Source organism: Manis pentadactyla, chromosome 13 (genome assembly GCF_030020395.1).
Source record: "Manis pentadactyla isolate mManPen7 chromosome 13, mManPen7.hap1, whole genome shotgun sequence".
In the NCBI taxonomy this organism is placed as follows: Eukaryota; Metazoa; Chordata; class Mammalia; order Pholidota; family Manidae; genus Manis; species Manis pentadactyla.
Window position 1 is genome coordinate 8,674,371 of NC_080031.1, and position 263,572 is coordinate 8,937,942.

General features: G+C 44.8%; 2 protein-coding genes and 1 long non-coding RNA gene across 8 annotated transcripts; all 3 read left to right on the forward strand.

Moving 5' to 3' along the window:
- The first annotated feature begins 91,597 nt into the window (after nucleotides 1-91,597).
- On the forward strand, nucleotides 91,598-221,416 carry UBASH3B (ubiquitin associated and SH3 domain containing B). 6 transcript variants are annotated; one of them, XM_036887616.2, is made up of 15 exons: nucleotides 91,972-92,082; nucleotides 180,207-180,340; nucleotides 186,282-186,335; nucleotides 186,974-187,160; nucleotides 188,377-188,575; nucleotides 191,750-191,919; nucleotides 196,088-196,296; nucleotides 200,831-200,963; nucleotides 202,175-202,295; nucleotides 202,870-202,992; nucleotides 204,872-204,964; nucleotides 206,207-206,351; nucleotides 212,418-212,524; nucleotides 213,879-213,988; nucleotides 215,824-218,942. In XM_036887616.2, exons 2-15 carry the CDS (start codon nucleotides 180,300-180,302, stop codon nucleotides 215,959-215,961), a joined length of 1,830 nt encoding a protein of 609 aa, XP_036743511.2. In that variant the 5' UTR covers nucleotides 91,972-92,082; nucleotides 180,207-180,299; the 3' UTR covers nucleotides 215,962-218,942. The 6 variants fall into 6 exon arrangements, with proteins under 6 accessions (XP_036743509.1, XP_036743510.1, XP_036743507.1 ...); XM_036887614.2 differs by lacking the exon at nucleotides 180,207-180,340 and having other exon boundaries at nucleotides 91,598-92,082; nucleotides 196,121-196,296; nucleotides 215,824-221,416; XM_036887615.2 differs by lacking the exon at nucleotides 180,207-180,340 and having other exon boundaries at nucleotides 91,600-92,082; nucleotides 186,282-186,339; nucleotides 215,824-221,416.
- LOC130680484 (uncharacterized) lies at nucleotides 135,100-138,981 on the forward strand. The gene is made up of 3 exons (XR_008993506.1): nucleotides 135,100-135,357; nucleotides 135,400-136,275; nucleotides 136,324-138,981. It is a non-coding gene; the product is annotated as an uncharacterized LOC130680484 (long non-coding RNA).
- A 7,139-nt stretch (nucleotides 221,417-228,555) lies between the features above and the next one.
- CRTAM (cytotoxic and regulatory T cell molecule) lies at nucleotides 228,556-250,628 on the forward strand. Its single transcript, XM_036887641.2, has 10 exons — nucleotides 228,556-228,781; nucleotides 235,171-235,317; nucleotides 237,206-237,358; nucleotides 239,025-239,168; nucleotides 240,142-240,303; nucleotides 242,823-242,903; nucleotides 244,882-244,965; nucleotides 246,205-246,348; nucleotides 247,880-247,966; nucleotides 249,580-250,628. Exons 1-10 carry the CDS (start codon nucleotides 228,736-228,738, stop codon nucleotides 249,708-249,710), a joined length of 1,179 nt encoding a protein of 392 aa, XP_036743536.2. The 5' UTR covers nucleotides 228,556-228,735; the 3' UTR covers nucleotides 249,711-250,628.
- Nucleotides 250,629-263,572: the final 12,944 nt, after the last annotated feature.

Below are 263,572 nucleotides of genomic sequence, written 5' to 3' on the forward strand. Positions count from 1 at the left end.
AAGTGAGTAAACAGGTAACTACAGGAAGACTTCCTGATATACTATGAAGCGCCATCTGAAAGGTAAAGACACATTGACAGTTACTGCAACCAGTGACAAATAGAAACATTGCACATTTGGAAAAGCAGTAGGTTCAATAGAGCCAGAGCATGGAGTTCTCATAGTGACGCAGATAGAGATGAGACCAGGTTATTAGAAGACCAGATCTTGAACAGGCTTGCAAAGCCGAAGTAAGGAGTTAGGGTTTATCCTCAGAGCTTTGCAGGGCCATGAACACTGTGAAGTTTGAAGTTCCCCAGTCAGCACTCAAAAAAGACAAGTCTGGCCATGTGAAATATGGATTTGAAAAATACAAAATAATATGCAAGATCACTGCGGAAGAGGCTTTCACAGTAGTTCAAAGAAGAAATAGTGGTACCTTCTATTAAAATGGTAGTAATGAAGAGAAATGGATAGATTTGAGAGTTTTAAAGTTTGAAATCAACTGTACTTGGAAACAAGGATGAGGATATAAAGGAATTAAAGACAAGTAAGGAGTCAATGATGGCACTTAGTTTTCTAACTTGTGTGACTGAATGGATAGAGATGCTCTTCACAGTGGAAGAGCAGACTTAGGGAGGAAGACAATGAACTGGCTCACGGACACACTGAGGAGTGTGAGGCCGCTGTGGAATATCCATGTCGAAATGCCTGGCTTGTCACTAGGCGTGTGGATCTAGAGCTCAGGAGAATCTGTAGCTGAAAACGTTCATGTGGGAGCCATCAGCATAAGAATGGCAGCTGAAATTTTGAAATGAAATTGGTAAAGTCACTCTGGTATAGTTCGGTGTTCAAAGAGAAGGATCCTGGCAGCAAAAGCCTACAAAACCTAACATTTAAGGGATGACTACGGACTGCAAGCCATCCAGGGTGAGTAGAAGAATGAGCCAGGGTGCGGAGAAGCGGAAGTGTGGTCTAAACAGGGGTTGAAAAGAGGAACACAGGATGACCTGAAAATTATACTTAAGATGTAAAATAAACAAAGCTCCTCAATATCCTGGATGAGGGAATGAAGGAGAGAAAGGGGTCAAGAATGACTCCCAGGTTTCTAGCGTGGGTGACCAGTTGGGTGGTCAGTGAAAAGGAAGAAGAGGTTAGGTTCTAGAAATAACAGTTAGGTGTGCTGGTGGGTTGTCCAGAAGAAGAAATGTGGGCAGCTAGAGTTCAGCATCTGGATAGCAGCTAGCTTGGGAAACAGTCAATGCATAGAGGTGGTATTTATCATCAGGGGTAATGAAATGGCCCTGGAGGAGCCATTAGCTGAGGTTGGAGTCTCAGGAATACTCTCACTTAAGGAGTAGTCAGTGGAGAAGGTGCCAGCAAAGGTGACTGTAAAGAAACTGAGAACAGGGAGAATTGAGTGTGTCCTTCAGAAGAAAGTCCTATCTGTTTGGGATAGTGGTTCTTGCAGTTTTCTATCATCAATTTCCTCAGCTGGTTTGGGCCTTAGAAAGTCTAATTACATAATGATACTACCTATCTTCCAAATTCATCTCAAAGCTTATCAAAGGTCCTAGGACCAACAGGAGAGCTTTATAGTTTCCTAAACTGCCTTTGAATAAAAGACTTACATGGGTTAAAAGAAGTGGACCACTTAATCCAGAAATGGCTTGAATTTACTTCCATATTTGGAAATACTTCAATCATTAGAGTTGAGTAGAAACACACAGGATCCTTCAAACACTGTTCCTCTTTCTTCACATGGTATTGTGAATGGCTCAGCAAGTGGGCCCATCATTTTCTTGCTAATTAATTTAGGTCTAATTGGTTTCAGCCCACACAACAGTGCAGGTTGCAGGAGAGGGCAACAGCAGTCATATTCCATTCAGAGTACCTGCCAGAATCAAAGCCTCCACCATTAAGCAATTCACTGCAGAGGGAAGAGCTCTTAAGAGCTAAACAAAGTGAATTAAATCCTCCCCCCTCCCCAATTAGCTTCAGAAAAATCTCAGAGCGGTCAGAACTCTGTCAAAGCACCAGGAAGCATTTCATCTTACTATCTCCATTCTAGCATCTCATCGTCTTGCAAGGAGTTACCAAACATTTACCAGCCTGCATGCTGTGTATTGTTTAGAATTGCAAGTTCTCCAAATGACTGTTACCTCCCTAGGCACTATGAGCAAGACTAGTTTTGCTTCTCATTATATTCTGAGAGACTAGCACAGTGCATATAGATGGTGCATAATTAATGTTTTTTACACAAATGAATGACTGAATGGAGAGAAAAAGGGAGAAAGATACAAGGAAGGAAAGGAGGGATTGATTGGTGGAGTTACTCTAATTCAAAAAGTCATAATGAAAGAGGATTACCTTTAAAGGCAGTGAGCCAACCCCATCACCTACAATCTGTGTGACCATAAGCAAGTCATTCAAACCTCTCTGAATCGTAGTTTCTTCTTTCTTTCAATGGGAATAATGCCTGCACTACATACTTCAAAGAGTTATAATGAAGCTGAATTTATGAATTTGAAAGCATCTTGAAAATGGTAAAAGATAGCTGTTGCTATTAAGATTGGGAATCCGACTTTCAATTGCTCCCCATTGTGCCTATAGTTAGATCCTGCTCGTGTGTCATGATACTTAAGCCTCACTAAACTTCTAGTAAGATTATTACCATGAGTTTATGTCCCAAGTGTACAAAGAAGGCAGTCCAGTTACTGTCCTTAAAGAGCTCATAATTAAGAGGGGGAGACCAACATTAGAATGGAAACTAGAATTCAGGGAATAAGAACATGCAATGGCAACCTGCATAAATGAGTGAATGGTAGGCATAAAAGAGGAAGTCAGGGACTTGAAAAGGGGTGATATTTGAGCTGGGTCCTGAAGAATAGTACAAGCTTGCCAGGTGGAACCAGAAAAGCCTTTGGGTATTTCAAGTTCTCATAAATAATATTTTACCATATGTATTTTTTTCAACTTTCTTTTTATATTGCATATGGTTTTTACATTTACCCATGTAGTTATATGATGTATCCCTAAGTGTCTATGTGTTCTCTGGCTTTTTCCTATGTTTAGAATGTCCACGATTAAAATTAATTTTTTTAGGCAACCAAGAGAACTACATAGCTGGAGTGAAGGATATGAGGTGGTTGAAAGACGGGTTTTGGTAGATCTGGGTCAGACTGGGGAAGATGCTGCCTCCTGAAATGAGTCTTTTGTATTTTGCTGTTTGAACAAAAGAGAATCAACATTAGATTATTAAACAAGATTGAAATGATTTCTGTTGCTGCCATGGGTGTCAGCTAAGTCGATTGGTGGCAGAGAATGAACAAACTGCCACCGGTTGAGACCCAGCCCATTTTCACCCTTCGCTTGCCGTTTCCACGCCCCCAGATTCTATGAGTAAACCAGCAAAGAAAGATCATTAGACTCTGGGGGACTAAATGTGCATTTGATGTGTTTAAGCTGGTGATGGTTTTCTCAAGGCCAGTGTACAAGCAGCAGGCCTGCTCTTCGTATCCAGTTAGGAGAGCAAGGAGCTACGCCAGGCATGCAGAAATATTTGTGTGTTCTTACTCTCAGCTTTACCAGTAAGTCATCTTTGCACCACCTTGTACCACAAGAGGCCCCACCCAGCCCCGGGATGGAAGGCCAATTGTGTGTTGCCGTGACAGCAAGTATTTAAAAGGAAAATAAAAGAAGTGACAAGCCGTGACATGCTATCATTAAGTAATCATAATTTCCTCCCTGTATTACGACAATAGATGTCACTCTCTCATCTGGAAGGCAGGCCACGTATAGAAACACCATGTCAAAAACCTTTTCAGACAAAGACGGAGGGGGGGATGAGCTAGCCGGGTGCACAATAGAATATTTTGATGGGTTGCATCCACCCCATCTCCCACCCCCAACTCCTAGGAGCCCTGATAAAAGTCAGATCTCTAAAGAACTTCAAAGGCTCCCCAGTCTGACAAACAGTCATAAAACAAGAAACTGGAAGAAAAAAAAAAATCCGCCAAAGTGCATGGAGGAAGCCGAGCTGACAAGTGTTATGCCGGTTCTGTTTTAGTAATCAACAGACTAGCCGCGGGGCCCTTCCTCCTTGCGGGAAGCCCAGTCTGGGCTGTCAACTGTGAAGGAGTGCAGAGAGGTCAGGCGGCAAAGCGGTGCTCCAGGCCTGGAGGACGCGATGGCCCATTCGTCCTTCTTCCGGACCACATCCCACCTCGAGCCCGCAGCCTGCTCAGCCCAGCTGCCACCTCAGCGGCCCCCTCACCTCCTTCTTCCAGAGAGAACTATGTGAAAAGCAAAATCCATCAGTCTGTGCTCACCTTCCCTTCCTCCATTTAATGGAGGGCTGGGGGTTAGGGGAAGCAGACAACAAGGAAATAGCTCTGGAATCCAGGACATCTGGCTTCTATTCAGACCCGATCACCGACCTTGGGAGCATATTGAAAGCATTTGGCTGTCTCAGCCGTCTAAAAGGAGCTATTTATTTCAGACTCAACAACCATCCCAAATGTGTGCTTCCATTTGGAAACAATTGGAGGTAAGATAGAGTTCCTTCTTTTTTTTTTTTTTTTTTAGGAGGAAGGTGGACATAACACAGGACTTCGGCTCTGAAGACCAACCTCCATCCCAACCACTGATTTCCCACTTGCTTCAGACAGCTGTGTGACTTTATTTGGCTTCCTTAATCCCTCCGCAATTTTAGGTTCCCAGCTGTCAAACAAACCATGATTAAATTCCTCTCTCACAGAGTTGAGAGGGTTGAGTAACACCATGAATCCTAAGGACCTGGTGCAGTGCCTGGCACACAGTCGCCCCTTTTCTCAGACAAACGCTTAACCAGAGCTTATCTGTTGGGAGTAAAAGCACCTGCCTTGTCTGTCTCGCATAGGCAGCTATAATCACGTGGGTAACGTACGTCTAAGTGTTTAGTAACTGTGAAGGGCTTTGCAGATGAGAGATCCAGTTGGAATCATTAATGTACTAACAATGTGTAATAACATGTCAGAGCCAATTGCTTTGGTTCCTAAAACCAGTCCGGAGGAAACTGCAAGTGAGAAGTTCCTGGACAATCACTGGGCATTTACCTGGCCAGGCTAACACACCTCAGCATTAGCGCATCACACCCACATCATTATCTGGGTCTCAGCCTCTTCCTAGAAACTCCTTCCACATACATAATCCATGTGGCTTCCACCTTCTTGAACACAACTGAGAAGAAGCCGTCTGGTCGGAGTGTCACTCAAAATAACTGCTAAAATACCAAGTGTGTGCTTCCTCCAAGGCACAGTGAGAATTGCTTGCAGTCCATTTCCTACATGTTTTCCAGGCTAGGTCAACGCTCTTTGACTTGGGCCATTTGGCGGGACCCAGTGTATCTCTAAGACTGCCATCACATTCAGATCATGTCAAAGCCGTCATTCATAGACTCACTTCTCTAAACTGAGAATTCCTAACCCCTAAGTAGAGGGGCTGTTTACACAGCATTTTTAAAATGTGCAGAATGCTTTCACTAATTCACTCCTCGTCTCTTGTAATTGTAATACTGCAGATGAGGAAACGGAGTCTTACCCTAGGGCACTGTAGGGCTGCCTACTCAGATTCCTCTGCTCCACGGCACAGCTCCATACCAAGCTGGCCAGCACTGCCCCCATGCAGGGTGATGGGTTAAGGGAATTCCAGGACAGGAGAATGACCAACAGGAGCCAGCATTAAGTCAGCGGGATCCCTGGAGTAGCCCTAGGAAACACAGGTATTCAATGAACACACAGCCTCAATCAGAACATCTCAAGAAACCTTCCCCCAACAGAGGATTTTGGCCAGGCAAAATTATTCCCATCCCCTGCCACCCTTACTGAACCTTTTGCTTAAAACAAAATATCAGCCCTTAAAATTGTGGAGGAAGATGCAGACCTGCAGTAGGAAATATCTGGCCTCCAGACTTGGCCGCAATCCCCAGCATCCTCACAGCCCAGACCACGTTTCTGGCCCTGCCTTGGGTTTTGGTCCAGGCATTGAGCAGACCTATTATTGAACCACCAGCTTCTGAACCCACTCATGCCCCAGCTGGACATGTCCTAGGTCTCCTACCAGCTGACCAGCCCAGTCTTCTGAAAGGACATGTAGTATCGCTAAGTGCCGGCAGCGTCCACTGGGTCTTTTAGCTCAATGGAGAAAATGAAATAAGGAAGTATTTCTTTATCTCGCTCTAACTTCAATGCTGGCCCCTCTGGGAAGCCACTGTTGAAGGCTGCTTCTCCCCTCCCCACCCAGTCTGAGTGACATGCTCTGCCGTGTACCTCCGTGGTGCCTTCTGCTTTCCTGTAGGGCAGCGCTCATCCCCCCGTATGGTCAATGGATGCATGTTTGGCACTGCCCCAACTATCTTTTACCACTAAGCCCATGGTCCCTGTCACAAAGTCCTTAACGTGGCACTCAGTAAATGGTTGATGAATGAATTAACAAATGAATGAGCTATGTTAAAAAAAAAATGCTTCTGTAAGGACAAGAACTATAAAAGGACATAAAAAGAGAAAAATGTTTTGTACAATGATGATATTAAGTGATTGTTCTCTTTTTGTTAGATTATTGTTACTAGTCCAGCACAAAGAATAAGACATGCTTCCAAAATTTTGTATGAAGTAAGAATAACACTGACACCTGGTGACAGACATAAAGTGAAGCTTTCATTTCAGAATCCCTCACTAGCAAGGGCTTCTTCCAAAGCCCTGGCCCAAAATTTGCATTCATAATTTTCTGTTCTTTTTCTCAGTGTGAGTAGAAATAGGTCAGAATAGCATTCACGAATACAGATATTGGAAGTTACATTGAAAGAGTAGCAATAGAAAGCTGAAATATTTAGGGACATCACTCCAAGAAGCAAGAATTGCACACAATCGATGACAAAAACTTAAAAATATGGAGAATAAATACATAATTTACTCTCCATATTTCTGAACAGGCAAAATGATGAAAATATAAGGTTACACATTGCAATACAGTTCGAAATACCAAAATACGGCAAATAACCAGTCCAGCAAGAGAGAACTGGTTAAGTTATCTCATGTGCATCCAATAGAATATTTTGCATCTGATCAAACAGGGATGAGGAAGTCCTCTGTGTATGGATGTGAATGTATTTCAAGATATATTGCTAATTAAACACATGCTCATGGTGCAAAACATATTTACAGTCTTCTACCATTTGTCTAAAAAGGGTAGGAAGAGGAAATTTATATAAACATACACACAGGCATTTGCTAAAACGTTTGTGGAATGATTCACAGGAGACTGATAACATTGCGTGCTGCCAGAAAGGGGAGGCAGCCAGTGAGGGGACACAGGTGGAGAAAACACTTTGCAGCAAATACCCACTTTCTATGTTTTGATTCTTGAACCATGTGAGTGCATTAACTACTCAAGTTAAATACCATTTAAAAAGTGTTTATACACTAAATAAAACTCAAGTGCTTTTCAAGCTCTAAAGCTTTTTTGTTATTACTTACTTTTCTTCACAAGTTCTCACCAGCCCCAGGCTTTGGAGTCACCCAAATCTGAACAGACACATCAAATGGTGGTTAAGACCACAGATTCTATAGCTCCAGACAGGCTGGATTTGAAGCTCAGCCCTGCCAGTTATGATCTGTGTGATCTACAGCCAGTTAATTAACATTTTGTACCTCAGTATACCTACCTGGGAAACAGCAATATTGATACATCCTTTGTAAGATAAATGGGGTAATCTCTGTTTGTTGTTTTATCCAGTGTCTTGATGGAGTAGCTATGTGTCTCTCCAAGGGGTTTCAGCCCTGCACAAGTTCACTCTTGATTTTTCCGTGAGGCCGAAAAATGACAGTGGAACGTTCCTGGGATGAAAGGGTTTATACCCAGCTTTATTCCCACGGTAGCAGGTCAAGTGCTAGAATCCTAACCACCTCAGAGCGAGTCAGCCTTGCCTGGTTGCTGCCTCCGGGCCTCTCTACCCCCAGCAGCCGTCTCCGTCTCCGTCTCTGTCCCCCGCACTGCCGCCACTCCAGCCTCTGCTCTCCTGCAGCCCTACAGCCAGAGCACTGGGCGGAGCTCTTTCCATCGAGTCAATAGTAATGTATTGCCCACACGTGTGCAGTGAGCTAGCCAGCCAAGGTCAGGTGAGAATCCCGGCCATAGGAACTTTGATTTTCTCTACACCATGCAATAAATTACCCTGTACTGCCTATCAAGACAAACAAAAAATGAAATCAGAAAGGCAGACTTGTTTCTGGAGACATTTATCTTACAGGTTAGAAAACCATAGAGTATTAGACCTGCAGGTGACCTTGAGAAACACTACTCCTATGATATCATCCCATCAGAACTTTACCCTGTGGGATAGGATACTCACCTGAATTTATTTAAATCCACCTGGTAAATGCAGGTGTTCCCAAGCTTGTTTGACGATTTCCTTGCCCTACAGAAAGACTATTATTCTCTCTCAAGAAACTACTGTATAGAATAGAGCTTCTCAAATTTTCATATGCATGTGAACCATCTAGATTTATTCTTTTTTTTTAGTATGTTTGTATTAAGGTATCATTGGTATACACTCTTATGAAGGTTTCACAAGAAAAACAATGTGGTTATTATATTCACCCTTATTATCGAGTTCCCCCCATGCCCCATTGCAGTCACTGTCCATCAGTGTAGTAAGATGCCACAGAGTCCCTATTTGTTTACACTGAGCTACACTGTCTGCCCTGTGACCCCACACACACCATGTGCACCAATCATGACACCCCACAATCCCCATCATCTCCCTCCCTCACCCCCCCGCCCCCCCCACCCCTCCCCTTTGGTAACCACTAGTCCCTTCTTGGCTGAATTTATTCTTAAATGGTAGATTCTGACTCAGTAGGTCTTGGATGAGGCCTGAGATTCTTCATTTCTAACTATTTCCCAATTAATTACAATGCAGCTGGTCTTCAAAGCCCAGTTTCCGGAGCACGACTTTAGTAGCAGCAGCCTGGGAAATGCTGATGTGGATTATATGTCTACAGATTTGATCCTCGCCAAGGTCCCATTCACCTCTCCATTATTCAAGTGCATTGACTCGTCAACTCGTGTTTAATCGCACATGCCCCTTTCACAGGACAGACTGTGTTAATTAAATGTGCCAGTCAGCTTATTATGCATCAAGGAAGAAACCTCAACCGACCCCAATAACAGCGACAGACTTCAAAACTTAGGTTATAACAGTGCATACATTTTGCTTCCAATGAATACGCCACCAACAAATATGCTATTTTTAAATGGCTTCGGCACAACATTTGTTAATTAGACTTTCTTCATATTTTACAAATCTTACCCGAGTGGACAGAGCCCCGGACTTGAAATTGCTCACTGTTCTGAACTCCAATTTCTTCTTCAATAAAGTGAGGATAATAGTTCATATGTCAGAAAGCATCAAAAAGAAAGTGCTTGGCATTTAGTAGTTAGTTAATACATTAATTTTTAATGGAAATCATCAAAGATTACATTGTTTAGGGGGCCTATGTCTCGTAATTTGTAATTTTTCTAGAACAATTGTTCTCAAACTTGAGTGCACAGCAGAATTACCTAGAGGGCTTGTTATAACACAGGAACTACCAAAGTTTCTAGGATGGTTAGTGTGGGCCCTAGAATTTGCATTTCTAACAAGATCCCAGATCTTGACACGTTTGCAGACACCGTTGACAAGATTGCAGACACCGTTCACCATGGCACCACACCTGGACTGCTCTAGGAGAAAAGAGAAAAGCTGGGAAACTGCACACATTTCCAGAAAAGGCTATGATGATACACAGGGCTACTGGTAAGGTTTTGTGATACAGTGTGATTTTTTGGAACCGATTTCCTACCTCTATACTTTCAGCCCTTTGGATTTAGGTTTCCTGAGCACCAAAAAAACAAAGCAGCTCAGAAGAATGCTGATTGACACTTTTTCAAACATGTAACTTAAAATGTGAAAATAAAACCTCATTTTAATTTGTAGTGTTCTGGAACTTATAAATGCTTTAAAATACATTATCCAAGGTAGTATTAGTAATCATCCACCTGAGAGGAGGCAGGGGATGAATCTGCACCTGAATTTCATAGGGGGAAGACCGATGGCTCACAGGGATCAGATGATCGGTACAGAACAAAGGTTGGCAGGTAACAGAGGCAGAACTCAAACCTGAGACTTCTAATTCCACTAAACCCCACTGACTTATGAAAGAGTATTCAATATGTCTTCACCCCTCTACAATGTACTCCACGTTCCCCACCTTCCTGGTTAAGTTCTTTTTTGTGCTGTAACTCAAAGCCGTAAATGTATATAATTGAGCCTTGGTATTGCTGAACATCTGTCAGGGTTGATTTTCCAACCATCGCTCTGCAACTTGAAATGTAATGAGTACCAACTTCGCTCCACCCCCAGGTATTGATAACATCAAAAAATGTATTCAATACAGGACTGGGAATAAATTTCCATACATTTTAAAGCCCCAGTCCTATAATTGTGTTTGTACAAATAACTAAAATGCATCACCAAGATTCAAGTTTAACACTAAGAATTCATTTTTAAAATGTATCAGCATCCAGGAACCATAATCATTACAAGCACCCGATATAATAGTTTCAGCATTTAGTTAGAATGCAATTCATTAGGAGGAATTCCATATGAATATCATTTTGTGCCTTTTCCCCCTTGATTAGTGTAAACATATTCACTATCCAGTCCTTACTTAAACAATAATACATCTTGAAATTGGATATCTGAGAACTACATTAGTTCTCCTGTACAAACTTCTTACTATAGGACCATGAACTCTGAAAAGTTTTAAGGCTCAGCAATATATGTATTTTAAACATGGTGAAACACTTCTGTGGTAGAAAGTGGAAGAACTTTTAGAAACTCAGACACAGCCTAAAAATACTCAAGCTGGCTTGATGTTATACCTGAGAGAGATGGAAAAATGGATATTTTCGGAGCTTTTAGAAATACTGACAGGAGGAAATGGTGATCACTCCAAAACAGAACTGGTTCACCAAGAGCATGTCATGTCACATTAACCTTGTTCCTTTCACTGACGGGGTTACTGCACTAAAACAGATTTTATCAAAGCATTTGACAATGACTTTCAATGATAACCTGTAGAGAAAAAGAAAAGAGGAAATAATGTATCTATGAAAAGATAACCAAAGGGTCTTGGAATTGGTAGGTCAAGTAATCCAAGAATTAATGTAAACTTGTCCATTAGGAGATTCCTGCTGGCCAATCTTGAGCCAACAAATGAAGTTGCCTTAATGTCACAGGACCTCAAGAGAGTTCTTTTTGTTATTGTAAGATGTTATTTTTGGAGGTCAAAAAATGTTCAGATATTCAACCTGGTAGGTGAGGAGTTGTCCCGTAACGGCTTCCCTCCCTTCTAAATCTCTTGATGTCGCCCAGTTCTCACTGACACATCTGGGTTTCTCACTCCAGCATGTAAAGCCCTCTAAAATTTAACCCCAACCCTCTGGATCCATTATTGCCCCACATATACCCAACATTTCAGCCAAACTGGATTGCATGCTATTCTCCAAATATACCCCATACTTTCTTGTCTCTGCCTTTCTTTGTGCTACAGCCTCTAAAATCGCCTCCCTCTCTGCCATATCCCTCCTCTGCATGGCCTATAAGACTGGACATCTCACAGTACACTCAGATGTGAGAGAAAATGAAGCTTAGTTATTTTGTGTCTCACTGATGCAGTGTTCCTCCTAAATCCCTACCCAATAGTGAAGAAGGGAATACAGTCTGCCTAGAGTTCATTGAATCCAATACCGTACTCTAAATTTTCCCTTTAAGGACTCCTTAGTCTCTGTATGGAAAACTTATTACCCATGCCCTCAGATTGTTCTGTCTGTCCCCTGTGTGCCACCCCAGCTCTTCTCAAGTGGCATCTGAGTATATGGCTGGAGCCAGGGGAGTGGCTTGCTGGATACACGGTGGAAGCAAAGACTTGTACTGGACTCTGGTGGAATGTCTCAGTCTCAAGACGGAGGGAGAAAATGAAAAGGTGGGGACTGACTTTTTCCTTCTTTCCTTTGCATTCCTCCTATAAGAATCCTAATATACTTCTAGGCAGATGAATACCTAAGACCAATAAGAGAAAAGTCATATACTCAGCCTAGTAAAAGGACCTCTACTTACCCTCCCTCCTAACGCCTTCATAACGCTTTGTACTATTGGACATAGCGTTGCTCGCATTGTTTAGGTGTTTATTATACTTGGTAGGAAAGACATCAGGATGAAGAGCAAGGGTAAGACAGTGAGCCAGGCCGATTAGAGGGGCCAGGAGCAGCTGTAAGAGGGTGGGAAGGAGAAACGTGGGAGACCAGTTAACCAGAAGATTCTAGAGAAGGAGAATAACAAAAGCAGCTTTGGCAGGAAGCGCATTTCCTCCTAGAAGCTTTTGATTCTCCTTCTCTGCACCAGATGCGTCTCTTAATGTGCTCCCACTGTGATATGACTAAACAGTCAAGTCAAAAGTCATGGAAATTTTTTCTACATTCTGCAATGTTTGTCCTCAAAGAACAAACTCACAGAGACTCGGACCACTCAGCAGACAGTGACCGGCCACCACCGAGCAGCAGGGCCTCCTCAATGCTTGAGCCCTGGTGACCTTTGGACCTTTGAATGTTCTTGGGGAGAAGAACTCCAATAATGACTGAGGTTTAATTTCCTGCCAGCAGGTTGATTTGATTTAAAGGAAATGAAGAAATCGGATATGCTTTGCACACCTGGGTTTGTACTCTGGCTCCACTCCCACTGTGATCGTTGGTTAACCCTGAGGGAATCCGAACCGGAAGGTGGATCTGTGCTTGCAGTCGTTTCCTGGACGTCCTTACACTCTCTTCCCAGTGGCCGGTCAGGATAGGCATGTGCCCAGGCTGCTCCGGCAATCTCATCTGATTCTCTCCTTACAGACACTGTGAGCACAGCAGAGTCATCGACAACAGCAGACTTCTTTCGTGTTCCCTTTTAAGGTTTACAAGGCATACTAGGCACCCTATACATACCACTGTACCGCACAATACAATGTGTTGCCATTTCCCACCGTGTTGGAGAATGAACTGACCTTATTTTCTAGTCTTCAGCGTCTTTACGAAGTGATTCCTCTCTCCTCCACCCAATCACCCATCCCCTGATTCAGGTTGCTGAATACAAATGTCAAGCAAGTATGTTCAATATCAAAACCCCCCAGAAGTTCCTAAGATCCTTAGCAGCCTGAGGGCTTCCACATTCTTACTTGAAACCACCCTTCTGGTTTTATCTTCCAACACACAAACACACACACACGCACACCAATCTAGCCATACCCAGATGCTCCCCTTCCTAAGTGTGCCATAGTCATTTACCTTCATGCTTCTGTGCTCACTATCCCCTCTCCTGGGAATGCCTTCCTGTAGACCTCACCCTTCACTTGATACCACCAACTAAAATTCCAAGGTCCAACACAGACGTCACCACCTCCCCACAGGTGATTCAGGACAGGGCAGAATTTGCCTTGAGGGCTCTGAGCATTGGGTAAACACTCTCGTCTAGAGCACATATATTTTACAGCAACTGGCTTATCTGCCCCAGTCACTAACCCATCAGCTCCCAAAGGAGAAAGGACTGATTCATGTGCATCCTTGTCTTCTCAGCACATTTCAGTGTCAAGCTTACAATAGTAAGCACTTGATAAATCTTTCCCATAGAGATGAATGGCTAAATAAAGCAGTTGGGGGGTCAGGAAGTAAAAGTGATTCCATTACCAGATACTGAAATCAAATTAATTTAGGCAAGATGCTCCAATTCAAACCTATCTTAATATATAGCCAAGTGCATTTTTTAAATTCATATTTGCTATCTAGTAATGCCAGTCTTAGGTTTTATCCTAAAGAAAAACATTTCAGATGCATTTAGACATAGCATAGATCAATTTCATAGCTCACTCTTGAGCTTAGGACAAAAGCAAGAAAACTACAAAATAAATCAAGATATTTCTTAAACTTCTCATTCAGACTGCAACTCTTCCAAATACCTTAGAGATGCTGATTTCTGTATTTTCTCACACACTATTTCCTCATGTACTATCAACATTAGTCATAAAATCTTTCTTAAAGCCTGAAACAGCTTTTAAAAAGTATATGTACAATGCTCTATTTCTAGTAACAATGGTGTAAGGAAGTTGGGAGATTCCCCTCAAGAGAAAACAAGTATAGAACTAGACAAAATTATAAAATCAACTATTTCAGCTCATTGGAAAACATCAAAAGGCAGGCAACAATGTGAGAAGAACTTATTTTTGAAAAATTAGTGATGCATCTAGTGAGAAAGGCATATTCATGGTTTAAGGCTAAGGAATATCCCTAGTGCCCCCAGATCAGGTAATATAAACCCACAGCTTTATTGGCTAGAAGAGGAGGACTTAGTCTTTGGTGTGTATCAGAGCTGATGAATAAACAGCAGAGATTTCAGAAGCCAGGGAGCTGCAGGGGGACTGAAAACTAGACTCTTCACATATCCCTGGCTGACTGCTGAACTACATGTGTGTGGGGAACACCAGAGAATTCAGCAAAAACAATGCAAGCAGGACTTATAAATACGCTGTGCCACTGAATACTTTCCTCAAGCCACCATTGTGTGGGCAGCAAAGAACGGAAGCCTTATCTCTTGCCCGTATCATTGGCCAATCCTTAGATTGTGCACCTAAGGGAACATCAAAGAAGTCACACATGGAAAAAATGAGCAGAAATATTAGCAGCTACACACCAAGGAGGAGAGAGAGTATAGTTTGAGGCCAGGAAAATTAACTGATTAGTAATTGCTTAACTAAAATTTAAAACAACCCCTCAAAGAACAGAACAACCTCCAAAGTCATTACAACCTATTATTTACAATGTCCAATTTTCAAAAGCAACAACAAAGGATTATTAGACATGGAAAGAACAGAAAAATATGACTTACACTCAGGAAAAAAAAATAGGGATCAATAAAAACTGACTCCACGTAGACCCATGTGTTAGATTTAGGAGACAAAGACTTCAAACAGCTATTACACACGGGCTTAAGGAACTATAGGAAAACATGTTCAAAGAATTAAAGGAAAGGATGTAAGACTTAGCACACAACTAGAAATATCAACAGAGAATTTAAAACTATTTTGTAAAAAAAAACACTGAATGCAATTTCTAGAGCTGAAAAGCACAGAGAATGAAATGAAAAATTTACAAGGTGGGCTCAAGAGCAGATCTAAGATGACAGAAGAAAGACTCAGAAACCGGAAGCTAGGTCAAGAACACATCCAAGGAATAGAGAGAAAAATGACTGAAGAGAAAGGAACGAGCCTTGAGGCAATATAAAGAATTCCTATACATACACTTGGCTACCCAGAAGGAAGGGAGAGCATGAAAGGGGTAGAAGACATCTTTAAAGAAATAATGGCCTAACAATTCCCAAATCTGATGAAAAACAATAGCAAACAACTCCGAGAGGATCCACAGAACCAAAGTAAGAAAAATACAAAAAGAACCACACTTAGACAAAGCATGTAGAACTGCTAAAGGCCAAACACAAAGACAAAACCTTGACAGTAGCCAAAAAAAAAAAAAGACAAGACACAGCTTGTAAAGGAAACAACGGCATGATCAATAGGTGATTTCTCGTCAAATACAAATGTACAAATGGAGACTAGAAGACACTGGATGAGCACAAAGTGTTGAAGAAACAAAATAAGCCGACTATCCACTAAACCTCCACATTGAGTGAAACTGCCCTTCGAAAGTAAAGGTAAAATAGAAACATTTCTTGGTAAACAATAATGGCGAGAATTCACTGCCAACAGACCTACACTACACGAAGTTCTAAAGGAAATCCTTTGGGCTGCGGGAAGCATTACCAGAAGCTAGCTCAACCAAAGAGTAAGAACACTGGAAATTTTATGTCAGGAAATATAAAACTTTGTATAAATTTTCCCTTTTTTCCTTTCAACTTGTTTAAAAGACATATAGATGTTTAAAGCAAAGCTATAGAACTGTCTTGTTGGGTTTGTTACACAGAGATACAGCCAAATGAAACGACAGTTCAGAAGAGACTAATTCGAGCTGTAATGGTGCAAATTTCCTAGATTTTACAGGAAGTTGGTATTAATATATGTTGCAAATCTTAAAAGATACACGTTGTAATCCCTAACACAACTAAAAAGAATGGAAAGAAGTATAGCTAAAAAGTCAATGGAGGAATTACAATTGGTAACTAAAGCTATTTAACAAAAACGATTTCAGATTAATAAAAAAAAAGAATTCAATTAAGGACAAACCAAAAAGGAATGAAACAAGCAAAACAAACAGCAAAAGAGCAGTCCTCAATCAAACCATAATAGTAATTACATTAAATGTGAAAAGGCCATGCATTTAATTCACAATGCAAAGACTACTGTCTGGGTGAAAATAAAATGTCCAACTATGTGCTGTCTACAAGAAATGCGCTTATTCCATAACATAAATAAATTGGGAGTAAAAACATAGAAAAACCTATATCATGTAAATAATAAGATTAAAAGAGATGGCGTGGCTGTATTAATATCAGACAAAATAGACTTTAAGATTAGGAATATTAACAGGGACAAAGAGGGACCTTCATAATGATTGATAGAGCAAGAAGATATGTAATTTTTAAATGTACAGCTGCCTAACAAGAGAGTCTGAAATGCATGAAGCCAAACTTGATAGAATGGAAATGAGAAATAGACAATAATGAGCAACTGTAATTAGAGATTTTAATATTCTTTTCACAGTAATTAATAGAACAAGAGCAGAGGAAAATCTATAGGGAAAGGGAAGCTCAATGCTATCAAACAAAGCCCAGGTCCCCCACATGAAAAGGGTACAAGACTATGAGCTGGAAGCCTATGACCCGCGCTTCCAACCGCCAAGTAGTGTGGGCCGTCTGGAAAAGGCTCCAGTCAGAATGATTCTAGGTTCTCTGGGCTCTTGGCTGCTTCATAAGCCACATTAGTCTGTGGCATCAGCATTAGAGGGTGGGGCAGGGGTCACATGGGATAGAGCTCTGGCCTGGGCCCCAGGGGGAGCCCCTGTGATGGTGTGTCTGGGAACACTGTGTCAATCAAGGCTCTTTGTACCTGTACCACCTCCAGGGAAACCAAATTACCCTGTGGCCTCTCCTTGATCCAGATGAACACCTTAGAACCAGAAAAGGGAACTCTTGTAATTAACAAATTCAAAAGCTACTGAAATGAGTAGTGTTTGCTGGGGTGACGTAACAGTTACAGGACACCAGACGTCACCCTGCCCCCAGTCAGAAGGTCCATCTGGGAGCCAGTACCTGCCAGTCTATGGTGGGGCCACCTGAGCTTTCAAGTCCTTGCTCCCAACATAGCCTTCTCCAGAGCCTCCTCTTATTCAACTGTTTGTTCTCAGTAAGAGAAGAAGCAGACCCAAGTGTATGGTGGTGTGAAAAGTATTCATCCAGTGTGAGTCTCACATCTCCATGAGACAGAATCCCTGCAGAATTCCCGACGTCTGTGATGGAGCCGGGACAGAGGCCTGGGAGCTGGACGAGTGGCAGGTCCCCTTCCCCTTCTTTCTCCCAGCATAGGCGTTGTCCAAAGTTCCGGACTCTGCCAGACATCCTGGATGTGTCCCGTCTGCATCGTCCTGCTCAGGGGCATTACAGCCTCCTGCCAACTGACCCCACTCCCTCCCACCCCACCTGGTGGTGGCAGACCCATGAAACATTTGGGGGCTCTGCATTCTCTACTGAGTATCTGCTCACCCTTTGTCCCAGATCCTCCACAGATTTATTTTCTGACAAGCCCTAGTAGTGGGCCCAACGCAACCCATCATCTTTAAAAATATGCAAATGCCCTGAAGCCCTTTCCACAAGGGGCCTCTTTGCAGATCTGGCCTGCCACCAAAGCTAAAAATGGGTTTCACATTTCTTAATACTTGAAAAAAAATCAAAAGAAGAAAACTATTCTGTGACTCATGAAAATTATGTAATTCAAATTTCAGTGTCCATAAATAAATTTTATTGGAATACTGCCATGCCCACCTGCCTACATGTTGTCCATAGCAGCTTTCATACCCCAGGGGCAGAGCTGAGCAGTCACCACATAGAATGAGTGGCCCTCGGAGCCTAAATAGTGATTCTCTAGCCCTTTACAGAAAAAACTTGCCCATCCCTGGTCTATACTATAACCTTGCCCATCTTGATTATTACAATTGTTTTCATTTTTTTCCTGATATACGTTATAACTCTTTCTTAGTTTGTCACATCTGATATTTAACATCTGCAAGTTTTTAATTTTGTGAGTTCAGTTCTATGAGTGCTTACCTTTAAGGTTTTCCTTTACTTTTGTCCTTGGAAAACTCTTACCTTTTATCATTTTCAGAAAAATATTCACTTATTTTTCCTTCTAATTCTTTAATAGTTTCTTTTTAGTCTTTTAACTTTTTAACACATATGGAATTTATGTCAGTGAGTGTTGTGAGTTAAAATTAACTTTTTCCCAGGCCAGTATCCAGCTGCCCTAGAACCATTTGTTGCATATATATTAATTTCCCACTGATTTGAAAATGCGCTGTCAAAATACAGTCTCATTCATCAATACATCAAGCATTCTCTTCTAACTATAAAGCTAAAGCAATGCTCAGAGTCTTTTTTATAAATGTATTGAATATTTTCCAGAGGAGAAATATATTTTAATGTGTAAATTTGATGATAAAACTAAGAATATAAGGCCGGCCCTCTTTTATATTTACTGTTTTCTTTTTTGTCAAGCTTGTAATAGAATCATAAAACGTTCAGATGCCGAACAAACTTTGCTATGCTTGTCTCACTAAAAAAAAAAAAAAGAAAAGTTCTGCTGGTCTTGCCCATCTCTGGACCCTATTCTAAGTCACTACTCAGTTTTGGCATTAGAGCCACACTGTGTTCGGGGCAGTAGCCATTGATGTTCCACTGCTTGCTAGAGAATTTCCTTTATTGCGCCACTTTTCAAATTTTCCTTAATATTTTCTCTTCTTCTTCTCCTAGGTAAAACTCAGAAGTGCAAAATAATTGCATTCTGATTTGAATATATGTTAATTTTGGAAGAATTGCCATCCCAAAAATATTTAGTTTACTCAAAGTGAGGCACAAACTAATAAATTGAATGTCCCAAAAAGTAACCTAGATAAATACTATTATCAAGTCCTATCTTACAAATGAGGAAACTAATGTCCTGCAGTGCTACAACTCAGCTCCGACACCAAGTGCCCTGAGTTACCAAGGACCCCACAGCTTAAGGGGCACCATCCCCAACAAGAATGCCCTCACCTCCTGTCAGCCACAAGTTCAGGGGTCCCCAGGCCACCAACTAGATACAAATTCAAGGGATCCCACAACCTCCTCAGGCTTGATAATTCACTAGAGGGACATGCAGAGTTTAGGAATTCACTATACTTATGGTTGTAGTTTTATTATGAAGGATACACATCAGGACCAGCCAAATGAGGAGACCAGAGGTCAAGGTCTGGGAAGACCCGATGCACAGCCTTCATGGCCTTTCCCTGTGGTGTCAGGACACATGACCATGCTGGCACATTAGGGTACCCAGGGAGCTCTACTGGGCTTTCGCATCCACAGTTTTTATTGAGGTTTCATTACATAGGTATAATTTGTTGAATCATTGATGATACGATTGAAATAAATACTTAGCTCCCCACCCTCCCCAGAAGAAGTCAACTGATATCCGTTGCTCAAAGCTCCAACCCTCTAGACATATGGCTCCTGGCATGACCAGCCCACATTCTGAGTCAACTCACTGGCATAAACTCCACTGGGATCCAAGGACCCTCTGTGAATAACAAAGACACTCCTACGACTTAGAAAATTCTAAGGGTTTAGAGTCTCTTTCTCAGGAACCAGGAACAAAAGTAAGTCAAATTCTTTATTACATAACAGGTACATAAAGATGAATTACTTGTCATAGAGTAAATAAATGACTGAGATGGATTTCAAACCCAAGAAATATGCTGCAGACATATTTCAGTAAAAACTGTATAGTTGTTTTCAAACAGATTCTGCACACTGTTTATCAATTTTATTCTGAGATAGTGCATTTTGGGGCTTATATTGTGACTGGGATCAACTTACTTCTAAATAATCATCAATGGAATATAGGAAAATCATTGGATTATACATATTTAGTATATAGCCAATTTATTAAATTTTCTTTTCATCTCTAATAATTTTTCTGTTGATTTTATTGGACTCTCTACATCAATATTTTCAACCCCAATGAAGATGATTTCATCACCACCCCTCTTCCAGTTGTATGCCTCATATTTCTGATTACTTCTTCATTGTCTGTCTTTTTACCTGCTTTTCCCCAAATAGTATGAGGTTGACCAAAAATCCCATCCAAATCAAAAGGAGAAATCCTAAGAGATCTTCTGGGGCTTGAGGGTCCTTCCCCAGAGGAGGGGACAGTTGGAATGGATCTTAAAGAAGGAAGATGTAGTCTCATGGGTAAGGTGGGGGAGTGGGGTCAGGACTGGACTTCAGTAAGCTGACCACAGCTGGACATCAAATGTACCTAAGGTGGACCAGACGCTTATTTAGGTTGGCAGGAAGAGGGTTACAGCAGGTTTGAAATGCCAAGCTACAGAATTCAATCTCCACGTAGGGAAGCTATTGCTGAGTTTGGAGCAGACGAATGGCCAGATGAAAGTGTAAGAGGGGCGGGTGCAGCACCAAATAGCACTTGAGGACTTGAGGTGGGGGGACAACTCCTGTTTATACTTTTTATTTCATATTTTAACTTTTCCTATTTAGTGTACACTTTATACCTGGGGGCGGGGGGGGTCAATGGAAGTTGTCACCCAGAATTTCCCACCGGGCTTTGAAAGTGGTGTGCGGCTGAGGACCTGTTTGCATATCAGTGGTACCGCAGAGCCCTCTCTGATCTGCGGCAAGGGGTGGAGAGAAAACGGCCCTTCTCTCCTCCCCTCCGCTCCTGGTGCACAACTGGCCAGGCCCCCTCCGGTCACCAGGGACCCGCCCAAGGAGTTCCTGCCGGAAGGGGCCGGTGGGGGAAGCCAGCGCGCGCTGCAGCCGCAGGGACCGACGGACCTGGCTTGCTAGGGGGGCCAGAGGGCAAGGGCTTGGGGGCGGCTAGCGGAACCCAGCGAGAGGAGGCAGAGAGCGCCTAGCGAGACAGAGACTGAGCCGCGAGTAATAAAACCCGTTGCCCAAACTCTGCCCCTTGTCATCCTTTGGTGTCGCGGGAGTCATGGGATCCTCCCCTGGCGGAAAATGCCCCCTTTCTCCCGGAGCCGCACCACAGTACCCTGTTCATAACAGCCCACTGTGAATTTCATACAATAAGCACACATAAAACCAATGGTAGCATAGGAGCCTTGAGTCCTGCATGCTAGAAGCATTACCATCAGACCCCAAAATGTAGCTTGGACAAGGCTTTACTAGGGCTTCCGCTCGTACACAAGGGAGACGCACAAAGGGGAGACCCGTCTGGCTGGCTCCCTGAGGTGGGACTGGAGGAGAGTTTTAAAGAGGTTGCGGTGGGAAAAGGGTGACCACGCAGGACGCAGAAGCAGAACATTGCATTGCAGTAATTTGGACGCGCAGGCGCAGTTGCGAGAATTTGGCGTGTTAAACCTCCTTCCCTGAGAGTGGTTTTTTATATTATTAATGAGGGGGAAGGTTAGTGAAAGGTGGGCACTGGAGTCCGTCAAGGTGCAGGCTAGGTTTGGCCAGTCTCTGTAACCATTATCAGCTGAGGTTTTTCCCTGGGTAACTTCCTGTTCTGCAACCCTGTGAGATGGCTCAATCTTTTTTATGTAAATAGTCAGGGAACACAGTTTTTTCACTTATGGTGAGGGGTCAGAGTTCCGTCCTTATTCTGTACAACCTGAATCTGATTTTTTTCCTTGAATAAGAAGGGTCAGGCCCTGCCGTCATCTGCCTCAGTAGATGCTCAAACATGATTTTCACAATGAAAATTTAGAAACAACTGAACCAGAAAAATACAACATGTTGCCACCAGTGAATTACTGTGATGATACTAGAATGAGGCAATTTACTCCTAAACCATGAAAAGATGGAACAAATGTGAGAAACCCACATGAATCTTAGAGACTCAGAAACTGTGAAATAATGACGGTTTTCTAAAAAAAGAGAATGGTTAAAAATAGTCACAAAGACAATTTTTAATATGGTGGTTTTACCCCAAGTTCCTATGTTAAAATGTTTCAAAGACACTACATTCATGGCATTGAAATATTTTAGACCAACGATTCTAAAATAATCGTTAGGCCAATGCCATAACGTGATACATTTTTCACCCCTTTGTAACAAAACTATAATAATGAGAAAAAGGTGATGATATCCCCATAGAGCTCAATATGCAATGAAAATGGTTGTCCTTTTTTCTGAGAAAACTCTTTTGGGGAAGAATTGTCCTTTAGAAATATGATGATGGTAACCATAGATGCTGGATTTTTATCGGCAATCATGTATCGGCTTTATTTATTCAGAACTTTTGTGGTGGGGTTTTGTTTGTTTCTTGTTTTGTAATTCATAAAAATCTAAGGATGGGAAACGCAAATTACAAGCTGCAGTTACCACTTTATCCACCAGATGGCAGAGCAGCTCCACACTAAAACCTCCGAGCGTCCACGTCCGCTACACCCCCTGTGCCTGTTTGCCCTTAGCAAAAACCATCGGTTCATCTTTTGAAAAATACCTTATTTCCTCTTGTTAGGATTTTCCCCCAAGTAATATTCAGAGCATTAGTATTTTACATCTCAGCCTAGAAATGAATTTCCCCCACGGTGTTGTGTTTAGGCTTGTCCTCTATTTTTTTTAATACACTCTAAATCTCTATTAATACAACAAAGACCTAACCGAGCTGCTTCAGAGGTACAGAAAGGAGGGGATGCACTCGAGCCTAGACATTCAGCCTTCTCCCTTCTAATCCACCATCGCCGCCACACACACACACACACACACCACCCCCCGAAGCGCAGTTCGTAGGGGGAGCTGCGGCCGGGGGAACTTGGGGAGGAAAGGGTTTTGGGGTTGATCGTCACAGATCTATTATTCCCCAAGTCCAGAAAATGCAGCCGTGTAGGAGAAACAAAGAGGAACGCCATGCTGCCACCCAGTGGTGTGAACGGTCTCTTTCTGCTCAAGCAAAACAAGACTTACTTGTGCTTCCAGCGAAGACGGAGGTCATGTCTGGAAGGACTTTCAGTCACCCCACCCCTTTCTCCCCACCAGTACCTGATGCGGGTGTTACTCAAGAACCTAACGGTCAGAACATTCAGAGACCGTCATCATCCCGCCGTAGGCTTGTCTGAATGCCGGGCAGGTGAGGACTTACCTCTCTGCACTTGCCATCTTGCAGACCCAGTTAACGTCACAGCAGACAGGGGGTGCACGCTACGAAACGAAGCGTCACCCTAGGTCCCTGCAACTATGTGGGCAAACGACTCGTAATAATCATATGTGATCAACTTTCTCTGCAATCTCCCGTTTCAGAAAACCTGAGGAAGTCTGCTATTCTCCCTCGAGGGGTTTGAGCAGGAGCTGACTGGCTGCATTAAGAGTCCCAAGTCTTCCTGAGAGGATGTTGCAGAAGCCATCGCTTCCTTGTCCTAAGCCAGAAGCACAGAGCCTAGGAAAGAACACAGAGACCCATCTGGATGCAGAAGAAGGAAAAAAAAACCAAGGCACTGTGTTTCCTCCTACTTCAGTTTGACTTAAGGAAATTTTCTGAGCAACCGGGCATTAATAGGATTTCAGACACCCTCCTTCCTTCCATCTGAATTTTTTCCCCCACTTCCCAGAGCATCTTTTACACTTGGGAATTTGACAGACCTGGGTTAAAATTCAGACGACCGACCGTGCTAGATGGGTGACATTATACACGTTTCTTGACCTTTTCATCTGTAAAATGAACGTAACAGAGACTCACCAGTGCCTTCTTAAAGAGAATGCATCCTCTCAGTCTAGCCCTTCCTCCCCCATGCTTCCAAATTTTGTATTCTATTCCTGCATTCTAATCAAAATTCGTGTTTCTTCAATGTCAGGCTACGTCAGTTTCTGAAAAAGCGAACTCACTGAGTTCATTTACAGTAATGTGAAAATAACTAAGAACAGCCTCTCCCTCCTAGAGTTATATAATGCTCTGTCAGATCCCAAGCTACTGAATATTAGAAGTGCATAGAGATTATCCACATCAAATCCCATATTCTCCAAATGATGCACTGAATCCTCAAGACATTAAGTGGATGGCGCAAGCCCCAGTGTTTCATAGGAGAGCCCAGACTGGAACACAACAGATGCAGTGTACTGACCTCAGGCCAGATTCCTTCCGATATTCTACAGTTCCCAGGATTCTCTATTTCTGAATATCTGCCTTGGCTTCTTCCAATTGCCCACTTCTGAACTCATAAATACCATTCTCCTCTCCTCAACCTTCTTCCTAATTATCACCATCTCGTATAAGTGGCACAAAGACCCACTCACATTTTCCAAACTTCTTTCCTTAGAATTCCCTAGGAAATGGCCCCAGTATCCACATTCAACATAGTTAAGAGTGGAGATATTTTGTAAAGCACCAGTAGAAGGAATCTGGCGACGGGAAACCACATGAACACAGACGGGCAGGTATGGAGTGTTTACACCAGTGAACATAAGACGGTGCCGACTGGAAGGAAACAGGTCAGTGACTGAACGTCAAGTGTGAGAATGACAACTGGAAACAGGAGACCAGGAGAAAGTGACGGTTAAGGATTTGGCGGCTGCCCTGGTGAGTCTAAGGGAGAAAATCAGAAAGTTGGGCAGCAGGTGGGAAGCAAAGCCTTATGAGGAAGAAGAGTGAGCCGACAGCACCAGCAGCTTTAGAAGGCATCGTCCTCCTTGCTGGCCCTTCCTTTCCCATCCCTGCACCCCAGGGACCCATATATTCATATTCATATAAAATATGAATGCTCAGGCTTTCCCAGGGAAATCAAGTCAGAATTTCTGGGAGTGAGGTTATTACAGACTGACTGTTTGTAATTTTTGTAAAACTCCCCAAATTCATAGGTTTAACTCCTAATCCCCAGTGTGATGGTATTAGGAGGTGGGGCCTTCCGGGCATGATCAGGTCATGAGGGTGGTGTCCTCATGAATGGCATTAGTGCCCTAATAAAAGAAGCCCCAGAGAGCTCCCTAGTTTCTCCTGCCGTGTGAGAGCAAAAAAAGCATCCATCTGTGAACCAAGAGGTGGGCTCTCATCAGACTCAGAATGTGCCAGCATCTCAGTCTTGGTTTTCCCAGTCTCCTGGGAAATGCTAGTTCAACCATTGTGGAAAGCAGTATGGAGGTTCCTCAAAATGCTCAAAATAGACTTACCATTTGATCCAGGAATTCCACTTCTAGGAATTTACCCTAAGGATGCAGCACTCCAGTTTGAAAAAGACAGATGCACCCTGAGAAATTAATTTCTGCTGTTTAACCCACTCAGCCTATGGTTTTCTATTACAGTGGCCCGAAGAGACTAAGAAAGAGGTCTAGGCATTGGCAGTGTTTTCCTCTAACATATTATGAAAACTTTCAAATGTATAGTTCAGTTGGAAGAGTTTTATCATGAATATGAGTGAACTCACCATCTAGATTTCCAGTATTAACATTTTTAATTTTATTTTTAAAATCACCTAGCAATATAAACTTTTCATATACAGGCCTTTGGATTTGAGCATATGTATATATATGCATGTAACCACCACCTCAGCCAGGACATGGAACAGTTCCATCATCCAAAATCTCCCCCGTGGTTTCCTTTTTTGGTCACACCCTCTCTGCTCTTGGAACACTTGGTTAACTCTGATCTGTTCTCCACAACTGCAGTTTTGTCTTTTTTGAGAATGGCATGAGAATGAAAATGCACATCATGTAACTTGTTGAGACTGGCTTCTCTCACTCAGCATCCTACCTTTGGACTCATCCAAGCCATTATGTATATCAACAGTTCATTCTTTTTTTACTGCTGAGTAGTATTCCATCATATCATCTGCTCATCTCTAACCTGTTGGAAGATATTTAAGTTGTTCCCAGTGTTTCACCACTACAAATAAAGTTGCTATAAATATTTCTGTACAGGGCTTTGTGTGTATGTAAGTTTTCATTTCTCTAGGGTAAATATCCAGGAGCAAGAAGGCTTGGTCATATGGGAAATGTATGTTTAACTTGACAAGAAATTTCCAACATTTTTTCCAGAGCAGTTGTGCCACTTTTCATTCCTTCCAGTGATGGATGGGATCTCCAGGTAGTCTGCATCCTTCTCTGCACTTGGTATTATCAGTGCTTGGTTTTAGCTCTACAACATGTATACAAAGGTGTCTCCTTGGGGTTTTTCATTTGCATTTCCTTAGTGACTAATGAGGTTGAACATCTTTCCATTAGCATATTGCTGTCCACATGTCCTCAATGGTGATGTGTCTCATCGATATTTTGAGCATTTTAAAATTTGGTTGTTTCAAGCAAAAAGCAAATAATCCAATTAAAAAATGGGCAGAGGAGCTGAACAGACAGTTCTCCAAAGATGACCAACAGGCACATGAAAAGATGCTCCACATCGCTAGTTATCAGAGAAATGCAAATTAAAACCACAATGAGATATCACCTCACACCAGTAAGGATGGCCACCATCCAAAAGACAAACAACAACAAATGCTAGTGAGGTTGCAGAGAAAGGGGAACCCTCCTACACTGCTGGTGGGAATGTAAATTAGTTCAACCATTGTGGAAAGCAGTATGGAGGTTCCTCAAAATGCTCAAAATAGACTTACCATTTGATCCAGGAATTCCACTTCTAGGAATTTACCCTAAGGATGCAGCACTCCAGTTTGAAAAAGACAGATGCACCCCTATGTTTATCACAGCACTATTTACAATAGCCAAGAAATGGAAGCAACCTAAGTGTCCATCAGTAGATGAATGGATAAAGAAGATGGGGTACATATACACAATGGAATATTATTCAGCCACAAGAAGAAAACAAATCCTACCATTTGCAACAACATGGATGGAGCTAGAGGGTATTATGCTCAGTGAAATAAGCCAAGCAGAGAAAAACAAATACCAAATGATTTCACTCATATGTGGAGTATAAGAACAAAAGAAAAACTGAAGGAACAAAACAGCAGCAGAATCACAGAACCCAAGAATGGACTAACAGTTACCAAGGGGAAAGAGACTGGGGAGCATGGGAGGGAAGGGAGGGATAAGGGTGGGGAAGAAGAAAGAGGGTATTATGATTAGCATGCATAATGTGGGGGGTGGGGGAAAGGGGAGGGCTTTGCAACACAGAGAAGACAAGTAGTGATTCTACAACATCTTACTATGCTGATGGACAGTGACTGTAATGGGGTTTGTGGGGGGAACTTGGGGTAGGGGAGAGCCTAGTAAACATAATGTTCTAAAAAAAAATAAAAATTAATTAATTAATTATTTTTTAAAATTTTTGGTTATTTCTTATTACTGAGTTTTGAGAGTTCTTTATGTATTTTGGATACAAGTTTCTTGACAGTCATACGGCTTACAAATATCTCCCCCATTCTGGAACTTGCCTTGTTATGCTTGTGACAAGGTCCTTCACATTTCAAGTGGAATGTAGAAATCCTACCCCCATGTAGTTCTATTTAAACACATTCCTTTATGTTACAGTTGTCTTGGATACATTATGTACAGTTGTATATTATATCTACATACATTGAAACCCCATCAGGCAATATCATAATATTTGTTTTTAAACATCAAATATAAAGAACTCAAAAGGAGAAGAGTAAGATATTTACCATTTCTACTCCTCTTTCTTTTCTGATATTCCCAGTCTCCTTTGAGTATTATTTTCCTTTTGTCTAAAGACCTTCCTTTAAAAATTCTTTTAGAATGAGTCCACTGGTAATGAATTTTCTGTTTTCCTTCTGTCTGAGAGGGCCTTTATTTCATCTTCATTCCTAAAAGACATTTTTGCTGGCTATGGAATTCTGGGTTTACAGTTCTTTCAGAAGTTTAAAACTGTCATGCTATTTCCATTGGCCTCCATAGTTTCTGATGATAAATCTGAAATCATTTGAATCATTGTTTCTCTATAGGTAATGTGTCATTTTTCACTGTCTGCTTTCAAGATTGTTTCTTTGTCTTTACTTATTAGGAGTTTGATGATGATATGTCTGGACATGTATTTCTCTGGGTTTTTCCTGTTTGGGGGATTCTCTGAGTTTCTTGGATCTGTAGGTTTATGTATGTCACCATATTTGGGAGATTTTCAGCCATTATTTACCTAAACAGTTTTTCAATACCATATTCTTTTTCATCTCCTTCTGAGACACAAATGTCTCAGATGACAAGAATGTCAGACTGTTTATTTTTGTCCCACAGTGACCTAAAGCTCTGCTCATTCTTTTTTTTATTTTTTTCCCTGTATATTATTCAGACAGAATAATTTTGATAGATCTATCTCCAAGTTCATTGACTTTTTACTTTTATCTCCATTCTCCTATTGAGCCCATCAAGCAGTTTGTTAAAATTAATTATATTTTTCAGTTCTAAAATTTCTACTTGTTCCCCTTTATGGCTTCTATTTTTCTTTGCTCAGAGTTTCTATTTTTCTGCTCATTTCAAGAGTGCTCATGATTGCTTGCTGGAGCAATTTTATAAAAGCTGCTTTCAAGTCTTTGTCAGATAATTCCAACGTCTGCGTCATCTCAGTATCTCAGCATTGGTGCTTGTTGTTTGTCTTCTCCCTTGTGAGTTGAGATTTTCCTGGTTCTTTATATGTCAAGTAATTTTGGATTGTATCCTGGACATTTTGAATATTATGTTATGAGACTCTGGGTCTTATTTAAATCCAGTGGAGGATATTGCTGTTTTTCATAGACAATCAACCTGGTTAGGTTTAGGTCACAGTTTCCAACCTGTCTTTTGTGGGCTTCCTATGTTAATACTGTTTTCAAAGCCTTTAGTATTATTTGGATCTGACCTACATGTGTGCCACTCTGTGATTGGGCCCTGGGCAATGGTCTCTGTTAGTTCAGTTCTCAGAGTCTTTGACATGCTAAGATCGAAAGTTGCATGCATAGGTAGAAGATGAGCCCAGGATCTCATGGGGTCACCTTCCTGACCTGATGGTCAGGGAGTTGCCTGCTCCTCAAGACAGAACTGGAAACTTCTCCTGGAATTCTGTCTACCCTCAAGTGCCTGCTTTTGGGTTTTGGTTGTGGTAAGTTCAGGCCTGAGAATACTGTAAGAAAAAACACTGATAAGCTCCCTGCCAGTTCAGCGGTACCTCACATTGTGGTCCAATTCACCTACCACCATTTACTTTTCAGTGTCCTCAAACATCCGTCCTATGTACTCTGTCCCGGTTTTTAGATGCACACAGTGGAAGAGGCAGGGTAGAATGTGATTACTTCACCTTACCCAGAATCAGAACCCCTGGCAGTTTTTAAAATATCAGGTAATATTAATGAGCATTTAGTGAGAATTACTGGCTTTCACTACGCCCTTCATTTCCCCACCTATGCCTGTAAATACTGTACTGGTCCCTGGAGGCCAAGCTCAAACATCCCTTCATCTGTGGAGGCTTCTCTGAACTCCCAACCAGAGATGATCTCTGTCCCTCTTGTGAACTTGCACAGCACTGGCTCAGGCCTCTATTACCACACCTACCAGTCTTCTCCCCCAGACATTCAGTGGTTTCTTGAAGAAAAATACTTTCTTTTAATCATCCTTAAACTGCCTCCAATTCAAGGCCTGGTGCCCAGCACATAGGCCCCAGTCACCAATTCAACAGAGTTGTTAAAAGCACTAACCAGTTTTCAAAAAGATGAAAAAGGAAGTCAGGGCTTCTGTTCTCAACATGGTCTGGAGCAAAGATACATTTCCCTCTCCTCTTTTTTGGAAATCAGCCAGAGGTAACTGAGAGAATGAGAAACAGAAATGTGGATACCATTTTGAATAAAAGACAACCTGGAAATACCTGTGGAAGGTGGAAGGAAAATACTCAGAAGCAGCCTGCAGCTGCTCATCTCTCTCGGTCATAGAAACTGAGGGACTTCGAGGATCCACTCAGACACATGGTGCTCTTGTGAGGAGAAGCAACTTAACTACAGCTATCGGTTTTCCAAAGAACTCAATCCATTCAAAGATGAGTAATCATTGTAAAAATAGAAGAAGAAGAAGAAAGAAAAATCATCCCACTCTATTCAAGATACAATGAGAAATAAAGAGGAAATTGTGAAATAAATGTAACACATGAAAACACTCATGAAGGTAAAAAAAGATCGTATCCTCTTAAGCAACTCTTGGGTCAAGGAGGAATTAAAATGGCATTGCATAACTTTTGATAATAGCAATAGTGAAAATATTACATAGAAACAGGAGGAAGTATTAATAAAAATTGAAAGCAGAAATTAGTAAAGAAATGGAAAAAATATAGAATTGATAAATAAAACCAAGACCTGGTTCTTTGTAAAATAACAACTACACCGATAAAAACAACAAAAACTAGCTTACCTGATTTTTTTTTTTTTTCACAGGTGGGCAACAAATACCCAAAGTAAGGAACACTACCAGGGAAAATTTTTCACTCTTACAGAGGAAGTAAAGGTACCATAGAAACTACTTTGCTCACAAATTTGCATATACTTTTAGAAAGTATATGAAATGGTTGACTGCCTAGGAGAGCATGAATTACCTAAATTAGCCTCGCAAGAAATGGAAAAGTAAACAGATCAATTACTGTCAAAGCACTAAATGGGTTATTTTTGTTTATGCTTTTGTTTTTTAATATGTAAGCTCCGGACCCAGGGTCCTGACAGAGGGATTCTATCAAATGTTTAGGAAACTGACTGGATACTGTATCAAGGTGATGTCTCAAGGGACAGCTATATAAGCATATCACCTAAAAACATGGGTATAAATAACATAAGCAGCAGCTCCGGAAGTTCAATAGGCTGCGTTTCTGGAGCAGGACTCGTGAGAAAACGATAAAGCCTAAGGCTGGTCTTTGTTTTTGTTTTGTGTGACTTGATTTTTTTGTTTTGTTTTGTTTTTGTTTTGAGTGAGGCTGGTCTTTTGACATAAGCCTTTTAGAAGCATTTGATTTTAACAATGGATATATATTCCTTTGCTAAATATAGAAAATAATGACATGTCGCAAAGCATCTATTTAAAACAGAACAGGCAGCCCAGGTGGCCTGTTACCCAAGAGGCAAAGGAGCCACCCTGCCCCATATTTGGGGAGTTCAGGGCCCCACTGCCGCAGAGGGTGAGCAGCGAACGAACCTCAGTTCGTGCAAAGGTGCCTCTTTGCTTAGAATATCGGTGGCACAGGACTTTTAAGCCCCTCTGACGGCCCCAACACGGTCTCCCCGCTTCTCTCCTATAGGTTCCCTGCTTCAACCAGGTTAATAGCCTCTCTTTCTGTACACAAATCACCTCCTACCTGCATAGTGTTGGCATAATGCCTCTTTCTGAAATACCTTCCATGCCTATAACACGTTCCCCCACACCATTGTTACAACAAGGTTCATAAGCCACTTTACCAAGGTGACTTCTCTGTGTGGTCTCACCTGCCTTATTGCCCTTCTCAGAATACTGAGACTTACAGTTGCACTGATGTGTCCTCGAGAAGTTTAGCAAGGCAAAATGCAAGGCCGCTGGCTGGCACTTGGTAAATATTTTTTGAAATTTTTTCCAGTAAATATTCTTCTCGTGTCATCTGCATGACTGTCAGAGCAGTTCAAACATAGTCACCCTTTCCTTCTGTTGCCCACCATTTCCAGTCATCCTGACTAGCTTATTTGGGTAGGGTAGTGAGTGAGCAAAGAAATTAATGCTACAGCTCTTCTGGGACGGCCTCCTGTGCCCCAGCTCCATGGCTTCTCAAATTTACAGACAGAACAGTTGGTTACAGAACAGTGGTGTCTCCTGAAATGCCAGCCGATGCTCTGCAAAAAAGGAAAAGCTTTTTGTGGTAGGCAGTCTCTAAAATGACTGCAGTGATGGCTACCTCTGGGTGGTAAGATAGCTGCAACAGCTTTGGGGATAATAGCAATTTTCAAGTCAAGAAGAAAATGAGTAACAGTGATGTCAGCTATGTCTATTCTTTTTTATCATAAAAAACGAACACCCTCTAAGAAAGATTTCCACACATATTTTGATGTCCAGAAGTGGGTCACCTGGCCACTAATAGCTGCTGGGGAGGTTAGAAAGGTGACTATACCACCTAGGGCTGTGCACATTTCTGCCTTGAACAGAATTGAGTTTTATTGTCAGGAAAGGAGTGAGTGGATACTGAGCAGGCAAATAATAGGGTCTGCAGCAGGGAGTATGAAAGAAGCGGCAGAAATCCATTTTTATTCCTAGAAAGCCAATCCAAGGCTCACGTGAGCTCTAGATGCACATACTCGTATTACAGCTAAACTACAAAACAGTAACAAGAAATTCAGTTTTTTAAGCCTAGCTGCTTCTGAGGGGCAGATATGTGAGAGGGGAACATAGGAAGCAGTTGCAGGGTAAAAAGTTCATAGTTGCTGGATGAAAATCTCTCAGGACTAACTGAGCTGGAAGTTGTTCTTTCCCTGCCAAAATGCAAACATTCTAAAAATCCCCTCAACTTAACAGCCTCAGAGGGTATTAACATTGAAGCTGGAGGAAAACTATGAGCATCTAAATGGAGTTCAGATGCAATGAGAAGAACAGAGACTCCCAGAGAAATGTAAACGCAGGTGGTGAACCTGAAGCAGTTCCAGGATGAAAAGGCAAGGACTCTTTGCAATGGGTGTGCCCAGAGGTGGTGATAAAATTGAGATGGGTATGTGGGCATGCACAGAAGATAATCAGAGATTCACCACAAAAGGTAGGAGGAGGAGAGACCCTTTCCCAAAATCAGAACAGACATTTCCCAGGCATTCCTGGCCAAGAGTTTCATGAATACCTTGGTAAGGAGGTATTGGCCAGAACCAGTTCGTGATGCTCTCATTGCAATTGCTGTGTCCAATAATTATTAAGCACATTCTACGGCCAGAAAGAGAATTACATGTTTTAGCTATATAACCTTTATTCTCACAGTGCCTTTGCACGTGATATTTTCCCCAATACACAAATGAAAAGAATAACATTCAGAAAGGTTTAGAAACTTGCCCCAAACCACACCCATAGTAAGGCAGATGCAGGATTCTGACTACCTCTGGCCACTACAACACAGGCAATCTCTATCAAAAACATTTTATTTGTAGTTTGTTGAATAGATTTTAACTGCCCAGTTAGTTGAGTTCAATCTAGTCTTGAACATTTTAGTAGACGATTACTTTACTTTTATAATTTAAAAAATCGAATGGCCTAAGAACTTTAATTAGGGACTCTATTAGTTTACTAAGGCTGCCATAACAAAATGCTACAAGCGGTTGGTGTAAACAATAGAAATTTATTTTCTCACTGTTCTGGAGACCGGAAGTCCAAGGTCAAGGTGTCAGCAATGTCGGTGACCTCTGAGGCCGCTGTCCTTGGCTTGCGGCCGGCCATCTCCTCACGGTGTCCTCAAGTGGTCTTTCCTCTGTGTACACATGTCTGCATCCAAATTTCCTCTTCTTGAAGGGTGCCAGTCGTATGGAAGTAGGACTCACCCTAATAACCTCATGTTACCTAGATTACCTCTTTGAAGACCTTATTTCCAAATACGGTTATATTCTCAGATTCTGTAGAGTTAGGGCTTCAGTGTAGGAATTTGGGAGAACACAATTCACCCATAACAGTGACTCTAAGTCAGATCCTAAAAAACCTTGAGACAGGGTTTTGATCGAATAATTGACAGAGCTTACCCATCATCTTGGCTGCCAGGACCCATCTCCAAAGTTTTGGAAGATAAAACTCTTAGGGAATCCTGGGATGAGTTAAAAGACCAAGATCATTTGGTCAAAGAATTTATGGGGTTGTGTTGATACGACATACCACAGAAATTAGGTAGTGTTTCAGTTTCAACCTGAATCACGTTAAAAGACTTTCAAAATATTTTACATCAATTAGCCAGCATCCTCCCTAATCAAGCTCTGTATTACTATGGAAAGTCAAATAGAGTGAAGACTTGAAGACCCAGTGATTTCACCATGTTAACAGTTCTTCATTCTTATGAGGATCAGGCGGTAGCAAGACTCTTAACAATTGTCGACTGTTCTTAAATGAAGTGCTGGAAGGATCTGCATATGCCTTCCCAGGAGAGAAGCTGTAGATTCGCAACAAAGACAAGAACATATTATGTTTGCAAATTTCCTGTGAAAAGTACATCATTGCCCAGAAATTATACACATTTGTTTTCTGAAGGTCTTGCTAAAGAATATGGAACAAAGCTCTCCGTGTCCAAATGATATTTTTAAAAAGCAAGTTGGGACGTGATGTTCCTATAAAACTTGCTTCAAATTATGTAAAAGATTTATGTTCGAATAATACACTTGGTCTACAGTTTGTACTGAGAAGAACAATAAAAGGCGTCAGAACACTTCCCCCCTTCAAGGTGGACTCCAGGTTATAACGGCAGGGCTGTGTCTGCGCACAGAGCAGCCATCAACTCTGTCATCCGCCTGTCAAACACCAAGCAAACCGAACCCATTCTGGGGCCCTGAACCCTTTGCACCATCAAAGACATCACGGTCAGAAAGAAGGCATTGCTTGATACTCCATTTCGATCTCCTGACATTGTTGTCTCATTGTGATTTAAGTAATGCAAATGTCCAACCATTCATATCCTCCCTGGAGGTGCTCAGGGGCAAAGAGGGTTTGAAGGAAGGTGTGAACGTTTTCCAGAATGTGAATTATCAGGACACTTTAGGAGCCGTCAAATCTCAGGGTTTTTGTTATTGCTCAACACTAATATAAGGGGTAGTCAGAACCAAAGAACATCAGAACTTCAAAGATTCTCCTAGGCCAGTGTTTTTTAAAAATTATGTAGCCATAAATCTCATAATTTAAATTAAATAATTTTAAAATAACTTTAAAAAAGGAAGGAGCAGAAGTCAAGAGAGAAGGGAAGAAGCTATCTTTACCTAGTATGTAAAGCAGAGGAAAGGGGAGCTGCTTTGCCCGAAGAAACGAGGGTTAGGGAGACTCACTAAGTTTCCACTTTCTTCTCTATAAGGGCCTCTAAAGTTCTGCAGAACATCTTGGTCTTCTGAAGCAATTTGTAAACCAGTCATTCTAGTCCAGTCTTTTCCGTTTACAGAGGGAAAAATGGAGGTCCCTCGCAGGATAACCACTAGCCCAAAGTCAGAGCCACAGCTCAGATCTTCTGGCACTAAGTCCAAGACCTGGAGAAAGAAAGCCTCCTCCTTCCAACAGCTGAGATGGGCAAATGAGCCTAACAGTGTCTACCCCAAATGGTGAACTTCCCGATGGAAAACACAAGATCGAACCAGACCTCAGGAACAATCAGGACACCGATCTTCACAGCAAGATCACGAGCATGAGGAAGTGTGGTTAGAAAGTTTGGCTGATGCCCTGTGCCCTGCAGCCACCAGAGCTCCAAATCCCAGGTGGCCGTGAGTCCCATGGCCAGCCTCAAGTGCAAATACGTGATGACGTCCACAAACCAGTCTGACACAAGCCTGCCTTGACCTAGAAAACTTTTCTAAGTTTGTTTTCCCAGAGGAACAATTAGAGCACCTAAGAACACCATGAAGATCATGGCAGACCACTGGCCTTCTGTGCCATATTTTTACTTGGGAAACCCTTAATTATACACCAAGCTTAGTTAAAATGTGTCCGCTGTGATTCATGTTGGAAGGAAGATGCTCGGAAGGCCAGCTGACGCAGGGCTTATGGAGACCTGTGGCACGGAAGCACCGCAGGTTTCCAGCAACGGGTTTGGAGGTGAATTCGTGCCCACCTACAGGACCAGATCTCTGTGTGATTCACATCCAGTGTTTCCAATTGTCACTACACCCCCCCATGAGCTTTGTATTATTATTCTCACTTTTCAGATGAAGACATTTGGACCTCCGAGAGGGCAAGGAACCCAACCAAGCTTGCCCAGCTGTCATCTAGAAAAGCAGCATCATTCATTCCACTGATATGGGGTCAGCATCTGTGGACTGTCAGCTGCACGCTGGGTGCTGACGGGTCAGTGGGGAATGAGAAGAGCAACCTCCACCCTCCCAGAGCGGAGGGTCCCTGTGGGATACGGTCAAGTGAACGTACACAATGCAGGGCCTTGGGAGCTGTCGGGGAGCCCGCTAACCCAGTCATGGAGCTGCCCGCTGGCTGCAAAGCCTCCCATTCTCCCTGAGGCTGAACCATTCGTGAAGGAAGCCTGTGTGATCGCAGGTCCTCTCCCCTGAGCACCTAATAACCTTCTCCCTAAGCTTCCCACAGAAGAGAGAGCGTCAGGTTACATGGGCCTCTGAAGAGAAAGAAGTAATTTTCTCCGTAGGCTTGGACGACGCCAGCTCCTGGAGGGCAGAATCAGGCAGACCGAAAGCATAACGTGTCACCTGGCTACAGCGAATGGATGAGCTGTACCCCCATGTGTAAATTCCCTGTGGGGACTTGAGCAATGCTTCAGAAAGGATTCCCTTCACCTAATTAGCCACAGTGAATGGGGCCCCCAGGACAGAACTCAGCTTGAAGCGCAGCAGCTGTTCCCTCCACACACCCTCATCCCACCGTATTTCCCAGCGACACCGTGCTCCCGCAAGCCCTCTCCCCACTGTCTATGGCCCCCCGAGTTCTTCAGCTTTGAGACTGCGAGCACCTTCTTGCATCAGACACCTCTGGGGCACTCCCTCCCTGTTTTGTCTCCATCCCCACTCCTCCTTAATACCTTCTCTAATCTAACCATCGTCCTCATGTTGATTCCTCCAGCGGGTATCTTTTGCAGTTTTTCCCTCTGTATCACGTTTTGTAAATATCAACCTAATGGGAAGCAAAAAAGGGAATTCCAAAGGCACTGTTCTGCTCTGCTTCACAGACATGGGGCATATCTGCCAGCTCAGCTGGTCACGAACTAGCTGCACATCGAAATCACCTAAAATCTTAAAGGAAGGCTGATTGCTGGGCTCCTACCCAGCGCCCCTGATCTAATCAGGGCAGGCTGCAGCCCAAGTATCCTGGGGTGGTTCTAATGAGCAGCAGGCTTTGGGAGCTACGGAACTATGTAGTTGTCCTTCCCCAGCATGAGACATGATGCCCACACTAAACGTGGCCTTCTGTCCAAATGGCAGAACCTGAGAAATCTGGCATAAATAGGGAGATCCATTTTGAAGGTTCATAACCCTTTGGAACAGAGCCCTTTCCTCTTTTCGCCAGTCTCAAAGCAGATTGCTACTCTGGAGCAAATACAAAAACAAGCAGGGTTAAGTCAAAGCTAAAATATACCCTGAGATGCTCAGCAAAAGAAAATAAGGGAGCAGGGGACTTAACTCATGATCATATTTGACTGTCAAGTACAATCTTGAAGTCAATTTATTATTTTTACAGGAGACGTCGACTCTGCCCAAAATCCTATCACTGGCTTAATAGCTCCTCTTCTGGAAGGCAGCCATGGGATCTACACTGTAAAAATGATAAGCCCACAGCTCAGGAAGATGAAATCCTTGTCCAAGGATTATAGGGTCAGTTTAGGGTAGACCCAGAACTGTAAGATCCCAGGTGTCCTAGGAAAATGCTTAGGCAAATTACAAGTCCATGTAAATTCTACTAGCACTATTATTATCCTCTTATTAATGACTCATTACTACCACTAACATTTACAGTAATAAATACATTTGACTGCAGTGCATGGGGTGATAAGGAAATGATGATTTCCGGATGGTGCCTCGCCATAGAGGAACTTGTGTATTGACCTTCTCCCTCTCTACCTCGCTCCCCAGAGTGAGATTTCCTGATGATGATACCATAAGTTTTTTACTGGCAAGTGATTCATTAGCCTGAGTGACTGGGTGGTCTTGACAACAGGCACACAGGCTGCCAAAGTCATTTGTCTTTAAGGCTCAGTCTGTTACCCAGAGAGAAGAAACCTTCTGCTCAGTTTTCCTAAGTTCCTAAACAATGACTGAGAGCCTGGTGGGGTGGAAGGTGCCCGGGTCAGACCCGAGCCACGAATCCCACTGACAAGCCGTGTGGTCTTGGCCAGCCATGCCAGCATCTCATCTGGAAAATGAGGGGCTTGGACAGGACAATCTCAAAGGGCCCTTCTGGCTCTCCGATTCACAGAACCCATGATCTGACTCACAGAACAACCACGCAAAGCCAGGCAGACTCGGAAATTTGCAGCTCCCTGGGGCTCTATAACCTTAATTAAGTTAGCCTCTTGGAGTGTATTGGAAGTTGTGGGAACTCTATGCCTCATTTGATGACAGGGAAACCTATGTGTGAACAGAGAGCTGATGCAATTATGCAGAAATCAAAAGTTCAGATTTCATGTTTTCATTGTTCTGTCCCATCATCCCTCAAAACATCTCCCTCACCAGACTTCAGTTCCAGATGGTTAGATAGTAAAGCACAACCTCTATTGGCATAAGTCTTTGGGGCCAGTACAGGACCCCCAGACTCAGCTGCTCAGCCTTGACTTACGCAGAGCAAAAGGCACATCCTTGTTCTTTGGTTTTACTCTGCAAAGAGGAGACATGTATTTTATCTCAAAATAAAGCTACTTTGTAGAGCACGCTTACATGTATTGTCTCTGTGTATGATTTTAGGGATTGTTTCCTTTATTCATCAGCCCTTCAAGATAGGGGATATGGCATGTTATCCTATTTTACAGACAATAAAATTGAGACCTGGGAAGGTTAAATATGTTGCTAGTTAATGCCAGAGTCTCTGCTAACACTGGTCTTCCCAACTTCATTTCCTGTTCAATTTTAATTCAGAATAGCGACTTCTACCCTTAGGAAATACAGCTACCGCTTGATTTGGGGTCTCAGATTTCTCAGATCTGAAACAGGCTCACTAGGATGAGACAAAGATCAAATACTAGGTAGTGGTCAGAGTCGATGACTGTAGACTAGTATGGAAGGTTGAGAGTCAGACGTAGGACTCTCCGCTCAATGTCCAAATACGCCCTGGGAGCACTGGTGCTGATCTGGAAGGTCATCTAAAACCATGATATGCCACTGACATGGCTGTTGGTAACAGAAGCCAGGCCCCATGTTGGAAGCAGTGGTCCTGCAGACTTGTTAGGCAGAAAGACAGACATGAGCAAGACGAAAAGGGGGTGTGTGCCCAAAAAATGACTCAGGGAGTTGATCAGATAGAGCCAGAGAGGCAGAAATGACTCAAGAGAGTTCGTTAGATGAAGCCACGGGGTCCCAGAGTGACTCGGGAAATGTCCAGGGTCTCCCCAGATTCGAAACATCAGAAGCACAGGCAGAGCCCAGCCCCTGTCCTCATTCCACCAATCAGAACAAGCCTAGAGAGCTGAGCGCTGTCAATCAAGGACTTCTCTGTCCTGCCAAAACCACGTAAAAGCAGCCTCAGAATGGGCATCCGGGCCTGTCTCACCTTAGGCGGGCCGTCTCTATTACTCTCTGCAGAGCGCAGTGAAACTCACTTTGGTTTCTCGTCTCTCTCTGACTTCCCTGTGACACGGAGCCGAGTGCCGTCCTTCCTCACAGACGGACTCAGACGGCACTGGTCTATATGCTTGCTACTCGAGTGTGGTCCTGCAAGCTGGTGGCCCCCACGAGCTTGTGAAAATGCAGAATCCACTCCACCCTGTGCACTGCCTCGGAATCTGTATTTTAACGTGGGCCCCAGGTGGCTCATAAGCCCTTCTTCTCCGAGCTCCCCTCCACCCACAGGTTCTCCACGCAGTGATTCTGGGCTGGCGGCTTCTGGTTCAGCACCCTTTGGCCAGCAGGCAAGCAACTTGAGGGTTAGCACAAGTCCACTGCTGGCATCCTGGACACCAAGATTACACACGTGTGGGTCAACAGAACCGATCACAACAAATATGAAGCATCTAGTACTATGCAAGGTGCATGGGAGCCACTAAAAGTAGCTTTTAGTCCATTTTAACAGAGGAATCATGAGATTACCAGACCTCACTTTCCTCAGTTTACACTTGAGAAGGGAAGAGTTCAAAAGCTGGTATTGAACTTTCCCCTCCCTGCCTGGTACAGATTAAGAAGCTGGTTTTCTCCTCTGTCCTCCCACTGTCATCTCTGTTTCTCACGGGTCCCTCTCTTCTCTCCCTTATCCACCTGCTCCAACCCTGCCCTTCCCCCGGCGCACGCGCGCACGCACACGCACGAGAGAGAGTTATATTTTCAAAGTTAAAGAAACGTGAAGATCATCTCTTCTGATTAGGACCCAGGAGAATAGCTTCTGCAAAGACATTTGCATTCATTTCCACATGAATGTCTTGTCCCAGGGAAAGCTCAGCAAACCCGATTCTATAGGCAAACACCTTGGGGATCTGAAAGTGGATTCAGGGGCTCTAGGTTAGTGAGGTGGCAAAGGGAGAGCTGGAAAGGGGCCCGCTAATGGCTTCCGTGCAGGTGTTCAGCATAATAGGGCGTTAATTGGGTAACAGATGGAAGCACAGAGGGTGGAATGGCAGCAGAGGGTTAGGACAGACGCTGACCGCCAGAACCTAATTTTAAACAGAGTGGAATTTTCCTTCTACTTCAGTTCAGGTTCCGAAAGCTCAGTCACAATAGAACTTAACATGCTCATTTATAACAATTAACATTTACAGCTGCTTTCTAAGTGCCTTACCGGCTTTATCCCAGATCTTCAGAGCGATTCTGCAGCATAGGTAAGAGAATCTTGTTTTTAAGAGGCGGAAGCCAAGGTTCAGATCAAAATGAATAACTGCTCACGGGCACACAGCTGTCACGTGGCAGAGCCGGTATTCTCTGTGCATGGATCCACTGCTTGGTACCATCTCCCTGCATTGGTGTGCTCCCCACAGGGAAGGCAAGAAGCCTGTTGGACTGTATGCTGGTCACTCTCATCTGGAGTGTTGTCCTTGAAAGTGGAGGCCACCTGTTAAGAGGGTATGGAGGGACAAGGGAGTCGATCAAACAGCCTAGAAACTGCAGGAGAACCAATTAAACCACAGATCAACAAACTACCACCCAGATCCCAGCCTGCCCTGTTTTTGTTATTAAATTGTACTGAAACACAGCCTTGTTGTCTAACGCCCCCCTCATGCTTCAAGCACAGGACTGAGCAGTTGCAACACAGATGATGTGGCCTACAAAGTCTAAAGCATTTGTGATCTGGCCCTTGATGGGAAAAGATTGCCGACCCCTGGATAAATAAATCATTGCCCCTAGGCTTAGTTGCAGAGACAGTGCTCTGAATTACTACTCAGGGCTGCTCAAGGTATTCAAAGAGGTATTTTGCCCAAAACAGAGAAAACTCATTGACTCATCCTGTAGAAGTGGATTTGGTTGCAAGGCCAATGGGTGGAAATTTCCAGGACTCTTTTTTTTTTTTTGGCCCACTGTCTTGTCTGAGGGTTTCAGCCCCAGGCAAGTTCACTATGGATTCAGTGAGACTGAGAAATGACAATGGAACATTCTTGGGATAAGAGGGTTTATACCTGGCTTTCTTCTCCCAGTGGTAGGCTGAGCACTAGAATCACGTCTACAACCCTCCTAGATCTGCCTCCGCCCAGAGCACTGGGTGGAGCTCTTTATATAGTGACTCAGTCAATAATAGCTTATTGCCTACGGCTTGGAAGCAGCAACCCAGCAACAGCAACAGGCCAGTTACATCATCAAGTAGTTTAGGTTCAGGTGAGGATCCTGGACAGAGGTATTTCCATTTTCCCCACACCCACCCTAGAGAATTTTCTGTTCCTAATGCTTATGAGTTAACTTGTAGGGTACTAAACTCTCCACCACTATAAGCATTCAGACAGCCAGAAGAGTATCTATCAGAAATGCCATAGTTTGCCCTAGATGATCTCTATGTCAATTACAACTCCTATGATCTTATGACTTTGTGAATTTCAGGATGACTAATGAGCCACAGGAACTTATCTTTCCCAAGTCTCGATGCCCTATCTACTACGTTAAGCTGATCATCCGCTCCCCACCATGAGTAGTGTAGCAGTTAACTTATCAAATGACAGCAAAGAATAAGCTATTGCCCTTAGGTGGAGTCCCATGTATTTGAAGTTCAACCTGTGGTGCATTAAAGATGCATTTAACTTTAAATGTGCTTTTGTTTTCCAACAATGAAAAATTATTCCTAAAGCCAAAAAGGACATAGAGGCTATCAAAAACAAGGTGCATTAAGTTATTCACTTAATAAGTCTTTATTGAGGGCTACTATGTACCAGGCCAGAAGTGGAGCTGTAAGCAGGAGCTAAAGCCACAGGTATTTATTTTAGCTCCTGGTCTGAAAACAGGCAGAGGGAATGCAAGCCCTGTAGGATAAACAAGGAGCGGGAGTGGCCACAGCCCCTGTCAGGAAACAGGAGCTGTAAAAGCTGTGACCCTCACTGGGGGCTATGGCTTGTATAAAAAGTACCTGTGGTCAAAGGAAAAAGAGAGGGACTGGGAGACACACACACACAGAAGCTGGGCCAAGGCATCGGCTGATCTGGGTAAATTCCCCATTATCCCCAATGGGGAGGAGCCCCCAGGCTTTCAGGATAAGACCTAATTTCTACCCTGGAGCTTCCAAGGGAATGCAGCCAATTACAGAGCGACAATACAGGAAAGAGTGACTGCAGAAAAGAGCAGAGGGTGGGGGATGGAGAGGAGGGGGGAGGGGGGAGGGGTGACATTTACACACCTGCCTTTTCAAACCATTCTAAGATTGTTCTATTATTTACACTTTCTTGAAAGTGAATTCAGCTTCCAAATGTTGAGTTGGTTGGCTGTTTTTTAAAGCACATGAGGAAAATCACTACTAAGAGAAAAGCGCCAAGAAAATCAATCCTAATAAAACGTAAATAATAGAACAATCTATCTCACTGTGATTTTACCTAAAGCCTCAAAAAGATCATAGAATAACATTTCTTTTAAAATAAGAAATTATAAAACAAAAACACCAATGAAGCTCGTCCCTTTGTGGTAGAGGAGGAAAAGGTAAACTCCTGTGTGCTTTCTGGGTTTTTCCTCCCCTGACTTGCTAAGGATTTCGGCTCAGCTCAGCAGCATTCCCATCTTTCTAGGAGGATCATTCCTGGCCAGGTCCAGGGGACATTGTGATGCCAATCATGACAAAGTAGGTAAAGTAGAGAAGAAAGGAAAGGATGAGAACCTGGGGGAACCAAAGCTGGGGGAGTTGGGGGTGGGAGAACATAGGGTAAGGAAGGGGTGGGAACCCTTATTTTGAGGAAAGTTATAGGACATTGCAAATTTTGCTACAATCTAGATATTCACCCTCTTGTGCGTGAGATGTGAGAAAATCATGCTATTATTTTAGACCTATTTTAGTTGCTGCACTATATCCTTTTTTTGTATTCAATTGATTCTTTTTATTATTGCTATTATTATTTATATTGAGGTACATACAATAAAATGCACAAATCTTAGCGTATAGCTCAATGAATTTTGACATGTGTATACATTCATGGAACCATCACCCAGATCAAGATATCAAATATTCTCACTAATTTTTTTCCCCTTCACCTGTTTCACCTGTTTCCCCCCCTGCCCCTCCCCTATGACAACCACCAGTCTGTTCTCTGTGTCTGAGTCTTTTTCTATTTTTACTCATTTGTTTGTTTTGTTTTTTAAGTGAGATCATAGGGTATTTGTCCTTTTCTGATTTATTTCACTTAGTATAATACCCTCAAGGTCTGCCCATATATATCTTTTTAATCACAGAACTTCTCTGACATTGGACAGTAAGGGTTATGGCATTATAGGCATATAACCTTAATTTACCTTTTAAAAATATATTTGGTGGAAATATTTCTGAACTGTATCACATACGTTCCTATATTCTTGCACACAATAAGCAAAAGTTTAGCTTCTCACGACTTAGGGTTACATCAATAGTGTTGGCCCCTGAACAAGATAACCCCCTTTGCTTTTGGGGGACTTGATATGCTTTTGTCTGTGGCCATTTCTGCAGATGTCACTGCCAGCCATATGTCTCCTCCGTCTCTACTGTCAGTCCTCCACTACAGATATCGGATGTGCAACCAACTCACTTGGGTTACACAGAAATCCACAGACCTGGAGGTGATTCCATCCTCTGGTGAAGCGGAAAGGAAAGAATACAAGCTCTGCGAAATCTGTTTTCTGCCTGTTTTCCACTGCTTCCATCTAGGTTCACAGCTCCACTACAAACACTTGCTAGAAGCCAAGACTGGGTGAGTGAAATGTCACTGCACTGTGAGGACCTAAGTCGGAATCGCTGGCTTTGGTGAAGGAGATACGGTCGACACTGTACAAGGAGGTCTCTTGGAGCATCCATTTGACACAGTAGAGCCCGACCACAGGCTAGGCTGTTTCCCCAGAGGTGTGCCCATTGGTGTTATAGGGGAGGTAAGGCTGACCCCAGAGAATTCCCAGCTGTGTATATATGGAGCCAAACAAATGCTAGGCAGCAAAGCAGAGCCATGCCTTTCGTCCATGGGGTCAAGGAGAACTGAAAGCTTAAACCTGCCCCACCCCACCTTCTCTGTTACCTGATCCTGCTCAATGCAGATCCAGTATATTGACAACTTAGTTTGGCCTCTCCACTTTATTAGACACTAGAGGAACACAAAGATGAATAAGGAACCCCCAGCTGAGTAGGGGAACACAGAGAAGCAAACAGATGAGTAAAGAATAAGGCAGATTGGGGGCAATGCGGGAGATGAAGCGAGCTGCTTTAGACGCACAAAGGGAGCAACTGATTTCTTAACAGCTTCGATGCACAAAGAACTGTACATATTTAATGTGTACAATTTGATGAGTTTGGACCTATGCAAACATGTGATCCCATCACCACAAGCAGGGTAACAGACATATCTAACACCTCCCAGAGTGTCCTGGGTCCCTTTGTTTTGTTTTTTGTGTGGGTGCGTCAAGAACACTTACCGTGCAATCTCCCTTCTTAACAAAGCTTGAAAAGCACAAAGCCATATTGTTATTTGTAGGTACTGTGTCGCACAGCACATCTCTGGAACTTACTCATCTCGCATAATTCAAAACTTGATACCCGTTGAACAATCTCCCGTTTCCCTCACCTGCCACCAACCCCTGGCAACCACTGTCGTAGTCTCCGCTTCTATGAATTTGACTATTTCATATACCTCTTGTCAAGGACATTTTTGCAGCATTTTCCTCCTGTGACTGGCTTGTCTCATTTAGCATAATGTCCTCCAGGTTCATCTGTGTAGACAGGATTTCCATCTGAAGGCTGAATAATATTCCATAAATATACTACGTTGTCTTTATCCATTCAACTTTCAAAGGACTCTTGGGTTGTTTCCATATCTTGGCCACATGACTAAGGCTGCAGTGAGAGAGCAGACAGCTCTTCAAGATTCTGACTACAATTCTTTTGAATATGTGCCCAGAAGTGGGACTGAGGAAAAACTAATTTTTGATAGGGAAGCAGAGAAGTCTCACAGAGGAGGTGATACTGGGGCTTGATCCTGAGGAATGAGAAAGATTCTGATTCACACCAAAGGAAGGGAAGGCACGGGAAACTGAGGGAAAAGCATGAATGGAAACTTGGGGATCGAAAACTGCGTGGACGTGTCACGACTATCATCCTATGGGGCCACCACAACCTCTGAAGCGTGGAAGGATGGAGAGCCAGAGAGGCCTAAATAAAGTGGCGAGTGAAGCTGACAAGGGATCCTGGATTTGGTCTTTCAAGCTTAAAATCATTTCCCAGATGGTGAAACGCTTTGGCTGGTTTCAGGGAGGAGAAAGTGCCATCTGCTCCGATGGCCACTGTGGGGACTGTACATAGGGGTGAGGAGGGGGCAGAGCTGTGCAGACACGTGGGGAGACTGTTTCAGGTGTCCCCATGGGAGAAGAGGTTGGGAGACACTGGAAATGTCCCTCTGCCTTTTGCGTAGATAGAAGTATTTGGAAGAACCATCTTTCTTAGGACTCAGTGCAAGATGATGCGGAAGGGGCCACGATCTCGGCGGAGGCGACTCAGGCCTGCAGCCCGTGTTGGAGCCTCCTCCATGGACTCCAGGCCCTTTGCCGCCTGGAGGGAGCTCCCCTCACTCCAACCTGACTGTCTGTGTCCCTCCAAAATTCACATGTTAAACCCTAATCCCCAGTGTGATGGTATTAGGAGGTGGGACCTTTTAGGAGGGGATCGGGTCATAAGGAGTAAGATTGGCACCTAATAAAGGAGGCCTCAACGAACACCCCAGCCCTTCCCGCCAGGTGAGGGCACAGCCAGAAGACAGCCTGCCTGTGAACCAGAAAGCAGGCTTCCTCGACATCTAATCTGCCAAAGCTTTGATCTTGGATTCCCCACCCTCAGAACCATGAGAAATAAATGCTTTTCGTTTCAGCCACCCCGCCTATAGTATTTTCTGTAATAGCTGTCCACCCTGGCTGAGGAGCTGACCACCTCTACTGACCGTGGCTGATCAACTCCATGAATTCGCAGCATTCAGAACTGCACTTGGCACAAAACCAGTGTTACAATGGCGTTGGCGTGGTCTTCCTGCCCTCTGGGCCCCCTCTTCCTGACGTACGGGTGGTGTGCAAGGACCTGAGTCCAAGCCACTGGCCCCAGTGTTTCAGCACATCACCACTCTGAGCCCAATCTTGCCCAGCTGAGTTGGACCCAGGGGCCCCCCACTGGCTCCTTTTTCTTGGGTAAAATAGGCTTCCAACAGCCCCATAGACTCAGTGTTGATTAGGCCATTCCCACAGCACCTGGATGACCCCCAAGTCAGGGCCCACAGCATGCCCAAGTGGTCTCTGGACTCTCTCAGTTTGAGAGCTCAGTATTTCTTTCCCACATGGCTCTCTTCTCTCTGTCTGCATTCCTCTCTGCAACAAGAATGAGGTTCTAAACCACCATGCCCTCTGCATTAATTATCTATTGCTGTCTATTAAAAACTTAAACAGAGGCTGGCAACAATAGCGATGGTCTGTGCTTATTATTTCTCCTGGTCCTGGAGTTTGAAGGCGCTCGGCGAGCACGCTCAGTAGCTGGGTCTGGGGTCAACTGAAGCCTGGCTCACTCACATGCCCGGTGCCTGGACTGGGAAGACTCCAATGGCCAGGACTTCCTGGGCAGCCTCTGTTTATATGGTCTCTGCCTGGGGTCCCTCCAGTGCAGCGGCTGCAAGAGAAACAGGCCTCTATTCTTTTTGTTTCCCCACTGCCGCCCCGGCCCCACCACACCCCACTGGTACCCAGACTTTTTCATGGGGACCCAGAACTCCAAGGTCAAGATCCCTGAGAGAGGGCGGGGGGCGGAAGATGGCGGCGTGAGTAGAGCAGCGGAAATCTCCTCCCAAAACAACATGTATCTATGAAAATATAACAAAGACAACCCTTCCTAGAATAAAGACCAGAGGACACAGGACAATATCCAGACCACATCCGCACCTGAGAGAACCCAGCGCCTCGCGAAGGGGGTAAGATACAAGCCCCGGCCCCGCGGGAGCCGAGCGCCCCTCCCCCCAGCTCCCGGCGGGAGAAGAGCAGGCAGAGCGGGAGGGAGACGGAGCCCAGGGCTGCCGAGCACCCAGCCCCTGCCATCCGGGCCAGAGTGCAGGGCCCTCGATACTGGGAAAACAGGGCAGCAAGAACAGTGAGCAGGCACTGGAGGCTGGGCGACAGAGGACATAAGAAAAGCGCGCGACCATTTTTTTTTTTTTTTTTCTTTTTTTCTGCTTTGTTTTGGCGAGCACTTTTTGGAAGTCTTAAAGGGACAGGGACCCCAATATTAGGGAAACAGGGCAGAAAGACCGGTGAGCAGAGGCCTGAGGCTGGCACCAGAGAATAAAGAAAAACGAACGACCACCTTTTTTTTTTTAATTAAAAATTTTTTTTTTTTTAATTAAAAAAATTTTTTTTCTTGTTTTTTTTTGTGGTCGTTGTTTTGTTTTGGCGGGTGCTTTTTGGAAGTCTTAAAGGGGCAGGGCGGGTCACTTAATCCAGAGGTAGGGAATCCGGGATCTCTGGGCACCCTAACCCCTGGGCTGCAGGGAGCAGGGAGGCCCCTTACGGAGATAAATAGCCTCCCAGCAGCTCCTGCTCCAACGCGAATCCACCATTTTGGAGTAGCTGCCCGAGCCAGGCCACGCCCACAGCAACAGCGGAGATTAACTCCATAGCAGCCGGGCAGGAAGCAGAAACCCTGTCTGCGCGCAGCTGCGCAGCACAAGCCACTAGAGGCCGCTGTTCTCCCAGGAGAGGAGGGCCACAAACCAGCAAGAAAGGAAGTCCTTCCAGCCGTCACTGGTCCCAGTTCTGCAGACTATTCCTATCACCATGAAAAGGCAAAGCTACAGGCCGACAAAGATCACAGAGACAACACCAGAGAAGGAGACAGACCTAACCAGTCTTCCTGACAAAGAATTCAAAATAAGAATCATAAACATGCTGACAGAGATGCAGAGAAATACGCAAGAGAAATGGGATGAAGTCCGGAGGGAGATCACAGATGCCAGAAAGGAGATCGCAGAAATGAAACAAACTCTGGAAGGGTTTATAAGCAGAATGGATAGAATGCAAGAGGCCATTGATGGAATTGAAATCAGAGAACAGGAACGCATGGAAGCTGACATAGAGAGAGACAAAAGGATCTCCAGGAATGAAACAATATTAAGAGAACTGTGTGACCAATCTAAAAGGAGCAATATCCGTATTATAGGGGTCCCAGAAGAAGAAGAGAGAGGCAAAGAGATGGAAAGTATCTTAGAAGAAATAATTGCTGAAAACTTCCCCACACTGGGGGAGGAAGTAATCAAACAGACCACGGAAATACACAGAACCCCCAACAGAAAGGATCCAAGAAGGGCAACACCAAGACACATAATAATTAAAATGGCAAAGATCAAGGACAAGGAAAGAGTGTTAAAGGCAGCTAGAGAGAAAAAGGTCACCTATAAAGGGAAACCCATCAGGCTAACGTCAGATTTCTCAACAGAAACCCTACAGGCCAGAAGAGAATGGCATGATATATTCAATACAATGAAACAGAAGGGCCTTGAACCAAGGATACTGTATCCAGCACGACTATCATTCAAATATGATGGTGGGATTAAACAATTCCCAGACAAACAAAAGCTGAGGGAATTTGCTTTCCACAAACCACCTCTACAGAACATCTTACAGGGACTGCTCTAGATGGGAGCACTCCTAGAAAGAGCACAGCACAAAACACCCAACATATGAAGAATCGAGGAGGAGGAACAAGAAGGGAGAGAAGAAAAGAATCTCCAGACAGTGTATATAACAGCTCAATAAGCGAGCTAAGTTAGGCAGTAAGATACTAAAGAGGCTAACCTTGAACCTTTGGTAACCACGAATTTAAAGCCTGCAATGGCAATAAGTACATATCTTTCAATAGTCACCCTAAATGTTAATGGGTTGAATGCACCAATCAAAAGACACAGAGTAACAGAATGGATAAAAAAGCAAGACCCATCTATATGCTGCTTACAAGAAACTCACCTCAAACCCAAAGACATGTACAGACTAAAAGTCAAGGGATGGAAAAACATATTTCAAGCAAACAACAGTGAGAAGAAAGCAGGGGTTGCAGTACTAATATCAGACAAAATAGACTTCAAAACAAAGAAAGTAACAAGAGATAAAGAAGGACACTACATAATGATAAAGGGCTCAGTCAAACAAGAGGATATAACCATTCTAAATATATATGCACCCAACACAGGAGCACCAGCATATGTGAAACAAATACTAACAGAACTAAAGGGGGATATAGACTGCAATGCATTCATTCTAGGAGACTTCAACACACCACTCACCCCAAAGGATAGATCCACCGGGCAGAAAATAAGTAAGGACACGGAAGCACTGAACAACACAGTAGAGCAGATGGACCTAATAGACATCTATAGAACTCTACATCCAAAAGCAGCGGGATATACATTCTTCTCAAGTGCACATGGAACATTCTCCAGAATAGACCACATACTAGGCCACAAAAAGAGCCTCAGAAAATTCCAAAAGATTGAAATCCTACCAACCAACTTTTCAGACCACAAAGGCATAAAACTAGAAATAAACTGTACAAAGAAAGCAAAGAGGCTCACGAACAAATGGAGGCTTAACAACACGCTCCTAAATAATCAATGGATCAATGACCAAATCAAAATGGAGATCCAGCAATATATGGAAACAAATGACAACAACAACACTAAGCCCCAACTTCTGTGGGACACAGCAAAAGCAGTCTTAAGAGGAAAGTATATAGCAATCCAAGCATATTTAAAAAAGGAAGAGCAATCCCAAATGAATGGTCTAATGTCACAATTATCGAAATTGGAAAAAGAAGAACAGATGAGGCCTAAGGTCAGCAGAAGGAGGGACATAATAAAGATCAGAGAAGAAATAAATAAAATTGAGAAGAATAAAACAATAGCAAAAATCAATGAAACCAAGAGCTGGTTCTTCGAGAAAATAAACAAAATAGATAAGCCTCTAGCCAGACTTATTAAGAAGAAAAGAGAGTCAACACAAATCAACAGTATCAGAAACGAGAAAGGAAAAATCACGACGGACCCCACGGAAATGCAAAGAATTATTGGAGAATACTATGAAAACCTATATGCTAACAAGCTGGGAAACCTAGGAGAAATGGACAACTTCCTAGAAAAATATAACCTTCCAAGATTGACCCAGGAAGAAACAGAAAATCTAAACAGACCAATTACCAGCAACGAAATTGAAGAGGTAATCAAAAAACTACCAAAGAACAAAACCCCCGGGCCAGATGGATTTACCTCGGAATTTTATCAGACATACAGGGAAGACATAATACCCATTCTCTTTAAAGTTTTCCAAAAAATAGAGGAGGAGGGGATACTCCCAAACTCATTCTATGAAGCTAACATCACCCTAATACCAAAACCAGGCAAAGACACCACCAAAAAAGAAAACTACAGACCAATATCCCTGATGAACGTAGATGCAAAAATACTCAACAAAATATTACCAAACCGAATTCAAAAATACATCAAAAGGATCATACACCATGTCCAAGTGGGATTCATCCCAGGGATGCAAGGATGGTACAACATTCGAAAGTCCATCAACATCATCCACCACATCAACAAAAAGAAAGACAAAAACCACATGATCATCTCCATAGATGCTGAAAAAGCATTTGACAAAGTTCAACATCCATTCATGTTAAAAACTGTCAGCAAAATGGGAATAGAGGGCAAGTACCTCAACATAATAAAGGCCATCTATGATAAACCCACAGCCAACATTATATTGAACAGCGAGAAGCTGAAAGCATTTCCTCTGAGATCGGGAACTAGACAGGGATGCCCACTCTCTCCACTGTTATTTAACATAGTACTGGAGGTCCTAGCCACGGCAATCAGACAAAATAAAGAAATACAAGGAATCCAGATTGGTAAAGAAGAAGTTAAACTGTCACTATTTGCAGATGACATGATACTGTACATAAAAAACCCTAAAGACTCCACCCCAAAACTACTAGAACTGATATCGGAATACAGCAAAGTTGCAGGATACAAAATCAACACACAGAAATCTGTGGCTTTCCTATATACTAACGATGAACCAACAGAGAGAGAAATCAGGAAAACAACTCCATTCACAATTGCATCAAAAAAAATAAAATACCTAGGAATAAACCTAACCAAAGAAGTGAAAGACTTATACTCTGAAAACTACAAGTCACTCTTAAGAGAAATTAAAGGGGACACTAACAGATGGAAACTCATCCCATGCTCGTGGCTAGGAAGAATTAATATCGTTAAAATGGCCATCCTGCCCAAAGCAATATACAGATTTGATGCAATCCCTATGAAACTACCAGCAACATTCTTCAATGAACTGGAACAAATAATTCAAAAATTCATATGGAAACACCAAAGACCCCGAATAGCCAAAGCAATCCTGAGAAAGAAGAATAAAGTAGGGGGGATCTCACTCCCCAACTTCAAGCTCTACTATAAAGCCATAGTAATCAAGACAATTTGGTACTGGCACAAGAGCAGAGCCACAGACCAATGGAACAGACTAGAGAATCCAGACATTAACCCAGACATATATGGTCAATTAATATTTGATAAAGGAGCCATGGACATACAATGGCGAAATGACAGTCTCTTCAACAGGTGGTGCTGGCAAAACTGGACAGCTACATGTAGGAGAATGAAACTGGACCACCGTCTAACCCCATATACAAAAGTAAACTCAAAATGGATCAAAGACCTGAATGTAAGCCATGAAACCATTAAACTCCTGGAAGAAAACATAGGCGAAAACCTCTTAGACATAAACATGAGTGACCTCTTCTTGAACATATCTCCCCGGGCAAGGAAAACAACAGCAAAAATGAGTAAGTGGGACTATATTAAGCTGAAAAGCTTCTGTACAGCAAAAGACACCATCAATAGAACAAAAAGGATCCCTACAGTATGGGAGAATATATTTGAAAATGACACATCCGATAAAGGCTTGACGTCCAGAATATATAAGGAGCTCTCACGCCTCAACAAACAAAAAACAAATAACCCAATTAAAAAATGGGCAGAGGAACTGAACAGACAGTTCTCCAAAAAAGAAATACAGATGGCCAACAGACACATGAAAAGATGCTCCACATCGCTAATTATCAGAGAAATGCAAATTAAAACTACAATGAGGTATCACCTCACACCAGTAAGGATGGCTGCCATCCAAAAGACAAACAACAACAAATGTTGGCGAGGCTGTGGAGAAAGGGGAACCCTCCTACACTGCTGGTGGGAATGTAAGTTAGTTCAACCATTGTGGAAAGCAGTATGGAGGTACATCAAAATGCTCAAAACAGACTTACCATTTGACCCAGGAATTCCACTCCTAGGAATTTACCCTAAGAATGCAGCAATCAAGTTTGAGAAAGACAGATGCACCCCTATGTTTATTGCAGCACTATTTACAATAGCCAAGAATTGGAAGCAACCTAAATGTCCATCAATAGATGAATGGATAAAGAAGATGTGGTACATATACACAATGGAATACTACTCAGCTATAAGAAAAGGGCAAATCCAATCATTTGCAGCAACATGGATGGAGCTGGAGGGTATTATGCTCAGTGAAACAAGCCAAGCGGAGAAAGAGAAATACCAAATGATTTCACTTATCTGTGGAATATAAGAACAAAGGAAAAACTGAAGGAACAAAACAGCAGCAGAATCACAGAACTCAAGAATGGACTAACAGGTACCAAAGGGAAAGGGACTGGGGAGGATGGGTGGGTAGGGAGGGATAAGGGGGGGAGAAGTAGGGGGGTATTAAGATTAACATGCATGGGGGGGTAGGAGAAAAGGGAGGGCTGTACAACACAGAGAAGGCAAGTAGTGATTCTACAACATTTTGCTATGCTGATGGACAGTGACTGTAAAGGGGTTTATAGGGGAGACCTGGTATAGGGGAGAGCCTAGTAAACATAATATTCGTCATGTAAGTGTAGATTAGTGATAGCAAAAAAAAAAAAAAAAAAAAAAGGGCAGTTCCTGTGTCGTAACCTCCAACGAGTTCTACACAAGGGTATAAAGGGCATATAAAAGTGTAGGCAAAGGGTCTGTTTGTGTTTATACAGAGGATCAAAGCCTAATTGGGCTACCCCGAAAATGAACTAAGATACGATATGAAAAAGAACTTCCAACATCTGCACCCTCTGGAAGACTCATGCCAGAAGATGATCATCAAAAAACCCCAACAAAGATCCACGCACTGCTACAGCTGTAGATGCACTCATCCCACCAGTTCCTGGACCTGCCATGGGAATGAGGAAGGAGATATCTAAGCTGGCCTGTGCATACAGTAAAACAACAAAATTGGACTGGATCTATACTGTTGGAACTCAACCAAGAATTTGGAGAAGTGCAAATTGTAGCGCTCCAAAGTCTTACAACTACAAACTATTTATTGTTAAAAGAACATATGGCATGTGAACAGTCCCCAGGAATGGGTTGTTTTAATTTGTCTGATTTCTCTCAGACTGTTCAAGTTCATTTGGACAATATCCACCATATCATAGATAAGTTTTCACAAATGCCTAAGGTGCCTAACTGGTTTTCTTGGTTTCACTGCAGATGGCTGGTAATTACAGATATGCTTTGGTTATGTAACTATACTCCTATTATGTTAATGTGTGTGTGCAATTTAAGTAGTAGCTTAAAACCTATACATGCTGAAGTTACTCTACAAGAAGATATATCAAAGAAATAATCAATCTTCCCATGTTTTCTTCCGCCTGCTACTTCTATAGCTTTTCTTCTTCCTTCCTAATTACAACCCTTAAATAGAATTCGTGCCTCATATCAAATTTACCGAGTATCATAATTCTTCTAAGTGGTAAAGATACCTCAAGACAAATGCTGGGCATAGAAGCCACAGGGCATAAATATGCAAAGAAGTAAAAAGCTAACTTTTTCAAACAATAAGGCTTCTCTCTCACTTACCAACTTCACATTTCCCTGTATGGCCCCGGAAGATGACTGGTTAGCCAGAGACGGGTAAGATTCCTCAAGGGAGGAACAACCTAAGACAGGCACAGTCGCAGGGGGGCCATCAGGTGAGAAATTGGGGGTCAACAGAGGTGAGGCTTAGAACCTCACCCCCCCGTTCTGAGAGAAATCTTCTGCATACGTGGATGTTTTATTGCCCTTGTCTAGCTTGGATTAACACATAGTCTACAGGCACACACCTGATCATCTACATGTGCTCTCTTACAACACTAAACTATGTTTTCTACCTTTATCTTGTATCTACCTACCACTTCAGCATTTTATTAAAAATAATAATAATAAAGAGAGAAATGTGGTATCCACATATAAATCAAGTATAAAAACCAAATGAGTATTCATATTTGAACTGACTGTTTAGAGTTCATAATGCATGAGCAAAACCGAAAGTTTCTGTGATGACTGCCCTTGTACTGTTCACTATGTAACTTATTCATTATGTAAGAATTTGTTCTCCATGTAAGAACTTGTTTGTTATGCCTCAGAAGATTGGAGACTGATGAAAATTAGGCTTGGGGTGGATTAATGATTGTGCATTGAGCATTGACTCCCCTATACAGAATTTTATTGTCGTTAACAACCATTTGATCAATAAATATGAGAGATGCCCTCACAAAAAAAAAAAAAAAAAAAAAAAAAAAAAGGACAGACTTCCAATGGTAAAATAAATTAGTAACCGGGATGTAATGTATAGCATAAGGAATATAGTCAAGATATTGTAACAGCCTGGTAGGGTGATAGCTGGAACCTAGAATTATGTATATAAATGTTCTACCACTGTGTTGTACACTTGAAACTCATGTAATGTAATACTGTGTGTCAACTACCCTTCAATAAAAAATAATTATTAAAAAAAAAAAAAAAAAAAAAAAAGATCCCTGAGAGAAAGCCAGTTGGAAGCTATGTTGTCTGCCCTGAGCTACCCTCAGAAATCATTCAGTGCCATTTCCACCACTTCCTATTCAACAGAACCGAGTCACCAAGTCTGGTCCACATTCAAGAGGAAGAGAATTTGGCTGTGTGAACCTAGAAGGGAACAATGAAAGAGTCTCTGTCAAGAGTTTAACTAAGCTGCTCCACGGGGGTGGGGGTGCTGCCTCAGCATCCATTCTGCTCGGCCAAGCACCTGCCGGGACCTTAAGCTGACACTGACCCGTCCTAAAGCGAGTGTCTTAGATAACAGCCCTGGGGGTTAAAAGCAAATTAAGTTCCTGATATGACTTCTGCAGCAGCTCTTGTGAGAACAGTTTCCCTTCCCCGCCCCCCAGGGCCTTCCCCTAGCGTGCTCCCTGGAGCTTACCAAAACCTCACACTTTCTGGGTTGAACTGACCCATCAGTTTTGCTCAAGAACCCCAAAGAACTTTCTCCACAGGCACGAATGAGGACATGTGCACTAGGTCCTGCCACTCTCTGCCCGCTCCAGCCCTGACCTCCCGTGTAACCCTTCCAGGACCTAAAAGTAATAAACTTCTCTATTTCTAACTTCCCTTGTGGCCTTTTTTGACTGCACCTCACCACCTGATACTGGGGGCCCTACTTAAATATTAATTTTGCAAAGGCACAGCACTGTCACAGACTTCGCAGGCTTATTCTAAAACTATGAGACCATTGACCATCCATCCGCTGTGCTCCATTGCTCTCGGGATGGAATTCAAGCTCCTCAGCCAGCTCTCCAAGCCCTCCATGGTCTGGGCACTGTCTGGCTGTTGGTTTTCAGTCTCATCAGCCCACGCCCCTGCTCATCACCTCATACCTAAGCTCCAGTCACTCTTGGGGCCCCGACAGAACATGCCAGGCCCTGGCCCACTTCCACGCTTTGGGACATGGATGCTCCCGTGGCCTAAAATGCCCCTTTCTCCCATTGCACCAGCACCCCAACAAAGCTTATTTAAAATCATTCACAATGTAGGTCTGGAGAGGCTCCTTCTGGTCATCATCCCATCCTGTGGGTTTGGTACCAGTCTCAGTGGCCTCATTTTGGACGTATGCAACTTGATAACCAACACTGGCCCCCTGCAGTGTCTGCCTCATGCTTGTGTGCGTCCTCCGCCTCACAGCACTCTCGCTGAGCACGTGCATGGCATCTTGTCCATTGCCTCCTAGCTCCTACAAGAACCAGCATTTGTAGGCCCTCAAAACATGATTAGTGAATGAGTGAGAGTCAAGGGTCTTCAAGAATTCTGCTATGGTACCTAGAATTTAGACATATATTAAGATAGATGATAGGTAGATTAGATAGATATAGATAGACAGATATAGATAGATAGATAGATAGATAGATAGATAGATAGATAGATAGATAGATAGATAGATAGATAGATACAGATAGATGATAGATAGATATAGATAGGATGCATATATATATGTTTGCATTAGGAATACACAGGCATACATATATACACATGTATGCCTAAAGAAAGATATATATTATCCTATATCTGTATGTTTACCCTTGTATATGAAACAATCATCTGAAAGCTGCTTAGACACTATAATATGTCTATAGCAGTGTTTAGTTAGGGTTTTGTAGAGAACAGAGCCTGATACTTTATTTCTGAGACACACATCTAGGGTAGGAAAAATGAGGAAGAAGGAAAATGAGAAGAGGACAAATTTAAGGCAGTGTGTTAGCATTCTGGCTACTGTTCATGACAAGCCACAAAGAGCCATAGCAGATCTTTGCAGATGTGTCCGTCTGGCATGTGCGGTAGCTCCAGGGCGGCTATGCAGAGTGGGCAGTGGGGACTCAAAGCGCCCTGCTTCCGCCAACCTCGACTCTCTTATTGGTTGATGTTCATGCCATGGGGAATTAACTCTGCCAGACTTTCAGGTTGTAATGAAGGAACTTCAGTTGCAGTAAAGGAATCAGAAGATATATCAAAGATGTGTGCTGAGTACGAGTAGCGTATCACAAAGTGTGCGGGGGAACAGTGCTCCTCAAACCGGGGGGGACAATTTGTTTTCATTTCCAACTGATGACAAACTGATCTTTTGGTAACACACAGTAAACATGAATTACTTGAAAAAGGAAATTTCTAAAAATACTTACAAAATACACTCATGCACCCCAGAACACATGAGTTTCTCTTGGTGGGGTCCAGAAGGAAGTTTTATGGCCAAATAAATGTAAAAACTACTGTGTGCATACCATATTCTCTCTCTGAGCGTCTCTGAATATCCCAGGCTCTGAGATATTCTGCAGTAAAGAAATCTGGTCCGTTGTTTAAGCCAGAGTTTAGAAGATGTATTTGATCACCCAACACAGTTCTCACAAAACACTCATCAAGTTTTGTGGATTTCAGGCTTATCACACTGATAACTGCAGGTACTGTAAATTCAGTCAGTGAGTTTGATCCACTTACAAGTCAACACTAAGCAAAGTGGAATGTGTCCAATACTTGAGGTGCTGTGGTCATTAGGGTCTAACTAGAGAAATAAGAGACCTATAAATAAGACATTTTACAGGGTAATATAACTAAAACTATAATGAAAATGGCACAGCATATAAGTGCCTTCAAAGATAACCAAAACATTGAAAATGTTATCAAAGAGCATCCCACTTTAACGTACTAGACGCAAACAACTTGATTCTACAGATGTTTAAAGAGTAAAAAACTCCAATACGAGTAAACAATCGCAGAGCACAAAAAAAGTAAGGCTTTCCCATTCTTTTTATGGAGTCATCATATATTAATACCACATTTAATAAGTATATCCCAGTAATATCAAAACCTAAAGACTCATCTGTGAATATGCATACACAAAGACCTAAATAAGTTGTAAAAGTATAATTCAGCAACTTATTAAAAAATGATATACCATGATCAAGTAAAGTTTAAACCTGGAAAGAATGGGAAAATATTAAGAATTCTATTTTTTCATAACTCACTAACTATCCTATTAATATATCAAAGTAAAAGAAAATGTATATCCAGAGATGCTATAAAATTACCTGATAAAATTAAACATCCTTTCTTAATTTTTAAGTAATTCTTCCTAAATACAATTGCGTATGTCCATAACTGTATCTCTATCTACCTTTATAGCTCTAAAGACAAAGGCTAGTGTCAGTCTTAATAGTGAAGTGATGTAAGCAATTCTATCAAAGTCAGAAACTAGATAAAGTCATTTATTACCATTACTTCTGTTTTACATATTTCTGAAAGTATTAGCCAAGGCAGTTAGACAAAATAAAGAAATATGTATATATATGAAAAAATCAAAATTAGTTTTTGCAGGTGACATGACTATGTACAATTAACAATAAAATTATTAAAAGCAATGAAAATTCAATAAGGTCACAATGTAACAAAAATAACAGATTTTTGATAACAGAAGTCTAAAAATAGACTTTCATTAGTAATAATAGATTTCTTATACATATTTTTCTGACTACACATGTTTTTCCCTATGAAACAACATTAATGTTTTGCTTCCTTGCAAACTAACTATTTAGTCCACCATAGTTTGGTTGGATGCTGGCAGAAGACATCAAACCCCTGGATTTTATTACTCACAGCAATTACAGTAGCCAGAGTATTGGCATTTTATTGGGCCAATTTCCTGAGCTCTAGTTCCCACAGGGTAACACCAAAGAGGTTCCAGCTGACACCTCTGCATGCAATGGGTTGCATTAGTGGAGAAGAATCTCAAGTTTAGGGAAACTGAAGCTTTTATATTAGGCATTAAGCATGCCTGCCCTTTGCTCAAGATGAAGACAATATCTCCATATTTTAAGGCTGTTCAATATACAAACATTCTTGGAAGGATAGTCTGGAAAAAAGGCAGAAACACAAATAGAAACATAAAAGACCCTTGGAGAATTGTCTCCTGACCTGTAGAGAAGAACTTACAATGCTATTTGGGGATGTAAGTGAAGATTAGATTACATAAGTTGAAAGATCTATTCTATTCTTGGATAATACCACTAAATATAATGAACAGGCCTAGTACTCCTAAATTAATCTATAAATTTAATGCTATTCCAATTAAAATACTAACAGATAGAGCAACAGGAACTCTCTTGTTGCTTGTGGCAATATGAAATGGTCCAGCCACTTTGGAGGACAGTTTGGTGGCTTCTTAGAAAACCAAACATCATATAGACAATGGAATATTACTCAGCCATAAGAAGAAAACAAATCCTACCATTTGCCACAACATGAGTGGAGCTAGAGGGTATTATGCTCAGTGAAATAAGCCAGGTGGAGAAAGACAAGTATCAAATGATTTCACTCATCTGTGAAGTATAAGAACAGAGAAAAGAACTGAAGGAACAAAACAGCAGCAGAATCACAGAACCCAAGAATGGACTAGCAGTTACCAAAGGGAAAGGGACTGGGGAGGATGAGTGGGAAGGGAGGGATAAGGGGGAAAAAAAGGGGGCATTACTACTAGCAGACATAATGTGGTGGTGGGGGCATGGGGAGGGCTGTACAACACAGAGAAGACAAGTAGTGATTCTATAGCATCTTACTATGCTGATGTACAGTGACTATAATGGGGTATGTGAGGGGGACTTGTTGACGGGGGGAGTCTAGTAAACATAATGTTGCTCATGTAATTATAGATTAATGATACCAAAATTTTTTAAAAATTAAAAAAAAAAACATAATCTAACCATAGGACCCTACAATCTCACCCCTAAATATTTACCCAAGTGAGTTGAGCTATGTCCACACAAAAACCTGCACATGAGTGTTTCTAGTAGCTTTATTCATAATTGCCGATTCCTGGAAGCAACCACGATGTCCTTCAATAGGTGAATGGATAAACTGTGGTACATGGAGGACAATGAAATATTATTTAGCACTAGAAAGAAACAAGCCATCAAGACATGGAGAAAACTTATATGCACACAGCTATGTGAAAGAGCCAGTCTGCCAGGCTACAAACTGCATGATCCCAACTATATGACCTTCTGAAAACAGCAAAACCACAGAGACAATCATATCAGCTGTTTCCAGGGACTCAGCAGGGGGCCAGTGGGAAAGGAATGAGTAAGTGGAGCACAAGGGATTTTTAAGGCAATGAAACTATTCTGTATGAAGAGTCTGTGAGAGAACCTGAGAGAGGGACAGAGTGCAGAGGCAAGCAAGCCTGGCCCTTCCATGCGTCTCACTGAACAGGAAAATAAGAAGGATCTGAGGGGATCTGAGGTTGAAGGGTTGTTTTAAGAGGCATTTCGGGGGTAATGGAAAGACCACTGGTTCAGCAGCCGCCAGAAGATTCGGGAAGGGGACCTGGCAGTGCCCTGATAAAATGAGGACATTTCTTTGCTCGCCTGATTACTTTCTTTGCAAGGGTTCCCAGACGCAGGGCTCCAGGACTCTTATGCTCCAAGTATTTTCAGAGTTTTCCATAAAATATTCTGTTACTTCATCTGTAGGCCTCCTCTCCCTCCCTGGGACATGGAATCCACAGGCAGGGTGGGGACAATTAGAAGGTCACACTCTGGTCTCTCCCTGCCTGCCTCCCTTCTCCCTCAGGATACGTCCTTTCTCAGAAGGCTCCTCATTCCCTACTGCAGACCCTCCCTATGGGCCAAGCCCCTAGATCACAAGGCACGTACCTGTCAGAGCCCTAAACCATTTGTTTCCATTTTGTTGCCAGAAGCTAGAGGCTGTTCTTGCTTTTTCTAAATTCCAGCCTCTCTCAAATCACTAGACCAAGGGAATCCCTGGGAAACACCCAGCACCCCTGCCCCATTTCTACCATTTTCTGGAAGAGAGAGAAGTGAGGAATTGGTAACACCTCCTACAGCCACCTACCTCCCTCAAAACAAGACTCTGAAGCCAGTGGACTTTTTAAAGGTCATTCCCTGAGAAATAGGGACAGAGAACCATTAAAAGCTAGTATCATCCTTTTGTGATGTTGCCAGGCCTCTCAGATGAAGTAGAAAACAATCTAAACATTTTTTATTATCATAACAGGTACAGTTGTTCAAGGACAGAGGCAGAGCCTTGCTGATGGGGAAATGTTCTTTCACAGGCATGGCTTTAGATGGTATTGTCTTCAGGAAAAATCTAATGTTTGTCTTGGGAGGATGTTCTTATTTACCAGGCCAACCAGTAAAGGAATCAGCCGTAACAATTCTTACCACTGGGAAGACTGAAAATGGACAGGACACTGGCACTCACTTCCACCATAGCCTCCCAGGGCACGCTCCTGGGCTGACCCAGCTGGCTGCCCATCTGGCCCGAGGTGATGCAGAGATTGTGGGACTGAGGAAGGAGCCAGGAGTGAGATCTCCGCCTCTGGAATGAAGTGCGCCTTTAGCTAATTGATTATAGGACAACTGCTTCTAAAATCCCACCGTTTACAACAATGTGGGTGAAGCTGGACAACATTATGCACAATGAAATAACCCAGACCCAGAACAAACACTGCATGGTTCCGCTTACGTGAGGGATCTCAAAGAGTCAGACTCACAAGAGCAGAGAGGAGAATGGTGGTCGGCAGAGGATGGGGAGGCAGAAACGAGGAGTTGTTCCACGGGCATAAAGTTTCAGTTAAGCGAGATGAATAAGTTCTAGAGATTTCTGTACAACAGTGTATCTACAGTTAACACTATGGTATTGCACACTTAAAAATTTAGGAGGGTAGATCTCCTGTTAAATATTCTTATCACAATAAAAAAAATTGTGATTGGAGGCCAAAACACATTTGATGAATGAATATAAATAAATATATGTTAAATGTATTTAAATAAATAATATAAAATTATATATGTTAAATATATTTAAACATATATCTACCTATCTATATATTTTTGAAGTCCCATGTATATCAATGGCTTCTAATGCTGAGTTCAATAACAGATCACAGCACCAGGATCTATAAGGAGCCCAGATGAAATACCCATATTTGTTTTTTAATCTCAGTATGGGCCACAAAGAAAAATAAGGCCTGATAAAAGTACTTGAATTTCTCCTACATCACCCAGAACAGTCCTCTGAATATAATAGATGTGCAATAAATATTTGCTGTGGGTCTCATTAAATAGTTTTCACAACCACTGAACATTAATTTATCTTGGCTTATACTTATGGCCTATTTCCCCAGTCAGAAGTCCTGGATAAAATCTCTTTGAAAATGTAAACATCGTTGAGGTTTCACCCCATAGCCTCCAACTCCCTGAGGTCAATTGTGTCAGGACTTCATCTTCTGCCCAAGCACGAATGAGCTCTTAGATCAGACTGTGTGCTCCTTTTCCGGATGACTCGCTGAACTGTGACTGGGACAACCATCGTGGCAGTTATCCTGTCCTATGGGAGGAGTGCAGGGGAAAGCTGTGAGCAGCTTTTGTGAGTTGACAGATGCTGTAACTTCCCTCTCGGTGCAGCAGTCGTGTTGAGCTGTATGTTTTTGCAAAGTCACACTCCCTTGCAAACAGACTGTTCGTTTTGGTTTGTGCCTCCAGGAGACTGGTGGCATCATGGCCTGGCAGGAAGGGAGAGGCACAGTCCGCTGGGATGGGAGCCAGCCCCTAGCGATGCAGGGCCCGGGGCAAACCACAGTGAATCACTTTTGTGCACAGGTAAAGTCTGCTTTAGGAGACAGAACCCCAGTGCCCGCAGATGAGTGGACAAGATAGCTGGAGACTGTGGCTCAAGGCATGCAAAGCAGAGACTACCTGTGAGCTGCCTGAGCCAGTTCAGCCACACACAACCCCTCGGTCCTCTTTGATAATTCAGAGCTACCAAGGAATTGTAAAGAGGGTGAAAATTAGCTAATCCCCCATAACCCAGCTGCCTGATTAAAATAAAAATAAGTCTCAAACCAAATACATACAGGAAATTATTAAACAAACAATCAGGAGCAAATGAACAGAGAACAGTTCATAGAACTTTTTCAGTAGAACTCAATAAACTCCCAGCTCTCTGCTCTTCTAGTTCTCCAAACAGTCTGCCAGGGAGGCACAGCACTCCAAGCAAAGGATTCTGCCACCCTGAGAGTCAGGATCAGGGAACCAGAAAGCTGCCCAAAACCAACAGCTGGACACAGGACCACACAGGGGTCAATCCCACCTGCCACTCCCCAAGGGAGCATCAGCAGAGCTCAGGGATTTGTCAGACTCTGTTCGGTGTGTGCCCATCTTTTTCCACAGGTGGTTAGTCCGATTTAGGAAAGAATCCAGGTCTCATTCACATTCTCTTGCCCTGCTGTAGTGTCCACAAAGGTGGCCACCAACCTTTCCTGCCAGCCCATGAAGAGAAGCCTATTTCCCATGCCCTTGAGGCTGGGCGGGTCTTGTAGTGGAATTACCCTGTGCTAATCCTACCCCCAGACCTTCTGAAGACGGGCAGCTCCCACTTTCAACCTCTGGGCAGCCAGCCGCCACGTAAAGGAGAATGACTTCCCTGCTGGAGACAGAGGCTGTGCAGAGAGAGCAGAGCCTTGGGGGATGAAAGAGAGAGGCCTGGCAGCTACCGCCCAAGCCAATCCCACAGGAGCAGAGACCAGCCATCTCTGCCAAGCCCTGCCCAAATTGCACAATCAGGAGCAAACAAAGAGTAAATTCCTAGCTACTGAGTTTTTGGAGTGGTTAATTACATAGCAACAGATAACAGAACATACTCCCATCCACCTGCCCCAGCACAATGCCAGTCACATACACAGTAATAGTGCAAAGGGAGGCTGACCTCAGATATTTCCTCCTCCAGAGAGCCTCTTTTCATCCCTCCAGAATTCAGTGTTAATATACCACGCACTGCGCTGTCACGGCTCTTACCACACTGCATGAGAATGACTGAGATGTACGTACGATGTTCCTGTATCTCCCTGGGCTTTTCTTGGCTCAAGGACAGGAAGTGAGTTATATTCATATTTGTATCCCTCATACCTTAAACGTTTATTGAAGTAATAACTGAATAAATAAGTGGAAAGAGATACAGAACAGAGTATACAGATACAGACACCCCCCTACAGAACAATCTCACAAACCTTTAACTTTGCAAACCAACTACACAATAATAAACAATCAACATCCATGGGTGGGCCGAGCCAATGGGGTCATTCTCCATTCCTCAGGAATCTGGAGCTCCTAATCAAGGAAGACTTGAGCTTCTGTCTCCTGTCTCAGCTTCCCTGCAGGGAGGCTGCTAACAAGCTGGGAAATGGCCTGGATGCAGCTGTCAAGGAAGGAGTGACCTGGGGAGCATGGGTCACACAAACATTGGGTAGTCAGCCCCTGGAGCTTGCAGGCCAGGCTGGACCCTAGCAGGCAGAGGCAATAAGGGGGTCACAGCCCTGAACGGTGGATCACCACTGTTTAGTGGCCCAGTTGGTGTCACTAAAACATACCTCCCTAGGGGGACTGCAAGTCTGAAAGATGCCCAGCTCACTTCCTGGTGTGTGCCAGCCCCTGGGGGAATGACATTTTCTCTGAATCACACATGCGCGCACACACACACACACACCACTATCTCTGGTCACCTTTACACGTGCAGACAGCCTCACTCTCTCAGCCCCAACAGTGAAGAGCAGTGATCTCAACCCTCAGGCATCCCTGTGGCGACAGCCATGGTTCCCCACGTCAGTCCCAGGAGCAGAGACAAATGTTCCAATGCAGTGCAGGCATCCAGGGCTTTGTAACTAGCTGGATGCTGCCGAATCTTTCACCTTTCATTATTCTGTGTGATATAAACTGTGACAGAGGGTTTTTGTTTGTTTCACCATGACTTGGGCAATTAAGAATCTGATGCTGTCACTCTGATGTTCTGATACCCAACTGCCCCACAGCAAAAGAGAAGGATATTGAATCTACTCCAGACTTTCTGAAACAATTCATTGTTGAGAGCATCAGAAGTGGAATTTGACATGTTGAAATAATCATCTCTACGTAGTTCTTAAGATATTGTGGTGGTGGTGTACCGTGTCAACCAAGTCAGGACTGTGTGTCTCAGAAGCCCCTTCCTGAATGGTTCCGGGTCAGGCTGGCCTCAAGGGAAATTGGCAGGAAGTTTGGAAGGTGGGAGACAAGCAGCAGCGGTTACGCTAGGAAGGTTGGATGTAAGACCTCAAGTGGTGGCTCATGGGCTGACTCATCTCGTCAGCATGGGGCAGTAATGGGGCCACAGACCTCCGAGTCCCGCTGGGTCTCCCCCTTCAGCTTCTTCTTTGGGTCCTTGGCAGGCATGTCTCCAGTTCCATGGAAAGGGCACCAGCTCCTTCCCATGCTACTGGAGTTCAATGTGAGGGAGACAAATGTTGGTTCTATTTTGTCCTGGTGGGTTCCAGTTTGTTTCTATGGGTTCCTGTTAGTCCTCACTTACCCCTATTTCCCACCCAGCTTTTCTCCTCCCTGCCTGCCCTGCTGACCTCCAACTTAGAGCCCATCACCAGAGGCAGAACCTTCCATAGATGTCTTCACCTAGTAGAGGAACTTCACCTGTTCCTATAATAAATCTCTTATTCCATATCAGTCTTCGTGGTTCTGCTTACTTGAGGGAACCAAGCCATTGACACATTTGTCAGATTTTTTTTTCTGCCTCCAAAAATGTGGTTCTGTGGATGCATGCATAAATGAAAAGTGGTACATACATAGCGTGGAATGCTAGTCAGCCCTTCAAGGGAAGGAAATCCTGATATAAGCAACGACATGAATGACCCTTGAGGACATGATGCTGAGCAAAATAAGCCTTCACAAAGAAACAAATAACTGTATGATTCTACTTATATGAGGTACTGAGACTGCCAAACTCGCAGAGACAGAAAGTAGAATGGTGGTTTCCAGGGGCTGGGGTCAGGGGACTGGGGACTTACAGTTTAACGTTAATGGGTACAGAAGCTCCGTCTGGGAAGATGAAAGCCTTCTGGTGGTGGAGGTGGTGGCGATGGTTGGAGTCCCCACAGTGTAACTTTGTTGAATGTCACTGAACTGTATGTTTTATAATGGTTAAAAATTTCATGAATTTTTATATCATGTATATTTCATCCCCTTCCCCCCCAAAATATGGCATTTAATCGATCATTTCATGAATTAGAAAATCTTTCTCTCTTTTTGTTTCCCTCCACCCTCCTCTCCACTCTCTCTCTGTGGCTTTCCTAGACCTCATCTCAAATTCTCCATTAACTTTGAACATTTGGCACAAATGTGTCACCTAGAATACCAGATATAGGTCAAAGATGTTACTATTTTTAAATGCAGAGAAAGAAAAGGTTACTATCTCCAGCGTCTGCAAGGTAGCAGCCCGGTGACAAGCTGCAAAGCACCCGCTCCACAGCAGACGGGCCCCTGAGTTCCGTCTACATGTTGGCGCATGTGTATATTGCTCCTGCCAAATGTACCTGCTGGTGGAAAACGCTAATTATTTGAGTAAGTGTTTCAGAATATCTCCGGAGGAAGAAAAAAAAAAAAGAGGTCAAGAAATTAAAAGAGAAAACCGCTGGTTCCCTTCTTTCTGCTCAGACTTGCCACCCCTGTTTAGGTTATCAGGTCTAACTCTGAGCCTCCACCTCTGCCCTCAAAATTGGAGGCTCTGGTACCTTCCTTTGCTCATAGTCTCTCTCCTGAGCCTCTCACCTGACCCACTAAATAGTCCAGTTCCAATGTTTCTGACTTCAGATGCTAAGTCTCCTTGTCCGGCCTCACCACTGGATAATAACACTTGGCATCACATATGCCTTTAGCACAGCTCTGGTTTAGTTTGAGTTTTGCCTCTTTAATCACAATGTGGTTCCCCCCAGCACTGGGCCGCCATGAACAATTTGCGCTTCTGCCAAGAGACTCTTGAGCAGTGTCCCAGTGGATTCCTCCAACTCTGAAGACACCTCACTTCCTTTGTTTCCATGGTCACGGGTCATGTCGCCAGGTAACCAGACCATCAGCCTGGCCTATCTTAGGTACATACTACGTGGGCATGAAAGCATGACGGTCAGTATGTGAACAGGTTTCTGTCGGTTATGCCACCTGGCAGTGGCTGCAATAGGTAATGTGTCTGGATGGATCTCGGTAAAGTACACAGATCACCACGCAATCCTGAAATCAGATGTTTGAAAGCTAAAGAACAAAAAGAAAATGACCTTATGCTAGAAGGAGTGAGAAGAACATCTAGAAGTAAAAAAAAAAAAAAAAATGTAATTAATATTTGGAGACAAGTAGATTTCTTCAACCACAAAAAAGAGAGGAAAAGGAGTTTGGGGGAAATAGGCAAAAAGAGTCCAGTCCAGATGAAAACTGAGCTCAGGGCCGAGCAGACTGATCCAATTTAACTCAGGGAGGCAGAACAGTAGGGTAGATATGAGCGTGGACCTGGCAACTGGATGCTTCTGGTTGCCAATCCCAGCTCTGCTGTTCACGGCGCAGGTAAGCCACTTAGCCTCACTAAGCCTGCTTGCTCACCTATGGTCACAAAACCTACCTCATGAGTTTAGGAGAATTAAAAGAGACAATATTTGCAAGCAGTTCATCACAATGCCTGGCACAGAGTAAATTCTCAGTTAAGAACACTGCTAATTATAAACTAGTTCCGAGTGAAAAATCACAGATCTGATGACACAGATACTAGAATTTTGTCATGCAGTGGACCGAAGTTTTATCATGGAAAAATAGATGCAAGCGCTGTCTTTGAATGTGTGATAGGCTGTCATGTAGAAAGTGGGTTTAAAAGTGTTTAGTATTCCCCCAATTTGAGACCAAAGATGAAAGCTACAGGGAGACAAATGGTAGCTCAGGCTAAAGACTTTCTTTCTGAAAGGGCTGCCTGAGTAAGCAGTGCGTCCCCTGGGACCAGAGTTGCCCCGGGAAGAGGGGAATGGCATTTGGCAGGACTGTGGTCGCAGCATCAGGCCGGGCCCGGCTGCTTGAAGGTCCCTTGCAGCATTAGACTTCTCGTTCTGCTTTGCTCCATTGCTTACTGTAAACATTATCAAATATTTATTGATCATTTTTTGAGCATCACAGAAGGATATGGGGAGAGGAAAGAAGCAGCAGAGATAAAATTCCTGTCTTTGAAATACTTCCAAGACCTGCAGGCAAATAAGATACACAATTCAACCAAACCCAATATAAATATTTATTAAAGCTGACTTTGTGATAAGCCTAGGCTTGTCAGTAGAAATTCAAAAAGGAACTGGACAGCCCCAAGGATCCTGGAGATGCATACATTAGAACAGGTGGTATAAAACAAAGAGAGGGTTGATTTAGACCATCTTGGTATAAAAGCTGAGTTTTTTATGTAAGTTCTACATGAATTTAGAGGAAGGAGAACTTCTATATTTTGAACAGGAGCATACTTGTGTATAAACAGTAATGTCTTCGTAAATACTTTATGCACACAACTCTCCTGCCCCATGTCAAGAACATGTGTTATATTCTGATCTGAGAATTTGCTACAAGCAGGATTATAGAGGATGGGAGAAACAGGTACCAGCCAGACATCAACAAGGAGAAGGAAAGACAGGTCCTTCTGAAGGGGGAGGGACTTTGAGAAAACAGGAAGAGAGTAACTCATCGCCTGCCGGGCATAATGGTGAGTGAAACAGTATCACTGGCTAACTTCCCATGTTTTAAATTTGGTTGCTTTGTTGTTAAGTAGGTAGTTTAAAAATTAATCAATCCTTTAGTAAGTTCCCAGCACATCCAATTTGCCTCAGTCACATCAAACTCTCTCTTTGCAAGAATCTGTCTTCCTTAGAGAAAAGAAGAAATAAATGGGGAGGGAGGTACTATATTTTGAGCCCTGACATCAGACACTTTACATACTTTATCCTATTTCCTCCTGAAAGCATTATGTGAGTACCATTATCAAGTCCCCTTAATCAAGGAAGAGACTGACATGAAGTGGTGTAAGTAATTTGCCAGGGTGACACAGTGAAGAGGAAAGAATTCATATTTAAATCTGTCTGACTCCAAAGCACGTGGTTTTGAACTCCCCTGTTTTTCCATTATGCTGACGCAGATGCTGATGAGGATAACGGTGGCGATGGGGATAATGATGGGGGTGAAGATGAGGGTATTTATTGATTGCAATAAGCCAATTGACTCAAACTGTGGAATCATCATGTTCTCGCGGTACTATACAGGAGCAAGACAATGCTAAGACCCAACACAAGAGGGACCTGTCGCACCAGAATACAGGAACCTACAGGCAGGCGGCTTTGCAAGACAGCCTGCCCCCTCCTGAATCCTAGGAGAGAAGCAGTCCTGGAAACAAGAGTTGCTGCCTCCAGGGCAGCTAGTTCAATATTGCGTTTTTATCCTTACCTGATTTAAAATGTATCCTTTGTTGAAATTTAAATGAGTCTGTTAACAAGACATCATAGATGGAGTTTATGCATTGCCTTCAACAAAACCGCATTTGGCTTACTCAGACATGATTTTATTTATTACTACTTTACTTTATTCAGATGTATTCCTTATTTAGATTTAATAGAGAAAGTTCATTTCAGGAAAAAGAATATTTTTAAGAAACCATCCAAGACACCTGTTTTGAATGGGAACAAGGAATATTCTCTAGTTTAAACCCAATACAAACCCAACATCCTCCTAACAGCGAAGGTAGTCAAATAAGGTCACTCTCTCTGCTCCTAGCTGAGCTGTGCTTCTTAGAGTGGGGGAGAGAGGAGAATAAAAGAAACCCAGAGAAGACCGGGGAAAATAGAATGAGAAACAGATGGTGTCTGATTTCTACACCGGAAACTTTTTTTTCTCTGGTTGTTTACCGTTTGTAATCTGAACCAAAAACAGAAGGCAGATACGACTGCCTTCAAGTGACACCTCACCAAACTGTTGGCTGGAAATCACATCAGCAATTCCCTCTAGCTTGGAGCAGAGGGAGGGGGGCTCTGGGGTCTCCCACCCCCCACCCCACAAGTGTTCCTGGCCGCAGGGTCCTGATGGCCGTGTTGCCTTCCAATTTAGGGCTTGGTTCGAGCTGACCGGGAAACTCTGATGCTAGGCACCTGGCCTTGCTTTGGACTCTGTGTGTGGTTTTCATGCTCAGCCGGATCCATAACGATGAGTGCAGAGGCCACGGGTCCTAAATGCAGTGAGATGCAGTGTGTCTTCTGGTTCTAAAGAGAATTCATCTCTTCCAGATTCCAGTTTCACCCTTCCAGCCTGCCACCATTCTGGCTTCTCAAATGCAACATGTCTAGAATTATTTTCTCAAACCCCTTTCCTCCTGTCCCCAAGTAAGTTTCTCTTCTTGAGTATCTGATTCTGAGATGGCGTTTTCTTAGTGCTCCACACTCAAACATTTCATTCACTTCCCACATCTAAGTCACTTCCAATCCTCTGGAAGGGGTAGATTAACCTCCAAAATACCTCTTGGATATAATTTTTCATTTTTAACTGCACTGACAATGCCCTATTCAAAAAATGTTCTCACGTGGTGTCTTCCCTGAGGGTTTCAGCCCTGGGCAAGTTCACTTATGGATTCAGTGTGACCAAGAAATGACAACAGAACATTTTGGGGATAAAAGGGCTTATATACCTGGCTTTGTTCTCCTGGCCGAAGGCCGAGCACTGGAATCACGTCAGCATCCAGCAGCCTACAGGTCCTTAATCCACCTCCGTCTCTGCCTCCACCCAGAGCCCTGAGCAGGGCTCTTCATGTAGGGACTCAGTCAGTAATAGCTCATTGCCCACAGGTATGCAAGCAGTAGCCTAGCAGCAGGCCAGTTACGTCATCAATTAGGTTAGGGTCAGGTGACGATCCTGGCCGTAGGAAAGTTCATTCTCCTCATGCCTGGATTTTTGTGACATCACAGTTAGTCTTTCTATATCCCTGAAAGCAGTGTTGAATCTCTTATCAGGACTCTTATGATCTGAAAAGCCTTCAGTGTTCCCCATCACTTACTGAGTTAAATCCAGATTCCTGGGCCTGGTATGTGGGGCCCTTGAAACTCCAGCCTCCTTGGCTGGCTTGCCCCTCACTATCCACCTGCCCCATCCTATAAGGAAACAGTCGAAGGCGGCTACTCCCTGCCCCCTTGCTTTCTCCTACCACTCCTGACCTTCAGTGGACCTGTCCCTCCCCTCCCGCTGCCCCATCACTGCTGACCAATTCTTCAACACAGCCCCAAATAGCTTCCCCAGGGGACCTTTCATTGTGCCCAGCTGAACTGAATCACTGCCCCTAAAACCCAACTAACATCTGATTCTACCTCTTACCACCACAATGTTAATATTCAATCTTCTTTTTTTTTTTTCATTTTTATGTCATCCCTCTTTCTAGACTGTGAGATTCTTAAAAGGAAGCTTTGGCCTTTCCCATGTTCTCCCTACCAGGTCTGGCACGGAGCTGTCTGTGGTTGCCTTCAACAGACGTTTGCTGATCTTTCTCTCTCCAAGCTCAATTCCTTAAAACCCTTCCTTGGTTTCCCATGGCCTTCGGGGCCCAGTCTAAAGTCCTCGACAGGGCCTAGGAGGCCGTAGCGTGACCGGGCCCTGCCCACCTCCAGCTTCATCTCTCACCACCCACTGCTCCTTCTTCCTTCAGTCCCTGAACTCCAGGTCCCTGTTGGCCTCCTGCATCTACACCTTCCATCCCACTTGCTGGAAACGCTCTCTCCTAAACCCTCTCATCTCTTTGCTTAGCCATCACTCCCTTTGGGAGTCTTCCCTGAGCTCCTAAATCTGGCCCAGGTGTCCTTCCTATGGGTGCCCGTGAGACCCGGAACTTCACAGTCATAGTACAGATCTCTCTGCACTGCAGGTGCCTGTTTGCCTGTCTGCCTTCAGGAGTATCAGCACACATCTGGAAGGCAGGGCCATGGTTTCATGCATCGTTGTGTTGAGTTGGAGCACAGTTTATGTGTGTTGCTGGTGGTGATGTAGGTGGGAGAAGTTGTAGTGTTTGCATGACATGAAGCTGCACAGGAAAACAGTGGCCACAGAGAAGAGGGCCTCGTTAAGGAATTTGACAGCATCCTGAAGGCAGTGGAGAATGCTTTGCAAGGGTCTTTAGCTGGAAAAAAGGCACAAGTCTATTTCCCAATTGGATTTTAGAAAGACCACTTTATCCACAGTGTAGATGATGGATGATAGCCAAGACTAACTCCTTCCCTCCCCTCCTTTAACAGTCCCACGAGACTTGCCTCCTGTGGGGGCATTCCACATTCTATATCTCTCCTGACTCCTGACCCCTTACCAAAACTGACTGGCCCTAGGTCCTTCGGGTCTTGTTCTGTGGCAGCAAAACATAACTAATCTACTAATGTGCTCATAGGAGCCAAGGATTAGTCCTTCTAGATGAGGAAGCATGGTGCAAATGGCATGGTCTGGAGTCAGGACCCCTCAAGTTAATTTTTGTTTCAGTATAGCAAGCCGTGGGACCTTCGATGAGAGGCTTCTGGCTCTATCCTTTATACAAGGTGGCTGTGAGGGTCAAAATCAAAATGACTGGGTTTTGGAGAGGAGAGAGATTTTTTTCCAGCAAGGAGAGAAGGGGCATTAGGCAGGTTTCATGGCCTAAGTAGCATGTGAGCTGGGCAAAAACCTAGAGAGGAGACGGGGTGTTTAGAAGGTTTATCCTAGGGAACAGAAAAAAATGTTTAAATATTATCTCAAGCATAGGTTTGAAGATTACTGTAGACTAAATATTCATGTCCCTCAAAATTCAAATGTTGAAACCTAATCCCCAGTGTGATGGCTTTTGGGGGTAGGGTCTTTGGGAGGTGATTAGATCATAAGGATGGACCCTCCCCATGAATGAATCAGTGCCTTATAACAGAGACCCCAGAGGGCTCCCGTGCCCCTTCTGTCATGTGAGGACAGCAAGAAAACAGCCTGTCTATGAACAAAGAAGTGGGCCCTCATTGGACAGTGGATATTCTGGCACTTCCTCGCATCCAGAACTGTGAGAAATGAATTTCTGTTACTTATAATCCACCCAGTCTCTGGTATTTCATTATAGTAGCCAAATGGGCTAATACAGTTATGCAGGCAAGTGAGAGCTGGTCCCAAAGAACTTGTCTTAAAGATCCGGGTGTCCTCCGGACAGGGCTCAAGTAATACTAATTTTTACTGTTCTGGTTCCCTTTTTCTGATCCTCTCAGAAGCCCACCTTGTACTAAAGCACTATTTTCTTCAAGTCCATTCCTAATTCAATTGATAACGTAACAGCCCTTTTAACATTAATAATGCTCTAGGCTCTTGCTTGGATTTGGGTGTTTTGCTTAAGTACAGGTGTAAAAAACCTATTTTAAGTGGACTAATTTGTGAATAGTTGAGCTCATATTTGTTCTATTGGATTTGAAGTCACATGGTGACATTTTCCAATTCTGTCTTGTAACCAGGGGGAGGGGAAGGCACTGTACCACATTCGGGACCCATGGGCCTCTGCACATCACTCTGGATGCAGCCAGGTATGAAAGCCAGGCACCTTCATTCACTTCACCAGTGGATTTAAGAACCTCCTTCAGTGTCCAGAGCACTGAGGAATGCTTCTGAGTTTTCCAACAGTGTGACTCTGAATTTTCCCGAGAAACTAAAGGTGACGGTTGGGGTGGGCAGGGTTAATGAACCTATTTGTAGATCACTTTTATACCACTTCTGCTAAGGTGCAAATTTCATCAGAGAATTGTTTCCTTTCCCACTCACACTCAGCACATCTATCCTGAGACAGACAGAGGGAAAAAAATCAAGGTCTGGAGTTCAGAATCCCCAGGGTGGAGCCCCCAGTTGTAGCCCTCACAAGCTGTGTGGCTGCAGATCATCTGTTCGCCTCACTGAACCAGCCTCCCACCTGCAAAATGGGTATAACAATAGCTGGAGCCTTCCAGGGTCTTGCATGTTGTCAGGGACATGGAGCAAGGTAAGCTGCAATGTGGCGTTCAGATGCTCTTGATGTTGCCATTATTTCTTCCTTTTTCTCTTCTCTCCATTTGCATAGTGCAAATGTCACTGAGTTAAGAAGAGAAGAGTTGAAGAAACTGAAGGACTAGGAGCCCTCGGGCAATTCATGATCAGGAACTGTGTTGGGAAAGATATTAGGGTGACCAGAGTAGAGGCTGCAGCCAGGTAAAGGAAAAGGAAATACACCCTCCTTCCGCCGTGCCTCCCTCCCTCGCTCTTCCACCTTCCTTCTCTCCCACTTGGTCAATGCCTTTGTGGTCAGGGAGGAGAGGAGGGAGAAGCGGCTTGCAGGGACGAGGGGACGTAAGTGGCTGTGAGGCACTGGCGTCAGTGGACACCCCGGGGAAGAACCTGATGTCCGTAAAGTGGGAAATGGCTAGAAAAAAATGCATGTGTGCTTGGGCGGGGGATGTGCACCTGACGGGCTGCCTTTCTGGAGCCCCCCTCCCACCATCATGCCTTCTAGTCGTTTCTAGACAACCCTAAGAATAGTTTACCGGTACATGCATTGCAGTTTGCAAAGTGTTTCATTTATTTTCAAGAGCTTTATGCTGTAAGTAGTATTCCCTCCATGTTACAAGTGAAGAATCTGAGGCCCAGTGGTTAAGTGACTTGCCCAAGGTCAAACTACGCAGATGTGATAGAATCCAAACCAAATGTTACACTCAGTGACTAAACCAGGGATCACAGCAGGACACCAGACCGTAAGCATGGATCTGAAACCCTGGGCCTTGCAAAGCAGGAAGGGGAAGCTGTGAGGAAGGGAGGGGAAATGGTTTTGTTTATCCCCCCAGCTCTGTCCCTCCCTCCTCCTGTCCTCTGCTAACTCTCTCCAGAGTATCAGTGGCCCACGCCACCCCGCACGGCTGCCTTTCTTCTTTACACCACAAAACACTTCCCACTTCACATCCTGCCACAGACCCAGAAGTGCAAAAGCCAACACAAGAAAAGGATGCAGTTAAAGGAGTCAGTTCCTGTCCGTCCCTCCCTTCTTCTCTCCCCTCCCCACACCCCTCCTCCACGGTGCCTTATGAATGCAGCAAGCTTCCAAGCCCCTTCAGACTGACAGCCAAGGACAACTATTAGGGGGCCTCTAGAACTGGATCCCGTCCCTTCTGATGGGCCCAGGAGATTTGAAGTTGCCAGGCATTTCCAGATATTTTCTTCTTTTCATTCCTTGCAGATCATTCTTGCAAAACCAGAACCAGCTCTCCTTTTACCCCAGGGAGCTGAGTAATACACAAAGAACCTCCTCCCCAGGGTTTAATGAGAAAGAGCAAGAAATCTCAGGAGCTTGGAGGTGGCTGGGCTGGACTCGGTTTTCACCTGTACCTGTGTTGTTTTCACTTTACCTGTCCTGCCTCCCAGGGGAATCCGTATTACCAGGAGTCAATCAACAAGACAGCTAGACCCAATCCCACTGCAAAGGATGGCTCCTCTCCACAGCAATCATATGCCAACCGTACGCCCACCAGGGGCAGTCTGACTTTAAATATTGTGTCTGTTAAATAGAAAGACACAGTCTCAGCACGGGGTTTCTTCTGCTAGCCTAAGTCACCAAACCGGAGCTTAATACCTAGTTGTAGTTTCAACCTCTTCCAGAAATACAGACACTCAGGAATTTTCTGGTCAGCCTGATAAGATGATGTCACCTATGCCCTCTCCATCCCCAAGGAAGAGGAGGTCATCCACCTCATGGGACCCTTACCGCGTTTCCTCTCACACACACAGAGAGCACCGGAATGTGTATGGCATGATCCCTTAGGACACTAACTAGATATATGCATGCCACACGGCTTGATGTACTGATAAATGTAACCTCTTATCTGCATGCATCCTGTGCTACACAAAAAGTATTTAAGATGTCTCCAAAGTTTATCAGAGCATTCCAATGGGCTGCTTGTCAGGGCATGGTCCTTAGGAAAACGATGAATAAACTCTCTTTCTTAAATATAACAGTCGTGTTGATTTCAGTTGACATGTCTTATTGTCAGGTCATGTGAACTGATGATGGGTTTAGAAAACCAGGTCACCTCATTTACAGGTGCCGCATACCTTCCCCTGGGGCCTAGCAAGGCCTGTTGCCCATCATGTTTCCTGGGGAAGAAAGCCAGGCCAGTCGCATCCCTTTTGTCTTCAGTTTTGTCCTGTGTGCTTAACATCCCCTTTGAGCCTGTAGAGGCTAAGAAGATGGAAGAGGCCTAAATGGACATCCACAGTCTAAGTCCTTATAAATGCTGTCCTTGTCCTCAAGGGATTCTTACCTGGTGAGTGCCTCCCTTGAATCTGAGCAAGTCATTTTAAGCATGCCATTAAAGGTGATTCCCAATTTCCCATCTGCCAAATGGCAACAATACTGCGAACTTTCCAAGACTGGTGTGAGACAATGAATGCGGTAACTGAAAGCACCAGGTAGCTGAGCACGATCCCAGTCTGGTGCTCGTCCAGTTTCAGGCTCTTAGTAGGGCTTCACCAACCCTGCCCAAGAATGAGAACATACAGGCAATGGTTATAGGAGCCCATATATACATGTCAAAATCCACCAAGCCATCGGACACTAAGACTTGTGCATTTTACTGTATATACCTCAATTTAAAAAGAAAAAGAATTAAAAAATAAAGGAACATAAGAAAGAGTGTATGACTAAATGAATATAATAGTTCATTGTCAGTATACTAAGAAAAGTGATGGGTTACCTCACCCCTCACTTTCTGGAGGATTTTATAGCCTGCAATGTACATGTATGCATTACCTTATTTTAATCTTCACACCCCTCCAAGTAGCTTTTTTTTTTCTCTTGGCAGATCAGGAATAGGAGTTCCAGACTTGCCTGCAGCGACCGTGGTGAGAAGTCACAGAATGGGACCTTGAACTCATGTCTTTTCCATCTAAGCTCTGCACCACGGTTGCTTCCCTCTGGCATGCCTACCCCTGCTAAATAATTCAGGTCCCAGCTTCAGTATCACCTTCTCTGTGCCCCCAAAGTGCCCTCCTCCCTTCGGGCTCTTTCCCATGCACCTGTTTTATTTTCTTTACCTCTTTTATCACGACCACTATTTGACATCATCTTATTTGTTGCTGTTCCGAAGTCTGTAAGCTCTTCTATGTGCCTGGCTCTGTGCTGACTTTGACCTTCATTCTTTATATAAACAAGCACAACAGACTTATGAAGTTAGTATCCCTCTTCTCTCTATTTTACCTAAGCAAAAACTGAGGTTTATAGAACTTAAGTTACTTTCCAAGTTTAAACAGTAGCTGCAAAGTTACACTAAGCAGAAGAGTTCAGGTATTTGACTGCAATGGCCACACTTTTCTATTCTGTGCTGGTGTCTCCTAAAAGTGCTGTATGGTTATTTTTTAGCCTAAGGGTGTTGTGGTGGTGGTATTTTCAGAACTGATGTATAACATCTACAACATCTCAAGAAAAGTGGTAACATCCTAGCAGCTATACCAACTTTAGGTGGACTGAGAATTACTGCAATCATGATATAATTGATAGGTACAAATTAAAGAATGATTAGGGTATTTTTTCAGACCACTGGAGATCAGCAGCAGTAGGGCCTCACTAACATCTGGCTTGAAAATGCATGTTCTTACTCTTCTCTACAAATTTCACTGAAGAGCATTTCCCCAAGAGCACACACTGGCTGGTCCTGAGGAGGAGGTGGCCCAGATGTGTATTTGTGGAGGGGAGGCGGAAGTGAAAGGAAATAAACAATTTAAAACCTGCTGCTTATCACCTATCAAGCAAATACTAGAGTTGACTATGAATGACTCGACACAGAACATGGCTTTGAGTTTCTGGTACTTCTGACTGTGTTTCGAGGAAGTGTCTTAACTCTGAGCCTTGCTTTTCTCAAATGTAAAATGAAGAAAGGAAAACCTTATTTAACAGGGATGTTGTAGGGATTAAATTGAACAATTCATGTGAACGACCTGGTGTGCAAGTAAACTCTAATCTCTGGCCTCTGTCCCTTGTTCTTTATGATTTACTGGTCCCTATGTGAGCTATGAGCATAAAATAAAGAACAAGATCGATGTTGCAAACAAGCACACTGGAATACAAACATCTCCATGAATGCTGCCCCCAGCATAGCGGCCCAGCTTGGTAAGCTACCCACTGCCGAAGTATGCTGTGTTTGTTCAGAACATTTCTGGAATGCTTCTCTCTACCAGTCAGACCTCTATGCGGAAGACATTCACAGGGAATGAAATCAACCATTTGATATTCATCCATCATGGATTGTCTCTCATCCAGAACAAGTGAATGGGCGATTATTTTCAAAGCAGATCGACAGATACGAAGCAAGCCACAGCATGGGCGCCGGTTAACAGAGTAGCCATTCAGCCGTCCGATGAAGTATCCCTCAGCTTCCCAGAAGTTTTTCCAGATCTGCTCGGAGAAACACTTGCTGGCAACGTCACCAGTAGCCACTTTCTAACTGGGGAAGTGGGTTGGCTCTGAAGGACAGCCTGTGTTAGTCACAGGGGGGCAAGGGATGGGAATGTCCCTGGGGACATAGGGACCAGAAATAGACTTACAAATATCTAGAGCACTCTTTTCTCTAGAGAAAGGTTCACTAGCTTTAATGAGGTGGAGTAGGGTGGCATGTAATAAGGCTAATGTGGGAGAGAGGCCGCCCCATTTCGGGGTAGAGCACTGTGCTGGAGACGGTGTCAAGAGCCTTATTTACAGAAAAATTTGCTTTGACTGTGGGCATCCTAAAGAACTACTCTGCTTAGATTTCAAAGGCCAACCATGGTGATGCTCCTAACTAGGGTTACTAGCTAGTTCTGTGGATTTATGAGAAGCCTGAGAGGTGAGGTGAAAGAGGAAAAGCTCACAAGCAAACAGCCCAGCAGCGAGGGCAGCTCTGTGGTTGTGGGGATCTTGCTGCCTGTGCTGGGGACTTTTCATGGGAAGCAAACCTGCATCTCCAGTTTCATCCCCGGCCATGCCGGCTCTGCTTCAAGGCTGTAGACCATCTCCTGCTGGAGTTTGCCTTCTTTTGGGCAAATGCACAACTGCTACTGGGAGAAACCCAAAGTTCTTTATAATTTGAAAGGCTTAACTGCAATTCATTCTTTTTGATTGGAACATTTTTTTTAAACCCACAGGAAAGTTGAAAGAATAATACAACAAATACCCATATATCCCTTCACCTAGATTCAGAAACTGACAAGTTTTCACCATACTCACCTCACTTGGCATATATGTATACTTTATATGCATATGTATACATTTATATGTACACTTCTCTTTATCCAACCATCCCAAACTAGGCTTCTCATATCATGACATTTCATCCTTAAACACTTCAGTTTGCTTCTCCCAAGGACAAGAACATTCTCCCACATAATCACAACACCATGATCAACAGTTGTGATCTTGGGAACTAGGGAAATCAACAGTACAATAAATCACCAACGTTGAGTCCAAACTCACATTTCCCAAATTGTTCCCAAAATGTCCATCATAGCAGATTATTCTGGGATCCAGAATCCAGTCAAAGTCTAAGCTCTGCATTTGGCTGTCACATCTCTCTACCTTTCTCCAGTGTAGACTGCTCCACTGTCTCATTCTGATGTTCACAGTACTGGGTCCTTTAATGAGCCTAGGCTACTTGTCCTGAAGAATGTCCTGCAGAATGTCCCATGTCTGGATGAATGACTGTTTCCTTGGGATTAGATTCAGGTGACATTTCTGACAAGAGCACTACATAGGCTGTGATGTGCATCTTCTACTGCATCTCATCTCAGGAGACACAAGTCAGGCCACTTTGTGATTGGCAATGCCAAGGAGGAGCTCTGGGTTAAGGTGAGACTACCATTGTCTCCACGGTAACAGTATGTTTCTCTCCCTGCTATTGTAAATGATCTGTGGGTGATACTTTGAAAAACAGTGAATATCCCATTCCTCAACAACCATTTTACCCAATGTCTTCCACATCCATTAGTGATTCTCAGCTTAATCTGCCATTACATGGAGGGCTACAAAATGGGGATTTTTCTAATTCTGTCATTGTTTGTACACTTATTTGTTAACACTGTTTTATAAAGAACAGTTTTCCCCCTTTCCCTCCACACCTTTTTTTCCCCTCTCCTTGTCTTTTAAAGTGTCGCTATGGATTTATGTATTTTTTTTTCATTCACCTGCTATAATCCAATATCATCATTTGGGGTCAAGAGATGGGGTGATCACAGTGGATCTTCTATGAAGGTAGCACCTTCAAGTGGCCTCTGGGATCCTTTCTATATAATCCCATTTATCTTGGGGAAGTTTCCTAGTTTGTGGCACAAGATGCTCTAGGCCAACCTGTGCTTTCTTTGCCTCTGACTTGGAATCAGCATCTCTCCGTGGAGCCTGATTCTTTTCAGTAGGACATGGTACTTAGAAACCAAAATCTAGGTGCTACGTGTGCTCTCAACTTCAGTTTTACAATGCAATTTTAAACCAATGTGTTTCTAGCCTTCTGCTACCCATTCCTGGGATTACTGAGGCATTATGAGGGCTGACAACAATGTATCATGACCCCAGAAGACAGTTAAACCTTCTTTCTGAGATAATCTACATTTTGATCACCTCTCAGAAGCTGAGGGGTGATCCAAGCCTTCATTTGACCTTACCCAAGAGATTTGTCTACACTGCATTAAGTAACTTGTCCTACCCTCCTAAGAGTACCAAGTCATAAGACATTTTTGAACCCCACTGAAGAAAGAGAGAAGGATATTACTAAATCGGCTTTCACTTCTGAAAAACCTGGGTTTAAACACTGATTTACTCTCCTGTGTCACTGTATTTTCATGGATGGATGGGCACGTTGTATAAATTTTCTGAGCTGAAAATTTAAGTTTCTGAAAAGAAAAAGTTGTCTTTTCTTGTCCCTGGGAAAAATATATTTCATGTAGTTTGCTCATATTGCTTTGTTTTCCTAGAGGGATAATAAAAAAGGCATTATACTTGAAAGTGCTCAAAAATCGCAGAGAGCTACGTAAACACAATTGCTAAAATAGAAACCAGAGAATGACGTCTCAGGTGGGCAGAAGTGACAGAGGTGACTGAAGGGAGCAAACTCAGTATCCAGCTCTTTAATTAAGTCTCTGACTGAGGGGACGATTTGGACTTGGATTTTTTTCTCCTCTCTGACTTCCCTTTACAGGAGCTTCTAACTAACGAGCAGAGAACAGGTCGTGAGAAGATTTCAAGAGTGGTGGTCTGGAGGCTCTGTCCATGCGCCCACTAGACACTCAGCCCCAGGAGCACCCATGCTTAGTCTGTTGGGAGGACAATGACTAATGACGTAAAAGCCAGGGCCTGCAAGAGGGGAGCCTTTTGTCATTTAAAGACACAGGTTTACCAAAGCGCCCTTCCCACTGAACATCGAGGGTTCGCTGAAATATCACCTGTCTTCCTGGCTCAGGCCAGCCCATTCAAGCAGGGTCCTTCTGGAACTTGGAGTTATTCACAGCACTCTCTGCATCAGAGACACGAACTACGGACAAAGAGCTGTCTAATCACTGAGGAATCTGGGGGAAGGGGAGGATGGTCCCAACCAGGCCTGAGCCAGTCCAGCCAGTGCAGGGCTGTGGAGTGGAAGGGACTTGGCTTCAGTCTCAAAATCCGAGAAGCGGGGAGATGCAGTTACATGTGTGCTCACAGTGTGCCTCTCATCTCAGCTGGAATGCAATCCCAGTCAGTTCAGCAGACATGTATTAAGCACCTACTGAGGGTACAACAGCGGATCGTCGGGGCTCACACGCTGCTCTGGAGGTAAACATTGAGTACATGGAGGGCCTTTCACTGCACTCAGTGTAATGATAAAAGGGGCACAGATGACCAGGATGTTGCAGATTTCATCCACACAGGATGGGCAAGGAAGAGTGGGGAGGGCGAGCAAGGCCTCTTGGAGTACATCAGGGGAAGGAAGAGTTCCAGGCAGTGGGGACAGCATGAATTGAGAGTGGTCTTCTCCAGATGAACTGGGAAAGTATGATTTACTTACCTATTTCCTGTCCCTCCCCATAATCTGTCTCTGCCCTTTAACTCTAAGCATGAGGTTGAAAAAGTTTCTTCTGAACTTTGAAGTCTGAACTTAAAATTAACTGCTCTAGGGAGTATTCGTGTGTAGGCTAAGTAATGGCCACCCAAAGATATCAGGTCCTAATCTCTGGAAACTGTAACTGTTTCCTTATAAGGAAAATAGGGTTTTTGGAGATGTAATGAAATTAAGGATTTTGAGATGGAACAATTATCCTGGATTATCTGGGTAGGCCTTAAATGCAATCACATTGGTTCTTATAAAGAAAAGGCAAAAGGAGATTTCAGAAATATACACATGGAAGAAGGTGATGCAAAGACAGAGCAAAAGAGATTTGAAGATGGTGCCTTAAAGACTGGAGCGATGTGGCCACAAGCCAAGGAATGCCAGCTGTCCCAGAAGCTGGCAGAAGCATATGAATGGCTTCTCCCCTAGAGCCTCCAGAGGGAGTTTGCCCTGTGACAGCCTCATTTCAGCCCAGTGACACTGATTTAAGGCTCTGGCTTCCAGAGAGAATAAATTTCTATTGATCTAAACCATCCGGTTTGTGGTGATTTGTTACAAGCAGCCACAGGAAACCAATAACAATCAGATTCTTTCAGAAATCATGCATCCATTTTTGCCCAGGAGTCTCGTAAGAAGGAATTGGGGAGGGGAAAAGGGTGATCTGTTCTTTGCTTTATTAATTTTGCTATTATTTTTCAGGACATATTCTGACCACCCACCCCCAGAAAAGGATCCAGCATCCCCCTGGGACATTAGCCAACACTGCTGGTCTCCACTCTAGAGCTGCACTTGTGAAAAGACTTGCCCCGTATTTTTGAAAATGACATGGCTAACTATACCTTGTCTTCCCTTCTGGTTTTTTTTTTTTTTTTTTTACAGTACTACCTACTTAAGGCCCAAATTTTAAAAGAAAATAGTTTCTCACCATTCTGGAGGCTGGAAGTCCAATATCAGGGTGCCTGCATGGCTGAGTGAGGGCCCTCTTCCAGGTCACAAACTTTTCGCTATGCCTCACGGTCGGTCGTGGAAGGAGTGAGAGAGCTCTCTGGGGCCTCTTTTATAAGGTCACAATTCCCATCATTCCCCACCTGCGTGAACTAATCACCTGCCAAAGGCCTTGTTTTTTAATACCATGACACTGAAGGTTAAGATGTCAACGTAAGAATCTGGTAGGGACACAAACATTTAGACCATAGCACTTTGGACTAAGTGGCTTTGGATTGCTAACCTAACCATTGGGTAGTGACAGATTTCTCAGGAGGGTGTCAAACCTGGGCAGTCATCAGCTAGGGAAATACTACCTGTAAAAAAGTCTGGTTCTGCAGTCACCTAAATTCCCCAGCCCTGCCTCAGGATCGGAATCTCTTCCATTCCCCAGACCCCACACGGCTGCCATGCAGGTCTTCTGAGGCGACCTGATCCCTCCCATCTCCGACTGTTGTATATTGTGTTTTTCCTGCCCGAACACCCTTTTTTTCTTCCTTTCTCTTTCTCCCCAGCCTCATCCTGCTCTCCTATCCCATTCCTTGTCTAATTAACTGCTCTTCATCTTCTGTGTCCAGCTCAGGCATCCCCTTCTCTGGGGAAGCAGCCTCAGCCATCCTCCCACAGTTCTGTGGCTGTAGCAATTTAGGCAAACTCTATGTCTCCCAAATATCCTGTGTTGTCACGGTCTCATCTAGACTTTGCACTCCTTAAGCCACAGCCGTCTTTGAGCCCAGCCCAGATGTAGCAGGTATCCAAATGCCAGCAGAGGGAAGAAAAGGGGAGAAGGAAGAATTTTATTTGTCATTTACTAATTAGTCACCTGATGACTTGATGAGTTTAGTAAAGTCACTTCAGTGTCAGATGTGCTGCCACCCCCTTTACCCACATATCTTCACAAAACAATCTTGACCTGTGGGTTCAAGCAATCCTGTGATTCATTTAATAGCACCTACCAATAAATCTTCCACTAAAATGAGCTGCCTGTTTAAATATTTTAATTGATACTAATTAATTAAGGTTAATCATAATGTGCCCCCTGGAATCGGGTTCAGAGTATCTTAGTTTTCAATGCCAGTTTCAGCATTTGGCAGCTGTGTGACCTTGGGCAAGTCACATACCCTCTCTGGACCTCAATAGGTTTATCAATAAATTGTCCATGCAAGTACCTGCCTGGCAGTATTGCTGATAGTATGAAATAATGGTATGTGAAAATCTTTGCCTACAGTGACCAGTCAACATGTGTTTGTTCTTTTTCCTCCAAGGATTAGCATGAACAGATTGTTGGAGGGTTGGGGAGAGCTGGGCAAGGGGACGCAAACTGGCAGGGGCAGGCACCTGTGCTTCGTCATGAGCTCTCACTGTCTGCCAACTCCTTTATCCTCACAGCCCCCCTCTGCAAGTAGGTTCTGAGAGGTGAAGGACCTCCCTCCCTCTTTTGAGCTGCAGCTGCTCCATCTGGGTGCTTCCCCCTCCCTGCTGGTGCCCCCCCTTTCCCCTCCCACTCTCAGGACTGGGGGAAGAAGCCCCTGAGAAGCAGTTGCCAATTTCTGTGGTGTAAATATACCCACCCTGGCTGATTTCCAGCTACTAATGGTTTAACAACTGGCTCCAGATATTCCCAAAATTGAACAAGGGGTTCTGACTAGCTACCTGAATGGCTCTGGCACAACCCCTGCCTGTCTTAACCCCCCAGCCCCCATCCCCCCCAATAGCTGGACTTCAAGTTTGCTCCCCTCCTTTATTCCCCTTGAGCATCTTCAACTTACAGCCTTTGCATTTGCTGTGTCCTCTGCCTAAACTCCCTCCCTCCACAAGTTCCTGTGGCTGCCTCCTTCTTGTGGTTCAGATCTTTGCTCTGCTACCATCTCCATGTAAGTGGCCCTCCCTGCCTGCTTGTGCCAGGATGGCTCCCCACCCTCAGTCTCTCCTTACAACATCACCCAGCTTTTCTTCTTCCACAGCACTTGTCATTGTATGGAATTCATATTTCCTCATTTCCTGTCTGCAATAGGAACTTCATCTTATTTCTGTGCCCTCAGCACATAGTAGAGGCTGAGTGAATAATTGTCGACAGAATGAATTTGTTCAAGGTTGCATATCTAATAAGGAAGAAAGTAGAAGTCAACACAGAGCCCACACTCTTGAACTCTCTAACTATGTTACCTTATTCTCAAGTGGCACATAGAATAGTCTGGAATACAGCATAATTACATAGCCACAGGCAACTGTAACACAAAGAGATCTCTTATGGGTTGTTGTGGAATACAAATGGGTGTAACTATTTTGGAAAATGTTTTTGTGTTACTTTCCAAGTTAAAGATGACCCAGCAATTCTGCTCCTAGGGATATACCCCAGAGAAACTCTTGCATGCAGACAGCTGGAGATGCGTAAAGAATCTTTATAGCAGCAGTGATGAAAGCAACACTTGGAAATAATCTAAACACGAATTTACAGGAAAGTAACTATTATTCAGCAACCAAATCAATGAACTACCCAGCATTCACCAGCATGGATACATCTTAGCCATGTGCTCTTGAGCGCAACAAAGTAAACCCTAAAAACTAAAAACAGTATAATACCCTCTTATGATATTAAAAACATCTAAAAAAATTTTAAGCATACTATTTACGATTACTTATAGAATTATATGACATGGAAAACAAGGGAATGATGAACATAAAATATAGGATGTAAAGACCTGAGGTAAGAGGAGGCAGGAGATGGGCTTGCTGGAGTGGGGAGTGGTCATCTGGTCAGACACAGGTTATCGTCAAGGTCCTAACTTTTAGGTGAAGGGCTTGTGGGTGTTTACTATATTAATTAAAAATGAACTGATTAAATAACTAGATAAATAGCTGAGATTGAGCCACATAAGGACCAAAGACTATGCTTAATTCTAGGGACCTAAAATCTCATTACGCAAAGGAACTGCATAAATGTCATCAAGATTCATGTGTCAGGCAGCATCCCATCTTGCCATCTTGCAAGGAGGGAAAAGCTCCGAGGAGCTGTACAAATGGAAGGTTGTTACAGTCAGAATGAAGGTGGGACAAGGAAGTTCAATGATTATTTCTGGCAAGGTCACCTTTCCTTAGGGAAGGGCAGGGGGTCATATCTGGCAGATTACCTCACTAGTACTGACCAAGAAATTCCAGGCTGATTGGTTTAAAATTCCACCTGGGAGAGGCTGAAACTGCAGTTAGGTTAGGTATTAAGTCTACCTGGGGCTTAGCAAAAGTGTCTCCATTTGGGGCCTGTTTCCTTCAAACAATATATTATTTATTAATTAGAAAAAAATATATAATGACAATTTACACAGTCCCACAAAAATTCATTAAAATGCATTTTATAGAATTTTAAAGGGGACTTACATTTTAAAAAGCAAATATTAAAAGATCATATTTTGGAATCCCTGAGATACCCTGAATTTTTAAATGGTGAAAATTATTTTTCCAAGTATCTTGGTCCATGACTATTGTCATCACTCTTAAATCAAGGCTTCTTTTTCTTTCTTTTGCTTCAGACCTAGGTTTCATATCTACTTAATTTTGTCCTATTTCTTTGAAATAAAATTTCCCCTTATGCTGCCTGTACATCTTTTGTATACAAAAAGGAAGTGTGTGAGAAGTATAAAAAGCTTTTCTTTTTTTTTAGCTTGTACTGTTCATTTCACAACATTTCTATTGTTATGTGTCAAATCAGGGACACAGATCCTCATTAGTGACAGTTGGATGAGGCCTTTAAAAGGAGGAAACGTGGACAATAGAGTGTCTCCTACGGGGATTCCAGAAGAGACATGCTGGGGTGTTTGTTCCAAGAGGGGCAGAAGAGAGATAAAAATGGGCTCTCTCCTCTCTTTCTTTTTGTAACTGAGGGAGATCTCAATTTTTTCAATGTGTGAGAAAAAAATAAAAAATATTTTTATTGGTTTGGAGTAATGCTCCAAACTTTGTTCAGCCTTAGTTTTTCCTACTGTGTGACATGGCAGACTAAATAACCCAACAGTAATTGTGCAAATACTATTACAGACTTTCTCTGTGTGCAGGTCAGTGCTCCGTCTTAGGACAAATTTAAGACTGTGAAATAGTCACCAATCTCCAGGTCCTGAGATCTGTTATGACTGTGCCTTAGAACAGGGTAGGACTGACATGACTTTTTAAAAAAAATGTATCTTCTTGAGGTGTAATTGACATGTAACATTGCAGATTTTTAAGGTGTACAACATACTGACTTGATATATTTACATTGCAATATGATTTCCATTATAGGAGGAGTCACATTATCATTTCTAGTGATGGGAACAATATGACTTTTTAAAGTCCATTACACTCTATCCTTCTACTGTGCGGACCCTTCTCCTCTCTCCCCAGCCCACCCCTCACCCACACATCCCTTCCCCAGAACCCCTCCCTCTCTCAGCAACCTTACTCCTTTCCTCTTTACTTTCTTTTTTACTAAAAGAAAAAAAGTCTCTTATAACTAAACTGAGCATTAAAAATCATCTAATTCAGTGTCCTTCAAACTGTTTTTTCCCCTTCTTCCAGCTATATTGAGGTAGAACTGACAAACTAAAATAGCATATATTTAAGGGGTACATTTGTCCATTGGACTTTTACATGTCTTTTTGAAAAATATATACTTTATATCCAATATTACTTCAAAACTTTTTTGACCCTCTAAGCCATCTTCCAACAGAAAGTCTTAAACAAAACCCCAAGATGTAAAGCTGATAAAGTGCACCCACTCTGAAAAGAGGAAGAGATATGCCATCTTCACCCACTCAGCCTTCAGTGGGTAACCCTGATGCTGCCCACAGAGTCCCTGAGGATCCTTTGGCAGAGCCCCAGCATCCCCGGCTAGCGCCAACACCCTCCCGTGGCAGGTGGGGGAGCCGAGGCTCAGAGAGGGGCAGGGAACAGATCCGTGTCTCGGCCAACACCTCAGCCTCCCAGCTCCCAGCTCTGGAGCCCAGCCGGCCTCGTCCCTCTTTCCTTACCACGTGGTTTCAGACTTCTGGCCCGGAGACATCCTCTGGAAGACTGGGGCTAAAATCATTCCTAGTGGCTCCCAGGCGGCCTCTGCATTTGCCAAAGCAGCATCCCCACCCTGGCGACCTGGAGACATTCTGCTGCCAGTCCTGCTGCTTCCTAACGCTGAACTTGACTTCCACTCAAGGACAGAGAGAAGCAGAGGAAAAAGACATAAGAGGCACGTCAGACATTATGAGTGCAGTTAAGGGAGCCCATCCTGGGTGTCCTGATGGCTGTTTCAGGAGGGTTACCACTCCCAAGAAAGTGGCTGGCCCAGTGGGAATAGAGTTAAACAGGGCTCACGTGAACAAAAAGTGGTCTGTGGTCCAGGGTGGATGCTGACAAGACCCACTGGTGCAGGGGGAGAGGACAACTTGCTTTCCCTTCTGAGGAAGCGGCTTAGTGTGGCTGTGCAGGCTCACATCCTGTGAGGGACACCTCCTACCCTAGGTCCCTCACCCCCACTGCTGTCAGACATCCCACCAGACCTATAGTCATTCCTCTTCTCTTTGTAATAAAACAATATGGATATTTCTAAAGCTTCCCTTGGCTTTTTTCAAAGTCAATACAATTAAAGCACAATACTTCTTAATTGCCAGCCCCTCCCCCCTGTGCAGAACAAATGGCTGCAGTCCTAAATAGAAGGCATGCTGGCACCCAGCTGAAGAAGGGCGAGGAAGCCAGGCTGGGGTTTCTGTGAAAGAGTCCCAGACAAAACAGTTCGCACCTAAGGGTCTGCTTTCCCATAGTGCTTTTTCCAGGCCACCTAAGACTATTTTTATATCCATCATTTCCTCTCACAGTTTGCCTAGAGACAGAGAAAAAGACAATTAATTCAATTCTTCTGGAGAGACAGAGATTCAGCAATTTTGTGTCAAGGGGCATAGGGGGAGTCAAAAAGTGACTGTGCTACTTTAATGGTTGGTATCTTTTCAACTGCACACCAATGGCAGTAAGTGGTCATTTGGACAAAGTTTAAGAGTTCAAATCCTGCCTCTCCCACTGCCTAGCTACGTGACCTTGGACAAGGTACTTGACCTCTGTCTGCTTCAACATCTCCATCTATAAAGTGGCTGATGATAATAATATGGCAGTACCGACTTCCTTGCCTTGTTGAGGGACTAAATGAGTTATATTATGTAAGAAGCTCAGAACAGCACCAGTGTATAGTAAGTTCTCAACAAATTTGAGTTGTTATTTGTGTAAGGCTTATGGTTTACAAAGTGCTTCCACAGACATTACTATCTACTGAGTAGACTCCAGATCATTTGACTCACTCCAGGCATTTGGAAGAAATTCCAAATATTGGGTAAGGTCCAGCATCCTTTTCTGAACACATCCCAAGGAGGCTAGTCTACTAGGTATGGTTTTCCCAGCCGTGCTGTCTCTCCTCCAAGCCCTGGGAAAGCACTCTGCTAGGCTCCAGGACACTTCCTCTGCTCTGGCAGAAGCTCCCATCCAGGAAGTGTGAACTTTCCCTTATCCCTCACACAGCAGGAGGCAGAATTATGCCCACTGTTGCTTAAGCCCCAGTAGCCCATATCTCTCCACTTTCAAACACCACTGGATATTCCTTAGTAAACTGATTCCGGGCGAAGAGAATTAAGCCGTGTCATTTCCCCTGATAAAACCTTTACAAAACCTTATAAAGTAATGTCAAAAAAGCTGCTTCGTGAGTGCTGGTCACCATCCCTCTCCCAGGCTCCAGGCAGGGAAGGGAGCTGACATTTTTGGAAACTGCAGTGTGTGTAAGGCTAGGTTAATACAATGCATACAGGTAAGGACATGGGGCTGTAGAGAGCAGAAACAACTTGCCAAAGGCACCACAGTGGATAAAAGCCCTCACTAGGCACTTTCGACCTCTCTGTGCTGAGTTTTCTCATCTGTAAACTGGGATAATAATCACACACACTCCATAGGGTCATAAAATTTCAGGGAGTTACTTCACTTATTATGCTTAGCAGTGACTCACACATACAAGAACCTAATCAATGTCAGGTATTATTATGATGATGATGATAATTATTATTACCTGAAAAAGAGCAGCTAGGATTTACTCTGTGCCTCGTCCATTACAGCAGTGGGGCCTTAGTCCCTGACTGAGCACAGTAAGTTTGTCTTTGAATGGAAGAGCTTTCATATTGGAAAGCCAAGCTCATGGTGCGGGGTGTGGGGTAGTAGGTGTGGTTAGGACTTGCATTTCCTTTGAGGTGGGAGCAGTTTTGTCCAACCTGTGATGCACTTCATGTTCCTCACTGCTGAGCAGTTGATGATCAGGGTCCTCTCTGAATCCTTTTATTGACAGTGCACTCATTCCATAATGAAAATTAACACACTGCATTTCCAACACCTTTTATAACTAGGGTTCTTTCTCCGTTTCTTCTTCCTTCACCCTCCCTCTGCTTCCCACCCCCTCCCTCCCCTGCCCCTTCCTCCTTTCACCTTCTTCCCCTTTCTCTTCTTTCTGCTCTGTCCATTCCCTCCTTTGCTCTCCCCTCCCAGGCTTGAGCGCCCCAGGTCCCAGGTCTTTGCCCTGAAGTCGCCATCTCAGTCATGGAGAGCATGGCAGGTCTTCAGTGTGGCCACTTGGTCGGCTGATGGGAACTTGGTCTCCAAGGACCGTGACACTCCTCTGAGCTCTGCAGGGTCTCTCGAAAGCATAATCTTTTTATCTGGGCATATGGGTCGGCCTTCTGGTTCATTAATATCATCCATGAATTTGCCCAGTTTCCACTATTAACCCCATCTAGAACATAGCAAACTTGAATTGTGTTCATCTGGTGTCTCAAGGCCCAGGTGGCCCTAGTACACGCCACAGAGGAGGTTTGGGGCGCGGACGCACCAGGGACCCTGCGCGGGTGCGAACCCTCCTCCGGGTGGAATCCTCCGCGTAGAAGCCCCAGACCGCACGGCCCGGGCCCGGCCTCCGGCAGCCTTCCGCTTTAAGAGAGGGGCGGGGCCCCGGTGCGGGCACGGCAGGGCCGGCCCACAGGCTCCTTTTCCTTTTTGATCCATTCAAAAATTACTCAGTGCAAATTCCCGGACTGCTCGGAGGGGAGAAGGCAGGGGGCGGAGGAGAGAGCGCGGCTGCCGGCGCCTCGCCGGGGGCTCCGAGGGCTGGAGTGGCTGCCGCCTGGTCCGGCAGGAGCAGCCCGCGGCCGTTCTGGCTCCGGTGGCCTCACCAGGAAGCGTCAGAGTCTCGGCGCTGGGGAAGCTCCGAGCGCCGCCGCCTGCCGCCGGCTCTCGGTCCCCGAGCCCCGTGCGCTGCTCCCGCCCGGCGCCCCCCTCCCCCGCGGACGCTCCGGCCCGGGCGCCCGCCCCGGCGATGGCTGGCCGCTGAGCAGCAGCTCCGGACGGCCACCCCAGCGCGCTCGGCATGGCTGCGAGAGAGGAGCTGTACAGCAAAGTCACCCCGCGGAGGAGCCGCCAGCAGCGCCCGGGCACCATCAAGCATGGGTCGGCGCTGGACGTGCTCCTCTCCATGGGGTTCCCCAGAGCCCGCGCGTAAGTGGCCGCGCTCGCAGCCCTCGCGACCCCTTCCGCCGCGCGCCGCCGGCCCTCGGCTTCGCTCCGGCTCGCCTCCAGCGCCTGCCCGCCGGGCGGCGCGCTCCCGGCTGCCCACGACCTGCTGGGGGCAGGATGGGCGCGCGGGCGGCCCGGGACCCGGCTCGCCCCGGCGGGGGCGCAGGGGAAGACGCCGCGCGGGAGCGCTTGGCCGGCGGCCTGCTCGGGGTGCTTAAGGTGAGGCCCGCCCGAGGTGAGGCATGCCCGCGGGCACCGGGTGCGAGTCCCAGGGGCCGTGCCCCGCGCCGGGCCTCCACGGGTGGGGCCGAGCCGGCGTCGCGCGGGCCCCACGGAGAAGTCGGGCTCCCTCCTGATCCGGGGCCCGGGGCCGGCTCGGGCTTCTCAGATGGCTGGGAGAGGGCGAGCGACAGCGGGGAAGGAAGGGAGGCAGGCAGGCGCTCCGGCCGCGGCGGCTCCCGGCTCCGGATGTCGCTCTCCGGCTCGGGTCCCTCCGGAGTAGGAGGAGCGGGCGCGTGGGTGTTGCAGCGTGTTCATTGATGGGGAGGATGGAATGGGAAGGGGAAGCGATTCCTCCTGGGCCCCTGGGTCCTCGTCAGGGGTGACGGCGGCGCAGAAACCAGTGGGTGCCCGAGAGTAAGGCGGGGGAGTTGCCCTTCCTCATCCTTCTTCCCCTTGGACGGCGGGGTAGGAAGGGCAGAGAGCGCGCAGGTGGCTGTCCCTGCAGCCTGCTGGGACGGGGCCTGGTCGCCAGCACGCGGCGGCGGCGGCTCGGCAGGAGGAGTCTTAAGCTGCTCCATCAACATCGTGGGGCTGGAACCCTGCCTAGGAGGAAGCCAAGGCCCCGTGGCCAAGCCCTTGGTGAATTCCCCGCAGGCAGATTTTTTTAGGTGGGGCCCCAAGGCCTGGGATGCCGCGGAGGCGCCGCTGCTTGGAATTACATCACCTGAACTGGAGAGCTGGGCAAACTTTATAAGGAAGGGCTGAGTTAATGGAAGTTTGGTTTTGTTTCCCCCTCCTGTTTTCAGGTGATAACTCTAGGTTTACCCTTCCTTGGTTTCTGGACAAATCCTGATTATTCTTTGCTAACTTGGCTGTAACCTCTTAATCAAAGCAGACCTCTGATTTTATCGATAAATTCTACCCAGCCTGCTGAGAGGGTTGGAGTGGCCTTGGAAGGGAAGGAAGGGACTGACATTCCTGCCTCCCCCTGACTTCCAAGCCCTGGGGCTCCAGTCCCTCAGGCCAGAGTTACAGGCCGAAGATGTGGGAGCTCTGCAGGGGGCTTAGGTGTGGATGTGGTAAGTGGTGTACTTCTTATGAAAGATCCATGCCTATAGCTCTCCTTAAGAACGGGAGGTGGGGGTCGGGAAGTCTGCTGGGCAACCCTGCAGAAGTGGCACTGACCCGGGCACCTGCCTTTCTGTGAAATGGGGCCAGCAATAAGGACCTAAAGTACTTAACTGAGGGAAGAAATACTTAACTGAACTTCTCAGACTGTCATGTTTGCTATTCAAACCTTTAAAGGAATATCTCTTTTCTGTACTGGGTCCAAGAGGAAAACTTGTTTATGTTCTGACACATTAGGATGATGGTCTAATTTTGGCTGGCTCAAGTCCTGAGATCTCCTCATAGTGTTTATCAAGTACTTACTATATATGTATATATATACTCTTCTAAGCACTTTAACCTTTATTAACTATTTCATCCTCCTGGCAACCCAGTGAGAAAGACAACTCTATGCCCATTTTATGGACTTGGAAACAGAGGTGTAGTATGGTTTCACAACTTGCTCAACGTCACAACGCGAAGCGATGGGACTGGGATTCAAACGAAGCAGTGTGTCTGCTCAACTCACCCAGGGCCAGGATGTAAAGAGTTAGTGCAGGTAAAATGTTTGGTGCAATGCCTGGCACACAGTCACCAAGTGTCAGGTACTGTAGAAGTTTCTGTGGCTGCTATAACAAATTACTGCAAATTACTAGGTGGCTTCAAATAACAGAAATTTGTTCTCTCATAATCCTGGAGGCCAGAAGCCCTAAATCAGAGTCAGTAGGCTGAAATCAAGGTGTACGCAGGGCTGTGCTTCCTCCAGGGACTCCAAGGGAGAATCTATTCCTCGCCTCCTCCAACTCCAGGTAGCTGCCAGCATTTTTGGCTTCTGCCTCTATTACGCCACTCCCTGCCTCCATGGTCTCGTTTATGTCTATGTCAAATTCTCCTCCTGCCTCTTTCCTATAAAGACAACTTCTGATTGCATTTAGAGCCTTCCCAAATAATGCAGGATCATCTTTCCATTTCAAGATCCTTAACTTTGTCACATCTGCAAAATCCTTTTGTTTCCCCCCCATAAGGTAATGTTCTCAGGTTCCAGGGATTAGGACAACAATATTTTGGGGGGAGCCATCATTCAGCCTCTCTGCTATTATTACTAGCGTTGCTTCTCCTTACTGAGAAGGTAACCAAGTGGGTCTTGATGCAGCAGCCCCGGTGGGAGGGAGATTGGGGTTTCCTCTTCTGTCTCCTCAGATTCTCTGCCCGAAGTCACCCAATCTAGTTCCACTCTGGCCCGCACCCCAGGTTGGCTTCTCTTCTTCCTCACCCTAGGGAGGCTGATGTGGCCAGCCTTCCCTTAGTAACTCAGGTCAGTAAGAAGAGGGACTTCTCCACCCAGCCCGTCTGAGAGTCCGAAGAGCAGACTTTTAACTTCCTTTTAAGTCAGGAGGGAGCATGATGAAATTCAAAGCAGGAGAGAGCCGGGACAGTTTCCTGGCTTCAGGAAGATGTGGCCATGCAGGAGTCCTCAAGATGGGATGCGACCGGTGTCTGGAGCATGACTTCTGGAGAGCCTGGTGGAGCCAGGCGGACAGCTGTGGCTTCTTCTCCCGGGGGAGTAACTGGGCCTTGTGTGCAGCAGCAAGAGGGGCCTCCCACTGGGCTTTGGGTGGGCCGGCAGGGAGCTCACCAAGACGCAGGTCCCTTAGAGCCTGCGTTGTGCTGTGGTCTTGGACTAGTCCCTTGACTCCTCAGGGCCTCACTGGCTCCCCCGGAGGGGAGCGGGGTTACTGAACATGTTTGTGCAGTGCTAGACAGAGCCACCGGGAAGAGAGCTGAGCAGGCAGGGTGACCTCAGAGAATGTGCTCTTGGCTCATTCCAACCCTGGGGCTGTGCTAGATTTTTTCCATCCCATCCTATGGCCTTCTGTCCAATTTAGACGCTGTGGTCGAACCTGACATGCGGAGAGGGAATAAGAAGTGACGACTTTTACGGGGGTGGGGGTGGGGGTGATGTGTGTGTGTCTGTGTGTGTGTGTGTGTGTGTGTGTGTGTGTGTGACAAGAATGGAGGTGTTAGCGAGGCCTCAGGAAGGCCTCAGGAAGGAAACGTTCAAGGGGCCAAATGGCCTGTCCCTTCCTTTTTCTTTTGATGACTCCTGGCTCTTCCCTGTTCCAAAAGTAATAAAAATAAAAGTCCAGCTTGGTCAAGACCAGAGTGAGGTGTTGGTTGGAAGGCAAAGCAGGGTGTGTGCATGCTCTGCAAAGGCCTGAGGAGGAGGCTGCCTGGGGGCAGGGGAGAGGGTGGCTTATCACCCTACAGGGTGGGACAGGAACTCTGATAGTTTGTCGCTTTACAACTGGATTTCTTAACCACCCCCTGCTGGCTGGCTGTGGTTTCTGGGGGCAGTGAAACTCTTCTCTCTTATCTCTTCTGTAGCTTGAGGCGGACTGGGGGAGCCAGGCACTGAAAGATGGAGTTTGCGGAGTCCTTGCTGCTGTTAGCTCTGGCCTTGTGTTTGCGGTTTGATGCTGCCTGTGGCTAGAACCTTGTCTGTAGCAAATGGCTTTTGAGTGTTTCCTAGTGACTGAGATATAATCTTACAAAAGGACACTGTGGCAGGGGGTCCTTATCCTGAGTTCTAGTCCAGCCTCTGACTTGAAGCTTTTACAGCTTCGTTTAACCCTTTTCTTCCCTCAGTATCCTGACCAGCTCCCGTGCATGGCAATGTTTGTTCCTTGTAACTCTCAAGGCTTTCTGAAACAAAATGAGATCTTGGGCAGGAAAGGAGTTGGAGCAGTTAAAATTATAATCTGGGCACAACATAGCTATGATGATGGCGTTACCGTGTTGGATTGGAAGGAAAGGAAGGTGGGGAGATGGTGGTTGACACCTCCAGCAAGGATTTACATGTGCTATGCAGTTGTCCTTTTGTCTACTGAGAGTATTTGAACAGCACCTACTTAAAGAGCAGGACAGTGGCGGAAGGAAAGATCTGGAATAAACGCTTTCAACTTTGCTTTGGACAAGCTGCATTAGCTATGCCTCACAACCAAAGACAAAAAACAGCTCAAAGCTGGCTGCATGAGGAATTGAGGGGCGTCTTGCAGACTCCATGAATGCAAGTGCCCGGTTTCCCTGGCCTACTCCAGCTTACCTGGTGGCCGACATCGGAACCTCTGAAAGTAGTTGGTCAACTCAGCATCTCTGAATTGTGGCCGATTCTGGGTAGGGGCTTGTGGCTGCCTTCTCAGGGGCTTTGGGTAGACAGAGAAGAAAATCCATGGCCCACTTGGAGCTGAGGGGATCTTATAGATGGGCAGGGGGAGGAAGTCCCTCCTGTACCCACTATGACTGTGTGCCCATGTGCCCACACAATACTCCTTAATGTTGGTGTGTTATTTTCATTTGAAAAATTGCTCTCACATGCACTAAATACCATCCTTGATCAACACAAAGCCCTGTGCAGTAAGGCGCACCAGCAAAGCCTTGGTGCTTTTTTAAAGATGAGGGGGCTTGAGACTCAGAGGAACTCAGGGACTTGCCTCCTGTGGGCTGTGTCACTGCGACTGCCTCAGGCCAAACTGCAAGTCTGGTGAACTTTCCAGGCTATGTAAGAGGCCCTGGTTCAAAAGGAAAGACCTTGCTGTGCATTTTGCCTAACTTTATTTATTGAAGGGTAGTTTACGTAAAATAAAGGAAACCAATTTGGAGATTGATCAGTTTTGATAAATGCATACACCCGTGTGATCCCCGGCACAAGACACAACACATGTTCGTCCCCCCTCAGTCTCCTCGGGCCTCTTTGCAAGTCAACCCCTTCTCCATCCCTACCCCCCGAGCAACCTTCCATCTGCTCTCTGTCACTAGGTGAGTTTGCATTTTCTAGACTTGCATGTAAGTGGAATCATGCGATGCATGCTTTTGCCGCCTGCCTGGTTTCTTTCCTAAAGCACAATATTTTTGAGACTCATGATGCTGGATGTATCTGTGGTTTGTGTCCTTTCATTGCTGAGTAGATCTGTTGTATTCGAGTGGGCTAGTAATGTAAGTCCAGCCCCTTACACACAGCTCCTATGAAAATTCCCTGTTATGGCCTGATATCACCTTCAATTTTTAGACCACCTTAAAGATGATGAGGTAGATTTGTAAATATAATCATTTTCAAGTCTCAGACATTGATACTTTCACAAGAAAGCTGAGGTTCAGAAGATTAAGTGCTTCAGAGAATGAAGAGCATCCTTATGACTTGGGACGCTGTGACAGCCTTAAGACTCTGTCCTGCGGCTTCCGTCACCACCCCTCCCTCTGCCCTCAGCCGCCTCAAACTGTAGCTTCTTTTCACTGAGTGGACAATCGTTTGCAGAACTGCAGGCTTTGCTTTTCAGGGAGACACCAAGCCCAGGGAATCCTGTGTCTCTTGGTAGCTCTGCCCCTGCCGATGAAGGCAGAGCTGACAGTGCCACCACTGTCCCAGCAGGCATCTGGTGTGTGGTGTGTGAGGGGGAGTCCTGCTACCTGGGCAGGCAGCAACTGAAGAGACCCAATTGTTATCTGCTGAACTTACGGTAGCTATTTAATCAGCTTGGATTTGAAGGCCAGCTCTGCCTCTTACGAACTGGTTGACCTTGGGCAAGTGGCTAAGCATGCTAAGCCTCAGTTTCCCTGTCTGTAAGACATTGTCAATAACAGTACTTATGTCCAAGGACTATTGGGAGGGCTAAAGGTGCCACTGCATGCAAACAGGTGCGGAGTCCCTGGCTTTCCGGAAGCTCTCAGGAAGGAGGTTGCTTCTCCAGGGGTGGTTTTTCGCCTGCACAGCTCCCTCTGTTTCCTGATTTCCTGGTTGCCCTCCACGTTTCCATCTTGCTGCTTCTCACTGGGCTGCGGGCATAATGCTTTATATTCATAAATACTCATAATAGTCCAGTGAGTGTGGGGGGGAGTCTGACTGTTGCCATCCCTCCGCACTGCACCTGTGCCCCCCCGCCCCCTCCGCGTGACCCCAGGGGTGCCGGGCCATGTGGAAGCAGACATGGAGCAGAGCCGTGCCTGAGCTGCTGACTATAATCAATGGCTGGGGTTGGGGATTGGAAGGAGTGCCAATGGCTCTCCTCCAGTTAGTCTCAAATGGAGTCAGACTCCAGCCCTGGCGAGGGGAAGAAAGTGCACTCAGGAATGGCTCCCCTGCCCTGTGATGGGCACAGGCCCAGCAGGACTCAGAGCCAATGCTGGAGAATGAGAGTCCCATGGTCCCACCAGGTCTCAAAGTCCTGTCCTCCTCAGTGGAGGATTTTTCCAGAGACTTACGGGCAAATGTCTGGGTCTTCTCTTCCCTGGAGGATGAAGGGAGGGGTGTAGCCTGCTCCCCCAGACCTGGCAGGTGCTCAGGGTACACGGTAGGCTACTGTGTTTCCTGTTGGTCCATCTTGCCAGCTTCCTCATTTTCCTGGTGAACTGGCAGTCACACGACGCCTATGGTGCAGTGCCTCCGACCAACACCAAGGAATCATCCGGGCTCTTACTGTGGGCACGGCATCCTACTCAGTTCTGTGCAGTTCTCAGGAGGAAAAGATGTATGTCCAGTTTCACAACTGGGCTCTCTGAAATCAGCCCCTGTCCCGAGCTGGTGCAGATCCTCCACAATGACCCTCTGAGCAGCAGGCTTGCCTTTTCTAGGCCTGGGGGAGTAACACTTTACAGATAATCTAAAGGCACTGGGTTCGGCTCAGACCCTGCAGGTGGCCCAGTGATAACACACCATGACAGCGAACTCAGTTTACCCTTCCCGGCCGCGGCTTTGCGCTCTCACTTATTGGCTATTTGGACTCACATCCTTTTCCTTTTCCGGGTCTCAGTGTTCCTAGCTGTAAAAGGGGTTAATGTCAACCACCTCTCAGGTGACTAGGGGGTGACATGAACAAGTGTCTTTGGACAGCATGAGGATGTTCTCACTGCTTCCTGTATGCTTTTCTGTTCCAGAGCACTTGACTTTTCTGTTCTTGTTTTTGTTTTGTTTCAAAGCTTCTTATCAAATTCTTCTCCTCTCCCTTTAAAGGAAACCCTTCAGGACTGTTGATATTCTAGAGAGCAAATAAACAGGAAGAAAGAAAGATATGAGGCAATTACAGCAGTGGGGAGTCCTTTAACTACTGTGCATTAGTATAATTTTCAAATTGGTACACGATGCGCTTTCTTGCAAAATACCGCCGAAGTGCTGGTCAAATGAGAGAGAAGGTTAGTGCCTGGAGCCCAGCCCCTTGGGGAAATAATTTCCTCGTGGGCACCTCTTTAATTAAAGGGCCATCTTTCATTGATGTCATCAGCTCTTTGTGTACCAGTTCCCATTGTGTCCCAGTGTCCCAGTGGAAGCATAAACATTCTTGTACATAAAGCAACAGTGGCATGAGCTCCCCCCGAGACCAGGGCTCTTGCCACACACAGAGGGAAGCTGGAAGAAACACCACCGTAGTCGCTCACAGCGGTCGGGAAAATGCCAAGGGGAAGCTGACGGCACAGATGGCCAGAGGCGGTCCAGTGTTCCCGAGCTCTTCTCAGGTTTTATTGGCTAAACCTTCTCCATGAATCAGGTGGCAGGATTGTTTAGAATCCTACTTCCGTGTTGACTGCCCCATTCAAAACTATTTACTGGGAGCATTCCCTTTCTAAATGTTTATTCTCTTTTCTTGGGTGGGAAGCACTTAGAGAGGAGGAAAGAAATCTGCCTCCAATGGCTGCTTTTGTGTACAGCCTACGGGCAAACAGGCAGGACCACGCAGGGTGGCTGGAGCTCCGAAGCCATGGCCTCTGCTGTCTCATTTCTGAATAAACCTGCCCTTGACTTGCCTACCTGCCCATCTTCTCGTCTGTTTGCCAAATCAGATTTAACCCATCCTGGAGGACTCGCTCACCCATCATGCATTTGGCATCCCCTCCCATAACCTTCCTTTTCTCCCCTCTCCCCACCTCCCTTCCTCTCTTCTCTCTCTCCTCTCTGCTTTCTCCCTGAGCCTTATTAAGCTTCACTCGGTGAAGCAAGCAAGGCAGAGAGGGTCACCCCTATTTCACAAATGGGGATACAGATTGCTTTGTTCTAGGCCTTCAGCCCCTGCCATCTACAATGACCTGTTCTCTTACAACTCAGCAATTGAGATCTTTGAGGAACAAGACAAGGGAAAAAAAAAAACCCCAACATTGTATATGTCTTATCTTATCTCCATGGAAAGTCCCCTGGGTAATGCCATTTTTTTTTTTAACTATAGACCCTTTACCCCATGTATAGGAAATGAGAACACATTACAGCCTAATATAATAGGAGTTGGGAGTACAAAGATATAATTATATATAATCTCCACCCTCAGGGAACTGGTAGTCTGGTGTGGAAGATCAAAAATTAGGATAAGATGTGGTAAATGTGATGCAAGAGATACATGCAGTATCTGTGTGAGGAGGTGAGGTGGGTAATACAGACAGGAAGCCCTGGAGTAAATAAGAAATGTAAATGTAAATAAGACAGGAGCAATAATTTTCTTCATTTGAGAGGTAGGTGTTTGGGAAGATCAGTAGATAGTTGCAGTGATTTTCTATTCCACCACAAATGAAGAGAAAGGCAGATTTTAATCTAAACTTGAGTTTCTTAAATCATGGTGCTTACCTCCTCCCACCTTCTGTCTTACCCCAGCTAAATGAGCACCTTCGGTACTGGGTGTATCTAGCTTAGAAAGCAAAGGAAGCATTTTTGCTTCCACTGGGAACAGCTGGCCCATAGTTGGGCCTACATTGAGATTTGATGTTATTTCATTCATTCTACCGTCAGCATTTACGTGCCTACTCGATGCCAGGAACTTGTTAGTGATGTAAAGATGGTCTTTGTTCTCTGTGAGCTCAGCTTGAGCTGAAGCGACAAAGACACATAAATCATAAACATGGTATAATAATACAATTAGTGCCACAGTGGGTGTTTGAAAAACACTCAGAACGCCCCATGGGACCACTGAAAAAAGCAATTAATGTTACTTGGGAAGGTTGAGGAAAACAGAGAAGGTGATAATTAAGACAGACTTTAAACAATGAATAGAGATTTTCTAGGCATAGGAGAGGGAAGAGCATTCCAATCAAAGAAAACAGTATGAAATTCAGGGCATAAGACACCTGGGGGCTGGGATTTGGTGGGAGGGGAACCAAAGAGGGGTGGTGAGATAAGAAAGGAGAAATTAGTTGGGGCCAGATTGTTTCCTAGAGGTTATGGAAAGTAACATTTTAAAGCAGGCAAGTCAGTATAAAGAATGGACTGGAATGGAGCAGAGGAAAAGTGGGTATGGAAGCCAGGCGGTTGGAATAGTCCAGGGGAAAAGTAGCAGGACTTGAATTAAGATTAACAAGAGCCAGTTCTAGAGGTATTTTTGAAATTGAATTGATGGGATTTATCATCTCTTGGGTGTAAAGAATCAGGGAGCAAAAAAGTAGCTCAAGATTTCCAGCTTGGAGACTAGAAAGGTGGAGACATTATTAACCAAGATAGGACATAACGGAAAATAGAGTAGATTAGAGGAAGAGGTGATGTGTTTGGTTTGAGACGTGTTTTAGGTGCTATAAATATGTAGATAAGGATGCAATTGGAAATAAGGATCTGGAGCTCAGAGGAGAGGTTGTGCGGGGGAGTATCATTGGGGATTGATGGTACACATACGTGGGAGTAAGTGTAATGAACCAGGCAGAATGTAAAGTAAAAGAAAGAAGCCACCCCTGAGGATAGAATTCTGGGAGACCAGCTGGTGGGTAAGGAGAAAAGACCAGGTGAAGGAGGCTAAGAGGAATGGTTCAAGAAGCAAGAAAAGAATAAAATGAGAGAGGTCCTGGAAGAAGAGAAGAGAATTTCATGAAAAAGTTTGAGGTCAGCAAGATGTTTCCGTCCCTTTGCATTTCCAATGTGAGTAAAGTTGTTGGTTGCGAATGAGATGTCCTCAGACCAAGAGTGCAAAGCCTCTCAGTGGGGTGTCTGGTCATCCTCTCCAGCTGTCCCAGAGTCCTAAGCACCCGGACACTGGGATCCTGCCCAGCTTTTTGACAGCTCTTTCCTCCGAGGGCTGGAATCTACTCTCTGAATCTGAGGCTGCTGACTGAGATCTGACTGTGAAAATATAGATAGTTTGCTGGAATCTCTGATGTGAATTCCAGAATTCTATCTGCCCTTTAGAATTCCCCCACTGCTGAGTCCCACTTACAGATTTTTTACCTGCTTCCCATCTCTTCCTTGTTACCAGCCCTCTACCCTTCCACATCCATATCACATCTGAACTTCCCTGTCCTCACTGGAAACCACGCCAGGGTCACCTGATTATCCTTGCTGGATTTATTGTTCATTTACATCTTTATTCAACAAATCTTTCCTGATCTTAACTGCATGCCAGCCAGTGCATTTTAAGTGCTGTGGATAAAGCCATGAGAAACCTTCTTAGTTCCTCCTCTTTTTGGTCTCAAGAGATACTGAGATCTCAGCCTGCCGTCAGAAGTAGCTCAGCAAGAATGCTGGGGATCTCTGCTCTGTCTGTAAGACATCAAAATTCATGAGGGCTGGTCGGGGGTTGGAGCAGCTTTTGTGTCCCTGAGGGAATGTTTTCTCAAGTCCCCTGCGTCATTGCAAGTAGTCTGCACACATGGGTCCGCCTGCAGTCGGCTATAACCTGGAAACAAGTGGGGAGGTATGGAATAGGAATGGATGATGGACATATTGGATGCTTTGGAAGGAAATGATAGAGGAAGAAACAAGCAGAACATCTTGAACTGGGGGTACCCAAATCAGGGAATTGGAGAAAGTACACGTACCCAAAAGAAAGGGAAGTTGTCTTTGCTTGAGAGCTCTGTTGGATGGAAGACAGGTTCTGCTTCAGGGTGGAGAAGCTCAGGTAAGGTTCTTGCCCTAGGTGGAGGATGTTTCAAGTATCCCTGAAGAAATAGTCTTCCCACTTAGAAAAAAACCCTGCAGAGGCAGAATCTCAGAAACATATAGCTAGAATTGGTGGTCGGGCTTATCTTGTCCAACTTCCTCTTTTTACCTGTAAGTAAAATGAGACAAGCAAATGAAGTGACTTTTTCAAGACCAACAGCTTAGTCTGACAGAAGCAGAATGTCCCCAGCCAGACCAGTTTCTTTTTTCTACCTCGGGCTAATTCTCTGAGTCTGGGCTTTGCCTCCAAGCAATGGATTCCTAACAGGGTTTCAGCTCTGTTCTCTGGAGGAATGGACTGGACTCTTCTTCTCTGGATTCACCCTTTCATACAGCTTCTCTGTTCTTTCTCTCCCTTTTGCTCAGCTGCCCTTTGCATGTCAGCCCACAGAAGATGATGCTAACTTGTTGACAGGCCGGTTGGAATGGGTGGGTTAGGAAGTGTCATACCAGGGGTACAGTAGGTGTCGGAGGGGATCCATGCTTGTCTCTGTCTCCCACCCATGAGAGTAAGAACAAACATTGTATTCTGCTCTAGGGGAAAGAAAGTTGGCTTAAGGGACAAAAGACTCGGTTCAAATTCTAGATGTGACACTTTCTGATGATGTGGTTTTGAACAAGCTATTTCTATAGCTGGGATGAATCAAAATGAGGCAATGTATATAAATGTAATAAAAACCACCAAAGTCATGCACATGTAAAGCGATACTATTATTTGTTATCAATGTTTGGGTCCTGGTACTTTGAGGCTCTTCCTGCAAGTCTGAACTGTTGGTTTTGTGTAGTGTTGGGTGGGCCATTCTAGGCTTCTCGAATCAAGCTCAGTGGTCCAGGGAGACTAATTCTGTCAGAGTGAGGAATATGAGGGGCCCTTTGACAGGCCAGTTCGTTCCATCAGTGACTGCTTCTTCTGGAAGCTTACATTTTTCACTTCACGTCTTTTGGGAAGTAGGGACATGAGTCATAATGAGTTAGCAAGTGGCTTTTGTGAAAAACAAGAGCTTTTGTGAAATACACACTTGTGACCAAAGCCATGTGTAGTAGCTTCCTATTGCTGCTATAACAAATTCAGTGGCTCAAAATGACCACATTTATTCTCTAGAAGTTCAGAGATCAGAAGCCCACCATGGGCATTTGGAGTCTAAAATCAAGATGTCAGTAGAGCTGCATTCTTTCTGGAGGCTGGAGGGGAGGCTCCGTTTCCTTGACTTCTGCAGCTTCTAGAATCCACCTGCGATTCTTTGGTCCATGGCCCCTTCCTCCAAATGTGCCATTTCACCTCCTGCTCCTGTCATCGCATGTCCTGTCTGTCCCTGCCTCTCTTTCCCGCATAAAGACCCTTAGGTTGCATCTCTCCAGCTCAAGACCCTTAGCTTACTCATATCTGCAGAGTCTCCTGTGCCATGTGGGTAACATATTCATAGGTTTGGGGGCTAGGACCTTAGGGGGCATTATTCAGCTTATCATGATAGGTGGGTGTCAGAGTGAGGAATATGAGGGGCCCTTTGAGAGACCAGTTCAAAATGTAAGCTTCCAGAAGAAGCACTCAGTCTGCATGCCCCTCAGTCCATATTTCTCACAGAATAGAGGTCTACTAAACTGTCTTAGTTTACTTTTCCCATTAAAGACCCCTCCTTTGTCATCCCACCACCCTCATTCTCAGCCTGCACCCCAGATATTCCTAGCCAGCCTTCATTGAGTGCCTACTACATAGGCAGTATTCTTAACCTTTACATGTGCATTACTTTGTACATTCCTCAGAACAACTTTATGATGTAGGAACTATGACCATCCCCATTTCACAGATGAGAAAACTAAAGTGCAGAGATTTTTAATGGCCCAAGATCACGCAGCTGGTAAGTGGTACTCCAGGCAGTCTGACTCCCGAGTCTGAGTTCTTAATTGGCACCCACTGTACTGTACTGATGTGTAGCTGGGATTTACTCAGGTTTCTTGACTAACAGAAGGAAGGGAACTTGAGACCCAAAGAAATACTGTGATGTCTCTAGATTACACAGAACTGGGGTTGAAAGGGCAACCTGAGGTGCCTGTTGGTTTGGGCCCTTCCTAACTGCATGTGGGTAGCTGACCAGTGGTGTGGAGTCGCAATGATATTATCACCCTTTCTGCAAGTGTGTGTGTGTGTGTGTGTGTGTGTGTGTGTGTGTGTGTGTGACACACAACTCCAAACTATGAGAAGTCGGGGTCAGGATTGTTCTCAGTAGTGAGCAGGTCCCTACCCAGCAGCTCTCCTGGCCTCCTCCCGTGCTGTGTTTTGAACCCCACACTGGGAGTGGGAAGCATGCTCCTATTCCCCTGGCCTCGATCAGGGACCCCCAGCACAAAGTGCATAGCTGTTGGCCTGGTACTTGAGCTTGTGGTCAACGCAACACACATTCAAAGGCCCGTTCCACTTTGGGCAAGTTACTAAACCCCTCTATGCCTCAGCTTTTGCATCTGTTAAATGAGGGTCCTGTTTTCTGCCTCAAGGGATTGTTATGATGGTTAAATGAGATAATACACATAAAGTAGCTTGTTCAGAGCCCAACCTTTAAGTGCACAGTAAATGATAGATATGGTGCTTCAGATCACTAGCTGTGGAATCACAGTGTTGTGTGGGGCACAGAAGGGGGCTCTGAGTGGATGTTAGCACACCATCCTAAGTGTTTGGTGAGAATGTGTTTTAAGTTCTCTTCCCAGCGTCATTAAATCCTGGGGCCCATGGATAATTTAAATACTGCACAGCTGATTGGGTAAACGTTCTGGGGGGAAGAGGGGAGCTGGCTTAGGAACAGAGAATGGCCCTTGTCCTCACTACAGATTCCTAAGCACACCACACCTGTCTTCTGCCTGGCCTCAGGAGTACACAGAGCTGCCCTCCTTATCTAGAAGAATCCCTGACGTGTCGGCAGTGTGGTGATGATGGTGGGGGCCCTGGGGGTGTCAGCTTATAGGTAGGTCTAGAAAATCAACTGGTCCATCAACAGAGCCCATAGGAAGCTCAGACGTCAGGTCTGAGCAGAAAGTTTGAAGTTCTTATCTTCCTCTAAACTTGAGACTGCAGGCTCACAACTGTAAGACTGAACAGCAGCTGTACCCTTTGCTGCCTGGCTGCTTCATGCACCATAAATCTCCAGGTGTCACTTCATCCATCAAGCATTGGCAGGGTGGTGGCGAGCATGGTTGTTGTTTTATGGCCTGTGGTGAGCGGTGAGATGGGCCGACAGGAGGAGAGGGGCTGGACACCCACAAGCCATGTCAGCAAGCTGTCCTGTGTCACGTGTGACTGGTGAAGGCTTTTGAATGGCAGGACTCTCGGGGACCTTGAGTAAACAAAGAAGGTTGCTGTTTGCTCAGCCAGCTCTGAAAGATGGGGAGGGTAAGAAGGAGTCTCATTTGAATTTAGCTTTAATTTCTCCTTTCCATCTTATGCAGTCTAGGGGACTAGCCCCTGCTTTTCCAAGTTGACCTGGGGAGCAGGCTGTGTGGGGCTAAGTTTAGTCTAGAGAAGGTTTGAAGGGCTGAGGAAGATGTTGGTGGGGTGGGGGGGCAGAGAGAAGATCCTATTAATTGAACAAAAATTTACTGAGCAATGGCTTTGTGTCTGGCACCCAGGATTTCTGCTAAATGCAGGAGGTACAAATAGGAGTCAGATCTAGTCCCCAATCCAAGCAGCTCCCAAGCTCTTGGGGAAGATAGACCCAAGATATGACCTCAGTATAACGTTATAAGGAGGAGAGAGAGCGAGGTATCTCCCCTGTAACATCTGGAGGGCTGTCATGTGGCAAGAGGATGCTTCTTCTGTGAACTTCAGTGGGTGGTTTTAACTGCTGAGGGTGCAGATTTCAGGTCATCAGAAAAACAGCTTTTGGAAACCAGTGGCCTGACTATGATATATTCTCCTTTGTGAGGTAGTGTTTTCTCTCCCTGGTTTTGATCAATCCCCAGAAGGACTGGGCATTCTGGGTTGGAGTGGAGAACATATCTGAAGTCCCTGGGGGTTAGGCTGGGCAAGCCCCAGGTTCTGTGGTCTGTAGGGAAGGATGTGGAGTCAGATGATGTCCTTTATGGCTAAGCTTTCACATGCATGATTCTCTCCACAGCTCTCACAGTAAAACAGATAATTTCCCCTATTTAAAATATGCAAGAAAATGAAGCTTTCAGGAGTGAAATGCACATAAAGCGAGTACAACTAGGCCATCCTGGAGCCATGAGCATACAGTAAGGGAGCCTGCAGAGGGAGTTCATTGACTCTGCAAGGTAATGAACAGTCCAGAAGTAGCAAGGGCTGCTAGAGGAATCCCGCAGCGAGGGGGGGTGGCCCTTGCCTCCAAGCCTGCTGCCTTCAAAGTGTGTTGGTGCTGAGTCTCTGAACACTGGAATTCTCTGAACATCCAATTTCCTGGTGTCATCTTTTGGAATGGCCACACAGGGTTGGTTAGGCACTGGCTGAAGGGGTGTGTGGGGTTGGATGGAGGGAATTGGGCGAGGGCCTCAGAGTGGGGGTGAGCCTTCAGCCCTCTCTCGTTGGGCAAGTACCGGCCTCAGGAGTACACAGAGCTTCCTCCCAACGACCACAGCCATTGGCAAGGCTCCAGGCATGTGATCATGAGTCCTGACCAGTGTCTCGGGGCAGGAGGTACTGGACAAAAGCTGAGAAGCAACTGTGGGCAGGATGCAGTGAAGAAGGTGGCAGACAAGTCCAGTGTCACCAAACCAGGGCAGAATGACTAGTCTAAGATGGAAGAAAAAAGAACTGTTAAGCTGGAGACGAAAGGGAGGGGGCAGCTTTGTGTTTATAATAGATTTAGGAGGCTAGAGTGTTCACCAGTAAGAGGAATAGCCTTAGGTCAGCCTTTAACTTCTTGCAATAGAAATTTCCAGAAGGACTGATGTTCTTATTGTCATTGCAATTTCTGGTGATGGAGAGAGTGTATATTGAAACACTTTTTACTAGAGAATCCAAGGCTATTGCCTTGTTTGGCCCTCTTTGCTCTGGAATTGCTTTTTCTACAGAGGGAGTTTTCTTTAAAAGAAAAAGGAGATTGTGGTGAAGGAGGAAGTGCTATCGGGTTTCTGCAGCCTTTCTCAGTTTTCTGCTGGACTCCTGCCAGAAGCCGGGAGCAGCGTTTTAGAGCTGTGTGCAAGGGATCAGGATGTCCCTTTCTCCTCCTCCCACTATTTTCCTGTTAATAGGGTTTGTGTTGTTTTCCCCGGCACACCTTTATTGGGCTGCACTGTGCTAGGACCAAAGGAAACGGGTATGAATGAGGAGTGGCCTCTCCTGCCTTGGGAAGACAGAATCATAAGATCAAATAGTATTGCCCTCTGCTGCGTGCCCAGCAACGGAGAGATGGAAGGTACATGGCGTTCTGGAGTCGCACAGGACTGAATGAAGAACTCCATCTGGGGGGATCCTTGTTCTTCCAAAGACCTGGGTACTGTTCAGTGAATTTATGCTGGGCCCTCAAAGGTGTTGGGGGTCAAGACCATTTTTTAAAAAGACTGAACTTTTTCAGAGCAGTTTTAGGTTCACGGAACAGTCAAGAGGAAGTATAGAGATTTCCCATACACCCCCTACACCCACCATGCACAGCGTCCGTCATGTCTCTCACTGGAGTGGGACATTTGTTAAAACTGACCAACCTAAAGTGACACCTCTTGGTCTTGTACATTTTATGGGGTTGGACAAATGTAGGCATGTCCATCATTAGAGTACCATACAGAGTATTTTCACTGCCCTGAAAAGCCTCTGTGCTCTCCCAATTACTTCTTATCCCTCCCCCCAACCCCTGGCAACCCCTGATCTTTTTACTGGCCCCATAGGTTTTTTTTTGGTATCATTAATGTACAATTACATGAGCAACATTATGGTTATTAGACTCCCCCCATTATCAAGTCCCCATCACATACCCCATTGCAGTCACTGTCCATTAGCACAGTAAGATGCTATAGAATCACTACTTGTCTTCTCTGTGTTGTACTGCCTTCCCTGTGCCCCCCTCCCCTACATATGTGTGCTAATCATAATGCCCCTTTTTCCCCCTTCCCACCCATCCTCCCCAATCCATTTCCCTTTGGTAACTGTTAGTCTATTCTTGGATTCTGTGAGTCTGCTGCTGTTTTGTTCCTTCAGTTTATGCTTTGTTGTTATACTCCACAGATGAGTGAAATCATTTGATACTTGTCGTTCTCCACCTGGCTTATTTCACTGAGCATAATACCCTCTAGTTCCATCCATGTTGTTGCAAATAGTAGGATTTGTTTTCTTCTTTGGCTGAATTATATTCTATTGTGTATATGTACCACCTCTTCTTTATCCATTCATCTACTGATGGGCACTTAGGTTGTTTCCATGTCTTGGCTATTGTAAATAGTGCTGCAATAAACATGGGGGTGCATATGTCTTTTTCAAACTGGGCTCCTGCATTCTTAGGGTAAATTCCTAGGAGTGGAATTCCTTGTCTCCATAGTTTTGCCTTTTCCAGTATGTCATGTCGCTGGGATCATACAGTATGTGGCCTTTTCGGACTGGCTTCTTTCACTTAGTAGTAGGCATTTAGTGTTCCTCTGTGTCTTTATGGCTTGCCAGGTAGCTCATTTCTGTAGAGCACTGAATACTATTTCATTGTCTGGATGTAGCACAGTCCATTTGCCCATTCCCCTAATAAAGGACATCTTAGTTGCAGGTTTTGGCAATTATGAATAAGGCTGCAGTAAACATCCTTGTGCAGGTTTTTGTGTGAACATGTTTTCAGCTCCTTTGGGTATATACCAAGGGGCATGATAGTAAATGCCATTTTTATTCATCTTCTAGGTGCCAGTCACTAGCCTCAGCCCCTCACAAACACTATGTCCCTTACTTTTTACAGAAAGCCTGTGCAGGTCACATTAATAGACCCATTTGCAAGTGAGGAAATGGAGGCTCAGAAGGGAATTTAACATGCCTCATGAGTAAGTTAGCAGAGCTGGGTTTCTAGTCCTAGTTCTTCCACCTGCAAAGGCCTTTCTGTTAGCATGATAGTCAGGGTGCCTCAGTTTTTGCCTTACTGGTTTATTTTTGTTCCTGGATCACAGCTTTAAACGCACACACAGAGCTCTAGCACCCTGACTGGCAAATAAACGTTACCGGCAAACCCAGCCAGCTGCTGTTTCCTGTGTTTATAGTCCACATTGCAGGAAAGTGTTTTAAGAGTCGTTTCGAGTGTTGTGTCTGCTTCTCCATGCGAAAGGGTGGATGCAGTTTCTGAGAGAGAGGAAGGTGACATGGGATGCTCGGCGTTGGGTGGCAGGGCCCATTTGGTGGGAATTCGGGGAGGAATGTGTGTGGCACTGGACGAGATCAGAGTCTTTGTTCTGTTTGGTCTGAGAACATGTGGTCTCAAGAAATCAATGGACTGTGAGGTCAAAGTTTGAGACCTGGCTCCGCTGCTGATCTGCCCCGTGACTTTGGGTAAGATGGTTTATGTCCGCTTTGCCCATCTGCGCAGTTTAGTTCTCCAATGTTCCAAGGAGCGCCTCTGATGAGCTGAGCACCGTGTAGATCCATGGGCCCCAGACACAAACAGGATGCATTCCTGGGCCCTGTGACTCCCTGAGATTAGGAAGGGGGTAGATACGGATCACGTGCTGCAAGGGGGGCCCTGTTTTCTTCCAAGCTTTCAAAAGACCGTCTTAGAACTAAATGCACAGTGTTTGGGGTTTCTTAATTAGATAGCCACCCAGCCAGTGAGATCTTAGACTTATTGTGAACCTACCATGTGTTTTTTTACTCTTTTCTTAATCCTGAGGGGTTAGTAGGTAAAATGAGAAAAGCGAGATTGATCAATTAAAGGTTTTATCCAATTTGCAAGTGACTGCACCAGAGTCTCTGAATTAGTCTGGCTTCAGAGCCTTGTGCCTTTGTTGCTCATCCTAACAGCCTTTTGAAGATTTCATTTTAAAGTTCCAAGATACTGGCTGATATTGGCCATTCAAAATTCCTCGCCGTTGAAATGACTTATGTTTCTCTCCCTTCGGTTCCCCTGTATGTGTGCCGGTACCTCTGTCAGTCAGGAGGGCATCACAGACCAGGTGCTGCCTGTCTTTCTAGCCCCGTCTTCCCCACCGTCCCCTCCTGCACAGTACCCAGTACCCTCCGGGGTGCTCACCTATCTTGACTACACAGATTCCTGCATTTTCAACACCTCTGGATCTCGGCTCAAGTTTGTTGATGACTTTAAAAAAAATGCCATCCTCCTAGATGCACTTTTCTCTTAGGTCCACTCACATGCAATCCTTTTCAAATACACTTTCTTTTGAGAAAATTTCTCAGATTGCATTACCCATTTCTTACTTGTCCACCAATCTCTCCCCACTTTTCTCCCAAAGCAGAATGTGTGTAAGTGTGTGCACGTGCATGTGTGTGTGCAGCCTCAGCCCGGTGGATTTACCCCATCCCAGACCTCCGTTGGAGAACTTTCCATTTCACACCATCATAGTTGGCTTATTTACATCAGTGTCCCAGACTAGACTGTGTCTCCTTGGAGTGATACTATCTTAGTCTTTCCTATTTCCCTAGCATTTCCATGGTGCTTAGTACATAGCCAGCATTTCTTTGTTAACATGCATTTCTTTATTAACATTTTGTTAACATTTATTATATATGTGCTCTGTTCTAGTTGCTAGGGAGACAATGGCAAACAAAACTGGACTTGTCCCTGCCTTCATGAACTTCATAAAAGTTTCTTGGAGGAAACTGAAATTGGCCAGATTGCCTGTGAAAGAAGGCTGCTGTCTTTGCTAGGACTGCTGTAACAAAGTACCAGAGACTGGGGGGCTTAAACAACACATAGTGATTTTCTCACAGTCCTGGGGGCTGGCGGTCAAGCTCAAGGTCTGGCAGGGCTGGGGTTCTGGGGAGAGCCTTCTTCCTGGCTTGCAGTGGCCACCTTCTCACGGAGTGTTCACTGGCCTTGCTGGGGCGGGTGCTTGGAGAGATATCGTTCATTCTCTGTTGTCTCTTCTTATAAGGACACCAGTCCTATCAGATCTGTGCCCTACCCTCATGACATTGTCTGACCCTCGTTACCTCCCAAAGTCCCCATCTCCAAATAGCATCACGTTGGGGGTTAGGATTTCAACATATGAGTTTGGGGATCAGGGGGCACAGTTGAGTCCATAGCAACTACCAGTGACTTTGTGGAAAGCTTACTTCTGTGAATTGAATGATGGGATTTCAGGCCAGGTGGAGGGAGGGTGGGGAATATGCTGTATTGAGCAGGTGGGGACATATTTCAGGGGAGTTTAGGGTCACCTCCACACACTACCCCTTCCCAGCTGCCCCACTCTATCCTGCCCCAGGCCTCTCAATGAGCCAGGGTGATAGAAGAAATCGTGCTCTCTACCCTTCATTCTACTGGGGCTTCACTCAGCCTGGGTCTGTCCGGCTGACCCACATTCCTCTGGGTCCAGGTGACCAGAAAGGAAACAGAAACCACAGAAGTGAGAAGGGAAATGCCCACAGCCTCAGGGAGAGAAGGTGGTGAAGGCTGCCTCTCTTTCCCAGGCCTTCTCACCAACTGCTTATCAGCACTGTGCGCGAGGTCAGTCCCTGGACTCCTGACTCACGCTTGGGCTGCTGACCTGCCAGCTGTGCCACAGGGACTCACCACGCAGCAGCCAAAAGGTGTGTTTTCAGGAGCTGCTCCCTGGGCTCAGGGGTTCTCTGTACTCCCCAGTGTGGTCTCCATGGGAAGGGGCTGCTATTGCCAAACACTAAGAGTTTCAGAGAAGAAATCACACACCAGGTTTCAGAAGGGATGGGCTACAGTCCCAGCTTTTCACATAGTTGCCTGGGTGACTGTGGACAATTCATTTGCCCCATTCCAAAAACATGTTCTACCCCCTCCAAGTCCCAAGAACTGTGCCTGGTTAGTGGGCATGCAGGAAAAACAAGATGACCTCTGCTTCGAGGACGTAAGCATCATAGGCCATTGTGAAGAGGGGCAGAAGGTACCCATCTCACTGCAGGGCCTCTTAGCTCAGCCGCATGTAGTCTAGGAAGACTCGTTTAAAAGGAGGGGCCACTTGGGCTGGGGCATGAAGGACAAGAAGTTGGACAGTTGGACATGTTGAGGGTGGAGGGGTGAGGTGAGGAGGGGATGTTATAGGCGAAGAGTTCAGCATGTGCACAGCCGGTGCCTTAGGGAGCAGAGGGCATGTGTGTGCACATGTGGGAGTGTGTTTCCAGGTATGTGTGTGAGATGCATGGTGGGCAGTGAAACTGGACAGACTGACAGAATCACATTATAGTAAGAAGTCGGAGTTCATTCTGAAGGCTCTGGAAAGGCACCAAAAGATGATGAGAAAGATGGCGTAACCAGAACCATCTGATAGCCCAGCAGCTTTGGCACCACCCAAGGGCTTGTTAGAAATGTGGAATCTCAACTCCTCCCCCAAACCTCCTAAATTATAACCTGAATTTCAGTAAGATCCCTTAGGTATTCGGTGTGTGCACTGAAGGTGGAGACAGTGATCTCTGATAAAGGCCAGCCAACTTTGCAGAGAACCAGAGAGTCAATATTTTAGGTTTTATGGGCCACAAGATCTCTGTGGCAGCTACTTAACTTTGCCGTGGTAGTGCAAAACCAGACGATATGTAAATAAATGATGTGGCTGTGTTCCAATAAGAGTTTATTTGTGGACACTCAGATTTGAATTTCATGTAATGTTCACCTGCCACAGAATATTCTTCTTCTGATTTTATTTCACCCACTTAAAAATATAAAAAGCATTCTTAGCTTTTGGGTTGCACAATAGTAGGTGGCAGGCTGTATTTGACCATGAGCTGCAGTTTGCTGACCCCTGATCTATAGGCTTCTAAGCCTTAGCTTTCAAATATTACCTCCTGACCTTTATGCTTTATTGTGAAAAATCAATGGGCTGGGAATGACACCCAAGCCAAACCTTTATTTTTCAGATGAGGAAACAGAGGCCCCGTGTGGGAAATGGACTCACTCAAGTCACATCTTTCCTTAATGGTTAACACCGAAACACAGGCCTGCTCAGTTCCAAGCAAGTGCTTGCCCTCTGCTCCATATATAACCTATAGGAAAGAACCAGAACCCTATCTTTTTCCCCACAGTTGAAGCAGAAGAGGAATGCTTAAGACAAATTAACTTTTTCTTTCTGTTAAGTTACAGTTAATTAAGGGCTTTACGATGTCAAAGCTGCTAAAGGCAAATGCTATGAGCAGCCTGTCCTGGGAAGACACAGTAACAGCAATGCTCACCCAAGGCTTTTCAACACCAGAAATAACACACCCAAGCTCTTTTTTTATTTAGCAAAATAAAAGATTAAGTGCTGCTCCATAACAAATGAAATCTGGCTAGAAATGATTTCATTTGTACGTATTTGTACTTAAATCTTGTTCATTCATAGTAACTAATGAGTTGTTCTTTATAATAGTTACTGAAAAGCATAATAGAGCAAGTAGAGTGTTCCACACGTTTTCTTATCCAAAACCTGGAGGAAGCCTAAGGGATTCTTGTAGCAAAATCCAAGACATCATAAATAATAAAAAAAAAAAACAATCCACCAATAAATTCCACACCCTCCATAAATACCTATCCCCAGCTGTGGCCCTTTTTCTCTTTTCCCAACCCTACTTCTCAGTCAAACAGAAACAGTTAACGCACAGAAGAAATGTAGTTTTTACCTCCTGCACCTCTTGTGCCTTTTCTTTGGACACAGCAAGACGATGGTGACATGCAGAATATAGGTCTGTATGCAGGTCTACTCCACTCTGACATCAGACGTGCAGGGAGGTTCTCCAGGAACACGGCTGGAGGGGCTGGGCGCACCTCTAAGTAAAGCTGGACACGGGCAAGTGGGGGTCTTGTCGTCCCTTGTTTGAGTGTCCTCTTCCCTGTCCCTGTTCTTCGATGATGGCACTGAGATAGCGCACTGCCCTGCTGAGATAATAGGTGGAGGTTCATCTGTGTCCTACACACACACACACACACACACACACACACACACACACACACACACACACACACACACACACACACACGTCCTTGTTGCTAGCTTGATCCTTGTGGGTTTGGGGGGAAAATGTGCTTCTCCTTGGAGGTCGGGAGAAGCCTGTGAGGTTGGCGAGTGCTGCAGGGTACAGGGACGCAAAGAGACTGACATCTGTTGTCATCACCCACCCGCATGGTCAGGGGATCCTCCATGGGGAAGCCTGTGCACTGGGTGTGACCAGCGGCACGGCTGATTCATCACTGCTACCCGGGGCGGCCCAGCTGTCAGGACAAGATGGGCCCGTCTCCTCCTCTCCATCTTCCCCAGCACCGTCAAAAAAGTGACCAGTGGTGAATCAGCTGCCAAGAGAGAGCCACAGGGGCAGCTCAGAGGGTTAGTGGCAGGGACAGCCGAGTGTAGATTCTTCCCTTGAGTCATACCCTGCTGACTCACTTCGAGGCCTTGAACAAATGGCTTTTTCTTAAATAATTAATTATAATGGTTTTCATTTATTTAGTACTTGACTGTGTGGATGGTACAACGGAGCCACTGTTCAGGCTCAGTTCTCTGACCCATCACCCCACACCGCCTCTCACCTTCCCAGATGAGACCTCATCTCTCCTCACAACAGCTCTCTGGTGTGGAAGGGACTCGTTTTCCCATTGTGGAGAGGAGAACGTGGAGGCACTGAGAAGGTCACTGGTCGCAGTTGTGGGGCCAGGAGTGAACCCACAACTTAGGACTCCAAATCCCATATTATTTCCAGTCTGTCCTTTATTTTTCCATATGAGAAGTTGAGAAATAGTTCTCTGTCCTTCCACTGGTTCCCAGAGCCAGAGACAAGACATCTCTGTCTAACCAGGAGCTTCTCCGAGGAAGACGTTCATCAGGACACCAGGGACAGCGCCCCTCTCCTTCTCTCCTGGCAGGGTGGGATGGGTAGACCAGCTCTGGGCTGCCCGCCACCAGCCCTACCCTCCGAGAGAGGCCACAGCCACATGCACCATTGTCATGGGCCTGCTCCTTAGAATTCACCAGTCATCCTGGAGTTTTAAAAAGCCTTAATGGAAATTTTCATACTTGCATAAAGGTAACAGGAGTAGTATAATATGAGTGAAATATATCAGGCAGTTCCTGCCTGATTCATTTCATCCACAGCATGCACTTCCCTACCTACTTCTCTGACCTTCTCATTATTTTTAATTAGATCCAAGACACCATATCATTTCACCTGTAAATATTTCTGTGTGTATCTCTAAAAGATTACAACTCTTTTTAAAATACAACCACAGGATCATAATCACATCTGAAAATTGCTTGTGTAATATCAAATATCTAGTCAGTGATCACACATTCTCTTTTGCTTTATAATTCTTTAAAGTAATTTTTTGTGTGTGAACCAAGTGACACCTATGTCTCTTAGTGTGGCTACCCTCCCTCCCACCCTTCTCTTATTTTTTATTTGTAGTTTTTTGGTTGATGAAACTCAGTCGTATGTCTATAGTTCCCCATGTCTGGATTATGCCAATGATAGCCCCAGGTTGTCATAGAACATCTTTTTCTGGTAGTGGTTATAAATTCATAGTTAAATCAGGCACAAACTGTCAATTTTTAAAGTAAGTTTCATTTGGATCAAAATCACACGTAACCATGAACTCTTGGTAAGACACCAGGTCCAGCACAAAGTCCTTGGGGGAGGAATGGGAAAGTCACCGGAGAATAGCTAAGGTGGGCCATTTGTCTCATTAAACCAACTTGCAAAGTGTGTCCTGGAATCTGTGTTCATCGTCAGCCCATCTGCTAAATTAGCTACAGACACACGATTGACCGATGAGAAGTGATCTAGTGAATAAGCATTTTGTGAGTCTCTCATATGTCCTCCATGATATTAGGTGTTAGGGATTCAAAACCGCATAAAGCAGAGCCCTGGCCTGTGTCTGCTTATCCTCTAGTGAGGGACAATAAGTATAATGGTATATTGTGAAAGTGCTGTGTGGAGTGGCTCACGGATGCCAGAGCTGCAGAGAAGGTCAGTATTCATCTCACTGGGTGATGGGAGGCTTCCCCGAGGAGGTGGCCTATTATGAAGGATGAGGTATGACCAGTTTTAGAACTGCAAGTATTTGCTTCCATTTCCTGCATTTGGAAAACTGGGGAGGAACTCAGAGTAATGCAGGTTCATATTCCTTTTTTAAGATGTCAACAAAGATTCCAAGCAATGGCTCAAAATCCTCGTATAACTGGAGAAATATTTGTCCAGATCTGTCATTCCATAACTTCTGGCTCATCAACATTTCATCATGCTGTCGCTGGGCCAAAAATATAAAGAGCCGACACGTCTTCACGTGCCCCAGGTCCAAAACAGTGTATCTTGTTTTGGCAGAGGAACGCAGCCTCTTTTCTTTCCCCAATTCTGGGTCTTCTGCTTGGATTAAGGCTGAATTTGCAGTCAGCATTCCTGCAGCCTCAGAATGAGAAAATGGAGAAGGTGGGCGCCCAGCTAGGACCACAGAGGGGGGGACCACTTACCTTGATTTTTGTTCGCCTCTTGCTCTTTCTCTGCCTACTCTCCGACTGGAGTGTAGCTTCCTGGGAGGAAGGACCTTGCCTGGCTCCGTCATCGCCCTGAGCCTGTTGTCTGGAAGAGTTGGCCAGAGCAGGTGCTTGAGAAATACTGTCGAATTAATGTATCTACCTCTGTCCGCCCCCTGCTCTTCTCACCTGGGTAGTGTTTCCCTCTGAACGCTTCCTCACGTGAGTGCTCTGGTGCATAGGCAGACTTGGGCTTATTAAAACGTAAAGAGTTTTAACCAGACACCACCATGATAATGATGGCATCTCTCATTGTTATAACACATTACAGTTTACAAGGCGTCTCTGTTTCTGTTGTCTTGAGCTTCACAGCAGCCCCTTAAGGCGATGGAAGAAACAGATACTGTTACTGCCAGTAGTGCCTGGGGGAATCAAGGCTCTGAGAGGCTGAGAGAGTCGCACAAGGTCACATAGCCAGGCACTGAAACCAGGCCTGCCCAGCACCCAGCCCTGTGCTCTCTTCTGGTCCAACACTGCCAGGCCATGAGGCCATCTCCTTTCTGTGTTCATGGGAAATAAAGACCAAAAAGGAGCGGGTTTCATCCCAGGCCCCTAGGAGATCCTCTGGAGAAGCATGTCCTCATCTTCAGCCTTGAGTGGTTTGAAGTCCTCTGGGGACACAATATTTGGGGCTGCTTAAGTGCCCAGCAGAAAAGCAAAAAGCTTGTCAGGCAAAGCCTAAGTGGGTCTGTGTGAAGCAGACTTTTCTTCCAATGAGCTGAGTCATGTCAAGGTGACAAATGCCCGTGAAGGAAGAGTATGTAAGGACACTTGTCAACACATGATCTGGAGTAGAAATAGCAAAACTGGTGTCCAGTTCTGGGAGGAAGCACAGGGCCCCACTTGGGTTCAGGGCTCAGAGCCGTCGGGATTGGCTCTCTTCGCTAGAACGCAAGGATGCTGTGGGCTGTGCAGTGGTAGATTTACAAGAAAGGTTGGAATGCTGCCAAGATGGTCTAAAAGGTTAAGAAAATAACTTTAAAACATTTGGGGGCTGGATGTGTGCAGAGTAGTAAGGCCTTTGGCAGGAAAAGAACATGGTCTTGAAGGAAAGGTCATCTGGGCACAGAAAAGAGCTTGGGATAGTGGATGTGCTGTGGAGAATGGGGAATAGAATATTCTGTCTCCTCTCCCTCTCCTGCCACAGATGCCTCATTGGAGTAACTAGTCCAGCCATTGACTTCCTCCTTTCTCTTAAACCCCTTCTCCCTCCATCTCTACTCCCACATGCCAACTGATCCCAGGCAAATCAACCCATCTCACTGAGTGAGCCCTATTTTTTTCCAAAATGAAGCTATCCCCTATTTTTCCATACCTCCAATGAGGTGTGAGGTGCAATAAATATGGAAAATTGAAAGTTTATCCTAAGCCACACAAATGGTTGATGGTTTTTCTACTGTTAACCTTAAAAAGAAAACAGTTATCTTACCAGCAAAAATGGGTTTATTCAGGAATAGCAGAGAACTGTAATTCAGGACATGCAAAGTTACGGCAAAACTGTAGGCAAGGCTGGAGAACAAAGGAAAAGATGTTCTTTTATAGAAGAAGGGGGGTAAGGAGGGGCTGAGAGAAAGATACTAAGCATCAACTTCCTGTTCTCTAGGATACCATGTTTTGAGCATGCTGTCTTTATTTCTTTCCACCCATTTTACAAATGAGAAAGTTAAGAATTTGCACCAGTATCACTCTGTTAGGAAATGGGGTCAAGATTCTGTCCAACTCATGTTTGCCTGAAGCCAAAGCCTTTTCCACCCACCTCAGAGTTTTGCCAGTTCTCCATGACCACCTTCTGGGTCTCCCAGGTCTCCGAGCTCTGAGAATTTTTTCCAAGTCATGAAACCAACCCTGTATTGCTTCTTCTCCCTATCCTGACATAAATGCCTCATTTGAATTACTCCTACTACTAATAATCATGATAACAGTAATAATAATAACCGAGGGAAAAAAGAATGTTCATGAATTTTGTTTTATTAAAAAGAATGTTCATGAATTTTGTTTTATTCACCAGCATGACTGGTGAATTCTAAGGAGAAGGCCCATGACAATGGTGCATGTGGCTCAGGTGGCTTCATTCGGGGTTCTCTTCCTGACTTCTTTGGGGCACAGTGATCTGGGCCAGTTGACACAGCATGAGCCACAACCTCAGAGAACTGTTCATGTGCCTTAAAATTGCACTCAATGTGTCATTCATGTACTGTGTTCCTCAGAAATAAGGGGGACAGCTGAGGGGACCTCTTGGTTTCTGATTAGGAGAGATGTGTGTTGTTTAAACACTGAATCTCTTGGCATGGCTTCTCTAGGATCCAGACACCAAGAGGAACAGGAATGGTTCTTAGTTATTTCTGAAGGGCCTTTAAATAGCCATTTAAAAAGCCACAGTTGAAAAAAATGACATATGCTTATTTTGGAGAATATAGAAAACTACAAAGAACACACAAATACCATATTATGGATATAGTTCATTATATATGAACAAAATTGGGATTATTACTTGGCATTTTGTCATGAGCATTTTTTTCTATGTCATTAATCATTCTAACATGATTTCTCATGCATTTCTGATGGGCCTTTGGATGAATATACCTTTTAATCAATTCCCTATATTTGAAATCTGGGTCATTTTATGGCAGTGACCATACTTTCACATAAACTTCTGTGTTCTAAAGAGCAGAGTAATATAAGACCTTAGTTTTATCTTCTACGAAATGGAGATAGAAATACCCACTTCAAAATACTGTTATGAGTAATATATGGAATAATACATATAAAGTACTTATATCATGCTTTGTACATAGTTAGCCCTCCATAAACTGTAGCTATCTTCTTAGCTTATTTGACATCTGGTTATTTTCTTAAGTTAAGTGTCAAGAAGAATTACATTCTCAAGGTGTTTGCGGGCTGTGTGGCCTAATTGTGTCAGCCTATCTAAAGGTCAGTGGAAGGAAGGTCAGGTGAAGCAGGAAGCCTCTGTGACATATCAGTTCAACCGTCCCTGAAGCCAGTCACAAAGGGCCACCACCAACCCACACTTGGCATTGCCACAGTCAGACTGCTGTCCCGAGCTCAAGACCTGGACTCCTAACTAACCAACATATTGTGTGACTGCAGCTGCTCACGTTTAACTACACTCCCACAAGACTCACCCTTGTCCCTTATTTTAAATCTTTGTGCCTTAATTGTAAGGAATGGTGGCTGAGGGTGGTGTTCTAGGCTCAATGTAATCATTGCTGCTACTGATAAAGGATTCACCTTTCGGGGGTGATGCGCTAAGAACAGGTCAGATAGGTCACCTCACTCTCGATAATATACTCCTGTATAATAGAATTTCAGAGCTGTGAGGAAATTTACTGATAAATGGGCCTGATCCCCTCATTGCTGTGGGGGCTGAAGCCCAGAGTGTACAAATGATTTACTCAAGGTTACAAAACACGTTAGTGGCAAAGCCAGAGCTGAACCTCAGGGCTTCCGGATCCCTCCCCCATCCAGGATTTTTCTCCCTGCACCCTGCTTATTTGCAGCAAATGAAAAGAAGCCCAGGATTAGGGGTTGCAGTTAACTTGTTGTCCAGATATGTCCGCCTCTCTTTCCAAAGTGGAATGTTTCTCCTGAGAGGTTCATCTCTGGAAAAATGAAACCACATGGCTGTATGTCCTGCCCTGGGCCTGTGCTCACCCGCTCCTGCAGAGAATTCTGGTAACATCATCAAGACGCAGGAAGGAACTGTTATAAGGTGGCCTTTATTTCCTTTCCCTCCACCTAAATTTCATACTAATGTTTGAAGCTGGTTTTTGTAGGATGAAGTCGCTGTGTTCTGGACAAAAACTTCCGTAGCCAAGCAGTATTTCTCTGACTTCTCTGGGTACAAACTAGAGGAAATGGGGCCTGTGTTACCTCAGACACTTTCAACACGGGACTGTGAGTAAGGAAAGAGCAGCACGGCCCTTCTCATGTGTTATTAAGGCTGCGCCAAGATCCTCTCTCCCTCTATGGTGCTGCTGGGCTTGACTTAGCTCCTCTGTACATTTAAAGTTTAAAATCTTTATTTAAAAAGTGTGTTTTGGGAGATTTCAAAGATACTGGTTCATCTCTTAACAGAAGCCACCACCACTGGCAGGAAAATCCCCCAAATGTTAAATTGTGGGTTGTTTTACCCAAAGAAGAGACTCTGCAATCAAGGACCGGTCTGCCTTGGTTTGCCTTCTGCTGCCTGAATGTGGGGCCCCTGATTTTACCAAGTCCTACGGTTCAAGCAAGAGGCTGTGATGGCCATTCTGGGGCAGGGCCTTGTGCTCTGGGCAGGGCCTGTCTGGGCTTTATTATGCCCTCAAAGGGCACAGCCAAAGCTACCCACACAAGCCCAGGTCTGTCTGCCCATGCAGGAGGGCAGTAGGTCAGAGAAGGTAACGCCATAGCCTGGGCCAGAGTGGTAGTTAAAAACAGTGGAGTGTTTCAGGCCTGGGTCCATTTCTTAGCTCTGCCACTTATGTAACCTTGGCAAGTGACTTAGTCTCCCTAAGCCCGGATTCTCTTACCTGCAAACTGGTGTCAGTAGAATTCCCTCCCTCACAAGGCTGCAGGGGTAATTAAATGAGAGAATGTTTACAGTGTACCTGGCAGATAGGAGGAAGCACTCTATCAATGTCAGCAATCCGTTTTATATTTTCATGCTCTTCCTGACTGTGACTTTAAGAATTGATAAGAGGAGACAGGTGAATAGAAAGTATTTTCCTACTAGCCATCCATCCCTTCAGAAAATACGTGGTGAAAAATAGGGATGCTAGGCACACTCTAGATCTTGGAGTCACAAAAATGAGAAGCTCATAGTCTGTGGAATCATAGTGGCATAGAAACAAAGAATTGGGCTCATGTGGGATAAACAGTAAAAAGTGATACATAGGGGATATTGTGGGGACAGGGATGGAAGAACATCACAGTTAGCTTGTGGAATGAGCCCTGAACATTTTTCTCAGAGGCCCGGAAGGGAGTTTGTGTATCGTTGAAGCTTTCCAGGCAAAGACAGTCTGCAGCAAGACTCAGAAAGGAGAGGCAGGGTTTGTCTGATCAAGAGCATTCTGGGAAATAGCCAGAGATGCTCTCATTCAACACAGAGAAAGAAAATGCATCCCCCCCTACCTTGGAGGAGTTTAGGGACTGGTAGAGAGAAAAAGACAAACAGATTAGTGGTCATCATGTGATAATCACAGTGATTGAGGTACTCATGTAGTGGGCATACAGAAAAGGATTGTTATTCTCCGCCCGAAGCAGTAAGTGAAAACTGTGAAGGAAAGATGACACAGTCTAACACACGAAGGTCAGAGCATTAAGCAGTTGGAGAAAAGTGGGGGGAGAAGCAAGAACATTCCACAAGGGTACAGAGTAGAAAAGGGCATGGGTCATTTGAGAAAAACAAGCCTGTAGGTATAGCTGGAATAAAGAAAAGTGAAGCTAAAATGTGCACACATGCATTCATTCAACAGATACATGTTGAGTGCCCACAGTATTCCTGCATAATGTTCTGGGCTCAGGAATGCAATGGTAGAGGCCCAGTCCTGAAGGGGACTAGGGACCTCAGATGGTATTAGTGGGCCATAGGGTCTGATTTGGGAGAGGCAGACATGACATTAAGAAACAGTGAGTCATATGGCGAACAATCATTCCTTCTTCCATGCCGATTACAAGGGAGGGTTTCAGCTCAAAGCTAGTTGATCTTTCAAGCCGCTCTAATATTTAATCTCTCTTAACAGAACTGTAGGCCTTAGACTCAGAACACTGGCAGGCAAGAGTGTGTTACTAGAATTTAGTAACACTGTTTTGTTTCCCGTTTCTTTTTTAATTATTGGATATTTTCAGCTTATGGCAAATGGCACTAGTTTTCCATTTACGGAAGTCATATAAAATTTTCTTTAAAATGTATTTGAGTTAAAGTAAATGAGTTATTTTAAAGAAAAATACTTAACCAGTAGAGTACAGATACAGACAGAGCATCACTGAATCGATACGGGGCTGGCTGAAGCCTAGGAATCTGCTGCGGCTGATGGGAAGCCTCTGTAAGCGCAGGGAAGGAGGAGTAGCTAAGAGGGACTGTGTGGACTGGGGTTCCTTGGGAACCAAAGTTACATGTGTCATCTTGCTTCTGAGGTCCCAGTTCCTAGCAGAGAGCTTGGTACTTAGCATGTGCTTTATTTGGAGTATGTCAAGGCATGCCGTTCACAACTGATCTGCTTTAAAGTCCAAAACTTGCATTTATTCCTTCTGTTCTACCTAATCCTGTCACTACTAAGTTGCAGAGGTTGTTGTAAGGAATTGGAAGCTCTGGCATTTTTCTGGCAGGGGCCTGTGGACGCACAGGAGTCCGCGCCCAAGGGCCGGCAGGCTGGGAGCATTCCCCCCCGCCAACCCGGCTCTCCTCGGCAAGCGCACCGAGGCCCCCCCACCCTGTGTTGTGATGACTTCCACCCCTCCTGGGACTGTCACCGTGGATCCCAAGGTAGTCACTCCGTGTTCTCAGAGAGGTGACAAGCAGAGACGGTGGATGCTGATAAGGGTTAATGCTGTCGCTGTTTCAGTAGCTCTGTGACTTTGTGGTTTCTTTTTTGCTCCTTGAAAAAATATTTTTTCTCACTTCTCATAGAGTTTATGCATGTCCTGCTTTGTGCATTATGATCCTCTTTCACCTTATGTATGCCCTCTGGACCCTCCTTTACACCGTGCCTCTCTCCCTGGAGGTCCAGTGATGCTCAGGGAAGACAGAGAAAGGAACTGTCTTGCCACACTTTTGCATCAAGTCATTGGTTCCTGTACCTCACCCCTGGCAAAGGAGATTTAAAATCACATTTTCCAGTAGATCGTCTAGAGCTCCCCCGCCGTGGTAGAGCTGTTGGGAAGTTACTGAGCACACACATCGAACTTTTGGTTCCCACCCCAACGACCAGTTTTTCCAATCCCTCAGTTCTGAGCAGGTAGGAGTTTAACCTTCATAAATACGTATTTTAAAAGACAGCTAAAGTCTAGAATGAGTACACTGTGTGTGTGTCTGCTACAGGGAGCAGGGACTTGCATGGCCACTGACTCCTGCCTATGCAGAAAACACAGAAAGCAACCCGACTCTAGGGCAGGACCGAGTCTGTTAACAGACGTTTCTTCTTATCTTGTTTTCACATCAGTTGCAACACATGTCTGTGCTGAACAAGCGTGGGTGGGGGTTCCTCCTGCCCTGCCCTATGCTAGCTGTTAAAATAAGAGCGGTTTGTACTACTGTTTTTCAAGTAGAGATCAGGCCACCAGTAGCTGGTGACTCCCATGGGTCACTGGAGGAATTTGTTGATTGCCAAGGAAGGGCAGCCCAATTCTTTTTGGGACATATCAACAATCCACATAGCAGTCATTTGATTTTGGAGATGAGGGTTCAGGGGAAGTTTGAGGTGCTGCTTGCTCAAGGACACTAGGGAGCTCTCAAAACAGTCAAACTACATTTTTAAATTCACAGATAATTGGATAGTTTTTCAAATCATTCGCCAGGAATCATGGCACACAGTTGATCACTAACATTCCAGTTGTACTTGAAGATCCACAGAGCACTTTTCCATTTATGATTATTCTCATAGTGTAGATGGGAAAACTGAAGCTCACAAATATTAAAATGTCGATCAGAGTCATTATGTCTTATGGCTAGTGGCTGAGGGAGGTAGAATCCCAACCCAGGTCTCCTGCCTCTCAGTTCTGTCTCGGTGCTTGCTCTCCACCGTCCTGCCCTCACACCTGTGTCCATCTTGTCTAAACTGAATTGCCGCTTCAGCGTACAGCACCTCTGTGCCTTGATAGTTGAGGTTTAGGGAGGGCAGGGTGGCCATGTAAGGTAATTGGGGATCGACTCATTGCATTGCACCATAGATTTGTAAGTTTACAGGAAGGTTAGAGATAGGATTATGAAAAGAGGCTAGTATTTACTGAGCAAGGGAGCTGCTGCACTGGGAGCCTCATGGACCTGTCACTGTGCAAGGGGGTATATGTTTACATATCTCCTCCCCTAATACTCCACCAGCTTCTGGTGCTCTCTCATCCCCATCTGACAGACAACAAAACTGGAGCAGGGAGACACGAAGGCACTTCCCCGAAGTGGCCTAACTAGTAAGTGGTGGCATCTGAATTTGCATCTGGGTTTGTGTGAATCCAAAGACAGACCTGTCCAAGTCCATACTCTACCGGTGAGGAAACCAGAGGGTGAATGCCTGCTCTGGTCCCACAGCAGCAGCAGAGCTGGGCCCATCCTCTTTGCAGCGCACTGGCAGACCTCAGCCCCTAGGGGCTGGGATTCACCTCTGTCCCACCAGCATTGCTAATGACCTTCCCCCGCCTACCTACGCCCCTGTAGTCATGAGAACTTTGGTTGCAGTTCATGCTAGCCATCGATTTCTACCTCCAGTTGCTTCCTAACACCTGTTGCTGTCTACCTTCCAGAATTTTCCGTGCTCCTCACTTAGGCTCCGACAAAAGTCGTTCACGGGTAACCCCATTTGACCATCTGATTTGACCATTTCTTCCTTCCTAGCAACAAGGCAGAAGAGAACAGCTTATGAGACTACAGAAAAATAGGATAGCATAAAGTTCAAGTAGAGAAAGAGGGATGTGTCACACAGTGATGTGAGAGCCCAGGGTACACGTTGGGTGGGCACCATCTTCAAGGTTGACAGAAATGAGGCCCTGCGTGCCTGTGTCGAGGCTTCCTGTTTTCACTTACAGAGACCAGAACCTGAGGCTGCCCACGAGCCTCCATCCTCTACTCTCCTTACCCCCTGCACTCCCACCCTTTTGGAAATCGATTTGCTTCAATACTGTTACTGATGTTTATTTTAATCCAAAGCGGTGTGTATAATTGTGTAATGTATGCAAACCATATCCTGCCATTAGTTCTACATCTCTTGGTCCCAGACCCGGCCCCAGGTGGGGGAGGCCGTGGGGTTGCCTGCAAGGGAATGGGTATATATTCGTTCTGCTCCGCATATGTTATCTCATTTAATCCCCACAACACTATGAAGTGGGTGTTAGTCCCGTTTTGCAGAGGGGACTCACAGAAAGGCTCACGGTGGGTAGGCAGTTTGCTCCAGGTTTCACAGCTATTAAGCGGCAGAGCCAGGATCAGAATCCAGCGTTCTCTCCAGAGCACATACTCTTTCTGTTTTGCCATTCCTCAGATGTAGCAGAGTACCTGCCTTCAACATCTTACAGGGTGGGGAGCAAAATGCTCCTGACGTCAGAGAACACACAGCTACGAAGAGCACGGCACGTGGAGTCACAGAACTGGGTTTGAATCCTGGCCCAGCACTTTCCTAACAGGGTGTTCTCGGCACTTCCTTTAAACTCCTCTTTGCTGTCTCCTCTTGTGTGAAATATCTGTAAATAACTTATTTACCTTCCAGAATTATTGTGAAAAACACATCAGATGATGGATTATTTTTTTCTCTTTTGGAAATTTTATTTTCTTAACTTACTTAATAGCAAAGTGCGTACAATGAAGTGCACAGATGTTCGTGTACAGCTTCATGAATTTTGGCAATTTTTTGTACACACCCATGTAACCATTGCCCAAATCAAGATACCGAATAGTCTCACTAATTTTTTTCCACCTTCACCTATTTTAGCCATTCGTCCAGCCCCCTCCCCTATGGTAACCACCAATCTGTTCTCTGTGACTGTGTAAGTCTATTTCTATTTTGTTTGTTTTGTTTTTTAGATTCCACATGTAAGTGAACTCATATGGTATTTGTCTTTCTCTGTCTGACTTACCTCACTGAGCATAATAGCCTCTAGGTCCATCCATGTTGCCGCAAAATGGCAAGGTTTCATTCTTTGTCATGGCTGAGTAATCTCCCATTGTGTATATGTACTACGTTTCTATCCATTTGTCTATCGGTGGACATTTAGGTTGCTTCCATATTTTGGCTATTGTAAATAATGCTGCAATAAACATAGGAGTGTGTATACCATCGGATGACAGATTTTTAAATGTTTTGTGATCTCTTAAGCTCTACGTAAATGGTATTATTTCATTTTAAAACTTGATCAAGGAAGTGACAACGGTGCCCACAGGCTGGTGGAGGAACTGGAGTGTTATCAGTGGTTCCCCGGTCAGGAGTTTATTCACCTGGACTCGCTTGGTGGGCACGTGCGTGGTGTGAGTAATCAGGGGTGGGCGTGAAGAGGAGGAGGCCCAGCAGGCGTGGGCCTGGGAGGCCAGGAGGAGCTTAGCGGCCACTCTCCCCTTTGGAGCAGCCCTGCCACTGCAGTGAGGAAGACGTCGGTCTCTGGTGATTAAGGAGACCCAGAGCTCTTGACAGATTTGGTCTGAGATTTGACTCCTCAAGGCTTTAAACTAAGTGCAAAGTCCCCATCGCTGGGTGGGTGGTTTAACCTCGAGAGCTTTGTCTGAACCTCGGTTTGGGCCCTAACTGGAGATACAGCCACTGAGTACTTCTTCTTTTAAAATCATTCTCCAAGTTTAGGATTTTTTTGTTGTTAAACTTGATAGTTTATTGAATAAACGTAACATTTTTTTTTTTAATTTTTTCAAAGTCAGTCTTCATGTCTTTATCTTATTTGCTCCCATAGTTGACTTCTGATCCTGACGTTAGCAGTTTGGGATGTAGTTTGGAAGCTTACTGATGACAAGTGAAGGAAGGCGTCGCCAGGGTCAACAGAAAGTACTACAGACAATGAACTCTGTGTGATGGGGTCAGTCCGGGAGATTCGGGGTTCCCAGGCTGTACGTGTGCAAAGTTCCAGAGAAAGGCAGTTTTAGATTTGCCAAGAGTCATCTTCGTTCCTCACAAAATGACCCAAAGTGCCATGGGTGATATTTTCTGGTTTACATTAAAAATTCCCAGCCCCCACCGGCCTCGTCCTGTGCAGCCCCTGGGCCTGTGCTCATTTGTGGGGTTGTGTTACTCTGCTCCATCTGCTTTGAATTTCTTGACTTCTTTGTCCGAGGACATTAACAAATTTGTTGTTTCTTGGGCCAGTCTAAGGATGCTATTGACTGATTTTGGATCACAGAGAAAACAAAAAGACAGTGGGAAATGTTCTAGTTGGTCTTTTTATTGTGCCTCGTAGCCCGAAGACCCCCAGGGTAATTAACACAAAGTGCAAAAAGTTACAAGCTCCTGTCTGAAAGGCAGTGCGAGAAATTACATAGCATGGAAATAATAAAATCAAGTCTTATTCATGAGAGCAGGGTCCTTACAGTGGCAAGTTCTGAGGCTCCCCCGATGGGATGGGAGACTTTTCAAGCTGCTTTTTGGGTTAATACTTAGGGTTTCCGACATCTGTGGGCTTTTCACAAGGAACTTGTGCTTCCCTCTGACACCCATCTGGAGGCCCTGAGCTGGACAAGGTTTACCAAGGGTCACAGGGTTGCACCTACATGCACCACCATAGCACCCACTCTCCAGCCCTCTGCTTCTCACGAAGCACTAAGGGCATTCAGGGGAGAAGTGATGGAGGGCTGAGAATGAGACCACCTTTCCTTTCAACCTTCCACTGGAGGCAACCCTGCCTCCCTTTCAAAACTTGTCCTGATAACTTTTGCCCACAATGGACTATGCCCCCCGACTCAACCCCTTGGGCATATGTTGGCCTCCTTCCTTTGGAGGTCTTGCACTGCCATTTAACTGTCCCGTGTTTTAATCTTGGCGCCCCGAGGAGACCACCGCTGCTGTGGGGCCAGCAGCTATGCAAATACGAGAGTGTATGCCCAATGAAGAGATCAGCAAACACCCTATGAGGAATAGCATTTTTTTCTTAGAAAATGGAATTATTGGCCTTAGTAATAAATCCAAGTCCAACTTAGTTGCTTGCAAGGAAACATTTCATACCAAACACTAATCACATCAGCATGGGGAGAGGTGTACGAGTGTAAAGGAAAGAGGTAAGAAGATGTGAAGGCTCCTTGCCTTCATTACTCAAGGTCAGATTGGTGACTTTAGAGAACCCTAAGTTGCAGAAGATTCTAGAAACCAAAAATGTGTTTGGGGTTTTGGGGAATAGATAAAACTTGAAGCAGGAAGACGAACCATCACATTTTAGAAAAAAATGTACATTCTCCTTGCTCTTTTCTTTGGAGCACATTAATGCAATTAATTGAAGGAGAGGAGTTGCTCTAAAACAGTGCTAATCCTGATTTTGCATTCATTCATCATTCATTTATTCACTCATTCTTAAGCACATCACACACTGCTAGAGACTGGGTACTGTGTCTACCTTATTTTTGAACTGTCCTCTTCATCCCTTATTCGCCTGAGCTTGGCCCACAGTAGGTTCTTATAAGTACATGGTTGTTGAATTATGTTAGTTGCAAAAATGTCACATACTTCTTTGAGATTTGTTACTTTTAATTTTTCAAAACAAATATCAATCAAATGGTGCTTATCCTCTTGAAACATAGGAAAAAAATCTGCCTGATTGAGAATCATAGACTAAATTTTGAAACTTGGGACCGTTTGATTTCAGAAAAACAAACAAAAAGACGTTCAGATCATGTCTGAATAGAAACTTTCAAACATTGAGAATAAGTGGAGCCATCTGAGACTCCAGGGTTCTTGGCATAAATATAAAGTATTGTTTTATTGTACTCTTGAACCCCTCGTTTTGTGAGGGCAAGCATCCTGCCTCCCAGGACACAGGAAATGACTGAGAGAATGAGGACTTGGAGACCTGGTACTGGCTTAGAGGTTGGTGGAAAAGTACATTTTTCTAGGGTAGAAGAGAAATTAGGAATGCATGGGCCCAGAGGGGGTACAATCTAGGGACCTGGCATCTTTAGAATGTGCCCTATGGGCTGTTCTTCCCTATCTTGGTACAACTGAGGATCTCTTGGCCACTGTCCCCTACAAAGCAACAGTCATGGCCTCAAGAATGATTCCTGTGGACTGGAAACAAGCCTGACTTGCTCAAGGAGCCTGTGGCTTACAGGTCCCATAGAGACCAAAGAAAAGATTTTGCCAACAGCAACAAGTGCCTTGAAGGCTGTGTGTGAGTTCAGAGGAACCAGAGCTGGTTGATATTTTATGTAGGGGCTGAGCCCTTGGCTTGGGGGGCCTGCAACCTGCCAGGTAACAGACTGATTTGGCCAAATGTGGAGCATCTGAATCAGCCTCTCTCTTCTGAGAAAGTGGCTGGAAGAAGTTGGCAGTTTCCAGCTTTGAAAACACCTGTTGCTCTTTGCCTCGCTTGAAGATTGCCCTGTGAAAGGTCACAGAGGCCAGTGGGTATGAGAATAGTTTCCATGGAGACCTGAGCACAGGGGACTGAAGAGGCTTCAGTTGCTGCAGATAATAAGAGAATCGCCCAATTCTAAGGCTGGTGGGATATTACAGAGGCCACTTTCCCAGAGAGATTATGGACAGATGTCTCTGGAAACAATCATGTAAACTGTTTTTCTTAAAACAGAGAACTTTATTCCAGGTTTCCTTAAGGGCTACAGTTTGTAGAAGTGGCAGTGGGTGGCAATAGGTAACGCTCTTGGGATTTTTTTTATTTGGTAGGGGCTAGGTTAGAAGAAGGGAAAAGAAAGTCATCCAGGTGGACGACCGAAGGTTAAAGAAAGCTTTGTGTTAGGGCTTCAAACCTAGTTACTTCACCAGTGGGAGGGTGCAGGTGCTGACCCGTTGGCCAAATCCCAGCCCCAGCCCTGTGCACAGAGAAACTGCCCCCATGGACACTGGCTGCCCCTCCAAGCTGCCAACGAAAGCTCGAGTCCCAAGGCAGCTGACTCATCCTAAAATCCTCTCCGCTGCTGAGAATCATTCCAGGAGCCCACAGCCTCCTGCCTGAGGGCCAGTGGCCTTCCCAGACTTCACATGCCATGGTACTTTCCAAAGGAACTGTAGAAGCAAGGCCTGCTCTTCCTCCTAATGAAGAGAGACTACTTTGCAAGGAGCTGCCCTCCTGAATGTGCTGTGTGGCCCATGCGTTGTTCACCAATGACCCTGAATCTCACCGACCCAGTAGGGCATCTTGCACCACCAACTGCCTCATGTGTTGGTTACAAGGATGGCTGAGAGGCCTCGTGAGTAGGTCAGTGGAGAAAAAGAAACGCAAGTGGGTTCTGGCTGGCCTTCATGTCCTTCCCACCCAGCTCTGTTACTGCTGTTACGGAGTCAAAACGTTCATTGTGAAGAAAGAAGATGAAAAGCACACGCTTCTTATTTGCTGAAGCTCTAGTTCTTAAGGCCACCCCCAGACTCAGACTTTAGAAAGCATGGATCATTCGGAAGAAACCATCCATCCCCTTCTGGTCAAAGTTGAAAAACAGATTTGAGAACCCTCTCCTTAGCGATGCCCTTTTGGTAGCTTCTATAGTCTGAGCACTCAAAGGCATTCAAAGGCCTTGTTTGCCCGTCTGGCTGGCTGTGGGAAAGTCGCTGTCCGCCTCTCCCCCCACCCAGCCATAAAGGTCTGGTGAAGGGGCCTTGTCACAGAGCAGCTTGTGTTGTGAAACTAGAGTGTACACTTTGCATTTCCCCTGGGTGCCCTGGGTACAAGATTCCCTTAGAGAATGACCAGTCCTCATAGCTGTGTGTTGGGATGGAAGAGGGGCTCGTTTAGGGACAGACTTCAGAATAATAATAAGCTTTAGGCTTGTTGCTCTCCTGATGTTGGAATCTAAAAGGAGTAGAAAGACTATGTAGGTGGGTGATTATAGAAATCCTTGGCTTGGAGGAGTACCAAGAAGTCACACATAGGTACACAAAATAATAACTTACATGTTGCTTCATATACTGAAAAGGGACTTAAGCTGGAGAACTTGAGCTGCACATACCTGTAGGTTGCCTTCTGTATACCTAACAGAAGATTGCATTCCAGGTAAAACAAAGTGGTTTGTTGCTATCTAAATATGGCAGGGCTGATGGACTATGTTGGTGGTCCTAAGTCCTGTCAGTGTTGTCATTAGTCCAAAGTGATGTGAGTGAAGTAAAAAGGATACTGGTGGGAAGTTTCCAGACGGTCTTCCTCAGGGAGAAGCACCCTTTATTCTGAGACTGTACCCTTTCTACATTTTTTTGCTATTAAAACATCCTTTCTTTTATGAACTAATGGCAATCATTGGTAGTGGTGATTTTATAATAAGATTCTTAATTGAGAAAATTAAAAGTTGGCAGCTTCATATGATCCACCTCCATCTGAGTGTCACGTTTTCAAAGTGCAGTGGTCCGTAAAATGCAAATAGCTGGGCCCACTGATCTACCGGCTTTTGTAAGCCACTTATCTGGTCCCTATCATAAGAGAAGACTCTACAACCCTACTCTGCAGGATTTTCTAATACTCGCCCCTTACTGGGAATGGTAAGAGTTCCCTAGCCTGTGCCTTCTCTGCTTGACACTCTCCTCCCTTCCCTCTCTGTGAAATCATCTAGAAAGCCCCTGAAAGAGTTAATTAGCGTCTTCCTCCTCTGGGCTGCCTAAGCGCCTTGTCCGTGCTTTGCTATTATAGCCCTTACTGTGATAAATGATAATTATTTGAATGAACTTTTTTCTCACTGATCTGTGAAGTCCCTGATGGCTTATCTTTAAATTTTTTAGGGGTTGTTTTTGTTACTAAGCACAATGCCTGAAAAATATTTATTTGTTGAATGAGTAAGCATCCTACGTCTCAGGTTGCAGTTAAAGCCTTTGGCCTCCTTTGTCTCCCTCAGTAGAAATAAACAGCTAATCTCCTATATAACACGCCTTCTGCATGAATACTGTGATGCGTCCCCTCTTTGGCCATCTCTTCTCTTGACATAATAGTAGAGAAGCAGTTGGGCCAGGAATCTGAAAACTTGGACTCTAGTTCTGATTCTGTCCCAAGTCACTTACTCTTTAGAGGTTCAGTGTTTATCTGCAATGGAAGAAGGGAGGGGAGGGTCCTCAGATGGGAGAAGCATGACTATTCTCCAGGGAGTTTCACTAAATCATTTTAAACTTTCTTAGTTTGATTTTTGGTAACCCATTTGTTCATTCATTCTTCTAACAAGTTTTATTGCCAGATAGACAGTACCCTTCACTTGTATCTCTCACAAGGCCAACACAGGTTTTAGAATTAGAACCTCTCTAAGTCTGGTGTTGGGTTGAGTCCTGGCTCTGTGTTCTAGGAGCCACAGACATGGGACAAGCCTCTGTTCTGGGCTTCAGTTTTTCTCACGAGCAGAACGTGTGTGAGCATCCTTCTCTCATAGTTTGTTGAATGAAATGAGAAATGTGTATAATGCACCTAGCATGGTGCTTAGAGTGTAAGTGTTCATTCAACATGTGGTCATTTTCCCCTCTCTCAATGCAGGGAGCATTCTCATGATAACCCGAAACCCAGCCAACTTAAACATGAGAAACTCATTCATACTCAAAACTCCTCTTCACCATCCCACCTTTATATGTCTACTTTGTAAAAAAAAAAAAAAAAAGTTCTTTGTAAAAGAGGCTTCAGAGAGAGGGCAATACCAACATCTACCCCACAAAGGAGAATCGGGTAATGATGGGATTTTAGGAGGAAAGGTTTGGGGGAAGAACTGGGATTTCATCACTTAGAGATCAGCCCTGATAAAAGACAGCCAAGTGCATTGCCTGATAAGTGAGCTTTAAGTTCAGTAAATCAAAGGGGAAGGGGAACATGTGTGGGTTGTCGGAGTAGAGATTTAGTGCATGTGTGTCCTGCTGCTTTGATCCCTTATTAAAGACAGTGAAAATAACTCCCGCGGTTGATGAGTAACTCTTTCCAGGTGTGGGCCTGTGCCGCAGCAATGCTTCAAGTCATCAAGTACTCCTGACATCCTGGGTGGAGTTACCTAGTCCAAGGCTTTTGCAAATGGAGAATCTGGAGTCCCCACCCTGCTCTTTCTCCTAGGGACCTGGAAAAGATTATCAAAGGTCTCAGCAGCTAGAACTCTAAGCCATTATGTGTGTTCCTTCCTTCAGTCACTCAATTGTGCATGTGGGATTGAAAGCGCATTCTCAGTCATGGATTTAGGGTGAAGGGTAATAAACGACCTGGCTTCGCATTCAGGTCCTCCTAACAGGAGGAAGATGAGACCAATAGACGTGGGTAGAAGGTTAAGGTGAATGTAGTTTTAGAAAGGCACTCAAGTGCAGGAGGAAGAGCATGTTTAGTTTGGGAGTGTGCTGGTAGCTGGGGAGATGGTGGGGTCACCACTCCTGTGCAGGCTTATTACATGCCTGGCACAGAGGGTGCTGTCCTTTGCATGTATGTATCTTATTCTGCATCACAACCACTCTGCTGGGCAGGTCCACTCTCGTCCCATTTTATGAGAAGGTTCAGAAACATTCAGTGCCATTCTTGATGACCCACATCCGAAGAGCAGTGAAGCCAGAAGTGAAATCCTTATCTGTCTGGTTGCAGTGTCCTCAACCTCTGCTTCCAGAAAGCATGTGATCTTGAGCCGCAGTGAAATGCATGTGATCTTGAGCCGCAGTGAAATGGTAGCAACCCCAGCTCAGCCAAAAATGGGAAAATAAAGGTACCAGAGCAGATGCAGTAGTGGGGGAGGAGGTTCCCCCAGAAGGGCATACTGGAGAGAGCTGCAGGGGATAGTCTGGGTGGGCTATGGCAACACAGAAAGCCCGTGCTGGCCTCCCTAGAGCTCTTGAGTACTTGTTCCACGAGGAGAGGAACCCAGGTGTAGGCTTTCGGTGGTGGTGGGGTGCAATGGGAGAGTGGGGAGAGGTGGTAGAGAGGACATGGGGACAGCTAAGCATACATCTTGGGTTTTCTGGAACAATCTTAATTTTCAAATCTCAATCAAATTTTCAAATGCCTTTCCTTGACAGAGCAGAACACAACAGTCACGGGGTCCTACGGAAGTGTGGGCGCCCTGCTGGTTGGGAATTGTTGGAAACAAGATTCATGAAAAGTCTTGAGTATTCCTGACTTTGTGCCCCTGCATCCAGACAGGATGCCCTCAGCCAGTTCCCCCAGAGGGAGCCTCCTCCTTCCTCTTTAATATCTCTGGCAAGGATGCTTCTCAGCCTTATGGTTCCAGGTTTTAAAAGATCTCTGCAGATTTTTTTGAGGGGGACAGTGGGGAGACCTCATCCTTCAGTTTAAGCCCTGGAATTCTTAATCTTTTTAGTGCTTAAGGGAAAGAGAAGAGAGGCAACAGGACCCTGTTTGAAGTCCATTTTCATCCTTCTCTTTGCTTTGCCTCACTCCCCAGTCAGGTGATTCCATCCCAAGTGGTCACTGACCAGATGGTTGCCCCAGAGGCCTAGGTGGGCTCACGGGATGCAGGTAGGTGCACCTGAGCGGGCCGGAAGGTGGAATCGGAGAGTAGGTGTGAGTGGTAGGGACGGGAGGCTGCGCTTGGCAGCCCCCAGGTGCATTGTAAGGAAATACGTAAGCCCATGAGTCTCTTGAGCCCCCAGGTGCCTTGTAAGGACACACACGGGAAATACATAAGCCAGTGAGTCTCTTGAGCCTGCTCCCAGGGCATTTCAGTCCCGCCTTGGCCCTATGAATGCCGTATGGGGCGCAGGTGCTTCTGGGGAAAGACCCGAAGTTCCCCGACAGAACTGATTTCCTGTGTTAACTTCGGGCAAAGCCCCTGCTCTCCTTGGGCTTTTGTTCTTCCACCTCTACGGTGGGAACATTGATCCTGTCCCTGCTGTCCACACACAGCCCTCCTTGCAGGGAGACTGAGGGCAAGTGAGTAAAAGCAAAGAGTCTCAAGGCTAAAAACCACCCAGGGTTCATTTTGTCCAGTCTCTACCTCCAGCCAAATTCTCTACGTAACAATATCCTTACCAGACCAAAGAGTGTGCCAGGGCATAAAGACCACCTAGGAGGAGGAACCCACAGCTTCCCCTTGCGTTGAAGCCAAGTTGGAAGTTGTCCTGCCAGCTTTTTTTTTTTCTTTTTTCCGCTGCATTGCTGTTCATCATCAAGTAATTTAGGCCATTTGGGAAAAAAAATACTTCTTTCCAAATGAGGGAGTGATTTGCAGCATCTGTTACTTCCTTTTTAATTGAATCTGTTCTGTGCAGATACCAGCAGCAAGTGCCAAAGTCAGCAGTAGAATTCAGCTGCGTATATTTTGAAGGCACTGGGAGAGTTCCGTACACTGTATGGATGCAGATTATACAGAAACCAGATGGCATGTTGTCTGTCCTCAAGGTCCTCTCGAGGGTGGTTGGCTGATCTGAAGCTCTAGGGTGAGGAGGTGGAGGTCAGTTAACTTGCCTGAAGAGCGGCCTTGCAGATATGTGTGTGTCCAGGGTGGACTTGGAAACTTCCTCGAGAGGCAGGGGTCACATGACATGAGCTTTCAGTGCAGTCTGGGCGGACCAGAGATGCTCATGCTACCTTCCATCTGCACCCAAGTGATGGTTTAACGCAGCCAAAGGTTCTGTTGACCCTAGTCTCTTGCATTCTCCAGCTTTTTGGAGCACCAGGAGGGCTACCAAGGAGACCAGGACATTTCCTGCCCTGGAAAGTGCCCTGACAAGAAGAGTCTAAGCACTGGAAGGCAAGAGGGGCAGTCAGTGGACTGCATAGGTCCCTTCTTACCCATGGTGTCCAAAATCAACAACAACACAGCAAAAAATAACTCCTAAACACTTAAAGCTCCAATAGCCTCAAGCATCACTTCTTAAAAGCACTTGTTTCCAGGAGAAACAGGAATTTGGCACCCAAAGGAAACAGACAATGGTGGTACAGGGATATGCACCACGGTGGCACAGCTGAGCCCCAGAAAGCGGACTGGGTGTTCATCTTCCTTCTCTAAAATGCCCACTTCCTGAGCCTTCATAAGCAGAATTGGTAGATTTCAGTGCCAACCTGTCAGCTTTCTTTTGTCCTCCTTACGCCATGAGACTAAGACAGAGCAGCCTGGCAATAATGTTCCTCATTTCAGGCAGGAAAGTTGAGACACAGAATGGAGATGAGGCTTTCCCTTGGGCTCACAGAAGGTACTTGGCAAATGCACGGAACGGTGCCCATGATGAAGAGAGGTCTTGGTTCCGGAAGTAAAATGCTTCGTGCTAGGCTGACATGCAGCATCTGATGGATACACATAAAAACACAGATCTCATCCCCTTGAGGAAGGCATGAGGTTCTATCAGCTGTGGCAAAAATCTGTAGCAGTGAAAGCCCTTGGGAAGGAGTATTCTGTGGAAATGGAAGGTCTTTCATAGCTTTAGCCTGTAGAGAGTATATGTTATTTGTCCAAAGAGATAAGCTTCCTGTTAGCAAATGTAAATGAGCTGTAGACATCTTGCATTTTCCTGAGAGCCATGCCCACATTCTTGGTAAGAGGTTTTCAGAGAATTGTAGTATTTTGTTTTGGGGACTATAGAGCTTATTTCAGTCTCTCCCAAATCTGGCTACATGTTAGAATCATCTGGGGAGTTTTAAAAACCATAGATGTTCAGAGTACCTCTGAAGATTCTGATTCCATAGGTCTGGGTGAACCTGGGAATCTGGAATCTGTCTTTTTTGCTGAGCTGCACCAGTCGTCTTAAGTAGTCTAGATTAACCACCAGCTTGGGGACCTCATCTATTCCAGCCCCCCATTAGATGCCGCGTCCCATGTCAGAGACCGGCACTGGCTTCACTTAACAGAAGAGCTTAGGTAGTGCACAGACCAACCTTGGAACCTGGGTTATGAGGCTCTGAAAACAGAAACCCAGGACATGGCTGCCAAACACATGCCACCCCCAACATGGTGGCCACTTGGGGTCACACCTTTAAGGGTCAAGTACTTAATGGGCGCAGTTGATTGGCTAAGTCTAGGTCATAAGCCTGGGTGTTATCCCGTGGGAAGCGGAAAGAGGGCTTGCATCCCATCACCTTCCTGTCACCCATGTGGAGATGCCCCTTAAACAGAAGAGTGCTCAGATACTGGACAGCCGGACAGCAGCTGCTTTCCACAAATTCCCTTTCCAGGATTGCTGCCAAGATTCATCAAGACTGTGTTGGAATTCCTCCCTCGTTGGGGAGACCTCCACCTGACAAGGCTGTCCATTCTGTCTTGGGACACGTTTGATGATTAGGAAGTTTTTCCCAAATCTGCCTCCCTGAAATGGCTACCCATTGGCCCGCAGGGTCAAGTCTTTTTCAAAATCCCAAGTCAGCATATTTATAGAATATTTCAGAAAATCTGATTTTCCTTTTCTACCATTACCTTAAAATTTGAAGCAATTGAAAGGCATACCCCAGCCCCCAATAATTTGGTCCAGAGGCAGCGTGATAAAATGGAGAATGCCCGGGATCGAACTCAGTCCTGACTCTGAACCCTGGCTGTGCTGCTTGCTAATTGTCTGGCTTTGGGCAAATCACCTGTGACCCTCAGTTGCCTCATCAGTAGAGATGGAGATACTAGTGGTGGTGGGAATTAAGTTTAAACACTTTATAAATGTGTTTCCTCCTTCCGGCCTTGCTCACAGCGAAGCAATGCCAACTTCCGGGGCCCAGAGGGAAAGCTGTGCCAGCTGACGATGGCACTGGGGTGGGAGAACCATTCAGAGCAGAGGTGTCAGCAAACCTGCGCGTGAGCCCAGGCCCCACCCCCTATCTGCATAGCTTTGTACAAATTATTTACCTTCTCCTTTGCTTGCTTATCTATAAAGTGGTCATTATAATAATAGCTACATCATAGAGTTATGAAGATGAAATGGCCTAAGAAAGCTTACAGAGTGCTTGGCACATAAAAGACACTTCTCGTTCCCTGCTGGCGGTTGGGGATGTGACTGCTCGTTCTGGAAGCACTTTGCAGAGCTGCCATTGGGGCAGGCAGCTGCCTCTTGCAGAACCAGCACAGCCCTGATCTCAGTGTGTATTAGGCGTGAGATGAAGCTCAGCCTGCTTCATTGTCCTTCCACAGAGACCATCCCGAAAGATCCTGATTCAGTAGCCGCCTGTGACTGGTGTAGCGTGTTTCAGGGCCATTTACCTCATCTATTGCCAGGAGAGACATAGCAGAACTTGCTGGAGAAGCACGGATCAGAAAGTGCATAATGGTAAATGCAGTTCTCCTTTTTCTACTCTCCCCACCCCATCTGTTTCTTCCCCCCACCCTCTTCAAAGCACACACAGACACATAACCCTTTTCTCTCTCTCTCTCTCTCTCTCTCTCAAAACAGGCAATAATTAAAAAGCCAAAATCCAAACATCCAGCAGAAGTTTATGCTTGAGTCTCAGAACACAACATATGGCTTCCCAGGCATTGCCAGGTTCTGCAAACCACAAAGGGAGATCTTCAGCCTCCACCAGGGCCCCCTCACTTTGCGACAGTTCGCAAGAGACAGCACCCCCTTCAGAGACTAGGGGCCCTGGAATTGAACCCCTTGAATTTTAGTCAAAATTATGTTTTAATCTTTTGAAAATGCTCCAAGGAGGAAGGATATTCAAATGTTTCTCTTCTCTCTGTTCACCATACCAGCCCTCTCCTTTCTGCATCAGAGTTAGAGCTTGGAGAGAGGAGTCGAAGGTAGAATCTTCTGATCATGTCACACTGTCTTCTCTAGAGGCAGAAAAACTGGGTGGCAGTGGCAGGAAGCTGGGGCTGGCGAGAAGCCCAAGATGATAGGGAATCTTGGGACATGAGTAGGTGCTGGGAGGAGCTGCATAGGGAGTCTCTGTCCACTCCGAGGCTTGGGACATAGGATGCCCTTTCATCAAATGAGGCCAGTTTGTCTAGGAGACCTTGCAAAGGCCTTTCAGTCTTGGTTGGTCTCTGAGGCCATGTGGGTTACAGACATGTGCCCTCCATCCATGGATAGATAACTCAATTGCACTGTTGCCCACTTAGATCAAATTCTTGTCTGGGAAGCCAAGTCCAGTTTCCAAATCTTGGGCATTAGACCAAGCTCAAGAGGGGAGCCCCAGAAATGTTGGTTTGTCTAGGAGCAGATAGGAAGAAAATCCTCCCCTTTCCTCCCTGTGGACCACTTTGGGCAAGGCTGTTCTGACCTCGTAATTTGTAGGTCGTAGAGGGAGCCATGCCAATTGCAACCTCATTTCCCCACTTGCCCAAATATTGACACAGATTTGTGCCTGAATTTCCCACAGCTGGGCCCACATGTAGCAGGTTGGGCAAGACTTGATCAGCTGCTCAGGATCAGGGCTGCTGTTAGGACCAGCCCAGTCTCACGGGGTTCCCTCAAGGCTGCCTCAGCCTGGCCTGACCACCTCCACATGGCAGAGACCCTTGTCCCCCAGATCCCAGAATAACCTTCAAATACAGCCAGACTCCATGGAATCTTAGCATAAGAGTGGGCGGCCTGGAGACCGGGAGACTGTCTTTTCCTTTCCCCTCTGAGAGCTGTCTTTGGAATCTTCCATGCCTGTCCCAGGAAGGGCTATGCACTAGGCTGACAATGGGGCACCCAGTCCATCCTTAGGGAAGTGATCTACCCTATAGTCTAACAAAATAATTACATCAGGACCTAAGGGATGTGTTGCAGTGTAAGAGATGTCCTAGCAGAAACCACGAGGAGGTGCGGATGAGGTGTCCTCTCCCCCACCCAGGCCACTTGGGTCCTGCGGCCTCCACCACATGCATTAGGCGTGTTTGTGGCTACAGATCAATGGAGGGAGAAACACTACCAACAGCAAAGGCACTTGTAGATGTCAGTCGCCCTGGGTGGGGGCTGGGGGCATGGTGGCTATAATTAGCCTTCTTAGTACTCTGTGTTCACAGGTGGGGAAACAGCCCCTTGGAGACCGTATATTTTCCATGCTGTACCTTGTGATGTCGCCACAGGTACCTTCTGGCAGACCCCATGATTCTTTTTCTCCAGGAACTGGGGTGACTGTTGGTGGTGGTTCTGTAACTCTGAGAAGTCACAGGAGGCCTGGTCAGCCACCAGCAAATGATTTCCTGTTCCCCTCCTACTATGCCCCAACAGCCCAGCCCCTGTGACACCAGGCCAGCTTGGTGAGAACAAATTCCACTGTAAGTGGGTTTCTTACCTAAGTTTTAAACATCTCCTAGAAAGTAGATGCATCCGTCCCTAGTCAGATGTTCACAATTCAGATGGAACTGCTTTTCTTGGTCCAAAACGACCTCACATAGAAGCCCTAGAGCCTCAGTTTACTGGCAGATCACTGTGGCATCAGCACTGAATGCTGGGCCAGCTTGCAGAGGAGGGAGGCTGTGCAATCAAATGGACTGGGGTTTGCCTCTCAGCTCTGACCCCATCAGCCATATGACCTTGGGCAAATTATTTAACCTTTGAGCACTGGCTTCTTGACCTGGAAAATGGGATAGTTAACCTCTGCAAGGATGGAGTATGATATATGTAAAAGTGAATACTCATCAGACCCTTGATAATGGTACTTTTTATGTTAATACTAAGTATGAAATCAATAATACCTTTTTGGTTGGAGCTGATAAAGAGATAATAGAGGGACAGGGATTAAAAGCTAACCTAGGGAGTGTGTGTCTTTTGTGGAGGGAAGGGTAAGGTTCTATGTCAGGATTTGTGTCAGATTGGAGCAGCAAGAGGGTGGTTCTATCCTAGCATATTGCTTCACTATGACACAAATCCTAGATGAGTGACTTGCACAGGAGAAATTAACAGTAATTTGCTATATCTTTTTGAGCATTTGCTGTGTGCCAGGTACTGTACTAAGAATCTTACATGTCATCACAACCCAAGGTAATGATATTATTACGATTACCCATTTCACAGATGAATTAACTAGTGCACTGAGGTAAAAATTTACTGGCCAAGATCAAACAGCCAATAATTCGGAGAGCCAGCAAGCAAATTCTCCTCTCTGAGCATTGTTTTCCACGTTGGGAGTTGGTTTATTTAGACAATTAACAACATCCAGATTTCTGTATTTGTGCTAAATTTACTTGGAAACTTTGTGGAATATGTGGGAATTTGAGAGTTACTTTACTGATGATACTGAACCCTTTTAGGAAGCTCTAAATGTGACCTGAAACTCTTTAAAAGTATTACATTTTCTTTTGCCTCCTTTTCATTTCTTTCTCTTTGTCTTTCTCTTTCCTCCTCCTTAAAGAAAGTCTGTGGGATGGAAAAACCTGTACTATGCGTCATTAGCTCATCGGAACCAAGCACCTATCCCGTCACGTACACCAGCGGTAGTTCCGCCAGGCTGACCAGCCTGAGAGCTCACCGCAGCTGTTTCTCCTCTTACAACACCTAAAGCTTTAAAAACTGATTCTTTAAGAATAAAGCTTCTCACAGAGTTATCTGTACTGGCTGTTTCCACTTCCTGGCCTCCTCTTCTCCCTCAAACTGAACTCCAGGCAGGCTTTTTGTCCCATCCTTGCACAAAGGTCTCTCGAGGTCACCAATGCGTCCCCTGGCCAGTTCGCCACCCTCATGTCATCCGAAGCCTTTGCTTTCTTCCCTGACACCTCCTGGAAGACACCTAGAGCCAGGAGTGCATCCCCCAACCTCATTAGCTGCTTCCACTCTAACCCCTTTGTGCATTCCTCAACCCCTCACCTCTAAATGTTGGAGGGCCCCAACGGTTCACATGAAACATGACCCTCTTCTCTTCTCTTTCTAAATTCATTCCTGTGCTTGTTTCATCCAGACTCCTGGCTTCAAACATTATCCACGTGCTGACAACCCCTACATGTATGTCCCCAGCCCAGCCCTCTCTCCGGTTTTCTACTCCATGTTCAGTATCTGCATAGGGTATCAAATTGGCATCTCCATGCCAGCTCCTCCTACAGAGTTGTCTCATCTCTAGGTATGGTAACTCTGGTCTTCCAGACGTTCAGGCCCCAGAGCTTGGAGTCATCCTTAACGCTTCACTTTCTCCCATATTCTATCCATTAGCAAATCTGTCAGCTTCACTACAACTATGCTAGTCGTCATAATGCTCAGCTCTTGTCTGTATTATTGTCGTTGCCTCCAAACTGATCTCCCGGTTTTGACTTTTGCTTTCCTACAGTCTTTCATCAGTATAACCAGAGAACCGGGATAGATGACATCACTCCCCTGCTCAAAATGCCCCAACGTTCTCCCCTACTAATAAGCAAAGTAAAATCTAAAGCTGTTAAGACTCTACCTGGCATGTGCCCTTGCTGTCCTCTGCACCTCATGTCCTGTCACTCTCCTTGCCCCCTTCACTGAAGCCATGTGATCTACTCGTTGGTCCTTGAACACGGCACACTGGCTGCTGCCTCAGGCCGTTTGCACTTTGCTGGTCCCTCTGCCAGGAATGCTCGTCACACCCATGTCCGCATGGCTCCCTCCCTGGTTCATTGATGGTCTTATCTGATACCCTACGTAAAACAGGAATCTCTTCCCATCCTTCCCTGCTTCCTTCTTTTCCAAAATACTTATTCTAAGATGCATGTATTTATTTATTTGTCTGTCCGAGAATATAAACTACTTGAAGGTGAATATTTCTGTATGTTTTGTTCACTCCTGTACTCCAGGGCCAGAACAATGCCTGATACATGGAAGATGTTTGATTAATAATATTTGTTAAAAGAATAAATGACTATAGCTCAGTTTCTATGACAGATTCCAAATGACCAGCTAAGCACTTTATGGGATTCTGTTCACTTAGAGTAAGTGACTCAACACAGCACGGTTGGGAGTAAGAGCAGAGGTGGATGGGGAGACCGCCAGGCCTTTTTGTCATAAATTCCTCTTCCACATAATGCCATTTACCATACCAAGATTTCAGTTCTAGCTTCTAGCTTCCCGAAGGGTATTTGTCAGGATGAACTTGCCTAGACGTCCGTGTTTTCAAGACGGTTTCCCCGAAAGGATCCTCACTGGAACACCAACCTTTAAAAGTCCTTAATCCAGACTGCATGTTCTGCAGACATTCTCAGATGCATTATTTAAAGTTATTTCCAGTGGTGTGTGGGTGGGAGGTGGGAACTACATTTTGTTACTTAGTGGTTTTGAAAAGCTTTCTAGGATCTCTTTCACTTTTAACCCTTCTTTTCTAAGTCACCTGATATAACCTCTTAGACTTTGCAGCTGGTGCGCAAACCTTAGTGCACTTCACCGGTTCTATCAACTCGGGGTCAGGGGTTGAAAGTTAGAAATGCGGCCCCTTCTTGGAGGATGTCTTTTAAGAGAGTGAGGCTGCTTCTCCTTGGGGAGTCAAAGAACCCTATTCATAGAGGATACTTTCTGTTGAATGAAGTAGTTGCATAGACTTTTAATACTTTGGAGAAAGTTCCATATTTGCCGTGCTGTGGGTGCATTAGTCATAATACTTTTGAAGAAAGAAAACATTACATTGTATTCGCGTGGCTTTGCGTGGTGTTCGGCAGCCCTTCACATCTGTGATTTCATTTGCGGGCTCGTGAAGCCTCCTGTAGTAGACACGCTGTGTCCAGATTTTACAGATGGAAACAGGCACAACCAGGGTCGTGACTTGCTTAAGTCAGCTCTGCTCTTAGGCCACTTCCTGACCTGGCAGGACTTTCACCTCAGCACTTGGCCTCCCCTCCATATTGACAGGTACCCCCCCCAGGGTCCGGGGGCTCCTGGACCTCAAGTCCGCATCGCAAACACTTCATGATGGCTTCTAATCACGGGAGTCCATTTCTGCTTTGCAGCTTCTGCCGGGTTCGGGGGCAATGCGGATGTCTGTGTGGGTCTGTGTGTTTGGGGACTGCTCTTCCCGTAAGAGGATGCTCAGAGACTAAAGGAGCCGTTTATATCTCCATGGAGAGCTGCCCTCCCCAAGTTCATGGGCACCCTGGGCTCATTGTGAAGTCACATCCCCTGGAATCTGCAGTTGTAAGTCAGGCAGCTCTGGGGAGGTGGGGGTTACCTTTTAAACATAATACTCAGACCTGGTATTTTTTCTGACACAGAATTATAGCAATGTCAGCTTTTGTACAGAACTTCAGAATTGCAGTTGTGCTTCAGAAGCGCCCGGGGAGTTTTTGCAAAATACAGATTCCTGGACTCTTCCTCTGGAGATTCTAATTCAGTAGGTTTGAGAAGGATCCAGAAATCTATAATTTACAAAAAAAAAAATCCTTGGCAATTCTAACAATTAACGAAGCTTGGAAACTGCTGTTTAGATTACAAAGCCCTTTTGTATATAATACTTCATTTGTTCCTCACAACACATGAGGAAGCTGTTAACTTATTTTGCAGATGTGGCTCAAATACAGCAAATAACTTAATCTGAGTTCCTAAATGAGGGAATGGGAGAGCCGAGCCTCTAGTACAGCCTTTGTCTGCAAACCGAAGTCTCTTCCGAGGACATCCTCCCTTCGGAGACTCAATCTCCCATCTCTAATTACCCTGGGAGTGTGGGTTTCTCCTCAGACTCTGATGGCTCAGCAGCAAACCTACTCACCAGGTCCAATCCTTCTTCCCTGAGGGCAGCTCTGAGCAGGTTTGGAGAAGAGAGTTGGGAATACAGGCCCTGGAGCAAGCCTCGCAGACCTTCCATCCACATCAGTAACTTGGACCCCGCAGGCAGCAATGGTGCACAGACCTGGCCTCACTCGGGAGGTGGAGCAGCCATAGCGGCTTGCGGAGGCAGTGGGGGGCTCCAGCTGTCTTTGTGCCCAAACAGCTCTTTCTGCCCAGTTCCAAGAAAGAATTCCGACTAGCAGAGGCAGAAACCACTGACCGCTGGCCTGGAGAGCTGGTGGTAAATCTTTCCTCTTTCCATGCGCACAGGGTTTGGAGCTAGATCATCCTAAAGAAACCTCACAATCTCAAGTTTCCTTGTAATGGGAAGGATACAGGGTGGCCCTGGGAGGTGGGTATGGGAAACTTTGAGTGGATTTTCTGGTGCTTGTGAATAAAGAGATGTCAGCATTTCAAAGTAACTAGAGAGCAGCATTCTTGGGTTCCAGCCAGCCTGCAGCTGAAATGCTTGAAGTGGACTTTGGAGGGCGCCCTCCTCAGCCCAGCTCCCAGTGTGGCTGCTGTGCTTGGGATTTTGGAAATTGGAACCCCAAGGAGCTTTGCCTTAGGAAGGGTGTTTGCTTTTTAGGTCTTTCATTCATTTGTTTAGCTATAGGCATTACTGCCTAATGGTTACAAGCTTGGGCCCTGGAGGCAGCCTACCTGGATTCAAATGCTGGCTGTGCCCCTTGCTGGCCTTGTAATTTATGTCATGGTGCCCCGGTTTCCTCATCTGTCAGGTCGTACTGACACTAGTACCTGCACCCTGGGGTTGTGCTGAGGATTGGGTGAGGATTGGATGGTGATTGTGTGTGGTGATTGGAACGGAGGCCGGCACATAGAAGGTGCCCCCTCGGGCTAGTGGCACTGTTGGTCAGCAGGCATCAACTTCTGTGTCCGCCACTGTGATAAAAGGTGAACAGCCCCGGACTCAGCCTTGCAGGAGATCAATTTACAGGGAGACAGACCCAGAAAGAGGTCATTGCGGTGGGAAGTGGGAAGGACTGTAATGGAGGCACAGTGGGGTGTGGTGGGGACAGACAGCAGACTGACTGTGTACCACCAACGGGCTAGGGCCAGGCCTGAGCTAGAGGCCCCTTAGCAGAGATAACAGCATTTGACCTGAGAGTGTCTGTAAGAATTTGCCAGATGGAGGAAAGGGGAAAAGCATCCCAGGTGGAGGCAAGAGCATGAGCAGGGCCACCGAGGTGAGAAAACTCTGACACGTGCGGGAAATGATGTGAAGCGGAGAACGCGAGGTATCCAAGGGGTCAGTGAGCACAGTCAGAAGGACCGTAAATGCCCAGGGACTTAACTTCACCTGAGAAAAGAGCACGTGGGAATTCTGGGGGCTGGGGGACGGGGCGTTTGAGCAACATGCTCAAGTTTGTATTTTAATAAAATCCTGACTGCCGTGAGGCGCCTAGAACAATAAGAAAGGAAACAAACCCACTCAATGGCACAAGACTCTCCCCCTCGCTAAATGTGAGTGTAAGTCAACCACCATTTCGGAGAGGGCCCAACGCCAACTGTGGCCAGCAGGCAAAGGGATGGAGAATTCAGTGCCACTTCTGCCTGTGATTTTCAGGGCGACCTTGAGAAGGGCCCTGACGTGTCTGGACACCCAGGTCTATGGGTTCAATGGGCACCGCACATGCCCTCCCCCCTGCCTCATCGTTAGATAACGTAGGAGCAGTGTGCTGGCCTCTCTTCCCCCAAATATCACCTACTCAGAGGAAAGCTCTGGGTCCACTGCTAGATTTATCTTTCCACAGACTACATTTACATTTAACTTTGTTATTTAATAGGTGGCATTTTCATGCTTGAGTAAGCGAAGTGATAGAAAAAGTTATACATTGTAAGTCTGTCTCCCACCCTGTGCCCATCCACCTGTTTGTCCCTGTGCCTGCCACTAGACACTACTCTTGTTTCTTGAGTGTCCTTTCAGCATTTATTTATGCAAATAGAGCAAACACCAATTTAGATTCTTGCTCTGCTCCCTTTTAGACAGTATGGGCACTTAAAGCATATGTATCGTCTTTCCTCAGGCAGTGTACCAACAAGCTCTTTGAAAAATAAAAGTTGTCAGCATTAAGGGATTTGACCAGTCCAGTTATTCCTTCTAGAATGGAGTAGAGGAGAACAGAAGTTTTGCTGGGACTTGGTCTCCCTGCTCTGTAAAACAGGGATAATATTCTGTCTATTCTGACTCCCACGTGGAGAAGTTACAAGTGATTTCCCACTTACAAACCTCTTCGAAGTTTCTGGTGGAAGGGATTCTCACACTGGTGCTGTCTGATGATTTTTGAGTGAAATTTTTCCTCTTCTTCACTGGTCCCAGGACCTTTTTTTTAAAATTTAGACTGCTAGTTGTTAACAAGTTGTTGGGTTTTGTCCCCGCTCCAGCTTTTCCTCTAGAAACTTCTGAGCCTTAATTGGCAGCCCTAGTCTCTGCCGGGACCCATGTGTGTCTGATTTTAAGCCGCATCCTGCCGGAGACTCCTGCTTATACATGTAGCTTCCAGTGCTTCTCGTGTATCCATTGCAAAGTCCCTTATTTTTACTGCCACATGTGCTGAGCCACAGAGAAGCCTTCAGATTCCAAATCACAACACAGCAGTGAGCAGGGCTGGCTGTCATTAGCTGGAACTGCAAACTCCCCCCGGTCAGAAAGACGGTCGTCGTATCTTCACATCTTCGCCTACTGTGGTGAACTTCCTGCATTCTCGGGGGTTGCTGGAGAGACGCAGAGGAAGGAGGTTGTCTGTGAGATGGGGAGGGGCTAGGCTAGATCTCTAAGTTGTCTCCAGTTCTAAAATTGCACTTTCATGACGCCTTCGGGGACTGCCTGTCCCAACATCAGGAGGTAACCTTTACGCACAGTACGTTAGCGGACGGTGGGAGCAGGAGCCTCTGAGATGTATACCGGGAGGTCAAGGACAGTGATGCTGGTGTCTGCAAACTGCAGAACCTGGTTTAACATTTTGAAAGGCAGTTGGGTTTTGTTTATTGGGCAGTGACCTAGAAGTCATTTTTTTCCTTGAGGCAACATGTTTGTTGGGGGGTCTTAGGTAGGACATGAGACTATTGCCTCTTAGATGTGCACTTGGTAATTCTGGACCACTGCCAGGGCCAGCTATGAATTCAAGAAATTTTTGTCCCACTCAAGGACCAGAGGGACTATGAACAGTCATTTCACTCTCCCCTCCTAGCCAGACAGGTCGCCCCCCAGTGACACCCCATCCTGAGGGCTTGCGGCTGTCACCTACAGGAAGCCCACACACTCGCTAGGGCCTCTCTCCCTCTCTGTAGTTTCAGCCCTTGTGGAAAAACTGTGTCGTTGTTCTGGGTGGATCTACACTCTCTGCGGGAGGACGTGAGATTGCTTAGTTCACTTACGGAACGTTTAGCCGTCTGCATCATTCCTGTGCACCTGCCTTCAGGAAGACAGACCCTTGAAAGGGCTCTGGGTACTGTTCGGGAGATGTTCCCCTTTGTAAATTGGCACAGACAGCCTCTCTGCACTCTTTCTGCTAGGTCCACTCTCTGTGGTGCTCCTGCCAGAGCTGGGCTGCATGAAACCCACAGATTGGGGCCACAAGCCCAGTGTCTGTATCGTAGGTCTGAGCTGTTAAGAACTACAATCACTGATGTTGCAATTCGAGAACTTTCCTTCTCCATTCAGCAGCTCCCTATTCAAAAATTAGCCTCTCCAGGAAGATATTTGTGAACGCTCGCCTAGTGCAGTGTCTGGCTTACTGTGAACACTCAATAATTGGCTATTGAATTAGGTACTTCATTTCATAACCTCGAGTGCCTGCCACGTGCCTGGCACAGTGCTAGAACCTAGTGCCAAAATAAGGTAGAGCCCCTCCCTGTAAAGAGTTTATAATATGGGATCAAAAGGCATATATGTACTCCCAATGTCTAGCACAGTGTCAGAAACACAATCCCTTGGCTTTTGAGCTCTGAATTACGGAATGATAGAGCCGGAGGGTCTTAGGGATTGAGGGTCCCTCCCTCATACTTCATAAATAAAGAAACTGATTGTTGAGTGATTTGCATTCAAGGCCGCCCAGTCAGGCAGAGAGAGTATCTGACACAGTTCTTGTGCTCGGCTCTTTATAGCACCCCATGCAGCTTGCTTCTGGCCTTTAACTGGGAAGATCAAATGCTGATAAGTAGAGGCAGTACCAGAGAGGGCAGGAACCCACTTTCATTGCACGCCTGCCGTCAGTCAGTGACCTAAATCCTATTAAGTACTTGGAAGCTCTGGACACTGGTTCTCACACTTGGGGGGCAGAACAAGCCACTCAAAGACAGCAGGGGCCAGCTGCCTGCACTTCCCACTGGGAACTGATTCTCAAGAGGCCAGAGCCCCAAGCTGAAGGCTTATCAGTTTTGACCTCGTAGTTCTGCCCAGCTGAGATGCCAAATGGTTTTCAGGATAAGGTTTGTGAGAGGTTCTGGTTCTTAAACCACACAGAAAGGCTTTCCATCCTGTTGGAAGAAGGCCAGGACCTCATCCGATCCTGATTCAAGCAAACTAATTGTAAAAAGACATTTTTGAGACAGCCAGGGGAAAATGAAGATGGATTTGTTATTTGATGATCGTAAGGAATGATCGTATATGTTAGATAGAAAAGTAGCACGGCGATTGTGATAAAGGGAAAGCAGTCATCAGTTAGGGATGCATTTGGATGTCTAGGTCATTTAAAAATACTCTAGGGAAAAAAAAAGTCTTCGTAAGTATTTCGAGGTGAGACCATAAGTCTGGGATATGCTTTAAAATATTTCAGGGGAAAAAAAAAGTTGGCATAGACGGACCATTTGGCAAAATATTGATATTGTAACAATTGAAGCTGGGTGTGGATACAGAGAGGTTTGTTACCATACCCTCTACTTTTGTATATGTTTGGAAAATTCCAGAACAAAAAACTTTTTGAAATAGGGCCTGGATCGCTCTCCTGGCCCTCAGGCCCACCAGTGAAACCGTCCCAGGCAGGGCACAGGCTGGCACTGCAGTTGGCATACCAGATGAGGCAGACAGAAGTTGACTTGGGGCCCTGGTTGTGTCAGAGGATATACAGGAGGACTGACTGGAGCACGTCCTTTTGAGCCCATTTGTCCAAGGACCTGTCTGCTGTCACCCAGCACCCCCGTCTCATCATCTCTGTTGTGCCTTTGGAAGCCACCTGCTCCTCAGCCAGGTGAACTCCATGCCATCCTTGGTGTTTTCCTAGCATCCCTCGAGTGTCCCCATTTCAGGCTGGCCCCCTCAGACTCACCCAGACAGGTTCACCCAGAAGCTTATCTCTTCTGTGCATTGTGATTCACACCCGTGACTCTTTATTCACCTTTCTGTCCATATCTGTCCCTTTCCCCTCGCTCCCCAACAGTGACCACATCACAACATCTACCCCCTGATGATTCTGCAGAAGGATCTGAGGTCACCTACAGCCTTCATAATGTAGGGATTTCCCTATCTGTGGCTATTTTGTCTCACTTTTTTTCTCTCGGATGTTACTTACTCAGGAAGTGTTTGTAGCCAGCCCTGCTGTTGGACCAGAAGGCTCCATGTTGGTCTTCCTATGGCCATGCCCTTTGGTCTGGAGTGCAGATCCCTTAGGCTCATGGAGTCATGCCTGCCTGGAGCCTGTGCCCACCCCACACACATGCAAGCCCCTGAGGGAGCCAGGGTAGGGCATAAAGTGCGCGGGGAAGACCACAGGTAGAGGCAGCAAGGGCTGCCAGCTCTGTTTTTCCCAAACTGCCATGTTCTTGACCAGAGTGCCAGTGAGTCTGTGAATCTACTGGCCGTTATGAAGGTGAATACCTATTTGTCAAGTAGGAGGGTATTATGTACCAGTTTGTTCACTTGATTTATTACTTTCAAACATTTAGCCACTGGGTGTGTGGGCCTCCCATTGTATCTTGCCCAGGCCGTACACATTTTGGGTATCTGTAACCTAACTGAGATTCAGGAATGTTGCTCCTGGCTGCACTTCATCTGGCTTAAGGTAGGCTTATGTTCTTCCATGGAATTTCCTGCAGCTTGTAAAATACAACTTGTAAAGTCCTGTTGTAGCCCCACTTACTTCCTGGGCTTCTGATGGTTTGTCTTTGCAACCACGTCTCTTCCCATTCCCAGCAGTCTCAATTACATAAACTGACAAGTTAACTTAAAATAGCCTTAAAGGGAGGGTCCAACAACTTTATCATAAAAGGCTTCCCCTGAAATTTCCTGTGCCCCCTCAAAGGGACTGGCAGCCCTCTGGACTCCATTCAATAGGTATTACCCAGGAGACCCAAAAAGTTAAGCTACTTTAAACATTATAGTTTCTCAAATGGCTCCTCCTCTTCAAATAGTCCCAGAATTCCACCCTCCTACCTTCCCTCCCTCCCTCCAACAAAACATTTTTCTCTCTCAATGAGCTATGTTGAAATTCCTGACTTATAATACAGCCATCACTATATCTACATAATACCAAACAGAGGGTTTTAGAGGCCTTTTGGCTATCAGAGTAAATGTCTCCCACCCATATGGGCTATGTAAGTGGTGTTCCTCTCTTTCGAGACCCAAGGCCCCTGTGCTAACTAGGAAATAAAGGACTGTGGGTCTTGGGAGTGAATGTAGGGGTTGGACGAACAAATTGGTGAATGCACACAACCAGGAAATGTGCTCCCTTGCCACTAGAAGACCAGCCACTCACTCCCTCTCAGACAGACCCCAATTAAATTTTAATCCAAATCATCAGGAATGCAAAGTGCTCTCTTCAAGCCCCATTATTCGTAGAGCTCCCTGGTGCCCAGTTTAATAAATGCTTCAGGGAGAGATGTCTTGGCAGTGACTAGATGAGGGTATTTATTGCCTTTGGAAAAGGGGAGCTAACATTCCCAAGTATGTCAATGAAAAGTCACAAGAAACAAATCCCAGCCATCTAGTTTGCTTGTTTCTGTGGCTGGGGCACCTTGCACCAAAGCTTGGCCCAAATCCAAGTTTCACGTTGGCAATGCCTGTCATTCAACATGCGTGGCTTTTGTCTCTAAATGGTTATCAACAGACAACATCTACTTCCCACATGCTCCATTCATTCATACATTTATTCCACAAATATGTATTGAGTAGCTCTGTCCTAGGCTTGGGGGAAGGGAGGCTGATTACAATGAAACCCTTGCCTTAAAGATACCCAAGGTATATAAACAGATTATTATAGGAATAATAAGAGTATATATAACAGAGGCATGTATAGAAATGTAGGAACTCAGGAGTATGCAGAGGTGTGTGTGGAAGTGTATGAACTCAGCCTTGCTACCTGGGAGAACTGGATGAGCTATCAGAAGAGGTGACGTTTGACTTAGATCTTGAATGACGCACAAGAACAGAGAAGCTGAACTTGGGCAGTTGGATTTGAATTTCTCCTCTCTTGAGATTTGCATTTCAAAAGCTTTTGATTTTCCTGAGCATGGAAAGAAGGCTGAAGGGCTGATGATCAACTAGGTCCTTGTGGACAATTACAGTGAAGAGAGAATTGTGAAGACTTGGGAATGCTGAGCCAGAGAGGACTCTACCTGGGCAAGTGGGGGTTACCAGGGATAAAGGGGTGCAAGGGCTGACCCCACCCTTTTGCTTGGGCTGTATTCATAGATTTACTGGTTGTTGATGGCTCCCAGTAGGCCACTGGGATGGGAACCAGCTGTCCAGAAAGGCCAGTAGAGACGGTCGGTTGCACACTGCCAATCGGAGTTCGATCCATTCAACATCATGAAGATGTGGTTGGTGTGCTTCAAATACAAACCTCACTGCAACCAGATACAAACCACTGCCTTGAGTTCACATCTTGAAATAACTCCTCATCACTGGGTGAGTATTTTAAGATGCAGCTTTCATCAAGAATTTCCATTAAAGCAATTCCAGTAGAGTGAATAATCATTTTCCCCTTCTCATCAGACATGCTTGTCTTACAGAATAATGATGAGTACAGTTCTCACATTTCTAGCCCCATCTTAGAAAAACAAAACGGAACAAAAAAAAAAAACCCAACCATGCTAGGAGAAATGATCCTGCATTGATGTCAAAAAAGTTTTCTTCTGTGTTTTCTGATCCATCTTTTCTGGGGTCAGCATTTCTCTTTAAGGCTTTTCCTTATCACAGTTTGTTTTTTGACTTCCTGTTTCCTATCAAGCTTTACGGAAAGTCATTTTGTCACTTGAGCTATTGAGGAGTGAACTTTTCCCCTTTGGAGGCCAGTATTTTTTATGCACGTTCTTATTCACTGTACACATGAAGGTCACCATTATTTAAAATGTTTCGACAACCCTCAATTATTTGCACTTAAGCAGTTGAGAAAGGGAGCTGCATAAATTATCAGCAGAATGACATTAGAGCAGTCACATAGGTGACACCCAAGAGCATATAATCCCCATTTGTTTCTTTGTCCTTGGAATGTCCTTAAGATGTTTTTGGTACATGAAACTGCTTTTATTTACACTTCTTAAGACATAGAGTTAGTTGGGCAACACGATTTACAGTGGCTAACCCATCAATGAGTGGATACTGTAAAGCTCGTGTGACATAACTCTCCTCTAACAAGAACAACTCATCATAAAGAGAAGCTAAATACAGTCTTCTGGTTAAGGAAAGAAACAAAAGCGTAGACAAATAGGAAGGCCTGTTCCACCAACCTGACTCACCTAGAATTCATTCCTTTACTTACTCAACATTTGTTGAGCTCCTAGTACATGACAGGTACTAGGGATTCAAAGAGGAGACATTGCCCAATATTTGGGTTCAGTAAAGGCAAACACAGCTTGACAGATGCCCAAACAGATCTGTGAGTCCCTGGTAGGAACAGTTAACTCCACTTTATTGCATAGAGAAATATTTGATATGGTTATAGAAAAATATGTAGAAGACATTTATGTGTGGAAGTTGGGGGATAGTGTTGCAAGCAGACAGCCCGGCATATGCAAAGACAAAGAAGGAAACAAGGTACCGGGGAAGAAGGAGTTCAGGGTTGTTGAGATGTAGGGGGCATGGCAGGAAAATGGGTTGAGCCTACAAAGTGGATTTGGGCACCATCTTCGAGCACCTTAAATGCCATATGTGGGAAAGATTTTTTCCTTTCTCTGAAGGCTTCTGTAGAGGCAAAGTAGTCAAATCTAAGTTCTAGAATAAGAACTTTGGCAGCAATGCAGATGGTATATAAGAGGGAAGAAAGACTAGGGGAAATGAGAGCTGACTTGCCAGGTGAGAGATGATGATACTGTGGCACAAGACAGAGGAGGTACAGGTGGAGCAAGGAGGTGCAGTGGCCACATTCTGATAGAGAAATGGGCAGGAGGAGGATGGGGACATTAAGAATGGTTCCTAATTTCTATTTCAAAGATGTGGCCAATTTCTGAAGTACACAGATAAAAAAAAGTCTCCTTCTAAAGCACAGCTCCTCCTCCTTATTGTTCCTTCATCTCCTTTTGGAAATGGGTAACTCATCCTTAGAGATTTTGGGGGATACAACTTCATTCTGCACTCCTGACTGTTATGTCTCAGGGACCTATAATGTACAAGACTTGAGCTGCTAACTCTTTCCTCTTTAATGCAATGAACACTGCTGGCATCATGCTAGAAGGTCAGTCATGCAGAATGCAGACCTAGTCTTCTTCCTCAAGAAGCTCTTAAGCTTATGAAAGAGAGGAGACAGGTACAGCTGTGAATATTCACCAAGGCAGAATGAGAACCAAAGAGCTATGAAAGCATAGAGAGAGGCCTGGGAGAATTCAGGAGGCTTTCACGTAGGATTACTGAGCATCTACCACATGCCCTTTTACTTCCCTGGGCTCTGAGAACAACAGTCAAATTATATACACTATAGCAGGAAGGCAGACATTAAATAAGTAAATAATTACAAACAGAATGAATATTGGAAGAGAGAAATGCAGGGTGCATTGAGAGTAAGTAACTGAGAGATTAGTCTAAGGGATAAGGGGAACAATGCAGATTTAAGCTGAAACGTGAAAGGTGAGCAGAGATATTGGCCCAGGGGAGGGAAGAGTGTTCCGAAAGAGAGCGTGTGTTCACTTGCTCAGTTGTGAGAAAACCTATCATGTTCAAGGACCGGAAAGAAAGTTAATGTGACTGGAGCATAAGAGAAGGGGGAGTGGCTTAATATAAGGCCGGGACGGGCCAGAAAACGGATCATGCAGGTTTGTTAAGGCATGTTGAAGTTCTGTAACTTTATCCTGAAGGAAATAGGGAGCAGTTGAGGTGTTAAGTAGAAGAGTGCTGTGATTACTGCATATCTGAAGAATAAACTGGAATGGGACCTGGTAGGAAGCTGTTGTAATAATCAAAGTGAGAGGTGACAGTGGCTTAGCACAGAGGGGAGACGGCAGATGGAAGAGAACAGGCAGGTAATAAATTTAGGAGGTGCACTTGGACAGGCCTTAGTGATTGATCGGGGATGGGAGAAAAGAGAGAAGTCAGGGTTTGATCTTAAACTTCCAACCTGGGCAATTGGATGGATGGTGTGTCATGAACTAAGAGAATCTGGGGAGACGTGGGTTTGGAGGGGAGAAGGTGAGTTCAGGTTTTGAACACATGAAGGTCAGTATAAGCAAGGTATTCAAGTGGGGATATCCAATAAGGAACATGTTACAGAAGCCCAAAGGTTACGAGAGAGAAATGGATGGCACTGGAGACTGGGGCACCCTTAGCATGTAGAGGCGGGACTTGTAGTCAGGGGTGTGGCTGAGATCTACACAGAGAGTGAACAGAATGTGAAAGGAAGACCAGACAGATTCTTGGGGAGAAGCAGCAATTAAAGTGCCTGTAGAGGGGTCAGAGTTTGCAAAGATAGCCGAGGAGAACAGCTAGAGAAAACAGCAGAAGAATAGCCAAAAGGCTAGAGTGTCAGCGGGGTAAAAAGTAGACAACAAAGGAAGTATGTCAATAATGGAAATGCTGTGGTGAGGCCGCAAGGGACTAAAATTCAAAAAGCCCATTGATTAGACTGTAGTGACTCGAATGCACACTGGTACTTCCGGGCGACCGTAAACAAGCTCCTTAATTTTATGCTGAGCCTCATGTATACATTGGAGTAATTGTACAGTGTTCAGATCAGCACCAAAATGTTTAGTAAATATGAGCCATGAGTTTTGACATGAAGAACTATGGGGAGCAATTTTGGTGGTGAGGTGCCAAGTTAGAGCGGCTTTTAGAAAAAGGGAGAAGGTGGAATTGAAGATTTGGAAGGGATCTTCTGAAGATAAAGCAGTAGTTCACAGGGAGGAAGCAGAGGGATGAGTTGGCTTTGAAGGTAATCAAGCAAAGCCCACGGAAGGACAGGCATGGGCCCCGGAGCCTGAGATGGGCAAGAGCACAGAGTCAAGAATGATGGTCGCGAATGATGCAGGACCAGCTGTAATAGGAGCTGAGCTTCTCAAGAATGTTACCTTAATGAGTTTGAGTGTTTGAATTTTTACTTTATTTATGTAAGGGAACCATTGACAGTTTTAAAGGAGTAAAGTTTAACTCACTTAGTTTAGGAAAACTACTCTAACAGTAGAGAGGAGGATGGATTATAGGGAGAAAGACCTAGGTAAGAGCCCTCCACGCTGCTGGAGGAATTTTAATAGAGGGAAAAACCACTTGTGAACTTTTGACCTTGTCTTTGTTACTTAACTGTGTCAAGACTCAATTTCCCCATTAGCAAAATGGAGATGAAACGGTTTATCTCTGAGGTTCTTTTGAGTGTTATATTTTATGTCACGTACCTAGGATGGTGCTCGGCATATAGTGAACACTTCAGCTGATCCCCCCTCCCCGCGGTCCCCACTCCTGGTCGTGTAGTGTATACTCCTGCCTGATTTCCAAAAGACTTGATTTTGCTTTCTACCATTCTTTGCTGTGCTAAAGTAAAAGAGCAATCTTGTCATCCAAAAAGTTTCCTTTCAAGAGTAGGACTCAGTTATCCTGTCTGCTCATGCCCTGATTTGGCAAGTTGACACAATGTATTTGCTTTGTACCAGATTGTCTTGATCTAAAAGTTTTTTCTTGGGGGCTGAGCAGAGGCTTGGGACTATTACTTGCCCATTAAGCTTTTAAGGCACTTACCTACAAGATAGATAACACATCCTTCCTGGACAGATGGCAAAACCCTGAAGCCTCTTCTCTAATTCTCCTCCAATTTCTCCTTTGATCCCATCTTCTGTGACATCTGATTTGGTTAAATGCATTTCCATCCAGAAATAACTGGTTTCTGAAAAAGATAGAATATGGATTCTGTTTCTCTGAGGCCATATGCTCCATAACATACTGGCATCTACACAGATGCCATTTGATTCCATTTTGTTTTATTCATTCAATAAATATTTATCGAATGTCTGCTTGATGCCTGGCATCTACAGCGCAAAGAGGAATAATACTCAGTTCTGCACTCTGAATGCTCCCATATTTTGTGGACGAGCAAGACCTAAAGACAGAATCTCAGTCGATTACGGCTAGGTTAAATAGGAGCTATTAGCCAGCTTTAAGGAGGACGGGGGCCAGGGGACTGTATGAAAAGTTTTAGCAACATTGGCATTTGACCTGAGTCTCCGAGTGTGGGCTCCATTTTTGCAGGTGAGGAAAAAGGGATGGGCTTCCCTGACATGTTTCCTGATGAAAACAGTGTGTGATTTGAAAAGTGTGAATCATTCGCTGTGCCAGGATCAGGATGCGAGCAGATGTTCCCTGTGAGTTCAGTATGTGCCATGCGGGGAGCTGAGTTTTTTATGTTTTATTTCACGTGATTCACAGAACAACCATCTGAGGTCCTGCAGTCATTCCCACTGTACATGGGGGGTAACTGACGCTTACGCTGAGTGACTTGCCCACGGTCACATAGTGACACAGCTATGATTTGAATGTAAGCCATTCTCCTCTGGAGTCCGTGGACCCTGAACCCCTGTAATAGGAGCTGGGTGTGGGCTGCAGCAGGGGACAAGGAGCCGGGGTGCAAGCCGAAGGCAGAAGGGAGGATTGAGAACAGCTTTGAGGTATTGAACACTAAGGTGGGGTTAGAGTAGCTACATCTTTGCATGTTCATTTTTTATAAAAATTAAGTCACATTACTTTTAAAGGGAAATGGAACCCACTACTTAGACACGTCTTTTTTAGAAGTCCTGCTTCAGAAGGAAATAATAAACCCATTATTCTTAGGAATTTTGATTCCTGCTTACTTGAGCCATGCCTACTCATCATAAACTGATATTCAGCTATCAAAGTAAACCCCAATAATGTAAAAGTCCTCCTAAGCTATTTGCTCTTTTCACCTTAAAAATGATGAAATTTATTTTCTATGAAAAAAAATTAAGGAATGCAGACTTGGCTTTAACCCCCAGCTAGTTTCCCAAAGCTGTGGTGTGATTCAGATTTCTACAGGGACTTGCACAGAAAAAAACCTCTGTTCATTGTCAGTTCATAGAACATTATCATATTCTGGTTTTGTCCTGTTCTCACAGTGATTCTAAGAATTATCCATTTGCTTCTAGTACAGATATAGTCATGGAGTGTTACGAAAAGCGAAGTAAACCCGATCAAACAGAAAACTAAATTAATCACAGAAATGGCACGCGTGTGTTGGTTGCTTACTTATAAATGACTCTTTGGGCACATGTCAGAATTCACCTGAGGAGCATAGTTAGGGATCAGACCCGTCCTTTTAAGATCTAAGTCAAGTCATATAATGGTTAGACTTCCCACATCACAAGGGCGGTGTAAGTAATTGAAAACTCCAGATTTAAAATCTTTGCCTGTGTCCCGGCAGAGTGCTGACCCGTTTGGACAAGGAGGCCCAGGGATGCTCTGCCTGGCCAAGCACAGCCGCAAAGCAAGGCGCCCAGCTGCTCGTATTCCCTCCCTGTGGCCCCATGGACACGAACTTGCTGAACCCGGGTGGCCGGGCTGTTCCAGAGCCTCTTCTGGAGTAAGCAGCCCCATTTCCCTCCCATGGGTTCTGCTTCCTAGACCTTTTTAGCCGACCAAGGAAAACAGCCTTGAGCAATTTCTGGATATGTCACCCAACCCGGGCAGGCCAGCTCCACTCAGACACTCTCCCCTTTGCCAGGCCTCTTCTGGAACCCAGGCCGCATCCACCAGCCACACAAGCTCGAGTGCAGCCTCTCCGGTCCGACCCAGAGAAGCCCCTCCCCACCATAAACAGTGCAGGGACAGCGGACACTCAGGACCTGGGCGGGGCCCGAGGTCATCTTAGGCATCCGCTTGCTCGCTTGTCAGTCACTGGAAGTCCCGTGGCCATGGTTTCTGCCCTTGGAGAGCATAAAGCCTGGAAGGGTCAGGAGAGGCTTTTAAGAAAAGGGTGGGACTTGGAGAAGGAGAGGTTTGGACAGTAGTCCAGACAGAAGAAGCAAAAGGAGCCACGGAGGAGAAACTCTCCCAAGCACAGGAGTCTCATTTCAGTCCTGAAGATCTCCAGGAAAGGAAATTCCAGGACATCCCCTGAGGCTAACCCATCCTTTTTCCTTTGACCTCCAATGTCCTGTTTTATAGGTCCCGGCTGTTAAATATGTGACACCTCTGACGGGGACCATGAAAAGGAGGTCATGGTCTGACAGAGACGCTGGCCTCGTGGAAACATCCAGTCGGTCTCATTTTTTTGTCCCGTTTGGCTGCTTCCAGCCACCTGCATGCTATCACTGGATTTTATTCTCTGAGGCTGGTTTGGGGGGCAGCCTGCAGACACCCCTCCTTGCCTCCCGAGCACTCCTTGGCAGGAACATGGTGCAAAAGGCTGTGTATGCACCCTCCTCCTCAGTTTCAGAGCCTTGGGGCCGATTTCCTTTGCAAGGTCACTGCTGAGGGAAAAAAGTGTTTTTAAATCATTTCTCTCAGAGTGAGAGAAAGTGAAGTTCCAGAAATGTCATCTCACTATGGCTTCCCCTCAATTTTTCTCTGTACGTTGTGGAAATTGGTCCCAACTGCTTCGGGCAATTACTGTATATAAATGGACCTCCCCTTCCTGCTGGTGCCAGACCTGCTAGAGGCTATTTCTGTGCGTACCATGTGGTGTGTGTGTGCACATATGTGTAGGAGAGATGGGTGAACTGCGTGCCCCATGGCCCACGCTGGGCTCAGGTGTTTGCCAGCCTGGAGCAACTGTTCCTTCTCCTAGGCTCCTCGCCTTTCAGCTCCCCCTTGCCCATCTCCTTTTGCCTCAGTTGTTCTGAGGTACCTGCACCTCTTAGACATACTTTGGGTTCAGAGCCAGGGTGGGAGATGTGGGTTGTGACATTCTTGAAAATGTCAGCCGTTCTGTTTCTGAGACCCTGGAACAAGTGACTTCAATCTCTCTGCTCTCAGATTCATCATGTAGAGTGGGTATGCTGTTAACCTTGTAGATCTGCCATCAGATGGAAGGAGATGCAGATTATGAGAAAACTAGAATAGACGGTGCTGCGAGGATTTGATACTAGAGAACTGATCCCTGGTAAATTTCCTTTTACAGTGGGATGGGAACAGGGCACAAAACAGAATATTTCTGTTGCCGCAGAGCACGACTAAGTAGCAGAGGACCTAGGGGATGAGTTAGTCCTGGGGGGGTTCCTGGAAGAGGTGGCTCCCAAAAGAGAAGGGGCTCCATGCTCGCAGATGGGAAGGGGTAGGATGTTCCTTTTTGTTCTCACAGACAACCCTCAGCGATTGGAGGGATGCAGTCTGATCAGGGAAGCTGCCTCAGGGCCTGAGAAGCCCGCTCTTCTGCCTGTGAGGAGACAGGCACCAGTGGGACGTCCCTTCTGAGTCCAGCCCCGTGCACCTGGGCCCCTTCACAGCCCCTCCCAACACCTCCCCTGCGCGCTCAGGCTTCCTGTTTTGAAACCACCAGTGGATGGAAAATGTGCTGTCACTTTAACGGCTCAGGCCACATGTGTGTATGTGTGTGTGTGTGTGTGTGAGTGTGAGCATGAGTTTTGTGTGCATGTTGTGTGAGTATGGGGCATGTATTGCATGTGATCGTGTGTGTGTGTGACTAAGCATGTTGTGTGAGAATGTATGTGAGCATGTGTGTGTATGTGAGCATGTGTGTGTGTGTGACACTGCGAGGGTGAGGCTGTGGGGGGCGGTGTGAGCACGAGTGAGATGCACCCGGGAAATGCGGGGATGCCTGTGGGGAGGGGGCTGCCAGGAACTGCTGCCCTCCGAGCAGGCAAGAGGGGCAAGCACCGTACGGTGTCTGCAGCCTGCCCGGGAAGGCGGCCAAGGCCCTTCCTGGCACCTCTAAAAGCCTTCTCTCAGCTTCTAGAAAAGACTTTTTTTCCTATATAAATAGCAGCTGGGTTTTTTTTTTTTAACCCGGTTACTTTGGGTTTTTTTATTTAAAAAAAATTAAATTTTGATTTCCAACAGAAATAATTTCTTACCAGTCCAAAACTGGCTTCCTAAGGAGCTAGAACCTAGCTTGAGGGGCAGGCCGTGTGTCTAGTCCATTTCTTGATCCCAGCGTCTAGTACAGCGCCTGGCAGGTAGCAGAAGTCTGCTGTGCTCATTAACTATTGATGGGGTGCACTCTGTGTACCAAGGATACTCCAGGCTCTTGGGATTCAGCACAGATCAGCACAAAGTCCCTGACGTCACGCAGCTTAGTCATGGAATCTCGTGAATACATACAGAAACATGGTAGGTGTACTTGAGGGTGAACCAGTGAATTCCTTTTAAAGCTTTTTCCTTGGCTTTTTGGATTAGGCTGTAGGTTTTTTTCTGGCTATTGGCAGAGGGAAGGCCGAAATCAATATGCCTTCTCATAATCAACATTATCCCTAAGATAATAGTACTGACCCCCAGTTTTTTGGAAACAGAAATTTTTCCCCCAGTGAGAAAATACCAATGGGGAAGGATTCTCTCTGCTGCTGTGCCCCTCCCACACCCTATTGTTGGCCACCTTGGAGCTTTGAGTACCTTTTTTTGCCTTTGCCACAATATCTCTGTTGTCCCTTCTCCCTTCTTGTCTGGGTGACAAAATTCCATTCATCCTTCAAGGCCCTGCTCAAATCCTGCCCACTTTGTGGCCGCATTCTGCTCTCCCTTTTGGAGCCCCACCTGTACACTTCAAATGGCCGTGTATGTGTGCATCATTAGGCGTTGGGATTGTCTTCTATCCCAACTGATCTCCTGGGGTCCGGGACCTTTGTTTTGTCTATCACTGACTTTCCCAGAGCCTCGCACAAGGCCTGGTCCTTCTCAGATGGCCAACACACACGAGTTGGAGTTGGATGGATGAGTGGATGGTGGCTGGACCGATGAACGTTCCCTCTCCCACTTCACCTAATGAAAGATGGACACTAAAGAGTCAGCCAAGAGGAGGAATGCCGGCCAAGGCCCCGGGGTCCTGCAGGAGATGGAGCTTGAATAGAGGCTCATGCCGATTCTGGACTTCTTTCCCATTTTTATAAATTGTTTGGAAAAGGAAGTTGAGTGAAACGTCTGTGTTTGGTGCATAGTTCTAGTGGTACAGTGCCACACCAGTGGAGTCGGCCGTAGGAAGGTCTCCTAAGATAGGAGTCGGCAGACAAGTGGAAGGTGGCTACGGTGTGAGGGAATTTAAGTCACTGCGTTTAGGCGTAAGTTACCTGAAGTATAAGATGGTGCCTCTCAGCGATTCGCATTGGTGGGAAAGAGCAAGGAACTGGGGAGTCACTCCATTCTGTCCAGTAGTTACGCACCTACTATGTGCTGGGCTTTGTGCTCAGGACTGTGCCTCCTACACTTGAGAGACCTCAGCTGTTCGGTGAAGAAGTGTACAGGCAGGACGGGCATATGTTGCTTTATCGCACTTTACTTCATTGTGCTTTGCAGATGATGCATTTTTTTTTAAATTGAAGGTCAGTGGTAACTGCGTGAGCAAGTCTATCATTTCCATTTTCAGACAGGGTTTACTCGCTCTGTGCCGGTGTGTCACATTCTGGTAATTCTCACAAACTTTTTCATTGTTACATTCTTTGCGGTGATCTGCGGTCCATGATTACAACTCACTGAAAGCTCATGATGGTTAGCGTTATTTAGCAATAAAATATTTTTCAATGAAGGTTGGTACATTGCTACTGTAGACATAACGCTATTGCACACTTCATGACTACAGGAGAGTGCAAGCGTAACTTTTATATGCCCTGGGAAACCAAAAAATTCATTTGACTTCACTGTATTGCAATGTTCCTTTATTGTGGTCTGGAACCCAACCCACAGTGTCTCCGAGGCATGCCTGTATTTCCAAAGTAGTGAGGAAACTAGACAGAAGGAAATGGTTAGAGATAAGACTGGCAAGTGCTAATAGAAGAATATTATAAGGTGCTGTGAGGCCTCAGAAGACAGGTGCTTTGCTGGGTGGGAACATCTGGGGAGAAGTCACTCATTCCTCCCTCATTCAGTGGGCCTTTCGGGGCATTTACTGAAGGCACAAAGTGAAACACATATGGGGCCCAATCTCCAAGGAGCGTACGGTCCAGTGGGGGATACAGAGAAATAAAGGGTTGGGGGCGATGAGGGAGACGGGTGATTCCAAGACGAAGTTCTAGGGTTCCCCTGAAGAGGTGAAGCCATGGCTTCGTGTTAGTCATCCTTCAAGTTCATTAGACAGAAAAGAGGAGGCAAGGACAGTGCCACGAGGAAAAGCAGAGCAGGATCAAGGTCAGCAGAGAGAACGGCAGGGTATTTCCGGTCAGCGCAGGACCCTGTGGCTGAGGCAGAAGGTGACGTGGTGGGGATGGGGGGAGGTGAGAGCAGGAGAGGCGGCCAGGCTGATGGAGCTATTACAGGTGCTTGGGGCGTCTCTGCAGGGTGTAAGCAAGGTGGTGGCATGAACCCAGTTAGTATTTTAGGAAGATTGTCCTGGCCTCAGGGGAGGATGGACTGGGAATTGGGGAGTGGAAGGGAGGGCAAGTCCAGTCAAGAGAATCTCTGCAACCTTCTGGGCAAGAGCTTGTGCACTGAAAATAGAATGAATGGACGGACTCAGAAAGACAGGGAGTGGGACTGGCCCGGTGCCAGCAGCCAATAACATTCAGGCAAGTTTCTCTCTAAGCATGCAGGGCACCCTGCAGGGACAAGGCTGAGACCAATCCTAGAAGCAACATTGCCTAAGTAGGGAGAGGTGTGAGTCCTGGGCTGAGCCTGGCTTCTCTGACTGGCAGGCCAGAGCCCCTTCTGGGCCTGCAGTGAGACTACGATGAGATAACATACTAAATTCTTATCAACCCTAGGGTCGGCCCCTGGAGTGAGGGTTTGCAGTTTGGGCCCCTGCACATTAAGAGATAAAAACCGAGGCTGGGGAAGGTCCAGAGAAGGGCCTGCGGTGACTCAGGGGTCAGAAAGTTTCTTCATGGAGACACAATGAATGGATTACAGCTATCCAATCTGGAAAGTGCAAAGGGTCTGCCAAAGCTTATAGGCTTTATAGGACAGGAGAGGAAAACCCTCAGATTGCCTTGGGCAAGCTACTGAGCATCGGGAAGCCTTAGTTCATCTGATGGGGATGGTAATCTTGAGCTGCTTGTCCTGAGGGTTGAATGATACAATATGGTAAAGAGTTTAGTATAAGGAGGACACTTGGTAAACACTTAATATCAGCCCCTCACCATTAACTGGAAGAGGGTATCTGTGCATTAGTCCAGTTCCTGCAAGATGAGAGAAAAAATACCTTCCTGGTGCTTGAAGAAATACATAGTGGCAAATAAGGAGAGGCAGAGGATCTCACACAGAGGCTGGAAACTGATGCGATTCATCATTCCAGAAAACCTGTGGGCAGCTCTGAGCTCTCATCCTGCAGGTCAGCAGTCAGCTGGAGGTGAGCAGCAGCTGCTGCCGTGTGACAGTCCCCAGGCCACTTGCACACACCCCTGCTTACTACCGATTTGCCTCCTGACCAGTCTGGCTGTCAGGGATGGAGCGCAGGGAAGAAAGGACAGGGACGAGCCCTTGCCTTTGGCTGCACTTACATCAGAGAAAGTCTTTGCTGCTGAGACAGCCTGGGACAGCTGGGTGCTCTGGTCCCAGAGTCCCCGCACAGCACACGCCCCTAGCTGCACACAGCAGCCTGCTCGTCCTCACTGTGAGAGGAAGCGCCTTCTGCTGACAACACCGTCGCCCCTCAGGTCAGATCCCTTGTGGCCTCCATCACCAGAAACCCTCCCCCGAGACAGTGTTGAATCACGTCCTGCATATCTTTAGCTGGTCTAATTTGTAGGGCTGGCATCCTGGAATGTAGTTACTGCAAATGATACTAATCTCTGAGCTGAATTCCAGAGTAGAGCTGCTGCTCTGGATGCCGTAATTACATGTAGCAGATACTGATTATTCATTTACTATATGCAGAGCACCGTGTGTGTCAGCAATGCTTGCCCACAGCCTAGAAGACAATCACAGGTGTTTGCATTTGCGTCGTACTTTTCCAGCTTACGTATCTGCGACAGTCACAGGGAAAGCGTATTGAGGGCCCACTGTGTACCAGGCATCATGTCAATGAAGACTTCCAAACAACGCTCTTGAGCATGAGTACCATCCTCTAATGTCAAATGAGAAAGCTAGAGGTTAGGGTCCACAAGTAACCCAAGAGTCTGGTAACTAGTGGGTGGTGGCACAGGCTACAAATCCACGTCTGTGTCTTGAGGATGTAGCCTTGACCACTATGCCACGCTGTCCCTTAACTCTAACGGCAGCTTTGTGAAGTGATGTTATCATCCCACTTTTAGAGATGGTATAGCAATGCCCAAAGAGTTTTCCCTAAATTGTGGTTAGTCAATAGCAGAGCCAAGGCTCAAAGCCGGCTGCTCTGGCCCCGTGTTCTGTGTGTTTATTAGCGTGACTTTTGTCCCTCAGTCAGAGAATCCTGGGCTGCTATGGGACCAGGCTGGCCAGCGCTGAATGCTCCTTGCTGGGATGGGGTTGAGTTTTTGGGCCCCCCTTCTCTGGGAAATTGCCCAGGTGGGTTGGGAGGGGCACAATGTATCTTCAGTTACCCCCACGTAATAATGTGCTTTTGACTGAAACCCCCAAAGCTACAAAGACCTCCACTCAGCCAGTGTGATTGTGAGCTCAGGCCACTGGACTGATCATGTCTCCTTCCATGAGGTGAGAGGTCCAAGCCCATCCTTCCTTTTCTACTGAGGAGAAGCACAAGAAGCATCCTGGCCAAAAGAGCTTAGTAGAATGATTCCAGAGAAGCTTAAAATGCAGACTCCACCTGAATCCCACCTGGTGGTTGCTAATCTCAGTCCTCCATTTCCAGAATGTCTGCGCTCTCTGCACAGCCTTGAAGGCTAGCCTAGCTTGGCAGGCTTCAGGAAAGTGATAAGGATGCTGGTGTTCCCAGGTCCTACTCCAAGCCCTGCCTCTGTCATCCTAAGAGAGCTGGGGGGCATGTCACTTGAACACAGAACCCCCATTCTCTACCAGTGAGATTCAGACGTTCCCCCTCTTGTTAACCGCTTAAGAAGGTTGGAGTAATAGACAACTGTGCGAACCATGCTTGGAGATGCAAAGGAAAGATAGAGAAACTCCTTTTATAGCTGCATCGCTGAGAAAGGTGTATATTAGGTACCGACACTGTAATGACTGAGGCAGAGTTGAGTGGATATCCGTGTTTTAGTGCCTGGCAAGAGAGATGAGCACCTGCAGGTAGGCGGGAAGAACTCTATTTTGTGCCCAGGTTTTGGCCCACTGCTCTTCACGTCACGTCTCTGCCTCCCACTTCTTGGGAAAGTGTATAATCTATTGCAGTGCTTAGCCAACAGCAAAGAACTTTGAAGTTACTCCTGGCAGCATTTATCTCACAGTAATCCTGTGAACTAGATATGCCACTCTATAGATGAACCCAAAAAAGTGAAATCACAATTCTCCTGCATTTGGAAGCAGCTTCCCTTACGATCTTCCAGGAAGCTGCCCCAGTGCTCCTTGGGAGAGCGCTCTCCACCTCCCTGGGAGCTAAGAGCAGGGAGGTGTGCTTTCTGTCCTCCCAGTCCTCCTCTGTCCATCTGTCCAGATGGAGGCTTATTCCAGTCTGAGGCTGGTTGTGGCTGATCCAGGAGATGCTGGCAGCCTGTCAGCTGGCTTCAGGGCCACCAACAAAGCCCACCCCCTGCTTCCAGCCTGGACTATAATTAGGTGTCTTAATTGGGCACTCTGTTTACACCCAGCCAGAATCATCGTGCTGGCTTAGGCTGCACATAGTGGCTGCCTGACTGCAGTCCTGCTCTCTGCTGGGAAGATGGTGTTTCTTATGATGGGGATGAAACCCTAGGCCACACATCCAGGCCTTCTGCAGAGGATGGGGGCCTGGGCTGTCCTCTGAGGTGATCTGAGTTAGTAACAGGGCTCCACTTTTCCCTGGAATGCCATCCTAAGCCACCGGGCTCCGCATCTCAGCCATCACTGCCGGGCCTCCTCCGAGACCAGTGTGAGAAGCGTCTAGTGGAGTCAGAGGAATTTGATCCAGTGTGAGGCCAGTTCCTGCCACCAGAAGGAGTCGGATCTCTAAATTAAAGCCTCGAACTAAAATTCTATACTGCTTTGATTGGGCTGAAATGGTATCAACCTGAAGTATAGTAAGATGGGGAAATGAGTCAATTATTATCACTTAATAAACACAAGGTATTTGAAATGTTTATACTCAAACATGGAATCCGTTAAAGGAGAAGCAGGGTCCACCAGGCAGAACTGGTTGGACTCTCCTTTCAAACCTCATTTTCTTCTTGGCTTACCTCATCTAAACCCAGGCTGAAGGGGCTAATTAACTACACTGTCCCCATCCTAGATGCCCCTAGGGAACCTACTACGGCTTCAGAACAGTGACCCTCTTTGCGTGTGGTCCAGAGTTGTGGAGGAGATCAGACACGTGACCAATCCGAGAACAAGCCGGTGTGGGAGAATGTGTTATGATGTACACGGCCCGCTGGGCACTAAGAAGGCCAGCGAGACTGGGGGCTGGAGTTAGAGGCAGGATCAAGGGAGCAGGTGCGACTGGAGGAAGTGGGAGAATGAAGGACACAGGAAGGGCAGGGCTCCGTAAGGGTCCTCACTTTGGGAAGGTCCTGTTTGACGACCATAGAATAGATGTTTCCTAAGCAAATGCGGCGTGCACTGGGCCAGATAGAAGATGGGGAGTGGTCTTGATCTTACAGGCAGTAAGGAGGCCATTTTAGTCTTTGGCCATAGGGGCATGATAATAGTGAAACATTAGCAGGAATCTTTCCTTTCAGATTGCATGATGGCCTGAAGTAAGGGTCCCAAGGCAGGGAGAGAAGTTGGAGAAGACAGTATGTTTTTAAGGACTATGGCTCAAAAGCAACTCGAGGGCAAGCCCAGTAACACAGACCCCCGACCCTTTATAGTTTCCAGAGCGCTTTCTGCTCTGTTTTCCCATTTGGTTCACAGGAACAACTCCTGGGCACAGTATTATTACTCCCATTTTGCCGCTGAAGAGACTGAGACTCAAAGAGGCTGCCTCACCCCTCATTGCCCTTCTGATTGGAATCTGGACTAGAACCGGGGTCTTCTCTTTCCCAATCCTCTGCTCTTTAACAATACATGTAACTACCTCCTCTCCTGCTGATCTTCATATCCCTCGTAGCCGCCAGCCTAGGGAAATACCAGTGGGTGCTCAAGCTCTTCTTAGAGAATAAACACTAGAAGTCAGTCTCTCGGGAGAAGTCTGCTGTGTAATTGTGAGTCCCAGCAGAACGGTACTGACACTGCCATAGTCTCTGTCTTATCTAACCTACCCATTCATGAACCCAATAAATGCATTCAACAGATTAAGTGCCAATTATGTGCCAGGCACTTCTAGGTACTTGAGATCTAGTACTGTTCTTGGGGAGCTGATTTCTAGGGCAGTGCCGTCCACTCAAATGCTCTGTGATGGGGAGAAGGTTCATATTTGCACTGCCAACATGATAACCACTTGAAATGTGGCTGGCATGACAAGGAACTGAAGTTTTAGTTTTATTTAGCATGTGGCTAGTCGCTAGCATATTGGCCAGCACAGTTCCCGTGGAATAGTTTTACAGACAATAGTGAGGGGAATTCCAAATGTTACATTCAAGAAAGGCAAACTGTTGGCAGAAATAAGTCTTTTCCTTAAGTGTGCCTAGAACTCTGGGGCTTCACTTAAAGCCCAGAAGACTTATTGTGCAGAGATGGTCCCCACTGGACTGTGAAGGGGGAAAAATGTAGTCTTCCCCACACGCCCCGGCGTCTGCAGTGGGCTGGGAGCCTGGGCTCATCTGGAGGCCACCTTGTATATATATCACTGCCCCTCCAGAAGTGAGATGGGCCTTTTAGCCTGCTCTCTTCTCCTCAAGGAAATTGTCTTCCTGATAAGCTAAAAATGGCACCTCATTTTCCTGAAGAGTCATTCTCTTGAGTCTTAACTACTGAAAACAGAACAGTATTTGGAGAAACCGAGATGTGTTGCATCTGGACGAGCCGCTGAAGGGGTCAGACTGAGCAGGAATGGCTCAGAGACAGAGAGAGAATAGGATCCTTTCAAACTGGGATGAAGCAGAATGAGGCTTGAGGCAGCCACCTGTAGAGAGGGCTGCAGTTTGAAATGATTCCACTTGGCCTTGTGAGTTTGATTCCAGCACTGGTACCTGGCATTAATTCCCACTAAGGATACTCCATGACCCCCTCCCTCCCTTGCAGGCTACTCTTCCGGGTTAGCCCACACCTGGCACCTTGGTTCGAGCCCTCATTGCCATCTAGGGTTGAGAACGCAGCCCAACTTCCTCCCCCTGGTGAGAGGAAGAAGAGCACACAGCTTGCAGGCTACTGGAACTGGAAGAGGCCTTTGACATCCATCTGAGTCCCTTTTCATTGTTCACAGTCCCAGGAAGGTTGGGGGACTTGCTCAGGGGTGCACAGGGACAGAGCCAGGTCTCTAACCCCAGCTGCACCACCAGCTCAGTCCCCCCGGGGCTGCACCAAGACAATCAGAAACGGGGCAAAGACATAGGTGACTGGAGGGATGGGTGCCTGACAAGGAAGTGTTCAGTCCTGGGTGCTAAGTTAAGCTCTGCAGCTAGTCACAGTGACCTTAAAGTAGTCATTGTTCTGTTATAAGCCTCAGTTCCCTGCTCTTTAAAATGCGGAAGTGAAGATGCCATGATTGCTCCCCCTTTTCATTCCAGTGGGGAATAGCTCTGCAGGCGAGTATCTCTGGATTTTCCATGAAGCTAGAGCTCTTAGCACACTTACTGAAGTCAGTACCCTGTGTCATGACAAACCGTTGCACATCGCTGTGAATTCATTTTAATACACGAGCACAAGGTGTGTCTTTCCCCTCTAGCATCCCAGTTTCCCACTGGTACGTACAAAAGACTCAGAAAACCCAGTTAGCAGCCCACCTTTTGACTTGTAGCCTGAACATCCTGTACTTTTGTTTTCAAAGGAAGTGAGGATCGGGTTATCGGTGGCGGGGAGGCAGCCAGGGCCAGAGAGGGGTGGTCCGGAACTGAGGGGCTTTTACCCAGCGCCCGTCAGAAAAGCCTGTATGTCAGTGAAAAGCATTCTGCAGAGAAAGGCTCATCCTCTGCTGCTGAATGATGCCAGAGTGGTGCTCAGCCCTGAGCTCCTTATCTCTCCCTCCTACCCCCCAGAGGGTCCCTTATCAGCCAAGGGGAAGCAGACGGAGGGAAGTGACTCATTTAGGACCTTCCTCTGAGCTGGGGACAGAGGCAGTTTAATTTAGCCTTTGTCAACTTGGGCTCAAGGTCTTATGATTTTGGATGGGATTTATATTTAGAAGAAAGAAAACAGACCAGGAAACACTTTTGTAAATCTATAGCTAAAGACAAACCTGGCCTAAACATAGGTAACTACAGTCTCCTTTGGTTTTCTTACTCACTGGTTAATTTCACTTTCTGTTTCCTGGGGTTTGGCCTAATTATAGAAAGCACTGGTATCTAAACATTGAGGAGCTTCTCTCCTTGTTACCACTGCAGGCCGGGACACAGGACGCAGGTGTTCCTGGGCAATTCATGAGCTGGTTGAGGAAGGGGGTCAGGTACTTAGGAGGGAAGGAATCTAGCTGGACATTTAGATGTGAGCACTACCACGTGTTGGTGTAAGAGGAATCCAGGCAGACTGCAGTCAGGGGTTACATTTGGATGCGGCAGTAAGAATGAACTGTGTGAAAATTCTAAGGCACTCTTGGCTTTGAAGCTTACCTATGCAGAGTTAACCTAGCGCTGGGTCAGGTCCTCTTTGTTTTCCAGAAATGCAGGATTATGTCTTCATAATGGGAGCCAGTAGCTGAACTGGACTCGTAAGCTTGCATGTTGGTAGGCTTAAGCATAATAATGCTGCCCCCTCTCTCAGCCTCGGTTTCCTCATCTTTAAAAAGCATCTCAGAGACCTGCTCTGAGGATTAAATAAGATGATGTGAGCGAAGGTGTCTAGGCCAGTGCCAAACACACAGGCCTTTTTCTGCTTCCATGTGGCGAGGTGGTGATGGTCTGATGGCCGGGGGCCCTGGAGTCAGGACAAGTGGCTGTTTGGAGAGTGGGGGGCCTGTCTCATTTATGATCTAGAAAGTGCCCCTATGAAAGGGGAAGCAGGAAGTCATTTCAGGAAACTGAGCCTGACCTTTTCAGCAGCCTGTGTTGGAACAGGTGGGCAGAATTTCCTGGGATTTCAGCTGCTGCACAAGTCACATTCAAGGCATCAGCCAAAAACCATGTTAGGGAAGGGCTCTGCCCAGGAGCATCCCCAAGCAGGCTTAACTTTGGAGTCAGGGAAATTCGGGGAGGGCAGTCAGCTGAGAGGGTGGGAAGGTAACCGGGGGCTGGGGAGCACAGATCGTGAGCTAGCCACTTTTTATGCCATTACGTATAACCGTAGCAGAGCCCTGTAGTCAGCCTTGGAAACCCCAGGGACTGAGCTTAGAGAGGTTAGGGCATTTACCTGGGGTCATGCATCTTTAGAAACAAGTAGCCACAGATTCCAACTGCTAGTGTCGCACTCCAAGTCTTTGTTCTGGCCACTCCATACTGCCCCCTCCCTTAAGTACCAAGCTATGACTCTTGGCCATGTAATGGCCTAAATCAAGTTTCAATGGGGGAAGGAATGAGAAGTGAATGTATTAGATCAGTGGGTTTCAAACGGTTCCGGGATTGAGACCTCCCATCTCTTGCATTAAACACCTAGATCACTGTTTAATACTGAGGTTGGTCTCATCAGCTTATACCAGTTACTTGCTCAGTCGGTGTTACTCTCCTGACTCCTGCCCTCTCCTCCTGAAGAGGTGGACATGCATTTGTTTTCTATTACTCTGCACTGGTAACTTAGTGACTTAAAACACACACATTTCTTTCACAGTTTCTGTAGGCCAGGAGCCCAGGCTTAGCTATTCTCTGCTCAGAGTCCGGTTGCAGTTACGGCTGGGCTGTGTTCAAATCAGAAGGCTCAACGAGGCTCCACTTCCAACCTCATTCAGATTGCTGGCAGAATTTGTTTCCTGTTGGTTGTAGGACTGCGGGTCCAGCTGTTTGCCATATATTGGCTAGAAGCTGCTCTCGGGTCTTAGAAGCCATGCATAGTTCTGTGCCATGTGGCTCTACAGGCAGTTCACAATATGCTGTGGCTTTAAGGTCACCAGGAGAGTGACTCACTTAGGGTCTTATATGTGTATCGTAATGGAATCAGTGGAGTAACATCCATCACCTTTGCCATATAAGGTAATCTATCAGCTTTGCATCCGTATTGGACAGAAGTGAGTCTTGGGTCTCACACTCTATGGGAGGGGGTTATATGTAGGAGTGACTACCAGAAGGCAGAGATTACCAGGGTGTCGCCTTACAGCCTGTCTGCCACAATGAATACCTATACCCTGTCCATCTTCATGAAGTGCACGTTTAAAAAAAAGTTAATGCCTACTATGTACTAAATACTATGCCAGCTATTAGGGGAACAAAGAAAATAAGAACTGGTCTGTGCTTCAAGTAGCTTGCAGTCTATTGGGAAAGACAGATCACTTAAATATAACATGGAAAGTGCTGTGATACAACTTCTTACAGGGTGTTTTGGGTACCAGGCTAGTCAGGGACAGCTTCCCATAGGAGACAAAACCCATACGGGGAGTTGAAGGATAGGTAGGAAGTAACCAAATAACTGAGGGTGGAGTTGGTCTTGCAGACAAAGGCACAAACAGGAGAAAGATTTTGAGTGTGAGACAAGAGCCAGGGAACACAGTGCTTGAGGGGGACACTGAGAGTAGCAGAAATGAGGCCGTGGAGAGCTTAGTGAGCGTGGTCAGAAGCTGATGCATCTTCTTGGCGATGAAGATCTTTAAACATAGGATGGAGGGGCTTTATGGTGATCCCTGAATGGCAGCAGGTGTCTAAACTAGCCAATCCCCTTTGCTTGGCCACACACACTGACTCCTTTTTTGCACCTGCATATTGCATATGTTACTATACGCTGGTTGTCAGTTCATACACTGAACTCCAAGTCTGTCCAGTTCTTTTGCCAGCTTGCATTTTGGTCTCCATAAATATCTCTGGAAATAAGTGGCCCACAGAATGGGATTTGACCTGTGAGAGCATTTGCTCTGGTGGCTGCTGATGCACATGGGACTCCGTGGTGTCCCTGTACCTTCTCCTTCCAAGGATAACAACCCAGCCTCCTGGTAGCAGAATCTCAGCTCAATTCTTCAAATCCAGGACTTCCTTTCATTCATCCACATATTCCTTTTGAAACTGACCTTATTCAACGGAGGGAGAGGCATGGGGGGAGGTGGGAGCTCCCAAGGACATACATTTGTAAATAAGGCCTGATTGATCCCAGAACCATCACCTGCTAACTGTACGCCTTGAACAGTGTTCTTCATCTTTCTACACCACAGTTTCATCAGGCGGACAATGGAGATGGTAACACCACCCCACCAAACTGGTTGAAGGATTACCTAAGGTGACACCTGGAAACTGCACACCATCTGCTAGGCACTCCATTACTGTTAGCTTCCTTCTCTTTCCAGTATCTGTTTGTTGAAGTGATCATATAATGACTGCCCTAAAAGGACGGGGCCCTGTTTTCCTGTCTTTATATTCACAGCCCTTAACACAGTTCCTGGCAACAGAACTGGACACAATACACCCTTGAAGGGATGTTGGACTTAGTGAATGAACAAATGCATGAACTGGCGAGTGCTGGGCTGAGAAAGCAGTGCAGTCCTGTCTAGGAGAAAGTTCCTATGGAAGATCATCGCTGCACTTCACCTGACACGGTGGCCCCTGCTGGCGCTGACCTCCCTCTGCTCAGGAGGACGTGGCCCCGTGCCTGAGCCCATATTTGGATGCCATGTCTTCCTCTTTGCAACTGGGGAAACTGGACCAATTTCTACAATCTCTCAAAGCCTCACCTTCCTCCCCTATTCAGTGAGGGAAATAATGGCACCTGCTTCAAAGGGTTGAGTACAGACTGAATGAGATCATGTATATGAACATGTAGAGTACAGTGCCTGGATCCTAGTCAACAATACAGGTCAACCAGTAGGTCCGTCATGGGAAGAATTACGGAGTGGCGACAGTGGTGCGTAATTTTCTCTGACCCACCAAGATTGTGAGTCAGAGCCTCTTACGTACCTTTGGGCTGAAAGCATTTCAGAAGTACTAAAATTTATCCATGTTTAAGTATTTTTAGCTAACTCTAGTGGCTTAGAGAGGGAGGAGGCGGAAATGGGAAGAGAAAAAAAATTAGTCTCTGCCACCTGAAATGACTGCTCATTTTCCCGTTTCTCCCCTATCCTTTATGGGGGTGGGGGCGGGAGCATGGAAGTCCCATTTGCCAGCTGTTGCAGCAGAGAGCCACCCCGCAGGACCCCACTGCTTCCTGAGGCCCAGTTGTATTTCAGAGCTGAGACAAGAAAAAGCAGCCCTGGGTCTAGTCACACCTCTGCCCTACGCTGCTGTGTGAGTGGAGCGAGCCAGGCTGCAAGGAGGATGCGCGACTGATTACAGAAAAGTCTTCTAAGCTCCAGCATTACCAGGGGTGCTGGTGTGCATCAGTGAGCTCCACCCCTTTCCCCTGGCAGGGTGCCACTGTGGCTCTGCATTCACCTCCCGCCTTCCATGGCGCCCCACAGGGACACAGCCTCTTTTATTCAGAGGACACCTTTGCCCCAAACCAGCTGGACTTTCTTCTGCAGGGTGCCTGACTTCCATGGTTTTCTATAGAGCTCACAATCTAGAAACAGAATCTTCTGGACTGACAGCTAGAGACTCATGCCTTAACGTGAAACTGAACTGAGTGGCTGGTTAGAGCACCAACCCACATTCCACTCCCAGGTATCTCTGAGAGGATGAAAAGTGTGTGAAAGCACGCAGCAATGCTAACTTCATGGAGAGGAAACAGTCATAAAAATATGTATCGTGGCCATACTTAGTGAGCATCTGTTACAGGCAGAGACCATGCCAAGTATTATTATATTATGACATTGATGATTTCGTTTAATCAGATTCTGGGATCAATGCTGCCTGGTTTGCTGTGAGTCCTTGGGTAAACAGAGGCAGCTTCTGATCCTCTGTCTCTCGGAGAATAATAATGGTTCACCATGTACAATGGATTGCGCACCTGAAACATCTATCCTACTCCCTCGGGACGCAGTTCAGGTGGGGAGAGACGGTATCACTCTGCAAAGTGGGGAATGAAGGCCCCACTGGGAGGCTAGTAACTTAGGATCTTAGAGGAAAAAGGGAACCCGGGCCAGCCTCTCCCCAGTACCTGATGGCTGTTGACACCCAGTTCGGGGCTGGCCCTCCTCTCCTTGGATACCTTCAGGCAGTAGAAACTCTGTCTCTCCCCTCCTTAGAGCTTCTCAGTGACTCCCAGCCTCCTTCCTGATGGAACCTGACCTTCCCTGCCTCCCAACAATCTGGCTCATGTGCCCCGTTGCCAGGAAAGCTCTCCATTAGACCTGGCCTACAACAGTCACACATCCCTGGCTGCTGCCCTCTCTGTGCCTTTTCTTGTGTTAGTGCCTTACCTGGAAAGCTGTTCTCTCTCCCCAAATTCTGTACGCTCTCCAGACCTTCCTAGCTGCTTGTAGATGGCTTCAGCACAGAAGGAATCTGGGTCTTGTAAGGCCTGGTCTTGAAATAGTCCTCCCAGCATGCAACTTAGACATTCTAGAAAAATTGCAAAGACTGTTAGATAATATATACGGGTGTGTGTGTATGCCAAACACTATGCTAAGCTCATCAAATACATTATCTGATTTGATATTAATTGACCTTCTACCCTGTAAGGTAGGTATTGTCGTCCCCGTTTAAGAGAGTGGGAAAATGAATCTGGATGATTAACTTGTCCACAGTCCCACAAGTAGTAAGAGTTTGGCTCTCAAGAATGTGTTGCTTTTGCACGGCAAATGTTTCACGTGTACCTCTGTGCAAAAACCCATTGATCTTAGGGGGAGGAAAGGTATTGTCTGCATCCTAGTGTGACTTACAACAGAGGCACAGAGAAATGTGTTTTATTATGTTGCCACCCATGGTCTAATGGCTGGTTTCCCAATTACAAACTGCTGCCTTCCTACAGCAGAGGCCAGAGCTCCAGCCCCTTTTCGGCAAGAACAAAACCAGACCTCTCCATGTGGGCTGCTGGGCCCTGCTACATAAAAACACTGGGGATCCTAGGCAGTATTTTCCCTGCCCACCACCCCCTGAGGAGAGCTGCTTAATAGGCTCTTTATGGGCCGGAGAATAGAAGAGAAAGAGGAGCATCACCACAGGTTGGAGTTCTTCAACTGGAAGGCCTTCTGAAGCCTCTGAAAAGCTCAGCAATTTTTTTTTCCTTCTCTGATTAGCTTTATTAAAAAGCCCACTGCATTTTCCTTCCCACTGGCCAACCTTTTGGTGTAGCATCCCCGGCCCCCTGGCAGGCTTGCTGTCCCATTGATTGTTAAGATGCCCAGCTCCCCAACAGGCCACAGCAGCTGAAAGCGTAGGCCATTAGCCCAGCCAACTGAAAAGGTTCACCGCCAGGAGACTGATTCTGAAATTGGGTCGTATGATCAATATATCTCTCTCCATTAGGTTCATTTCCTCTGAAGGAAATGGGTAGGTCCATTATGGTTTATGTTTATTGACAGCTTCATAGTGAGGAGGCCAGAGGGGGCAGAGACTTCAGAGATGTGGTCATTAAACCAAACTGCCCCGGCCCTTTGCAAGCCTACCTTACTGGCCTTAGTGACAAAAACTAGGTGAAATCCCTTGTGTGAAAATGACAGAATAAATTCTTTTTGTTATATAAGAGAGAGTGACCAACTAGATCAGATGCAGAAAAAAATGACATGTGTTTGGGCCCGGTTGCAAGGAATTTAGATGCATGGAAGGACATTAGACAATCAAGATATGTTAAATTCCCTTTTCCTAAGAGCTGTAAGAGCAAGAAAAGTTCCTTCAAAGGTACAGCCTTTGTCTGGTCATAAGAAGAAATGGACAGGATGGTCTCAAGATCCTTTGCAACCAAGGGAATCACCATTTATCACTCATGGTTGCTTTTGAGGACCTCAGAACACTTTACAGGTATCACATCTTTCTTAACCTTTACGTGCGGGTGTTCATCACTTCCTCTTTGAAGATGAAAAGACTCAAGCATCAAACTGGGAAATGGTTTCCGTCAAGGAAGGAGTGCCTGGAAATGTCTGCCTATGTTCCAGCTCCTGCGAGGGCCCCGAGGTAGGCTTGCAAAGGGCAAGAGTACTGGCCAGTCCTTGGTGTTATTTGAGTCAGGAAGGCTTTCCTAAAATACCATGTCTGGCCCTCCTTGGCTTGTGTGGCCCTTAGCTGCTTCTGGAATACTGCCCCACATTCGTTTGGTCTCTCGCCACCTATTAAAGGCGGGAGTGAGTCTGCATGGGTCTTACTGGCCATGGTAGCTCAGGGGGTAACCATATCAGTATCTGAAGTCTTGGTTAATGGGCAGTGGTGGATGGGGATTCAGGGGATTGAGCTGGTTGCACTCTAAGCATCTCCTGTCCTTGACCACTGGGGGGCCTGGACTCGTGTCTGCTCTGTATTTTCTGTCCATCCATCCCATCCCCATCCCCTACTGCTCCTGATGGGGTTGGGGGCTATGCACATGAGGGCTACTCCATCCCTGGAACAACCCAACCCAGCAGGAGAGAAGGAGGAAGCAAGCTGATTACAGTTGGAGGAGGAACCAACCCTTCCCCAGAGGAGAAAGTAGGAATCCAAGCAAAATGGGTGTTAAGCCAAAGCCTGAGAACCAAGTCAATTCTGATGCATAAAAAAGAGATAATAAGGTAGAGGGAACTTCTCCTTAGCTTAGCAAGGCTTTGGAGTTTGGTTTCTAGTCGTGAAAGCTTTTTTCGCATCTAGACTTCTTCAGAGAATAAGTTTGCTTTTGCCACTCTTTTGGAGGATAATAGGAGAGGCCTCTGTTGATCTGGCCGAAGCAAATGCAAGGGGCACAGGACGCAGAGAGGTGCTGAGATTCTCAATGTCCCCAACCCCCTGTCATGCCATGAAGCCCCATTCCAACCTGGAAGGCCCCTGGGAGATCTGAAGCAGCCCTCCATGGTCATACCCTACACACACTTCTCCCTGGGCTTCCAGAGGAGAGGAAACTTGGAGGTGAGCTCTTGGCTGAAATGTTTCCCAGGGCTCCTAGCCTGATGCCTTCATGGCTCAGGGTCCTTTCCACTGATTCAGGCTTTAGCCACGGCCTCAAGAACCAGCCCCTAGACTGACAGCCACAGAGGAGACTAGGCATCTGACCTGTCAAGGTTCAGCCATCTATGGCCAAGGAGACTCCTTTACGGTACCCACCGCACTCTTTGTCATCAGGGTGTAAGTCGGCTAAGTGCCCGGTATCTGGAAGGCCTTCAACCACTATTGACTTGCTATCCTTCCTCCTCTCCTGCTAGAGAAACGAGTAGATGCAGAGAGTCATCTATTTGCTCTCTGTTCTCGAGAGCCATCAGCCTCAGGCAGTGTAAGCTGCCTCAAATCACCCTGTGATGAAGATGGGCACTGAGCAGGCACTTCTTCCCAGAGCCAGGTGAAAGCCCTGGTATTTCTACCTAAAGTCACCTTACAAAACAGCATCTGTTTTTCAAATACACCCTCAAAGAATCCCTCAATTTTGCTGGGTGGAACCAGGAAAAATAGGAGTTGGGTTCTACCTAAGTTTGCCCATCCCCAAGTCCAGTGCAGATCTCGAGGGAAGAGAAGGAGATATCTATTAATTGGGTCACCTTTTAATTGAATTCCAAGTATTAGATGGAAAACGTAGCAATTGGTATCTTGGAGGTCAAGAACATTTTTTGAAATGCATATTAAATGTTTCTAATATTTGGGATTGTATTAGTTAGGTACACAAAGGAAAGATACAACTGAACTTTGGTTGCTTAGGAAATTTCACCCTTGGAGGATTATATGCTTGACCTCTGGTCTTCTCTTTTCCTATACAAGTCAGCCCTTGTCACAGAGATGCAATGCAGAGCACAGGTGGGATCTGGAGGCCACAGGAATGTGCCTACCAGCAATCCAAAGCCAAGAGCAGGAAAACTTGCAAGTAACTGGAGAGTTCAACAGATGTGTTTTCTACTTAATTAACTGAATCAATGTCTTGGTATTTTGAGGTACTATATTCTCATTTCCATTAGTGTATATGTTGCCTAGTTTTTTATTTTAGGTATCAGATATTTGAGTTCCATCAAGTGCCATAAAAGAGGGGAAGGACTATCTTCTGAGAGCACAGGAGAGATCAGTCACCCCAGAGAACCTGGGGGTCAGGGCTGATCTACGTGAGCCAGGATGCCTAGAGTATTTATTGGCTGTATTAAGAGATTTGGGAGATTTCCTCAGACAGGAAGTGGGTAGCCTTCAAGAAATGTCTGGCTTACAAAAAGAAAGAGACAAGACGTCATGGCCAGGGTAACACAGAAAGCTTTAGGAACGTGGTAGCCCACAGCTGGCCCTGGTCTAGCTTTTGGCAGGGAGCAGTAACTCAAATTGTTCACTCAGTCCAAACTTGTCTATACTGCATTCCCACTCGGGGTGTCCCCACCATCCACATGGACATTCAGTTTGCATTCGCTCCCCAGCCCCCAAGCTTCATTCCGTCAATAATCCCAACATCTTTCCCAACGTTCCCATTTTCCTTATGGTCCAACCTCTCAATATCCCCTCCTGATCCAGGGTCAAGCCCTCTAAATGATCTCAGGCATGGTCTTAACCTGGCTTAAGTCCCTTACCTACAGATCCCATTGTTCCCACTGCATAAGATGATCGGGTTTAGCCCTCTGCGGGGGCCGGCCTTTGTGAGCCATCCCCTGCCTACCACCTTTTCAGTCTTCGCTCTGGCATCACCAAACTCTAGTTCTCCGGCACATACAATGCTCTCATCTCCAAACCTTAGCTCTTCTCCACTTCTCTCCTCCCTTCTGTCTCTAGCCAGCTCTCCACTTTCAAGATCCAAACCAAGCGTCATTTCTTCTAGGACCAATTCCCAAACTTCCTCAGTTCACAGTACCCTTGGTGTCTCAGGAATTTTTACACAGAGCCTGTAGGCCGACACAAGTACCTAATAGTTCTGTATTTAGTACTTAGATCCAAACAACTTAGTAAGTGTTTACCTCCTCACAACTTACAAGCTATGTGAAAAAATACACAAAATTGAAAGAAACATATTTTTATTTCATGTTAAATAACCACATCTGCTTACTGATGGGATGTGTGCATCTGTTGGGTGCTGTATAATGGCTCAAACCTTATTATCCGGTCAGACACTGCCACTCTCATTTCCTGTTCCACATTGGCTTTTACGGGGTACTTTTAATTACAGCAGTTGCTAAAACCCCAGCTTGACAGAAATATGACATCAGGAGGAGTGAAATGCAGCTCATATTGAAACAGTAGCTACCTCGAGCTGGTGGCTTACAGGATTGTGGAACGGATGATGAATATAGCTATGCTTCCCTCAAAATTTTAAAATATACCATGACGCCTCCCTGAGCTTGCTGTGGTGTCCCAACCTGGGATAGCGTGGGGTATAATCTGAGGACCTCGGCCCCATGCACTGCCCCCCTACTGTATCCGTACCCCTGTTCTGAGCTGCCTTGCTGTGCTCTGCACACCGTCGCTGGGGCCGTTACCATATGGCACTGTAAGAAGCCGCTGTGTGTCTGCTGTTTTCTCTAAGGCTGTGAATGCTTTAAGAGCAAGGCCCATTCTGTCCTCTTTTTCGTAGGCCCAGCGGTCATACAGTTCCTGACATACGGCTGGTGTTCAGCTGAGAGGAACTGAACTACCAACAGGGTCAGAGGCCACAGTGGAAGCCCAGAGGAAGCCAGTCTGGCTGACAGTTAAAGTGGGGATTCCCGTCAAGCCCAAGATCCGTGGTTCTGAGGAGGGAGAATCCTGCTGGACCCGGACATGGGACCAGCCTGGACTACTCAGCCAGGCCCGACTCCAGCTAAGGGCCCCAGAGGCTGTTGTCTCTGGAAGGGCATTGACCAAACTTCAGATCAGGGAAATGACACTCAATAAACTCTGGGTTTTAGTTGTTTAGTTTAGTTTTTTCTTGGTTTCCTGGTAAGAGTTCCTTGGGAGGAGAAGAAAAAAAGAGGATGGAAGGACGGAGGGAAGGAAAGGAGAGAGGAAGAGCGGAAGGGAGGGGGGGAAAGGACCCTGCTTTGTCTCATGCACACTGAAAAGGGGGTTTTGCTTTCCGAACCTCCTTTAAAGGCACGAGGGCATCTCTGTGACGCTGGCGGTTGGGTAGAGCCAGGGCCCTGGCGCAAGAACCTCGAACCCCAAATTCGAGAGACCTGGGGCAGACGGGGAGGAAGGGCAGCCGTCCCAGCCAGAGCGCAGCGAGCAAGGCCGCGGGCGGGTGCTGCCTCCTCCCGGTTGGGCGCATTTCCGCACAGCTGCTTGCCCGATTTTTGATGAGCCATTGCTTTTATCTGACTGTGCTCTTCTTCCCCATCAGCAGGGCGTTAGAGTTTGCATCCTTTTTTTTTTTTTCTTTAAACATTCTGCTAAGAATGAGCCCGAGACAAAACTGAGGTTAGGAACAGGGCCAGAAGTCGAATTTGTTCTCACAGAACACGACACCAGCAGCCCACGCATGCCACCAGTGCCAGCCGTGGAGGCCCTGTGGTCGGAGGATTATGATCAGTCGCTCTAATCCAATGGCTGCACTACCCGCCTGAGTTGACCAGGGTATCTCCCTTTATCTTGCGCGAGGCGTCCAGCAGCCTCTGCCAGCCCCTGAGTCACGCTGAGGGTGGCAGCTGTTCAGGCCGAGCCTGGCTTTTGGGGTCCACCCCGCAGCCCCCACCGTCCCTGGCATAGGCCCCGCCGATGGACTGAGGAGGTGGGGAGCTCTATGGCAACGGTCCTTCTCCCGCGGGGTGGAGCGGGGACACGTGTTCCCCCACTGCCCGTGTGCAGTCTGTTCTGTGGGCAGCGTTCTGGGAACAAACTCAAGCCAAACTGTCGCCAGCCTTGTGGTGGGTGAAGGAGCAGCAGAGCTCTGCCTGGGCTCCTGACCCTAGAGAAGCGGGGATCTCACTCCGCCTGTGTCCCCCTGCCTAGAGAATGGCACCCCTGCTTCAGATCCAGAATGACTTTTCTAGAAAGTTTCAAACAAACTTCTATGGCCCTTGACTGCCAAGAAGTTCTCTCTGGTATCTATCTGGAGCTCTTTGTGCTGTGGCCAAAGCTTTTTTTTTTTCACTTGGGCTGACCCTGTCTGGAGAAGGTAATCAGGTACAATACCTTCCCTAACATCGACGATTTCTCAAACACTTCTCTGAAAAGAAAATTTGGGTTTCCTTAACCCTTCACCACAGCTTTATCACCCAAACCTTATGGCATCTTTCTCAGTTGTATCTTTGAACCTTCTCCAAAACTTGTCCTGTTAGTTATGGGGATTGTAACTTAATTAGATCTTGTCTTTCCAGAGGATACTCCTAGTGCTTAAGGGAAAATAAATTAAGTTTCAGTCAGATCTATTTCATTGGGGGAAGGGCCTAGAAAAAGAAATTGAGTCCTTCATATAAATAGCACATTGTACCACAAATGAGTTCCTTTTCCCAATTGTTTTTGAAACAATGGGTCCTTTTTTGGTGAACTTAATCCCTGAGAGAGTCTAACCTCTAAAAGATGATGATTTGTGTTCTTTTGTGAGTATGTGGCTTCTGGATCTGAAAAGAGCAAGATGTGTGGTCCCTGCCTGTCTAGTAGGTGGTTAAGGAAACACGATGACAACTTGGCAGCAACTGAGCACCTTTCCAGGCGTGGGAATGGGCGCGCAGGCGCGTGTGTGTGTGTGTGAGTGTGTGTGCGCGTGCCTTTTCTGCACCAGCTTCTGTTCTAAGGAGTCTGTCTTGCTTCTCTGTGACTTCATCTCACTGTAAGTAGGCTTGTCTTCTGTGGTGCTGTTCTGCTTCACTGTGCACATTCTTTGTCCTGATCATTTGGTATTTGTGCTCGGATTTTCACGGGGGAAGAGGGCGGCAATAAGTCAGCTCTCCACTCAGCCTTCACTCTGCCACCACCTCAGCCAGGCTGCTTTACTTCCTTCACCTGAGCTCCCCGTGGTGTACTGTGATGAACTTGGGCTCATAGCTGATCTCTAAGGGCCGTTCCCATCTGGCTCTCTGTGATTCTCACAGCATCAGCTGTCCTAACTGCTCCACAGCAGGAAAAGGGTGCTTGGAAAGAATGTCGATTTAAATTAGAATTCCTTCCCCACACCCTTCTCTCGCAAGGACCCTGAATCAGCATCATGTAAAGGGACATGAATGATCTTTTACTGATCGTCTCCTGTGTGGCAGAAACTGTTCAAGGCTCCGTGACACCCTCACTATGGAGTAGATGAACCAGGTGTCTCTCCCCACCACACCCAGCGAGCTACCCTGACCCAGAGGAGTCGCACTCCTCAGGTCTCACCTGAAATGTCCGTTCCTTAGCTCAGTGTAGGTCCCCATCCTGTTCTCACAGTTCCCTGTGCTTTCCCTTCACTGCACTTACCACCAATGCACCTAAATAATTATCTGCACAATTAATGTTTTCATGCCTCCTCGACTGAAAACTCCATGAGGGCAGGGACCATGTAAGTTGTTTTTCACCATATTCCCAGGACGTAGTGCAGTGCTGACAAAATAATAGCAGTTCAGTAAGTACTTGCTGAGTAAACATTAGCGTGTATGCGTGAATGGATGGATGGATGGATGGATGGATAGCAAAGCTGGACACAAACCCAGAGCTGTCTGGCTCTTGGAGATGCTTCCAAAATTTCCGAAGCTCTCCACTTACATGCGTGTGCACAGGCCTCACTCCTGTAACCGTTCTGTGATGCTGTCCACCTTTCCTAGGGCTCTGGGTTATGTCTCCAGCAGTGGGGGCGACGGTGGCACTGCTCTGACCATACTCTTCCAACTCAGCGCTACGAGTCCCCAAAGGTGTCAGTAAAATAAGTGGAGATGATGGATCTAGCCTGAGACTGGTGCGCGTGGTTGGAGGTGGGTGGGAGGAGGCACTGAAGAGAACCAACCAAACATCACTGTGGGCCTTTAGCCCCACTTTCTAACACACTTTGTCGAGGGGTCACAAATACAAAAGCGCTCTGTAGGGGATCTGGGTCAGTAAGAATGGGTGGGTGAAAGGGAAGGAGGGAAATCAAGACATGGCAACCTCTAGGGACACAAAATAAAATTCTAATGTGGAAACTGCTGAAAATAGACTGCATGGACTGGGCAGGCTGCATGCCAAACCCAGTGCTAATTACATGGAAATTAATCACAAGTCCTAACTTCCATCTGCCTTGCCGGGACCCTTGGGGGGAAATCCTGTTGCAGGCATCTCCCCCACGCCACCAAGGAGGCTTTGATGTCGCCTCCTCCACACTCAGCTCTTAGCCACTGCAGTGGGAAAAGCTGATAGGAGGCTAAAAATACTAACAATAGAAATTTGATTTCTTCTTCCAGACAAAAAGCCTTGGCATCCACGGGAGGAAGAAGTGTTCAGGCAGCATGTGACTGGTTGGTATGAAATAAATACATGGAGAAAAGAGCATATAATTAACTTGGAGTGTATGTGGACGATGCAGCCTTTCTGTAAGGGACCCTGCCCAGGGGGAGATGAGCCCAAAGCCCTTGTGACCGGCCCGTTTATCAAGCCAGTTGCGTTCTCTGCCCGGGGCCCCAGGCTGTGCTTCTTAAAGCCAGTTCAAGAAATTCAGAGCATTTCCCAGACAGGCCCTATCACAAAATCGTCCCCTTCCATCACTTAAAGGTACACTTAGGTGTGTGCACGTGGGGCCATCTGTGTAGGAAAGTACCCTACTTACCTTGCAGCTGGTCCCTTCCCCAAGCCTCACCCCACCAGGTGACCCTCCTTCCTGAAGCTTCCCTGGAGAGCAGCTCTAGGATTTTTTTAGGGAGTTGTGCCATGTGGAAGCAACATGACAGGTAGAAGAGAAGCTGAGTGCATGTGACACTTGGTTATGAAGTGTGAGTTTCGAGGGGTAGGTTTCTAAAGCAGGAAAGGGAATGCCCCCTCCCTTGCAGGGCAGAGTATGGAGCATACTGGGGGCAGGGGGGACCTCTCTCTCTCTCTGTTCTTCCTTCCCTTCCACTGGTCTCAGGTGAGGCCTGCTTGGCCCCCTTCTCTCCGGCAGGTTATTCTCCCATGTCGGCGACCCCTTCCTGGATGACCCTCTGCCTCGGGAGTACGTCCTCTACCTCCGACCCACCGGCCCCTTAGCACAGAAGCTCTCCGACTTCTGGCAACAGTCAAAGCAGATCTGCGGGAAGAACAAGGCACACAATATCTTCCCCCACATTACCCTCTGCCAGTTCTTTATGGTGAGACACAGCCCGCACCCCACCCGGGCACCTGGCTGCCCACATCCCAGCCAGCCCCTTAACACCCAGGGGCCTCTGGGGCACTGGCAGAGACTGTCCTGGGCTCCTTGAGTTGGATGGGCCTCCAGGGATCAGTGAGATCCACGGCCACTCACCCCATCTCCTCTTTCTAACATCTGCTGAGGCCCAGGAGCACCTGGGTCTGGGGTGGCATCACAGTGACCACATGCCCTGGGTCCCTAGGGCCCAGGGACAGACAAATCCAGCTTTCCACCTTCACAACAAGGCGAGAGTAGGAATTAGACAGCTGGGAACAAGTAATGGAGTCGGAACCCTGGGTCAGTGACTTTAGCCTTATGGACACTGTCCCCAGTTTTTGTGTCACTAGATCCTTCTGGATGGTGAGATATCTTGCACCTGCCCGGGTTACCTAGGCCATAATGCTAGCTCTCACAAGCCTACTTCATGACTAAATTAAAATCCGCCTCACTATAATAAAGGTAAATACATTCCATCTATGTTAGCCGTGGGGACGATGAAGAACTAATGTATCCAGGTTGTTTTCAAAATGAGGCAGAATAGTAGCACTTTAAGACAATACATCATTTTTCATATTTTGGGGGGTGGCTTTTTTTTTCTTCCAAATTCTGTCTCTTAGGTAAAAATATGTCCCTAATACCTTCTCTACCATTCACCCTGAAAATTAATATGATTATCATTTCCTCTTAGTCACCCAAGATCTTTCTCAAAAGGCTTCGGAGGTGTAGAGACACTCATTCCTCCTCCCAGTGCTCTGAGGAGGGCAGGGGGAGGATGCCACAGCTCTCGGAGCCCCATTCTCCCCAGCTGTCAGGGGAGTGGAAGTGGATCTATTTTTGATTGTCTTAGAGGAATAGAAAAGGCACGGATGCTGCAAAATAGTAGAAAACACACAACGGTGTATTTTTCCCACTGCGTTCTGCCTGGGACCAGGGAGGCACATCAGAGTAGGGAGGGAGCGAAGAGGTCATCCGTGGCGCTGGTTTCATTTCCCAGTTGGATAATCCACTCCCAGATAATTGGGAGTCTGCGGTTCTTCTCTTTCCCCACAGACAGACTGATGGTTTGGCAACTGCATTGCCAGCCGCCCGCTCTAGGCAGAGGATGCCAAATTTACGTAGCAGCAGATATCTGTCTTCCCCTGTCTCTGAAGGAGGCCTCTTGTTTTCCCCGCCAGTGTGAGGACAGCAAGGTGGACGCGCTGGGGGAAGCCCTGCAGACCACCGTCAGTCGCTGGAAGTGCAAGTTCTCCGCGCCGCTGCCCCTGGAGCTCTATACCTCCTCCAACTTCATCGGCCTCTTCGTGAAGGAAGACAGCGCTGAGGTCCTCAAGAAGTTTGCCGCGGACTTTGCTGCAGAGGCTGCGTCCAAAACCGGTGAGCCCACACAGCTGCCAGGCCGGCCCTGGGTTTCTGTGATCAAAACAGTGGGAAGGGAAAGGATAGGGAATTGTGGCAGCGTGGGGTGGAGTCAGGAGGCGGAGGGTCCTGCAGGAATGGGCAGAATGTGACAAAGAATGCAGCCCTTTCCTGCAGTGCACACCTCTGTGTCCTTTTAAAAATACTTGAGTGGTATTCTGCTAGCCTTCCCAAGACAAAGTCCAAAACCTCCTCCCTAACGCTGGAGGTGAAGGCCCACAAACGGCTGGTCCACGCTGAGCGTTAAGTATATTCCTGTAGAGAACCACAGTCTCTTCCCAGTTCATCATTAAGGTAACTTCCTTCCTTCTTCCCAACTTCCCTCCTGTGCAGGTGTTTATCTGGGCCTCACAGTTCACTCAGTGAAGTCCCAGAACTTTGCTCGGGGGTAGCACAGCACAGCAAGTAGTGTGGAAACAGTATCAAATAAGAAACCACTGAGCTACACTGCCCTCAAACTTGCAGAAGCCCATTAGGCCCTTAAGTCTCAAAAGGCTATCCAAACGTGTCCCTCTTTCAAGGTGTTGCCTGCTCTTTTCGAGGCAAGCTTGTAGTTCAAGCCAGCTGAGACTTTCCGTCAAAGGAATTCACTTAGAGGGCTGCTCAGGATGTACGTTGACTTAGAGGCAGGATGCACGGGGGCGGGGGGCGGGACAAGAGGGAGAAGTTTGCAAAGTTTTGCTGTCTGACTATAGGTGCAGACAAGCTCACTTAGCCCAAGGAGGCCTTACCTGCAGTGAGACAGACAGATGATGGGGGGGTAGGTTGGTGGGGTTGGGGGTCTCTGTTGGCTCCCTTAACAGTGAAATCCAGGCAGCAGGTATTTATTGGGAACCTACCATGTGTTTAGCTGCGAAGAATGCAACAGAGAATGTGAAATGGTTTCTCCAGGCCAGAGGCACAGTTGGGGTGGGGAACCTGGGTCAGGCCCTGCGTGCTGACAGCTCTGAGAAGAGAGACCATCACCGGTGGAGTGGCTAGGCCTTCACCAAAGATGAAGAAGAAAGGACATTCGCAGGGAGACCATGTTGAGGAAATGGAGGAAGGCCCTGCAGGGCACATGGCAGGAGCAGGGGGTGCAGAGGCCAGCGCCAGGGCATGAGCTGTGCAGATGCGTGGAGTGTTGATGCAAACCTGGAGGAGGCCCCATGTTTCCAGGAGGGTCAGAGAGGGGAGACCTGAGTAAAGGCACACAGTTTGCCCCGTGGTGTCAGGACCTTTGGCCTGTCCCTCACCTGTCAGTGTTCCTTGCTGCTATCTTCACCCCCAACTCAGGCCCTTTTGCTCAGTGTTAATTACCAGAGAGCCCCAGGTAGAGCTCAGGAATCTATGAAGTACATGAAGAGGGCCTGGCATCCCTGAGCAGGGTTCACAGTGAGGTCTGCAGGCTCAGGGGAACTCCCGGCCCTGCAGACACCTGCCTCATTTTGGGAGCGGGACCTCCTTGGGCCTCCTCCCAGGTGCCCCTTCTTCCCCCAGAGCCCGCCCGTTGCTGCTTTCTGAGTTCTGTGAAGCCTGCCCTTTCACAGGGGCTCAATATTTCAGAGAAGTGGCATAACAGAGAGGCAAATTATTTCCTGTTCCTATCCCTCTACCTCAGGGAAATGGCTCTTTTTGATCCCACAGCAGCTATTGTCAAAACCACGAGAACTCCCACAAGAACCAAAACTAAAGCTGCAGCCACAAACCCAGATCCTCCTCAGATGAGTACAGCAGGTCTCAGCCAGGACTGCGGTGACTCTCAGGGCGTGTACCGCGTGAGAGGCAGGCAGGCCCTTGCTTTCTTTCCTTGTAGGAAGCAGGGAGCCTGTTCCTCTCCAAGAATAGGGGTGCGCTCGGAGAACTCCCCCCTTCCCCATGTCTCTCCCCATGGCAGCACCCTGGTGGTGACTTACAGAACAGGGCGGCCCTCCCTGTGTCACCTTGCAACCTAATATGGAAAGCCGGCCATCATGTTTGTCCGAGAACTTAGGCCTTGATATTCTAGAGTTTTGGGCAGACCCAGATTCCTTCAGCAAGTAGTTAATGTCACCCTCCATCCCAGGTGGTCCAAGGAGATACATTCATGTGTATCCATTCATTTAACAAATCCTGAAGCCTGTAATGTGCTGAGTATTGGGGACACATCATGAAAACGACATAAAGCCCTTGCCCTGGGGGGCTCACACCACAGACACGTAGTGCAGTGAAACCGCAGGGTCCAGCTCTGCATCTGCCCCTGTGTGACTTGAACCAGCCCCGTAATTCCTCAAAGTCCCTAAGTTCTCTCCAGTTGCATCTTCTTCAGGGATCTAGCCTGGACCCTAGATGAATGTCCCATGTTTAAAAACATACAAAAGAGGTAAGAGTCGTGCCCTGTTAGGTAGGTTTGTTTGGTTTCTTAGGGTGTCTTAGAACAACAGCTTGTGTACTTTAAGCCAGTGGTTCTCAACAGAGGCACTTTTGCCCCAGGGGACATTGGGCAATGTCTGAAGTCATTTCTGGTTGTTACAGCTTGTGGGGGCGGGGTGTGCCACAGGTATCTAGTGGGTAGGGGCCAGGGATATGGCCAAAGGCTCTGTAATACTCAGGACAGCCCCCTAACAAAGACTTCTGGGATCCAAATGCTGTTGAGAAACCCAGTTTTAATCTTTGAAAATATTCCATCTTTTCCTCTGGTTTCTCCATCACAGCCACCCAGAAGCTAAAAGACTTGATTTCAAAATGAAGGCAAAAAGAGCTTTGGGAGTCATACAGTCACAAAATGTGCTCTTTATTTCTACTTAAATTCGCCATCCCTTTAGGTCTCAGTTTCCTCATCTGCATGGTAGAGCTGGTGGTAATCAGCTGGAGCCAAGCCACATGCCTCCCTCCCAGCTGATTCAGAGCCCCTACAGAAAAGCCAGATGTGTGGCTCTTAAACTGTGGGGTGAGTCAGGATCTGTTATCCACCTGCACGCCCGCTCCACCTGCTGCCCCACCGTACTCTGCTGCTGTGAAGAGAGAAGCAGCTTCTGTCTGACCAAAGATCTCCCTCCTTTGTTATTTGGGAAGCAGAATTAATGACGGCACCCTTCAGTGTTCTTCCTTAAGTCCCTACCACTGCTGTGGTTACCACATTCCAATAACTGACTGTTTCCTTCCTTTTTCCAGAAGTGCATGTGGAGCCTCATAAGAAGCAGCTGCATGTGACCCTGGCTTACCACTTCCAAGCCAGCCACTTACCCACCCTAGAGAAGCTGGCCCAGAATATCGATGTCAAACTCGGCTGCGACTGGGTGGCTACCATATTCTCTCGAGATATCCGATTCGCTAACCATGAGGTAACGTCTCCCTGTGGCTCCTGACGCTGGGAGCGGTGCCGGGGTGCAGTCAGACACAGGAGCACTCGCTGCTGGCTGCTGCGGGCCGATGGGGGCCGATGGGGGCCGGAGCACAGCCATGAAGCGAGCACCAGGCTAGGAGTCCGTTGGCCCACAATTTTCTGCAGGCTCTGCCCAACTCACTGGGAAGCTCTGAGCTTGCACCCTCCTCTGTAGGTCCCAAGGGGCTCATCTGTGTAATAGCCCCATTGTTCTATCTGCCCTGCCAGCGGAATGATATAGAAATGCAATGGGAGAGCAGATAGAAAAGAATGTTGGTAACATTTTAAATATCATATAAATCCACAGGGTTAACAGAAAACATCAACCTGATGTGAGGTGAGGAGGAGAACACATAGTACAAAAGAGCCTGCAAACACATAATCAATAGATATTTGCTGAACTTGGTATGCAAGTGGCCATGACACTAGAATTTTAAAATGTGGTCTTGTCCTCAAGGACTTTGAATCCAGCAGGGGAGAACAGAACAAATGTTGGGAGTGTCTGCGTGCCCCTCCTGGGCAGCATATGTGGGACAGTTGTCCTCGTGCGGGCGGGAAGATTGGCGTGGCCTTAGCATCCCTCTCTTAAGGGAAATGATAGTGCTTCCCAGGACAAGCCTGGGCCATCCCTGAAGAGTAATAGTGCCCTTTTTTTTTTCCTGAAGGAGAGGCTGACATGAAGGAGCTGGTCCAAACTAAACAGCAAGTTAGAACCAGAGCTAAAGCCAGAACCCAGGGATTCTGACAATTAAAGATGGGCAGCCCATAAAAAAAACCCACATAGTTTTGTCATCCAGTTTCACTACATTTATGAGACAATACTTGTATTTGTTATTCAATATTTTAAGAGGAAAAGAATGATACTTTTCTTAGTTTATGCAGCCTTTTAAACATCTCTTTTCAGATGTGAGACAGCCTCAGGGTCTAGACCAGGCGACCTCATCATTGTTTGGAAGTGGTAGGAAGAGCCAGCTCATGAACCTGAGGTCCAAGCTTGGTCATAGGGCCTGTGAGTGTCTGAGACGTGCAGTTTTATCTGCCTCTGCTCATGGGAATGTGGTGTCTTCCTTCCAAGTCATTTGATTCAAGTTTCTGTAAAGACACAAGGAGACTGGGCTTGTTCTTGCTTAAGAATTCTGACATCTCCTAGAATTGCTTAGGATGAGGATGAGCCCTGAATACAACAAGAGAGGTGTGGCTGTTTGGACTCCTTCTAAGGGCAAAGAAAAAAAGAAAGTCAAGGGTTGCATGCAGACAGGCTGTGAGAAGTCACCTTTCTCAGTGTAGGAAGGTGGCAATGGAATTTTACAAGGAATGTCTTCTAATCAACACTGCCCTCCAGTTAACTCGAAGGGTAATTGCTTTTCTGCCTGACCCACATTCTGCTCAATTGGCACTGAGGGAAAGAGGCAGCTAGCGCCCACGTGAATTATTTTCTAAAAATAACTTGGCCTCTTTTATCTCTTATTCTTAAGAGCTCATTTATGACTGTTCCTTTGGATAAAGCTCTCCCTCTGAGGTGCTCGGGCTCTGCCTGAGCTCTTCTGTATGTGTAAACCTCTTCCTGCCTGCCTTCTTCTGCCCTAGGATGCAGGGTTGATCGATTATTCCAGCGAGGCAACAGATGTCCCAAGAAGCAAGGTGGTCTAGGCAAGGACACTCAGCAAGTGGTGCTTAGGAGAACTCAGATCTCACACCTCTGCTGTTTAGATTCTTGCTTCATTTGGACTTGCAAAAGCCTATTTGAACTGAGCTTGCCAAGCGTCAGAAATCTAGAGGAAAGACAGTGTTCTACACAAAATGTAAATTTTGTGATCTGGCACCCATGGCTTCCACTCCTGGCTTCATTACCATAGCAGGTGCTAGGATCGCCTTTACAACTTCTGTAACTCCCCAGTCCTTCGTTTTCTCGTGTGTAATATTTTGCTGGGCTGTTGTGAGGACTAAGAGGATGCCTGGAGACGCCCTGACATGATACCCAGCACAGAGGGGGCACACCAACTGTGCCCCAGCTATTACTGTTACTAAGAAGAAACAGAACAACAGAGAGCTCCCAGATGTGAGTCAGCTAACTTTGAGTTTAGTCCCCATGTAAGAAGGGAGGAAAACATTCTTGAGACAGACTCAAGAATTCTTACAAACAGATGTTAAATATAAAACAAAAGAGTAAATAAGTATAATGTAGTACAAAACGAGGCTTGTGTCCTGATACCTTGCAAACACAAGCTGACTTTGTGCACGTGTTTTTGTGAGGGGGCAAAGAGCTGTGGGGACATGGGCACCAGTTATAATTTGACATTTCCTGCAATACCTTGGTTCCTTTATTACTTACTAAATAAGCCAAAGCTACCTATTGTTCAACTACTCTGCTCCGGACACACTGTCCCCAACATTCCTTTACCTTGGGTTGCCTGGAGATAACCTGGAGAGAGAACGCTCACCCCCTAAGTGACGGGAGGAATGAGTTCTCTGAAGTCACCTGGAGTGTCTCAAAGGAAAGCGCTACAGGGCCAAGGGCATTGTGAGCCAAGATAATATGCTGACTAAGGAGCACCGGTTGGGACTTGTCTCCCATGACTCACTGACTCTCTCCACCCTCTTCCAGAATGTTCCTTTTGGTGGAGCATCACATGCCTAGCTTAGAGATTTCTTGTGGGTATTTTTTTCTTTTTTCTTTAAGCTGTTTTAACAACCCAGCAGAAAACCTTCCTGGTTAGTTTGGAAAAGTGGCTTGAGTGCCAATATGGTGGAGCAACGGGGAAGGGTGAGGAGGTGACCACACGGGCAAAGATCTCGAGCGGAAGGATGCTGGAGTAAGAATTAGGGATGGAAATGGGTGCCCCGAAGAAAAGGGAGTCGGAAATCCAGCAGGACAGTTGAGTTCTAGGCATTATCGCATTCCTTCTCTAAGAAAGACCACATTTCTACTGGCTCCTTTCATTAGAAAGTTCCAGAAGGAAATTCTTCCTGTATAACATGTTCTGATAATCTATCACCTGGACACCAGTGAGCTGAAGAGCTCACAGCCTCTCTTTTACAAAGTCCAGGGGTCAGATCGGCTAGAAAGGAAATCAGGGGTTATGGTTCAATAGAAATCATTATGCCCCTTCCGGGTACCAGGCTATGTCCTGAAAAGCTTTCTTAGACTGTCTCATTTAACTTGGATAGTCCCTGTATTAATTTACAGATGAGAAAACTGGAGCCAAACGAGGTTAAAAATCTGGAAGTTTTTTACTGTCATTAGTGACCTTGGGGCTGCACGAAGCTGTTAAAGCATCTCCATCTTTGTGTCCCTCGTGAGCCACATAGGATGGGAAATATTTCCCTTATTATTGAGGTCTCTTGCTGTTAATTTTTAAAAAATAGTAAAATAAATATTTTCCAAAGTATCTTCTTGCCTTTGTCTATGATGTTTACATACCAGGAAAGGAGAGAGAAAATGGAGTAAATCAGCTAAAAGGCACAGCCTATCGTTGGCTCCGGGGGAATCTGCCGAGCCCAGAGCAGGAACATGTGGTCTCCAACTGTTTGGTGAGGAAAGCTGGTTACACAGTCACGCACACGGATGGCTAGGAAAGATATTTTTCTTTCAAGGTCTTCAAAACGTAGGTTTAAAGAAAGTTCCTTGAAGGCAGGGTCTGTGTATGTCTTACTTAGGTAGCCGAGTTGCACAGAAAGGGACATACTTCATTCCCAACGCTTCCTAGAGGAGTCTCTGCATGTGGCCCTTCTGGAACCTCCATGAGCTGAGTTTCAAGGAGCAGCAGATGGAGGAGAGAGGCCTGGTCCAGCCACATTTACCTAGTTCAGTGGAGGGACTACGGGCTTTCAAATGAATTTCTAAAGAACCATATTTGAACCCTGATGGGAAGCAAAGACATGCCTGAAGGAAAGTCTGGAACCATATCCAGTAGCACCAGCCATGCACTCATAACACCCTGAAAAAAGAAGAAGTGTTTTCTGATCTGAGTCCAGATCTACTCAGAGCGTGCAGACCCCACCCAGGGCGCCCTTAAATGTCAGCATCTGGCCAGGCGCACCGTTGAAGCAGAAGGTACAGAGGTGCCCCGAGACACTCAAGAAGGGGCCAGCTGTGGGCCTCACTCAACCCTCTCTTCCTGTTCCAGACGTTACAGGTGATCTACCCCTACACCCCACAGAATGACGACGAGCTGGAGCTGGTGCCTGGGGACTTCATCTTCATGTCTCCAATGGAGCAGACCAGCGCCAGCGAGGGCTGGATCTACGGCACGTCCTTGACCACCGGCTGTTCGGGGCTCCTGCCTGAGAACTATATCACCAAGGCTGATGAATGCAGCACCTGGATATTTCACGGGTAGGCAGACTCCAAGTTCATTGTCTGCTGCTTTTTGAAAAGTACTGCAGACTTAAAGGAGGTGGCGGGGAAATGGGCTTCATCCTGGACGCACAGGGCAGCAGTGATGGTAAATGATGTCTGTGGGGAAGAAACTCTATTGGTTCCAGACTTTCTGGAAAAGGCTGACGTAGGGCATGGGAAGAATGAGAGGTGGCTCACTCTGCTTCTCTCTGCCCGCCCCGTCCGATGTAACGATGTGTCTGAGTGTCTGACTGGAGACTAAACGGAGGCTGCTCGGGGGCCCATCTCTTCCGGCTGAAGTGTGAGTCATTCCAGTGCTAAATCTTTACTGATTCTGCACTTCTGTCCACTTTATCTCAGTCATTGCTCAGAGCAGCCTGGGCAGATTCCCACTATGCCAGCCAGACCAGTAGAGAGAGGACGAGGGCCAGGAGACCTGACTGCCCCTCCTTGCTAGGTGACCCTGAGCAAGGGCTCAGACCTGGTACATGAAGACCCACATGACAGAGGCTGTGTCTAAGGAAATGGGCATCTGCCAGAACCTTCAAAAGGCACATGTGGTTCCCCAGTCTTCTCTAGAGTGACAACTTCCCATCTGTCCTTCACTACTATTCTGTCCCCAAATCAAACTTGTCCCATGTTCAGAGTGGCCTGTGTGGTACGGCCAGCTTTGTCCTGATAGATAAAATGGGAACAGAGGGCACCTTCTCTTTCTCAGTCTGCGAAGTTCAAAGCCAGCCCTTCCCTGGCGCACTCAGGCACCTCGCCAGTGTGTGCCTGCTGGGTTGTTTTCCTTCCTCTTGTTCTTGCCATGTGCCAACGTGGCTGAGAGCTGGAAGCGCTGAGCACCAGCTGCATGGTGTCTGACATTGTTATTATCATCATAAAAAAGAAGCAGAGAGGGGCAGTTTCAATGAGCATTCTGCCTGGAGGGGGAACACAAAGGAAGGGCCCTCTCCTGGTCCCCTGCAGGCAGAGAAACCACAGACCCCAAAATGAGACAGCACATCTTCTCCCACAGTCACCCCCTACCCAGCAACTCCCCTCTCTTCCTTCCAGCCCACCCCCCAGCCCATGAACATCCAGCATTTTGTGGCACAGATTGGAAGGTCAGAGCTTTCTCATGTTCCCCAAACATTTGCTTTTTCAGAAACATTTCTGAACATCAAAGTAAATACATTGGGTTCCGAAGTCACCATTTTACCTCTATAAAAACAAGTAAAGCATAATATACCTGAATAAACAGAAGGAAAAGATTGTCTGACCATGTATAGATCCCAGGTCACTTTTTTAAAAACAGGGCTACATGGGGGAGAAGAGTGTCGGTGATTCGGTCCGGGGACCATGGGAGGGCTGTCTGTTATTTCCCTGGGAACCAGGTCTGAAATAAAACTCTCAACTTCCATGGCCAACCTGCTGAGAGTCTCAAACAACCTGGCTGATTTGATGGGAAGTTATGGAGTATGGACTTGGGGTCAGTGACCCTGCACACCCCTTGCTACTCTGACCTTCCCAGTTCTGAGTCCTTCCATTATATGGAGCAAGTATTTTCCTTCCATCCTTATTAGGGCATCTTGCTTGGTTCTGAGTATTCCTAGATAAATTTGTCAACTGGTGAATATCTACTGTGTCCCCTGAATTAGGGTGAGCTGCCCAGACCTTCTGGGCTTACCCACGGGCCTGATGTGTCCCATGGAGGTGCCAACCTCTCCCTGGTGCTTGCCAAGCTGCTCAGGGTATTAGGCTCAGCTTCCTCTTTCTCCTGCTCTCGACATAATGCTTCTGACTATTGTCTTACTAGAACTGACAGACCCGAACAGTGTCCGAGTGAGTCAGAGCCTTTGATTACAGTAACAGTTCAGAAGAGAAGGAGGCTGGCATTCTCCTTGCCAGTTGAGCTACAGGAGAGGGCAAAGGGATCTATCAGTGTCCTCAGAGCTATAATAAATCAAAGGACATGTACCAGCAAGATGTCAGGACAATTTCATATATCCAGACATTTCAGGCAATGAAGCTTTGATGAATCTGACAGTGAAACTGAATGCTCTTTCACTGGGCGACATTTGGGAGGGTCTCAGTTTGAAATAAAGGAGAACAGCCCACCTGGTAGACTGTGTGAATGGCACACGATTTCCTTGGGTTTTACTGTAGCAAATCTCATTTGGCCACACGCCACCCATACTGATGCAGCTTTGTTAAACTGCAGGTCCCTGGGCTCCACCCAGACCTGCTGAACCATAGTCTGTGAGGAGTGGGGCCCAGGTGCGTGCATTTTTTAAAGCTCCACTGGTGATTCTGAGCTTTGTGTGCATGAACTGAGACGTCACTTTCTCAGGGGCTGAGGCCAAACTTTGTGCTATTTTGTACCATGTGTGGAAGTAGGAGAAGTCTATTTACAGTCAGAAAAGGAATAGTTCACAGAATGAAAAGGATGCTAAGGTTATTCAAACCATGTAGTCTTTTGAAAAATTATTTTACCAACAATCAGTTGGCTTTATTACATTGATGAATCTAAAAAGTTCTTCTCAAAAATAAAATTCTAAGAATAATACTGTGTTAGTATCATAATTCTTCCAAGTGGTAAAGATACCTCAAGACAAATGCTGGGCATAGAAGCCACAGGGCATAAATATGCAAAGAAATAAAAAGCTAACCATTTCAAACAATAAGGCTTCCCTCTCACTTACCAACTTCACATTTCCCTGTATGGCCCCGGAAGATGACTGGTTAGCCAGAGACGGGTAAGATTCCTCAAGGGAGGAACAACCTAAGACAGGCACAGTCGCAGGGGGGCCATCAGGTGAGAAATTGGGGATCAACAGAGGTGAGGCTTAGAACCTCACCCCCCCGTTCTGAGAGAAATCTTCTGCATACGTGGATGTTTTATTGCCCTTGTCTAGCTTGGATTAATACTTAGTCTACAGGCACACACCTGATCATCTACATTTGCTCTCTTACAACACTAAACTATGTTTTCTACCTTTATCTTGTATCTACCTACCACTTCAGCATTTTATTAAAAATAATAATAATAAAGAGAGAAATGTGGTATCCACATATAAATCAAGTATAAAAACCAAATGAGTATTCATATTGGAACTGACTGTTTATAGTTCATAATGCATGAGCAAAACCGAAAGTTTCTGTGATGACTGCCCTTGTACTGTTCACTATGTAACTTATTCATTATGTAAGAATTTGTTCTACATGTAAGAACTTGTTTGTTATGCCTCAGAAGATTGGAGACTGACAAAAATTAGGCTTGGGGTGGATTAATGATTGTGCATTGAGCATTGACTCCCCTATACAGAATTTTATTGTCGTTAACAACCATTTGATCAATAAATATGAGAGATGCCCTCACAAAAAAAAAAAAAAAAAGAGGACAGACTTCCAATGGTAAAATAAATAAGTAACCGGGATGTAATGTATAGCATAAGGAATATAGTCAAGATATTGTAACAGCTTGGTAGGGTGATAGCTGGAACCTAGAATTATGTATATAAATGTTTTATCACTGTGTTGTACACTTGAAACTAATGTAATGTAATACTGTGCGTCAACTACCCTTCAATAAAAAATAATTATCTAAAAAAAAAAAAAAGAATAATACTGTGTTAACAATAAATAATCCTAAACAGATGTTGAATGGAACAGATTGCTGGGTCAGCGGGTACCAACCAGGACCGTGCTGGGCAACCTGGGACACGTGGCTACCCTAACTGCAAAGAAGCAAAAAATCGAACGCTTAGATGCTCCCTTTTGACCCTGCCCAGTAATGCAGAAGGACATGTTTATTGGATTTATCTGACAACCATATTTAAATTACAATGTTTATTGGATAAAGGTTTCTGGAGGCCTTACTACTCGGTATATTTAAACACTGCATGACTTGCTGTCTCCCTTTGAGCAAGAGCTTTTGGGCTTCTGGAGTTAGTGATACACCCGGAAATGAAAGTTCTTGGCTCCCAGCACTACACATCTCCTGAGAATGGCCTCCTCTCAAATAATTCTGTATTTTGTTATCTTGTTGGAGATATAATTGAGATGTGGAGAGGGATTGGGAGACTGAAGAAAGTAGAATAGGGCATAAGGGCCATAAGATTTCCTTGACCATCAGGAACCACACGCAAAGTGGTGGCAATCCTAAAAATTCCCCCTTTCATTTGTTTATTCAGATGGAAATCACCATGGAAAATATTAAAGGCAACAGGAATTGTTTCTATTGAACCAGAAAAATAGCTGGAAACAACAGTGCAAAATGGGTACCTCCTTATTCTTTAACGTGGGCTTTTTTGTGCCAGCCATGCCCATGGCATCCTACTAAGAATAAAACCACGGGCCCCGTCCCTGCTCCGAGGGACAAGCACATCTGTTCCAAGTATAGAAGTGCATCTACCTCCAATTTTATTAACTGTACGACTACCCAGGGAGGGCTCCTGCTAATCCCCACACTCCTGTTGAGCCCAAGGATGAAGTGCTTGATGACCCCTGGCCAAGCAGTCAGCACCTTCCTTCTCTTCCTCTGCAGTTCTTACTCGATCTTAAATACAACAGCTTCCAACGCGCTGTCATTCGGCGATGGCATGATGGAGAGGCGGCAGTATGAGGACCAGGGTCTGGGGGAGACGACACCCCTGACTATCATATGCCAGCCCACGCAGGTAAGGCTGACCGTCACTCACATCCTCAACTCCGGGTTCACCGGGCACCTATTACTAAGTATGAGGTCTTGCTCTTGGGGAGAAAGGGCACAGGGTTATAAAAGATATATAAATATTCAAGGCTAGGAAGAGTCAGATGGTGGTACTGACAGTCATGACCAGCATTTGCGTCTATCCTGGTAAGGAATCTGTTCTGCAGAGAGGAGGATGTGATAGCTAAAGAGCAGTAAGGTCATATCTGCTTCATAGGCTGTTAGGAAGAGTCAAGGAAATAGTAAGAATGGAGCTCTTCACACAGCACCTGGCACATAGTGAGTGCTCAGTGTATGCCAGAAAGTTCGCAGAATGGAGGAGTGAGAAGAGTCATTTTGAACAGTTTAGGCAGAGGCAAGTTGAACATTCAAGCGTGTTGAGGATCAAGGGACTAGACTACACTGACTGGGGCCCAGGGCTTGAATTAGGAAACGGAGAAGGGCAAGATCCCGCCCCCATCCCACGTGTGAACCTTGTCAGGGCACCGGGAAGCAATTGTGACATGCTGGCCAATGTGAAGCTGGCAACTCTAAGGAAACTGGAAATAGCTGACTCTATGAGAAAGAAGGAATACAGAAACATCTAGAAGGTGTCAGCCAGCAGTTGCAGAAACCAAAGCCATATGGGCACACCTTTGACTAGACCTGCTTATTTCATCACCCAGAGGGAGCAGTTGTCCTCTCTGGACCATTGATGGGGACACCCACATGCATGCAGTCAGGCAGAGCCTCAAGTGTGATCACAATAGGCAAAGCAGGACCTAGTTCCTAAAGGGGACCCTCCGACCGGGCAGTCCCATTGCCACACGTTAGAGACAGGGCAAGCATAATAATAGAAGGCCTCAGTCCCTGAAGAAGTTGATGAAGCGTCCCTGTCGGAGAAGCTGTCCCACCCGGTGGCTGTCTGTACGTGCTGGCTGGTTTCACCTCTGAGCTGTAACTCAGATGGCCTTCATGTTTTAGTAATGACCAAATGCCACTCCTATGGAGAGCTACAGCAGCCCAAGGACAGTACCACCTTCATAACCCTTCTTATTTTACAAAACTGCATTCCTCGCATCTGAGCCTCGGAAGAACTTGTGAGGTCTGCAGGATGAGTCCTAACTACCCTCATTTTATAGGAACGCCAGCTTTACTTTCTCACGTGCTTCCCCACTAATAGCCTTTCTTTCGCCGCAGCCTCTGAGGGTCAACAACCAGCTTGGTCCTCAAAAGAGATGCCTTTTTGTGTGTCGGCATGGAGAGAGGATGGATGTTGTGTTTGGCAAGTACTGGCTCTCCCAGTGCTTCGATGCCAAAGGTGAGCATTGGCATACCTACCGTGACCTCTAGGGGGCAGAGTCAAGCTGCGTTTATCTAGATGGTGTCATTTATGCCTCAGAAAATGCCTGTAACCTGTTACCTCCAAAGTCCTTCCTGATTGTCTTGAGTGTTACTCCATTTGAGTATGGACCAAATAAGGCAAACATCTTGTCCACAGGCACATGGCAAAGTCAGAGGCAGAGATGGGCATCCCGTTTCCACAGCCAGAGTTCCCTCCATTAAACCAGCCTGGCTCATTTGGTTCCATTTCCGTTTGAGTGGCTTGCTTAAGATAGGGAGGCTTTGCATATGAGAGAACCCTACCTCTTTAGAATGTCTGGTTGGAACTTCACTTAAAAACTATCTCGTAGCTTTTGTCAGCTGAATGGAGGAGTAGATTCTAAGACATCCTATCAAAGCAAAAGCCTGAGCCTCAATATTTCTTTTCTAGAGAGCTCAATCCATTCTCTTTGGTGGAAAAGGAATAGAGAGTGGAGAGGCTGTCAGGCTCAGCAACAGGAGTCCTACGGAAACAAGAATCTCACGTAGCCTTTGTCTGACTTGCCTTCCAGGCCGCTACATACGCACCAACCTGAACATGCCTCACAGCTTACCTCAGCGGAGTGGTGGTTTCCGGGATTATGAGAAAGATGCTCCGATCACCGTGTTTGGATGTATGCAAGCAAGACTAGTGGGTGAGTGATCACCCCGCCTTTCCTGGCTACTTCTTCAAAAGACTGGTCCAGTGAGTATGCCAGGACACTTCCTAAAGGTTTCTGTAACTTTCCTGCAAGTAGTATACTTCCTCAAAAGGGATGAATTACATAACCATTTACATTTAGGACTCTGTGCTTGGCACTGGGTTGGTTTCCCAGCATGAACAAGGTATGACCCTGACTGAGGTGCAGATGGTCCAGAGATGGGACAAGGTCACGGCTGGTGTGGCAGACAGGTCAGCGCCTGCACAAGGCTGAGGAGGAGGGAACCTTGGGGTGGCTGAATGCACTTTTGACCCTTTTGTTAACCAGACCAAACAAGCTTAGGTCCACTTGTCTGGCACACAGTGTCATGAGTCAGCAAAGCCAAACACTGACATCAGGATGTAGTGAAAGAAAGAGGGCATTTATTGCAAGGAGAGGGGGCGCCATGTAAGAGAACAGGCAGCTAATGCTTAAGGTCCCAGACTCTTGGTGGGTTACAAGTAAGGGTTTTTAAAGGCAAAATTACAGGAAAAGTTTTGCTGGGTGCATGATCAGCTCATGCCCATTCTTTCGATTGGTCAGGTGACAGGGGATCATTTCAGGAATCTTAGTCCTCAGTCTTCTGGCTCCACCCAGTCTGGGCTGCTTATTGTCAGGAGGTGACCCATCTGGCGGGGGTCTACGTTCTTGTAAAACATCTCAAGGATGCATGCGTCAAGCAAGAGCTTAGCTATAGCTTTGAGGAGGAACTAAGAATCCTGTATCTGTTTACCTGAGTTTATAAACTCCCATTTCCTTTAATCTCTAGTTATTCAGTCTGGTTCCCATATTCTGGGTCCTACTTGAGGGATTCAGACTTCTCTTTGTCCATGAGATGTCTGAGGGGCTTCATCCAGAGGGAGCTACCTGTGCGGTTACCCTTTGAAGATGCTCAGTTCTTCGGAGGTCTGTTCCACATCTGCCATGCAGACATGGCAGCCTCATCCCGTTCAATCATTTAACGCATACTGATTGATCACTTACTTCATACAAGGTACTGGGCTAAGCATTGGGAATCCAAACATGAGTCCCCACCCTCAGGGAAACAAACGTGTAAGTGGATCAGTATCATACAATACGGCATACTCAGTAACAACTATGCACAGAGCATTACAGGAGCTCAAAAAGAGACACACAGGAGGAGAGAGGTCAGCTGAGACCCGAAGGGAAGTCCGCAGGGCAAGGAAGGAGCAGGCAGTGGGAAGACCATTCCCATGAGAAAGAACAACATAGAGTCCCAGACATGAGAAAGGGCACTAGAGTACTGTGGCAGCCAGTGGTCCCTGCTTCTGGAGCACAGGTTGTGGGCAGGGGCTCGTGAGATGGATAAAGTCAAGTTCACGGAAGACCTTGCCCACCCCACTGAAGTGTTTGCACTTTGTCCAGTACAGGTAAGAAGTGGATGCCAGGAGGAAAGCGTTGAAGAATCGGGTGTTGGGATTTAGCTCTGGCGTCCAAGAAGATAACACTGAGATTTTGTTTAGCACAAGAGAAAATTAAAACAGGTCTAATTTTGAAAATGTAACACCTCTCCCCTTTATCACAGTGGCAAAGTGGGGCATTTTGTTTCCAGGTCTCTCTCCCAGATGGATGTTTTAATGCATGCTTACACCAGAGAGTAGGAAAGAGAAAGATAAGGGGTCTTTCATTCCACCTCCTTCCTCGAAACACTGAGCAGGGGATCTATTGGCAACAGGGCTCAAGCTGCCGGCTCTCTGTGAGCCCAACTGGGAAGGAGTGGTTCACGGGGTCGGCTTGGCATCTTGTCCCATAGCGGGTCCAGCTGGGGCTGAGCGCATCCATCAGATTGATTCTTCGTTGGTTTTCTTTGCAGGTGAAGCCTTATTAGAGAGCAACACCATTATTGATCACGTCTACTGCTCCCCATCCCTGCGCTGTGTTCAGACTGCGTACAACATCTTGAAAGGTAAGATTTGAAAAAGTCGACTCTTTGACGCCTCTGTCTCTCCAGCAGCCCTATACCTAAATTATTCTAGACTCATGGGACATTAGCCAATGGAAAGCTTCCAATGTGGAATTTTTAGCAAGCGTCCTTTCAGAAGATGTTGCAAAAGTCTCAAAATCATATTCTGGCCGCATAAGCAAGACGAAAGGAAGTATTTGTGCAAATAATTTTTTTTCTTGAAAATGTAAAGCTCTCTCGGATGAATTTGTAGGCTTATAAAACAATGTTGTCTGGCAATAATTTACAGCCTACAGAGCATGATACTTTTTTGTGTGCTGAAGCAGTGAGATGGTTTCCTCCCACTGTGCTGTCTGCCTCTTGTTTACAGCAGCAGTGGTGCTCCTAGGTGTGTGCAAATCTTAGTCATCCTTGTTTCTTTTGTTAATTGGAAGGACTTTTCAAAGCACGATTGCAATAAAGATACTAACTTTCACCCTAATGTCTGTGGAAGACCGAACTGCTGGGCTCTCCATTCTCATTTCACTGGAGAGAAAACTAGAAAAAAAAAAGAGGGTTGGACTGTTCACTTATACCAAACAAATGAATGAGGCAGAAAGAGCTGAGCCAGCAAAGAAGTGACACCGTTTCTGAGCCTTCTATTTGTTAACCTTAAGTAAACGAGAAGTTTATTATATGACATTCTGTATTAAATTTGCACAGAAAACCTGGGCCAAAGGCAATATGAAGAGAGGTAACAGGGACAGCTCCTGCTCTGAGGGTAAGGACTTGTGCACAGGCACTTGTAAATGTTCAACATTGGATATCCTGATAGAGAAAATGAGTCATTTTCATGCCATTCAAATACCATGTAGGCTGTTGTAGAGCAGTGGATGCTAAGAGAATTTCTGCAGTTTCTTGGTATGGCAGTCTTGGAACTTACTTTAGAAAAAGGAATCAGAGTAGTCACAGAACTGTGCAAATGATACAGGTAATGATGTGCTTTTTTTGCTTAAATCAGATACCATTTAAAGCCAGCCTACATCCTAGGGGTGTGGCCAGAGTATTAAACTAGAATGTTTGTAGCACACAAAAAGTAAAACCCTTGTCCAAACCCACAGGCTTCTGCCTCCTGGTAGCTATATATATATAGCGGGTAGGAAAGAGAAGACTTACCAGAATCTTTATAACAACGTGGCCTCTAACTTACTTATCCACTGAGAATACAGTAGCATTCCTTCCCTGTTCGTTTTATTTACTGCTAAGGTTTACAACAAGAAAATCACTTGAAGATCCGTGTAGAGCCTGGCTTATTTGAGTGGACAAAATGGGTTGCTGGAAACACATTACCCGCGTGGATACCTCCATCAGAGTTAGCGGCAGCCAGCCTGAGTGTGGATACAACCTACAGGTAACGTTCTGAAGCCGCTGTGTCCTGAGACCGGTGTGAAGTAGTTTCTACACTAGGCCAGGCTAATAAGGAGGTGAAGGACCAGACACAGGCCACAGGCAATCGTCCACATTGGTGGAAGCCAGGCTGTGATTTGAAAAACCGAAACTCGAGAAGGCCAGCATTCCCTGAGCATTCATGTGCACTGTATCTCCCCGTTCCACCCATACACTGGATCTTCCTGGCTTTATTTCTCCTGGTGAATAAAACCGCTTTGCATTCCAGGAGCAGGCACCCAGGCACCAGCTGATGACGAGAGAGTTCCAGAAGCTTGCTGGGCGAAAAGCAAAATGACAATGCCATACTTCGGATTGTCATTTTTAAATTCTCTTTCTGTTCATTTATTTTTGCCATAACCCCAGAATGTAGGCGAGCCACTAATATGTAGGAGCGCCAGCAGCTTGCCTAAAGCTGGGCGTTTCATGGCCACACTCTTATTAACACCCTAATAACCAACCTTTATTGGTCATTTTCAATCTGTCAAGCACTGTCTGAGCTGCTTTATAGTCTTCTCATTCCTCGTCCTTTTTCCATTTGACCAGATTTTGCATAAATTTTAAAAAGAGGTGTTTGTAGATTGCTCAGAGGAGAATAATACACAAGAAGATAATTAATATAACTATATTATTATTAGTTCTTAACTATCAGAAATCTACTCAGAAATTTGTGAAAAAGCCCTTTGAGGAGGGATATTCCCAACCATTGCTGTGGGGAATTAAGCTCCTATTTCTTACGGCAGAAATTGGAACAAGTGACCAATATAAGCAGAAATGTCCTCCTTGTGATATCCCTTGACCTTTAATTTCAACTGCTTATCCAAACAATGAAGTGATGCAAGCTAGGGCAACCTATCTTTTCTTCCCATAGTCATTTACAGAGCAGGAAAAACAGACCTTAGATAACCCCATGAATTAAGTAATGTGTTACTTCTTCTTGCTTAAAGGAATTAGTATTCCTCAAAAATCAAATCAATCAGATCCTCTGCTAATATACTTCACATTTTGTCCTATCCTCTCTATGGCCACTGTTTTTCTATTCTGTTGGGGGAGGAACAGCAGTAGATCATTGTCCTCGTGCCAACAGCCATCATCCCTCTGGAAAGAAGGTGGGGTGCTGTCAACAGTCAGCATCGGTGAAATGACCTTCCTCACTCACCGCCCAGCCCAGCCTGGGCCAGTTGTGCCTCCACTTCCCCCTTTGCTGGGGCCTGCATTGCTTCCCAAGCAGGTTTTCAAAGGTCTCCCAAATCACTCTGAGCCTTTCGGTGCACACGCAGACACCCAGCCCGGCAGCAGAACAAGGAGAAAGAAGAGTACCTGCAACCTGAGGGTCAGGACATAGTCCTTATGCCAGATTTTCTTTTCTTCTTAAAAAAAAAAATCAATTCAACCATTTTGTGTTCAGAAAGTCAACAATAAAGCATATGAGAAGCACAGCCCCTTCAGTTAGGCTCCCTCTGAAATTCCGCCAAGTGGCGCCCAAATGATTGAAGAAACATGGTGATGGGCGGAGGTGCACAGACCGACAGCCGGGCATTGTAAGTCGGGCATTGTAAATCAAGCAAATGCCACTTAAAGATCCCCACCCCATGGAACAGGAGGCAGGCAGGACCAGAAGCCAGAGTAAGGGAACATAATCAGGCTAGTAGCTAATATCCAAGTGTCCCCCTACCCAGGCAGCAAGGCCCAGCCTGTGGGCTGGGTGTGGGAAGCAGCCTAGGCTTAGGGAGCTGGACCAGGAGGAACAAAGCAGAAACAACAAAATATACAACAGGGCTTCAGAGCAGGGGACTGCGGCAGGGGACGCGGATCTGAAGTGTCAGAGGGACACTGAATCAGCCTTTGGTGTCAGGCTCAAAGCAGAAGCCTGCCCTATAGCCTGGACTGGAGCAGGGAGAATATTGCTACCGGAGGGCCCAGAGCTCCGGGTTCCAGGTCTGGTTGGTGGTTGGAGGCCCACCTGACTCTGAGGACAGTACATGGGTCCTGCAGGTGGGGTGCGGAAGTCTGGGCCCTGGCCCTCCCCCGTCAGAGCTAGCTCAAACACAAGAGCCATTTCTGGGTTCAACTTTGACCAGGAGGAACTGAATCTCAGTATCTACTTGCTCTCCACTTACACAAATCTCATCTATTACGATGTGTTCTCACAACTGAAATGACTCCTTGGGCCATACAAAGAGGCCTTTTGTCGGTGTGTGGGGCTGCTGGGAGACCAGGTGATGTATGTGATAGTGAACCGGGATGAGAGGTGGGGCTGGGGAGAAGGAGTTGACTCCAGAACAAGTATGTTCCTAACAAGTGGTGAGTCATGCCCCTCCCTATCCCCCGGGTGTTGTGAGATTCAGAAGATTGTTTCCTAGGAGAAGTACAGCTTGCTGAGAGAATGTTATTTACATGAGGGCAAATTTCCTTCAAATGGAGCAGCACCTGTCCTCTCTGGACAATAAACCCAAGTGCACAGAAGCATAGCTTAGAGAGGACACTGTCAAAACCCATCTAAAGTGGGTGATAAGTTTACAGGGGCTGATCTCAGACCCAAGTTCAAATGCAGACCCTAAGAGCTGCTGATGGTGTGAGCTCAGGCAAGTCATCCTAAGAGCTGCTGATGGTGTGAACTCAGGCAAGTCATCCGTAGCCTTTCTGAGTCTTGGTTTTGTCATCCATAAACTCAGGATTTGGAAAAGGGTTGCTAGGAGGGCTGTCTTCAAAGAATGCAAGGAGAGCACTTTGCACAGAGCCTGACACGTGGGAACCTCTCAGTAAATCTTTGATCAAGAAGCCGTGTGAATTTACTTTGAGAACCTATTACCACCACTATCTACCATGCACTAAATACCAACAATGAAAGACAAATAAGAAAATAGAAAATATGACAAAAACAAGATAAACACAGTCATAAACCAGATATTCTAAATAGTAAAGAGAGACAGAAGTAGGTAGAAGTAACAGATCAAAGTCATGCAGAGTCACCAGGATGGGAGGGTCCTGCTTTGATCATCCTTACATACCTTCGTACATTGCGTCATAATGATCATTTACATCAACAGCCTACTCACCCCAATCATACACTGAGACCTCCTCAAGCATAAAAATCAGGTTCCCTTTATCTTTATGTTCCCTCGGCTTCTCCTAGGGCCAGGTGTATAGTCTGTGTTCAAAATAAAAGGGAAAGAAAAGACTGGTGAAGATTTCGTAAGTGCACAAATCCAATAAACCTAACATGTGCTTTAAAAACCTATCTTTAAAACTCCCCAGCTCCCATTTTATGAGGCCAGAATTATCCTGATACCAAAGCTAGATAAGGACACTACAAGCAGAGAGGACTACAGACCAAGATTTCTGATTAATATAAATGTAAAAAAATCTCAACAAAATATTAGCAAACAGAATTCAACAGCACATTCAGCACATTAAATGCCTTGTACACCATGATCAAATGGGATTTCTCTCTGGGATGCAAGGATGGTTCAACATATAAAAGTCATGATTATCACAATAAGTGCAGTAAAAATATCTGAAAAAATTCACCATCCTTTCATGATAAAAACACTCGACAAACATATAGAAGGACCATACCTCAACATAATAAAGGCCATATATGACAAGCTCACAGTTAACATACTCAATGGTGAAAGGTTGGAAGCTTTTCTTCTGTGATCCGTAACACAGGGGTGCCTACTCTTACCATTCCTATTCAACATAGTACTGAAATTCCTAGCCAGAGAAGTCAGACAAGAAAAAGAATAAAAGGCATCCAAATTGGAAAGGAAGAGGTAAAGTGCCTTTGTTCGCAAATTGTATGATCTTATATAGAGAGAATCCTAGGGACTCTACCATAAAACTGTCAGATCTAATTAACAAATTCAATAAAATTGCAGGATATAAAATTAACATTCAGAAACTAGCTGTGTTTCTACACACTAACAACACATATCTGGAAAAGAATCCCATTCACAGTAGCATCAAAAACAAAGTATTTTGGAATAAATTCAGGTAGGAAGGGGAAAGATCTGTACACTGAAAACTGTAAGACTTTGAGGGAGACATAAACAAATGGAAAGATGCCCATCCTTATGAATTGGAAGAATATTGTTAAAATGTCCATACTATCCAAAGCCAGCTATAGATTAAATACAATCCCTATCAAAATTCCAGTGGTGCTTTTCACAGAAATAGAAAAAACAATCTTAAAATTTGTTTGGAACCACAAAAGACTCTAAAATAGCCAAAGCAATCTTGAGAAGGAAGAACAAAGCTGGGGGCCTCACATTTTCTGATTTCAAACTATCCTGCAAAGCTATAGTAATCAAAACAGTGTGGTACTGGCATAAAAATAGACAAATAGGCCAATGGAACAGAACTGAGAGCCCAGAAATAAACCTGCAAATATATGGTCAATTAATATTTGCCAAGGGAGCCGAGAATATTCAATGAGAAAAGGACAGTCTCCAGTCAATGGTGTTAGGAAAAGTGGATAACCACATACAGAAAAATGAAACTGAACCCCTATTTTGCACAAAAATTAACTCAAAATGGATTAAAGACAAATATAAGAACTGAAACCATAAAACTCCTAGAAGAAAACACAGGGAAGAGGTTACGTGATGTTGGTCTTGTCACTGATATTTTTGGATATGACACTAAATACACAAGTAAACAAAAGACAGAATTAATAAATAGGACCACATCAAACTAAAAGCTTCTGCAAAACCAAAGAAATGGTCAGCAAAATGAAAAGGCAACCCACAGAACAGAAGAAAATACTTGCAAATCATGTGTCTAATAAGGGGTTAATATCCAAAATATATTAAGAACTCATACAACTCAAGAGTACAAAAAAAAAAGGCAATCCAATTAAAAAACGAGCAAAGGCACTGAAGAGAAATCTTTCCAAAGACATAAAAATGGCCAAATACATGAAAAAATGCTTCACATCACTAATGATCAGGGAAATGCAAATCAAAACCACAATGTGTTATCACCTCACATCTGTTAGGATGTTTATCATAAAAAAGACGAGAGATCAAGTGTTGGCAAGGATGTGGAGAAAAGGAACCCTTGTACAGTGTTGGTGGGAATGTAAATTTGTGCAGTCAGTATGGAGGTTCCTCAAAAAATCAAAAATAGAACTACCATATGATCCAGCAATCCCACTTCTGGGCATATTTCCAGCGGAAATGAAAAGAGGTATCTGCACATAATATCATTTAAATACGGGATCTGTGAGAGCCAAACTCAGAGAAACAGACAACAGAACGGTGGTTACCAGGGGCTGGGGTGAAGGGGTATGTTGGTCAAAGGGGACAGACTTTCCAGTTGTAAGATGAGTAAGTTCTGGGGATCTAATGTACAGTATGGTGATTATAGTTAATAATTGTGTATTATATACTTGAAAGTTGCTGAGAATCAGGATCCTAAATGTTCTTACCAGAAAAAGGAAATGCTAATTATGTGACGTAATAGAAGTGTTAGGCTCACACTATAGTGGTGATCATTTTGCAATATGTGTATCAAATCAACACTTTTACACCTTAAACTTAGACAATGTTACATGCTAATTATATCCTAGTAAAGCTGGGGAAAAAATAAAACTTATATTTACAGCTTATCATGTGTAAGGCTATTGAATAGAGGCTTAGAAAATCTCTGGCAATTTAAATCAAGAGCTCTAACCTCTACTTTGCTTCCTATTGGCTATGTGACCTAGGACTGATGGTCAGTAAAATTAGTTAAACTGCTTATGAGCTGTCCTGCACATGAAACTTTCACTGCATGTTTAATTTTTCATCTGGTCATTCTGACACCATGTGTACATAGCCTATTATTCTGTACTTTTCAACCTATTATTCTGTACTTTTCAACCCCACAGCTATATAATGGAAATAGTCCCCTGAACCTCCTCATTTCTAGGGAAATGGTAAAGGGAAATGTGGACACTTTGGAAAGGTCTTAAAAGTTTAACATACTATCAACTGCTTTGTCTTGGGATCAAACATTCTTATTGTCTTTGTTCATTGTTCTATTACAGACCTCACATTCCAGTCAGCAAATTAGTGGTTTCGGAATCCTATGACACCTATATTAGTAGAAGCTTCCAAGTAACAAAAGAAATAATAAGTGAATGTAAAAGTAAAGGTAGGTGGCATTGTTTTGGACTCCATATTTAAATATGTGATCATTTCTCCCCTGTGGTTGACAGGCTGTTCTGGATGTTTCCACTTGTTTTGGCAGACTGGCTTAATAGGAAAGAAAAATATGTCCAGACACTCCTATAGGTACTTTCATGTGAAATGTTAATATTCTCTTGGGTACCTAAAAGGGTAGATATTCCATGGGAATACACCAGGATTACTCTACAAAATGACTTGGAATTCTGCTTTACAGTGGCACTCTGTGAAGTGGGAAGCCTGTTACAATTTCCAGAGGTTCTTTAGCAGGCCATTGTTCTGCCTGTAATTTGATCCAGGAGCACGGACACCCCCCACACACACACACAAGCTGCCACTGTCACCACCAGCCGAGAGCAGCGATCCACGGTTGTCTCAAGTCTGTTGCTCCTAAATTTTATAAACATGGACTCGAATATTTGATGATATGTAGGGCTGACTGTTCACTCTAAAATTTTTAGTAAAAAAGGAAGATTACAAAAGAGTTTTGTACATTCCTGTCCCATTTTTTAAGTTAAAATATTTGTCTTCATAGAGCAAAGACTGAAATTATATATATACACCAAAATATTAACAGTGGGTAGCCTTGGCCCAGCAGTATTACAATGATTCCCACCCTTCACTTATCACTCCTAAGCCACTCAGTTCATTACCCCTGCGATGCTCTGAACTATGAAGATACCCAACCGGTATCTTATCAACTGGTCTCAAGTGCCCTATAGTTCTGCGGTGGCAACATTGAAAACTGTGTAAGGAGTAGAACAAAGTCCTGTAGACGTGGATAGTTTTATATCTTGATAGTGGCTGTGGCTCAGAAAGTTACACATATAATAATAGAATTGAGTAAACCTGGTGAAATCTAAGTAAGCTACCTGGATTGTGCCGGAATCCATTTCCTGGTTTTGATAGTGTACCAGTTAGGCAAGCTGGTACCACTGGAGGCCGCTGGCTGAAGGATACATGGGCCCTCACTGGTGTATGTGTGTGCGCGTATGTATGGTATATATACTATATACACATACACATGTGTATCTCCATGTGCCTGTACATATTGTACAATGACATATATAATACATATGTAATTTTACATATACATATATATTTATAACCTCCTGTAAATCTACAATTAAGATTAAACAGTTTTTTTTCAATGACATTAGGCTGCCTGAACTATACAGAGCATTTCAAAGTATTGTTTGGCTGAATTGTCTCCTTCTTGAGAATGTTTTCCCCTCCCCGGAACAACTTGGCTTCCAGTATTGAGAAAGTTTACATATGTCTTTATAAAATGCTCTTTCCAGGCCTTGCTTTTTTCTCCCCAGGAAATAACATTCTGATTGTGGCTCACGCATCCTCCCTTGAGGCATGTACCTGCCAGCTTCAGGGGCTGTCACCTCAGAACTCCAAGGACTTCGTACAGATGGTCCGGAAGGTAATTGGTACCTAGTAGTTTTAGCACAGTTCATTGACTGGCTGATAGCTAAGTTCTTTGAAGCATGTGTTTACTCTGAGTTGCGGAGATGGATTTATTGATTCACTCAACCAAGGTGTATCGAGTGGTGCTTTGTGTAAGGCACTTTATTAGGCCTTGTGCAAGAGAAAAAGACATATTTGAGCTACTGCTAGTTTCTAAGAGCTAAAATTTAGGAAGTAGCTAAGAATTACAAGCAAATCGTCTGGACTTCCGTGTGGGACCGTGAATTGGGTGAGCGAACCAAAACACAGCATCAGACTGCTCAGCTAGAAGACAGGTCCTGGCTGGTCGGCCGAAGGAAGCAGTGATTGGACATGATCGGGCTGAAAGGCAAATGGAGGAACCAGGCAGCAAGACAGAAAGCCCAGGGGGCTGATCCACACATCTGGATTCTTCCTTTTTGTGCCTGAGGAAGAGGTTTTCCCGTCAGCCGCCCTCCCACACACTTCCCTCCAGGCTGACTTATGTGCTTCCGTTATCTGCCCCCAGAGAACCTGGTTCAAACTCAGTTGTAATTCTTGTTCATTTTTTAAAAGCTTATTTATGTGTCTTTCCCACTACTCCATAAGATGCTTCAAGGCAGAGATTTTTGTCTTGTTTATAAATGCAGCTTTGGATGCACACAAAAAAGCTGGTTTTGAAATGCCAGGACTACTGAAATTGGGAAAGGCCCAACTTCAGCTTTCAATGTTAAAGAGAGACAAGCAAAAGAAAAAAAATGATACCAGACAACCCAGCAATTCCACTTCCGTGTCTTTACCCAAGGATAACAAAATCACTAATTTGAAAAGATGTATCACCCATGCAATTACTGAAGCATTTTATTTCCCATAACCAGGATACGGAAGCAACCTAAGTGTCCGTCAATAGATGGACAGAGAAGATGTGGTACATGTAAGCAATGGAATATAAGTCAGCCATAAAAAGAAAGAAATTTTGCCATTTTCAACAACATGGCTGGACCTAGAGGATATTATGCTAAGTGAAATAAGTCAGAGAAAGATGAGTACCGTATGACCTCACCTAGATGGGGAATCTAAAAAGCAAATGATCAGACAAGCAGACAAAACAAATAGGCTCATAAATACAGAAAACAAACTGGTGGTTGCCATAGGGGAGGGGAGTGAAATAGGTGAAGGGAATTAAGAGGGACAGTTTCCAAGTAAAAAATAAGTACAGGGATGAGAAGTACAGCTGACGGAATAGAAGCAACAATATTGTAACCACTTCAGGTGGTAACTGCACTTAATGTGGTGAGCATTTTGTAATGTACATAATTGTTGAAGCACTAGGTTGTAGGTTGTACACCTGAGACCCATATAATATTGTGTATCAACTATATTTCAGTCTAAAAAAAAAGGAAAAAGCTGGGTCAACTTTTAATGATTGAATAATCTTTCTCATCATCCAAGTATAATTTCAGAAATGTTTGAGCTGCATTTTAGCTTGACTTGCAAATTAAGAATTAACTCCCAGAATCTTAGCTTTATATGTTGCTGTTCTGCCCTTATTAAGTTGCAATTCTATAAACAGTTACTTAATTACACTAGGGGAGCTCACCATTTAATGAATTCTGATGAATCCTCTTGCAATGTAAATACTTTTCTATCAGTTTTATCCATTTCATTTTCTTCATTGGTTTTTGGAGTAGATGCATGTTTACAAAGCCCCTACTAATTCCTACAAATATGTCTTATTCTCAAGACCCACCTGAAGATCTTTCTTTCCAGGTAAAGGTGAGAACATTAACCTTTTGTTTTCTATTTTCCTTTTCTTCAACATTCTCACTTCAGATCCCATACTTGGGGTTTTGTTCCTGTGAAGAATTAGGAGAAACTGGAATTTGGCAGTTGACAGATCCACCTATCCTTCCTCTTACCCATGGACCAACGGGGGGCTTCAACTGGAGAGAGACCCTGCTACAAGAATAAGCCACATCAGTGAATGAGAAAAGGCCTTAGACTTTGGGAGACGTACCTTGTGTTTTTAGTAACAGTGGAAAATACGTACCACATTCTAAGTGGACAGCTCAGAATCATTAGGCATATTTCCTTTCTTGCTTCTTACATGAGACTGTGTGAATGAGAGAAAGACTTGATTCGGGGATACAATTCATTCTCTCTGAATATACCCAGCTAGCAAGGTTCTCAAGAATTGTCTTCCTAAATCAAGGCACCTACCGAGGCACAGGATGTGTTCTCCCTTCTGTCTGTGCGTAGCTACGGAGCCCGAGTCCTCACAGACGGGGCTGCCCGCCCGCTCTGAGCAAGGACGCAGAGGGAAGACGGACGTCCCGAATCCAGCTGGAGGGACACCGAGCTGCCGTGTTGGCGGTGGGATTTCCTTTCACGCTATAGGTTCCAGTCAGGCAAAGCCAAGCTGAGGAATTCCTTTAAATTTAGTAGAAAACATGCCTCCGCAGAGAGCTGTTCTTAAGTTACGTGTCAAAGTCTGCTCTCAGTGTGACCCACACCCCAGCGCTGACTCAAGTCACCTGCCCGAGGACTCCAGCGTTTACCGTAGTCCCGCCCAGCTTCTCCAGAGCGCCTGGCTCCAGCTGTTTGCTGCAGCCCTTCCCCTGTGCCCCTTGCTTCTGTCTGTGAAATGGGGAGACAAAGCACTTCTGGACACTCAGGAGGAGGATAACCTAAGTGTGTGAAGTATTCGATTGTAGGAACAGAGAACTTGCAAAACAGAAAGTGACTTGGGATCCTTACCCACGCTGTAGCCCCACGAGCCGCGATTTGCTTGTCTGTACCCCTAGAGTCGAGACCGTGTGGACATTTTGAAAGGATGTGTGGTACATTGAGTCAGCAAGAATCTCATCCTTGTGCAATACGGACATCTTTACAAACCGTACCAAGCGGCGGGTTGTTGTACCCTTAGAGTACATGTCAGTCAGAAGAGAACACGCACAGAACATGATCGGTTCTACCAGGGATGGACAATGAAGTCAGGAAACTAATGTAAATGATGACAGTCACAACTGTCCTGCTACATGCGCGGTCATCATCGTCTGTTTTTCTGTGATAATTTAAAATATGTAGGTAGGGCTACTTAAGGAAAGTTGGGAGACCCACCCCCTGTGGTTTCTCATCACGCTTGCTCCCTGAATTTAGAGGAAATTTATTTTTAAAGAAAAATAAATGACAATCAAACCAAAACATCAGTTATCAGTGTCTATTTAATTGTACAACTAGCTGACTGTTGCAGCAGCAGACGATGGTCTGATATGATATGGTTCACTATGTACAGTGCGTGCGCAAAATGAAATCCCAGCCATTTAAAGAGAACATTAGTATAAAATCAAGGTACACTGTGGCATTGGATAAGATTCAAAACCCAAATGCATAAACATATATGAAAACAGATCATGCTCCTATTTGAAACTGGAGTTTGATGATGCCTGAAGGGGGAAGGAAGAGAAAGGAGGTTGGCTCTGTATGTCAATCAGCAAGAGGATGATATACTTGGGTTTTTTTTTTAAGTCCCTTAGAGAAACATGTCACGAATTTTACATTTTTAAAGCACACCTCCATTTCTTTTAGTATTGCACACTGATCCAGTTTCTGGGTATAGAAATAACTCTGTGCTGACATCATTTGATTAATATAAATGTTTTAACTGTAAAATTGGGGAAATGCTCCGAGTAAAGGTTTTAAGAGAAAAGTCACATTACAGCTAATGTAATGTCGCTGCCATTCATTTTTTATCTGTAATGACATGAATCCACTGCCTAATCAAATTTGTAGTATTTATTAGAGTTTCTGCAGATGGTTATGGACTTTCAGTGCTCAGAACAATGCCTGGACCGCTCATATCCCATTTCCTTGAAGCCTGTAGCAGTGTGTTCTGGGCAGTGTCTGTACTTGTATAGAACATAATTCAGACAGGTTATCATCCTCCTCCTCTCAGTTGTCTTGAGAGGTGAGTAAAAAAATTTATGCCTCTACTTTAACTACCCAGATTATGAAAATGGCCAGAATGATCTGAATTCATGTTAAATTCTTTTTCTATTAACCTATTTTAAAAAACTAAACTGAAGACTCCAGTTAAGAAATTCTCTGGAAATCATGTTGAATCTCTGTGTAATAAAAGGACCAGTCAACTGTATTACATAATTTCATATTCATCCAAAAATTCTTGGTTGATACTAAACCTTGAAGTACACGCTAGTTTCTTTTTGATCTGAGGCTGATGCTAATATTATTAAGAACAAATGTGTCAGCGAAGGAGAAGGGAAGGAGGAAGGAGGGAACCCAGAAGAAAATGCCAGATAAGAACTAAATGGTTTCTTGTAGGGAGGACTTTTTTTCCTAAATGTGTGAATTTACCTGACATAAACTAAACCGAAATTAAAGGTTTTAATCGGGGACTGAAAGTCTGAAAGTTTGCTGCTTGTGTAACTGTGCCACATCAATCTGCTAATGCCCTCGTTTTATTCATAGATAGGACTTCGGTTTCAATGATTTCAAAATGCCACAACTCTTCCTCTGCGGACGAGAATAATTGGCACATTTTAATGCACAAACTGGGGGTTTCATTTTCCCAGGCTCTCTTCTCCATCACTGTTTTGGTAGCTAGGAGCGTCCTGCTTCACCGGGGTAGGGAGCTCAGAATAGTGTTTTCCATTTCATTTAGATTCATAGAATCTGAATGGCTGATTAAATGGCCATCTGATGGCTGACAGAGGGGGTGGTATTTTTCACTCTGCTAGGGAAAGCCTCGGAGGAGTTTCTAGTTTTTATTTGAATTATACTTTAACCAAAGAATTGTTTTAAAATAACCTTATATTTGAAAGAGGATTTTGCAAAAAATAAAAATAAAAAAAGATAAAAAAATAATATCTTCTGGAATTATGTCAGTTCGGTAAGTCACTGTCGATCATTTTCTTGCATTTTAGGCTGATGTGGTCATTTTCCTGTCAGTGGTATTTGGCATGTGAATAGATGGTCATCTATTTGTGCTTAGCGTTACCATAAATGTATCTTTCCCACTCAACTGGCTGTGTTCGTATTAAATGAAGTCTCTTATTGCAGTCACCTCGTGTCACTGGGATCTAATTGGTGAGCTACAGTAAGAGCAGTTCCTATCTCACTGCCTTTGTGGAAAGGCGTCCGTCCCCGTGTAGTAAAAAGGGAGGCATGCCCCGTAACCTAGGCACTCCGCGACTCCGGCGTTTAATTCGAAAGCAGTGATGAATTGCTCTTTTGAATTTACTCTAAGTAAAGCGTGTGTTAGAATACAGATGAACCTCCTTTAATTTTCACGGGCAAAATCACAACTGTACTGTGTCTGCACGCACGTCTCAAGATAATGAGGTGCAGGGTTATTTGCATTTAAATTGTCCTGCGCACGTGTGAGAACTGAGCGCCTCAGTCGGGCTGCCTCGCCAGGAGGGATGAGACTGGCGGAGGAGGGCAGGGGGAAGAGGGATTTAACATCGATTCAGCTGAATATTCACTTTTTAGAGGTGATGGAGGGCTATTTTGGTAGGCGATGGCAGATGCTTTTCATGTTTAAACATAAGATTAGAACTGGATTTGCTCCTCTTTAATACTTCAACATACTGAATTTTTGCTGGAAATTCAATATGTTGGGAATTGACTAGCTCTCCCTAAAATTCAAGGAAAGGAACAAAACGCCTCAATACAGAGGAAACAACTTGATTTTTAAATACATATAATATCATGTTCAGTGTATGAGGTTTAAAATTACAGTGATGAGTAGTCAAGCAATATACAATCAGTTCTGAAAAATGCTTTACATGGTACCACTTAACTGCCATTACCACACAAAAACTGGGATTTTGCAGCTGCTCATCTGTTCTTGGACTCCGTACAGGATTCATGTGTATAATTGGAAATGTGTACTGTTCTCTGATGGCCCCTAAAGAGGGGAACACTATCCCAAAGCATTTTGGTTATGTATAAACCTTTCTAAACTTGCTGCTTTTGAAGGTATAATTGCGTTTCTTTCTCATTTATAAGGCAACTGTATCAACTTTTTTTTTCTACGTGATTCAGATGTCTTTATCTCAAGAAAAAGGTTTGTAATTGTAAAACAGAAAACCACACCTAACTGTATGGCCAAACTCCTTGTAACCCACCCGTGGTGTCTGTGCTCCCTGCCTGCCCTTTCTCTCCAGTTCTAGCACCGCTGTAATTAGTCCAGTCCTCTCCATGAGTATCTCCATTTAAGTGGTTCACAGATGATTTAATAAAGAGGAACTGTGTCCTCAGTCGATCCAGAGCAATCTCATATGAAACTGAGTGGTCTCTCTTCCTAACGTGCTTTTAGTTGTTGCTGTGGTCCGTGCTTTTTCACAAATGTTATTAAGAGTGTGACTTCTCGCAGAGGGCCAGAGGAGAGGGTGTGCCAGCAGCCTGTGGGTCTCTGGTCCCTTCCGGTCAGACATCTCCCTGAGTCAGGGTGGAGAGGGGCAAACGCACATAGGGGAGAGAGAGAGAGAGCAGAAGTTCCAAAATGCTTCCACTGCCCCATGGCCCAGCCTTCATCCTCACCAACACCCACCTTGAGGAGGGGCCACAGCATAAGAATTTGGCTAAGAGAGAGGAAAAAATTCCATTCAAACAAGGTCCCAGGCTAATAAAAGCCACAGACCCCTTTTTGAAGTATGGCTATGTTAAGCTAATAGATTTTAAAATAAGCCATGTATGCAAATTTATGTGCAGGCTATAAATGCGGATTCTGATCAACACAACCAGCTAGTCGCCTGGCAGGGTTTTACTTCCTGAGGAAACAACGGCTAATGCTCATGTCTGACAAAAGACCAAGCTGTGTTTAGCCTTGTGGCTGGTCCTCAGCTGTTCTCTGCTTGATGGCTTCCCAAACTCATTTTGCCCTTTTGTGATGTATGGAAAGCCTCCCTGCACATCTAGAGAAAATGAATGTGCCCTTTGGATTTGTTTAAGCTGAAATCAGAAAAATTTTTTTGGGAAAGGGGAGCTGAGGACCAAAAACAGTCTTTCTTCTGAAGAAATAATACTTTTTGTTGCCAGAAATAAACATGTAAAACCCACATGGCCTGCTCCTGGCTGTGAAAAGATGTCAAGGTCTATTTAGCTGCTTGTATTATGTCGATAGGGCAATCCAGAAGGTCTGTGTTTCACTGGAGAAGAACCTCATGTTGTACCAGAGAAGAAGCCCTACTTCTGGAGTCAGATAGAGCTGGTTGACGATCCTGGCTCGGCTGCTTACCAGATCCCTTAAACTGACCTCATCTGTAAAATGGGCCCATTGATTTTTACAGCATGGTTGTATCAAACAGGGTAATGAATATAAAATACCTAATACTATATGCTAATAAATATATTGCTTTCACTAAGGCCAAGGTAAAACCACACATCAAGCCACTTTCTTGTCTATGGGGAATATCCAGGAAAAGGAATAAAAATGATCTCATTCATATTGCTATGACTGTGCTCTTCTCCCCGTACATTAGCTTCTGTAGTTTAAGAGGAGCGTGATAAAAGTGGGTGTATTGGGTGAATTCTTTGGTTTGTCTGATAGGCTGCCTCAGTGATTTACCACTGTCCTTTTGTATAATTTTCTACAGTTTTAAAAGCACATTCTCATCTGACCCTCATAACAATTTTACAAGGTAAGGAGATCAGGTATTATGAACTCATTGTATGAAAGAAAGATTCTGAGGTGGTGGATTCATCCATCATCCCACAGTATTGATCGGACACTCTATCCCTAGCAGGGTGGCAGGCTGGAGCGTCAGTGGCAAATTAGAAAGCAAGGTCCCTGCTCTCAAGGAGTGGACAATGAATGCATAATAAACAAGGTAATTACAGAGGTGGATCAATGTTGTTGAGGGAAAACACAAGGTTATATAATAGTAACTTTGGAATGGATGTGGCACAGGGGGTATGACTTTAGATAAGATCATCAGGTGTGGTGTCCCTGAGCAGCTGGCTCGAGTAGAAGCTGTCTTGAACAGGGTTCAAAGCTAAATGAACAGGGTTCCAGAAAGATAGAATGAGTACAGAACCCCAATACATGGAAAAGAGCTAGCTGGGTCAGAAGAGAAGGGGTCAGGGAGCTAAAGCTTAGTAAGCCTGGGAAAAAGTGGGGAGAAATAAGGCCAGAGGGGTAGAAAGACTCACAGACATGGGGTCCCGTACACCAGGGTTTGGCAAATTAACACCCACAGGCAGAATCTGGCCCACAACCTGTGTTTGTACAACCCACAGGCTAAGAATGTTTCTATAATCGTAAATGGTTGAAAAACATCAAAAGAATATTTCATTACACATATGTGAAATTCAAATTCCAGTGTCTATAAATAAAGTTTTATTGGCACATGGCCACACATTCATTTGCATATTGCCTATGCAAGTGTGGAGGTGAGTGGTAGAGACTGTGTAGCCTGCAAAGCCTGAAATATTTACTACTTAGCTCTTTACAGAAAAAGTTTGCCGACCTCTGTTGTAGACCCTGGTGAAGCATTTGGGGTTTGTTCTAGGTCCAAAGAGTCTGGCACAGAAACTAGTTTACCCGGCATAACAGATTCATAGATTGGTGGTGTCCAGTGGCTGGCAAAGCGGTGACCAGCATTTGCTGAGTGCGTATATGTATCAGGCACTTTTCTAAGTAGATACCGTTATTATTCCCAGTTCACGAAAGCTGCTGCTGCATCTTAGAAAGATTCCATTACGTGCCCGAAGTCACATGGCTTGTCAATGTCAGAGCTGAAATTTGGGCCATGTCAGCCTGGTTCCAGAGCCTGAACTAATAGTTAGAAGTATTTTTTTAAAGAAATGTTAAGGAAAATACTGCAGAACCCTGAGGCACCTGGGGGATACTTGGCTTCCTCGGAACACAGTTTGGAAAGCCACCACTCTCATCCAGTGCCTTCTGTTCATCTGCAGGAGGAGGGAGAGATCTGTGAGCTGAGATCTGAAGCTGGCATTTGCTATTTGGTGGTGCATTCCCCCAAACCACAATTTCCTTCTGAAGCCAGCCCTTACTAGGGCTCTGTTTCCAGAACAATCCATTTGCTTAGGCTAAATTCTAGGCAGAAGCCTTAAGAATAACATCTTAGTTACCGACCATGGTCCCTGGGGGGATGGATGAGATGAAGCCCCAGCCACCTGAGGCCTGCAGTTTACGGGGATCTTCCATGTGCTACCGTGCTGCACACCATAGATACTATGTTCAATTCATAACCTCCCTGTCACCCTGCACTGTAATTATTCCCCCCACACTTTACAGATGAGGAAATTGATACCAAGAAGCAAGTAGTCTAGTCAGGGCTACACAGCTGCTAATGAAGGGGGCCCAGGTGACAAGTCCAGGTCTGCCTGCCTCCTAGCCCCCTACTCATCCCATGAAGCTTTGCTGTACTAGGAAGCCTTTTTCTCAATAACTAACTGCAAAGGGTGATGCTCTAGCTTAGAAACTCCACAGCCACTTCATGTAAGACTGCCACAGTGCTCAGAGAGCCCCAACACTGGGTGAACTCGCCGTGTAAGGCATCTGCTGGGAAATGCAGGCGAGGCCACCCCTTACCCTGGCCTTGGGAAAGGCCACAGACTCTTCACAGGAGCCATCAAAGGTCAAGAAGAAAGTTTAGGCCCCTCTTTGCAACAAAAACCCCAGTGGCTTCTACACATGAGGAAATCCCCTATCTTTTCTGACCCTTAAATCAGACAATCTTTCACCTCCTTAATAAATAGCTTGTTTTTCAGTTTTTCCCCACTGACACCCTAGGTTGGCCAAGTTAGTGATGAGAAATAGAAGATGCTTGTTTATTTCTCTGAAATTTGTCCCCACACCCCCCCCTTCATCAAATGTACTTCCTATTAGTCCTGAAATATAGCCTGAGAACTTCACGAAATGAAGCTCGAAATGACAACCTTGCTGTGAGTGGCAAGGCGTCCCATGTGCAAGGTGGTCAGTAGGCGCTTTTCCACTAGGAAATAGAAGGTCTCTCCCGGACCGCCGTGCTCCAGTCTCATCTTTTCCCTCCTCCCTGCTAAGCAGCCACAAGCGGCTGCCTTCCTGTGAACCCCCAGGGGCTGCAGGCTGAGGTGGGAGAGAGGAGAGTGGAAAGGACCGTGCAAACCACAAGCGCGTGTCCTTCACAAGCCTGTCTTGCAACATTTCCCCCACAGACCATTTTTAATCTCTGGGTCCAGCGGCCTATTGTGATATGTGTCAAGGTTTGTGACCAGGTGAATACCACACCCGTGGGGGAAGGAGACAGACTCATCATTGCCCAAAGTGCAACGTAAAGGAAGATCTTTAATGCTCTGGGAGAATTATAAACTGACTTCCTTTTAGGCTTCGGAGCAGGAGCAGTAGAGCTCATTCATTCTTCTGTTACCTGCTCATTTGACAATCTATTTCCAGTGCTGCTGTGAGCAGGTTCCCTGGGTCAGATGCTGAGATGGGGTTTATAGGAGAGGGTTCCCAGGGACAATACTTGGGAAGGAAGCAAGATCAGGAGAACAGAGAAGCTGACCTGAGATGCAGTCACAACAAAGGCTTCAGGTGACCCTGAACCCCCCTGGGAGCCCTGGAGCTGGAACATTTCCCTTCAGCAGTGCTCCATGTTGAAGCAAGTGGACGGGTCCTTTAAGCCCTCACCTGGGTGCCCCATGCAGGAGGTGTAGGTGCAGTTGCTCCCACTGAAAGCAACTCCGAGAGGGAGACTTAGCCGATAAGTCCCTTTGTTCCAGCCACTTGAGGATCGAGGAGAATCTGAGGGGCACATCGGTGTATAACCCCAAGTGCCATCTAATAACCAGCATTTAACCAGCAAGCTGGGGACTCAACCCCATTCTCTTTATTTAAAGTTACCCTACAACTGATTCAACTTAATAAACCATTATTAAAAACTATGCTATAGTAAACAACCCAGAAATCCATCTATAGAGGAATGGGTAAGCACACTGATATAATCCCAGAATGAGTTACTACACAGCAATCGAATGAATGAAATCTCAACTCATGCTACCTCGTATACAAGCCTCAGAATAATTGTGGCAAGTGAGAGCTAGACCAAAGAAAGTGCATGCTATAGGATTCCACTTATACAAAATTCTAGAAAATTAAAACTAATCTAGAGTGACAGAAAGGAGATCAGTGGTTGCTTCAAGAGGGGAGGTGAGGAGGGACAAAACAGGATGAGAGCAGGTGGAGGACACTTTTGGAGATGACGGATATGTTCACTATCTTGACTGAGATGAGGATTTCATGGCTGTATACGTGTGTCAAATTTATCGCATTATACACCTCACCCGTGTACAGTCCATGGTGTCAATTATACTTCAGTGAAGCTATTTTTAAAACAAAACTATGCCATGAAAGGTTCTGTGCCAGGCGTCAGGAACCCAAAACTAAATAAGAAACAAAAACAAACTCAGCTTTCAGGAAGTTCAGAGTCTAGCAAAGGGACAGATGCACATTCAATCAAATATAAGGCAACTCGGAATAAAAACAAATATGATTAAAAGAAACTATTATGAAGGTAAAGAAGAGTGGAGAATTGCTTGTTTCCTGGGAGAATAGAGAATAGGAACAGCTAACTCATATATTTATTATGTGCCAGGCACTAAGTACATTAACTTCTTGAATTCGCACAACTGCCATGACTCGGTGCTGTCATTATACCCATTTCACAGGTGAGGAAACTGAGGTTTTGCCCCAGAATTCATGTTTTTAATGACTTAGTTACTAGTCTTCTCTAAGAAGTAACACATTTGACCCGGGCCTTGGAATATGAATAGGATATCCCCAGGAAAAAAGCAGAGAGGGCTATGACACAGTATGACTACCTCTATGAAAATGTACGGTGTGCTTGAAATATAACAAGACTTTTCAATGGGCATATTTTGGGGAGTGGTAGAAAAGGGGGGCTGAGAGGTACATTGCGGCCAGGATGTGAATGTTCTTCAGTGATTTGCCGAAGAGTTTGGGCCATAACCTTCAGGCCACAGGAAACCACTGAAAGTTTTAGAGCAGAAGAATAACATCAAATGTGTGTTTTAGAAAGAGAAAGATCTACCAGTCTGCAGGTAAATGAATACCCAGCAAATTTCCTGTGAATCCCTTCATAGGTATTCCACTATAACCACATGAAATCACTTGATTTGGGCTAGGCTGCACTGTAAATTTAGGGTGTAATCTCAGAATATTTCTTCTCTGGTCACCTGAGTCCCAAACACATTCTGTTTTTACCGATGTTACTGTATATTTTTACCCAGCAGAGAATATTTCAGAACCACAACTGGAATAAAGGGAAGAGCAGAGTCACCCTTTTCCAGGCCCCTACTTGAATTGAGTTCAGAACTGGTCCAAGGTTTTTTTCCCGTGGCTTAAAATGAAAAGTGCCACGATGACATTTTTGCTTTTGTTTCTTGTAAAAGTGGTTTTTGACTTCCTCGTACATTCACGTTAGATGAATAAACTGAAGATCTGGAAAACCAACCAATATCTATGTCCAGACACGTTGGTGGCTCTGTGATGTCACATCTGACACTCCTGGAAGTAAAGCCCTTCCTCCCTGTGCTTTGCCAAGAGGTGTTCCTACAAGGAATAGTACTCTTCTAGGAGAAAATGTGAGAAATTATGAACTAGCCATGGGAGGCCCAAAGAGGAACATTATACCTACTTTCCCTGGGCCTTCTCAAGGGGTAGGAGGCAGGGTATAAAAAAATAAAAGCATCACACTAAAGCAAGGACATGGCATTAGCAGGAACACCAAATGGAAACTAAAATACAGCAACTGGAATTCCCCAGAGGGAATCTCACAGGAAAAGAAAAAAAAAATCAGATCAAAGACTCAAATAGTCTTGGTTTGTATTCTCAGTTCTGCCGCCGACTCAACTGTGTCACCTCGGGACAACTCCTTAATTCAGTACTTTAAAAAATGGTACAATGCACTTTCCTGCTTCCACAAGCAAGTCAGTATATTTCAATATGCAGCTGACCCTTGAACAATGTGGGGATTTGGGCCAGTGACCCCTGTGCCGTCGAAAACCCACATGTAACTTTTGACTCCCCCAAGACTTATAGCCTACTGTTACATGAATAGTTGACTGAAACATATTTTGAATGTTATATATATTATATACTGTGTTCTTATAATAAAGTAATTTTAGAGAAAAGAAGTTTTTTCAAATTATTGCAAATCCGCAATATATTTATTGAAAAAAAAAAAGTCCATGCGTAAGTGGACCTGCATAGTTCAAATGCATGTTGCTCAGGATCAACTGTAGTCAATAAGCATTTATAGGGAAGCATCTGTGACCCTAGCCACGCCAGCTGATAGCATAGTCAGGGCTAGCTCCCACATCTCTTGATTTCTATTCCAGAACACTCTCGTGATGCATGCTGCCTTCTGGCCCCTGGAGAGCTTGTTCAACATAAAGCAGCCTCCTCATCCAAGTGAGATTCTGATTTAACCAACCTGGGGCTGACCCTGACAATCTACATTTGTCAGCTGGAGACCCAAGGTAGTCATATCATCATATAATTTGAGAAACATTATATTCTATCCTGCTAAACTCTACAAGAAAGGTCTATCTTGTTTCATCCTCTTTCTACCTGTTAAAATTGAAAGACATATTGGATGGATAAAATTTTCCCTACCCAAACTATTAAACATTTATAGAATAGTAACATTCATTTTAATTAGAGCAAGTAAATATTATCTACTAGCCCTTATTTTTTTTTAATTGAAGTATCACTGATATAAAATCTTATACTGGTTTCAGGTGTACAACACAGTGATTCAACAGTGACCGATATTATTAAACCCACACCACTACTGGTGCAGTTACTATCAGTCAACGTAAGAAGATATTACAGAATCATTGACTATATTCCCCATGCTGTACTACTATCCCCAGCACAAACTTACATTATGATTGAGAAGCCTCTATTTTCTAAACATAAGTTTATTAGTAGTTTGCTGTGTGCCTCTGGAAAAAGTGAAATAAAGTATATCTAGCTCAATTTGCCCAATTAATGAGAATTAAATAACAAATAGTTCATTTGCCTATTGTCCCCCTACTTGATCACATTCTCCTAAAAAGCAAGGAATTTATATTTCACATCTGATCATATTTAAAGCAATGCATATTAAATGGCTGGACAGAGGTAGAGACGGATGGATGCACAGACAGATGGATACATGAATAGATGGATCATGGGTAGATATCCAGATATTTTAAATGAGCAAGTATGTCAGTGAATGAATTCTGCCCCTGATAACCATTATAAATTGTTGCCAGAGTCAGAAATATAAAATATTCACAGGGTTCAGCAAAAATTGTCTAATTATAATTGTCTAATAAACTAAATAAGTAAAAATAAGGTGACATCACTACATAGGGACATTTCAATATCTCTCCCACTCCACTTTCCCCCCAAAAGCCTTGCAACTAGTCAACTTACTAGTACAACCCACGTGTGGTAGAATGATCCGTGCCACCAACACATCACTACCCCCTCTACAATCAAGGTGACACTTGTGGTCCCCTAAATGTTCCACCAGGAGGTATTTTGGGGGGGCAGCTCTCTAAGAGGGGGCTCCCAGCCCCAGTGGAGGAGTTGAGATACATGAGGTCACGGACCTACTGCCTCTCCCCTTCAAAAGAAACCACCCTGCTCCATTTATTTCAGAATCTAGAGGAAGTTGACAAGGTGTGACAGCCACACAGCACAACATGTGGTGGAGAGTTTACAGCTTGCTGGCTTGGTTCCCCTTACGAGGTAAGCACTTAGAGCTAATGTGTTTTGATGCTCAGTTGATCTAATGTTTTGCTGAATCTACCCATCAGTCAGCCAGCTGCATATATGGAGGACCTGCTACAGAAGACAACCCAGGTAACTTTGTGAATACTTTCCAAGCTGTACCAAAATCAGTGGAGGGATGGTATTGCCTTTATTTAATCTCCTGTTCAATTGTTAAAGGGTATAGACAGGATCATTGTAGTATGTGTGTCTGTGGGCCTCTATGTTATGGCAAAATGTTACAGGCGTAACAGGTGCTGCCTTTTTAACGGTATACCAGTTGAAAGAGTATCCGTTTGGGTTTTTAAAAACTTCCTTGCTGTTTAATAAGCCTTAGCCAAATAATTTCTCTAAAAGCCAATTTCTGAATCTTGAAATAAAGATAATAACAACATTTGATCAAACTCCATGGATTGTTGTAAGGATCAAACTTCAAAGGTGGAAGGACTTGTTAAATAATAGTGTATACAGCTCTTAGTTCAGGGTAATAATGAACCCAGTCAAAACTTTGTGCCGATTTTTTTGTCAGTTATGCTTTGCATTCCATTACAATTTTCAAATTTGAATTGAATGTTGAATTCTAATGTAGCATTATGAAAATTAGAGAAAGGTATGGTTACACCTTTTTAGTGCAGGGGTCAAATTATTCCTCCCCAAAAGTAGAGGCAGGGTGTAGGTGTCCCTGAATCTCTGATTGCAATTTGTATCACATTCTTGCAAAAGAAACCACATCTTTGAATCTCTATGTTTCAGGTAACCGACCTATCCTTCTAAATCTGCAATATCATCAAACTGTACCAGAAGGGCACTATTTTAAAAGACCAGATTTCCTGTTTTACATAGCACTTCAATTCCCTATTTTATACATTTCAATCAGTGCCTTCTTTTTGATCCTTATTCCCTTAGGATTCAGTTTTGGTAATAAATAATACTAGTTTCTCCAATAAGTGGCTTAAGGAATAGCTAATACATTCAGGAAAAATACATATAGACAGCTAAAATTAGAATGTTTTCGATTACCCCAAAGTTTAAAGTCTTTAACTGACCTTCACTTTTTCAGAATTTGAGTTATTGCCTCATAAAAATACCTCACAAAAATAAGTTTCTAAATACAAACAGCAATCATTATATATTAAGGTAAATCTAAGACAAATCTTTTAGAATATAAATTATTCAATAATCTTAATGAAGACAGGAGATAAATATATTTATTGTGTCATGAGCAAGGCTGGGCACTTTATGTCAATTACATTTAATCCTAGCAAAGATACTGAGATAGGTATTAATAACCCTAATTTACATATGAAAAAATTGAGGTCCCAAACACATTAGATAACGTGCTTAAGTTTTCACAGCTAGTAAATTGCAACATAAATTTCAGCCTGCACAATGCCAGTGACTTACACCATTTAGAAGATACATTATTGAAAAATCCCAACTTGAAAACTTACCCAGAAGGCATCGAGCACAAATTGTCCCCTCTGACCTAATTGTGCTCAGGCCCATCAGAGCCCCAACCAAGACAAGAGCTGATCACATTGCAAATCATCAATTCTGGCAACACTATACATTTGTCAGCTGTTTTTTAGCTAATTACATTATGGAAAGATCACTGTTCTTTCTTCTACTGTGCAACTTCCATGGCTGCCAAAAATTCATAGACAAGAAAACTCCCATAATCTTGGAGCCTGATCTCTTTTCAGGCTGCTATTCGCGTAAATAGCCCCTAGGATGGAGTAAAACACGGTAGGAATGAAGACTTGTTCAAATTCAACCATTCACCTATGTTGTAAGTGATGAAAATCCACCCATTTGAGCTCTACTCTGGTTATTTGGTGGACAGATAGGGATGTAGGATACAGAAAACATAAAGAACAGTTACAAACTGAGTCAGGTCCTGCTGTTAACTTCTAACTAGGAATAAGTCCCATGTTTGTTAGTACATTAGTGATATAGCTTCTTTAAAGCTCTCCTGGAAATAATGAGATTTTGACAAAGTCAGATTCACATTCACATGTGTAATTTTCTCTGTAGATTTCACCTAACAAAATAATAATAATCCCTTTTTGTAACTACCTGAACTGAAGCATATCTTTTCCCTACTACCTCAGGATAGTCTTTTAAATAGGGCTCTGGTTTGAGACAATTCATTGTGTTTAAAGCTCTGGCTTTAACCAAGCTTTAGTCTTTTTTATTCAACATAACATTTAAGAGCAAAGTTAGCATCCTATTAAACTATGTCATACTGAATATATACATTTACTAATTTTTTAGCTATTCATTGAACTAACACTTAAAATATTACTTTGTGCAAGGCCCTGGGACTGAAATGAATGAGGGACAAACAACTTTTCCATGCGGAGTCTGTAATCTATCCACAAAGACATACTTGGACCCAAATAATTATGAAGTAAAGTGCTCCCTGCTATGATAGAAGTCCATTCAAAGTCTTTGGGGATCTGGGAGAGAGGGCAGGTCATTGTGGGGAAGGAGGGTACAGACTGGTTGGTCAAGTTTGCAAAAGTTATATCATGTGAACTGAGTCTTAGAGGGAGAAGATAAGGCCTCCTAGGCTAAGAGAACAGCATCGACAAGGACAAAGTATCTTCTTGAGCCTGGAACTTTCTGGAAACAGCAAGTGCCCGTTTGCATAGAGCTTCTGGAAGGAAGGATCAGCAGATGAGACTGAAGAATCAGGAGTCAAGTCATCTGGAATTTCGGGCTGATTCCTATAGGCAAGAGGAACCAATAGCAAATACTCTACTGGAGGAAGACACAATGATCAGTTATATTTTTAAAATGTAATTCTAGAAGCAGATGATGATAGATTGGAGGAAGGAGAGACCAGAAGGAAGTTACTGCAACAGTCCAAGAAAGAAACAATGGAGGCCTCAATTAATGTAGTGATAGAAGTGAAAAAAAAAAGGAATAAACTGATTAAAGAGATGTTTTGGAGAGGGAGAGGCCAGGATGCCCCTCACATGTCTGCAGTGGCTGGTGATGACATTAATATGAGGAAACACTGAAACAGGGCAGGTGGAGCATAGAGGGCCCTAGAGATGATGAGTTCCAATTGGACAGGACAAGTTTGGGGTCCTTGAAGGACAGATTTGTTCTCTTCTGTTTTTTAATTTGTTGCATGCAATAATTGGGCTACTAAGGTAAGAAAAAGATTTTATTCTTTTCTCAGCCTACCCTGGTGACCTACAGTAGAGGCAGAGATCACAGATTGCAACTCCCAAAATCATGGGGAGACCTGGGAATCGTAAAAATGGCACAGGCTTTACCTCTGGGCACTTTGGTAGGTGGCAGCCCTTGTGCTTGAGGGAGGGTCGCACATGCTTTGGTGTGAAACTATTCTCTGATAGGACAGTCAGAATGGGACTGGGGTGGAAGTGAGGGTGAAGGTCACAGATTCCATTGCCATATATAAACTAGTCACAATCTATAGCCCCAGGGTCAACTAGCAGGGTCATACCACATTGCCAGGCATGGTGGATGAATCCACTTACAGAGATAAGGACCAAGTCCAGAAGCCAATAATCCACTGTGTAAACATGACCTACCAGCAGTCAGTGGTGACCTTCCAGAAGAAACACCATGGTCACCATTGCCAAGCTCTGTACATTCACATTTGTGGAGCCACATGGGGATAATCTGCCGACTGGAACTCTGAAGCCCAGATAGGGAGGACTAGGAATAGGCACTCAGGGTCTACATGAGAAAGGCTGGGGGTGAACAGAATGTACGCATCTTTAGAGCCTGCAGGGGAGGAAGTGGTGAGCAAAGAATATTACCCACACCCCGTCCCTCTGACGGAGAAGGTGAAAGTTTGCCTCCTAATGTAGGTGAAGAAAAATTTTAAAGATGATTTACAATTTAGTTTGCAACAGCACCGAGAGGATCATGGGGAACTTTCCCTTAGAAGACATGCCATCAAATTAGGTCCACCTACCCACTGGACATGGTAGAAACCCCTGAACATGGCCTTGACACATGGGACAGTATGTCTAAGCACTACAGCTGAAGCAGTGTGGGTCTGTGGCTTCTCACTAGAGCTATTCTTCCTTTCTACAATGATTTCCTCAATCAAAAAGAGGGTCTACCTGTTAATACTGCCACATAAATAGCCCTATAAGGCCAAAAGCAAGGGCTTGGAGCAAAGAGTGGAGGAAACAGCTAACATTCTATGCCTCAAGCACAGCCCTTTGCATCTGAAATGCAGGCACCTAGAGTTGTGGTCAGTGTGGTCAGCGGCCAGATACTGAATTCTCAACAGCAAGAGCAAACACTACAATTATTTAGCATATGTTAAAAAGCCATACTACCTTTCATTACAATTTTGAAGACATTTGTGAGAACTAAATGACACTATTCATAAGCATGCCTATCAAGAAAAATACAGTGGTCTACACATCTTTGAAATGGGAAACATTTATTCATAAACAGGCTGCAGATAAATCTTGCTCCACTTCCATCTCCCCAGAGGCAGGCTTCCTGTCTAGACAATCATTTAACCAAAGGTAAGAACATTGGCAAAACTCCTAAGTATCCATTTTTGGTCCAAAGGATGAAATCAGGGCACGTGGCTTAACAATAATCTTTATTCTATCTTCGATTCAATGTACTAAATTCCCTCCACGCTCACAGTATTCTTATTAATGACAGGAAAGCAAAGATAACTGTCTGTGGTCTGCATTATAGTGCCATAATGAAAGCTGGCATTAAATCATTACTTTTCAAGCTCACACTGCAATGGTTTTTGTAAGAAATGAATTTTAAAGAAATATAAAACATAGTCACTGACCTCTAGAAACTTGTCTGCTTGGGGGAAGCAAAATAATACACAAGAACTAGAGAATAAAGCAAGGATCATAAATGGAATGATTACAGAAGCAGTGCCAGTTAGAAGGTTCTAGATTCAAATTCTTGGCTCGAGCTGCTTAACCTTAGAAAAAGTTCCATCATCATTTCAAAGCATCTCTGCTAATATACTTATTACTCAATTATGGGTTGCTTTTATAGATGAGAATATTTCTAAATGACCCAACCTAAGCAGAATTCTCACCTTTTGCCTCTGCATTTTTTGAAAACACAATCTCTTTTTATTGACTCGTTGTTGTTCATTATAGTATTGGCTGACGATATGGGTATTTTTCCATTAGAATTCAAGCAAATTTGTTTCCCATGAAAGTCAATATGAGTACAATACAATAACTCTGGGATATTACTGCCAGAGGCTAGATTGAAATTAATGACCTACAAATGGAACAAACTAGAAAGTCTGCACCAATTAATTCCCAGAGCTCTCCAAAGCCCTTTTCCTAATTCTTGAAATTTATCACAAGGAAATAAACTCCCCTTGTTTCTTTTTTTTTTTTAAGGTCTAAGATGATGCGGTTAAAACTCATTACATTTGCTATTCATAATTTATAACCCACGGTATTCTCTGATTTATGGAAATGTTTTGTACTCATTGATAAGAATCATCTTATGCCCAGAAAACAAATTTTTTTTGTAATTTAAAACATAAAAAAATAACAAATAGCAATAAATATGCCAAATCAGCAGTAATGCCAATTTATTTTTCTATCAATTTCCTTTTGGGGAGGATAAATTTGCAGCTGCTTAGAACCAACCAACTGTTCCTCATGCTCTGGGGGTTGTGATCTGGGGAATTTACAAAGTGCTGTTGTGGAATATTAAATTGGAAGAGATGTGAGAACATCCTCCCTCTGGGTAGAACTCTCCTGCCCGTGAAGGGCAGCCCCTCATCCACAGCTCAGCCATGGGTTGTAACATTCTTTCCTTGAACCCTGGCCATGCAACTTGTACTTGAACGTACAAATCACCCCTTGTATAAACTAAGGACGGAGAAGCCGACTCTTCCAGGGTGTCAACCCTTAGCTATTCCAACCCAGTTCCATGAGCACGGACTTTGAAGCCTACGGAACTAGGTGCAGAACCAGCTCCGGAAGCTGTGTGACCTCAACCTCTGCTCCCCCGTCTGTAGAGCAAGCTGAAGAATGTTTCTTTTATGGAGTTAGTTAGAAAGTTAAATTAAATACAGGTACCATGGCCGGACACGGGTCCTGGTGTATGACATGGCAAGTGCCCAGTATATCTTGGTCAACGTCTCCCTTTTTCCTATGCAAACCCTACCCTTTCCTTCAGACCTCCTTCACGAGGCATCTTTACGGCTCCTCCAGGGCTCCCCACTTCTCGCATTTCTTGGTGTTGACTTGTTTCATTTCTATGAGAAATGTGTAGTAGATGATTGACTGAATGCATGAGGTCGCATGGAGTTCAAGGGGGCACCTCAGCTCGGGACTGGCCGCCTGACGGTCCCCAATTCTCTTCCTCTGCAGAGGCCTTTCTGACTAACCACACGGAAACCGTCGCCGTGGAGGAAGGCCAGACGCTCACTCTGAAGTGTGTCGTTTCTCAAGGGAAGTCCGCCTCCCTGCAGTGGTTGGCCCCGTCCGGGTTCACCATTTTTTTAAACGAGCAGCCTGGTAAGTGAAAGGAAAGTAACTGGCCACCAGCCCTCAACCTGAGGGATTTTCCAGACAGGTTTGTAGGACAGAAACCAGCAATGAGTCACCCACACGGTGGGCTTGGCCCACCTACCGTTACGCGTGAATCACCCCCAGAAGCCTGTTACTTTACACATGACTGCTTTTCTTGACAGGAAGTCTGAAATGGAAACCCCACCAGAAGGGTTGATAAAGGGGGCTCAAATTACAAAGAGCATGTCCACACCCCCGCCTCACCCCCAAGTCACTTTGTGACTCTCACTGGGACAGGCAGCAGACTGCCTTGGGGGCCACTGGCCTCCAGCAGCCAACACCAGCGCCCCACATCTGGAGCCAGCTGCTCCGTGTTCCCTCTGTGCAAGCCGATGTCGCATCACAGACACCACTTCCAGAAACCTCTCCTGTTGGTCCGAACATAAAACCATATCATTAAGCAATAGGAAATGACAGCACATAGTACTTTGGAAAGAAGGGCCAGCATTTTTCTCTCCACACACATTGAGACCATTTTATATCTCCTCAAATATTCTGAACTGCCTGACACTTGGGAGAGTCTCCAAAATGGCAAATTTCATTCTGTTTTGTGAAAGCAGAGCCTCCAAAAAATTTGATAGGCTTTGAAAACATAAAATAGAGATACGCTCAATGTAAAATAACTATTATTTCAAGCCAAACCAACTATTAATACTAGGTTCTACGTGAAGTAGAGAAGATTCTGTTAAATAATGCTTCCTGTTCTTTTGGTTTGGTGTTTGCTAAACTAGGAGAAGATGGACATTCTCAAGTTTCCACAGCAAAATGCCTTGATCTAGCTCTGTGGTTCTCCACCGAGGGTAATTTTTGACCTCCAGGGGGCATTTGGCAGTGTCTGGAGATAGTTTTGGTTGTTTTAAACTGGGGAAAGGCAGAGGGTCCAGCATCCAATGAGTAGACATGCCGGTGATGCTACTAAACATCTTATAATTCATAGTATAGTCCCCCACGACAAAGAATTACCGATTCAAATGTCCATAGCACTGAGGCTGAGAAGTCGTGAGTTCTAGCTCATCTAACATCAGTGTCCCAGGGCACACGACCCTCATTCCAGATGAGTAACAACCTTCGTCAGCCATTCAAGGCTTACCTATTTTAGGCTTGTTCATATTATAAATCTTAAGCGTTAAAACAAAACAAAGAAAACCACTCATTTCAGGATCCTCTGATTGGCTAATGGATCTCAGACCTGAGGTCATCCTAGGTCAACACAGAATCAAGAGATACACTAGCTATTGGCTGGCACTCTCCCAGAGCTTGCTTTCTTATTTTTTACTTATTAATGCTTTTGCCATTGGCTAAACACTGGAATGGTCTAAGTCACACTCTTTGGGAAACTTCAAATAATAATGACCTTTTAAAATTAAAAAAATAAGACGCACCCAGCTGGAGCAATGAATATCGGTGCATTTATCTGCCATTCTTCTAATTTACTGGGACAAGACTACCTCCTACGAACCAGATTTCAAATAGGTAAATCATATCATAGTGGGCATTTTTCATAATGTAAAAAAAAAAAAATTCTTTAAAGCCCTCCTGCAACTCGAGCCCTCCACCAGCCTAGTGCTCTTAATTTCCTCTAAGTAGACATAAAGCAAACTGTTTATTTCACAGATCCCAGTATTGAAATGTTCCGTTTCCTAAACCAAGTTAGAGCTATAGAGCGGCATTCGGCTGGGAACGCTAGAATCTGGAAGGCAGCTCAGTCGAAGAAGTGACATTTATTCCTTTGAAGTGTGAAAACCAAAAAGCTATTCCTGTGAATAATCAACCCACTGAGAGTCTGTATTCATCTGATCGCTCTTCTCCTAACGGCTTTTCCCCTCTCGTGCAGCTTTAAAGAATTCCAAATACCAGCTCCTCCACTACGCCCCCACTCAGCTGTCCATCAGCGTGCCTAACGTGACCCAGCAAGATGAGGGCGTGTACAAGTGCTTACATTACAGTGACTCGGTGAGGACAAAGGAAGTGAACGTCGTTGTGCTGGGTAAGTGCCTGACAGCCAGTGAAACCCGGGATGGGAGGGACACACTTCGGAACACGATACATCATTTTTAAACTTGACATTTTTGTTTAATAACATTGCCTACAGCAAGGTTATTTCCTGGGGGGCATCTCTGCCACCTTTTGTTGAAAGGAAACAAAGTAGCATTTTGAGGGGGTGGGGGTGGGGCGAGTTGTCTTTGGCATCAGTTGACTTTTGTCTCCTGGGAACTAAAAGAAAAGAGAAATAGTATTTGAGGAGCGGCGGCTGTGTGCCAGGCACTGTGCTAAGCTCGAGGGAGTCAGAGATGAATTAGGCACAATCTCTGCCCACAGGGAGTTTGCAAGCTAGTTTAGGAAGGCAGGACACACATGTAAATAAGTAGAGCCTCTGACAGCATATCCACAGGTAGAATGCATTCAGATATAACTGCACTGGATGATCGGCTCACACCCTGTGCCCAGACAAGTTTGTCTCTTCTGTTGGTGGGTGGGTTTGGGAAGGGGATAAGAAGTCACAGCCTCCTGATCCTTTGGGATTTGCTCAGTTCTGTAGACAGTCATGTGCAGTGTAAATCTTAGTATCTTTACTTTTTTTTATTTTTGTGGTGGAACAGATCAATTAAAAACACTGCATTTTATTGATCTCTAAATAACATAATCCCACAACTAATTTCTTAGACTTCTGTTTGAATTTGTATAGTGTAGTGCCTGCCATAAAATAAAGGTATGGTAACAAAGCATCTGGGAAGGAAGGGCTCCCTAGGGGTTTTGAGAACCAATGTGACTCAGCTTCGAGGGTGTCTTCTCCCACCTATTGGCCACCCCCACCCATACTCTGACTCAGGCTGGCTGTGTGCCCTTCTGGGCTCTCAGAACACCCCGTGCACCTCTATCATTGCACTTCACATGTGGTCTTTTAACAGTTTAGGGACTGAGTTCATCACCAAACGATTAGCTCCTTGAAGGGCCTTGTCTTTTCCACATTTGTATCGGAATGAACACACCTAATGACTCCTTCGAGCCGACTTTACAGTGTCTTGATGGCAGATGGATGAGCAGATAAATGCACGTGTGCAGTTCTAGACCCAAGTGTGAAGCAGAAGGGGAAAGAGGAGGAAGTAAGCCTCACCAAAAAGTATTTCCAAGACAGGAGTAGGAGAAAGGACTAATGTGGCCTTTATACAAGAAAGGCATCTTTGATGTTAGAAGCGAACAGAAGTAACTTACTTTGAGATGAGTCATAGACTCATGAAAGTTTAAAGCTGAAACAGAATCCAACTCCTTCATGCCACAGGCAGGAAAACTAATACACCGAGAAGTTGGGAGACTTCACAGGAGTTCTGAATACAGTTGGTGACAGAGATGGGACTAGAATTCAGGTTTCTATCCCTCACCCAGCGCTCTACCAATCAAATACACACAAGAAATTTAAGAATTACTGTATGGGAATTACCATGGATCAGTCACACACTGGGTAACACATACTCTGACTACAGCCAAAGTAGCTGTAAAACCCCTTCAACTGTATTCTGGGAAAGGTCAAATAAAAAAATACGCCCATTATTTAGACCATACCCTACAATGATCCCTATAGGTTATTAGGCTTTGTGCTTTGCTGGGATGTGTAAACCAGCTGATTAAGCACAGAAAAATCCATTTTCTTTTAGCAACTCCTCTCGCGCCAACCCTGGAATATTCAGTTATCAGAAGACAGAATGGAGAAGAGCATATCGTACTCAAATGCTCCACGACGAGAAGTAAGCCCCCTCCACAGATAACCTGGCTTTTAGGGAGCGGCATTGAGCTCTATGGTAAGTGGAGAAAGGGTTTTCTTTGCTCCTTTGTTCTCCTTTCTTCCTAAATTTCCAAAACGTTTTTAAATGTTCTGGCGCCCTCTGGTGGCAGCAGGTGCCAGGAAACATATTTAAATAATTCATCGCTTCTTTTCCAATTATCCTCATAACCGATCAACATAATGCCTTAATTTTGAAAGCGTAATCATGAAAAACATGATTACATGTGTTTTTGTTTTTGTTTTTGCTTAAAACACGGTAGAAACCTAAAATGGAATATTTCTTCTGGCTTCTTAAAATTTGATAACATTTCATCAAAAGGTACAATACAGCTGTTACCTCTGAGCATAACCTTTTGAGCAGGCGTAAAATTGAAAACACATTTCACATAATGCATGTAACTGGAACAGACGCGACTCCTCTTTATACAGTATGTACTACGTCATACCCCCAAAGACAGATACAAATATTATGGTAACAAAGGATCTTAATTTTGATTGGATGGAAGCAGGATTCAAGTAATTGAAGTAGGATGACTAGTTATCAGGCTTGGGAACTACTGAGAGTTTGTTTACATTTCCACAGACATTACATTTGACTTTCAGTGATCTGAGATTCAGTGTAGTGTCAATTCTACTTCGTTATAAGACCTCCCCTTTAATTTGCCTATTCCATCAACCTGAGTAGGGTTTTGGGTCTTTGTGTTTCACAACATCAGGCTGTCCTTGTGAAACCACAAAAAACCAGCTTTAGGGGTTTTTTCCCCTCTCAGTAGCAAGGGTTGATAGAAACCTTTCCGCTCTTGTTCATCTGCTCCCCATCGTGACAAGGGGGGAGCACGTACAAGGCAGGCAGCTGGCTGAAGTTAGAATGAGGTTAGACGCTCGTCAGCTTTCCCAGACGTCAAGGCCGTTGGCCTCCAAGAGAACCAAACCCAGCCAGTAGCCTTGAACGGCCACAACCTCACATACCTCTTTAAATTGCTCCATAGGTAAAACACACCATGAGTTTGAAGCTGATGGGAAAAAATGCACTAGCACCAGCACGCTCAGAGTCCACACCTACGGCCCACACGCCACAGCGGACTGCATCGTCCGACACGAGGGCTTGCGGGGAAGCAGGCTGGTAGCCCCTTTCCGGTTTGAAGATTTGGGTAAGAAAAACTCATGATCGTCTTTAGCCATTTTTACTTTACCTTAATATCACACTATCAAAGTTAAATGGAGTACGAAACGCCCTTCAGAGTCTGAATACTGTCGACGAAGCTCTCCTTACTAGCAAACTAACCACTTGAACTCTCTCCAGCTGGGTGACCCAGGGGCACCTGTTCCCACAATCAGAGGAACCCCAGAAGTGCAGAGCACCACATGCCAATAGTGTCATGCTTGCTTTTTGATGACAGCTGACTTAACTAGACTTCAGACAGTCATATTGCAGTCATGTTTCCGAAGAGATTATCTAAAGCAACCTGTATCTTTGTTCTTGACCCGAGAGTAACTGAAATACATCTAAATGTGTTGATATCGCTCTACGTTAATAAAAAACACTCAACACAGTCCCATTAGGTCATGATTACTCTTTAGATTTGTTATAACTCTTCTGAAGGTTTTAGTTTAACCATGGTAATATTCAGAGCAAAACAGCAAATAATAATATATTAAGCGTGAAGACGCATTGTCTACATTTTCAGAATCTCTGTGCTCGGACTCCTTCCCAAATGCACAATTGTACGTGTATAATTTTTTGAGCCAAGGAGTATCGAATCACACACCAGCCACTAGGAAGACGCTGGCCTTCATGATTTTACAGGGTACTTCTCAGTAAAAAAGAGATTCCTGAAGTACAAGGATTCATTCCCACTAGTGCAAGAGAAAGCTGTCGGGTGATGATGCATCTGTAGAAAAAGCACTGTATCAAATGAAGTAACAGCTAATGAAAGGTATTTGTCAAGGAGAACCTCACAGTGGGGGAACGGAAGAGCTGCCCCCCCGAGGGCCGCTGCTGAGGTTCACAGCCCGCCCCCCTCAATACCACAGCCTTTGCACTGGTCACTTTCTCATCAAGCCCAAAGTAGTTCTTGAGGAAGCTGCCTGCAGAAGACTCAGGGACCCACAGCCTGGGCTGGGCTGTAATCTGACACAAATATCCCTTCCTCCTTATGACTCATTCCCCTCCGCTGCTCCACCCCCACTGGCAGAGCGGGGGATGTGGGAGGGCCACCAAAGAGAGAACAAGACTCCATTTCTCTAAATGCCGAAAGATTCTCAGATTCTCAAATAAGAGGACCAACCATACTGAAAAAACACATCTTTACTTTTTGGCAATTGTTCAAGCCATCTCCAAACAGAGGGTGAAAATCACAGTTTCTCCGGCTTTATGGCCATTGTTCTGTATGGCTCAAAATCACAGCCATGCAATATTTCTGATCCTAACAATAAGTCAAGACTTGACTTTTATTTGTGATCTAAGTAACGACTATTAAGCATCCGTTGCCAGGTCACCAATAAATGTCTACAGAGTAACTCTAGTTATCAGCTGCTGGTGGCTTCCATTTGTTTCTGAACTTCGTCCTTTGGTGAAGGACATACAGATAGCACAGACTTTTTGTTCATCCAATTAGTTTCAAAAGCTTGATAGCTGAGGATGCTTGAAAACACATTTACAAGTAAGGACTCTGACCCTTCTCCCCACACTCTGCATGGCAGGACCGGGAGGAAATGAGGGCCATGCAAGAACCATCTCCTAGAGGGTCCTGAAAGGGAGCACCTTCTTTTGAAAAACCCACTGTGCAACAGTGGGTGAAGGATAACAGGACACGAGGAGTGGACCAGACATCTTCAAAATGATTTATTTCATCTGTTGAGGATTCCAAATGAGGAATCTTGGTTTCCTATTGCTTTTCTGGAGATGGGGTAAAAACAAATCTTTGAACCCCGGTTCTCAAACGTTTTGATTTCAGAACCCCTCTATACTTTCACAAGTAATGGAGCACCCCAAATAACTTTTGCCCGTGTGAATTACATCTGTCAATATTTACCTGTTAGAAATTAAAACTGAAAAGAACATGTTTAAATCAGTCCTGTGCATATGAACAGAAGGGCATATTTTTATGGAAAAATAACTACCTCTTGCAATGCCAAAACATTAGTGAAAAATGGCATTGTTCTACATTTTGAAAATCTCTTTAGTATCTGGCTTAAAATAAAACAATTGGGTTATCATAACTTCTGCATTTGAGAGATTAGACATCCTCTTCAAACTCACACAGCAGGAAGCATGTGACAGCACTGGATTCAATCCAGTCTGAGACTGACTCCCAAGCCACCTAACTAACAAATAAGTAGATAGATGTGTGAATGGTATTTGGACAGACAGATTGATGGACTGACAGGTAAATGGATATATAGAGAGAGGCAGTGCATACTCTACGCCTACCACTGCCAAACGCACCACTCTGCCGAGGTCCAGCCTGCTGTAGTTCTGAGCCAGGCAGTTGAGCAGATGGGCAATCAGCAGGGTACAGATTCAAAAACCAGAGTATGAGCTGCAGAACACATAGTCTGAGGTTTCTGCGGGGAGCCACGACATACATTCTCCAACCTATTGTACTGAGCACAATGTGGGTAAAATTGCTGTCTGTGGTTACAGAATTTTGTTTCTCTCCTTTCCTAGTTACTGATCAAGAGACAACTTCCAATGCCCTGGAGAGAAGCTCTCTATCCTCTCAAGACCCTCGGCAGCGCACTAGTCCTGGTAAGTGTCAAAACCATTAAAACTTTAAAAAATCATGCCTCCTTGGGAAGGTCGACTTTTCCAGTTCTAAGTTTTAAGAATTATTTTATACTTCAATGTTCAATAAGACCCCCTCCAACCGACTCCAGCTTTGTGGGTTCTGGAGAAGCTCCGTATGAGGAGCAATCACTCAGAGGGAGGAGTTTTAGGGTGTTTAATGCCCTGTACGGTGAGTACTATTTTTCTTCACACACAAAGTTGTGATATTCCAATTTCCTCTGTGGTAAAGGGCAAGGTCGAATTCATTTTTAGAGAGACTCATTTCCTTGTTTTCCCATCTAGAACAGACCAAACACAAAATAAAGACTTGGTATCAACAAAGAACAAAGAATCAGGGTCTGGAGATCCGGTGCTCTTTGTCATCACATAACAAGATCATCTTTGAAAACACTTTGGTTACTTACATGTCAAGAACTCCAAGGTCTTTGATGATGTTACTGAACTATAAATGCAGAGGAATTTAGAAAGCCTGGCTTATAATTCCATATTTTTAGACAGCAAACCTACTAGGTAATTAATGCTGGGCAATGAGCATATATTTATCTTTGTATTTTACCTAGCTGCTTGGTACCTGGCAACAGCAGGTACTCAGAAAACACAGAATGGATGAATGAATGAAGAGATGAATGCAGGCATTTATGATGTTATTTTGAGAGAGATAACCTTACCCAGACAGGCGTAAATTCCTCCATGTCCTCTTGCTGTTACAAATAGTGTCTCCATAATAATTTCATTTGGTGGGATAAGTGCTTTCATATCATTACCCTCTTCATAGTTCTGAGTATCAGATCACATTAAAAAAAATTTTATCTCGAGTAATATTTAAGAGTAAATCTTTGGGGTTTTCAAACCGTGATGAAAACAGTATGGACCATACAGTTTTTTGAAGAGCAATGGAAATTGCAAATAGTGTGAAGTAGAATAACCACATTACTTGCTTTAATCATCCAACATGTTTAAACGTGTTTAGAATCCAGTTGTCTTTAAATTGGCTTACACCACTACTAACCACTTCAATTTTCTGTTCTGCCTTTTCAGATATAACATAAGATTTAAGAAATATGGTTTCTAAATTTCCTTTCAGCTTTCAATTTCCACGACTTTATTACTGTCAGTAACACTCATTTTCAGAATGAGTGGTTTCATTCCCCTCAGGGTCCACATGGTGGCGCTGTGCAATGGGCTAAAAACAAGAGTCTGCAGAGAAAAAAAAAATTGCAAGGATGAGCAACACAATCAAAAAAAGAGATCTCTTATTTTTATAATTCTCTTCCCTAGCAAAAACGTCACAGTGCATTCCACTTCTAAGGGGGAAACAAGGATAGGTTTGAATGACAACAGGGCCTATTTTTCAACATAAAAATCATCACTTTGTGCATTTCAGGCTGTTAGGTTTCTTATATAAAGCTTGGGCCGCCCTTCTTCATTTGTTCAGGTGTTGTCTCGAAGCATCCTAAAGACCTTCTCACTAACAGGACTGCCTCAGGAAGGAAGTATAGAATAATTAATGGTTTAACTTTTGGGCTCTGAGTTTGAATATCAGCCCTACCACTTATTTGCTGCAGGACCTTAGACAAGTCACTTAACTTCTCTAAGCCTCTGCTCAGAGCTGTGGTGAGAAATAATATATACCAAATGTTCAGTTTGAGGACCAGCACAGTGTAAGTGTCTAATAAACATCTGTCTTTAAAAAAATAGGGCAAAAAGAGCCTAGCCATCTACAACTGTTTTTGGAAGACGTCAGTAGTTCAATAATGATCTTGTTGTTTTTTTAGAGTCTCACTTAATTTGGTTTCCAAAACTGCTTTGGAAGGATATGTGTATATATGCATGCCATACATAGGCATATGTATATGTCATGTATACATATATACATATCATAATCATGTATACATATATAGTCACACTATATGTTATGTCTTGCTTTCTTTCATCTCAGTCGCAGTACTGGAAGGTTCTAGTACATCAGAGATTGGCAAGGATGGGGAAGAACAAACCACTCAGGACCCTGATGTGACCAGTGGTAAGTGTCCCCCACCACATTTAGAATGAACACTTGACATTTTAACCTCTTAATCAATAAATCCATCGGCCCTTTCCCGTCTTCATTTTTCTTGACCTTTCTATGGGTTAATCACTCCCTTGCTCCTTGACTTAGTCGCCTCCCTGGCTTCCCAGACACACTCTGGTCCTGTGACTTTTTGCTAACCGCTCCCTCTCTGTCTCCATTAGCTAACTTCCCTTCCTCAGAGCTCTGACTTCTGAAGTGCGGCTATACTTCTGATTTTATGTCTCCATCCTTGGTTCTTTCCTTAATTCTTAAAAAGGTTATCCATTCCCGAGATTGTTAGTGTTGCCACCAGGCAGAAGATTTCCACATCTCTATTTCCAGAACATTCTCTGGAGAATTAGTCCATTTCATTTCCTACATACCTCTTGCTGAATTTTCTGCCATCATCCTCGGACTTGACATTGCTGAAATCTGAACAGCATCTTTTTCCACAAAATCAGTTTGTCCAGAGAATCACAAGGGCGAACACATATTCTTCTGTGAACCTTAACCCCATTTTGATGGCACTGCCTGCATTTACCCAAATTACCTCTTTTGTGTGTATTCTTTTATTTGTTTGCATATAGAGAGAACTGTCCCTAGAGCATAGGATTGTGTCTTATAGCTCCAACACAATGTAATTGCTTGTTGGTTGAGAAAAGAAGACCGGGACATTAAGCAAAACTAGGGCCCATGGAGACAGAATTTAAGGTTGAGAAAGACCTTGAAGGTCTCATCTGGTTTACCTCCAGAGGCCCTCATGGAAGACCCCATGTAACCTCGCCAAGAGTAGTGAGTTCTCACTTCATTTGCATAGTTTTTCTAACTCCTTAACAATTTCTCTGGCTACTTAACCCTACTTTGCTGTAAAATCATTCCTTATAGCTAATTTGAATCCCCTGGCTATAATTTAAGTCCATATTCTCATGTTTTCTCTAGAAATGAAAAATGACTGGTTCAATATCTATGTAACTTAAAAACATTGTTCAGGTCATTCCACAGAATTGCTTTGTTTATTCGTATGTCTGTTTGCTTGTTTTCCGAGAATAAATGACTGTCCTTACTTGCAGGGTAAACTTCTAAGTTTCTCGATGTCAGTTGCCTAGTAGCCCACACTAGATTTTGGAAGTATTGTGTATATTCCTCAGTGACCAAAAAAGCCCCCCAAAACCTCTTAAGCAGTCTAAAATCTGCTCATTTTCCTTATCGCAGCACATCCGCGGCACATGGGATTGACGAGGAAGAAAAGTGGCATCTTGCTGCTCACTCTGGTGTGCTTCCTCATCTTCGTGCTGCTCATCATAGTCCAGCTCTTCATTATGAAGCTTCGGAAAGCCCACGTGGTGTGGAAAAGAGGTGAGTGGACAGAGAACCTAATGGAGGCTAAAGGATGCTGGAACAATTGGCTAGAGAAAAGGAACACTGTCAATCCAAGCTCCCCTGCTAGATGCTGCACAATCTATTTGATAAATGTTGCCATTCACATGAGCAGTTATTTGTTTTGCAGTAAACACAGGATGTGAATTTCCAGGGACTGTCACCAAAGAATGCATAACTAAGGGAACTACAGTAGCTCTGGGAACTGGTGTTAAATGACAGAAGCTTCAGTTCACACAAGGACACTAAGTAGAGAGCTCATTCATTCATTCACGCATTTACTGAGCACCTACTATGTGCCAGAGTCTGTTCCAGGTACTGGGGACACATCTGTGAACAAGACACACAGGTTCCAACTCTCAAGTTCATATTCTAGGAATGGTCAATCAAAGGTTGACTGTTTTGGTCCCGTTCTTACTCTGAAAGAATGCACTCAGGCGCCCTCAACCACAATATGTTAGTAATTTTTCCTAAGCATTCTAGCTAAAAAGTCATCAGTGGAAGCAAAAAAATACATATATATTATTGAGTTAGCATGAAAGATACCTATCAAAACACATAGACTCAACACATATCAGAGCTGGAAAGGACCTTAGAAGTATATATTAATAACTAGAATAACGATCTACTCAATTCATTCCATAAATGTGTGCCAGGTTCAAGTCCCTCTTTAGTTCTGAGTGATTATTTAGACCTGGGATGTCTAATACAGTAGCCACCACATGGCTATTGAGCACTTGAAATGTGGCCAGTCACTCCTGAGATGTGCTGTCAGGGTAAGATACCCAATTTTGAAGACTCAGTCTACACACATACATAAGAATATAATATGTCTAATAATGATACACTGGATCTACTAGTTAAATAAAATATATTATTAAATTAATTTCACCTGTTTTTTTAACCATGGCTACTAAAATTTTTAATTATCCATGTGACTATTGGACAGTGCTGATTTAACCACTCATGGCTTGGAAACCTCCAATAGCAGAGAATTCATTATGTCCAAGGTAAAACACTACATCTTTGAATGGCCCTGAACTTCTTAAAACTACCACTTGTCCTAGTTTATTGTCAGTCTTTCTCGACTGACGTCACGGAAGACTAATATTCTCATCCTAAACAGACATAGAGACAGGGTCTGGTTTCCAACTGTACCTGCAGGAGGCATATGGCAGAGTATTGTTTCACAATCTCCCATTAATGCGTCAGCCCCATAGTTCTTTAAGGGCTACTGGACTTGTTCCTTCCCGAAGGACAATACTTGACTCTAATCTACTGTCATTTGACATCCGCAACTCGTACACTGCCTAGCACAGTGCCTGTAAGAATCATAGCAAAGAATAAAAAATGATTTATTGAACGAATAAGGACATGACGTATGGCAGGTGAAGTGATAAGTCTGTTACTGTATAAAAACAGAGGTATCATCTTATTCAAACGCTCATTTCTCCATACAGATGATGTCTGTGGCACCAAGAATCAGTAACTTAATTTTCTCTTCTTGCAGAAAATGAAATTTCAGAACACACTCTAGAAAGTTACAAATCAAGGTCAAATAATGAAGAAACATCATCCCAAGAGAAAAATGGCCAAAGTAAGTCAACCCTGTGACCTGAGATTTGAAAAATGAAGTTCATCTTTTTGTTGACTTTAATGGGGAGGGTAAAAATAAAAGTTTGATTTTTAGTGCTAGGAAGTCAATTACCTAAATCCTCTCAGAAAACATAAGGAAGTGCATCTTAAAAAGTAAAAACAGTTAAGACCATGTGCCTCTGGGAAGCCATCCCTGAGCTCTCACTGTTGCTCATAGGCTCACCCCTGGACGTACCTCCAGAGCTCCAGAGCATCACACATACGCCTTTATCTACCATGTTGCCATTTTTGGTGTGTTGTTTAGCTACCACAATATTCCTGAGTAGCTGGATTTGCTCTGTGTGTAACCCCAGATTCCTGCACAGGGATTGGCACAGATGGAATGTCCAATAAATTTATATTGAATACATGAATACAAGTCTTGACTAATTCAAGTAGAAATGCTTCCTGTCTTTGGGATTACTTCATTGCAATGCGTCAACCAAAATATATAAAGAAAAAGAAGAGCCCAAGAGGAGTTTGTGTGTGTGTGTTTTGTTTTGATCTTCAGCAGCTAGGACTGTAGTCAAGCAAGAGTCTTATACTGCCCAACCTCTATGCATTTGAGTTTATTACACGTGTCAGAAATGCAGTGAGCTTTGCTACTAGATTCTATGGGCTTTATTGAGGTTTTTGCAGGAAGCTTGTCTTTTCAATACCTCTGACTTTTGGGTTTTGACCTAGTAGGGTGTGAAGTGGAAAAGAATAGTGGTACTAGCAGGGAGAGGGGCACCAGTGAGCGGGGCTGTGTGAAAACTGGGGGTGGAGGGGAAAATGTGGGTGAGCTACATATGGTCTGTTGTATCACACATATGTTTCTATGCCGTCAGTCGCCTCATACTCAACTGGCAAGTAGGAGGATGATGTCAATATAATGTATAAATTGGATTGCTTCCTACGCTGACTTTCCTAGGCAAGGAGAACCAAGACAGTGGGAGTAGAATTATAACCTTTAGCAGGCAACGAAAAGCCCTCGGCTCAAGCAGAGGTGCTCGGCAGTTCAATTTTAACAAAAGTTTAAAATGAGCACCCGCACTCTAGGCTCCCTCTCCTGAAAGGTCCACTGCCAGGGCCTTGACACAGATCATGGGAAGTGGGGTTCCGACCTCCACGTCTGTCCTCCTTCCTACAGAGCCCTCAAATTCAGAATTTCAACTACTGCTTTTACTCACCTAACAGGTGTCTTCTGGAGCTGTCTCCACGTACAGAGTTACATAAGCTTTGAGTGGTCCACCCCAACCCTATTTTTCCCTTAAGCCCTGGTACTTTTAGTATGAAAGTTTGCTAAAAGCAATGCATATTTTTTCCAGCAACACATATGTTATTCCACAGCAGAAATGTCTATATATTTTATTTCAGGTTTATTAGTATATTGTTTATATAACAAGACTTCTTAAAAGATTACACTACAGCAATGTGTTCAGATCATTTATATGCATCAGTGGATTCCAGATTTGACTTTTAAAGACATTCGCACGTGGACCTGAACATACCACGGGCCATCAGAATGTTTTGGATAAATGCACACAACACTGTTCTAAATAAATTTTCATCTTTGACATGCTTTTCTTTCAGCTTCTCACTCTAAGAGCTACGTGAACTACATCACACAGTGGTACTCAGAAGCAAAAACAAAGAGGAAGGAAAATGCACAAAATGCAAAATTAGAAGGACAGCACACTTGGATACCAGAGAGCATCGTGTAGTGCACGCCCTGCAACAGAAAATAGGATTTCAGGGCAGCTGCCTGTCACCTTGGTGGCGCAGCCTGTGGGAAGGAACATCATTACTACCCCGTGAAAAACACAGTTTGTGTGCAATGTGGTATGGTATCCTCCCGTGGTAATCTGACTGGGATTCGGAGCAGCAAAATGAGGACCAAACCATGGACATAAATCTTTGTAGTTAAAAAAAAGAAACAGCCTATTATACGTGACACTACTTCACAGCAGGAGGCAGTCTCCTAAGCCTCAGGATCAGGGTCCACGTGACCAGTTAGCACCTCACCGCAAAAGGAACAGAAGTTTTTGATGCTGAGCTCTAGTCTCCTATTAGAACTACTTAAAAAAAATTTTTTTAATCTTTCCTTCTGGTCTCCAGATTTAAAAAAAAAACTTTGGGATGAAAAAGGTCTAACGAAGCTCCTTAATCCTGTGAGCTTACATTCGGGCAGGACTTGAAGGAGCTGGAACCAGCCATGCGGTGCCAGGGAGACGTGGTGCATAACAGTGAATGAGCTTTAAATAATGAACATGACTGCCCCAAAACCCAAGCGTGAGTTCAAGGGAGGCCCAAAGTTTTGATTTTCTTGCTAAGTCGCAAGAGCTGATCTGGTAGACAAAGTTTTTACCAGGACACCTCGTTACAAAAACATGTACAAAAGAAAACAGTGAATTTAACATACTGATTACCGACCTAATGGGTGCTTTTAAGAATGTATTTAACAAAGAGCAGAATGTATATGGGCTTTTCTGGAGGTCATATTCTAAGCTGTGCTTCCTCCTTTCACTTTCACATGTGAAAGTAACACAGCCTTTTTTTTTTTCTATCAGTTTATTTAAGGTGTAGCAAACTCAGACATTTATTTACAACATTTCTCCTAGTCTGGATCTAAATAAACTAATTCTAAAATATCATCCCCAACTGTCTACACACACTCATGTTTTGAGTTTGTAATTTTTTTCCTTTCTGGCACAAAATATTCTAGGCTTATCTTCCACTTTCCTGTCTCAGCCCTGTACTCAGCCATTTCTCCAAGGATCCCTGGTTCCTTTTAGTGGAAAATGGTATTTAGAAGCCAAGACCCCAGAGCTAGGTGTACGCATTGTTTTGTGGGTATCATTGTTCTCAAGTGCTCTCAGTATAGAAAGCTTAGGAATATAAGAGAATGCACACATATATCTGTATATATGTGTCTATGTGCATGCATATACTTAAATCTATTTATTGAAAAACATGACTTTATTCTAGTTTTCTCCTGGCCTGTATTTGTAACTATCTTTTCTGGAAAACGTGGCTTCCATTACCCTGAATGTATACTGATTTGCTCAATCCCTGTATGCAAACAGTCTCTCCTCTCTGCTACCATCCTGTTCTCCTTGAAGGCGCCCTCCTCTTCCTGCACAGGTCTGGCCCCCATGCTGTGTCCCCAGCCCACCAATGGGCTGCTCTCCTCACCATGCCTGGTCTCTGATGCCCCCCACCGGGGAGCTGCAGTGTATGGAAGCCTGGCCACCCACTTGTCCACACACTCCCCTCACCCACACAAGCTCAGCCACCCCTCTCCAGCCTCCACAGCTTCCCCACCAGCGCCACTGCGGACGCCTACTTTGCTGTTCCCCACTCAGTGACTTGAGGACTGAGTTGTTAGGGAAGAGTGGGAAGTGAAAAAGGAAAAGGGGAATGAACGGATGTCCTGATTTCTAAGAGTTTTAATGAGTAAAGACATCAAGGTGAGACATGTCAGTTATGGTTTTGCAGCACTTTGAGACAGAAATCATTTACCAAATCATTCATATCCTGTGGACAATCCAGAGATGAACAATTTCTCTTCAGAGTGCTGGTCATGGCTGATCAAACCTTGCTTCTGTGTCCTGCTACTTTGAGTCTATGCTTGCAGGTTAATCCCCCCAAAGGACGTTCACTAGGACTGTATCCATTACTCCAGTGCCTTTTACTCAAGAGGCCAGACTAAGGTGCCAACATCACAGAACCATGCAAAGCAGAGATAAGCAAACGTAGCCAATGGCCAGAATCACCTGAGAGGATTTCATAAAACTGGGATCCCCAGGTTTATCCTCAAAGACTGGTCTTAGCAGGTTTAAAGCCAGGGCTTTGGAATTTGCTTTTTTTTTCCTTAAAGCTCCCTGAGTGATTGCAACAGATCGGGGTAGCGCAAACCAACATTTCTCAAAACACAGCTGAAGTAGAAATATTATCATTAAAGCTAATTTAGAAATTAGAAATAATACCTAGAGATATTACATTCTCCTGGAGGCAGAAGGACATTATGAGTCATCTAGTCCTACCTTGTGTAGAACTACACCCCAATGCACAGGCCAAACACATCCTGTGAAGGAAGAACATGCAACGTGCATAGTGCCTAGCCCGTAGCAGCTTCTCAGTTTTTATTTGGCAAATAGCAGAAGGAAGACAGGTAAAGGAAAAACGACGTTTGTAGAGAGCCAACTATGAGCCAGACACTTGGTATGAGTAGGCTAATTTAACCATCACGACAATTTTCAAGGTAGGTATTATGATGCACATTTGACATATAAGAGATACTCTAGGGTCTCCAAATGGCTTAGGAGGTTACACCGATTATTTAGCTAGTTAAAGAGAGAGCCCAGATGCTGCTCTGGGTCTGTCTGGTTTCAGTGTTATGCTCCTTCTATTGCTATATAAGGATGATTCCTGGGGGATATTTAAGATGAAATATGTTGAGCCATTGTCATTGCTCAATTCCTTTCAATTGCCCCTCCCCATTCTCCACCCTTTTCTACCTGCTGGGTGCCCTGGGACACCAACACTTTAGGCTACATCAGTGGGCTCCCTTGACCTCTCCCTGGCACCAGCTGGGGACTGTGGAGTACCAGCAGTGTGTAAGGTTTCTGAGTACTGACTGTCCCCTGGCTGGAGGCCCCAACTCCTGTCAGGCTGTCCTCTGTCTCAGCTTCTGGAATCTACTTGCTTCTTTCACCTCATCAAGCCTAGAGGGATCCTGCATTGTCTTTTGTGGTTCCCCCCAATTTTGTAACTAGTTCATTTAAGTCTTCTCAAATTGCTCAGTTTGAGTGTATCACCTGTCTCCTGCAGAGACCCTAACCAATACAAAACTATGTTTATAGATTTCTCCTATCTCAACAAATCTGAATCTGCTTTCATGTATTATCATAGAAGATTATAATTAGCGAGGGTCTTTGGGGTCATTTCAATCATTTCCTAAAATGTATTTTGAGAAGCAGTGGTGGCCTAGAAATGTTAACAGGTGTTCAGTGAAAAAAAAACAAAAAAAAGTTTTTTGGGGCAAAACAAGTTTGCAGAATGTTTAACTATATGTCTCTCATAGAGGTGATGCACATTAGCATAGTAAAGGCTCTAAAAGTCTTCTTGCAAAGGAATCTGTCTAGATTCATTTAAGCCAGCAAAACTCAAACTTAACCTTATAAAGCAATTCATGATGGCTGCCCACCCACTGGCCATTTGTCAGCATCTCCCTCTTTCTAGTGGATCTGTGGTTTTGTTCTGGTATCCAGCCCACACCGTGTAATCCTGTGCTTCAGAGTAGGTGAGCCCCATCCCCGGAGAAAAGAGAAATCATGACTGGCTAGAAGCAGTCCCAGTCCCATTTTCTCCTTGCTGGCAGTCAGGTTAGGCTTGGATACATGAAACATGCTGGCCATTGAGACATGAATGGAAGTGCCTAGGAGGCTTCTGGGAAGGATGTATCTTAATGATAAAAAGAGATTCTCGGAATGAACGCATTTTCCTTCCTCCAAAATGTTGTCATAATTGCAAGTGATGCCTGGAACTGCCATGGCTATTTTAACCCCATCAGGGAATCTGAGATAATGTGATGAAGACGCCATAGAAGAGACAGAAGGGCATGGAATCCTTGATGATTTTGTTAAGATGTTGAATTTTCAGAATTCCTTGTAAAGTGAGATAAAAACTCCGGATTGTATTTAAACCAGGTGAACTGGATTTTGAATTACTTCCAGCTCTAAACTGGAGCACCATTTGAGCTATAAAACAGCTGTTTCATGGCACATCAGTGTACTAACAAAAACAATTTTGGGAACACTGATCTCGATAAATTCTTTTGTACTATAGATGAGGGAACTGAGGCTCAGAGAGGTTTCCTCAGCCATCAAAGACCATGCAACTAGTTAGTAAGACATTCGGGATTAGAACTCCAATCTCCTGGTTCCTAAAGAGACCAAAACAAGATTCTGCCTCTTTTTTCCATATAATTTATATTCCCAAGGGAACATTTCGTGCTCATTTCTTGCTCATTAGAAGATGGAGCCAAAGAACAACTAAGACATTTCTCTTTAATGATCCTTCTTAATCTTGACTTTGGGGAACTAAGTCAAAAGGATGCTTATATTATTTTCCCTCAAATGATTTGAGAAAACCCAAACCAAGATCTTCCAGGCCCAGGCGTCATTTGTACCGTCTGTCATTAGGTGAACATAACAGATAGCAAAATTACACTCCCCACAGACTGAGCGCACATCAGGTCGTGAGGCTCCCTGCAGATAAAGAAGATGGTTTGAACTGCTCATCATTCACAAGTCCACTAACTGAACCCAACAACATAATCCCCTGTTACTTCCCCTGGTTGAAGTCATGGTAATTTGCTCTATTTATAATGGGGTTTTGATCTAGGTGAAATGTAACTCCGTTTTTACAATGTTACACCTTCTAAGAGAGCATTTTCCTTCCTGTAATGCGTTCATGAGCAAATCTGTCATCACAGATCTTTACTCTAGACCTGCTGAAATATGTTAATTTTTTCCCTACCTTTTCTGCTCTACATCTTATTTTCAGATAGAAGCAGACCAAAACTAAGGCAGCAAAAAATTACTATATTCTCCCCAAATGCCTCACAGTCTTTTTTTTTCAAAAAGATATGTTGCCTAATTATAGGGAGGCTTAACTTTGTAGGTGCACTCTGTCTTGACATTTGAAAAGAGAAAATAATTCTGGTAGGTCTTTGCAGCCCCACGAAACAATGGGTCATAGTTTTTAATTAAGACAGAATGCTGCTATCGAATTAGGTCCTGATTTGTGAAATTAAAACTGTGTCTCTTTAGAAAAATACTAAATTCTGTGACTTCCAATGTGGTTTGAGAAGACTAAGCCTCAGTTTGTCCAGAGCAAATTTTCAAATTGGATTACCACCTTTTCTGGAAACAAAAAATCAATATTACTTTTTAAAATGAAAGGATGCCCCCACTCTTTTGCTCCCCACAAATACTTTATTCCCAAATTGTGGTTAGTTGGATTAGGTCATGAATAGTATTTTACATCTTCAGTTTCCTCATCTGTAAAATGAGGATAACAATCCTTATCGCACAAGATTAGTATGAGGATCAAATGAGACAAAATAATGCAAGCAAAGTGTCTAGGCCAGTACTAGATACTAATAAGTATATAATTAGTGTTCGTGTTTTTCTCTTCTAGCTTAGACTCATTGTTTCATCCCTATATTAGTTTTAGACAGTGGCACAGAGACCATTGAGTCCCGGTGTGTTTACTGAGAGCACCCTGATAACTGGTATACAGAATTTTAACTTTGAAACTAATAGGGCACAAAGGGTCTACTACTGAAGAAAGACTCAGTGGGGCTGAAGACTTTTAATGAACTTGATCACCTCATCTCATAATAAAATCAATAGCAATTATAGGAATATGTTTTAATATTAATATTACAAAATAAAAAATGTTATATGTGATAAAGGTGGTATCTCAAATCAGTAGGAAAGGATCAACTTTTTACTAACTGGGCAGCCATATAGAAAAAGGTAAAATTAGAGGTACTGCTCACATCATAAACCAGAAATAAAATCCAAATGGATGCAAGATTTAAATGTACAAAATGAAACTATAGAAATACTAGAAGACAACACAGATTGACGGTTTTATAGTTGTGAGTGAGATAAACTTCCCTTAGAATGACTCAGAAGTAAGAGGGGGTAAAATGGATAAATTTGACTATGTAAAATAATGTCTTATTTATTTATTTATTAAGGTATCATTGATATACACTCTTATGAAGGTTTCACAAGAAAAATAATGTGGTTATTACATTCACCCTTATTATCAAGTCCCCATCCATACCCCACTGCAGTCACTGTCCATCAGTGTAGTAAGATGCCACAGAGTCCGTTTGTCTTCTCTGAGCTACCCTGTCTTCCCCATACCCCCCACACACCATGTGCACCAATCATGATACCCCACAATCCCCATCTCCCTCCCTTCCTGCACCCTCCCCCACCCCTCCCCTTTGGTAACCATTAGTCCCTTCTTAGAGTCTGTGAGTCTGCTGCTATTTTGTTCCTTCACTTTTGCTTCATTGTTATACTCCACAAAGGAGGGAAATCATTTGATACTTGTCTTTCTCTGCTTGACTTATTTCACTGAGCATAACACCCTCCAGCTCCATCCATGTTGTTGCAAATGGTAGGATTTGTTTTCTTCTCATGGCTGAATAGTATTCCATTGTGTATATGTACCACATCTTCTTTATCCATTCATCTACTGATGGACACTTAGGTTGCTTCCATATCTTGGCTATTGTAAATAGTGCTGCAATAAACATAGGGGTGCATATGTCTTTTTAAATCTGAGTTGTTTTCTTTGGGTAAATTCCTAGGAATGGAATTCCAGCATTTACGTTTTGATCTGACAATCCCTATTTTAGGAATCTAACCCAGAGCTAAATGGCAAAATTATAACTTGACATATCACAAGGCTATTATGAACCATTTTTTTACTCACAATACTTGGGACAAAAATGTGTGGCTTTGTTTTTTCCCACACCAGCCAATTCACCAGCTCTCTAGACACCAACTGGGTGTCCTACAATTCAACTTCAATTCAATTTTGACATTAACTACCTGGAGTTAACACAAACCCCACAGGTTGAGGACTCGGTACAAGACTGTCCCCACTTCAGAGGCAAATCCCAAGTCCTGGGTCACATGTACATCTGACAGGCCAGCTACAAATCAGGGATTCCTGAGGTTCCCCCATCAGGTACAATAATTTGCTGCAATAGCTCACTGAATGCAGAGAAACACCTTACTTACTATTACTGGCTTATTATTAGAGATGTTATAAATGATACAAATGAACAGCCAGAGGGAGAGGTACAGGGGTCTGGAACAGTCCTGAGCACAGAAGCTTCAGTCCCATGGAGCCGGGTTGCACAGCTCTCCTGGAACACGGATGCTGTCACCAGCCTAGAAACTCTTCGGGCCCCATTATTTAGTGGTCTTTACTGAGGTTCCATTATGTAGACATAATTGGTTAAGTCACTGGCCATTGGTGATTAACTCAATCTCCATCCTCTATGCCCTCTACTGAGGTTGGGGTGGGGCTGAAAATTCCAATCCTCTAACCACCAGTAACCAGCCCTCATCCTGAAACTATCTAACGGCCCACCAAGGGTCAGCTCATTATCATAAACTCAGGTAAGGTGGAAATTGGCTTATTAAGAATAAGAAAACACACTCCTCTCACACACACCTGTCACTCAGGAAACTCCAAGGGGTTTAGAAGCTCTGTGCCTGAGCCTGGGATAAAGACGAAATACTATAATAAAAGATGCTCCTATCACCCTTATCACTGAGGAAATTACAAGGGCTTTAGGACTTCTGCACCAGGTACCAAGATGAAGAGCAAATATATATTTTTTATTACATCACAAGATCAGAAGTTCTTCATTGTAGCACCTCTGTAACTACATAAGTATCTTACCAGCAGGGAACTGGTTAGGCACACCATGCAGTATTACATTACACAAGGTGCAGAAGAGATTACACAGATTCCATTCATCTGAGGAAGGGGGTGGGTCATAAATATATGCACACTGGATTATATTTTTTTAAAAGAAAGGATAAGCTAAAAAGCAACGACAATCCTCACTTATATGAGCTGAGCGGTTGCTGAATGGAGAGGTGGGATAGAAACTAGACTTCTCTAAATGTACCTGATTTTATGGTTTTGACTTTGAGGTTATGCAAATGATGTATACAATCATTTCCAAAGTAAACCAGAAAGTCAAATTAACTTCTTTTTCAAAAACTGTAACACAGAGAAGAATTAGTTTGAGTTACTTTAAAACGGACATTCACCTGCATTGTCATCAGGATATACCCTAATGAGAAAAAGAACTACAAACAAATCTTAAACTGTTTTCAAGAGTCATGCTGTTAGTCACAATATTGGTAGAGCCATTTTGAAAGTATATTTACATATATATTGGGTCAAAGTACATAAATTACATTAATATCATTGGAGCCAATTTTCAGCATAAAAGACATAAATATAAAGTCAAATAAGTAAAAACTTTGTATTTTTAAATTTGAATTGGAAACAAAAACATGCATTGATAACTTATTTTTCTCTTGAAAAAAGAAAAGTATTTTCTACCTTTTTCCACAGAAAAGGCCTGGAGACAATAACCATTCCAGTAACCATTAAGCATCTTTAGTCCCTAAATATTATTCCCAATAAAATGATCCAAGGCTCCTTGAACAAATGGCACATCCCAGGTTGGGGCAAGAAATGTATGAAGATGAACCGGAAATTTTCTGTACTAGAGAGCAAGGAAGCTAAACAAAGACTCTCTCATGGTTGTGTTAGACACAGAAACCAATCTGCATACACCCTTCAGGGACTTCCACTGGCCCCAAATAGGACAATTTGAGCATCAAAAGGAGAAAAAACTGTGACATATTAAACAAATTAAGACTCATGAGTTCATAATAATACTTTAAAAATTCATTGATCACCTGCAACATGTAAATACATTATATGATACCTAAAAATGTATTGATTGCTTTTAGAAATTGCTCAGACAACAACCCTTTCATTGAAATTTGAAATACATCATTAAAGTCACTGTGTAGTAAAATAATGGCCATAAATACATGAAAGATGCTCAACATCATTAGTCATTAGGGAAATGCAAGTGAAAACTACAATGAGATGTAACGTCACACCCACAAGGATGGCTATGATAAAAAGATGGACAATAGCAAGTTTTAGAAAAGATATAGAGAAAGGGGAATTCTCATATTGCTGGTGGGAATGTAAAAGGTTTCAAACAATTTGGGAAAAGGCTTGGTAGTTCCTTAAAAAGATGAAACATATTTACTGTAAGCTCCAGCAACTCCACTCCTAGGTATATACCCAAGAGAACTGAAATGCATGTCCGTACAAAACTTGTACATGAATATTCACAGCAGCATTATTCACAATAGTGAAAAGGCAGAAACAAACCAAATGCCCATCAATTGATGAATGGATAATAAAATGTGATATAGTCATATAGTGGAATATTACTTGATAATAAAAAGGAACGAAGTACTGATATATACTACAACATAGATTAACCTTGAAAACATGCTTAGTGAAAGAAGCCAGACACACATATACACACACACAAACACATATCATATGATTCCATTTATATTAAACGTCCCAAACAGGCAAACCCATAGAGACAAAGTAAGTTAATGGTTGCCAAGGGCTGAGGGATGAGGGGAATAAAGAGTGACTGCTAATGGATATGGGGGTTTGGGGGAGAGATGTTCTGGAATTAGATAGTTGTGATAGTTGGACAACTCCAAGAATATACTGTAACACATGAATGGTGCACTTTAAAAGGCTTAATTGTGTGGTATGTGAATTATATCTCCGTAAAGCTGTTATTTTTAAAAATCACTGTGTAGAACTTCTTTGGATTCTGACTCAAACCAACCAACTATAAAAAGACATGCGGAGGACAATGTGGGGAGTCTGAACACTGACTCAGTACTAAATTATATTAAGGAGTCATTGTTAATTTTAGGTTAGATATTGCTATTGCAGTTATTTAAAAATTATCTCTTAGAGATACATCCTTAAGTACTTAGAGATGAGATCATATGACAGCTGAGATCTGCTTTAAAATAATTTACTGGGAGTAGAGCACAGCATGTGTAGAAACCAGATTACTCTTATGTTGATCTTTGTTGAAGTTGAGAGAGGGCTACAGGTGTGTTCATTATACTTTTCTCCCTAGTGTTGTACTTGTTCTTCAATTTCCATAATAAAAATGTTGTAAAACTATTTTTAAGAAAATCAAGAAAGCAAAAAAGAAGAAAAATCACTCATTGATCATTTATTGATTTGTATGCATAAGAGCTACCCTACAGGATCCATCTCGTTCCTAAAGTCTCTCCTCCCCCAGCTCTCCACTCATTCTTCGTTGATACTTCATTGATTTGTATGCATAAGGCACTCACTGATAATTTACTGAGTTGATAATGGTATGCATAAGGCACTCATTGACAATTCATTGATTTGTATGTGTAAGAACTACCCTATAGGATCACCTGGTTCCTAAAGCCTCTGCTGGCAGCCATGCAGAATTCCCATCTCCTCCCCCAGCTGTCCGATCATTCTTCCAGAACGGTTTAGGGTTACTTCTGCGTGTTGACTTGCATTATCTATATGAACATACTGATTAGAACTTCAGTCTTCTAAACTTCTCAAGACTGGTCACTCTAAATAAATACTTTTTTTTGGATGATTGAGAGTTTATCCCTTGAAATTTTAAACATTTTAATATTTTGGATAAAATCCCTCGTAAAATATATTGCATAATTTTTACCTTTCTAGCCAGTATTTACTACATTGATCTACTCTATATGAGTTTCTTAAAATTAATCATTATGAAATTTATCACTGTGCTTGCTGTAACACTGTGATTCCTACACAGGGTTTCCACCTATAAGGTTGCTTGCTGCCCGCACCAAACAACCCCGGGTTGTTTTGGTTTTCTTGAACATCTCCTATTTTTGTGACACTTCTGTTCCTTCACTTGCTGGTACTGGCCATTCTTCCTGCCCTCACAGTCCACTTCTCTACCCAGTCCTACTTTACTCCTTCTAATTTAACATATATGTAAAGGAACCAAACAATAAACTTACAAGAGTTATGCATAGAGTGACCACATTTTCTAGCAACCCACAATTTCAGTTCATTCCTATTAACAGCATCTTTTTAAAATTATTGAATATGTCCTGGGTTTTAATAATAAACTGTCAAATCATCCTAGTTTTATGCCAAATAAGAATGTATTTCTATTAAAGGTGTGGTGGGCTGCACTTACATAACCCTTTACTAAAGTGTTAAGTTGTTAAGGTATTGTGACTCTTTTCTAATATTTATTGAGCACCTATTAAGTGCCATGCACGATCCTTGCTCTCTGGGAGCTTGTTATATAGCAAGGAGGTAACAGAATCATTAACAAGTGATTATAATGCACTACCACACATGGGAATGCATACAGGTAGAAGCATGCGCTTGGGTACTGTGAGGCCACAGACCAAGGATGTGGGTCTTGTCATTACTGACATTTTTAGGTGGATAATGTTTTTGTTCTGGAGGTTGTCCTGTGCACGCTAGATGTTTGGAAGCAACCCCAGCCTCTAACCACTAGATGCCAGTAGCACTCCTTTAAGACATGACAATAAAAAAAAGTGTCCAGACATTGCCAAATGTCCCCAGGGGACAAAATGGCCCTGGAATGAGAACTAACCTAATCTAAGAGCCATGAGGACTGTGCAGGGGGACTCTCTGAAAATTCTTCCTGGAGGAGATGGAGCTGAGCTACGTCTCGTGGACTGAGTAGAAGTTAAACCAGGAGAGAAAACGAGCAGAGGAAAGGGCTTGCAAGCAGAGCTTGACAAACAGTAGACGAGAGGTCAATAGAAGCAGGGAGTTGAAGGGATGGTTGCAGTGGGGTGGGTGGGGAAGGTTTAAAATCACTATGACTGAACTAACCTACTTTGATCACTTTCTGACTTGTTTTCCTCATTCTTCTGTGTGTTTCAGTTAGCTTAGGATCAGACTGACAGCTTAATTCTGAACAGATCATAGATGGAACAGCACTTTGCAACCCCGGGGAAGTGTTATTCATATGGAAATCATCATCATTATTACCATACCAGCAGATAAAAACAATGCACTTTATGGCTTTCTGGGCACCCTCTAATCTTGAAGAATTCCGAAGACCAGAGTATTACTGCGTTGCTTATTAAGTCATTATCTCTCAAACACACTCAGGTTCTGTTCTGACCCAGGCAAGTTCTGCAAACCTCTTTTTCTCCAGCCGCTCCTTGTCAGGCTCTGCCAGTAGGGGGCGCCAGACGGAGCCTGCAAGGCTAGAAAGGCAAAAGGGACACAGCTCTGCTTCCCCGTCCTCTCAGTGTTACCCCAGCAGAGGTTTTTTCATCCCCGAAACTCAGTTTGCTTCAGTAGCAGAGGCTGATTGCAGTTTCCCCCATACTCCCAGAATCAGCTTTGCTACACATTTGAAAGACGCCAGCCCTTCCCCACCTTGGGAGCTCGTCCTCCTCAGAGGCCTGGATCCCAGCTCCAGCCCCTTCCTCCAAACTTCTAAACACCTGTAATTCCAAATTCACCCCAGAAACACCCGTGCCAGTTGCTTCCTGTAGCTGCTATTCCCAAAATACCTGTGTTCCCTTTTCGACTTTTCAGTTCATCTTCACATTACATTGTTTGTTAAAATAAATAACTTGGTGTGGCTTCTGCCTCTACAGCCTGCAGGTAACGATCAGGACAGCCGGCCGTTACAGGGGAGAAGGGAGGAAAATCCAGCTCGGGGTATTTACTCCACGTTCTGCGTGTGACTGGTCTCTGCAAGCGGCTGCTGGATTGGTAGACTCCTGAATCATCCAGGAACCCCTCATTTCCAGGAAAGCAGAATAAAATCTTTTCTGGATAACGCAGAAAGCGCTTGACGGGCGTGAAGAACCACGGCATCAATTCCTCGGACCAGTAGATGCGAAGGGGCAAAGGACGCACCACGGTGTTGCTTCCATAACGTTCTCCGGAAGCTGCTCCGAGGAATAAAACCTTCTGCTTTAGGTTTGTTTGTCTGGTTGCAGTTGTTCTAATGTCGATTTATACCGAGGCCCCACTGTATACTCTTAAGGTTCCTGCTGTTCAACAAGGTTTTTTTTTTTTAATCTAAGTCTGCTACAAAGCAGAATAAAAACTAGCAAAATCGAGTAATAAAGCTAATTTACAATTTTCTGTTTGCTTGCCTATGAGGCAACTGGTATTGAATGAATTATTCTTGCCTCTATGAAGAAAGTTACTCAAATCTACTTGTGGTTTTTAATGCTGTCAAATGTAACTCCCAACACTTCCTTTTTCTACTTTTCCTTGAAGCCTTTTTGAATAAGTAAAATATTCTACACATTCATAAATGTATAGCCTGATGAACTGTTATAAAATGAGTATCCAGCTGGCATTAAAAGTCAGAAAATACAATCTCCAAAGCGCTGTCTCCGGACACTCCCATCCTGCCTCCCAGGGCTGATCTGGATCCTAACTTTAGGAGAACCACTACGTGGCTTTTTTCATAGTTTTCTCCACTAAGTAGGTCTCCCCTAAGTTTAATTTTGCCTGTTTTTAATTTTTATATACAAAATCATACACTATGTATTTGGGTTTTTTTAAACTAGTATTATATTCTTAAGATGCCTCTGTGTCATTGCATGAGGCTGTATTTCATGCGTTTTTTAGTACAGAATAGTATGGCGGATGTGGAATGGCACAATCAACCTCTATTGTTGGACAGTTATTTCCAGTTGCTGGGTGCACATGAGCACACAAATTGTGGGGGGTATATACCTAAAAGTGAAATCGCTGAATCATAGGGAATTTATATCTTAGCTAATATCAAACCATTTTTCCAAGTGGCTGCGCCCCTTCACACTTGTGTGGGCCGCGAATGAGGGCTCTTTGTCCTACATCCTCC

Bases quoted from the DNA above. Each gene is read 5' to 3' on its own strand.
- UBASH3B (XM_036887612.2), top strand. From the start codon at position 91,955: ATGGCTGCGAGAGAGGAGCTGTACAGCAAAGTCACCCCGCGGAGGAGC. The intron at 187,161-188,376 runs GTGAGACACAGC...TTTCCCCGCCAG, and splicing joins CCCTCTGCCAGTTCTTTATG to TGTGAGGACAGCAAGGTGGA. The intron at 188,576-191,749 runs GTGAGCCCACAC...TCCTTTTTCCAG, and splicing joins AGAGGCTGCGTCCAAAACCG to AAGTGCATGTGGAGCCTCAT.
- CRTAM (XM_036887641.2), top strand. From the start codon at position 228,736: ATGTGGTGGAGAGTTTACAGCTTGCTGGCTTGGTTCCCCTTACGAG. The intron at 239,169-240,141 runs GTAAGTGGAGAA...ATTGCTCCATAG, and splicing joins GAGCGGCATTGAGCTCTATG to GTAAAACACACCATGAGTTT. The intron at 246,349-247,879 runs GTGAGTGGACAG...CTCTTCTTGCAG, and splicing joins CCACGTGGTGTGGAAAAGAG to AAAATGAAATTTCAGAACAC.